The 278,289-nt window shown below is 38.4% G+C and overlaps 29 protein-coding genes, 1 long non-coding RNA gene and 4 other non-coding genes across 45 annotated transcripts; 15 read left to right on the top strand and 19 right to left on the bottom strand.

The window, feature by feature from the left end:
* Positions 1–21,376: 21,376 nt before the first annotated feature.
* On the bottom strand, positions 21,377–22,291 carry LOC131299841 (uncharacterized). The gene has a single exon (XM_058325413.1). The coding sequence runs from the start codon at positions 22,289–22,291 to the stop codon at positions 21,377–21,379; it is 915 nt and encodes a 304-aa protein (XP_058181396.1).
* A 10,998-nt stretch (positions 22,292–33,289) lies between these two features.
* LOC131300538 (uncharacterized) lies at positions 33,290–34,499 on the bottom strand. The gene is made up of 2 exons (XM_058326438.1): positions 34,034–34,499; positions 33,290–33,772 (listed from the first exon to the last, which is right to left on the bottom strand). The coding sequence occupies exons 1-2, from the start codon at positions 34,238–34,240 to the stop codon at positions 33,353–33,355; spliced, it is 627 nt and encodes a 208-aa protein (XP_058182421.1). The 5' UTR covers positions 34,241–34,499; the 3' UTR covers positions 33,290–33,352.
* LOC131299840 (uncharacterized) lies at positions 34,377–35,620 on the bottom strand. Its single transcript, XM_058325412.1, has 2 exons — positions 35,256–35,620; positions 34,377–34,428 (listed from the first exon to the last, which is right to left on the bottom strand). The coding sequence occupies exons 1-2, from the start codon at positions 35,618–35,620 to the stop codon at positions 34,377–34,379; spliced, it is 417 nt and encodes a 138-aa protein (XP_058181395.1).
* A 5,727-nt stretch (positions 35,621–41,347) lies between these two features.
* Positions 41,348–42,552, bottom strand: LOC131299839 (uncharacterized). Its single transcript, XM_058325411.1, has 2 exons — positions 41,878–42,552; positions 41,348–41,425 (listed from the first exon to the last, which is right to left on the bottom strand). Exons 1-2 carry the CDS (start codon positions 42,550–42,552, stop codon positions 41,348–41,350), a joined length of 753 nt encoding a protein of 250 aa, XP_058181394.1.
* Positions 42,553–53,053: 10,501 nt separating this feature from the next.
* On the bottom strand, positions 53,054–56,166 carry LOC131300536 (uncharacterized). 2 transcript variants are annotated; one of them, XM_058326434.1, is made up of 3 exons: positions 55,741–56,166; positions 53,688–53,952; positions 53,054–53,332 (listed from the first exon to the last, which is right to left on the bottom strand). In XM_058326434.1, the coding sequence occupies exons 1-3, from the start codon at positions 56,088–56,090 to the stop codon at positions 53,246–53,248; spliced, it is 702 nt and encodes a 233-aa protein (XP_058182417.1). In that variant the 5' UTR covers positions 56,091–56,166; the 3' UTR covers positions 53,054–53,245. The 2 variants fall into 2 exon arrangements, with proteins under 2 accessions (XP_058182417.1, XP_058182418.1); XM_058326435.1 differs by having other exon boundaries at positions 53,118–53,263; positions 55,741–56,154.
* Positions 56,167–59,303: 3,137 nt separating this feature from the next.
* On the bottom strand, positions 59,304–61,914 carry LOC131299838 (uncharacterized). Its single transcript, XM_058325410.1, has 3 exons — positions 61,483–61,914; positions 61,106–61,370; positions 59,304–59,594 (listed from the first exon to the last, which is right to left on the bottom strand). The coding sequence occupies exons 1-3, from the start codon at positions 61,827–61,829 to the stop codon at positions 59,304–59,306; spliced, it is 903 nt and encodes a 300-aa protein (XP_058181393.1). The 5' UTR covers positions 61,830–61,914.
* Positions 61,915–65,684: 3,770 nt separating this feature from the next.
* LOC131300534 (sulfate transporter 4.1, chloroplastic-like) lies at positions 65,685–78,094 on the top strand. 2 transcript variants are annotated; one of them, XM_058326431.1, is made up of 17 exons: positions 65,685–66,082; positions 67,546–67,594; positions 67,842–68,043; positions 68,810–68,978; positions 70,219–70,284; positions 70,381–70,488; positions 71,381–71,488; positions 71,567–71,632; positions 73,253–73,313; positions 73,480–73,607; positions 73,923–73,964; positions 74,386–74,502; positions 75,459–75,510; positions 76,215–76,353; positions 76,477–76,565; positions 76,759–76,835; positions 77,453–78,094. In XM_058326431.1, exons 1-17 carry the CDS (start codon positions 65,762–65,764, stop codon positions 77,768–77,770), a joined length of 2,112 nt encoding a protein of 703 aa, XP_058182414.1. In that variant the 5' UTR covers positions 65,685–65,761; the 3' UTR covers positions 77,771–78,094. The 2 variants fall into 2 exon arrangements, with proteins under 2 accessions (XP_058182414.1, XP_058182415.1); XM_058326432.1 differs by having other exon boundaries at positions 66,011–66,082; positions 67,838–68,043.
* Positions 78,095–78,819: 725 nt separating this feature from the next.
* On the top strand, positions 78,820–78,954 carry LOC131302196 (U12 minor spliceosomal RNA). Its single transcript, XR_009191661.1, has one exon. It is a non-coding gene; the product is annotated as a U12 minor spliceosomal RNA (small nuclear RNA).
* Positions 78,955–80,729: 1,775 nt separating this feature from the next.
* Positions 80,730–80,878, top strand: LOC131302195 (U12 minor spliceosomal RNA). The gene has a single exon (XR_009191660.1). It is a non-coding gene; the product is annotated as a U12 minor spliceosomal RNA (small nuclear RNA).
* Positions 80,879–82,559: 1,681 nt separating this feature from the next.
* LOC131300537 (glutathione S-transferase DHAR2-like) lies at positions 82,560–85,923 on the bottom strand. Its single transcript, XM_058326437.1, has 6 exons — positions 85,697–85,923; positions 85,475–85,565; positions 85,211–85,354; positions 84,078–84,195; positions 83,829–83,969; positions 82,560–82,969 (listed from the first exon to the last, which is right to left on the bottom strand). The coding sequence occupies exons 1-6, from the start codon at positions 85,752–85,754 to the stop codon at positions 82,883–82,885; spliced, it is 639 nt and encodes a 212-aa protein (XP_058182420.1). The 5' UTR covers positions 85,755–85,923; the 3' UTR covers positions 82,560–82,882.
* A 4,398-nt stretch (positions 85,924–90,321) lies between these two features.
* LOC131300533 (dirigent protein 25-like) lies at positions 90,322–91,809 on the top strand. Its single transcript, XM_058326430.1, has one exon. The coding sequence runs from the start codon at positions 90,816–90,818 to the stop codon at positions 91,605–91,607; it is 792 nt and encodes a 263-aa protein (XP_058182413.1). The 5' UTR covers positions 90,322–90,815; the 3' UTR covers positions 91,608–91,809.
* Positions 91,810–92,695: 886 nt separating this feature from the next.
* Positions 92,696–92,803, top strand: LOC131302150 (small nucleolar RNA snoR100). Its single transcript, XR_009191624.1, has one exon. It is a non-coding gene; the product is annotated as a small nucleolar RNA snoR100 (small nucleolar RNA).
* A 961-nt stretch (positions 92,804–93,764) lies between these two features.
* LOC131300532 (dirigent protein 24-like) lies at positions 93,765–95,173 on the bottom strand. The gene has a single exon (XM_058326429.1). It carries the CDS (start codon positions 95,097–95,099, stop codon positions 93,912–93,914), a length of 1,188 nt encoding a protein of 395 aa, XP_058182412.1. The 5' UTR covers positions 95,100–95,173; the 3' UTR covers positions 93,765–93,911.
* A 6,620-nt stretch (positions 95,174–101,793) lies between these two features.
* LOC131300520 (spliceosome-associated protein 130 A) lies at positions 101,794–201,135 on the top strand. 2 transcript variants are annotated; one of them, XR_009190981.1, is made up of 5 exons: positions 101,794–104,996; positions 105,399–105,890; positions 106,778–106,932; positions 107,565–107,760; positions 201,124–201,135. XR_009190981.1 is itself a non-coding variant. In XM_058326414.1 (4 exons), exons 1-3 carry the CDS (start codon positions 101,988–101,990, stop codon positions 106,913–106,915), a joined length of 3,639 nt encoding a protein of 1,212 aa, XP_058182397.1. In that variant the 5' UTR covers positions 101,794–101,987; the 3' UTR covers positions 106,916–106,932; positions 107,565–107,848. The 2 variants fall into 2 exon arrangements, 1 of the variants encoding a protein (XP_058182397.1); XM_058326414.1 differs by lacking the exon at positions 201,124–201,135 and having other exon boundaries at positions 107,565–107,848.
* Positions 109,441–113,847, bottom strand: LOC131300526 (caffeoylshikimate esterase-like). The gene is made up of 7 exons (XM_058326423.1): positions 113,578–113,847; positions 113,296–113,455; positions 112,930–113,076; positions 112,535–112,665; positions 110,867–111,004; positions 110,550–110,648; positions 109,441–109,869 (listed from the first exon to the last, which is right to left on the bottom strand). Exons 1-7 carry the CDS (start codon positions 113,578–113,580, stop codon positions 109,567–109,569), a joined length of 981 nt encoding a protein of 326 aa, XP_058182406.1. The 5' UTR covers positions 113,581–113,847; the 3' UTR covers positions 109,441–109,566.
* On the top strand, positions 120,437–123,479 carry LOC131300531 (large ribosomal subunit protein uL29-like). The gene is made up of 4 exons (XM_058326428.1): positions 120,437–120,610; positions 120,710–120,845; positions 122,539–122,695; positions 123,208–123,479. The coding sequence occupies exons 1-4, from the start codon at positions 120,607–120,609 to the stop codon at positions 123,280–123,282; spliced, it is 372 nt and encodes a 123-aa protein (XP_058182411.1). The 5' UTR covers positions 120,437–120,606; the 3' UTR covers positions 123,283–123,479.
* Positions 123,982–126,952, bottom strand: LOC131300528 (putative pectate lyase 21). Its single transcript, XM_058326424.1, has 4 exons — positions 125,265–126,952; positions 124,966–125,176; positions 124,633–124,701; positions 123,982–124,535 (listed from the first exon to the last, which is right to left on the bottom strand). Exons 1-4 carry the CDS (start codon positions 125,657–125,659, stop codon positions 124,299–124,301), a joined length of 912 nt encoding a protein of 303 aa, XP_058182407.1. The 5' UTR covers positions 125,660–126,952; the 3' UTR covers positions 123,982–124,298.
* Positions 131,410–133,599, bottom strand: LOC131299837 (rust resistance kinase Lr10-like; the record flags this gene model as incomplete). The annotated part of the gene is made up of 2 exons (XM_058325409.1): positions 131,410–132,788; positions 133,455–133,599. Coding segments are annotated over 2 exons (1,278 nt in total), but the record flags the coding sequence as incomplete, so codon positions are not given.
* LOC131300529 (uncharacterized) lies at positions 134,367–135,296 on the bottom strand. Its single transcript, XM_058326425.1, has one exon. It carries the CDS (start codon positions 135,218–135,220, stop codon positions 134,432–134,434), a length of 789 nt encoding a protein of 262 aa, XP_058182408.1. The 5' UTR covers positions 135,221–135,296; the 3' UTR covers positions 134,367–134,431.
* LOC131300522 (rust resistance kinase Lr10-like) lies at positions 139,867–146,384 on the top strand. Its single transcript, XM_058326418.1, has 2 exons — positions 139,867–140,696; positions 144,943–146,384. The coding sequence occupies exons 1-2, from the start codon at positions 139,973–139,975 to the stop codon at positions 146,073–146,075; spliced, it is 1,857 nt and encodes a 618-aa protein (XP_058182401.1). The 5' UTR covers positions 139,867–139,972; the 3' UTR covers positions 146,076–146,384.
* LOC131300525 (3-ketoacyl-CoA synthase 19) lies at positions 154,174–156,489 on the top strand. Its single transcript, XM_058326422.1, has 2 exons — positions 154,174–155,006; positions 155,437–156,489. Exons 1-2 carry the CDS (start codon positions 154,384–154,386, stop codon positions 156,203–156,205), a joined length of 1,392 nt encoding a protein of 463 aa, XP_058182405.1. The 5' UTR covers positions 154,174–154,383; the 3' UTR covers positions 156,206–156,489.
* Positions 162,700–162,817, top strand: LOC131302201 (U5 spliceosomal RNA). Its single transcript, XR_009191665.1, has one exon. It is a non-coding gene; the product is annotated as a U5 spliceosomal RNA (small nuclear RNA).
* LOC131300524 (ankyrin repeat-containing protein ITN1-like) lies at positions 174,579–180,501 on the top strand. The gene is made up of 4 exons (XM_058326421.1): positions 174,579–174,854; positions 175,508–176,005; positions 178,021–178,430; positions 178,949–180,501. The coding sequence occupies exons 1-4, from the start codon at positions 174,833–174,835 to the stop codon at positions 179,777–179,779; spliced, it is 1,761 nt and encodes a 586-aa protein (XP_058182404.1). The 5' UTR covers positions 174,579–174,832; the 3' UTR covers positions 179,780–180,501.
* Positions 181,172–186,232, top strand: LOC131300523 (protein RDM16-like). Of its 2 annotated transcripts, none has more exons than XM_058326420.1 (7): positions 181,172–182,344; positions 183,351–183,434; positions 183,512–183,626; positions 183,768–184,100; positions 184,187–184,372; positions 184,450–184,604; positions 185,133–186,232. In XM_058326420.1, the coding sequence occupies exons 1-7, from the start codon at positions 182,319–182,321 to the stop codon at positions 185,998–186,000; spliced, it is 1,767 nt and encodes a 588-aa protein (XP_058182403.1). In that variant the 5' UTR covers positions 181,172–182,318; the 3' UTR covers positions 186,001–186,232. The 2 variants fall into 2 exon arrangements, with proteins under 2 accessions (XP_058182403.1, XP_058182402.1); XM_058326419.1 differs by lacking the exon at positions 181,172–182,344 and adding an exon at positions 182,440–183,228.
* On the top strand, positions 186,865–187,835 carry LOC131300530 (uncharacterized). Its single transcript, XM_058326426.1, has one exon. The coding sequence runs from the start codon at positions 187,103–187,105 to the stop codon at positions 187,631–187,633; it is 531 nt and encodes a 176-aa protein (XP_058182409.1). The 5' UTR covers positions 186,865–187,102; the 3' UTR covers positions 187,634–187,835.
* On the bottom strand, positions 188,626–205,962 carry LOC131300521 (SAC3 family protein A). 2 transcript variants are annotated; one of them, XM_058326415.1, is made up of 14 exons: positions 205,669–205,962; positions 205,417–205,488; positions 202,883–203,704; positions 201,755–202,201; positions 200,488–200,589; positions 197,893–197,995; positions 196,085–196,257; positions 194,563–195,057; positions 194,314–194,454; positions 193,673–193,732; positions 191,293–191,423; positions 190,504–190,637; positions 190,170–190,405; positions 188,626–189,263 (listed from the first exon to the last, which is right to left on the bottom strand). In XM_058326415.1, exons 2-14 carry the CDS (start codon positions 205,474–205,476, stop codon positions 189,162–189,164), a joined length of 3,006 nt encoding a protein of 1,001 aa, XP_058182398.1. In that variant the 5' UTR covers positions 205,477–205,488; positions 205,669–205,962; the 3' UTR covers positions 188,626–189,161. The 2 variants fall into 2 exon arrangements, with proteins under 2 accessions (XP_058182398.1, XP_058182400.1); XM_058326417.1 differs by lacking the exons at positions 205,417–205,488; positions 205,669–205,962 and having other exon boundaries at positions 202,883–203,272; positions 203,371–203,647.
* Positions 205,963–211,783: 5,821 nt separating this feature from the next.
* LOC131300519 (uncharacterized) lies at positions 211,784–240,133 on the bottom strand. Its single transcript, XR_009190980.1, has 2 exons — positions 240,056–240,133; positions 211,784–212,187 (listed from the first exon to the last, which is right to left on the bottom strand). It is a non-coding gene; the product is annotated as an uncharacterized LOC131300519 (long non-coding RNA).
* Positions 213,419–220,765, bottom strand: LOC131300516 (uncharacterized). 3 transcript variants are annotated; one of them, XM_058326410.1, is made up of 4 exons: positions 220,668–220,765; positions 218,882–219,098; positions 216,145–218,786; positions 213,419–216,035 (listed from the first exon to the last, which is right to left on the bottom strand). In XM_058326410.1, exons 2-4 carry the CDS (start codon positions 218,906–218,908, stop codon positions 214,718–214,720), a joined length of 3,987 nt encoding a protein of 1,328 aa, XP_058182393.1. In that variant the 5' UTR covers positions 218,909–219,098; positions 220,668–220,765; the 3' UTR covers positions 213,419–214,717. The 3 variants fall into 3 exon arrangements, with proteins under 3 accessions (XP_058182393.1, XP_058182392.1, XP_058182394.1); XM_058326409.1 differs by having other exon boundaries at positions 220,559–220,704; XM_058326411.1 differs by lacking the exon at positions 220,668–220,765 and adding an exon at positions 220,042–220,108 and having other exon boundaries at positions 213,694–216,035.
* LOC131300518 (protein MAEA homolog) lies at positions 223,084–231,399 on the bottom strand. Its single transcript, XM_058326413.1, has 7 exons — positions 231,012–231,399; positions 229,686–229,880; positions 228,662–228,784; positions 225,125–225,310; positions 224,400–224,533; positions 223,931–224,117; positions 223,084–223,400 (listed from the first exon to the last, which is right to left on the bottom strand). Exons 1-7 carry the CDS (start codon positions 231,339–231,341, stop codon positions 223,299–223,301), a joined length of 1,257 nt encoding a protein of 418 aa, XP_058182396.1. The 5' UTR covers positions 231,342–231,399; the 3' UTR covers positions 223,084–223,298.
* LOC131300517 (protein CHUP1, chloroplastic-like) lies at positions 232,607–238,437 on the bottom strand. The gene is made up of 8 exons (XM_058326412.1): positions 237,953–238,437; positions 236,789–237,589; positions 235,364–236,305; positions 234,937–235,068; positions 234,421–234,602; positions 234,227–234,338; positions 233,483–233,626; positions 232,607–233,080 (listed from the first exon to the last, which is right to left on the bottom strand). The coding sequence occupies exons 2-8, from the start codon at positions 237,545–237,547 to the stop codon at positions 233,000–233,002; spliced, it is 2,352 nt and encodes a 783-aa protein (XP_058182395.1). The 5' UTR covers positions 237,548–237,589; positions 237,953–238,437; the 3' UTR covers positions 232,607–232,999.
* A 1,231-nt stretch (positions 240,134–241,364) lies between the features above and the next one.
* On the top strand, positions 241,365–247,278 carry LOC131300515 (uncharacterized). Of its 3 annotated transcripts, none has more exons than XM_058326405.1 (9): positions 241,365–241,522; positions 242,495–242,672; positions 242,753–242,802; positions 243,018–243,087; positions 243,185–243,290; positions 244,189–244,255; positions 244,531–244,606; positions 246,047–246,342; positions 246,856–247,278. In XM_058326405.1, the coding sequence occupies exons 2-9, from the start codon at positions 242,513–242,515 to the stop codon at positions 246,937–246,939; spliced, it is 909 nt and encodes a 302-aa protein (XP_058182388.1). In that variant the 5' UTR covers positions 241,365–241,522; positions 242,495–242,512; the 3' UTR covers positions 246,940–247,278. The 3 variants fall into 3 exon arrangements, with proteins under 3 accessions (XP_058182388.1, XP_058182389.1, XP_058182390.1); XM_058326406.1 differs by having other exon boundaries at positions 241,369–241,522; positions 242,476–242,672; XM_058326407.1 differs by lacking the exon at positions 241,365–241,522 and having other exon boundaries at positions 242,456–242,672.
* Positions 247,279–248,844: 1,566 nt separating this feature from the next.
* LOC131300512 (probable protein phosphatase 2C 38) lies at positions 248,845–254,917 on the top strand. 3 transcript variants are annotated; one of them, XM_058326403.1, is made up of 5 exons: positions 248,845–249,182; positions 249,368–249,834; positions 251,780–252,147; positions 253,142–253,378; positions 254,413–254,917. In XM_058326403.1, exons 2-5 carry the CDS (start codon positions 249,504–249,506, stop codon positions 254,641–254,643), a joined length of 1,167 nt encoding a protein of 388 aa, XP_058182386.1. In that variant the 5' UTR covers positions 248,845–249,182; positions 249,368–249,503; the 3' UTR covers positions 254,644–254,917. The 3 variants fall into 3 exon arrangements, with proteins under 3 accessions (XP_058182386.1, XP_058182384.1, XP_058182385.1); XM_058326401.1 differs by having other exon boundaries at positions 251,765–252,147; XM_058326402.1 differs by lacking the exon at positions 248,845–249,182 and adding an exon at positions 249,209–249,229 and having other exon boundaries at positions 251,765–252,147.
* Positions 254,918–257,347: 2,430 nt separating this feature from the next.
* LOC131300513 (CDP-diacylglycerol--glycerol-3-phosphate 3-phosphatidyltransferase 2) lies at positions 257,348–263,491 on the bottom strand. The gene is made up of 7 exons (XM_058326404.1): positions 262,815–263,491; positions 261,154–261,251; positions 260,994–261,044; positions 260,761–260,874; positions 258,356–258,412; positions 258,166–258,251; positions 257,348–257,980 (listed from the first exon to the last, which is right to left on the bottom strand). Exons 1-7 carry the CDS (start codon positions 263,281–263,283, stop codon positions 257,860–257,862), a joined length of 996 nt encoding a protein of 331 aa, XP_058182387.1. The 5' UTR covers positions 263,284–263,491; the 3' UTR covers positions 257,348–257,859.
* Positions 263,492–269,642: 6,151 nt separating this feature from the next.
* On the bottom strand, positions 269,643–276,432 carry LOC131300511 (two-component response regulator-like PRR73). The gene is made up of 9 exons (XM_058326400.1): positions 276,166–276,432; positions 274,324–274,829; positions 273,781–273,942; positions 273,540–273,673; positions 273,092–273,265; positions 272,409–272,592; positions 271,867–272,305; positions 271,065–271,773; positions 269,643–270,002 (listed from the first exon to the last, which is right to left on the bottom strand). Exons 2-9 carry the CDS (start codon positions 274,685–274,687, stop codon positions 269,895–269,897), a joined length of 2,274 nt encoding a protein of 757 aa, XP_058182383.1. The 5' UTR covers positions 274,688–274,829; positions 276,166–276,432; the 3' UTR covers positions 269,643–269,894.
* Between the last annotated feature and the right edge of the window lie 1,857 nt (positions 276,433–278,289).

Genomic DNA, 278,289 nt, shown 5'->3' with positions numbered 1-278,289 from the left:
TTGTTAAAACCGTCTTCGACTGCAAACTTGCTTTCAACAGCTTCAAGCCCTAAAAAACCAAATAAGAAAGGGTCAGAAATTAACATCACTAAAAAACATGGTTAAAAGAACAGTGTGAGATTAATTGAATACCTCAGGCACCAACTTCCTTAACATTAAATTTGTTAAGCAAAGTAGTAATACTAGAAACAGCAGACATAGGAGCTAGTCACCACCAAATCTTCCATCACCATATAAGTCACCACTCCTTTCACAAATCCTCCCTCCCCTGCTGCTAATTCCGCTTGCTCCCCCTCCTCCGGAGCAACATAAACCGCCTTCCTCCACATACCCAAGTTGCAGTCGGGGCACAAAGCTTCAGGGTCATCCGAGACGTAAGGGTGATATTGATCGTACTCATCATCTTCACTGTCAATGTCATCGCTGTTGTTGCACACATAAAACCTTTTGGCTACACTGTCCGAAACCTCGTCTAGCAAAAGCAATGGACTAATAATATCTGAAGAACCAATTGGTGCCCTGGGATTCAAGAGGGATTGCTTGCTTGTGTTGGGTTGGAAGAAGGTTTCGTTAAGATTTTCAATGCTTTCGAAAAGGTTGCCCAATGTCCCTACCATAGTTTGTTTCTTGAGGACCTCGACCGTGGCTCCAACGGGCAAACGGAGAAGGTTGAATGAGAAATCGACAAAGTCTTTGCAGGGCCGGTTCAAGACTTTCGGGGGCCGAAAGCGCATTTCGAAAATGAGACCTTTATGTATTTTTCTACTCCTTCCGCCCCAATTTGTTTGTCCAATTTATGACTTTTACTTGTCCCAAAATATTTGTCCACTTTAAAAGACCAATGGATCAAAAGCTACAAAATTCCCTTTTTGTCCCTTACCATATGAACTAAAGTTATTTATTGCAAAAATTTTGGAGGGCAACTTTTGGAAAGTTGATCATTTATTGGTGCAATGATTGTGTTCCCTTAAAAAGTTGTATTTTTCAAATTGGACAAACAAATTGTGACGGAGAGAGTAGTATTAAAAGAAATCAAAATAACAAATTCGAAACAAATAAAGAATATGTATTTGTTATGGAATACGCCTTATTTTCTTTCTTTTTTTAATGCCTCAGTGTTTCTAATAAGTAATTTCACAATTTAGACCTATTTTAATTGTGGCTCTTAAATTTCAATTGGGTCTGTTTTGTGTAAAGGAGACTAATGCAATTTTTTTAGGACCATATATATATAGGGATCCTAAAAATTTGGGGCTCCTCGTTTTTAATTTTTTTTGGGGGGGGGGGGGGGGGGAGAAGCGTCAGCTTCTCCGGCCTTGGCTATAAGCCGGCTCTGAGTCTTTGCCGGCTTTTGCATAAAGGACTCTCTTGCCATTGGTGTCAATGAGGAGTTTTAGGCTCACCTTGGTTTTGGAAGAGGTTGCCATTGCGATGGTTATTGCTCTCCTCTTTTTTTGGTGCACGACGGTTTTGCCTTTTCTATTTTCTCGGCGTACCAACGATTAACATCAAAGCGATGAACTATGTTAAACAGACGAGATTTGAACAAAATCAACCACTTGAGAGTGCCCTCTCTGGTTGTGTCGATCTCGAGCTATATAGAGAGGGGTGGAGTGTGTGTAGTAAATGCATCTGTCTCGACGAGTCTGGTGATCGATAGAGCTACATACCATTGGATATTTGTGAGAATCCATGCAAAGTTTTGAACTGATCTCTTTTCCAACGGTCATATTTTTGTGGATTCCCAATGTCAGTTTAGGATTTCGACAGTTTACCAGAGTACTGGTATTTCTTCTAGTTATGGGGAGAAATTTTTGGGTGCAAATAGGGTATTCCTGACGTGGCACTCGTGCAGCGCGTCCGGGACGGCCGGATGGGTCGTCTAAAAATGCAACCGATAGTTTGGATACAAAGGTATCGAAGGGATTTTAAAAAAATGAAAATGAAAATGAAAAGTTTGTTTCAATCTGGACTGTTGGTTGCTTGGCTTGGACAGCTCAAAAGCGCTACACGAGTACTACGTGGTACCCGATTTGCAACCAAAAATTTCTCTATTATGGGTGTTACTCTGTTGAACAGGTACGATTGAAAAGAGATGGATTGGATCCCCTTTTTTTTTTTGTGATCAACGTGAAAGGCCTCAAGGGCTACAAAGATCCAAAATCTAGAGCCCTCTCTATTGGGAAGAAAGATAAGAGAATTTTGCATAAGTCCACTATAGCAATTTTCAAACCCATTTAGTCCACTTCTAAATTTCATAGCCCCTTAAGTCCACTAACTTACAAAAATACCAATATACCCCAATATATGTAGCCCTATATATACCCCACTATATGTAGTTTCTTTTCCATTTTCTTCAAACTGGGGGAGGGGGGAGGAGATAGATAGATAGATAGATAGAGAGGGAGAAAGCAGCGACAAATATCTCGTTGCAGCCTCTTGTCGTCGTCGCCATCGCCACCCACCTCCCGTCGCCGTCACATCCCGTCCCTGCCGATTACTCACCGCCGCCGGTTCACTCCTCCTCCTTCTCGCCTGCTCGCTGCGGTGCACTCCTCCTCCTCCTCGCCGCCCTTCGTTGCCATCCATGGCTGTTACCACCATGGCCGAGTTCCCGCCCTCCATTATTGCTATCACCGTCGCCGACACCTTCATCATCATATATCTGTTCAAAACATTAGGTGCCCTTCCAAATTGTAACAAATAACTCGATCTTCGTCGCCTTGTGTCCCTTGGTATGGTTCTTTGCATTTGAAGGATTTATACACCAATAAAAACATAAGAATCCTTCTTTTCCTTTCTTTATCCTTCTCTGTGAAGGGTTATATATTCAGATCTGTTAAGGTTTTATTTTTTGTACGTTTGGTTAGCTGCTGTTGGATACCATATATGGTTATATGTTCAAATATGTTATGGTTTTATTTTTTGTACTTTTGATTAGTCGCTGTTGGGTAACATATATGGTTATATGTTTAGATCTGTTAGGCCGCTGTGCGGACCAATTCATATAAGGTTGTTTATGGTTATATATGGTTATATATATAGTTATACATGATTATGGTTGTATATTTATGCATATATAAATATATGGTTATATATTCAGGTCTATAAACGGTAGTCCAATTGCATTGAAACTGTTTTTTTGCTGGCTTTGGAATGTTTTTTGTACTTTTTTTAGTTGCTGTTGAGAAACATATATGGTTATATATTCAAGGCTATAAACCGCTGCGTAGACCTATTTAATGATGTAAATTTAGTAGTGTATTGGTTTTTGAGTATAAATATATGTTAATTTATTTTTTACATATAACCATATATCATGAGATATATAACGTTTAGGTTTTCGTTTAACAGCTGATATCATGAAACATATATGGTAATATACGAATTCTTGAATTCTTTTTTTAAAATATAAAGCTATATGTTTCCATCTGTTTAACTTTTTTCTTATATGTGCAGAAATGACAAATCTACAAGAAATAGGAGTATGGTTTCATGAAGTATCTAATCCAATTTATTGCAAATTGGAGTATCACCACAATGACACTGTGATAATGGAGTTTAGGATGAACTCCAACCTCAGAAGAGCCCTCCACATCAAATCCTTCTACCAAAGGTACCTCGTGACGTTGAAGAACCACATTAGGATCGTTGATCCTGACAAGATAGCCAAGAACATTAGATTTAGAATTTTAATTTGGTTAAAGTCTTCTGGTGTAATTTATTTGTCTTGTTTTCATATTGCTATTCAGAAGACTCTGAATTCGTTTTGTAGATCTATTGATCAAATTTATAACTACGTAATTGAATAATAGCAGATTCTGAATCCATTTTTTATTTATTTTGAACACAGATGTTTTGATTGGCGGATGTAATGGTTTCAATGATTGATACTTGTTAAAACTTGAACATATATATGCACAAACGTATAACCATATATATAACCATAAACAGCCTTATATGAATTGGTCCACGTAACGGCTTAACAGACCTAAACATATAATGTTATATGTGCAGCAACAGAGCATCTGAGTGGTTTCAATAATTATTACTTGTTAAAACTTGATCATATATATGCATAACCATATAACCATAATCATATACAACCTTATATGAATTGATCCGCGCAGCGGCTTAACTCTTAAAAATGAAAATATATAACGTTGTATATGTACAATAACGTTATATATAGTGTATCAGAAAAGGAGAATCTTCAACTGTTATATAACGTTATATAAGTAAAACAACGCGATTGGCGTGATTTCAAATAGAGAGAGAGAGAGAGAGAGAGAGAGAGAGAGAGAGAGAGAGAGAGAGACTCGTGATTGGCGTGATTTCAAAACTAGAAGGGATAATGGGCTAAATGGATGTGATTTGAATGGAAGGGTAATTCTATCAAGCACTAATTCTCTTTTTAAATATAGTGGACTTTATGCCTTACCAAATACATATTAGTGGACTTAGTGGGTTAGAAACTTGATCAGTAGACCTAGTGGGTTAGAAACATGCTATAGTGGACCCTAGGCCAATTTTTTAAAGAAAGAAGGATCCTTAACTTTAGAGTTATTCATGTGGATTGGGTAAGATGTCACCAAGTACAATGAAACAATACCGTTAGAGGGTAAAGAAAATTTCAAGTAGGGAACAAAGATCTTCATTAAATGATAAATAAATAAATAAAAAGGGAAAAATATACCTCAGGTCGCCGGAGCCGCTGCCTCGGATCTGGCTGCTTATTTGCCGAAGGATGCGCCAAACCACCCCAAAACGTTGAGATCTCAACAGATCTAGCCCTCCTGAGGGTTGGATTGGAGCCGAGGGTAGTGGATTTCGTCCTCCATCACTGTGACCGATGGAGGTTGGACGATGGAGGCAACGGAAGGCTTTGACCGGTTGAGATCGCGAGGAGGAGAGGTGGCTGGCAAGAAGAGGGCCGGGGGGTGGTGGAAAAAATAGGGTTATATCTCTAGAGGGTGTTGGGCTGCCTGTTTTTTGGACACTTGCTTGTCAAACGCTCTGCAGTATTGAAAGTTGGAATTATTGAGGTTCAGTTGGAGATTAAATCAACCCAAATGGAGTATAATCAAGTCGGTTTGTAAACTTTCCAATTCATTTGATAACATTTTTCGAACTTTTCATATGACTAGTCGTGAATCCTTGCCTGTGACAAGCACTTGTGTTTCCATGCCTTCCATAGCCCAGTGACAAGTACATATCGTCTGTCGCGCCTTGCCTAGCCCGCTTACAAGCACAAGTTACGCCAAGCCCACATGTTCTGTGACTAACACGAGTGTTGCTCGATCTGCAACCATTATAGGTCATGAAGACTTTCGCCTCCCTTGGCCCATACATTACGCACCAACTTTCATCCAACGCCTTGCAAACTGTTGCTTCCAAATTCATCATCTTCTTCTTCTTTTTTAAAACGGTTCCAAATTTATCTTAATGGAGGCAAAAAACTAATAACCTTGAAGCAAGATTTCCACTTGTAACCACCTGACCAAATTGTCATACAATTCATTATGCAAAATGGAGTGCATGTTATGGGCCCCTGAATAATTTCGATCACTTTTTTTTTTTTTTTGTTGTGTAAAACGAAATTCTTAAATTTCGACATGGCAAGGTTCGATTATCCTTGGAAGCAAACCATGATTTAAGTGGGGTGGCATAACGGTGGGTTGTTTTGCTAGTCTCCCCCGAGGATTTAGTTGAAGTGCGCGTAAGCTGGCCTGGTAACCTCGGGGTACCAGATATATCACTCAAAAAAAAAAATTGGTAAGACCAAAAACAACGAAATTCTAAACCACCACAAGAACCTTCAACAAAACAAAAAATCTAACATGCATTGTTTATCAGTGAATTCAGTGGCAGTAGACGTATTCATCAGTCCTTAATTAGGCTCCTGTGTTTCTGAGGAACACGCTTGTTAGAACTGTCTTCGAGTGCAAACTGGCCTTCAAGAGCTTCAAACCCTGAACCCAAAAGAAATGGGTCAGGTTACCTACCATGAAGTATGGATAATCAAAATAAATAAAAAAACCCAGAAATTAACATCACTGAGTTTAACACATGGTTTAAAGAACAGTGTTTTTATGCATACTATAAGTGTGCCAGGGTAAGAGAAAGGCAATATGTCCTTTTTGATCAATTGGGATTATAGGAGTAATGAACTTTGTGCAACTGGTCCGTTCCGCTTAAGTTCTTATTTTTTAAGTACTTATTATCTGTTTTACTGAGACAAATTATTCTCTCATGATACTTCACTTTTAATTCAAAAAATAAGCATTTATTTCTCTTGGTGGAACGCGGCAATTTTAAAAAAATTAGAACTTTTTAAGTGCAATACTACTGTTGCCTTAAAAGGCTCGACTTTTCAAAATAAAACGAAACAAAATTGGAATAGATTGGAGTTGGAAATTAATTGAATACCTCAGGCATCCCCAAATGAACAACCATTTCCTCAAGTGCCCCAACTTCCTTAACATCAAATTTTCTCAGCACCGAGATGCTCGAAATAGTAGACATAGGAGTCACTACCAGGTCATCCGTCACCATATACGTCACCACTCCTTTGACAAAACCACCCTGATCCCCTGCCGCACCCACCTCATTTGCCGCCGCGACAAAATGGATTTCCGCTGACATGTTGCTGTTGCATTGTGGACACACGGCACGGGTATTATCCGCAACGTACGGGTGGTATCGAATCTGACCAGGCTGTAGAAAACCGGGGTTGGTATCATGAATTCGGGTGCCGTTGCTCGGGCAAGTGTATAACTTTTTATCAAAGGATGTGCAGCCGTCGAGCGATAAGAGGGGAACATGAGGGCAGAGAACGGGGCTTTTGGTTTCAGGACAGAGTCTTTGGTTTGGTTTGATTGGAAGTAGGTTTCGCTCAGGTTTTCGATGCTTTCATAGAGGTTGCCCAGAGTGCCCACCATCGTTTGTTCTGTAAGGACTAAGGAGCCTGACCACGGTTCCAACGGGCAAATGGAGAAGGTGGAAGAGGAAATCAACGAAGTGTTTCCCTGCTTCAGCAAAAAGGACTCTTTTGCCCTTCGTGTCAATGAGGAGTCTTAGGCTCACCTTGGTTTCGGAAGAAGTTGCCATTGCGAATCTGTTCTGGGATTGAACTCTAGTTGTTGATCTTCTCAGTTACCCTTCCTATTTTTTTGGCGTACCAGCGATAGCATCGAAGCGATGAACTATATTAAAGGCGAAGCGAGTTGAACTGTGAACACAATGAGTTTTGAACAGAATCAATCACTTGAGAGTGCCCTCTTCTCTATGGTTGTGTCTACTGTCTAGAGCTAGTAGTATATAGGGAGGGGGGAGAGTGTGTTTGTGTGTGTAGTAAATGCATCTATAAACCCATACACCATAACGGTCCACATCCTCAACCATTCAGGTGATCATGCATAGAGCTACACACCATCAGATAATTGTGAGAATCCATGCAAAAGCTTTGAATGAATGGATCTCTTTTCCAACTCTGTTAGGATATGGAGAATTGGTGCATGCATGCATATATTGTATTCCCAATGTGAGTTTGATATAGTAAGTAGTTGGATTTCGTCAGGGTATGGATGAGAGTACTGTGTTGCACTGATATTTCTTCTCGTTATGGGTGTTTACGGTTTGGAAAGAGAGGAATTTGATTCCCCCCTTGCTCGTCAAAAAGCTCTGCAGTATTGGAAGCAAAGTTATCTATCCCGTACGGGCAATCGTACTGTTTTCTCTACTAGGACGGTACCAATATATACCGGTATATATCTCGATACTGTTCTGAATTGATTGACCGAAACTTATATTTTATGTGGTTTTAATATATGTAAAAAAAAAAAAACTCAAAAGTGGAGGTATGAAATAAATTTTAACACTTTGATATACCTTAAAATTAGTCCTAACACCAAATTAAGATAATTAACATATTATAGCCTCTAAATTTTGTTGAATTATTTTAAAATTCCAGCATTTTTTAAGCAAAAGAAAAAATACACAATTTTTTTTTTCCAACCAAGATTCCGGTACAAGCTTGGTATTGTCTGGTATGCCCGGTATCGACTGGTAAAGGGGGTATTTGCGAGAGTACGGAACACCTACTTATGTGCATTGTTTTATGTCCGGTGCGGTACGAAACGGATTGACAACAATGATTGAAAGTTGGAACTATGGACGTTGACAGTTGGAGAACAAAACAACCCAGTCATAATCAAGTCGATTTGTGAACTTTCCGGCTCGCTTGAAAACATTTTCCCAACTTCCTGCATGACTAGTCGTGAGAAAAACGTGTTGCTGGTGACAAGCACTTCATGTTCTAGGCCTTCTATAATATAATGACAAGCACATATCCTGCTATGCCTTGTCTAGCCAGCCGGTGACAAGCACTAGGTATGACAAGCCCATATGTCCTGTGACTAACACAAGCACAAGTTGCAACCACTATTGGTCACGAAGACTTTCGCCTCCCTTGGCCTTATGTTACGAAGTCACTTTGATCAAATACCTTCCAAACTTTTTCTTCCATATCCATCTTAATGGAAGCAAAAAGCAAATAATAACCTTAATGCTAGTACGATTTCCACTTGTACCACATTTCATTAGAGGTTAATGTGTAGGACCTGGGGTTTTGTAATTGTAGTGTGCCTCGGCGAGTTCTTTCTAGATATCATCCCGAAGCATCCATTTTACAGAACTTGTGAGCACTTTATTTGTTTAAAAACTCGAATTAATTGGACCTATGTAACCGCATGACCAATGTATCATACAATTCATTATAGTATGCATCTAGTTTAAAAAGACATATGATGTCTACTAATGTGACCATCTTGTCGAATTCTATATCATGAACAGTTCAAATTGTGATGATAATATCTTGAAGAGACCTACCGAGGTGCAGTAACACACAATAGGGACCTCAGCTAGTTGCAGAATCGTGGTGGAATCATGCAATTGTTCGCAAGCCTGGCATAATTTTATGATAGGGAGCATGCCCAGAAACAGTGGAAAGTTTTTCATAAGAATAGAGCATTTTAAAGAGTGACTTCTGCAACCTCGTCAAAACCATTACAAACCCACAGAGAACAAAACAACGCATTGGACTTTTTAACTAGGCTGGAAGTCAAATATCACCAAAGAAAATCTCCAAGCTATGCCGCCACTGCCACCTTCTTGTCAAGAAAGATACTGGTTAAAACTGTCTTCGACTGTAAAGATGCTTTAAGTAATTTCAAACCCTAACAAAAACCAAGCACATCAGCAATTGTACCTTGGCGAACCAAAATCTACAATAACTAACAAGTAGCAGTATTTACAATAACCCTCTAGAATTTAACACAACAGCTTAATTTTTCATTTCAAATGAAACATAAAGCAAATAATCATGATAATTATGTACGTGAGTTCTATCTATACAACTTATCAATATGTATAGCACACGATAACAAATTCTCTTTCATTGAGGATAATATCTATATGGATGTGAAAACAATACGAATCTATAGGTGAATCAAGGTTTATCACAACTGTTGCGTTCGGCTAATATGAAACCATATTTGCAATTTGCCTTTGTTAGATGGTAATTATACAAGTAATTGTGAATACTATTGTGGATAATATCTATATGGATGTGTTGTCTCACAAATCGATCTATTCAATTCATGTATCCTCTAAATCATAGATCGGGAGAGGGCTCAAAGTCCCGAACCAACCTACATATGTTGTCATAAAGCTATAGTTTTCATTTTTGTAATGAATCATTAACACCTATATGCACATATCCATTTTACTATAGTTTTTATTTTCAAATTATGTACGAGTGTTTTTCCTATTAGACCATGTGATTATCAATTAATAATAGAAAACAAACTTTAATATAGATTTAAGCTTAAATTTTTTTTACGGTACAATGGATCTTTATTATGTAGGTGTGTAGATATGTTTTTCAATGTATTTTCAAAATTTGGACCGAATCGTTACGATTCACAATTCGATTCGATTCACAATTCGGAAAATGGTCAATTCGATTCTCGATTCGATTCACGATATGACAACCTTATTATTATGACATACATGGAAGCTAAGTTAAACTGATAAGCATTGTTTCCTACTTTTTAGATTCTTTTCGTCATGACGATATAATAATCCCCAAAAGATTGACTAAAAACTAACAAATACGAAAAAATTTGAATAAAGACAAAAAAATAAACCAGTTGACTTATTTAGCCGACCATATACTTGAGAGTCTGGAGACAAAAATTAATTAGAATAAAACATTATTAGAATATTCAAATTAAAAATGAAAAGCATTTAAAGTTAATTTTTTGTATAAAGCGCGCAATCAGAAATGGTGTTGATGCGTTCACTGAAGTAGTATAGAATATACAAATTAAAATTTCATTCTTGAGCACATGTGCGTTGCTAGCTAAATGGTCGAGTGGCTTGGACATGTGAACACAAGGTTGGGGTTTCAACTCCTGGGACTGGCACTTTGATGATAAAAAGGGGCAATTCTAAATTACACGTGGCTGGTCAAGGGGCTACATTGTGCCAACGTGGCACATCCTTTTTCTAGTGATGATGTCACATGGAAATTATAATTGGCGACTAAAGGATTTGGTCGCTAATAATGTATATTCAGCGACTAATAGAATTGGCGACAAAGTTTTTTAGTCGGGAAAAAAGACATTTGGCGACCAAATCGTTAGGCAATTACATTTGCCGACTCTCATTCCCCGACTAAATTGCCGACCAAATTATTTAGTCGGAAAAACCCTTTGCTGACTAAAAAGTGGACATATGGCGACTAAAATGTTAGTCGGGAATGGTGTAATTTGTTGTAGTGAAAACTGAAATTAGTAACCCATAAATTTTTCATCAAGACTGGTACTTTTATTATAGTAGAAGTCATAATGGCGTTAATGTTAAAGTTGGAGTTTCCACCAAGTTTTTTCCAAAAAAAAATTAGGCCATTTTACCATCTCGTTCACAGTAACAATAAGTTTTGGCATTTTATCATATTGTTCACAGTAACTAACAACTTCTTTACCAACAATTATTCACTCATATACCTATCTACAATTTATTGGTGAGTGGAAACAACTTAATATTTCTTAACAACTTATTAGTTAGTGGAAACAGCTAACAACTTGTAAGCAACAAATTCTTTCTCAAAACTTATTCCCTACTGGAAATGCCCCCTAAGTTATGATGAAAGGATCGGGAAAAGAGAAACTTTATCTGATCTGGATCGTTAGTATTTTGGACGGCTGAGATTGAGTGCTGTGAATAAGTTTTTCTGTATGTTCATATACATAGCATTATCCAAATGCCTGTTAAGCACTAGTAGAGTATTACACACACACACACATCACGCCAACAAACACGTGCAATTGGAGTTCCCAACGAGCTCAAATCCTCCATACCGAATGACTTTGTTAACATGCTAAAGATCAACGAAGGACTTCATTAGGTTATAATATTGATATCATGAGGCACATAATTAGCGTCCTCTTCTTCTCCCTCCGAAAAGTAAGTTGCACCAAATTGCTCCTCCAAGTTCGCGACAAAGTAATCAACCCTCCTCCGAATCCTCTTCTGCTCTTTTATGATATTATCTTGGCCGCAGAAGGTAATGTTGAAACATTCCTCAACCCTTTCATGAAACTCTTTGGACTTGGGCTCGGAAGAAGCAACGGCTTCATTTGGAGGAGGTTCAGACATGGCTTTGCTTGTGCTCACCGAGGCATCCGCGGTAGGCCCTGTTTCGCCGACCGTGACAGGATCACGGGAAATGGAACTTGAATCATCCATTATTTTCATGCCTCCAAGGAAGACACTTGTAAACACCATTTTGAATGCAAAGTCGCCTTTAACAGCTTCAAACCCTAGAAAAGAAGGGCATATATGTTCAATGTCTTTACTACTACGTCACTCATAAGAATTATGTGCAAATTCTCTGTATACAATTACCCAAATGCATATCTGGCAATAACAACTTTTTCCTTTTTTTGAACTACAATGACAAGCGATTCATGTTCTAACAAGAATCGCAATATTTGAATCCGGAAGTCCTGGAACGAGATTAACCAGAAAAAGGAATAACAAAAAGGAAAACTAAGCAACAAGAGAGGGGGACACATCAATACCTCATCCATCCCAAAAGTCACCACCTTCTCCTCCAAAGATTGAACATTTGTAACATTGAGCTTGCTAAGCAATGCAATACCAGAGATGGTAGACATGGGCATCACCACCAAATCATCCATCACCATATATGTTATGAGACCATTAACGTAGCCTTCCTCACCGGATAAACCAGTATTGGCAGGCACGAATGTTACCTCAATTGACATAGGATACTTGCATAGTGGACAAGTAGCTTTTGGGTCATTGGCGACGGACCTGTAAATCAGGTTTGAAAAAATTGAAAGAAGAAAACGATTTTGTTAGTAAGTAATATAAAATTCTAATGTCAAGATGAATTGAATCTCAAGCAAAGTCCTCAACATATAGGAAATGTAGGGTTCGAATTCCGTGCCATCTGCCACAAAATAGAAAATATCTATGAGATCAAAATTAACTCAAAGATCAAAAGCGATTCAATACATATCATTATATGATTTAATCAACAAAAAAAAATGGTATTTATAATGATGTTCAAGATTGTCACAAAGTCAAAACGAGCACCACCAAAATAAGCTCATGGAATTTCATTGCTACACAAACATGGGTTGAATGGAGGTAGTGTAATTTCCGATTGACCGAAAAGGAAAGAAAGAAGGGAGAATTTTTCATAAGTCCACTATAGCACATTTCAAACCCATTAAATCCACTTCTAAATTCCAAAGCCCACTAAGTCCACTAACCTATTATTAATGATATAATAACTCTGTCTAGTCTAAAATACCCCTGTTTTTTTAAAATGATTTTGCCCCATTTTTCCATCAATTTCGAAAACATTTATTTGAAATTTTCAAACCCCGAAAATCTCTCACAATTCAGTACAAATGGAATCCCCACTCCCCCCCCCCCCCCCCCACATTTTTCAGAACGAACCCCTGTTCGTGAAAAAGATGAAAAGCCCTAGACGGTTCGTGAGAAGAACTTGGTCGCCTGCCATTTCGTCGTCGGCCTTCTTCGTCGTCGGACTTCTTCATTCACCAACGGTATCGCCTTCTCCATAGTTTCAGACGGACGTTCTTCTCCGTTCGTCGCCGTCCTACGACCAGTTTCAGTCGCCCATTCTGGTCGGGTGCTAGACGCCGTACTTCGCCCATTGTAGTCGGGTGGTAGTAGCTATTCTACGCCGTTGTTCTCCTTCGTTCCAGTCGGACGCCGTTCGGCTATTCGCAGTTGTTCGCTTTCGTTTTTCAAACGCCGTCAAATCCTACATCGGAATCGATTACCAAGTATGTTTGTCTTTGTATATATGGTTATATGAATGGGTTGGATAAGTTTGGTTTAATCTTTTAAGTTAAGGTTCTGATCGGTTAAGTATTGGTTAAGTTAAGATAGGGTTTTGATTGCAAGTATATATGGTTATATCAATATTTGATCCGTTAGGTTATGGTTGAATTAATTTAGGGATTTCATCGATGGTATATATGGTTATATAAATGTTGGTTGTTTGAATGTTGGTTTACAGGTATGGTTCTTCCTGTATTTATGGTCATATGAATCAATTGGCTCAGTTAGGGTTCTGAACGGTTAAGTATTGGTTAAGTTAAATTAGGGTTTTGATTGAAAGTAAATGTGGTTATATCAATATTTGATCCGTTAGGGTATGGTTGAATTAAGTTAGGGATTTCATATATGGTATATATGGTTATATAAATGTTGGTTGTTTGAATATTGGTTTACAGGTATGTTTCTTCTTGTATATATGGTTATATGAATCATTTGGATCAATTATGGTTCTGAACGGTTAAGTGTTGGTTAAGTTAAATTAGGGTTTTGATTGAAAGTAAATGTGGTTATATCAATATTTGATCCGTTAGGGTATGGTTGATTTAAGTTAGGGATATCATTGATGGAATATATGGTTATGTAAATGTTGGTTGTTTGAATATTGGTTTACATGTATGTTTCTTCCTGTATAGATGGTTATATGAATCATTTGGATTAGTTATGGTTCTGATCGGTAAAGTGTTGGTTAAGTTAAATTAGGATTTTGATTGAAAGTAAATGTGGTTATATGAATATTGATCAGTAATGGTGTTGTTGATTTATCTTTGGGATATCATTGATGGAATATATGGTTATGTAAACTGTGTGTGAATAGATGTTCTGTGTGGCATGATTTTCAAATATGGTTATATAGTGATATGCTAATGCTTATGGTTATATCTGGTTAAGTTATCAGTTTTTTTCCTTGACTGACGGATATATAGATATGAACTTGACTGACTAAATTAAGGTATCAGTTTTTGACTTTTACGTCTATGATTTACATGTGATTTTGACCCGTCCATGATAGAACATAATTTGTAATATCAGTATCTTGAATCCCTTTTGCTAATATACAAAGCTGTATGTTTCCATGGGTTTAATTTATTCATTGTATGTGCAGCAATGACTAAACCAAAAACAACAGGGAAAGAGTTGGTACCTGCGGCGTACGCTACAGAAGCTCGTCCATTAGCAATGATTGACCCCCCAAAAGAGATAAGGCAGAAGAAAACACCAAGGAAACGGACAGCAGACCCTGCTGGCATAAGTATAGAAAACAGTAAACAAAAGTCTGAGGTAGTCAAGTCTTCCTCCCCCTCCCCCTCCCCCCGAAAAAAGGTGTCCGCAAGGAAACGGACAGCAGACCCTGCTGCCATAAATATTGAAGACAGTGCACATAAGTCTGAGGTAGTCAAGTCTTCCTCCCCCTCCCCCTCCCCTCGGAAAAAGGTTTCCGCAAGGAAACTGACCATAAGTATTGAAGACATTACACAAAAGTTTGAGGCAGTCAAGTCTTCCTCCCCCTCCCCCAGGAAGAATGTGTCCGCAAGGAAACGGAAAGGATCACAAGAAGATGCCGTAGAAGCAACTGTCCAAAGTTCCTCCCCAACCCCAATTCAAATCAATAGAAAACACCATGGAAAGAAGCCAGACACTGCAATGGTTTATGAGAGAAAGAGGAAAAGGCCAAATAGTGGAGATGTAGAAGTTATAGATCTGAACACCCCAACAAAGAGAGTCACACGGTCTGCTGAGGCATTGAAGAAAATGCAAAGTAGTAAGGACAAAGAAGAAAGGGAGGACAAAGGGTTTAGACGAAAACCAAAGTATCAAGTCTTCGAGAGTGGAAGTTTAAATAGAAAACCAAATGTTCACCAAAAGGTAAAGGGGGGTAAAGAAGAAGAGGAATGGAATGTAAACAAGGGAGATGAAGAAGAAATAGAAAAGGAAAAAAATGGGCAGAAGAGAAAAGGAATGAAAGGCACGAAAAGCCATCCAAAGCAGGAAAAAGTGGAACACAAGAGGTCCATTCAATACAGGTAAGGACACATGATAATATGTATATGAACGTAATGATATAATGTCATATATTATATACGAAAAATGTGTAAGGATATATATGTTTATAACCTGTAATATATATGGTTATATATGATTTTATGTTTCATTTTAATCATTTTGCACCATCATATAATTTTTGGATGTTCCATATTATCATTGATATAAAGTTATATATGATGTACATAATATTGAAAGGTTATATGTATTGTTATAACCTGTCATATATATGGTTATATATGTTAATCTGTATCAATTTCATTGTATTTGCAACAACATACAAATGTTATATGTTGCATATTAACTTTGATATAATGTTATATTTAATCTAACTTGAAATATATGATGTTATAATTTGAATTATATATGGTTGCATGTGATCTTCTGTAACAATTTCTGTATTTTATACAGGTCAACTTTAAATACTGTGGTAAAACTGATAAGGAGTATTCCTACTGGGCAATTCACACCACTCCAAGTTCAGGAGATCAAAAAGACACCATTTGCTGAACTTATGTTGGGTATTGTCGAAGCAAATCTGGATGAGGCCTACGTACGGAAGAGTGATACCGACGTTTTAAAATTGGTAAAGCAATATGAGGGGACGAGTGGGAGGTTTAAATTGGGTGGCAAGTCTGTGAGAATAACGGCGAAAGAGGTAACACTCATATTTGGAATACAATCCGGTCCTACAAGGATTATACTAAATCCAACTCCAAGGGTACCGAAATCAGACTTCGCTGATCGACTTTGCCCAGGTCCCAAAGGCCAAAGGATATTAACAATCCCGGTATTAAGGGAATTCTTTACCAAGGCTGTTAAAGGCAACACTTTGCAGGATGCGAAGGACTTGGCACGTGTCCTATGCCTTTTGTTAATAGGGACATTATTTTTTGCAAACACACAAGCGAGAGTTAGTTGGGGTTACTTGGAGTTTGTGGAATATTTGGATAATAGCACCTCATACGATTGGGCAACATTCATCACCGAAGATGTCATCCAAGAACTAAACAAAAGTGCTTCTTCAAAACCAACAAAAGTAGGAGGATGCGTAATGGGGCTTATGGTAACAATAACTTCCCACTTTTTTAACTTTTATAGTTTTTCCAATTTTTTGTTATGTTTTAAACTAATTTGTGCCTTCTTTTGAAAACAGTATTGGCTCTGTGAGCATGTGTCTATAATTAAACAAAGAGATCCACAAATCATACCAAGGTTCATCAAGTGGAGGCTTGGTGACCTAACCAAGGCATTACGTACAAACAACTTGGACTCTCTTGATCCGCAATCGGTAAAAATTAGATAGAGTTATGTGTTTTTTTAAGGAACAAAGATGATCAATTATAAAACAGTTTTGGTGCTGCATGTGATTTATAAACGTCATTGTTTATGGTATTTTTCTGAAGGTATTATCCTCAGAGTTGCAGCCATACGACAAGGAGAAAGAGTTGTATCGATTTTCCCAAGTACCCGAACACAATGCTGATGTCAAGGCCAGTAAGTTGAAGACAGCAGTTGACAAGTCGGGCGACGAGTTTGTGGAGGATACAAGTGATGAGGATACGGATGATGAGCAGGATGAAGTGGTAACCCTACGAGGTATAATCAGAAAGTTGACCGAAGAAAATGTGGAAAAGGATTGGATAATTTCTGATCTTCAGAAGGAAAATGAGGAGAAAAATTCCACAATTTCTGAACTCAGGAGAAGGATTACGAATCATCCACAAAACACAACAGCTGGATTAGGATTTGAAGGCATTTCCGCACAGTTTGACAAAGACCACCTTGAACACGTAAACATTACTTTGCAGACAGAGATTGGTTGCATGATCATAGATAAAGACATTGTTGAAGAAAAACTGGAAGTCGTCGGAGATATCATGGATGATTTTGTGACACACACTGTTACACAAATGTACCAGGTACCTCATATATATTAGGTTATATATGTATGGTTTTTTATAATCCTGTATATTAGGTTATATATGTATGGTTATATATGTAGGCAGTAAGTTAACTTTTACAAATGATGATTGTTTTTTGAAAACAGACAGTTGAAAATGTGGGTCAGAAAGAGTCCAATGCTAAAACAGTGGATGACGGGAGAGATAAACATGAAATAGAAAATTTGGAAGAAAAAGAAGAAGAAGACGAAGAAGAAGAAGAAGAAGAAGAAGAAGAAGAAAAATGAGAGGGGGGGTTAGAAACTGTCCAGGATGAGGGTGGGCCAGAGAAAATAATGGTGCTAGATGCAAAAGTGGACAGTACGACTGTAAAGGCATACACGAGTATACTAGGATGCAACACACTTAAAGGAAAGAGGGGAAGAACCAAAATAAAAGTGAAATCATCGTCTCTGACCAGAGGAGTCAAAAAAACTTTAACCAGAGTGGAGAAGAGGTCAGATGATTATGTCTACGTTGATTTAAAAAAGGGGGCAAAGAATATATCGAAACAAAAGTGGAATCCACGTGAAGCACCGTTGATGCACTTGCTCCCGAATACCAATGCGAACTTATTGCAACAAATTGTTGATTGTTCTGAAGCAGATATCACGTAAGTAAAAATACTAAACTAATATAATCTCATATGGAAAGATTGCATAACATGATATTTGCTGTTGTTTTCAACATGATCTATGAGACGAATTTTTTTTCGTACACATTTTTTTGCGCATCACATGATCTCAAGTACGTTTTTTCTGATAGTTTTTTGGTACACATGTGTGATAACAGTTGTACTGTCTGGACCAATGATGCGACGAGAGAAGTTGTACCTCTGGAAGACATAATGAAACTCTTGCAAGGAGGGGACGTCTCAAACTGGGTATGAAAATCATATCTTATATCATACAGCAAATACTTATCAAACTGGGTATTTGTCGATTCTGTTATTAAATATGAAAACTAATGCAGATGATCGACGACCTCGCTCGTATGTTAACAATCCAACTGGATAAAGATAACCTTAACCATGGTAACGTTGCATATTTTCCATGTACAATCTGGGTAAGCAACATCTACTTTACTTCGTAAATGCCTGCTTATTTAAGGTTATATGTGATTAACTGTCTAATATATTTGGCTGTAATTCTGCTGCTGCTGTAGTTCTGTTAGTCCAACTATGTTATTCCAGTTGTTGCTGAAGTTTTGGTACTAAAATCTAATTGAGAAGGGTTGCAGCTGCTACTGCTCTTGTTTATTACTAGTTTTCTGTCTTGGCTAATGTTTTTAAGTAAAAATGGTGTCTTATAAGACTGGAATCTGATATTTCGTACAGCTCTTTGGCACGAATGTCACCTGTTTCTCTTCGTATATATGGTTATATAAACGTTGCTGGAATTAAGATGCTGCTGCTGTTCTGTTGTGTGCATCAGATGTAATGTTCTGTTTTCCTTTGCACACAGCTGTTCTGTTGTTTCTGTAATTCTGCTGCTGCTGTAGTTCTGTTAGTAAAACTATGTTATTCCAGTTGTTGCTGAAGTTTTAGTACTAAAATCTAATTGAGAAGGGTTGCAGCTGCTACTGCTCCTATTTATTACTAGTTTTCTGTCTTGGCTACTGTTTTTAAGTAAAAATGGTGTCTTATAAGACTGGAATCTGATATTTCGTACAGCTCTTTGGCACGAATGTCACCTGTTTCTCTTCGTATATATGGTTATATAAACGTTGCTGGAATTAAGATGTTGCTGCTGTTCTTTTGTGTGCATCAGATGTAATGTTCTGTTTTCCTTAGCATCAGATGTAATGTTTTATACATCTTAACTCAGTTGAACTTCATAATCTTACTTAATCATATGGAAAGATTGCATTACATGATATTTGCATTGCACTCATATTAACTCAAGTAAGTTATTGCTATATTTTTAGTTTGAATTACATGCATGATTATCTATCTACTGTCCTTATAAGATTTTTCAATGCATCAGACTATACTGCACAACGAGAAAAGCGACATGAGAACAGTTCTGCTAGACGTAAAGCTTCATCGTGTGTTTGAAAACGTCCGGCAACATGGGTCTAAATACTATCGGTACTTGGAATTCCCTATGAATGGCAGCGGGGACAAACCAATAAGATTTACACCGTACCATTGGACCATTCTGTTATTTGATGTTAGGAAAAAGAACTGGATGCACTACAATTCGTTGAAGAAGAGAGACGGCAGTGATCCAATTCTGAAAGACGCTACCGTTGTGGTACACTTACTAATACCATATACACAAATACTCATACTCATTCACAAACAATATCAACACCACTAATGTTGTGCTTTCTAACTATAGAAAAAATACGTGGAGAATTACATGAATGCCAGGCATGCTGAGCTGAATAACCAAAGTATCGATACAGAAGTTCTATTTGAAGACCAGAAGTTCGATGCTCCAATCTGCTCACCTAAAAATACTCCACAACAACAAAATACATCGTAAGCTTCAAACCGCCATAAAACCCCTACATACATCAGTTTGTCAAGAACTCAAAATAAACTTATCATATTTATTTGTCTCGAAACTATGTAGGGTTGATTGTGGGGTTATCGTATGCATGCTCATGGAACTAGTGGCGCACCTTGAGCCAATCCCAAAAACATTGCCAAAGACTGAAATTGATCAGTTCAGAGCTAGTTTAGTCTCTCGATTTTGAACGATGAAGGTAGAAGCTGGACAATAAAGAAATGGGAAGCCAGACGGATGGGGAAGGGATCGCAATGACCAATCAATAGATGGATAGTGAGATGATGATGAGATTGTTTGTGATATGGGGAGTGAGATGGTGTCCTCGGGACAAATGTGGTTTTAATTTTTGTGTAAAGATAGCAGAAAGATGTTTTAATGTTGCTGCTGTAGTTCTGTTAGTCCAGTTATGTTTGTACAGATGTTGTTGTTGTTTTGGTACTGAAAATCTAATTGAGAAGGGTTGCAGCTGCTAATGCTCCTGTTTATTACTAGTCTGCTCATGCTCCTATTTATTACTAGTCTTATGTATTGGCTACTTTTTTAAAATAAAGATGGTGTCTTATATGGCTACAATCTCATCTATTGCAGTTTCTCTGTATTCTGAAGCTAGGTTGCTGCTATTTTTCTGCATGTTATGCAGTTGTTTTGATTCTGTTATGCTGTCCAGTTTAACCACATCTAAAATTCTAAAGGATTATGTAACAGGATGTGTAAAGCGGAATGTGTAAAGCTCTGCTGTTATGCTGTCCAAGTCATGCTGTTATGCTATTAACCGAATGTGCAATTGATTTTGCAATCGGGGTTATCCAAAAAAAAGATATATCTCCATACAACTGATAAAGACCAACCACAAGTTTTGCAATGAATTGTCAGTAACGTAACTTTTCTTATACGAAACATCCCTTTAAACCTTGGTTATGAATTAGTTATCAAAAAACTAGACAACATTACTAACATATATGGTCATATAACTGAGTATGACATACTGTAACTCTAAAAAGCAGCCATACATAATGTTATATAACGTTATATACAGTGTACCTGAACAAGAGAACAAACTGTAACTCTAAAAAGCAGACATACGTAATGTTATACTATAACGTTATATAACTATAATAACGTTATATACAATGTACCTGAACAGGAGAACAAACTGTAACTCTAAAAAGCAGCCATACGTAATGTTATATAATGTTATATAACTAAAATAACGTTATATACAGTGTACCTGAACAGGAGAACAAACTGTGCAAAACTCATGTATACAAAATATTAAACTCTTTATTTATCCATAATCCAAATGAAACAACTTCAATATTTAAGCATAAATAAGGGGGGGGAAAAAAAACCACAACTTTATTATATTCTTCATCATAATCTATCCTTTATTCTCATATTTGACTCATTGCCTCATATATCGCTTGGCTCTTTGCATGTTCTTCGGTTGTGCTTTGAAGCCTTGTGGCACCTCCCACATTTATTTGGCCTAGTATATGACTCTTCACCCCTTGAATGAATGCGTTTAACTTTGGGCCTACCTGCTGGCCACCTGTTCCATGGAGGGTTTATAACCTGGTCACCTTCATTTGTAAAATCAAGAATGTCACTCTTTACAACTGGATATATGGGTTCTTCATATGCACGCCGATACGCATCGACAAGGTATAATGGATCCATGTGGTCCACCAAAGTTCCTTCCCCTCCGCAAGCTTTTATAATAACCGTTGCAGCATGCCTACACATGAAACCGGTAGACTGCCATTGACCACAAGAGCACGTCCTTTCCTCAACAGACACTACCTTCGGGGGAAGACAACGCACCTCGTACAAACCACCCTTCGACATAATGATCCTCCACAACCTTCCTTTATTGATAAAGCGAGCTAACTTCTTATCCATATTCGGACAAATAACTGAATTCCATTTCATCGACTTTACTCTCCTACCTGCCATTTGCTTCATAATTTTGCGACGAAGTTCATCAACTAAATAAAAAACAGGCATTTCACGAGCTTTAAGAATCCAGTTGTTAAACGACTCCACAGCACTGGAGCTCATCTCACCGTACCGTTGACCTTTAAAATATGCGTTACTCCAATGCTCTTTAGGGACACTCGCAATACAGGTCCTAGCTTTATCCCCACCAAATTGGTAAAAATCTTCCTCCGCAGCTTTGTAAACCGACACCGATAAAGCATATGCACATTTGTTGAACAATTCTACGAGCCTGTTCCGAAAACCTTTCCTAAACCGACCACGAAAGTGATCCTTCAAGTTAAACTGTAGATGATAAAGACAGTATGCATGATGACAACCGGGGAACATAACAGGAATGTTATTGACAAGACCTGCGTTACGATCAGTAATAAAGATAATAGGACGAGTGGACAATGTACTCCTCAAAAGGCCAAGAAACCAAGTCCAATTAGCATCATTTTCAGCGTCACAAATTGCATAAGCTATAGGGAATAAACCTGCACATGAATGATAAACGTATAACGTTATATGCGAACTCCTTTCATGTGTAGCTTCACATAATAGAACATACAATGTTAAATATTCAAAACTGTACAAATGAAATTTAATATATACGGATATAACATAAACAACGAACACAAACATACATTGATTTGCATCTTTCCCTGTTGCGGCAAGGAGTGTTCCTTTGAATCTACCTTTCAAATGGGTGGCATCAAGACACAGAAAAGGCCGACAGTAATTGAATCCCTATACAAGCATCAAACGACACAAAAAGCCGTGAAAACTCTTTGGTTACAGGATCAGATTCTAGCCTCAATACGCTCCCCGGATTCGTAGCCCTTGCAGCTTCAACGTACCTCCGAAGCCTATCGAATGAACCTTCATAATCTCCATACAATTCCCCCCTTGCCTTCTCCACACCTAACCAAGCATTATGATAGCACAAATCAAGACCATACTTGTCCGTAAACCAATCCTGCATGTCGATTGGAGAAGTCTTAGGTTTTTTCTCAACAATCCCAGCTATCTCATTCGCAACCAGACGGGATGACACGCGCTTATGCTTATTGGTTCGGTATGTTGACCCACAATTATGCTCATTATGACACTTTTTAATATGAAATACTCCATTGGTTCTATTTAAAATAGCATGCACCTTCCATTCACACCCTGTAATAACACAAACCGCAGTAACCCTAAGTAAATCATTTTTCACGAAACGGTACATGAAGCCATTCTCAATCGCATATTTAGCCAGCACAGCCCTGAACTCCTTCACACATTTGGGAAACTCTTATCCAACACCCTCTATCAAATTATCCCAAGCTTCAGTCAAATACCTAGTCTCCGTATGTTTACAATACTTTTTCGCGGGGTCCATTACATCCACATATTCTACCTCATCATCAACAACTTCATCAACATCATCCATTTCATCAATAGCACTACCAACAATTAACCGGCTACTATGTTCATTCTCATCAACCTTTGCATTTATGCGATCACAATTACTAAGCAAGAAAAGCATGTTCTCAAAATCAGATTCATTCTGAAGAGCATAAAAACCATCCTCATAAGCATATGAAACAGAAAACCTCCCTACCGACAGATTCTTCCACCTATTACAAATGATGCTTAAGACATCATTCAACCTACCACCGCCCGATAACCTCACCGGATAAATCTGCAACCCATACTTACAAATAAACATGACTGTAGAATCCATAACAACTGCACACGTAACAATACAGGATCAAAAACAAAACAAATAACCGATAAATAAGGTTATATATAAAAAAGAGGACAAAGTTTCAAACATATATGGTCATATATTTGCATATGTCATATGTAACTCGTAACTCTATATACAATGTCATATAACGTTATATAATAGCAATAACGTTATATCAGTTTCAAAAAATTTATATAAGAACACTAACGTTATATGCATAGTATCTGAAAAGGATAATATAGAATGTCTTATAACGTTATATAAGTATAACAACGTCATGCTTATATATACTTATATAACGTTGGATATAGAGAGAAAGAGTGATAGAGAGACGATAGAGAGAGACGAGATAGATAGAGAGAGACAGAGACGATAGAGATAATGAGAGAGATACACAATAGAGAGATACGATAGAGAGAGAGAGAGAGAGAGAGAGAGAGAGAGAGAGAGAGAGAGAGATACCCGAGAGGGAGGGAGGCGAGACTGCTTGGATCAATATAGGGAGTCGGCAGACGATCACCGGAGGAAATTTATGCTAGATCAATCGATTATAACGAGACTGCTCCTTTTCTCTGTCGCTCTATTCATGGTAACTGTTATTGCCCGAGATATTTGCGTGAGTAATTTCAAACGTAGGATAATGGGGCAAACGGAAGAGATTTTAATGGGAGGGTAAATCTATAAGGCATTATTTCCCTTTTAAAATGTAATGGACTTCATGCCTTATCAAATATATATTAGTGGATTTAGTGGGTTAGAAACTTGATCAGTGGACCTAATGGGTTAGAAGTAGGCTATAGTGGACCCTAGGCCAATTTTTTAAAGAAAGAATGGAGGTAGTGGGCACGTGATCACCTTCACATTCTTTGTTTTGTGTGTGTGATATGGCGATCAAGAGTAGTGTCTAGGGTCACTTACACGCATCATGATGTCCTCGACTAATCCCCTCTCTAATCCGGTCAAAGACTAATTATTCACGATTGGATTAGAGAATTCACAAGAAATTAATTTCTTTAGGTATATCCTCAAGAGCCAATTCGTTTAATAGACAGACCAAATCAGAATGGATCTTTACTTTACTAAGTCTGGTTTCGAAGAGTTCATGAGCGACTCAGTTCATTTCCAGCCCTAAAAATAGGTACTCTAAGCAAGCTTTTTGTTCCAAAACAGTTAATGAATCCTTAATATTGAAATTGCAGACACGTCAAAACTCGAGTAGCAGAGGACAAACCCGCAATACATAAATGCGTAATGAAATCAGAAAAAACAAAATCACATTAGTTATAAGGGAATTTTTTTCAATTTTTCCTTTTTTATGTTCACACTCTCTTTTTTGTCTTTTAGAAAGAAAAAAAAAACCATACACTTCAACACTAAAAAATAAAAAAAGTGAGTGTGAATATCAAAAAATGGAGTTTGAAAATCAATTCCCAAGTTATACCTAGAACACTTTCCACACTTGTACATCTTGATAACCGCCAGCGCGGGGGCATCGTCATCGGTGAGAAGAAGGGAAGCCTCCGTCGAACGGACCGCCACCTTGGTTTTCAACAGGACCTCCTTGCTCTGGTTGGGCAGCATGTAGGTATCGCTCAGGTTTTCGACGGTGTCGTAGAGGTTTCCTAGGCAGCCGACCATGCTTTTGGCGGTGAGGAGGCGGACGACGGTGCTGACGGGGAGAGAGAGGAGGGTGAAGAGGAAGTTGACGAAGTCTTTTCCGGCCTCGGCGAAGAGGACCCTGTACAGATCTTTATTGAGTCAGATTTCGAAGAGTTTACGAATGACTCAGTTCATTTCCAGCCCTAAAAATAAGTACTCTAAGCAAGCTTTTTGTTCCAAAACAGTTGATGAATCCTTAATATTAAAATTGCACACGCATCACAACTCGAGTAGTAGAGGAGAAACACGCAATACATAAATGCGTAATGAAATCAAAAAAAACAAAATCAAATTAGTTATAAGGGAATTTTTTCAATTTTTCCTTTTTTATATTCACACTCTCTTTTTTGTCTTTTAGAAAGGAAAAAAAAAACCCATACACTTCAACACTAAAAAACAAAAAAAGTGAAGGTAGATATCAAAAAATGGAGTTTGAAAATCAATTCCCAAGTTATACCTATAACAGCACTTGTACATCTTGTTAACTGCCGGCACGGGGGCATCGTAGTCGGTGAGAAGAAGGGAAGCCTCCGTGGAACGGACTGCCACCTTGGGTTTCAACAGAACCTCCTTGCTCTGGTTGGGATGCATGTAGGTATCGCTCAGGTTTTCGACAGCTGTCATAGAGGTTTCCTAGGCAGCCGACCAAGGATGGGATCAGGAGGGGTCTAGTAGCGGCGACCGCCACGACAAGAATTTTAAAAAATGCAATTATTATATGTAAAAAAAAAATTTATGCCCAACTTATATAATTTCGCCACCACTAAATTTTTTTAGTATACATTTTGCCACTGCTAGGGTAAAATCCTGGTTCCGTCCTTGCAGTCGACCATGCTTTTGGCAGTGAGGAAGCGGACAACGGTGCCGATGGGGAGATAGAGGAGGGTGAAGAGGAAGTCGACGAAGTCTTTTCCGGCCTCAGCGAAGAGGACCCTGTTGTTCTTTGTGTCGACTAGTACGTAGTTTCAGGGTTATCACTTTTTTGGAGGAGGAGGAGGATGCCATGGGTGTGTTGAGTCACTAGTGCTTTTTCATAGGGTTTTGGAGATGAATGTGGGATTATACAAACACAAGCTAGCTAGGGAAACAAAGTAGGAAAGAATAAGGATGTTAGAAAGAAAACGGAACACACGAGTTCATTATTTGGAATAAGTCTGAATAGAAATATCAGGGGTTTCTCGTTTTATAGGTATAAGGAGAAGCATTTGGCATGACTTCAAGTCTAGACTAACTGTTTACACCATATTTCACCGCCTGTCGATGATCGACCGAAAGGTGACAATTATGAGAATACTTCATATTTTATTATTATTAAGTATTCATATTAATATTAAAACTAATATTAGTATTCCTTTTATTATTTTTATTTGCATGCAGGACACTTGGCTTGTTCCTACACATGTGGAAGTTAAAAGGACACTTGTCATGCTCCTACACATTTGAAGGGAAGTGGGAAGTTATTTTGACAAGTGGAAGCAAAAGATTGAATGAAGACTAGTGGAGAAGTTAAGAAGTTATTTCCTACGTTTGTTGTTTTCTATAAATAGTCTTTTAAGACTTCATTGTAATTCCTCTCCAACAAATCAAAGTCTATCTTTATTTGTCTTAATTTTTGGCACTATTAACCCATTCGGGTTATAATTAGGAGTATGTGTAGAATTTCATATTCTAAGCTTAACTTAGGATCTTCGATGTGTCGCTCATGGCGATGGATCAATCGTTGAAGATTAATGGAAGTCTCTTCCATTTGTCTTCAATTTCGTTCTTAATCTCACATTTGACTCGACTACCATTTCTCTTCCGGTGAAGTCCTGAAATACGGCGTGGAACCACGGATCCGTCTTGTGGAGACATAGCCGCATTCGCCCTTATTTTTGTTGTTGGCATTGTTTCCCGAAATCTCTGTCGATTTCGATCAAGGGAAAAATTGGTAAACAATTTTGGTGCTAGAAGGAGGGCAATCATTACTAAATCGGAAGTAATGGCAACGATCAACTGTGAAAATGCAAGCCTTGCATGTAAGGCTCAAACATTTTGCAAAAATGGAATACCGGCCATGTATTGGCCAACTTTGGGATCATTTTGGAAAAAGGAAAAACCAATCGACAGAATGAGAAGCCAGTGTAACGTGAAACAAAAGCCTCACAAGGCTTCGACAATTTACTCATGCAAAAGCAGCCATTCATTGGCTTTGTTAAAACGAAAGCCTTGCATTAGAAATCGACGGAGATTCCAGCCAAATGGCCATGAATTTGAGCCATACAGTGGCCATGAATTAGAGCCATACAATGGCACATGGAGGCTTGAATATTCACTTTTGTTCAAAATAAGTGCTTATAAATTATTCCATTAATGGAACAGCCTGTGAATGTTAATTTCGCCTTTAATGTAGAAATTTTTCTGACAGAAAGTGTGTTGCCACAAATAGATGGAAAAGGCTATCTTAAAGGCCTTGCATGCACACGGAAGGCTTGAACAATTTATTTGTTCAAAACAAGCCATTTGATTGTTCGAAAATTGGATGAATTTATGTGTTTGGCCTTCAACAGAGAACATATCCATGGTTAAGTTCTGTTGGCCTTCAAATTATGGCCTTAGTCAAATGTGGAATAAAAACATTAGCACTCTTAAAGGAAGGCCAAAACGGTGTTGGTTCAGATTATCCCTCATTTGAATGAGCAAAGGCCAAAAATGCTTAGTGGCCATTTCTGATCATTCTTTGAAAGGGATAAGTTATTGTTGTAGCCAAATTTCTTTGTGGCTAAATTATAGGATGAGAAATAACCCCCTTTTCGATGATGAATTTGGGGGGCAAAAATTCATCTTTGGAAGAGCCAATTATATAACTTAAGTGGCTTAAAAGTTTGAAATCTGACATATACCATTCGGTATGAAAGCCTTGGATGGAAGGCTTGAAGAGTATTAATTTGTTCGACATATGCTATTCGGTGAAAAATTTGACTGTAAATTTGACGAATAGATTATGGGTGGCCAATGGTCATCAGTCGATCGATTGAAGAGGCTGTTGTTCATGGTTGCTAATGTTCACAACGATGCCCATTATGCTTAGTAAAAGAAAAATGATGCCTTTACATAATAGGAATCACATGGGGGGCACATCTGGCCTTTGATTTGTTAAGTGGACACACTAATAAAGGACACATGGTAGCCTATGGGAGAGCATGAGTCCATGATCTTGAAGAAACTGCTACAAACTGCCGTGCATGGGCAACGGGTGACACTTGGCCCATCTCAGAATTGACAGTTGATTTCCTTGGTTCGGCTTGTGTGGAACATCGTTAACTGCCCAGTATTATTTGGTTTTGCCAAATGAACTTGGGGGCAAAATTCATTAAGGAACTTGAAAATTTGAAATTCAAGCAAGTCGAATCATGAAAAGAGTAATTCGACTAGAGTTTTTAATTTAGACCATGAATGGTCGAAATAGAAAATGATCCCTACACTCCATCTATAAGGGTTAAGGATGGTGAAAACTTGCCCATGGAGTATGAGTTCAAGCCAATTGTGGCTGTGAATTGTTGATCGACGGTAACCATGTGTTAAGAGGGATATGGATTCTTCGAAGCCATTTATATTGGCTTTAGTCGAAAAACACCAAGTATTTTATGCCACTTATCCCACCACTGATCTTTGGCTAGCAGAAGACTTTTTGTCGAGGACTAATAGAAATGGTTAATTATGGCAAACAGGTGGTTTTGCATGGGGTAATAGATCGACCATCCATTAATTGCAATCGATTGGTGAAATTTACAATCGATCATGGCTTATACTGGCTTATAGTTGAAGGAAACAAATCGACAAGGATTTTTCAACAGAGGCAATACTATCCCATAATTCAACAGAGGGAATATTGCATCCAATAAGCCAGCAGTCGTTTTTAAGCCTTGAAGGCTTTATTGTACCGGTCGAAAAATGAAAAGATTGGTGTAAAATTTATCAAAAACTCTTCGAAAGTTGAGGGGCATAAATGTTTTCACTGTAAAAGGTTATTACTTGCTTTTGGCCCTTACTCTTGTTTCAACTTTGTTTTCCGAAATCTCGGATGAATTCGATAGAGGGAATGTTTGTTGTTTGCTACGCGTGTGTTTTGGCCTTTTCTTTATTGAAAGAATCTCAACTCCCATAATTTGATCAAGGGGAATGTTTGTCGTTTGCTACACGCGTGTTTTGGCCTTTTCTTTATCAAATGTTGGGGGAGAAATTAAGTAAACAAATGCTTGTGCTTGATTACAAATGCTTGTGCTTGATTAAGGCTCATGGCATAAATCCTTTTATCGATATGCCATTCTTAGAGTTTTGATCTATAGGCCTTTATTCGATAGGCCACGTATGTCCAACATGATCCGTTTCTGGTATCAATTGATTGCCCAATTGAGTTGGGGGCATAAATCTTTACACCGTAAAAGGTTATTACCTGTCGATATCGACAGAGGGGTGATTTAAAACTAGTTAAATTATTCACTTGGGTTACGTTAGCCCTTCACCCAAATGAATAAGGGGGGCATTGTTTACACCATATTTCACCGCTTGTCGATGATCGACCGAAATGTGGCAATTATGAGAATACTTCATATTTTATTATTATTAAGTATTCATATTAATATTAGAACTAATATTAGTATTCCTTTTATTATTTTTATTTGCATGCAGGACACTTGGCTTGTTCCTACACATGTGGAAGTTAAAAGGACACTTGTCATGCTTCTACACATTTGAAGGGAAGTGGGAAGTTATTTTGACAAGTGGAAGTAAAAGATTGAATGAAGACTAGTGGAGAAGTTAGGAAGTTATTTTCTACGTTTGTTGTTTTCTATAAATAGTCTTTTAAGACTTCATTGTAATTCCTCTCCAACAAATCAAAGTCTATCTTTATTTGTCTTAATTTTTGGCACTACTAACCCATTCGGGTTATAATTAGGAGTAGGAGTAGAATTTCATATTCTAAGCTTAACTTAGGATCTTTGATGTGTCGCTCATGGCGATGGATCAATCGTTGAAGATTGATGGAAGTCTCTTCCATTTGTCTTCAATTTCGTTCTCAATCTCACATTTGACTCGACTACCATTTCTCTTCCGGTGAAGTCCTGAAATACGGCATGGAACCACGGATCCGTCTTGTGGAGACATAGCCGCATTCGCCCTTATTTTTGTTGTTGGCATTGTTTCCCGAAATCTCTGTCGATTTCGATCGAGGGAAAAATTGGTAAACACTAACATAATCATAACTTTTAACTTAAACATGAATATCTTCTACTATAGACAAGGACAAGCATATCTTACAGCATTGGTCAAGCATATATATATATATATTAAAACTTGCGAACTCGTTCATGACTAGAAATTAACCACACTACATCAAACTTCCGACACATAGTTAATTTGGGCAAACCACCAGATACCCTCATCAATAGACAAAAAAAGATGGAAAAACGAAAAAACAACCAAATTCTAAACCACCACAAGACCCTTGAACGAAACAAAATCTAACGCGCACGCATTGTTTCCTCACCGGCAGTAGGAGTATGCATCAATCCTCAGCCCCTGTGTTACCGAGGAAGTGTTGGGGTACACCCTTAGTGGGTGGGTGTGAGCACAGGGGATCACTCCCCCCTGTGGTATAAAAGTGCAAGTGTGCACTGTGTGTGCCAGACGTGAGAGTTGAGAGTGAGCCGGTTTGTGGCTCCCCCGTTGGGGGAGCGGTGCTCCTTGGAGATGCTCGGATACTCTGTCGGAGAGAGCCGGAGTGAGGAGTGAGAAAGCCGGTTTGTAGCTATCCTGGTGAGGTTTTTTCAGTTGTATATGTGTAAAATATATATAATGAGTTTTTCCTCGAATATATCTCGTTTTGTGCTTGGTTTATTTTCGTGCTTGTGATTAGAGGTGTGAATCGGGATCGGGGTTGCAACCCATCAGGAAGACACTTGTTAAAACCATCTTCGACTGCAAACTTGCTTTCTACAGCTTCAAGTCTAAAACATGGTTACAAGAACGTACGGTGTGAGATTAATTGAATACCTCAGGCATTCCCATGTCAACAACCCTTTTCTCAAGTGCACCAAAGTAATCCCAGAAATAGTAGACATAGGAGTCACCACCAGATTATCCATCACCATATAAGTCACCACTCCTTTCACGAATCCTCCCTCCCCTGCTGCTAATTCCACTTCCTTCACCTCCTCCCGAGTAACATAACCCCCCCTCCCGCGATATACCCGAGTTGCAATCAGGGCACAAAGCTTCAGAGTCGTTCGAGACATAAGAGCATATACATCAATAAACGGTATAATACCTATTCAAAAAGGTCCAATTTCTATTTTACCTACCCATTCATTTTTTACTTCCACACCACAGTAGCTTCTTTATAATTTCTTCTCTATCCATTAAATATTAGAAAATAATACAAATTGCAGTATATATATATATATATATATATATATATATATATATATATATTTTACGGTTGCAGCAGATATATAGATCGAGTTCGCTGGGACTAGGAGATCGTGGTCGTCGGACCCAAGCTTTCTTTGTTTGACGACTTCCGTCGAGATCGATTCTGGCGAACAGTAAAGAGATATCGAACCACTATTTCGTGAATCATTTTTTTGTCGCAAATCGTTTGAAAACCATATTTTGAATCGAAATCGATCATTGCAGGTGTATTGCTCTGAAACAACTGGGTGTTGTAGTTGTGTGTTTGTGCACCGCTCGGGGTCGCTGAGGAAGTCGTAGGCCTCTGGGATTTGCTTGAACCAGGCATGAAGAAGAAGCGAATTAGCAGAGAAGTAAAAGAGAGAGAAAATCTGTCAGTGGATAATAATATACAAAGGATTCCTCGTGAACAGTTGCTCGAGATATATACCGAGCAATGGTAGAGAAATGTATTTTTGCTCACCTTTTTAGCTACCTGCTGCATGCCAGTTTTTGGTCATTTTGCTAGGTAAAATACCTAAAAGAGGCTTTCGGAGAATTTGGTGTACATGCTCCAAGGGTGATACTGATAGTGTTGGAAATTTATTATTTTAATACTGTATTAAATTTCTTTACATTTTTGTGCTAGATTTTACAAGTCATGTGTATATCCGTATAGGAAGCTCTTATCTTAGTATTTAATTGGATATCCACTTGCAAGATCATATTTAATCTTGAGATCAAAAACTTTTAAGTGGGATACCATTGTTGACTTTTGGGAGGATGTGTTTTTGGTTTTTGAATTTAGAGAGGAGAAGTAAGAAGTAGGAGGAGAGGAGCTTTTCGACTTCTCATTTTTTAGTGTTATTCAAAACACATTTTGACCAAAAGCCAAAAAGCCAATAACCAAAATGCAAAAAGCCAAAAAGTATGGTAACCAAACATAACCCAAGCAGAAAGAAAGGAAAAACTGAAATTAGTAACCCATAAATTTTTCATCAAGACTGGTACTTTTATTATAGTAGAAGCCAGAATGGCGTTAATGTTAAAGTTGGAGTTTCCACCAAGTTTTTTCCAAAAAAAAATTAGGCCATTTTACCATCTCGTTCACAGTAACAATAAGTTTTGGCATTTTATCATGTTATTCACAATAACTAACAACTTCTTTACCAACAATTATTCACTTATATACCTATCTACAATTTATTGGTGAGTGGAAACAACTTAATATTTCTTAACAACTTATTAGTTAGTGGAAACAGCTAACAACTTGTAAGCAACAAATTCTTTCTCAAAACTTATTCCCTACTGGAAATGCCCCCTAAGTTATGAGGAAAGGATCGGGAAAAGAGAAACTTTATCTGATCTGGATCGTTAGTGTTTTGGACGGCTGAGATTGAGCGCTGTGAATAAGTTTTTCTGTATGTTCATATACATAGCATTATCCAATGCCTGTTAAGCACTAGTAGAGTATTACACACACACATCCACACATCGCGCCAACAAACACGTGCAATTGGAGTTCCCAACGAGCTCATACCGAATGACTTTGTTAACATGCTAAAGATCAACGAAGGACTTCATTAGGTTATAATATTGATATCGTGAGGCACATAATTAGCGTCCTCTTCTTCTCCCTCCGAAAAGTAAGTTGCACCAAATTGCTCCTTCAACTTCGCGACAAAGTAATCAACCCTCCTCTGAATCCTCTTCTGCTCTTTTATGATATTATCTTGGCCGCAGAAGGTAATGTTGAAACATTCCTCAACCCTTTCATGAAACTCTTTGGACTTGGGATCGGAAGAAGCAACGGCTTCATTTGGAGGAGGTTCAGACATGGCTTTGCTTGTGCTCACCGAGGCATCCGCGGTAGGCCCTGTTTCGCCGACCGTGACAGGATCACGGGGAATGGAACTTGAAGCATCCATTGTTTTCATGCCTCCAAGGAAGACACTTGTTAACACCATTTTTGAATGCAAAGTCGCCTTTAACAGCTTCAAACCCTAGAAAAGAAGGGCATATATGTTCAATGTCTTTACTACTACGTCACTCATAAGAATTATGTGCAAGTTCCCTGTATACAATTACCCAAATGCATATATGGCAATAACAACTTTTTCCTTATTTTGAACTACAATGACGAGCGATTCATGTTCTAACAAGAATCGCAATATTTGAATCCGGAAGTCCTGGAACGAGATTAACCAGAAAAAGGAATAACAAAAAGGAAAACTAAGCAACAAGAGAGGGGGACACATCAATACCTCATCCATCCCAAAACTCACCACCTTCTCCTCCAAAGATTGAACATTTGTAACATTGAGCTTGCTAAGCAATGCAATACCAGAGATGGTAGACATGGGCATCACCACCAAATCATCCATCACCATATATGTTATGAGACCGTTAACGTAGCCTTCCTCACCGGATAAACCAGTATTGGCAGGCACGAATGTTACCTCAATCGACATAGGATACTTGCATAGTGGACAAGTAGCTTTTGGGTGATTGGCGACGGACCTGTAAATCAGGTTTTTAAAAATTGAAAGAAGAAAACGATTTTGTTAGTAAGTAATGTAAAATTCTAATGTCAAGATGAATTGAATCTCAAGCAAAGTCCTCAACATATAGGAAATGTAGGGTTCGAATTTCGTGCCATCTGCCACAAAATAGAAAATATCTATGAGATCAAAATTAACTCAAAGATCAAAAGCGATTCAATACATATCATTATATGATTTAATCAACAAAAAAAAATGGTATTTATAATGATGTTCAAGATTGTCACAAAGTCAAAACGAGCACCACCAAAATAAGCTCATGGAATTTCATTGCTACACAAACATGGGTTGAATGGAGGTAGTGTAATTTCCGATTGACCGAAAAAGAAAGAAAGAATGGAGGTAGTGGGCACGTGATCACCTTCACATTCTTGGTTTTGTGTGTGTGTGATATGGCGATCAAGAGTAGTGTCTGAGGTCACTCTCACGCATCATGATGTCCTCGACTAATCCCTTCTCTAATCCGGTCAAAGACTAATTATTCACGATTAATTTCTTGAGGTATATCCTCAAGAGCCAATTCGTTTAATAGACAAACCAAATCAGAATGGATCTTTACTTTACTGAGTCTGGTTTCGAAGAGTTCACGAACGACTCAGTTTATTTCCAGCCCTAAAAATAGGTACTCTAAGCAAGCTTTTTGTTCCAAAACAGTTAATGAATCCTTAATATTAAAATTGCACACACGTCACAACTCGAGTAGCAGAGGAGAAACCCGCAATACATAAATGCGTAATGAAATCAGAAAAAACAAAATCACATTAGTTATAAGGGAATTTTTTTCAATTTTTCCTTTTTTATGTTCACACTCTCTTTTTTGTCTTTTAGAAAGAAAAAAAAAACCATACACTTCAACACTAAAAAATAAAAAAAGTGAGTGTGAATATCAAAAAATGGAGTTTGAATATCAATTCCCAAGTTATACCTATAACAGTCTTCACACTTGTACATCTTGATAACCACTGGCGTGGGGATATCATCGTCGGTGAGAAGAAGGGAAGCCTCCGTCGAACGGACCGCCACCTTGGTTTTCAACAGAACCTCCTTGCTCTGGTTGGGCAGCATGTAGGTATCGCTCAGGTTTTCGACGGTGTCATAGAGGTTTCCTAGGCAGCCGACCATGCTTTTGGCGGTGAGGAGGCGGACGACGGTGCTGACGGGGAGAGAGAGGAGGGTGAAGAGGAAGTTGACAAAGTCTTTTCCGGCCTCGGCAAAGAGGACCCTGTTGTTCTTTGTGTCGACTAGTAGTTTCAGGGTTATCACTTCTTTGGAGGAGGAGGAGGATGCCATGGGTAGAGTTGAGACACTAGTGCTTTTTCATAGGGTTTTGATGATGAGTGTGGGATTATACAAACACAAACTACTAGGGAAACGAAGTAGGAAGTTAGAATAAGGATGTTAGAAAGAAATGCGAACGCATGAGTTTACCATTTGGAACAAGAGTACTGAATAGAGAAATATCGAGGGTTTCTGCTTTAATTTATAGATATAAAGGAGAAGCATTTGACAGGACTTCAAGTCCAGACAAACATATAGTATAATCATGACTTTCAACTTTAGACATGAATATCTTCCAACTATAGACAAGGTTAAGCATATCTTACAGTACTGATCAAGCATATCTTACAGTTGTTTATGGTTATATATGGTTATATATATAGTTATACATGGTTATGGTTGTATATTTATGCATATATAAATATATGGTTATATATTCAGGTCTATAAACGGTAGTCCAATTGCACTGAAACTGTTTTTTTGGTGGCTTTGGAATGTTTTTTGTACTTTTTTTTGTTGCTATTGAGAAACATATATGGTTATATATTCAGGGCTATAAATCGCTGCGCAGACCTATTCAATGATGTAAATTTAGTAGTGTATTGGTTTTTGAGTATAAATATATGTTAATTTATTTTTTACATATAACCATATATCATGAGATATATAACGTTTAGGTTTTCGTTTAACAGCTGATATCACGAAACATATATGGTAATATACGAATTCTTGAATTCTTTTTTTAAAATATAAAGCTATATGTTTCCATCTGTTTAACTTTTTTCTTATATGTGCAGAAATGACAAATCTACAAGAAATAGGAGTATGATTTCATGAAGTGTCTAATCCAATTTATTGCAAATTGGAGTATCACCACAATGACACTGTGATAATGGAGTTTAGGATGAACTCCAACCTCAGAAGAGCCTTCCACATCAAATCCTTCTGCCAAAGGTACCTCGTGACGTTGAAGAGCCACATTAGGATCGTTGATCCTGACAAGATAGCCAAGAACATTAGATTTAGAATTTTAATTTGGTTAAAGTCTTCTGGTGTAATTTATTTGTCTTGTTTTCATATTGCTATTCAGAAGACTCTGAATTCGTTTTGTAGATCTATCGATCAAATTTATAACTACGTAATTGAATAATAGCAGATTCTGAATCCATTTTTTATTTATTTTGAACACAGATGTTTTGATTGGCGGATGTAATGGTTTCAATGATTGATACTTGTTAAAACTTGAACATATATATGCACAAACATATAACCATATATATAACCATAAACAGCCTTATATGAATTGGTCCACGTAACGGCTTAACAGACCTAAACATATAATGTTATATGTGCAGCAATAGAGCAGCTGAGTGGTTTCAATAATTACTACTTGTTAAAACTTGATCATATATATGCATAACCATATAACCATAATCATATATAATCATATACAACCTTATATGAATTGATCCGCGCAGCGGCTTAACTCTTAAAAATGAGAATATATAACGTTATATATGTACAATAACGTTATATATAGTGTATCAGAAAAGGAGAATCTTCAACTGTTATATAACGTTATATAAGTAAAACAACGCGATTGGCGTGATTTCAAAGAGAGAGAGAGAGAGAGAGAGAGAGAGAGAGAGAGAGATAGATAGATAGGTAGATAGATAGATACTCGTGATTGGCGTGATTTCAAATTAGAAGGGATAATGGGCTAAATGGATGTGATTTGAATGGAAGGGTAATTCTATCAAGCACTAATTCTCTTTTTAAATATAGTGGACTTTATGCCTCACCAAATACATATTAGTGAACTTAGTGGGTTAGGAACTTGATCAGTGGATCTAGTGGGTTAGAAACATGCTATAGTGGACCCTAGGCCAATTTTTTAAAGAAAGAAGGATCCTTAACTTTAGAGTTATTCATGTGGATTGGGTAAGATGTCACCAAGTACAATGAAACAATACCGATAGAGGGTAAAGAAAATTTCAAGCAGGGAACAAAGATCTTCATTAAATGATAAATAAATAAATAAAAAGGGAAAAATATACCTCAGGTCGCCGGAGCCGCTGCCTCGGATCTGGCTGCTTATTTGCCGAAGGATGCGCCAAACCACCCCAAAACGTTGAGATCTCAACAGATCTAGCCCTCCTGAGGGTTGGATCGGAGCCGAGGGTAGTGGATTTCGTCCTCCATCACTGTGACCGATGGAGGTTGGACGATGGAGGCAACGGAAGGCTTTGACCGGTTGAGATCGCGAGGAGGAGAGGTGGCTGGCAAGAAGAGGGCCGGGGGGTGGTGGAAAAAATAGGGTTATATCTCTAGAGGGTGTTGGGCTGCCTGTTTTTTGGACACTTGCTTGTCAAACGCTCTGCAGTATTGAAAGTTGGAATTATTGAGGTTCAGTTGGAGATTAAATCAACCCAAATGGAGTATAATCAAGTCGGTTTGTAAACTTTCCAATTCATTTGATAACATTTTTCGAACTTTTCATATGACTAGTCGTGAATCCTTGCCTGTGACAAGCACTTGTGTTTCCATGCCTTCCATAGCCCAGTGACAAGTACATATCGTGTGTCGCGCCTTGCCTAGCCCGGTTACAAGCACAAGTTGCCAAGCCCACATGTCCTGTGACTAACACGAGTGTTGCTCGATCTGCAACCATTATAGGTCATGAAGACTTTCGCCTCCCTTGGCCCATACATTACGCACCAACTTTCATCCAACGCCTTGCAAACTGTTGCTTCCAAATTCATCATCTTCTTCTTCTTTTTTAAAACGGTTCCAAATTTATCTTAATGGAGGCAAAAAACTAATAACCTTGAAGCAAGATTTCCACTTGTAACCACCTGACCAAATTGTCATACAATTCATTATGCAAAATGAAGTGCATGTTATGGGCCCCTGAATAATTTCGATCATGTTTTTTTTTTTTTGTGTAAAACGAAGTTCTTAAATTTCGACATGGCAGGGTTCGATTATCCTTGGAAGCAAACCATGATTTAAGTGGGGTGCCATAACGGTGGGTTGTTTTGCTAGTCTCCCCCGAGGATTTAGTCGAGGTGCGCGTAAGCTAGCCTGGTAACCTCGGTGTAACGTCCCGATTTCTCAAGGGATTTCGGAAACATTAACCCTAAAATACACTGAATTTTACAAACTATTAGGCCCTTATTTATCCTTATACAAAAATTACAATTTCAAAATAATACAAAAATCTATGTACATTTACTTAATAAAAGCAACTCCAGAGCGACTCTAATTTTAACACGAATTTCAAGCAACGTTGGCCCAGACTCCATTCCAGGGGTCCCACCTGTATCAACTGCTCCACTGTGGAATTCTGCACACTCTGGCAAATTGAACGCCGAAGCAAACGATTTACCAGGATACAAATGTATCCTGAGTGATAATTCACTAAGTAGAAATCCTAAAACCCAATACCACAATATGCAGATCAACAATATAATAATTCATAATACACCGAAGCTACAAAATAATAACACATCGTCTTTTTCTTTACTATCCATCATCTTACATGTAATCTAAGGATTCTCTCTGCGAGATCCTTTCCTCCCACATCCACTAACTACAATCGTCTCATGGGTCCACCCTTCCTCTTGCTTGTCCTGCACCAGGGTCCTAGGTGAGCGCATCTAAGTTATGTACCGAGTATGTTCTCACTTAAGACCTTAACAGGAGGATCGAGTCATCCCATGACGTATCGTACATTAGGGTCGGACATCCACTACCCCACGCTAACTATAACCGTCTCATGGGACCCATTTTCTTTCTCCAAGAGAAACTTCCCATGACGTATCATACATTAACGTCTCACTAACTATAACCGTCTCATGGGACCCATTCTCTTCCTCGAAGAGAAACTTCCCATGACGTATCATACGTTAGCGTCACAACACCGGGCCCCTCAGGTAACCCATTTCAACACAGGGCCCCATAAGTTACCCTTGCCATCACCATGGCTCAAATCACAATCCACACAATCACACTTCCAACACTTTATCAATTTCCATTTACTTAACATCGTCTACATGAGTCACTACTCGTAACCACCCAGGGAACCTATTTGTCCAATCTACAGCCACAACAAAATATCACACGGTTCAATATTTCAACTAAAAGTACTAACAACACATAACCATGCGATAAAATTAATCATGTCATAGAATTTATCATGCGAGTAACAAAATAATATTCAGTCAAACAATTAATTACTACACTTAAAATTAAGTCTATTTCTCTCATTTAGAAATTTTATAAAACATTTCTACTATTTAAACATTTTCTTTAACTCTCATACTATTTATAGATTTTACAAACTAATTTTTTTTTATTGAAAAAAATACTTATTGCAAAATTTAGTATTTACTAACTATATTAAATATTAATATGAGATTTTTATAATAACAAAATTATGGGAGGCTATTCTAGTCAATATTTATTAGAGTTAAAGATTAACTAATATATAATCTAAAATATTTCTTGTTTACAATCTAAATAAATTTTTACTAGTAAAATATTCTTGTGAATATTTCAAAAATATTTTCTACCCCAATAATTTATTAAACGCGTAAACGTCCACCCAAATACAAATCAATAATGCATCATCAATAATAATTTCACAATCAAACACTTGTTAAACGATCATAAATTTTCACAGGGTATAACACTAATCATTCTAGAACAACCGAACTGAATTTTAATATAAACAGGACTAAAAATAAATTAACAATTTAACAGCAGATCATCATCTTCAATAAACTTTAAATCTAAGTCTAAACTCCATTAAAATGCAGATTAAGGTTTCGAGTTTCTGGAAAACTACCTCAAACGCGATTCTAAGTTCGGATAAGTGTTGTACGGTGTTCGTAGATCGTCATGGTGGTTTTGAAATCTCGGGGCAGCGTCTGGCGGCACTCTGATAGGGCCCGCAGCAGCGGTGTGCCCACGAAACGTACGGTGTGCACACACCTATGGCCACAACTCTCTCTCTCTCTCTCTCTCTCTCTCTCTCTCTCTCTCTCTCTATTCTAGACTCAACAATAGAATTGAGAGTAAAATAATATACTGGTGTTTAATTTTTGGATTTATGTGAGTATGTATAATGAGAGAGAATAAGGTAGTAAGAAGGTGAGAGGATAAGTGTAGAAGTGGTGGAACGAGGAAGGAGAGTGATACTGATAATGATAAAAAGATAGGGGACAAGTGCCACATTTGGGGGGTTTTCAATTCTAATGTATGTGGACGCATGTATGTACATGGTGAGAATGTATCTGGACGCTTTTATGTATAGGATGAGAGATAGAGAAGTGGAGAGTTAGTTTGAATAGAATTTTATTTAGGGTTTAGATAGGAAAGATAAGAGATGAATATGAATCACTGATTCCCTGTATATCTAAAGTTTAAATACATATTTTATTCAATAGTGCAAATAATATCAATTATACACAAAATAATATATTTTAATTATTCAATCTAATTAATTATTGAATTAAAAATTTAACAATATAAATTTGTATTTAAAAAAATTGGGTCAACAATCCGGGTCGTTACACTCGGGGTACCAGATATATCACTCAAAAAAAAAAAAAATTTGGTAAGACCAAAAACAACGAAATTCTAAGCCACCACAAGAACCTTCAACAAAACAAAAAATCTAACATGCATTGTTTATCAGTGAATTCAGTGGCAGTAGACGTATTCATCAGTCCTTAATTAGGCTCCTGTGTTTCTGAGGAACACGCTTGTTAGAACTGTCTTCGAGTGCAAACTGGCCTTCAAGAGCTTCAAACCCTGAACCCAAAAGAAATGGGTCAGGTTACCTACCATGAAGTATGGATAATCAAAAAAAAAACCCAGAAATTAACATCACTGAGTTTAACACATGGTTTAAAGAACAGTGTTTTTATGCATACCATAAGTGTGCCAGGGTAAGAGAAAGGCAATATGTCCTTTTTGATCAATTGGGATTATAGGAGTAATGAACTTTGTGCAACCGGTCCCGTTCCGCTTAAGTTTTTATTTTTTAAGTATCTATTATCTGCTTTACTGAGACAAGTTATTCTCTCACGAGACTTCACTTTTAATTCAAAAAATAAGCATTTATTTCTCTTGGTGGAACGCAGCAATTTTAAAAAAATTAGAACTTTTTAAGTGCAATACTACTGTTGCCTTAAAAGGCTCGACTTTTCAAAATAAAACGAAACAAAATTGAAATAGATTGGAGTTGGAAATTAATTGAATACCTCAGGCATCCCCAAATGAACAACCATTTCCTCAAGTGCCCCAACTTCCTTAACATCAAATTTTCTCAGCACCGAGATGCTCGAAATAGTAGACAAAGGAGTCACTACCAGGTCATCCGTCACCATATACGTCACCACTCCTTTGACAAAACCACCCTGATCCCCTGACGCACCCACCTCATTTGCCGCCGCGACAAAATGGATTTCCGCTGACATGTTGCTGTTGCATTGTGGACACACGGCACGGGTATTATCCGCAACGTACGGGTGGTATCGAATCTGACCAGGCTGTAGAAAACCGGGGTTGGTATCATGATTTCGGGTGCCGTTGCTCGGGCAAGTGTATAACTTTTTATCAAAGGATGTGCAGCCGTCGAGCGATAAGAGGGGAACATGAGTGGCAGAGAACGGGGCTTTTGGTTTCAGGACAGAGTCTTTGGTTTGGTTTGATTGGAAGTAGGTTTCGCTCAGGTTTTCGATGCTTTCATAGAGGTTGCCCAGAGTGCCCACCATCGTTTGTTCTGTAAGGAGCCTGACCATGGTTCCAACGGGCAAATGGAGAAGGTGGAAGAGGAAATCAACGAAGTGTTTCCCTGCTTCAGCGAAAAGGACTCTTTTGCCCTTCGTGTCAATGAGGAGTCTTAGGCTCACCTTGGTTTCGGAAGAAGTTGCCATTGCGAATCTGTTCTGGGATTGAACTCTAGTTGTTGATCTTCTCAGTTACCCTTCCTATTTTTTTGGCGTACCAGCAATAGCATCGAAGCGATGAACTATATTAAAGGCGAAGCGAGTTGAACTGTGAACACAATGAGTTTTGAACAGAATCAATCACTTGAGAGTGCCCTCTTCTCTCTGGCTGTGTCTACTGTCTAGAGCTAGTAGTATATAGGGAGGGGGGAGAGTGTGTTTGTGTGTGTAGTAAATGCATCTATAAACCCATACACCATAACGGTCCACATCCTCAACCATTCAGGTGATCATGCATAGAGCTACACACCATCAGATAATTGTGAGAATCCATGCAAAAGCTTTGAATGAATGGATCTCTTTTCCAACTCTGTTAGGATATGGAGAATTGGTGCATGCATGCATATATTGTATTCCCAATGTGAGTTTGATATTGTAAGTAGTTGGATTTCGTCAGGGTATGGATGAGAATACTGTGTTGCACTGGTATTTCTTCTCGTTATGGGTGTTTACGGTTTGGAAGGAATTTGATTCCCCCCTTGCTTGTCAAAAAGCTCGGCAGTATTGGAAGCAAAGTTATCAATCCCGTACGGGCAATCGTACCGTTTTCTCCACTAGGACGGTACCAGTATATACCGGTATATATCTCGGTACTGTTCTGAATTGACCGAAACTTATATTTTATGTGGTTTTAATATATGTAAAAAAAAAAAAACTCAAAAGTGGAGGTATGAAATAAATTTTAACACTTTGATATACCTTAAAATTAGTCCTAACACCAAATTAAGATAATTAACATATTATACCCTCCAAATTTTGTTGAATTATTTTAAAATTCCAGCATTTTTTAAGCAAAAGAAAAAATACACAATTTTTTTTTTCCAACCAAGATTCTGGTACAAGCTTGGTGTTGTCCGGTATGCCCGGTATCGACTGGTAAATGGGGTATTTGCGACAGTACGGAACACCTACTTATGTGTACTGTTTTATGTCCGGTACGGTACGGAACAGATTGACAACAATGATTGAAAGTTGGAACTATGGACGTTGACAGTTGGAGATCAAAACAACCCAGTCATAATCAAGTCGATTTGTGAACTTTCCGGCTCGCTTGAAAACATTTTCCCAACTTCCTGCATGACTAGTCGTGAGAAAAACAACGTGTTGCTGGTGACAAGCACTTCATGTTCTAGGCCTTCTATAATATAGTGACAAGCACATATCCTGCTATGCCTTGTCTAGCCAGCCGGTGACAAGCACTAGGTATGACAAGCCCATATGTCCTGTGACTAACACAAGCACAAGTTGCAACCACTATTGGTCACGAAGACTTTCGCTGTCACGTCCTCGAATTTTAACATAATTATAAATGATTTTCATAATAAAAATACTCACAAATATCCGTACTGTACCCAAAAGATCACTGTGTTCCCATTCCCTCAATTAAGCTTCCAAGTCCATAATGTTCCAACATATTACAACATTGGCTCGACGGCCCCAGATTATCATAAGTAGCGAAGTTCGAAAAAGAATTAGTGGTTACAATATTTCGAGTCAAAAGAATTACAATTTTAGTTACAAATACATCTTTCAAAATAAATTTACAAAGATGAATAGGCAACTCCTTCGGTTAACTTTCAAAAATAATGTCCACACTCCAAGCACGCCAAGCAATGCAAGCTATGGTTCCGGGTTAGCACCTGAAAATAATATAAGGCTTGAGCTACACTAGCCCAGTAGAAAAGTCTACGCAAACTCTATGTGCAAATGAGATGAAAGATGTCGATGAAACATAGACTTTCGAATAACAAAGGGAGCATGGATGAGACACAAGTACTATATTAGAAATTTAGAACGTAAACGAACACTTCACTCTTGACAGTTAACCTATCTTTGTCCTTCGAATTCATTTTTACTCATCTTTCGATCTTCACGCATCCACCTCATATGGTTACGTTACAACCGCTTAGTATCTCATAAGTTCCCTATGGATCCTTGATGGGCACACAAGAAATCCTTCACATCGTCACATCACGATATCAATCAAAAGACATTCCGGGCATTAGGACCCCGTATACCCAATTTACATTCCGGGTGATCATGACCCCGTACATCCAATTCTCATTCCGGGTTCTCGGGACCCCGTATATCCGATTCTCATTCCGGGTTCTTAGGACCCCGTATATCCGATTCTCATTCCGGGTTCTTAGGACCCCGTACATCCAATCCATGTTCCGGGTGCTCGGGACCCCGTACATCCAAATCACACATTTGGTTCCCAGCTTCAGGTTCAACAGAAATCAACCCTTACATTACATGTTTCTCGTTTCATTGAATAGCTACCCTTTATGTCCTCTTATCATTCACCTGTTCTGAAACCGTCATTAATTCCCCTTTAAGCAATCTACTAACCTTTTACTTCAAGTTAAACCCATGACCCACGCATCAACTACTCACTGCGGTTTCCAGTTCAATTAAGGCGGTAACATAACACATTTTATCCGTAATCCATTAACGTCAATCCGTCGATCCTAGTTTCCGTGATAATTAACCCATTAAGTTCATTCAAGTCCATCGGGCATGTTTTTAGGTATGAAATATGTATTATTCTCCAAACACTAGAAATGATGCGTAAACGAACCCAATAGAGTCAATGAAAAGCTTCGACACGCGAGTTGAAGGATATAGGAAAGCAGCTGAAAGATACTGCAGCAGCTCAAGGAAGCAGCTGAAAGCAGCTCAAACTCCTAGTCTCCTACCGGTAGGCAGGCAAGTCCTACCGGTAGAACTTGAAGACAGAAAGGCCAACATTTCGGTAGAACCTAGACCTACCGGTAGGTGAACAAGTCCTACCGGTAGAAACTCCAATTCACGCAACCTACCGGTAGGCAAGCAAGTCCTACCGGTAGAACTTGGAAACAGAAAGGTCAACATTCGAATTTGTGCTTGACCTACCGGTAGGTATGGAATTCCTACCGGTAGAAGTTCGATACGTTGAGCAGCTTTTGAGCTGCTGCTGTACGTTTGAGCTGGTTACGAAGAAATTTCTCAATTGTTCTACCGGTAGGGAAAAGGCTCCTACCGGTAGGGAATCGATTTTCTGGTAAAGTAACAACGTTCTACCGGTAGAAAGGACAGGCCTACCGGTAGGAATCTAGGAAAAACAGACAATTCTAACAGCAACTACGAATTTTCAATCCAAACTTAAACACGACATTACAAGCACGATTCATGCACCAAATCACCCATAAAACATATAAAGAGAGGTAGAATTCCCTACCTCGAGTATCCAAGCCGAAACCAAAGAGATTGAACAAGCCCTAGAACTTCAAACTCCAAACCAAGCCAACTACGGGTCACCGAGCTCCTACCAACGCGATTCAAGCTCCAATACGCATAGAGGTGAAGGATTTAAGGTTGATTGATGAAGGGTTGAAGTTGATTTGTTGGGTTTTGAGTGAGAGTGAGAGAGAGATGGAGAAGGTGCCGAGAGAGAGAGATCGGGAGAGAGACTGAGAGACTGAGAGGTGGAGAGGGGAAATAAATCCCCTGCCACACACACACACACACATATACACCAAATTGCACTAACACCCACATCTCCCAAATCCTTGCACATGAACCCACAACCATTATTTTCACATTAAACCATCACTTATCCCTTTATAAAACATAAAAATTTAACAAAGAAATTTACAGGTCTCTACATCCTACCCTCCTTAAAGAAATTTCGTCCCGAAATTTGTCAAACCGGGTCCAACGCTACCAAGTATCATATAGATACGCAAAATCACAACAACTTACGTATGCAACGGTTCAATAATCATGAAAGTGCTACGTCATACTCACATCAATCAACTAAAATGAAGGTGGATATCTCCTTTGAACTTCGTCCCCCCTTTCCCCATGTAAACCCATATTAATCGTATCGTATTGCCTCTCAAAACTTGGCTACACAAATCTAGGATACGTGTCGGATTCTCACCTTAGGACACGTCGGCTTTTAACTCAATTTTGGACCTCTCTAACACATGCAATAGACTCGTTTCATACAGATTCGTTTCATACTTCCTCAATACCTATGTATTAAAATGCATCAAGAATACCTGATAGTCCAATTGACTTCCCGAGACTTCCATCTGGAATGGGCGGTGATCAATCGCCTCTTCCAACTGGATTTCGTCAGTTGTCGCCTGGGTATCCGAAAGACACGCATCGTATCCGATACATAACGTATTCTTCAAACTATAAAAGCTCCTCCTTTTTCTGCCTCAACGAAACTAACCTCAACGCGGCAATAATTTACGAAATACGTCCTCCCACTTCGAATGACAAAGGGGTATCAACAACGGTCAACATCATCCTTCGGTTATCTCAAACGAAACAATGAGCTTCAAGACTCAGACAACACTGATCAAGGACTCAAAGAATGGAGACGAGGCATCCGGAATCCAAGGAACACATGAAATCTTTAAATTCGCTAAACACCCAACTCAACGTACCGAGGAACATAGAAATAACCGATCATGACCTTCTTATTGCTCTACAAGCCAAATGAGTTTGTGAACAATCTCTTGTAAATGATAGATTTCAATACTGAGGACAAACACATAGCAACAGGACAGCTCACTAAGTAAACGAACTGATGCAAGATCGACAATGTGTCCAATACCAAGGATAAGCAAAACTTCTAACAGAGTGAAATTGAGCAATATAGAATGAGTTTTATACTTTCAGAGTCAAGGGACTACCACGAAGGCTACAAGTTTGAACATCACAGAGACCAACTACAACAAGTGAATTTGAATCGAACAACAACTATAAATCAATATTAACCAATAGGTCACCAAAAAAAAAAAAAAAAAATTGTCTCCAATAAGTGAGTGTTAAGACACAAGAACTTGAATAGAGTAGCAGTTTTCAATAAATAGACCAGAGGCTGCAATGACGGAATTTAGACCAATCGATAAAGTCTAAATGAGCAAGCCGATATGAAGCAAAAGTAAGTTCAAATCTCGTAACTTCAACGTTGAGGAGTCACAACAAACTGTGATGCTAAAGTAGGCAAAAAATGGCAAGTCCGCATCTAACGGCACCAATGAATTTGTATTATATGGAATATGGGAAATCTTTAAAGCGGCCACAAACTCAATGCACCAACTCATAACAAACCCAAGAATCTAGGAAAAGTAACTTCATCTGCCCCACTAGTCCACGAGTCTAGGAAACGAGTACATATGCCTTGGCAAATGAGTATCCTGATACCAATGATGAGCACAATATGAAAGATAGGGCCAAAACTAACAAAAGATGCGCAACCATAATTAGACTAATACCGAAAGGTGCATAACTCTTGATAAGCCAGAACGAAACAGTATAGAACAAACCATGTACCTCCAAGGCTGAGGACTATATCAGATTTTTTTTTTTAAACGCCCGAGAGAGGCCACAATCACAACAAGATTTGAATTTGACAACACAAAAGGATGCGATGTCGTTGAAGACATCACTACTAACTTAGCTTTAATAGATAGGGGCTGTAACAACAGAGATCAAGTGAATAGCTACTGCAAACTAAGAAACTTGTAACCATAGCAATAGAATTTCAATTCGACTAACGAGATTTTATACCATGAATCGTAACATAATGGGTAGAATGAGAATAATAGACGAGAAGTACTCATAGATTTCAACAATAGTTACTTCAAAATCAATAGTAGGTACACCACATGGTACTTCATGACAAGGATTCGTGTAGCACAGAGTAGCACTTGAAAGGATCGTGTGGTAATAGATGCAGATGTCAAAATCTATTCAAGCTAATGAACAAACGACTTCATGGATAGCAAGCCCAGATACAATTTTCAATCAAGGTTCAACTAAACCATAGAGAGAAGAGCGGGAAAAGAAAAACTCGGATGAAGACACGCTCGACATATAGCAAGCAATCACTGGCATAGCCAATCTTTTCTTAAGACAAGACCAAACCTCACCTCACGTAAGACACTGAGATCACAGACAAAACGATAACCTGAAACAACCAACTCATTGTCTCGGCTAATACTATCTGGAGGTGTTACTCAACAAATAAGAATGGTCTAGGAATCCTTGGTATTCAAATTCAAGTCAAAGAAAAGATGCAAACCACGGAAAGATGATATGTTCCCAAATTGAAAGAATCCTAGCAAAGGATTAAACGAGAGAGGAGAAATTACCCCACACATCTGGTGTCTCTGGAGTTTGAGAAATGGTAAGACTCGCTCCTCGCTCAACTCGTGACCCTTGACCTGAAGCAGACTGGAATTGGGAATGATGTCGAACAAGACTCTGCCCTGGTCTCACTGAACTAGGCCCACTACGCTCTCCTACTTTTTGAGGGCATCTTTTGCGAGATGATCAGGTGCACCGCAAATGAAACATGTCTTCTGTTGTTGCGAACACTGAGCACGAAAGTGACCTGACTGACCACACCGATGGCACACTATTTGCGGTTTGATAGAAACTCCATGACTTCCCGATGAAGTAAGTGGTCCAAAACTCTGCTGAACGTGAAATGATTGAGGTGGTTCCCGTTGTCTCTTCCTCCCTTGGCTCCCAGAACTTCCCGAAGGCAAACTTGCACTAGCGGTCGATTGCTTAGGTTCCCACACGTTCAATTCTCCTTGCACACCCACTGGATTCTCAACACTCCTTGCACATTCGACAATCTCAGAAAACCTTCCAATGCGCTGGCTCACCACCAACAACTTAATGTATGGGTGTAATCCCTTCTCAAAACGCCTACACTTCCTTTCCTCTGACGCCACTAATTTCGGCGCAAAACGGGACAAAGACTGAAATTTCGTAGCATATTCGGAGACGGTCATATTACCTTGTTCTAGTTTCTCGAATTGTTCTCTAAGTTGGTCGCGATACGTTTCTGGAAAATATTGATTCTCAAAGAGTTCTTCAAACTCAGCCCAAGTCAGGTTCTCTACATCAGGTTCATTTATTCGATTAACCACCCTTGTCATTCTCCTAGCGTCTCTTCTTGCTCCTAAAACCGATTCCCACCACTCATTCGCCTCGCCAGTAAGTTGAATGGCCACAATACTCACTCGTAGGTCATCTTCAGTAATCCTAAGAGCGTTAAAGATTTTACGAACTTGTGCAAGCCAATGGTCGGCCACAAGAGGATCGCTACTCTCCCCATCGAATTGAGGTGGTTTCATACGATGGAATGCCCTCATTGCTTCCATGGCACGGTCATTTGTGTTAGCCCTAAGTGCTGGGTTCAGAAGGTTTGACTCTGCAAGTGCCGCTACAATTTCCCTAGCAAGGTTATTCTCACGTCTCGGAGGCATCGCGCTACAAGGATTGAAAACATAACACAATCAACGACAACAACCATCAACAATAACAACCACGACTCCATCGTGAGACTAAACGTTCGACTTTCCCAACACAAGCCAACCATGCTTTGACAATCTACATTATCGTAAATGCGATGTAATGCCAATGTACAGACTCCTTAATGCAAGCACACATATCATGTAAAAATTTTGCTATGATTTTGAACCCATGAGACTAAAGTCTCCCCACGGTCTCAAAGTATTCAAACCTAAACGCTCTGATACCAAGTTGTCACGTCCTCGAATTTTAACATAATTATAAATGATTTTCATAATAAAAATACTCACAAATATCCGTACTGTACCCAAAAGATCACTGTGTTCCCATTCCCTCAATTAAGCTTCCAAGTCCATAATGTTCCAACATATTACAACATTGGCTCGACGGCCCCAGATTATCATAAGTAGCGAAGTTCGAAAAAGAATTAGTGGTTACAATATTTCGAGTCAAAAGAATTACAATTTTAGTTACAAATACATCTTTCAAAATAAATTTACAAAGATGAATAGGCAACTCCTTCGGTTAACTTTCAAAAATAATGTCCACACTCCAAGCACGCCAAGCAATGCAAGCTATGGTTCCGGGTTAGCACCTGAAAATAATATAAGGCTTGAGCTACACTAGCCCAGTAGAAAAGTCTACGCAAACTCTATGTGCAAATGAGATGAAAGATGTCGATGAAACATAGACTTTCGAATAACAAAGGGAGCATGGATGAGACACAAGTACTATATTAGAAATTTAGAACGTAAACGAACACTTCACTCTTGACAGTTAACCTATCTTTGTCCTTCGAATTCATTTTTACTCATCTTTCGATCTTCACGCATCCACCTCATATGGTTACGTTACAACCGCTTAGTATCTCATAAGTTCCCTATGGATCCTTGATGGGCACACAAGAAATCCTTCACATCGTCACATCACGATATCAATCAAAAGACATTCCGGGCATTAGGACCCCGTATACCCAATTTACATTCCGGGTGATCATGACCCCGTACATCCAATTCTCATTCCGGGTTCTCGGGACCCCGTATATCCGATTCTCATTCCGGGTTCTTAGGACCCCGTATATCCGATTCTCATTCCGGGTTCTTAGGACCCCGTACATCCAATCCATGTTCCGGGTGCTCGGGACCCCGTACATCCAAATCACACATTTGGTTCCCAGCTTCAGGTTCAACAGAAATCAACCCTTACATTACATGTTTCTCGTTTCATTGAATAGCTACCCTTTATGTCCTCTTATCATTCACCTGTTCTGAAACCGTCATTAATTCCCCTTTAAGCAATCTACTAACCTTTTACTTCAAGTTAAACCCATGACCCACGCATCAACTACTCACTGCGGTTTCCAGTTCAATTAAGGCGGTAACATAACACATTTTATCCGTAATCCATTAACGTCAATCCGTCGATCCTAGTTTCCGTGATAATTAACCCATTAAGTTCATTCAAGTCCATCGGGCATGTTTTTAGGTATGAAATATGTATTATTCTCCAAACACTAGAAATGATGCGTAAACGAACCCAATAGAGTCAATGAAAAGCTTCGACACGCGAGTTGAAGGATATAGGAAAGCAGCTGAAAGATACTGCAGCAGCTCAAGGAAGCAGCTGAAAGCAGCTCAAACTCCTAGTCTCCTACCGGTAGGCAGGCAAGTCCTACCGGTAGAACTTGAAGACAGAAAGGCCAACATTTCGGTAGAACCTAGACCTACCGGTAGGTGAACAAGTCCTACCGGTAGAAACTCCAATTCACGCAACCTACCGGTAGGCAAGCAAGTCCTACCGGTAGAACTTGGAAACAGAAAGGTCAACATTCGAATTTGTGCTTGACCTACCGGTAGGTATGGAATTCCTACCGGTAGAAGTTCGATACGTTGAGCAGCTTTTGAGCTGCTGCTGTACGTTTGAGCTGGTTACGAAGAAATTTCTCAATTGTTCTACCGGTAGGGAAAAGGCTCCTACCGGTAGGGAATCGATTTTCTGGTAAAGTAACAACGTTCTACCGGTAGAAAGGACAGGCCTACCGGTAGGAATCTAGGAAAAACAGACAATTCTAACAGCAACTACGAATTTTCAATCCAAACTTAAACACGACATTACAAGCACGATTCATGCACCAAATCACCCATAAAACATATAAAGAGAGGTAGAATTCCCTACCTCGAGTATCCAAGCCGAAACCAAAGAGATTGAACAAGCCCTAGAACTTCAAACTCCAAACCAAGCCAACTACGGGTCACCGAGCTCCTACCAACGCGATTCAAGCTCCAATACGCATAGAGGTGAAGGATTTAAGGTTGATTGATGAAGGGTTGAAGTTGATTTGTTGGGTTTTGAGTGAGAGTGAGAGAGAGATGGAGAAGGTGCCGAGAGAGAGAGATCGGGAGAGAGACTGAGAGACTGAGAGGTGGAGAGGGGAAATAAATCCCCTGCCACACACACACACACACATATACACCAAATTGCACTAACACCCACATCTCCCAAATCCTTGCACATGAACCCACAACCATTATTTTCACATTAAACCATCACTTATCCCTTTATAAAACATAAAAATTTAACAAAGAAATTTACAGGTCTCTACATTCGCCTCCCTTGGCCTTATGTTACGAAGTCACTTTGATCAAATACCTTCCAAACTTTTGCTTCCATATCCATCTTAATGGAAGCAAAAAGCAAATAATAACCTTAATGCTAGTACGATTTCCACTTGTACCACATTTCATTAGAGGTTAATGTGTAGGACCTGGGGTTTTGTAATTGTAGTGTGCCTCGGCGAGTTCTTTCTAGATATCATCCCGAAGCATCCATTTTACAGAACTTGTGAGCACTTTATTTGTTTAAAAACTCGAATTAATTGGACCTATGTAACCGCATGACCAATGTATCATACAATTCATTATAGTATGCATCCAGTTTAAAAAGACATATGATGTCTACTAATGTGACCATCTTGTCGAATTCTAGATCATGAACAGTTCAAATTGTGACGATAATATCGCGAAGAGACCTACCGAGGTGCAGTAACACACAATAGGGACCTCAGCTAGTTGCAGAATCGTGGTGGAATCATGCAATTGTTCGCAAGTCTGGCATAATTTTATGATAGGGAGCATGCCCAGAAACAGTGGAAAGTTTTTCATAAGAACAGAGCATTTTAAAGAGTGACTTCTGCAACCTAGTCAAAACCATTACAAACCCACAGAGAACAAAACAACGCATCGGACTTTTTAACTAGGCTGGAAGTCAAATATCACCAAAGAAAATCTCCAAGCTATGCCGCCACTGCCACCTTCTTGTCAAGAAAGATACTGGTTAAAACTGTCTTCGACTGTAAAGATGCTTTAAGTAATTTCAAACCCTAACAAAAACCAAGCACATCAGTAATTGTGCCTTGTCAACCTAAATCTACAATAACTAACAAGTAGCAGTATTTACAATAACCCTCTAGAATTTAACACAACGGCTTAATTTTTCATTTCAAAGTTTATAAAGCAAATAATCATGATAATTATGTATGTGAGTTCTATCTATACAACTTATCGATATGTATAGCACACGATAACAAATTCTCTTTCATTGAACAACAATGCCAACAGTGTGTACTAACAGAAAAGGCAGCATTCGAATCTCGTATCTGTGGAGCAAAATTAACCAAAAAAAGAAGGAAGAAAAGAAACATGAAGCGGAAAAAAGAAAAAGGGAAACATCAATACCTCATCCATTCCAAAACTCACCACCTTCTCCTCCAAAGCTCCAACATTTGTAACATTGCACTTGCTAAGCATTGCAATACCAGAGATGGTGGACATGGGCGTCACCACCAAATCATCCATTACCATATATGTTACCACACCTTTAACATAGCCTCCCTGACTGGATAAACCATCATTGGCTACTTGTGGGGCAACAAATGGCACCTCGATTGATATAGTAAGCTTGCAGGAGGGACAAATGGCTCGCGGGTCATCAGCAATGTACCTATAACACAAAAATTTATTTTGTAGAAGAACGAATTTTCTGGTAACTAGTATAAAATTCCAATGTCAAAAGGTTTTGAACATTTTGTGAATGGTTGTCAAAATCATACAATTCACGATACGATTCGCGATTCACACAAAAATGATACGAATCTATAGGTGAATCAAGGTTGATATAGAATCGGTGGTGAATCATACGATTCGCGATTCGATTCACGATTCATGTAAAATGATACGAATCTATAGGTGAACCAAGGTTTATCACAACTGTTGCGTTCGGCTAATATGAAACCATATTTGCAATTCGCCTTTGCTAGATGGTAATTATACAAGTAATTGTGAATACTGTTGAGCATAATATCTATATGGATGTGTTGTCTCACAAATCGATCTTTTCAATTCATGTATCTCCTCTAAATCATAGACCGGGAGAGGGCTCAAAGTCCCGAACCAACCTACATGTCTTTCCTATTAGACCATGTGATTTTCAATTAATAAGAAAGCAAACCTTAATATAGATTTAAGCTTAAAAAATTTTTAAGATACAATGGATCTTTATTATGTAGGTGTGAAGATATATTTTCCAATGTATTTTCAAAATTTGGACCGAATCATTACGATTAACGATTCGATTTGATTCACGATTCGGAAAATGGTCAATTCAATTCTCGATTCGATTCACAATCTGACAACCTTATTATTGTGATATACAAGGAAGCTAAGTTAATCTGATAACTGATAAGCATTGTTTCCTACTGTAAATTAGGAATTATATTCATATCCAAATGTATGAATTCCAATAGGTACATATCCTTGAGTACTTTGTAACATCCATAGAGTAGGAGCCGAGGCCAATCATTTGTCATCTGTCGCAACAGCTTATGTACGAAGGATTGCTGGATAAGCAACTATTGCAATACAAACATCTGAAACAGACATGGGCTTATCTCATAGATAACAATAATACAAACGCGATTCTATCTCGTAGTTAACTATCAAAATCCTGTTTGTTGTCTATGTCTTAGAAACAAATATATCTAATTCTTGCGAGTAAGCCTTTTAGATCAATCGGATTCAAGAAAGAATCCTATGTTTTGATTCAGGTTTTCGCTGCATAACAATGGTCCCAAATATAAGCAGGTCCCATTTTCAAATTATACCATCCTGTCCATCAAATAGTAGAAAGACAAGCCATATCCTTATGCCCTGTTAGCATCAAATAGAAGTCATACCCATAGGCATTGTTTGGTTGTCCGTACTTATGTGGAAAGATTAATAAGTGATGGCCTGATGGGACATATGGTTGTGGGTAATCCAATTAGATAATTACTAGTATAAGATTAATAATTGGTGGGTTAGTAAAACCAGGATTATTATAAGATTAATAGTTAGTGGATGAGTAAAATCAGGATTACCATAATACTAGTAGCTAGTGGATGAATAAAACCTCATTCCCCGAGGTTGTATGTTCCGTGTTTCGTGACACATTGGCTTGGAATGGGATTGTTATTGTATTATTTAACGTCTATTTTCCCGTCTATTTTAGAAATGGGCTTTTCAGGTTTTATCTTAGATATTTTTAAAGTTATTTGAGTAAAAATCATAATCTTTTTTACTTTTTCAATTTATCTTGACGAGATGAATTTATAATCCACAAAACTTAAGCGCAAAACTGACAAAAGAAAAAATAAATTGAATAAAGACAAAATAAGAAAAAGTCCAAAAATATTGACCGAAATTAGCTAAATGTGTACGGAAATCGGAATTCAGAAATATCCCAATTACTCACCGGTGGTAGTTTCCACACATGTAAACCTTCTTAGCAGCGGAGTCGTCGTCGGTCAGAAAAAGAGAAGCCTCCGTGGAACACGCCGCCGCCTTGGGTTTCAACAGAACCTCCTTGCTCTGGTTGGGTTGCATGTAGGTGTCGCTCAGGCTTTCGATGCTGTCGTAGAGGTTTCCGAGGCAGCCGACCATGCTTTTGGCGGTGAGGAGGCGGACGACGGTGCCGACGGGGAGGGAGAGGAGGGTGAAGAGGAAGTCGACGAAGTCCTTTCCGGCCTCGGCGAAGAGGACCTTGTTGTTCTTCGTGTCGACTAGCAGTTTCAGGGTCACTTCTTTGGAGGAGGAGGATGCCATGAGAGAGCGAGCGAGCGAGTCACTGGCGCTTTAAGAGGGTGATGGGTGGAGTGGCTGGGTAACACGAGGGTTTTTTTGTAGGGTTTTGGAGATGAATGTTGGGAATGAGAACCCTAATGGCGCGCTTTTTTTAAGGGGGGAAAAATGCTACGGTTACAAACTTATCCGTTTTGCTTAATTTTAGCACTTTTTGAAAGTTTTATCTTTAATTTTAAAAAAAATCGCGCTTTTAAAGATTATTAACTTGTCTTGACGAAAGAAATCTAAAAAATAAACAAATTTATAACTCAAATATTTTTAGGAATATGCACTTTTAACACTTTTTTACTTATGAAAAGTGGATATTTTTCAAAATATTTGAGTAACATTAAAAAAATTTACTTTTCTGATTCCTATTGTCGAGAAAAATCAATAATCTATAAAAGTTTAACGAAAAACTAATGAACGCGAAAAAAAAAACTGAACAAGTATAAAATCTTCAAAAAGTCCTTCTATAGTTTAGTAAAATTCCACCTTCAAGTGTCTGTTCGAAATCGTTTGATGTGTCATCCCACGGGCTTTGGCCCCTCCATGTTGCATAATTCCAGTAGATGCCCATTTAATAAACATGGATCTTCCAAGAAAATTTTCACAGAAGTTACAGCCCCTTTGGCTGCCCAGGTGAGAAAGGAAAATAAAAGGGAGTGGTCTCCCTTAGGGAAAATAATGGTCAATAACGTTTTTTTATAATTAATGTCCGCTAATGATATTTTTAATATTAACAAATAGTCTTAGCATATTTTTTACGGATGTTAATTATTAAAATACATCATGGGCCATCATTTTCCCTCTCTTATTAGTGAGAGAAAAAAAAGAAAGGGGTGTAGTTTCTTACCAACCCATCCAAATACACGTGAGAAATCAAACTCTCACTCCCATCACCGGCAACTCTCCGGTGACCTGGAACTCTCCTCTCTCTTCTCCGGCGATTGCACAGCCACTGGTTCGACGACGAAAAGATGCCGTAGTAGCCCGCACGCACTGCCGGAAGTTGAGCGAGTGAGATCTACTATCACCCACGCTTCCCACTCGCCTCTCTCTTCTCCTAGCTCACGGAATGGCGCCAAAAGTGGCGAGAAATAAAAACGAAAATGATACTCACACAACCGTTGTGTATGTTGTGTAACAAATTCTAACCGTTCAGATGTGTTTAGACGTTCTAGATTTTACAAAAACCAAAGATGCTACATGCACAACGGTTGTGCAAAATATCAAACACAACCAATCTCGATCCGTCCATTATTGTAATGAAAAGTTTAACTCTTCCAAGGAAAAGTTTGAACGAATCTTGACCATTTATTACAATAATGGACGGATGGAGATTGATTGTGTTTGATGTTTTGCACAACCGTTGTGCATGTAGCATCTTTGAAATAAAAATGGGTTTTTAGGGGGCTCTCGCCTCCCGTCCTTCCTCACCCTCTCTCGCCTTGTGGATCATCCAAACGGAGGAGAGATTGAGTTCTCTCTCCTTCCTCTTTCTTTTCTCCCGAAACCTCTCAATCCAAATGAGCTGCTGTTATGGACCTAGCCCCAGTTTTGCCTTGTCGTTTCTTCGTGTCGTTAAGTAGCTTCAGGCTCATTTTTTCGTTTTTAGATTTATTTATTTTTTTACTCTGTTTGCTCGTAAAGATACGCAAGAGGCCTCAACCTTTGAAATTACATCGGACCCTCAAAATATCAAAGACGGCCCCCTGAATCATTACTAGTTGATGAGTTTACTTTTAGGATGGTTTCGGTACTGGGTATCTATAGTAAGAGGAGGATGCCATGAGTCCGTTGCCCCGTCTCCAAGGAAGACACTTGTTAAAACCATGTTGGACTGCAAAGTTGCCTTCACCAGCTTCAAACCCTAGCCAAAATAAAAAAATAAAACAGGGTAGAGATTCATTGTCAGTAACATTTCTTTTGGTATTTATTATTGTGTCGCGTAACTAGAGCTCGTGGCACACGTAATGTTTGTACAAATAAAATAGATAGTGGCCAAAAAAGGAATACAGTGGAATCGCATCGCGTACCTCGGCCAATCTCACATCGACAACTCTTTCCTCTATTGGACCGACCTCCTTACCATCGAACTCGTTGAGCAGGGCAAAAGTAGACAGGGTAGTGGACATGGGCTTCACCGTCAGATCATCCATCACCATGTAGAAGCAAGCCGAACTTGTTTCTTGGCAGCACCACGGAAGTATGGCGGGTAAAAATCCGACAGACTCCAGTCTTCGATGCCGCCGAAGAGGTGCTCCCCAGCAGTGATCGATTGTTGAGGATTCTGATCACGGTTCCGACGGGCAAAGCGAGAAGATTGCGCAGGAAATCGATAAAGTCTTCCCCTGCTTCGGCGAAGAGGACTCGCTTGGCGTCGGAGTTTTAGGCTCGCAGTCACAGCTTTCATCCTTCTAGTTGCCATTGCTTTTAACATTTGTGTACATGTAACATGTGTGTATAATATACTCTCATCTTAAAAGGAAGTATTTATTTATTAATCTTCTTTCTTGGGAATGATCGATTCAACAGAATTCTGGTGTTCGTGCATTTTCTTTTCGAAATCACACCCTCAGAAAACAGGAAAAATATATGGTACACTATTTTGGTCTTTCTCTTCTATCGAAGTCTTTTGCACTTCTTGGAAGTGGTGTTGTGCCTTCTATTAAACAGCTTGTTAAACACATGGTCCCAGGGACGGATCCAAATGGGGCATGTGGGGCACGTGTTTTCACTCGAACGCGTGTTTTTATTCAAAATTAAAATATCTTTGTACAAATTAGCATAATTATGAAAACGTGCTACTAATATATAAACATACACATTTGCATATTTCTCGATAATACACATATAGAATTAGTTTTATGCCCGAATTTTATCATATGGTACATTTATACTTGTTGTTTTACGAGTTGTTTGTCTATTTGGAGTTATTCTTTCTTGATTCTCTTTATTTTTAACCATTTGAGAGAAATATTTTAAAATAAAATCATTAACAAAAATAACTCGATTATTCTAAAACTTGTCCATGTTCATTTCAAACATATTTGAAAAAATTTGTCTAAGATTTTGAGCTCATTTTTAACTAATCTAACTTAAAGTATGGGTTATAAACTTTTGTAGTTAGTAATGAATGCCTTAATTTTGTACGATCTTATTGTGATTGACTATAGAAATGAATTTTCGCCATTATTGAATAGTAGCTGCTTGAGATTGCGTTTCTGTAAGCATAGCGTCTATTTGTGTATCCATCGTGTCCTTCATTTGTGTCTCGAATTGCACCTGATAGAGCTGAAATTGATCTTGGAGTTGTGCTTGAAAAATACGATTCTGTTCTTGAGATTGTCGATATCCACCTCCTAAGACGTCAGTGAAAAAACCACCCAACCCATATGTTCGGGCATGACCAAATTGCTCCATAACTTGTGCCCAGATCTCCTCATCTCTGCGTGTGAATTTGGTTGAAGATCCCCCCGACATCTGTTTTTGTAAGTTAAGTACTTGATTAATCCAATTATAACCAAAGTGCAGCCTTTTTCCAAATGACACAATGAGTATCCGTTTTCCGAGCTTTGCTTTGTTTGAAAATTTAATGAGATGAACCGTGGATCTTCATCCATCAAAGAGGGAAGATACATAAACATCTTCTATTCAGTGTTTGATGTGACTGTTAGCATTCATATTTATATGCAATAATGAAATTTTGTGAGTACATGGCAGTTGAGACTGACGTATGTCATCATATACTTTTAACATCGAATTCTTCTACAATCAATCACACACACTTTCAGAAACACTTTAAATACGTGTGTAGAGGGTTTTTAAAAGCGTGTAGCTGTAGACATTTTGGTGTTAACAAATTCCTATGTTACTAGTTCGTATTGCCCCTTATGTGGCATCAGTATTAAAAGTACATTTTTTTTTTTCCCGTAAGTTGGAGATTTTGCGTTTTGTGTTTTGTTTATTTTTGTGATTGACCCCATATACAATACCCGAAGGGCCCTTGACCAGGATGCAGCAATGAGTCTTTTTATAGGATTGATATACAACTGTGTGCAAATTTGAACCCTTTATTCATGGATTGTTTTCATGTATCCGACCATAGTTGGTCTTGTTATTTTGACCGTTTTTTATCAACCACAGGCCTTGTGGATCGATCCATCAACGTCAAGCCACAAATTCATTGTACTAGTTTGCCATTTATCTTCCATTCCGATCTAAGTACCGGCATGTGATTATGACTAGCTACATCAAGTAGCTAGCATTTTCTTTGTTTGACATGATTACAGGGAAATTTTGATTAGTTGGTACAGACTAGGGGACAACTTCTTCTCACTTCATATTATTGAACAGCTTCATATTCCAAAAGCAAATAAATTCTCATACTTCCAAATTACCAAATAAATACCATCAAAGATTTATATTTTAAAGCATCAACTTAAATGCTCTTTCCAACTAGGCTCCGAGTACCACCTTCTTGTCAAGGAAGATACTAGTCAAAACCGCCTTTGACTGTAAAGATCCCTTCAGCAATTTCAAACCCTATCTCCCAAAAAAAAAAAGCCAGTGATGTTAGTAACCTAGCTATAAAATTTCCATCAAACAATATGACACACGTTTGTATTTTTTTTTGTTGTTAAATATATATGCTTTTGTTCCCTAAAAGAAATATGACATGCGTTTGAGAATGGGATTGTTACATTTAGACGAAAGAATCTAGAAAAGTAGTCAAATCACGTTACATGATGCATGCAATGACACAAAATGTGCACCCAACACCGGTACAGGCAAATTAAGTAAAGAGGATTTGAGCGCATCCCAATCTCCTAATTCACATTAATGTCACCCAGTTTTAAATATGAGAGTTCAAGCCCTCCAAAATGCCGATAAATTCTACACCTAATTAGCATCCTCTTGGCAATAATGGGAGGAAAAGAGTAGGAGAAGATCAGGATAATGAAAAAGAGAAAAAAGTAAGGAAAATTCCATACTTCATCCATTCCAAAGCTCACCACCTTCTCCTCCAAAGCTCCAACGTTTGTAACGTTGCACTTGCTAAGCATTGCAATGCCGGAGATGGTGGACATGGGCGTCACCACCAGATCATCCATCACCATATACGTTACCACCCCTTTAACGTAACCCCCCTCGCCGGAGAAACCATCCTTGGCCACCTCTGGGGCGACAAATGGCACCTCCGTTGATATAGTGTATTTACAGGTGGGACAGATGGCTCTAGGGTCATAGGTAATGAACCTGTACAGTCAGAAAAAAAAAAACATTTTGGTGAAAGTGTGAACTAGTAAAATTTCAATGTCAAAAAGGGCTGAAATATCGATCCGATTTGGTTATGGCCTACAGTACGTACCTATGATAACTTCCACACATGTAAACCTTTTTCACTGCCGAGACATCGTCGGTCAGTAGAAGGGGAACCTCCTTCGAACTCACCACAGCCTTGGGTTTCAAAAGATCCTCCTTGTTGTGGTTTGGTTGCATGTAAGTCTCGTTCATGTTTTCGATACTACCATAAAGGTTTCCGAGGCAGCCGACCATGCTCTTGGCGGTGAGGAGGCGGATGACGGAGCCGACAGGGAGAGAGAGGAGAGTGAATAGGAAGTCGACGAAGTCCTTTCCGGCCTCGGCGAAGAGGACCTTGTTGTTCTTGGCGTCTATCAGTAGCTTCAGGCTCACTTGTTTAGAGGAGGATGCCATGATCAATGCTAGCTTTTGCGTACTGGGTAGGTATAGTTAGAGGGTTTTTTATAGGGTTTGGAGATGCATATATGCATGTTGGGAACCCTAATAGTCACCACCGTACGTTTCTCATCTCTGCATCTCACCTCGAAACAATTAAGGATTAGTCTTTTCATTTGATCGAAATCAATTCTTGAACTGATCATGCATGTTTAGGGCAGTTTATGAGTCGTGAATATTTGAACTTGAACAAAGAAGAAGAAGAAGCGACACTGATCTCAGTTTCTCAATAGAGTAAAGTGGTTCATTGGATTAGACCACCACCAATTAATGATTTGAATAACTCATATGCATGCACTTCATCTTCTATGTACTCTCTCCGGTTCTAGAAATTTGATTCTGGCTTTGAACAAATTTGGAGGAAATTTTTGGTTTTGAAACTGGTCGGGTCATCCTAGCTATTACTCTCTCTGTCTCATACTTCCATTTTCATTATTCATTATTCTGTTTATCTCTTTTATTTCTTTTTAGTGTGGATTTTGAAAAATATGCAATATAAATCTTATTTGAGAGATTTCGATCAGTTCTATAATATAAAATTTTCAAAATTATGAAAAATATTATAGATCGAAAAGATATAAGCAAATTAAAAAATGGCACGTAATTTAAAAACGAACAATTAAAATAAGACGGAGAGAATATTTATTTCCAACGTGATGCAAACTCTTGCATGCAGGTCATATATATAAACATGTTACGGTCCATATATATAAGTGAAGTATTTCAAAGTCCGTAACAAAATTTGCATCTAGCTAGTCTGAGTATGGGGAAACCAGAGAAAAAAAAGATTGGACCACGAAAAATACCAAGTTTAATTTACAGTGATAGTTCATGCAAGTGAGCTATTTGAAAACGACATTGTCTCAACCCTATCTCCCTCTCCCTCTCCCTCTCCCTCTCCCTTTCTCTCAACCTTAGCCACCACAACTCCTCGATCTTCTCCCCTCACCCCGTGGGTTCCATACCTATGTGTGGCGGCAGGAGAGGGAGGTCATGGTACTTCCGACTCTCTTTCTTTGTTTTTTTTCTTCTGTCTCTCCAGATCTACGATTTATCATCTGATCTATGAGATTTTGTCTTTTGTTCAACGAGAGTTATTAGTTTCGTCTTTGAACGAATTTTGTCTACAGATCGGGTTCTCTTAATCGAGGTTGCTTCATAATGATATATGTTCTTCAACGTTTTATCCTACATGCACGCTGTATTTAGCAAGGCAACCCATAATGGCTTGACAGATCTGTAGTTCTTGGGAGTTCATTGGTGCGTTCATACTTGGGTGGAGAGCATCTGATCGTTTGGGTATTTGGTATTTTTTGTCCTTAACTTTGCACTTTTTCTTTTTTGAAACTCCTAATTAGATGTTAGGTAGTTTAAAAGTGTCGTTATTGTGTTAGGCCATGTCTGGGTTAGGATAAAAGATATTGATTGCCTTGTGATTTACTTGTTTTGTATTTGTTAGATGATTAGTTTGACTTTGTCCAAGTTCTTTGTAATGATCTGCGTTTTGTAAGTGTTTTTGAACGTTTATCAATGCAATCCTCTCACGTTGGAAAAAAAAAAAAAAAAAAGCTATGTGAGAATGCATAATTGCTCTTTTCTCTTTCATGTGAGCTATGTGAGATACTCCTATTATTTACTATTTCGTTATTCATGGTTTATTCTTTGAATAGATGTTGTGCGCTATATTCATTTATAAAAAAAGAAACGGAAATAAATAAAAGACGAAAAAAAATATGCAACCCCTATATAGTTTCTTTTAGAGTATAAGAGCATCTGCAATATAATAATCAAAAGTGAATAATCAAAACTTGTCATGTCAACTTTTGATTATTCATTTAGAGGATTGCTAAAGTTAGCAATGTGAAATCTCACATTGTTACTTTTGATTATTTAAATGTCCAAATTTGATTATTGGTTAGGCGGTTGCTAATTTTGATAATTACAATTTGAGCACTTTTTAAGCACACATTACTACCTTTAGCAATCTTTTAATTTTGACTATTACATTGTGGATGTTCTAAGTTCTGCCCGAATGAGGCCATAGGGTTTCCGACACCGCCCATGTATTGTAGGCTCTGTTGAGTATTCACTAGAGTAATATATCTAAACCGTTTATCTTGTGGGACCCTCAAAATAATATATTCCCGCAAAAAATGAGCATGATCGGACATCAATAGTTATATCAAAAATTGAATTTTAGTTTATAAGACGAACGGCCTCATTCTGTCACTAATTTTTTATAAGTTAAACTGCCTATAACTGTGTATTTTATAAACCAATATACTTATTGATATCCGATCAAGTTGATTTTATCCGTAAGTATATTACTTTGCGAGTCTTATAAAATAAACGATTCAGATTCCTACAATTACAATGACCACACAATGAAATAGGTGGAAACCCAATGATTTCCTCTTCATCCGGAAATTCTAACCACCAACGAGGTCCTGATATTTCTTATACCAAGGCAAAGGTTTAGGTCGTACAAATAAAGCGAATAAAAATTCCCATTTTGGAAGCCACAAACGTGCACGTTTCCTTTTTAAAAAAAATGCACGTTTCTTCCTCACATTGACTTCACAGCCAATGAAGCCTCGCCTCTCTCTCTCTCTCTCTCTCTCTCTCTCTCTCTGAGGACAAAATGAATTTCGCTGAAATCACGTCTAGGTACAGCTTAGCTAGAGTATTTTAACTTGAGAACCAGATGAGATTCTTCTATACCCCCAGTACCCCAACTCTTGGTTTATTAAAAATTAGTAATAATGAGTCTTGAAAAAATGCCCACAAAATAACCGATAACAGGGTTCAATTCCTGCCGATAAACAGGGTCTTAACTCTTAGTTTATCAGTGCGACGCGCCTCTTTCATCACACATTACTACATTAGTGTCGGGTCTAAAATAAAATGTATAAGTCTCAACCCCAAGTCTGGGGGAAAATTAATTTCTTTTTGTTTTTATGTGTTTGATCCTTTTAGTTTACATAAGACGGATTTGGCGATGCTGCCTAGCAGCTCCATGTCGAGCGGGTGCAAAATGGTCGATCCGTCTGTTCATCTCGGCATGGATGATTCGGATCGAATCTGGGTGTATACAAATCTGACTCGTCCATAGCTCGGTTAAGATTTAAGCCATTGATTATCGAGATCCATGACCGAATTGGCAACTCTGCACCGCTCTAAAAGAAGATGCTGCCAAGCATATTTCATTCTACAGAAGGCAACGCCCTGCCAAACTGAATACTAAGGCTCGTTCCAGAATGTGAATAAGAACTTATTTTTTGTCTAATAATAAGGCATATTCCACAAAACGGAAATAAGTATTTATTTTTTAAGAAGGCAATTTCAAGCTCAAAAATCATGTGTTTATGCAAATAATTTTGCCTATCAATATGAATCTTATTTAATATATATCGTTAAGATATTTAATACGGTGCAAATAATCATTTACATTATTTTTGAGTTTGAAAATGTGAAATAAGATGCTTATTTGAGTTTTGTGGAACAAACCTTCTTATTTTTGTTTGATAAGTTTTGAAATAAGTACTTATAAAATAAGAAAGTTTCTTAAACGGAACCTAGGTACCATTTTAATTGTAGGATTGAAACTACTGTATTTGGAAGGCAAATGATTTTGGCACTCCAATTTTTTTTATGACACTCTAAATTTGTCTTTTAGTATAAAAATTATACACACTAAAAGACAAATTTTAAAATGCCATCATAAAAAATTGGAATGTCAAAATCATTTTCCATTTGGAATTACCCCGAATTGAAAATGATAAATACCCTTTTGCAAATTCCATTTTCTATCTGAACTTTCTCCTCTGGCGGGCCGCGTGGGGCCACGAACACGGGAGAAACACGAGGCCATATGATCCAATGCGCCGGGTATGCGCATGGAGATAACCTACGCCTCCTCGAGCTCCCGCGACCTCGACCAGTCCACCGTTGATCAAACCCCCTCCGGCTCCATGCCGAAGACGGGACGTCCGGTGAAGGTCATCACCTTGGAGCACCCGACGGCGTCGTCTTCCACGTGGCCGCCGCCGACTGTGTCGAGATGGCGCGCGAAGCTGAATCTGATGACGTGGACGGAGTGGATCGAGCTCTTCCTCCCTTGTTACCGGTGGATTCGTGCCTACAAGTGGAAAGACTACTTCCAGCTTGATCTCATGGCTGGCGTCACCGTCGGCGTCATGCTCGTCCCTCAGGTTCTCTCTCTCTCTCTCTCTCTCTCTCTCTCGCGAATTCCAGTACTTTCGCTTTCATGCTCCCGTTCCTGCTCTTAGAGATGTGACTTAACTCCTGCTTTTGCTCCCGCTCACACACGTGAATTAGGCCATTAAGTGTGGAACAGAAATATACGAATCCTAAGTTATGTGTTACCATCGTTGCGTGTTAGTATTTGCTTTTCCAGGAAATTGGGAACTAACTGAACTAAACTGAACTGAATATGCTTTGGCAGTTTGGCTTGTTGTGATGTTCATTTTTGTTTCTTGTGTGAATTGAGTATTGTGCGAAGATGAGCAAACCGAGTTTTCAAGTTCCCTCTTGGTTTCCGATCAAAAAGTTATCTCTTGGTTTTCTCGGTAAGCAAGCGAAAAACAGTTGGTGGTTGTGCTCTGTTTTCATGCTTCTCATCGGGACGTATGCTGTGTACTCCGTAATTATCGTTTGCATCAGAATTTTTTTTTATTTCCTGGTGTGCTTGATCCGTAGTTGCTTAAATTTATTTGCTTTCAATTTTGTTTGTAACCTAATTGATATATGTTTCCAGTTTTAGTTTGACAATTAACTAATTTGTCTCAACCTTCATTAGTAACGTGTAACTGGATTTGGTTTTCCTAATATAGTTAGCGTTTTTGCACTTTGATGTGCTTTTGATTGAAACAAGAGCCACACTGGGAGTGATGGGATGAATGTGTTTTTCGGAGTTCTTTCAAGTGACTTTGCACTATGTCCAGGTCCTCTGTTAGGAAGATCAATGACGTTCAAGTGGAAATCTGGAGTGTATAGTCGGTTGATCAGCTTATTCTAATTGGTTTCGTGCGGTAGCATATATGTTCATGACATGGGCAGCACTTTTTTGTTGTTTGTTTGACACATACCGTTTAGTTTGTCAATGACTATTGACGGATGTGAAACAATTTATAGTGGAGTGCTAGACTGTTTAAAATTGATGAATGGATACGTTGTCTATTCCTCCAAGGGTTGGTCAGTGCAGTAGTTCCTTTATACTCCAAAGTTTTGGTTCATGCTTTTGTGCTGCACTTGATCCCCTGTGAATTGTTGCACTAAGCAAGAGCGTACATTGCACTAACCAAGAGTTGGTGAGGACTCTAGTTTAGGAAACACTGATTTATTTGGGTTTTTGAAGCATTTTAAGTGGTGGATGATTTTTTATTTTTTATTGAGAATCTCAGTGGTAGATGATTGAATGATTAGCTTTCCAACTTGGCTGGCTGCTTTGTCACCACATCCCTACCTATTTCATGCATCTAAAGATTCTAAACCATTCAGACAACGCTCTGAAATTAAGGGAGTGGGTAAAGCATTTTATACATTGTTCCGTTTACAAGGATTTGCCTGTGTGTTTAATGGTGATTTACAAGATGGCTTTTTGATATCGTTGGTTCCGTACTTCTAATTATTCATCTTATCTTTTTGTCCCCAGTCAATGTCTTATGCGAAGTTAGCCGGGCTGCCTGCGATCTATGGACTTTGTAAGTTTTTTTCATTAGATTATCACGCATAAAATTTGTATCAGTTGCATCAAAGATAATGTTGTTGAGCTTATTTTGAGTCGTGCATGAAATTTAGAGCATTCTGCCTCCTTTGCTTCTAAAATTTGTGCATGACAAAGCAAATTTGATGGACGTTTTTATGTACATCATAATGCTTTATGTGTCTGTTTTTGCAACCATACTTGGATCTTAAGTTTTTTCTCATTGGTTTTGCTTTTCAAGCCAGATTCTGGTTTCGTGCCTATATTTGTCTATGCCATTTTTGGGTCATCTCGCCAGCTTGCAATTGGTCCTGTAGCACTAGTTTCCCTCCTGGTGTCGAATGCCTTAGGAAAGATAGTTGATTCATCTGATGACCTGTACATTGAACTTGCAATATTGTTGGCGCTGATGGTTGGGATTATGGAATGCATAATGGGACTCTTGAGGTAGTACTTCTGCTATTTTTGCTTTGCAATCATTGTTGCTCTGTTTCTGTCTTATTTTGATTCCATGATTTTGTGGAAACTCTAATATCATAAAGTGGGTTTCAAACCGACAAATATACTCTCTTTTGCACTATGAGAAATAAATCTTTATGTCTTTGTATATACATATTCACTGGTACAAGCCTATCTCCATCTTCTCCGGAGTTCCGTCTCATAGGAAGGTTTCCTCTGACTGCAGGCTCATGGGCATTGGTATTAGAAAAAAAATTCCTCCAACATGTAAGTTGTAACTTCCCAAGACATCCACATTTATAAGACTGAAATACCGGTCCTGGAATTTTTAGTCTTAGTAGTCACAGAATTGCCAAGTAGTAAACTGATCCGTATCATTCGATATTTTCTTCAGTGAAGCGACTTCTGTTTTTGAGTGGTTGGGGTTGGATAGTAGGAATATAACACATGGTTGGGGTTTGATAGTAGGAATATAACACATGATTAGTGGTTGGAAACCTACGTTATTGCATCTAGCCTACCTTTTCTTCTAACAGGAGCTTTTGTGTGGATCTGATCTTGCTCAACCCGTTCACTACCCAAAGTCTGTATCATTATTGTTGCTCAACCTCGTCACAGTCTAAGTCTGAAATTTTGTTTCTTCTATTTTTGTGCTTGTTATTAGTATTACTGCTAGTTATTTGTTTTTTACCCTAGCAAGTTACCTCCGATTACTTTTGGTGGAAAAACTTACACTTGTTTTTTTCCCCTCTAGACTTGGATGGATTATTCGTTTCATTAGCCACTCTGTAATATCTGGCTTTACAACCGCTTCAGCCATTGTGATAGCCTTGTCTCAAGCGAAATATTTCTTGGGATATGATATAGAACGAAGTAGCGAAATTATTCCACTGATCAAGAGTATAATATCTGGAGCAGACGAGGTATGCTTTCCGTGCCAAGTGATGGATCCTGATGAGTATCTATGCTGATGTCTATATTTTCTCGTGGAACTACGTTTTGGCACACCCTTGTTTGTTAATGAGGAGCTATTGTGGGTTTTGTTGTTTAAGCTTGATATTCAATCACATGTTTCCTCGTATCTTGAGTAAACGCAATTGAAATGTATCTTGTATTAGAATCCTATCTACTTTAGCAGGTGGCTAGATGGTTAGATCACTGTATGTGACCTTCATTACTATGTTATGGTGTCATTGAGTTGTTCATACAGTCAAATAGCTCAAGTTGTTTGTCTCCCAATAAATGCGAGAAAAGTATGTGTATCTGTTCAAAGGGCATTGGATGAACTACTGCAGAAATATTTTGCAATAACAAAAAAGAGTTGGAAACTTACAGAATACATGGTTAATTGGAATATTTTTTTGAACTGAACTGGAATATTCCATGTACAACAATTTCAAGCATGTATCATTGATGCATGTGGTGAGGTTAACATTGGTATTATTCTATTGTTGGGTATTAGAGTTCTTGCTTCCACTTTTTTTTTACTATGTTTGGTATTACAGTTATGATACTGATTTTGTTAATCAGTGAGAAGACGAAACATAAATCGGACAATACCTTTAACTTGTCATGAATTATTGGTATGTTAGTGGTAATCTTTTAACTTCTGAGGTTCCAGAGTTAAATAAAGTAATGAACCAAATTGAGCTCAACTTTCTTATAATCTTTTCAAACTTTCAAAGTAATTTACGTGGGCTTTTTCAAAATAGTTCATGAACATCAACCCATTAGAACATTAGAAGATGGCTGAAAGATAAAAGAAAAGAGTTTTGGATCACTAGGAACTAAAATCTTATGTGGCTATTTCTACCTTATGTTGGCACTCCCTTTTTTCAATTACTATTGGTGTTCTTTACTACACACTTCAAAGAAACAAGTGGTACTTACTTCACAATCCTGAAGTTTATTATATGTTTCCTATCTCGGCCAATGGTTATTTGTACAGCCTTGGATAGTTAGTGATTATAGTTTCATACTTTCGCATGGCGCTTTAATGAATATTAAGAGCTTTTTGCTGTTTAACAATCTAAAACTAATGATTCCTTTGACATTTACTTGGTCACCTAAAATTTAAGGTCTCAACCTTTACTTTTCTAGATTTGCCTTGTGTTTTCCCTGATTCACATTTATCTAAACGCAAGTGATGATTTCCTTTTGTAGTTCTCATGGCCCCCTTTTGTAATGGGATCGATTGTGCTAGCTATACTTCTTGTCATGAAGCACTTGGTATGAGCTCTTATTTGCTCTCTGTGAACAATTGTAGTTATGTTTTAGATAGTAGCAATCTATAGCTGGTAATCACCTGGATGGTTTCATGTATAGGGAAAATCAAGGAAGTACTTGCGGTTTCTGCGAGCAGCTGGTCCCCTTACAGCAGTTGTTCTTGGTACAACCTTTGTAAAAATATTCAATCCATCTTCAATTACTTTGGTAAGAACATAACGTGAATTGAGCTTACGTACTACTGGAGATGAATATTGACCATATTCATTTGCTAAATTTTTATCTATTGTTCTACTTGGTACTATTCTTTCCTGTAGAAATAACCTCGTATATTCCACTGAAGCAACCATAAATGAAATGATTCCGCTTCGACTTGTTTATATCTTCTCTTCCCCAGCAACCCTGGATCATATCATGATTTTCCAGTGTATAATTTTTAGAATTTATTCTTGGTGCAACTAGATGGAGGGAAGGCTGAACTGATGGCTCACAAACAATTGTGGAACTAATCATTAACAGACAATTTTGTTATACTGTTGTGTATTATGAGAGCAGAAAATTTATGCACGTTGCATCTAATTTGTATTGACTCTCTGGGCAGAACAAGAACCTTGTAGCACGCACTGTGCTCAATGACTATTTGAGGTGTATAGGACTCCAATTTAAGCTTGTTTCTGAGACTCAAAATCTCCTGGATGAACCAAATCTTTCACAAATTTCGAAAGAGCAACCATGATGATAGATATGATCATTGTTTATGACATTAAGCATGAGGAGGACCTTCTTTGATGCACCATGTGTATGCGAACATTTGGAATGAGGTTAGTAGAGAAGGAAAAGGTGTGAAGGATGGGAATCTATCTAAACTACAAAAGAGAGTTGCTTGCGTCATAGAATCTTGGTCTAGCATAGTGTCCGACGAGATTGGGAATAGTGAACCAAACTTAAATATGAAGATCTTTCTACTTGTTGATTTCCGTACTTGTCTATTTATCTCTGTGTTGGTTGTTCACTTCATAAGTATTTTCTTTATAGTCAAAACCGGATTTCCTGTGAATTAGTTGTGAATGGAGCTGGTAAATTTGGACTTGTGCTTTAGGTAGGAGACATACCTCAAGGCCTCCCCAAATTTTCAATTCCTAAAGAGTTTGCATATGTGAAGTCTTTGATCCCGACTGCCATTCTCATTACTAGTGTGGCGATATTGGTAAGGAAACATAGGTATGCGAATCCAATTCGAATTGTGCGTTTGTGTTCAGAATTATAATTATTGTTTCATCTCTAGGAATCAGTGGGGATTGCGAAAGCATTGGCAGCAAAGAATGGATATGAATTGGATTCCAATCAAGAGGTATGTTTTGTAAGAACTAGAAATTATGATGTTCGGACAACACAACCCTTCTCCATCGATTTATGTGTTGAAAATTTTCAAAATCTACTTGTCATCATAGAGAATCATAATATATCTTTAACCTTTATGTAAGTCATATTTGATCAACCAATATATGAGCAACTTCGATACTTCCTACTGGCAAATTGGTGCTGGATAGCATCATGAACTCATCTGCAGCATAGGGGGCCTGCTATTTTAGTGGTAAAACTTTCCAAGAGCAGCTATATTTTACATATATTGCCAAAGGTTAGGTCTGTCCCAAGTCCTCCCCCCCCTACCCCCATGATTCATGGGTAATTGTTGTTCTGTTGTTGCTTGATCCTTCATACCTATATGAAGTAATCAAGTGGGGTTTTAGCTTTGTGTTCACCTCACAACTATATCAGGTAGTTATCTCTTGTGGTTGCTTGGTGGCAATTGGAGTCTAAAGACTAAAGTTCATATCTTCAAATGGTTTTCCGTTTCTTTTGAATTGTGATTTTCGGACTTCTTCTATTTTACCAATGATTTTGGGTGACATAATGAGCATCAACGCCATAAGTTCCATCACTAACGAAGAAGTTAATGTTTAAACGAAAAAGGTTCACAATGGAACCTTTCAGCAGTATATTGTCCTGTGGGTCTCTATTTCATTTTCCCATGTGATGAAGAACCACATTCCTTTCACAGCTATAGCTTCCCATGGTTTGGTAACTTCAATAGCTTAGGGATAAGAAGTTCAATTTAAGATCCATCAAAGGCACCACACATTATAAGGCATCATCACTTGATTAGAGGCAATCTTGTTATCCCCTTTCAAGAGGTACATTTGGTGCATCAATAGGTGAATTTTTGTTTCGTAAAAAGTGCAACCCCTTCTTATGATGATTTTATGGACTTAATCATTGTATATAAATCTATTCCCGCAGAAGCTTCTGAGTACTTATTATCCTAATACCATAAGTTGTTCCTTTCGGCATCATTAAGTGGCAGAGCTCTTTTCCCCTTCATAATAAACTGGAGAACAAATTATAAAATCTGGTGTAAGCAGTAATACTGGTTGTGATAATCAGGATACTCCTATATGATTACTGCACCGTGTTACATTTCTTTTATAATGCTACACAATGAAACAAAGAACCGAGAACTTGTGATTGCAAAAGGAATTGGGTTAACCCTGTTGACCACCTTTTTACATTCCCAAGGGGGAGATCAAGGGTGAATTCTCTCCATCGACAAAGATTGATTATTTAGTCCCCATTATGGGGGGGCTCTTCTTTTGGGTGGTTAGTTCTCCCTATGTGGGTCTCTTTGTCGATATGCTTGTCTTGTTGTATACTTGCTTCTGACTGTGTATTGGACTTTCTCCATGGTTTGATTGTCAAGTTTGATGAACTTCATAATACTCACCATATCCTTGTACCAAATGGGCAAAAAGGGAAACAAAAGAAAAAAGAAAAAAACTAGCAATAGCAAACAGGTTGGTGCCTTTGTCTACTTTTTGGGAGTTAAAAACAGGAATTCTGTTGATCTTATTTCAGTGGCTATTAACAAAGTAGTTTTGACAATGACAGGAAGTTGTTTTCTTTTTGGTTGCAGTTGTTTGGCCTTGGTGTGGCCAATATCTGTGGTTCATTCTTTTCTTCCTATCCCACAACAGGTGAGAATTAATTGGTTGCAATATGAAATAGGGGGTAGATGTTATTTTTTCCGGAAAGGAAACAATATTGACACAATATCTTTTTCTTGCTTTATGTATCTTTGAATCCATTTATTTAGTTGACATGCTTGTAAGAGACAAAATTTCCTTTTTGGATGTCATGTAGGCTCCTTTTCTAGGTCAGCTGTCAATAATGAAAGTGGAGCCAAAACTGGATTATCCGGAGTTGTGATGGGAATTATAATGGCTTGTGCTCTATTATTCTTGACTCCATTATTTGAATACATACCTCAGGTTTGCTGCTCATCATTTGTTTTGAAAATTTATTTATTCAGGAGAAAATGCTTCAAAAACCCAGACAACCATGTCACTTTATCTAGTGGATTAAAATTTCCAAAACAAAGTTTTCTTCACTATATCATTTTTCAACTTTTGTTCGTGGTGTCCATGTTTCTGATATCATGATCTAGGCTATCAGAATCTTCACCTGTTTGACATGTTACCTATGTGCCTATGTTTTTCACCCAATTGATTATTCCTCTTATGACGAAACACCTGAGTCCCTGACTTCTAGTTGCTCATAATGGATTTCGTATATGACCTATGCAGTGCGCTCTGGCTGCAATTGTGGTCTCTGCTGTAATTGGGCTGGTGAGTTCAAAATTTTAGGCTTTGAAGTCTGTTCTTGCTTAATTCGTCATGGTGGTTGTACTGTCCATTTTGCTTGTATGATGTCCTTAGATTACTTTTTAAGTTGAACAGATTGGCTTACCAGTTACCACTCTTCTAAAAAAGAAATAGTTAGCTTCCTTGTTCTCTGGCCATCCTGCAATGACTAAGGTGCTAGTCTATGGATTCTCAGCCTCAGAAATGATACACCTACTGAACAAAAATACCCTTCTCTTTTCTCGCCTGTTAATTTATGTGAACGGATACATGAGTATGCAACAATGCACCCTTCTCTTTCCTTTTATGTGCACGGATACATGAGTTCACAACTATGCATTGTAGTGATTGCCTTGGTTAGATTGCTACTGGCTCTCTCTTTGAGATTTTTTCTTGGTTTTTTCAGGTTGATTACAATGAGGCTATCTTCTTATGGCGTGTAGACAAGAAAGATTTTCTTCTTTGGACCATAACATTTGCAACAACTCTGTTCCTTGGTATTGAAATTGGCGTCCTTGTAGGGGTGAGCATTTGGCATTGTATATATCAACATATCTTCATTTCGTGTTACAATTTTCATGGAATATTTAAAGAGATCATTGTTCCAGCTTTTGCATTTTTCACACTGTATCGTCAATGCATGCAGATTACATGTGCACCTTACTTCACCCCGGCTTGCACTTTATGTTATATGGTTCACCTCATTTGGTCCTTGGGAGACCTTGGTATTTTTGGCGTGTTGAGCTTTTAATGTCATTTCATGGCAAGAAGTCATATATCCAATTTTTTTGCACGATTGTAGCTCAAGCTAGCTTTATCATAGTACTTCATCTCCGCCAGTTTAGCTCTCATCAACTTTTCAGTCCTCCATCAAGCTGATGAGGTTCTTGACATTGCAGCTTGTGAAACCTTTTAACCTTACTAGGAAGTTCAATTCATGATATTCTTCTATGAGCTCATTTTTTGCGTGCTATTTAAGCCAATGCCAATCACCAACTTTCGTCACTTACCCTTTTGCAGTTGCTCTTACAGATTTCTATCATGTCAAATACGAAAATGCTCCATACTGTCCTTCAACTCAAGAACTTCCAGTCCTCCAATAGCCTTTTCCAGCCATAAGTAGCTTCCACCAGACAGCAGATGTATTTTAAATCATTAATCGTTTTTTTGAGGATCCCAATGGCTTCTTAAGATCTTTTGATGCATGGGGTAGTAGTCAATGCCCAAAGATAATGAAGTGTTTATGTGGTTCTTCCTCTTTTTCTTGTGCCAGCTTGCATTATATCCTTTAAAATGTCCTTCCAAATTTTGTTGCATCTTCCTTGTTGACAACGAAAAAAAAGAAAGGACTTTTACCCTCTGGTGCTGCCTGTGCATACAAGATTCCGTATTTTTTTTTTCATGTTTGGGTATCACTTGAATAGCTTTAGAATGCTCGCTAAATCTGTGCTTAAAACCATTTCAAATTTGAACATGTAGGTTGGTGTTTCACTTGGTTTCGTCATCCATGAATCAGCAAATCCACATGTTGGTAAGCTTATTGCACTATTATAAATGATCATGTGCATGTACTTGAATGCCCATGTAATTGTCAATCTATTGTTTAACAACAGCCATTCCCACATCTCAGCATTTTATGCACCCCCACGGACCCACCCTCCCACTTCTCCCCCCTCCCCAGCCCCCAAAGAAGAAAAGATTAACAACAGTAATATAATAGACTAATTAAATAGTGAGATAAAGTAAAATTTAATTAAAGTAAGCGTATTTGACAAGTGTTAGGAAATTTCATGTTTTCCTTCAGCGTTATCCTAATCTCTGGATCTGTTTTTTCATAGGCGTTTATCTATGTCATCATCAATGTGACCATTCATGTCTGAGTCTCCATTAACTTTATTGTCATTCTAGCCTTATCCAAATGGATTGTATAGGCTGCCGTTTACCTTTCCCTTACTGTCCAGAATCATATTTTTTTGAATTAAAATTCTAGTCCTTTGCCATGTGTCCCTTCAAGCTGAACCCATGGACTCTTGTTATTTGTGCCTTCTACTGCAGTTGTTTATGGTTCATATTAGTTCATTTGTCCTTTCATTGTTTGCAAAATCCTACAGTCTGCTTTGGTGTTACTTAGAGCACATCCCTGGTGATCCAATATGTCATCCATATTCATCTTACTGTTTAACTACTTCAGGATACGTTTTATCTGTTTATTAATGGAATAATTTTACATTCCAGCTGTATTGGGGCGTCTTCCTGGCACCACTATTTATAGAAATGTTCAACAGTATCCGGAAGCATATTCCTACAACGGAATTGTGATTGTTCGGATTGATTCACCAATTTATTTTGCTAATACAAGTTACATAAAAGACAGGTGAGTCAATGCTTTTTAAGTTTAGTGTAAAATTGTGCCAACTCTTCAAACTTCAACTGATTGGTGCTACCTAAATTTCAAAATTAAGCATTTATTTCAAATTATCTGCTGTCAATCTGTCAGGCTACGGGAATTTGAACTTGAGGTTGATAACTCTACAAAACGTGGGCCAGATGTTGAAAGGGTTTATTTTGTGATTATAGAGATGGCACGTGAGTTTTCTTAATCTTCACTTTCTATGCAGTTTACACAAGTGTGTTTCCTATTTTGAAGTCATAGTAGGAGTTTTCCTATTTGCACACATCCAATAGCGTAAAGGAGATGTTTCACACCAACGGCCACAATATCAAGGATCATGTCCTTTATTACTTTTATTTTATGTGTGTTTTTTCTCTCCCTTTTCAGCTGTTACGTATATAGACTCGAGTGCTGCTCAAGCGCTAAAAGACTTGCACCAGGAGTACAAGTCCAGGGACATCCAGGTTGAAAGTCCCTTTGATTAAATTAACAGGATTTATTTTTGCTATGATATGTTAAATTTCTGAAGGCCTGTTATTGTCTCTTCTCCTTTATCACGATTCTTTGGCCACAAAATTGTTAAATCTTTACAAGTTACGACTTTAATCTATACAAGGATGATACTTTTTGTTCTGGTGTGTTCGTTTCAGTAAACGTAGAAGCATAAACATTTTGCAATCATTTCGGTAACATTTCAAAAAGAGTCAAAAGGATATTGAAGTAATAATCAATGTTTAGAAACATGTACTAAATTTTATAAAAGTTCGTAAAAGCCCAACGCTTGGTAATCAATCGAATTTAGATTTGTAGAAGGAACAAATCATTTACTCAATAGTAAGATGAGACAAGTATAACCTCAGAAACTAAATGCTATTATGAAGCAAAAATGTCAAGTATTTTCCAATCAATTTGAAATCCATGTTGGGGTTTTGCTATGTTCGTTGGTTTTCAGGATGTTTCTCTATATTCGAATGTCACTGGAATTCTTTATTCCACGGGTCTTTAGTTTTGGTGGCAAAATGAATTTTGTTCCTTGAATCAGTATTAATCTTCTTTCCTATACCCTTTGGTTATATTGCAGACGGCCATTGCCAATCCAAACCGTGAAGTTCTGCTTACCCTGGCAAGATCTGGTATGGTTGAGCTCATCGGTAAAGAGTGGTTCTTCGTTAGAGTGCACGATGCTGTTCAAGTTTGCCTTCAGCACGTGCAGAGTTTGAACGAGACACCCAAGGCATCAGAAGCATTATCTGATGATTATCCCAGTTTTTTCCAGAGGTTGTTAGGACAGAGAGCCGAGGGATTCTCAACTGAAGAGTTGGAGTCAGGTGATAGACAATCTCCGGTCTCCAAAGACAAAGATCCTCAATTAGAGCCATTGTTGTCGCGGAGGTTCTAAAAAGGATATACCTAGGCATGTGCGGATATGTACTTATTGTTGTTGTATCCATGGACATATGTATATGAGTCGATGTATAAATATTTTCAGACATTCTCTTGACCTTTACCCATTTTTTCCCAGCATTTCTGGGCGGTTTACGCAAGTAAGCTTCTTGTGAACATGCACTTCGTTGTTGTATTCTGTCGAAGTTTTTGTAGTCCCGTGCATACCCATTTGTAATAATGACTCAATTCTTTCCGCGGCTAAATTTGTTGCGCGGTGAAGTACAATTTGTGTCATGTTTGAAAGTATATGTGACAGTAAATATTAGTCGTTATCTTCTGCTCCTTGGCTGTAATATATGCTGATGTTTTCATAGGGAAGTTGGTTGTTCCTGTTGTGACGAGAAATTTGGCTGCAAGAAAATGACATTTCTCTAAGATTACCTGGTTGGACTATGGTCATTCACCTTTAGGAGATGATTGTGAAAGCAATTCCAAGGAGTTGGCCCAGTGGTCTTGGCCCAAGCCGTGGAGGTTTTGTTCCCTTCTAAGATTTCATGTTTGATTTTCCTTGCGAGCAACTCTTGAAGCTATCTCATCCTTGCGCGCAATCGTGTGAAATAGCTACAAGTGGGTCTATAGAGATTAATTCGAGGTACGGGTAAGCTAATCCAAGACACCCTACATTACCCAAGAAAATGTGAAAACACCTTGAACTAATTCACACGATGCACGAAAGTGACCTTGCAAAAAATTCTAAGCTACAAAAATTAATTCGTGAGAGCGTCCTAGAACTTTTAAGATGGTTTGATTTTCTTTTCCCATCTTGAGTCCTTGACCCTTCCCTACAAAAAAGAGAGGACTATCCAATCATCTCTCTGTGAATTCCGAGAAGATTAGCAAAGCGGCAACCGCCAAATGTCGAAAACAGAACGGATGGATGTAGATATGGCGAATTAAAAGCTAGCTAAAAGACCTCTTTTACTTGTCCCACATCGACCGGAAAAGAAGGCTCCTTGATCTAGAAGCTCGTTTAAGTATTCATGAGAAGAGTGGTGGTTAGAAATGCTTAAAAAAATGAGTTAGGAAAACAAAGCAAGCGGTGAGAGCTGCTCGTGGCCCCTTTGTGTGTATGAAATTTTGGAGGGGCTGACCGAGCGTTGACGCTGCCTACCTTGCAGAACTCGCCCGTGCGGGCCTCCCAAGCCCACCAAAGCTATCCCAAAAATTGAGTGTTACATTTTGTTAAATTTTTTCGTCACATATTGCTTTACAAAAAATCGTGCAATTTCCTAATTAAAAAGATAAAATACTTTCAAGTATTATTTTTTAAGTTTTTTTACACAAAATAAAAGTACTCGTACTTCAAGAGCAATTTTGGACAGAAATTTAATTATGCGCAGAAGTATTTTATTTTTCGGTATCAAAATTATACGTCTTTTCGTAAGGGACCGCCAATATGGGACAGAGGGTGTACAATTTTAGGTTGATGATGGAAACATTTGGATCCAATCCAAATTAGATTCAATATTTTTATTGAATCTGATTCGAAAATTGTTTGCCGTTTGGATACAATTGTTTGATGGGGCTTGCAGATTGGGAGATCGGTGATTTATCGTGTCAATGGGTTAGAACAGAGCGAGAGAGACTATTAAATAAGGACGGGACAAAAGTGTTAGTAGTTGTTAACGGCCCTTTTATCCCAACAAGCTTGTTAGAGACGCATGTACAAGAGTCGATAAATACATATTTCGAGACATTTTCTCTTGGCCTTTAGTAAAACTTCTTGTGAACATGCATTGTATTGTGTGGAAGTTTTTGCGGTCCTTAGCTGTAATATATGCTGATGTTTTCATAGGGAAGTTGGTTGTTCCTGTTGTGACACAGAAAGTTGGCTGCAACAAAATGACATTAATTTCTCTAAGAGCATCTCTAGTGGGAGAGTTAAAATTTGTTTGTTAAAGTGCACACTTAAGCACATGTGGAACCCTATTTTATGTGTTAAAAACTTAATTAGCAAGCAAAGAAGAGTGCATTTTTAATGGGCTATATCTATATTGGTTAACTTGAAAAGAGAGAATATTTTTTAATGGAATGGGACCCACTAATATTGTACCCAACTGGTACTAAATCATCCGACAACACTTTGAAAGCGACATTTGGACCCTCTTTGTATTTTTCTTCACTCCTTTGTACAAAAGTTCACTATTGACACATGCACAGTTAACCGAACAGTTAGTTTTGGTTAGAGTTCGCCAAGTGTTTAGCAAACCCATTAGGAATACCAAAATAGCTTTAGTTAGTTAAATTAGTACTTTCCTGACTTAATACACCTCTTAACTCATGCATTAGAGATGCCCTAAGATTACCTGGTTGGACTATGGTCATTCACCATTACGAGAAGATTGTGAAAGCAACTCCAAGGAGTTGGGCCAGTGGTCTTGACCCAACCCTTGGAGGTTTTTTGTTCTTAGGTTTCATGTTTGATTTTTCTTGCCAGGAACTCTTGCATGTATCTCATCCCCGTGCGCAAAAGTGTGAAATGGCTATGAGCGAGTCTATAGAGATTAGTTTGAGGTGTGGACAAGCTGGCTCAAGACACCCTATATTACCCAAAAGAATGTGAAAGCATCTTGACCTAATTCACACGATGCACGAAACTGACCTTGAAAACATTCTAAGCTACAAAAAATTAAATTTGTGAGAGCATCCTAGAACTTGAAGACGGTTTGATTTTCTTCTCCCATCTTGAACCTTTCCTATAAAAAAGAGAGGAAAATCTAATCGTCTCTCTACGAATTCTGAGAAGATCAGCAAAACATCAATCGCCAAATGTTGAAAACAGAATGGATGGAGGTTGATGGGCGAAAAGCTAGCTAAAGACCTCTTATTACTTCATCCCACATCGACAGAGAACGAAAGCTCCTTGATCTATCAGCTCATATAAATATTCAAGAGAAGGCTGGAGAAAAAAATTGCCTTAAACTAATGAGTAGGGAAAACAAAGCGAGCGGTGGGAACGGCTCGTAGCGCCCTCATGGGTGTCAAATTTTGGAGGGGGTTAAAAGGCTGGCCGAGCGTTGACGCTGCCTACCTAGCAGAACTCGCTCGTGCTGGCCTCCCAAACTAACCTACACTATCTCAAAATCTCCCACCCAACTAGTCTGATCTAGTTTTAGATCGTCGGTGGTTCTTCCGGGTCATAACTAGTCTGGTCTAGTTTAAGATCATCGGTGGTCCGGTGTTGTAACAATGGTCGGAGCTATTCATTTTGTAGAACTTAAAACTTGAAAATATAGATCACGCTAAAAATTACGTTCATTTTGTAGAACTTAAAACTTGAAAATATAGATCACGCTAAAAATTATGTCCAATTTTGGACAATTTGTGGGTTCTTTCTTGGCTCGCAGCAGTGGTCGGAACCGTTCACTTCTTAGAACTCATTGAGAGATTTCGCCAAAAATCACGTTGATCAGGTATCAATTGATATGATATTGTAGAACTTAGAACTTGAAAACATAGATCACGCCAAAAATCACATTCAATTTTGGACAATTTGTGGGTTCTTTCTTGCCTCGCAACAGTGGTCGGAACCGTTCACTTCTTAGAACTCATTGAGAGATCTCGCCAAAAATCACGTTGATCAGGTATCAATTGACATGATATCGTGATTGGGTATCACTTCTTAGAACTCATTGAGAGATCTCGCCAAAAATCACATTGATCGGGTATCAATTGATATGATATCGTGATCGGGTATCAATTGGTATGATATCGAAATATATTGATTTTTAGATAATTGTATCAAATAGGTTGCAATCTAGTACTGTTGCAAACTTTTTTCTTACAAACTTAAAGCATTTTGATATCTGATGAATGTGATTTTTGGCATGATCAATGTTCTCAACGATCTAGAAAGTGAACGGTTCCAACCATTATTGCGAGCTCGAAAAGGGCCCACAAATGGTCCAGATCCTCCCTCAAAATTGAGTGCTATGTGTTTGCTAGTAGTGCTCTTAATGGACTGGATTAAATTTGGATCCAATCTAAATCAGATTCATATTTTAACCTGAATCTAAAACTGTTGTCGTCCCAATTTATAGCCTTTTTTAGGTTCATGCCACTTCAATTGTTTATATTTCGTAGTTTGTAATGTTTTATGTAATTTTTAAAATATTGTCTACTAGAACTAATCGATATTTCTCAAATAATACTCATATTTCGTATAAAACTTATTACTAATATAAAAATATACTAACTAAATTTTCAACCAGTTAAAATAGATCGAGGTACAAACGAAAAAAAAGTGTCAGTAGTTAGCGGCCCTACTATGTCCAATCAAGCTCGTTTTTACATAGAGCTACAACTTGGGTGAGTCCTCAAAGTTGGAGGGTAGCTAGATCCCATACACATTGAGGCAAAGCATGTTTTAATCTTTTCATTACTCAGATCAAGCCCAACGAGTCCCGAATTATCCTTATGGGTTGATTAATTCGAGAGACGGATTTCACCGTCCACTTAAGAAAATTCTCATTATAGCCGGAACTTTACACCGCCTAAACTGACCCAACGTAGAGTTAATAGCACACAAGTGGGAGTTGAACTGGAGACAGGTTATCATCCACTCATAACATTAAGGCACTCAAATGCATCTCAGATCACGTTGAATTCTTGCTTTTTCTCAGCTAACCAATATCTCAACACTCAAGAATTTATCAGGTAAATAAACTCCAAAACATTTTGCCATAAGGAAACCTTCATAAATCCATCTTAATATTGCAGATGCAAGCGAGCTAAGGCAGGAATTAGATGACAACATTAACATTATATTGCAGATTCGAGCGAGCTAAGGCAAGACTTAGATGACAACATTAACATTAAGGCATTCAATCCACAAAATGGATCATATTCGCCCTTCTAATACAACAATACCTGCACTTACCAAGTCAAGATGAACACCATACCTTAAATACAGCATATAGTTATAATTTTATTAGGCATAGGACCAGGCAGTGACTACTCTGGTTCAAAGCCTTCCCCACATTTCTATCTATGTCTAAACGTACCTCCATACAAGATACACTTAAGCGCGAAAAATACATATCAACTACTACAATTTAGAATAACTTCACGCATTGACCTTTGGCTCCCATCCTGCAATCACATATTCTTTTGCAGCCACGGTCTTCTTAAATGACTCCCGAGAGAAGAGCAACTGCAACATAAGGACACAATAGCGTAACTGGTATTAGACCTTTTTTATTTCCAGAATTTTTTAACCAAACATATATAATAGGCTTCCAAAATTTGTAGAGGTAAATATACAAGTGTGTGTGTGTGTCTGTATATACACACACACACACACAGTATACTCATGCATCCATGAGTGTGTGCCGAGAGAGGGAGAAAAAAAAAGAAAAAGTAAATCAACGGTGGTCTTTTTTCTTTCTTGTTTAATAAGCAACTCACACAAGCAGAGAAGATTTTTCTAATTTATCAATTGGTTTCATCCCAACAATGCAATTAAATGTAGGTAGTTTGAAAAGATTTAACTCACAAACGATTCTCATTTCTCAATAGGTCTTGTCTGTTGGTCGTGTAATGGTGTTTGTTGCTAACGGAGTACATAATCTTGTGCTCTATCCAAAAGCATTGTACTAAAATAAAATTCCTGAGACCACCCGCTCCAACTCTTAGGCTTCGATATTGGAATTCGAAGAGATACACTGCCTATTAAAGATATCCAACTCAATGAGCAGGAAGCACGTCCTACAATCTAGATTTAGAGACAAAAGATTGCCCCACTGCAGTTCACTCATAGTACCATATGAGATAGCAACACTTATGCACAACTACTAGTTTGCATAGGAAACTGCTAAATAATATGGGCTCACTCTAGGCCGTGAACTACACTCACCGAACGTAACTTCAGAAAACAGAAAGCTCCCCATTTTTCCTTACCAAAATATGAGATGCAATTTATATACCAAAAACTCAAATCCCGAAAAAAAGATAGCCAAAGGAAACCTTAAATAACACCAGAGTTCGGGAAGGAAAATAAATTAACTGCATACCTTGATGTAATTATTGACATGAATGAAGCTTTCAGGGATTTTCCAGCTCTTGAAGTGGTCAAGAGTCACCTCAAGGTGGTACAGCTTTGGCGCCAAACTCAAATCAACAGCACAAACATTTTCCCCATTAATGTATGGTCCCTGATCAAATGACATAACTAATTACGATAAACCTCCGCTACAAACAACAGCAAAAGGTGCTAATTTTGATAGAGGACGAGATGATTCTTTTAAAATAGCGAAACGTACATGTTCCTTGAGATGTTCATCCAGGGCCTTCAACTCATCCAGCAAAGCCTGCTCTGTACCATCACTGGGATCCTTGCTCTTTAAGAACTTGATAAAAGCAGGGAAGATTTTGGACGCCCTTTAATCTCGTGCAAATAGGAGAACACAAAATCAGTAAAGACAACTCTAATATTTGTTCAACTGAACAACTAAAACAACTGCTAATCTCCACCTGGAACAATAAGTTCATGGAGGGAGAAAAACTAAATCCCACAAAAACTAGAGCCGCTGACTCATTCATCGAAAGGATCAGACTTTCAGGCTACCATGACAACAAAGCACATACAATGTCCATGAATGGAAAACCAAAACTTTATGAAAGGGTTAACGACGAAAAACAAAACTGATAGGGAAACCCAAATGAATATAGCTCCTTCAATTCATTGTCCTCTTATCTTTTCCTTTGCGTCCATAAATCCTTGGACTAATCCTTGATCCAATCAGAACCCAATGAAATACTTCCAACAGCTAAAAACTAACACAAAAAGTGTTATATGTTAGCGAAGAACCATAACACTGAACTGTTATAGCTGAACAAAATACGAGCGCGGACAGATTGTGTAGTAGTATTCCATAATTGTTGAACAAAATTTAAAAGACCTGAAACAGTCACATAATCCTTCAAAATGAATTGTGCCCCACACTCAATCCTCACGCAGCATTTGTGCTCTCAATCCTCCCTAATCGCAAATTATAGTACTTTGAGATGAAATTTACTGACGCTTTCATGCTTGCGCAAACGCATGCGGATTATGTGACGTTCCAGAACACCTTCTTAAAAAATAAGTACTTATTTCATATTTTTAAACTCAAAAATAATGTAAATAAAAAATATTTTTCTAATTTTTTTTGCACCGTATAAAAGATCTCGATACGATCTATCAAACAAAATCCATATTGCTAGGAAAATTATTTGCATAGACACATTATTTTTGAGCTTGAAATTGCCTTATTAAAAAATAAGTACTTAAAATGAGTTCCGGAACGGGGCCGCACCTAAAACACAACCCAAACTCTTACAAATCCAAAAGAAAAATATCACAAATACACATAAATATGTAGAGACATATATGGAGAGGGAGAGAGAAGCATACACAGAGGCAGCCTCGGGGGCAGGAGTGAGAGAAGGGTCAGGGTATTTTTCTTCAATTATGCCAACAATAACATCAGAGTCAGGAATCCACTTGTCCTCAAATTTGATCACTGGCACTTTCCCTTCTGGGTTCAGTTCCAAAAACCTAAATAATCATCACCACAACAAAAGGCCCATTTGTTTTCTATGTTTATACCAAATTACACCCAAATATGATCTTATAAAACCGGAAAAAAAAACTCAGAATTGTGAGGGGTGGTCTAACCATTGGGGCTTGTCGCTGAGATTGACCAGCCGTACCTTGTACGGGATTTTCTTCTCCTCCAAAGTCAGCAGCACCCTTTGGCAGAAAGGACCTAAAAAACCCAACAAATCAGCACATCAACCACAACCCATTTGCCAAAAAAGAAGTTTTTGATCGTATAAACATCTGCATAAGGATATGTGTGTGCATCTTGAGACAGAGAGAGGGATGAGGAGGGAATACAGTCTCCAGGAACATCAGGAGCACCAGTAGCGGCCTTGACAATGAGCTCCACCGCCATATTTTGGGGTGGTACTTGCAGTTTCTAGAAAAGATTCTTGTTTAGGGAGAGAGAGAGAGAGAGAGAGAGAGAGAGAGAGAGAGAGAGAGAGAGATGAGGAGATTATGGTGAATGTGTGTGCTGCGTGTATGCAAATATATATGCACAGCACAGATATGGGGACATATGTAACGCAACGTATTGATTGGGGGTTTGGTTGCATTTAATTATGGTAGGAATGGATTCCCAGAAAATATGGTTAATTATCCCTTATTTTGTTATTTTTCTTAAATAATATATTGCCGGTAAGGCTGCGAAAGAACCGAGCTGCTCATGGCTTGGCTCGTTAAAGCTCAATTTGGCTCAATTCGCTTAGTACTAAGTTGATCTCAAGCTTGAGTTTTAGGCTGTTTACTAAAGCCAAATTTGCCACTCATAAGGTCGGTGACTCACAAAGCTTGGCTAATTAAATTGTCCCACATTTTTCTTCTTAGATTTTGCTCAAGGACTTCAAAAAAAAAGGTGTATCCTAACCAAGAGGTGCAATCAATTTAATTAAACTTGAATTTGGTGAAGAGTTCAAATCTTGGGGGAAAATCTTCTAGTAAAAGAAATGAGCCATTAATGATCGTTGAAAATGAATACCGGCAACAAATTTGGCTACATTCATGCTAGAATCATACACTCAAACCTCATTTTGGTTATGTTCTTCATAATTTATCGTTTAATTATAACAAAAGGCTCAATTTGGCTCAATTCACTTAGTACTAAGTTGATCTCGAGTTTGAGTTTCAGGTTGTTTACTAAAGCCAAATTTGACACTCATAAGGTCGGCTACTCACAAAAGTTGGCTAATTAAATTGTCCCACATTTTTCTTCTTAGATTTTGTTCAAGGACTTCAAAAAAAAAAAGGTGTATCCTAACCAAGAGGTGCAATCAATTTAATTAAACCTGAATTTGGTCAAAGTTCAAATCTTGGGGGAAAATCTTCTAGTAAAAGAAATGAGCCATTAATGATCGTTGAAAATGAATACTGGCAACAAATTTGGCTACATTCATGCTAGAATCATACACTCAAATCTTATTTTGGTTATGTTCTTCATAATTTATCGTTTAATTATAACAAAAGGCTCAATTTGGCTCAATTCGCTTATTAGTACTAAGTTGATCTCGAGCTTGAGTTTTAGGCTGTTTACTAAAGTCAAATTTGACACTTATAAGGTCGGCGACTCACGAAGGTTGGCTAATTAAATTGTCCCACATTTTTCTTCTTAGATTTTGTTCAAGGACTTCAAAAAAAAAGGAGTATCCTAACCAAGAGGTGCAATCAATTTAATTAAATCTGAATTTGGTCAAGCGTTCAAATTTTGGGGGAAAATCTTCTAGTAAAAGAAATGAGCCATTAATGATCGTTGAAAATGAATACTGGCAACAAATTTGGCTACATTCATGCTAGAATCATACACTCAAACCTCATTTTTGTTATGTTCTTCATAATTTATCGTTTAATTATAACAAAAGCCTACGTCCACTATTCAACATTTACCGCTCTCTTTAAACTAAAAGTATTTTGGACTGTTCATGTTTTGTTTGGATCCTTTTTTTCCCACATTTAAAAAAAAAATCTCAAAATTTTTTTCAAAAAATGTTCCAGCCTTGGCCCCACTTCTCTTGAAAAAACAATGATGCTGACAAGAGCTATAGGTAAAAAAAAACACTAAAGGAAAAGAGGAGAGGATGAACAGAGGGTAGATGTTACAGCTGGCCCCACTTCTCTTAAAAAATGTTACAGCTGTGTTTCTGTGTTCCGTAGACGAGGAAGAAAACCAAGTGTCAAGTCAACGTTGAAAAAGAGGAGAGGATGAACAAAGAAAATTTAGAAATTGGCCCACCACTATGGCCCACCACTTTTAAAAAGTTACTTTTATCCGATCACACTTTTTTAGTTTCAATAATTCTAACACCATATATATTCACACACTTATACTCACAAGAGTGTGTGACCCATACACACTAAGGCTCCGTTCCGAAAACTTTTTTAAAAAATAAGTACTTATTTTACCACTTTTTATTCAAAAAATAAGAAGGGTCATTCCACAAAATTCAAATAAAAAGTTCCTTTCACATTTTCAAACTCAAAAATAATGTAAATGAAAAAAAAAATTCAATTTTTTTTGCACCGTATTAAAGATCTCAATGAGATCTATCAAACAAGATCTACAGTGATAGGAAAATTATTTGCGTAAACACATGATTTTTGAGCTTAAAGTTGCCTTATACAAAAAATAAGGCTGTTGCTATGATAATGGGCGCTGGGGGAGGGAAATCGTACCGGCGGCCGTGCCTCGCCGTCTCTGGCCACCGGACGGCCGATCCTCGCCGTCCAAAAATTCTATAAAAAAAAACCGAGGGGGCCGGCGCGGGAATCAACGGCATCCGAGGTGATATACACGGAAAAGGGGTGCTCGGATCAAGCACCCTACACACCTCGGATGCCGTTGATTCCCGTGCTGGCCCCCTCGGTTTTTTTTTTAATAGAATTTTTAGACAGCTCGGATCGGCCGTCCGGTGGCCAGAGACGACCCGGCACGGCTGCCGGTACGATTTCCCTCCCGGCACCTATTGGTACCTATATAAATTCTTCCAAAATAATTACCACCCTTCTTATTTTTCGGAACAACCCTTCTTATTCAACAAAAAATAAGTTCTTAACTTGTTTCTGGAACACAGCCTAAGTGTATAGTAGTGCGAGCTCCACCCCTATTGTGAGTCTGAGTGTATGATTGGGTGTGTGAATAAGTGTGGTGGAATAAGGACTCTTTTAGTTTTGATTTCAAAAAACTCTTTAGAAAAGCGGATCCGAACACGGCATCGAATTTATAAAAAAAATCTTTCAAGCAAGAGTTTAACTGGAAGAATTTTTTTAAAATTTGAATTATTAATTGTCGAGACGGACAGTACGAGAGTAGCACTGTTCTTAATTAAAATTTGAGAGGATCTGAATGGTCGTCTTTGTCTTCCTTTTTAGTTTATTGATTTGTCTAGGGTGTCAATGTCAACTGGTGAGAGAGACTCGGTTTGTTTGTCTACATTTCATGTGCTTTATATAAGTTCTCTTCTACATTTGAACGGCCCACAAAGGGGTGCTAAGGCATCGTTCCGAGTCTATAATTGTGATCTACAACATTCATTTTGTTCAGTTCATTGAGAAATTTGTCGGTCATCTAACAAAATGAGATGAATTGGGCATCCGATAACAACAACAAATCAATTTTTTTGAAGCTTAATCTTAAAATCATAACCATCAACATTTCTCAAGAAATACGTTTTCATTCATGTTGGTACTGAGAATCTATCAATTTCAAAATTTTTTTTTTTTTGCATGGACAATTAACTAAAGAGGCATATAAGATGAACAGTTAGAATTATTAAGTCGAGTCAGAAACACATACCAAAAAATGGTCCCACCAGGGTTTGTTTTGCCTTCGGTCATAGCAATCCCCTTCTTCCCATGAGCAATGAGGCTCAGACCGCTTCCTCTTTTTCTTGCCTTTTACCATAGTGGGAATATTGAGCTATCTTAGTCATTGCACTAGCTCCACATACTCATGTGTACTGATTGTGTGCAATTATCTAACACTCTTTTACTTGGCATCTTTCATCTAAAATAGATCCTTCACATTGAATACTTACTGCAACAAATATTCAACCACTCTAATGCCCCATTTTTGGGTATAAGTGATCTTGGTTTGGGACTTAGGTGTTTGCTCCATCCTAATGTCTTATGTTCGATTCTCCTTGTCAATAACTATTGGGGTCACCTCTCCTCCACTCGTAAGCGTGTGAACCGGCTGTGTGAGGGATTATAGGAATTTGTCTAAGATGTGCTCAAGCTAGCCCGAGACACCTTGCATTACCGGGAAAAAAACTTATTGCGTTGGGTTACTTGGATATACAAATCTGAACACAGACTAGTCATGAAGGGTGTCTCACCCATCAAATTGGAGTGCAATTAATTTGATCAATCGAACACAATAGTTTTGTTTCTTTCTTTCTCTCAAATGTAAGCAAATAATCTTTTGATGAGACATGACTCATGAGCTAGTGATATGGAGCAATGCTTTCCAAGAAAAAAATGCTAGAGTGGGCTGGTCAGGGACTCAGGGGAGAGAGAGAGCGCGCGTGCGCCTGGCCTGCCCACTCTCTATCTGGCTTCGGGCTTGTCCGACCCGTGCCCTTTGGGCTCTTTCCATAATCGAGCTCAAGTTGGGTCGATCCATTTTCAGACAACTTAGGTCCAGCCCAGCTCAAAGCCCATAGAATTCAGGTTTTCAGGTCCTCAGTAAAAGTACTAGTTTTAGGGTTCTCTTTTACAAAACAAATCTCTTTCCCGACATGTTTTGGAGAAAAAGTTCCCAACCTCGGGTCCGGCTAGTAGGGGGAAGCCTTTGCTGCATTTTCAATGACTTGTGGAGTTGTGGTCATGTGGGGCGGCGTAAGATAAAGGGTTGAAATGGATATACTTCGGCCTGAAAAAAAAAATTACGGCATAAAGAAAAATAATACTCGAAGTGTAATAATGTTGTGTTGGTCGAACTAGTGTGTCCTACCACAACATTGATTAGGCCCTATTTGAGTACTTTCGTTATACGTACCTTGACTGATTATGTTGCTTATATGCATCATCCATCATCGAATAAGTAGATAAACAACACCAGATGGATAACCAAACGAGCCACGACTCTACCTGGGCGAGTGCAATATTGTCACACCGCGATTCAAACATTTTCTGTTGAAAAGGTTTTTGAGCCTGTTATTTGGCATTCTTATCTACTGTCCCTACCAGAATCCTAACCATTCCTCTTTCATCCACTTTTCCTCATTTTAAGTCCAAGTCCAAAAGTGCCTTAACCAAAACACTGACATGCTCTTGCTTGCTACTTTGAAATACTACAAGCACCAACTCCACGCATTCACTTCCTGTTTCAAAGCCTCAAAAAAACTCATTTTCTCCTAAATCCACCACTGAGTACTGACTACACTACACATTTCTCACCCCTTCTCTAACCAGGCTCTTAAACATGGGCAGCCACAAGTTCTTCCATTTCACAACCAAGGCCACAGCCTACCTATTTCTTCTCATTTTCTTTGCTCTATCTTCCATCATCTCATCTCAAATCATCAACGATCAACCACCGGCCCCTGTCGTCCCCCCAGAACCATCCGATCAGATCGGCCCCCACCCTACCTTATCATTCTTCATGCACGACATCCTCGGGGGATCAACCCCGTCGGCTAGAATAGTCACCAATCATCATCTCAACGGTCGAATCCCTTTTGCCAAGCCCATTGGGACACTCTTCCCAGTGAACCATGGGGTGCTGCCCCTGAATAGCATCAATGACAATATTCCATTCCTCAATGGCCTTGGTGGTACCACGTCAACTGTGATCCACAGCGATCGCGATGGTGGATTTGGACTACCGGTCACGAATGGGGCCCAATTCACAGACCAGAAGCTCGTGTTTGGCTCGATGACAGTGATCGACGATGAACTAACCGCAGGGCGTGATCTGGGGTCCGGTTTGGTCGGTAAAGCACAGGGGTTTTACGTGGCTAGCTCAGAGGACGGGAGAAGCCATACGATGGCGTTTACAGTGATGTTGGAGAGTGGTGGGTATGTTGATAGCATCAGCTTGTTCGGGGTTCATCGGACGGCTGTGTCCGAGTCTCAGCTTGGTATCATGGGTGGTACGGGGAAGTATGTTAATGCAATGGGATTTGCTACCGTGAGGAACGTCGCGGCGGCCAACCAGGGGTTGACAGACGGCATCGAGACGTTGCTGGAGTTTATAGTTTATGTTAGTTACTGAATTTTGTAGTTCTCGATATGGATTTATCTCTTCAGTGAAACTCTTTGCGCAAGCAGGGAATTTTCCCTTCCCTTGATATCAAAAGCACGTTTCGAAATTATTATCGAACTGTGTTTGGATTATGAATTTGTTTAAGAATTTCTCAAGGGCAAGGACAACAATATGAAACCTACAAAATGAATCTAGCTGTTTCTTTTTGTACTCCCTCCGTCACAAATTGCTGTACCTATTTTTGATTTTCGTGCATTTTGCTTGCAAGAATAATGTAATAGTGCAATTTTTTCCAACCTCCAAATTTGAAGCTAAGGTTGGAGAGGGATAGTTTCGTGGATTCGAAATTTGGAGATGCCGCATTACCACATAAGCCTTCAAAAACCAATGAAACTTTTTTCATTCTAATGCAATATTCTACGATTCCAAAAATTCGCAAAGGGTTTCTCACTGGTTTCCTTTATATTCGACTTTCCCGAATTTGAACCCAAGGTTGGAGATGCTCTACCCTATCATTTCCGTTCATAAATCTCTCCAACTATCCAAGGGTAGTGCTATTCAAGACTAGCCTTTTGTTACCAAACACTGTACTGGAGAAAACTTTGGAAGCTCCACTAGTCTTCTGTAGATGGGACAAGTGGTCTAGTAGCGGCGGCCGCCACGATAAGAATTTTAGAAAACGCAATTATTATATGTTAAAAAAAAAATTTATTCCCAACTTATATAGTCTTGTCACTTCTAGATTTTTTTTTTCCTTATTTTTATTATATACTAGTCATAAATCATAAATCTTATATTTTTTTTTAAGAAAGTAGACCCAAAAAAGTATTCTAAAACTAATTCAAAGGGTCAAAGTGAAATAATATAAATAATGATATGTAATTAAGGAAAAAAACTCCATATTAATTCTAACCCTAAAATAACTTAATCTACAAAATTAACGGAATTTAATTATAATGCCACTCCCCAAATTTATAATGTCACCCCCAAAAGAGAGTGCGGTTATCAATTTGGGAAATTCATATAGGGATCTGGGGAGTGACATTATAAATTTGGGGAGTGGCATTATCTTTGTGCATACCAATGCTCTGGACTATCAATAAAGGAAGCATGGTAATGTGCACATAAATTGAATTGGGTCTCTAGGCCTGCCTTCTCTAATACCATTTGGCTTTCATTTGGGGGCATGGTTCGGTAGCAAAACACGTATTATGCATCTTTTTATTTTTTAGTATACATTTCGCAACTGCTAGGATAAAATCCTGATTCCGTCCCTATTTCTGTTGGCCAAAGACTATGCATTATTGATAGATTTCTTATTTTCTGAACTAAGCAGTTAAACGTTTGGGAAGAATTTCGTGGTAAATGGACACATGCATGAATGGGGAAGACAGCTTTCTGATTTTGCTTAATTATATCTCTGATGATAACAAACAAACAGAGCCTTAGGAAACAATTCCTGGAAAATCTCCAGGCAACCTTTGCCAAGGACCATGTAATCCTAGTTTTTTTTTCTCGACAATTTTGTACTGACGGATTAGATTGTAAACTTCCTTTAGAAGGAATGATAATAATACTAGTATAATTAGGATATAGCTTGTCAGTAGTCCCTAACAGGGGTGTACTGCACCGTGTAGTTGGCCGATCCTCAGCTCATGCCGGGTTCACTCTCATGATTGGAACCGTTTATGTCATAGAGCCGTCTCAATCAAGCCAAATGTGTTTCCGGCGCCACTTTCGGGAAGCCGTTAGGTTTCATTCGTCGAGAACTTCAGCCACATCAAAAGTCATTTTAATCAGATACTAATTAATATCCTATTAGAGTGATTTATTTTTTTATTAAAATGGATTTGATCGAGTGTAGCCAAATCCATTTTCAAAAACATAAAATGCACTCCCATTAGGTACTAATCTTTACCCGTTTAACTATGACATTGGCATGGCTGAGAACGGTTTCGATTATAAAAGTGAACCTGGCATGGGCCGGAAACCGGCCAACTGCACAGTGCAATCCCTTTGATCATTGCAATAACACTAAAAGAAAGGAAAAAGGAAAAACTTTGCTGTCACTTTTTTTTGTGGATTGGTTTTGATCTGCTTGAGTTGTTCCAGTTGGACCAAAAATTGGGCACAAAATCCAAATTGTAAGGCACCAGGCTAAAGAGGTTTGAAGATCAACCAATGCTCTATTTTCAAACTCATGATTCACTCACACAAACACATAACAAGGTACATGGAAAATAAACATTCACTCAAACAACATTAATCCACAACAGATAATTGACTCCAAATCCCATTAAAAAGAGTGAGACTCTAGGGAGTGAGATAAACACTGAACTGGGTGAGAGTTTCCACACCATCAGTTGTGTGCTGATCCACCTGATTTAGAAGTGTCTCAATGGTGGCATACCCTTTCGCATTCTCGTACTTCCCGGTCCCGCCGATCACCGCTATCTCGGACAAGGGCGACCCGGTCCGGTGGATCCCGAAGAAACTAACGGTATCGTCCACAGCAAGGTCGCCATCGCCCCCGTGGAACAACGCGGTCAGAACGAGCGTGTGGCTAGTCCCATCCAACGAGCTGGCCAAGTAAAAACCCTGCGCTTTTCCCACCACACCGGATCCCAGCTCGTGCCCCTCGGTCAGCTCGTTGTCGACCACGGTTATGGACCCGAACATGAGTTGTTGGAGGGTTAGGCCCGTCGGGAGCTGGCCCGCGGAGACAAATGGCAGGTTGTTGCCGCCAGTGGCCACGTTGTTGTTGCCGTTGTTTTGGATGGTGGTGGAGCCCGGCGAGCCGTTAAGGCCCACGAGGAACGGGGCGTTGTTGTTGTTGATGACGCCGCTGACACTGTTGAGGGGGACCCCTCCGTTGATAGGGAAGACTTGGGAGTTGGGTTTGGAGAAAGGGAGGTTGTTGACATCAGAGTTGGCCACGATACCGGTGACTACCCTGCCGGAGGGGTGAGTCCCACCCAAGATGTCATGCATGAAGAAGGACAAGGGAGCGTTTTGGGGGGCTGTGGTGCCGCTAACCGGGACAGTGGCCCCAGTTGTTGGTGTGGTGGTTGGAGTCGTTGCTGCTACTGGCGCTGCGTCAGGTGGTGTCACAGTATTGGCCACTCCTGCATCGGGTGTTGTCGTGGTAACAGGGGCAACCGGTGGTGTCACAGTACTGGCCGCTCCCGCATCGGGTGTTGTCGTGGCAACAGGGGCGACCACTGGGACAGGTCCACTCGGGAGAGTAGTGGCAGGCCCGGTCACTGGTGTCACGCCACTAACAGGTGTGCTACCGGTTGTAGTAGCCGGGACCTGGCCACTTGGTAACGTGGTGGTCGGGTCCGTCACGGGCGCCACGTCAGGGACATCGTCTGACGCGTCACCCGGGTCTACTTCATCGAGTATCCGAGCCGAGCTAGCACATCCGAGGCTGAGGGCAAGCAACAAGAGATAGAAGGTGAACTTCATTGTTTTGGAGGAGACACCAACTGACTGGGACATTTTGGAACTTGGAGAGGAGAATAGGTCTGGCTTGAGAAGGTGTGCTTATGTTGTAGGACAGAGGGAGCCTAAATGGGTATTTATAGTTTTGAATAGAGACCCTAATAAGGAGTGGAGCTGGTTCCAATTTATGCCCTTGTAAAGAAAGTGGATGGAACTGATGAGATGGAGTAGGTTTTACCCTTATTTTGATGGGCATGTTTATGTATTAAAGGTTCATGTGGTTCTGTTAAGTTGGATTTGTTGGAAAAAAAATCTCCCAATTGCATCAGCTCCAAGATACTTTTGGCTTGACAGTAGTCCTGTCAATGAACAAGCTAGTGCATGGTGATGATGACAGAAAGCCGTGAATAAGCTCCGCGACTATCGGGTTGAAAACAATCTATTAACGTTTTTGTTTTCAACTCGGATCGTCCAAAACACTTTTGGACGGCCGAGATTGAGCGCCGTAAAACTTATTCCTGGCTCCTCCGTGAATAAGTTTTCCTCGGTGATGACACATTGTTAGCTTTCTTGTGTTAGCTTGCTAGACTAGTGTGAAAAATTCCGAATGGAAAATCACTCGGAATGATTGGTTTTAATATTATGTGAGAATTTTGACGCTGCTCGATACATACAGTGAGTTTGTAGGAATTGGTTATTCCTTCAGATAAATAAATAGACACGACCGAATATTTAGAATCGGCCGAACTCGTATAACTCAAATGAGCACAAGTAGCAGACGAATTGGATAGAACTCCGGGAGAGATTCTGAAGAAACTTGAAGAGGTTCGAAATAAGATCATTTGAGAAGGATTAAATCAAAGGTAAGTCAAGTATTACACGCATATATATGTCAATGTTAGGTGTCTGTGTTTTATATACGTGTTTAATCAAATTACATATATCAAGATTATTACGCCTTTCTGCTGTAAAATAAAAAATTTCCGTTGCAGCACAATAGGCCAAAGAGCATGTTTGTAAATCTGTATACATAAAGGCCAAACAAAAAGATCAGCTCTAAGCCCTGCAAGCTTTGAGCAGCCATAGCTCATAGCCTCATATAATCAATGTTTTCGTTTTTTACTAAAACAGATTGTACTCACTCCATCAGATTGCTTTGTCAACAGGATAGATTGCTTTGTCGACTATATGTACATTTTGGAAAATCAGCAAGAGAGTCCTTCAACATTCCTCTTTGCCCTCTCTTTTCTAGTAAGTTATTTTAGGATTTCAACAAATCCCAAAAGCGTGAAGGGAGAATTCGGAAAAAGTAAAGATAAAGTGGATGATGTCTCCTTAAAAAGTTAGAATGCCAAGGGACTGGACAGAGTGAGTATCAATTACTTTCATTGTTTAGTTGATGATCTGCCGCGCGGTGTAGAAACCAATGAACATTTCTTTCCTGTACCAATGCAAGTATTTTTCTCTTAATAATGGTATTGTCGTGGCAACAGGGTGTCACAGTATCGGCCACTCCTGTGTTGGGTATTGTCGTGGCAATCAGGGGCGATCACTGAAACAGGTCCATTCGAGAGAGTAGTAGCTGGCCCAGTTACTGGTGTCACGCCTGTAACAGGTGTGCCCCGGTTGTAGTGCCCGGGACTTGGCCACTTGGTAATGTGGCGGTCGGGTCCGTCACGGGTGCCACATCGTTGGACGCATCGCCTAGGACTACTTCATCGAGTATCCAAGCTGAGCTAGCACATTGATGCGCACAAAATATTGACACTGAAGAGGCCCCAATATCATCTGTTGTTGGCTCTTAAATGTGCATAATCTACTATTATTATCTTTCTAATCACGCGCTTTGAATTATTGATTTTGCAGGAAAATGCGATCATAACTTTACTTCAGCCGTTCAATTCAATCAATGTGGAGTTGTTGCGGAAGCTAAGCTTGTGGCTCGTTACATATTGTTCGTGACTAATCAAGTTGATCCAAGTGATGAGTCATTTGAAAGGAAAATCAAGCCCAGTAGCAGAGTTTGAGTAGGATTAGAAAACAAATCAATTAGGCAATCTCTTAGGAGATTCTACTGACCAAGTGAATAATACAAATAGACATTGTAGGGCTCAAAAGTGGGAAAAAAACTTCAATGGGGTTATTAGTCGTCACATGGGTATGTTAATGCCCATGAGGCTAAATATTTTAGACTTGAGGATGAAACCTCATGTGTAGTATTGTAGTAATTATTTGCAGACGTCTTATTATTTTCTGAATGCTTGGTTTAATCGAATAATTGGTATTGCCTCGTTTAAATTAAGTTAGTAATTTTGGATAGATTCAATCATGTTTTTTCCAGGATTTGGGATTGCTAGCTAATTATATAGTTATGTTATGCAGGTTTTGATTTCAAGCATTGGATATCTTTTGTGAGCATTGGATATCTTTTGTGAATTGTTTTCGAATGGATATATGATTTTTTTGTCTTGAACACTAAGGCGAGAAAGAGCGTATATAAGTTGGTTTCTTTGAACAGTCTTAACGAGAATATTTTCCACAGTAATAGAGTTTAGCCATCAATTTACTATGAAGAAGAGTAGAAAAATAAATAGTAAGAGTTCGTTAGTAATTATTATGAATGCATGGGTGTGGATTCCGAAGTTCTAGTTATCTTCCTCAATCGGTAATCTTCACTATTTTTTCGTGATAGTTTAATTCTTTGTTATTTATTTTTACCATTCAATTTATATGTAAAGAACAAAAATCACAATTTTTGTTAACTAGGTTAGGGTTTAATCAGTTTAAGTTTATTTAGTGTTTCTATAAAATAAAATAAAATTACTAGTCCTTGTAGGTTTGACCTCGCTCTCACTAAACTATATTGTAATGTGATTTGTGTGTTTGCTAGTCCATTAAATTTTCACAACACACATCTGAGGTTGAGGGCAAGCAACAAGAGATAGAGGGTGAACTTTTTGTTTTGGACTAGATACCAACTGACTTGGGCATTTTGGACCTTGGAGAGGAGAATAGGTCAGGTTTGAGAAGGTGCTTATGTTGTAGGACAGAGGGAGCCTAAATGGGTATTTGTAGTTTTGAGTAGAAGAGTGGAGCTGGTTCCAATTTATGCCCATAGAAATTAAGTAAATGGAGCTGATGAGATGGGGTTGGTATTACCCTTGTTTTAATTGGCATGATTATTATTTAAAAAATTGTTGGGAAGTCCACTATAGCATATTTGTAACCCACTAAATTCACTTCTAAATTTCATAACTCTTCTAGTCCACTAATTAGGTTTTGGTGAGGCCTTAAGTCCAATTCAATTAAAAAAGGAATTAGTTCAGGACCAAAATACCCTTATCTTTTAAAACTGTTAATCTGATATATCTCACTCCTCTAAAATCTCCCATATCCCACTCCTATAAAAGAAACAGAGTCCAAACGAGAGAGAGAGAGATAGAGAGGATTACCCTTTCCATTCAAATCCCATATTTTTAGCCCATTATCCGTTCTACGTTTGAAATCCCAGCAGTTACGTTGGAATAAAGCGACAGAAGATTCTCCTTTTCTGATTCACTGTATATAACGTAATTGTACATATATAACGTTATATACTCGTTTATCAATTCTCATTTAACGTGCGATACTTACATTTTACGTTATATACTCATTCATCGGCTCGCATTTAACGTTATATGAGTTTTTGAAATCTTTTTTTATTATAATACAAGAACATATAACATTCCACGTTTACATCTGAACGTACATATATTAACATAAAATGGTATATGTTCTATAATTTTTTTGGAGTTTCGCTGCACAAAAACTCCCATATAACATTATATTTTTACTTTATTGAATTGGTCCGCGCAGCGACCTCAATGACTTGCTTCGAGTAACAATATATGTTCTTTTTTTGTTGGGAGGTACACAAGTCAGCAGCTTTCATATAATGTTATATGTTCTATTTTTTTGGAGTTTCACAGCATAGAAACTCACATATAACGTTATATATTTTACTTTATTGAATTGGTCCGCGCAACGGCTTCATTGACTAACTTCTGATAACTGTATATAAATAATCTTATATATGTTTACAATGCAAAAACAAACAAAGAACTTTATATGTGTATTATTTTGCCACATAAATAAATACACACAAAAAAAATGTAATAAGTGTGACAAAAAATAAACATATAGCCTTATAACATTATACATGAGATTCTGTCTTTTCTAACTCTAAAAAAAATGGGAAAAAAAAGAAGAGGAGATCTTGTAACTTCTTTCCCTTTGTCGCCGTCGCCTTCTTCACGGTCGATTTCACATGTAACTTAATACTCTTCACCCCTTGAACAACTGCACAAATAATAAGTCAGTAAGGCCGCTGCGCGGACCAATTCAATAAAATAGAACATATAATGATCAGAGTTTGATATAATCTTATCTACTCACAATCAAAACCCTAACTTATATATTATTAACTGTTCAATTGTGCTTTGCTAATGAGTTCCTATATATACCTTGAACTGGACTCAGTTACCAACATTGATATAACCATATATAACCCTATATATTTGTTGAACAAAACATCATATATAATGTCTCACGAGATAGTAGATCGTATATAACGTTATATAAATTAGAAACTATATATACATATATGCAAAAGCGACAGAACATCATATATAATGTCTCACGAGACAGTATATTGTATATAACGTTATATAAATCAGAAACTATATATACATATATGCAAAAGCAACAGAACATCATATAAAATGTCTTACGAGACAGTAGATCATATATAATGTTATATAAATCAGAAACTATATATACATATATGCAAAAGCGACGAAGGGCGACGATCGACGACGAAGGAAGACGGCGAGGAGGAGTGCGATGTCAGCGACGAAGGGCGATCGACGACGAAGGAAGTCTGGGACGTGGGTTGATCTCTGTTTTTCGTCCGTTGATCTCGTTGTTGGAGTGACGACGGCAATCGAGTGCTTGACGCCGGCGACGGAGACGACGCCGGTATTTGAGTGCTTGAGGACGGCGACGACGATCGAGTGCTTCTCGCCGATCGAGGACGACGAAGAAGGGCTGACGCCGAAGAAGCCCGACGAGGACCAAGATTGCCAACTACCAAGAATGCGACGACAAAGAAGTTCGTCTGTGGTTTCTAATGGGAAATCGTCTGGGTTTTGTTCTTCTGGAAAAGGGGGGAGGGGGGATGGGTTTTATATTGGAGGAATCCGAGAAAAAAAGGGGAATGGAGGAAAAAACGGGATAAAAGATTTTTTGAAAGCAGAGGTATATTAGACTAACCAGGGTTATTATATATTTACTAATAGGTTAGTGGACTTAAGGGGTTATAGAATTTAGAAATGGACTTAGTGGGTTTGGAAAGTGGTATAGTGGACCTGGAAAAAATTCTCCCATTATTATTTATGCCAAGGGTTTCATGTGGTTCTGTAAGTTTGATTGGTTGGAAAAAATTTCTCCCAATTGCATCAGCTCATGGTGATGATACATCATACATTGTTAGTTTTCTTGTGTTAGCTTGCTAGACCAGTGTGAAAAATCACTCGGAATGATTGTTCTCAATATTATGTGAGAATTTTGACACTGCTCGATTCATACAATGAGTTTAAGTAAGAATTGATCATTCCTTCTGATAAATGAAGTAGAAGTGACCCAATATTTAACATTAAAATCAGCCGAACTATTATAACTCCAATGAGCATAAGTAACTCGTGTTTTAATTCATTTTGATCTTTTCACACGATCCGAACACATTTATTAGTGATAAAAAAAAATATGCCACATACAACAACCCTGAAATAATATATATCCAAATAAGGCACAACTCAAACTTCCAAGCTAACTCAGTGATTGGCTCTTGTTCCAAATATACTATAGAGCTTGTTTGGGATTCTGTTTTTCCCATTTTGTTCTGATTTTTAGCTTTTAGGTGTTTGGCCATCTCATCGCAGAATGAATTCTCTTAGAATGTATGTTCGATTGTTGAGTTTAGAGAACAAAAGCCAGAAGTAGGGGGAGAGGAACTTTTTACTTCTCATTTTTCATTTTTTTCCATTTTGGTCAGTAAAAAGACTTACACAATGCATTATGTATATATTTTTCAAATACTATTTTTGTTGCAAAATGTATTTTTGCACATATCTTCAAACACTCTACTAGATTTATAATACATTCTGGCTATAATTCAAAAAGGCAAAAGTTTTAAAAGCAAAATGCAAAAAGTAGAAAAAATGAGACTCCAAACACCCCTTTAAATTAGTGTTCAATTTCATTTTTCTTTCACCTCATATTCTTTAGTATATATATTGGTATTTTGTAATAAAAGAAAAAAAAAGACACTTCTAGTCCTGGACGTCAATTTCAAGATTATGTAAATTGTTGGCAAAAGAGATTTTTTTTCTTTTGAGTTGGCAAAAAAATACTATTAGATATCTAATTTCAAAATTTGTATGATATTTCCCGTAACAAAATGTTTGTCAGGTCCGTAAAATCAGGACTTAAAAATAATAAATCTCTTTAAAAAAAATTCAAACCTTTTGCCTAAATTAAAAGAACTTATTGATGTCAAGTATATTATTAGAAGAAATTTGAATATTTTTTAAGAAGTTTACAGTATTTTTTTTACATTTAACGGATCGGACAATTATTTTGGGACGGAGGCGGGGAAGAAAAAATTGGCGGTTGCTGTGACCTACTCATAAAATGTCCATATCCAGACTCTGTCTCGTCTTCTTTTCACCTCTCTCGCTCGTAGCGAGGCTTTTTCCAGATCTACAGTCTGTCACTCACATCTCGTTCTAGGGTTTTAAGGGTTTTAACTTCACACTCTCACTCTCTTCCAGCTTTCTAGGGTTTCCCCTTCAATTCTCTCTCTCGAACCCTAGACCTTACTTTCCATTTGTAGGGATTTTTTTCACCATGTACCTCTACAACCTCACCCTCCACCAAGCCACCGGCATAATCTGCGCCATCAACGGCAACTTCTCCGGCGGCAAGACCCAGGAGATCGTCGTCGCCCGAGGCAAAGTCCTCGACCTCCTCCGTCCAGACGACAACGGTAAGATCCAAACCCTACTCTCCGTCGATATCTTCGGCGCCATACGTTCCATCTCTCAGTTTCGCCTAACCGGCGCCCAAAAAGACTACATCGTGGTCGGGTCCGACTCGGGTCGGATCGTGATCCTCGAATACAACAAGGAGAAAAACGTGTTCGATAAAATCCACCAGGAAACCTTCGGGAAATCCGGCTGTCGCCGGATTGTCCCAGGACAGTACATAGCGGTCGACCCCAAGGGCCGGGCCGTTATGATTGGGGCCTGTGAGAAGCAGAAACTAGTTTACGTCTTGAATAGGGATACGGCGGCTAGGTTAACGATTTCGTCCCCGTTAGAGGCGCATAAGTCGCACACGATTACGTATAATATATGTGGGGTGGATTGCGGGTTCGATAACCCTGTGTTTGCGGCGATTGAGTTGGATTACTCAGAGGCGGATCAGGATTCGACTGGGCTGGCGGCTGCCGAGGCCCAGAAGGTGCTTACTTTTTACGAGCTTGATTTGGGGTTGAATCATGTTTCTAGGAAATGGTCTGAGCAGGTTGATAATGGTGCTAATATGCTTGTTAATGTTCCGGGTGGTGGTGATGGACCTAGTGGTGTGCTTGTGTGTGCTGAGAATTTTGTTATATATAAGAACCAGGGTCACCCGGATGTGCGTGCTGTCATTCCTAGGAGAGGGGATTTACCGGCTGAACGTGGGGTCCTTGTTGTTTCTGCTGCTATGCACAAGCAAAAGTCTATGTTCTTCTTTCTTTTGCAAACGGAGTATGGGGATATTTTCAAGGTTACTTTGGATCATGACAACGACCGTGTGAAGGAGTTGAAGATTAAGTATTTCGACACGATACCCGTGACATCTTCCTTATGCGTATTGAAATCCGGGTTTCTTTTTGCTGCTTCGGAGTTTGGGAATCATGCTTTGTATCAGTTTCAGGCTATAGGGGATGAGCCTGATGTAGAGTCTTCATCAGCTACTTTAATGGAAACAGAAGACGGTTACCAGCCTGTGTTTTTCCAGCCTAGAAAACTGAAGAACCTTGTTAGGATCGATCAAGTTGAAAGCTTGATGCCAATAATGGACATGAAAGTTGCAAACCTTTTTGACGAAGAAACCCCTCAACTATTCTCCCTCTGCGGGAGGGGTCCCCGTTCATCTCTAAGGATTTTAAGGCCTGGTTTGGCCATAAGTGAAATGGCAGTGTCCCAGCTTCCTGGTGTTCCAAGTGCTGTCTGGACAGTGAAGAAAAACGTAAACGACGAGTTTGATGCTTACATTGTCGTTTCCTTTGCAAATGCAACTCTTGTCCTTTCAATTGGTGAGACAGTCGAGGAAGTTAGCGATAGTGGGTTCCTTGATACGACCCCGTCGCTCTCTGTTTCTTTGATAGGTGATGATTCTTTAATGCAAGTTCATCCTAGTGGTATTAGGCATATAAGGGAAGATGGGCGTGTGAACGAGTGGAGAACTCCTGGAAAGAGGACAATTGTTAAGGTTGGCTCTAACAGACTTCAAGTGGTTATTGCGCTGAGTGGAGGGGAGCTGATATATTTTGAGGTGGATATGACTGGTCAGTTGATGGAGGTTGAAAAACATGAAATGTCTGGGGATGTTGCTTGTTTGGACATTGCTCCTGTTCCAGAAGGGCGACAAAGGTCCCGTTTCCTAGCTGTTGGATCGTATGACAACTGCATCCGTATCTTATCTCTGGATCCTGATGATTGTATGCAAGTCTTAAGTCTACAAAGTGTCTCCTCGCCTCCTGAATCTCTTCTCTTTCTTGAAGTTCAGGCTTCTGTTGGTGGGGAAGATGGTGCAGATCACCCTGCTAGCCTTTTCCTCAATGCTGGTTTGCAGAACGGGGTTTTGTTCAGAACAGTGGTGGATATGGTGACAGGTCAGCTTTCGGATGCCCGTTCGCGATTCTTAGGACTCAGAGCCCCAAAGTTATTTTCTGTGGTTGTGAGAGGGCGGCGTGCTATGCTTTGCTTGTCAAGCAGACCATGGCTTGGTTACATACACCAGGGTCACTTCCTTCTAACACCCCTTTCTTATGAGGCTCTTGAATATGCAGCTTCTTTCTCATCTGATCAGTGTGCGGAAGGCGTTGTCTCTGTTGCTGGGGATGCATTGAGGGTTTTTACTATTGAGCGATTGGGGGAAACGTTCAATGAAACCGCGATACCTTTAAGGTACACCCCAAGGAAGTTTGTGCTTCAACCAAAGAGAAAACTTTTGGTAATTATTGAGAGTGATCAAGGGGCATTTACGGCAGAAGAGCGGGAAGCTAGTAAAAAGGAGTGCTTTGAGGATGCTGGAATGGGGGAAAATGGCAAGGTGGAAAACATGGAGAATGGTGGCGATGATGAGGATAAGGAGGATCCCTTCTCTGATGAGCAGTATGGTTACCCTAAGGCAGAGTCAGAGAAGTGGGTTTCTTGTATAAGGGTTCTTGACCCAAGGTCGGCAAACACTACCTGTTTGCTGGAGCTCCAGGATAATGAGGCTGCTTTCAGCATTTGCATGGTGAATTTCCATGATAAGGAGTATGGAACCCTTTTAGCCGTGGGTACGGCAAAGGGGTTGCAATTTTGGCCCAAAAGATCTATCACGGCCGGTTATATTCACATCTATAGGTTTGTGGAAGAGGGGAGATCCCTTGAGCTTTTGCACAAGACACAAGTCGATGGTGTTCCTCTTGCCTTGTGCCAGTTCCAGGGAAGATTACTTGCTGGAATAGGATCTGTGCTCAGATTGTATGATTTGGGGAAAAGGAGGTTGCTTAGAAAGTGTGAGAATAAGATGTTCCCCAACACAATCAACTCTATTCATACCTATCGTGATCGTATTTATGTAGGTGACATTCAGGAGGTATGTTCTGTGTTGCTTATTTAGCTTTTTGGCTGTAAAATATGCGTTTTAACCATAATGCTGTGGATCAACTATCAATTAAGTTTTTCTGCCATATATTTTCTTCATTAGTTCTTATCGACTATCAAATTGCTCTATTCTTCACTGTCTTTTTGTTTGTTCAGCTATTCATGACTATCTTGTTTGCATATATTTATTCAGTTGTAAGTTTGGTGGTTTTAACTTCTAACTTTGATTTGGGCCAAAATTCATTTTGATATTTTGGTAAGTTAACTCTTATCCATAAAAGTATCCAACCTGTAGTTTTACTTGCAAGCCTACACAAAGTAGTTTTTTTTGGGCCTCATTGATTTCTGCAGTCTGCACTGACTATTCATGCTTCGGTTTCTTTTCTCTGTGCAGTCATTCCACTATTGCAAATATAGACGTGATGAAAATCAGTTATATATATTTGCCGATGATTCTGTTCCAAGATGGCTTACTGCATCATACCATATAGATTTTGACACCATGGCTGGTGCGGACAAGTTTGGGAATATCTATTTTGTGCGTTTGCCTCAGGATGTCTCAGATGAGATTGAAGAAGATCCAACTGGCGGGAAGATAAAGTGGGAGCAGGGGAAGCTGAATGGAGCTCCTAACAAGGTAGAGGAAATAGTGCAGTTTCATGTTGGTGACGTGGTCACATGCTTGCAAAAGGCTTCTCTAATTCCAAGTGGTGGAGAGTGCCTCCTTTATGGGACTGTGATGGGAAGTTTGGGTGCATTACTTGCTTTCACTTCTCGAGACGAAGTTGACTTCTTTTCTCACTTGGAGATGCATATGAGGCAGGAACACCCGCCTTTGTGTGGAAGAGATCATATGGCCTATCGATCTGCCTATTTTCCCGTTAAGGTATATCTGTTGCATCCTACATGCCTTTTTCTGCCTAATATTTCACTACTTTTAAGGTGTAAGCGTTACATCAGTCCCATTCACTGGAATGTAAGATGTTACATGTGATCCATCAGTCCCTTGTTATGATGCTCTTGAACATTCAACTATTCCTTTGGGATAGCTTCATATATGCGACCATTAAATATTTTCCTTCTTTTTGGGGTTTGAATCCCTTGATTATTGTAGCCATAGAGGCTATGATTATACACAGATGGTAGATAGAGGGTTTCTCGGGGTTGGTGTCTAGAGTGTTTCTCACCTTTTTGAAGGGAAATTTATTTCTTCAAATGTGACTGGTGTCGAAAGTCGAAATAGAATTTACCTACTCGCTTCCTCTCGAAACAGACTTTATTTCTCAACTTGTTTAGAGAAATATATTTTAGAAAGTTATTGTCTTTGTTTCTATGATAATAAAGAGTGAATTGTTGTGGAAATTAAGGTGAAATGATTGCAATTGACTGATTGTCCACCCGTGAGGTGTGTTAGCCCAACTTGGGACAAAAAAAAACTGAGCTATTGACTGTTGTCTTGACCATTGGCTGTACTCCGATGTCATATTTTCATTTAGCACCCATTTTAGTTCCTATCCAGTAACTTTTCCTGATTCATTTTTGACTTGTTCCATCATGCGTACAATGAAGGTTTGTTTGGAAAAATGTTTTGACACTTGAAGTCATGCATGGACTCTAGTTGTCATGGTAACATGTGCATCCTAAATATTTTTGGGAAAAGCAGAATATGAAGAAAGGTTGAATACTTCTGTGTCCTTATAGTTCTTTTTGTTGAGGGGTAATGGTTCTTGTGAATGCTGGAAGTAACGGTGAAATGATGGGATAATCTTGTAGGATGTGATTGATGGAGATTTGTGTGAGCAGTTTCCAACATTGCCTATGGATTTGCAACGGAAAATAGCAGACGAATTGGATAGAACTCCGGGAGAGATTCTGAAGAAACTTGAAGAGGTTCGAAATAAGATCATTTGAGAAGGATTAAGTCAAAGGTAAGTCAAGTCTTACACGCATACATATGTCGTTAGGTGTCTGTATTATAAACGTGTTTAATCAAACTAGATATATCATGATTATTATGCCTTTCTGCTGTAAAATAAAGATTTTTCCGTTACTAAACAGCACAATAGTGAATAGGCCAAAGAGCATATTTGTAAATTTATAAACATAAAGGCCAAACAAAAAGATCAACTCTAAGCCCCGCAATTGAGCAGCACTCTTGCCATAGCAAATATAAACTATGCTTTTGTTTTTTACTAAAACAGAATATAGTTACTCCATCAGATTGCTTTGTCGACTGTATGTATATTTTGGAAAATCAACAAGAGAATCCTGCAACATTCCTCTCTTGCCCTTTCTTTTCTAGTAAGTTATGTTGGATTTCAATTATTAATCACAAAAGCATAAGGGAAGAATTCGGAAAGTAAAGATAAAGTGCAAGTAATGTCTCCTTAAAAAGTTGGAATGCCAATGAAGGAGTGGACGGAGGGAGTAGCAATTACTTTCATTGCTTGGTTGATGATCTGCCGCGCGGCAATGAACATTTCTTTCCTGTACCAATGCAAGTCTTTTTTTACAGTATGTTGAGGAATCTTTAGTAATTCGAGTATGGGTATGTGTATAGGTACATTTCCCGGTATATGTGAATTGCGGGATCCGCTTGCAGTTAAGAGTTGTGAGGTGATGCATCACTGAGGTTGCTCATGGCAAGAATGTCCCATCTGCTTTAACAAGACTTGGATGGGGCTGCATTTGAAGAGACCGAAACCTGTACTTGCATCGCCTAGAATTATTTTCTCATTTCTTTCGGATCTTTTGTTGTTGTACCCTTGGTAGTTACGGATTTTTCAGTGTACGAATGTGATTTTGATGCTCTTTAGTCTTTATAGAGTAGTTGCTTCATATTCTCTTGCTTGATGTATATCAGAGTTCATATGAACCATAAACCAAACCAAGCCTTATGTCCCAATCACTTGGGGTCGGCTACATAAATCATTTTCCTCTATTGGCTAATCATATGAACCATGACAGGCCATTTTCATGTATGCCTGATTCCAAGAGTAATATGCATGCATCTTTTATTTCTGGAGAAATATTGCATCATCCTGGGAAATCCTTCTATGTGACGATGAGCCTGCGATATGGGCTTATCAAAATGCTTCTCAATTCAGATAGCGATGAGAGCTTTGATCGATCAGCTGCCATTCACGATGTAATTCAAGTTCTGGTCTATAGGTTCTGCATCATCCTGTCATTATATATTGTAATCTAACCTAACTTATGTTGTCTCTGTTCGGAAGGATTTGCGATATCTTGAACTGTTTGCTGATGGGCTATTATTGAAGCCAGCGTTGCATCTAGAATTTCCCCATACTTTTCTTGCATGTTCTGTGACTTTCTCCAGTTGAGATTTTGATACTCCGGAGGGCTCATGGGAAAATATGTACCAAGAGGGAGAATTTAGAAGTCCTCTTATAGTACTTCTTCAATCTTGAATCGGGCATCACTAGTAGGAATGACATAATGCTAATCCATACGGCCAAGAAAGCATCGTTTTTTAATCTTATTATAACTTGGTCGTTAGTAGGGCTGTAAACGAACCGAATCGAGCCGAACCCTGTTAAGTTCGGCTCGGGTTCGTTAAGGTATGAGTTCGGCTCGGGTTCGGCTCGAGTTCGATTCGAGCCTGAACAACTTGGCTTGAGTTCGGCTCGTTAAAATTTTTCAAGGCTCGGGTTCGGCTCGGTTGGGTTCGTTAAGATACTAGTCTAGCTCGAGTTCGGCTCGGATTCGGCTCGGGTTCGATTCGAACTTGAACATCTTGGCTCGAGTTTGGCTCGTTAAACTCAAATGAATCAAGCCGAGCCGAATCTAAGCTCGAATTGAGCTCGTCAAGACTCAGGTTTGATTCGACTCAGCTCATTAAACTCAAGCGAACTCAAACTCTTTCATTGATCGTATAGAATTTGGGAGAAAAATAAGTATTGAATTATATATACAACCTTAAAAATTTTTACATTTACAAATAGACCTCTATTGAATTATTAATTAAATTTAAGTATAGGTTCGCAAACCTAATCGAGCCGAATACCGTTAGGCTCAGGTTCGGCTCATTTACGGAACGAGCCTAGAATTGAGGTTCAGGTTCAGTTCGTTTAGCAGACGAATCAAACTCGAACGAGCTCTTACCGAACCGAGCCTCGAACAGTTCGCGAATGGCTCAGTTCATTTACAGCCTTAGTTAGGAAGAGATTCTTTCCCGATCAAGCCACTACAAAGAAAGAGACGTAACATTTAACCAAATGACAAAATAGCATTTAACTGCATGCATATTCTACCGTTTAGGTTTTTTTCCCGGATGTTTTACCGTTTAGGTTTCTGTGTATTATTATTCTCTTGCAATGGAAAAAAGATAAATGAAATTGAGGACGTAATTTTGGTGGGGATCACAAGCTGACGTGGTCGTGCCAACAGGGACGCCGCATCAGATGGCTGGCTGATTAAGTAGAATAAATTGGTAAATCATGGAATTGCTGGTTGGGTGCACAGTACATACAACATCGGAGAGTGAAACCCAATAATAGACTCGAAACCAAGACCTCAATAATCGCAACCAAACTTCTATTTCAAGTTTCTATCGAACTTTCTTCGCTGGACTCGGCTTTGAGCAAGTTATCATTTTCGAGCTTTTGTTCATTCTCCGACCTTGAATTCCTCATGGCGACTCTGTCATCCAACCAAGCAATAATGTCGGAATACACAATATCGATGTTCTCCGGTAACTCGCCGTAAGTGAGGCCATGCCACATCCCTTCATACAACTTGAACGTCTTATCGGTGCTGCAAGCAGACTCATACAGAAGCTTGCTCACAGACGGATCGGTCACTTTATCGTCTCCACCGTGGACTACTAGAAATGGCAATGAAACCTGATCAACCGAGATAATTAACAACAATAGTATTAAAACCGTTATGGTGGACACACATTCGTACAATACACCCGAGTATCATATGAAATGAGCATTATTGTACACATATGAAATGACTCTTAAGCCCTTTTGTGAGGATTTCCAAAGTCGTCGTCCATGCAACTGAATGCATATAATTAAAGGCACCATATACTCGCATGCATTTGATTAGAGTTCAAATCTCACTAACTACAACTAACATTGCTAACTTTTGCCGAGCCAAAAAAAAAAAAGGCCCACTAAATGAATTCGAATTGCTTAATTTCATCACTTTGCGTGTAACCCACAAATTAACCACATGAGCTATAGTAGTTTTCCTTAAATTTAAGTGATTATGTGTTTTACAAGTACTTAACATATTAAACTTTTGGTTTGTATAAGGTTCCAAAGCTTTAAATTAATATGATTAATTACTAGCTAACGTGTTAAGAAACCCCAAAATGTTAACTTCAAATTGATATCCTACCACAGAAAGGATTTGATACAACAACTATAGGAAGCATCATAATTAAAATATGAAGAAAAAAAATTGATAAACAAATGGGTTAAAGCTTTTTAATTAGCATTAAACAAACCAAAGGGGAATAAAATAGTAATACAGTTTTTTAAAGTTGAAAAATAAAAGTGCAAGTTAAACGAACCTCTTGAAGTCTTTGCTCCAGATCTAAGCTGACGTCCAGAAGTTGCTTGGCGGTCTTCAAGCGGGGTCGGCCTTTGTAGCAATTTGGGTTTGACCGAATCTGTCATCATTGGTTTTTTTATAAATAAAAATCAAAGATTTTCCAGCATCCCTATTCTTTACCATGTTTTATTTAAGGATCCGGATCTTCTCCGGTTCAAAGGTTTGGGACCGGAAGAAACAGTTAAGATCGCGACCGTCCATTTTCAGATTTAGTCAAAGACTCTTTCAACTATTTATCGTAGCAAATGGACAAACCATACATGGAACAGTACGTACCTCTTTTCTTACTTGAGGGTCTCTGAAAGCGGCATCAATAACATCTTCTGTCGGAATAATTTTCCAGGTTGGAATGATATGGCATAGCATTTTCAGTACACTAATCGTAAGTGCGTTTGGCTTCATATGATCAGCTATCTGTAAGCAATCGAAACAGATTGTTGATATCACAAATTTTGGGTTTTCCGATTTCTCTCGTTGAGACTTATCAATAATCCACAAAAATTTGGCGCAAAACTAATAAACGCGAAAAAAATTCGAATATCAACAAAACAAGAAAAAGTTTCAAAAAAACTCAGGATATAACCTATAAAGGCTTAGGTTTAGTAATGAAACAAACAGAATTCTTCTTATAAGGACCTTAAGCGAGGACCTTAAGTGCGGACCTACCTTTCTCGATCGAATTTCGATGATTCGAATTGTTCAATGTGTGCAAAACGTGATTTTAAGGGTACTCGCGAGAAATCGGCAAAAAATATGACCTGGAAGTGCTTGATTTCTGCAGTTTTTTACTGAACCGTTCAATAAAAATTGCTCGGATGAAGCACCTTCCGGTCACATTTTTTGTTGATTTCTCACGAGGGTCCTTAAAATCACGTTCTGATCATTTTGAACGGTTGATCATCAAAATTCGATCGGGATCTATGAGATCCGCATTTAAGTTAAGTAAGGGTTCCCTCGTAAGAAGGGCACTGATGAAACAATTTAATATGTATTGCGTCTAATTTAATCAAGATTGTGCTCGATTGCTCATCGATAAAATCATAAAAAAGTAATCATGAAAATAACATTTGGTCTCCTATAACATGAATGGGCCTTTTAAAGCGCGTTAATTTATTTTTCTGAATTTGAATAGCCTATAGTAGTACTTAGCTTGATAACTTGTACTGTTTAGAAGAAAAAAAAAACAAGCTACTCAGTACGGTTTGTGATTTGTTCCATCAAATCTCCTTGAAGACTAGTTGGACAAATACACAAACTAAGTTTGAACATACGTAATGCTGGATCCTCATAAAATCTTGAAAATCGAATTAAACAAGGTAATACTTGACTTTGCAGAATGGGAGATGCTGCCGAGCATCTCCCTATAGAACGGTGCAAAGCGGTCAGTCCGGTCGTTCATCTCGGCAATCGGCGACTCGGATTTTAACCGAGCAACAGACGGTTCAGATTTGTATGCGCTCTGATTCGATCCGAGCTGTCTGTACCAAAATGAATGACGGAGTCAACCGCTCTGCACCCGCTCTATAGGGAGCTGCTCGGCAACATTCCTCAATCCGAGAGCATCTCTCCTTTTTACATGAAATATCTCTCTTAAAATGTACTGTAGTACTTTAAAAACAATGGCAATTATGATGGGGGCTGTGTTGGCCCTGTAAATTAACATATCTGGGAGTCAATGATCCAACTTGTGGGAGTTAAAAAAACTATATTTTGTAACCAGAGTAAGTATTATAAATCCAACTTAAATCTTAATAATACAAGTGCCTTTGGAATCTATACTTTGTTAACTGGGCCAGCATGCACTAGGGAAGTCCAACCTAGCCTAATCTCACCCTACCTAAAATTAGCCACCAAATGTGCTTTCCATTATTAACCTACACAATCATTTAAAAAATTGGTCAAATGTGATGCGCGTCTGCGAGCGCGAGAGAGCGAGAGCGCAACCTTACACATGGGTGCAACCAAAACAGCACCATCCCAGAAAGTTGGCTTCTTCCTGTGCAATAGGAGAGCTACTGCACCTCCCATGGATTCTCCCAGCAAAATTTTCAACTTTTTCTTGTTTTCCTTCTTTTCTGCTCAAAAGATTATTGGAAATTAAAAACATTAACAGGCCAGCATGTATGCGTTCCTGTATATGGAATTATGCTTAACAACAACAAAAAAAATAAAGTAAAATTTAATTAAATTCACTTGAAATGAGAATATGGGCAAAAAGTAGTAGGAGTACTTTTTACATCAAATATCTGAGTTTGTTTTATTTTAGTTATTTTCTAGAAAATAGCATATAGAGAGAGAGAGAGAGAGAGAGAGAGAGAGAGAGAGAGAGAGAGAGAGACCAGAAATGGTTGTATAATGAACAGAGCAGTCTGTAACAAGATCATCAAAGGAAGGGATATAGCCAGGAAGCCCTGATGATCTTCCATGCCCTTCATATTCCATTCCATATACACCAAATCCTTGTTTCGCCAGCCGAACTCCCGTCCCTGCAGTTTCCAATCACCCAACCGTAATTAATTTGCCAGTACTGATTCATATCGTCAATATGTAATTAGTCGTTAATGAAAGACATGAAGCAAGTGAGGCCGGACACCTGAGCTATAAAAAAAAAAAAGAAGAATTAATTTGGCACAGAAAATAGCGCGAGATGACGTAATTATATGTTCATGATTGTATATATATTGTATTCATATGTATATATTTACCTTTGATAGTGGTGTTGCACTCGGCGGCATAGCCATGGCACAGAAAGATCAAAGCTTTTGGTTCGTGATTTGCAGGCAGGAATCTGCACGTGAAAAGTTTCATTCCTCTTGAGTTCAATATATATTCCTCTTCATATCTGACTCCTCCGATTTCACGCGCCTGAAAAAAAAAAAAAAAAAGGTTAAAAGAGCTGAAACAGAGAGAAGACTATTTGTGAACCTTTAGTGCATGAGAGAGAGAGAGAGAGAGAGAGAGAGAGAGAGAGAGAGAGAGAGAGAGACCATGAGAGGGCCCTTGAGAAAGAATTTAGGATTGTTTCCTGTGATAATGAAAGGGAAGAGAGAAAAAGTGGAGAAGCTGAATTTGTAACTGATGATGAAGAGAGATATGGGAGTTTAAGAATCTTTAGAAGGAGGGGCAGGGGGGAACGGGAGATGAGTTGATATCTCTCTCCCTCGGTGCTTATATCTCTAATCAAATTAAGTCTTTAATTTGGAGCTAGTTTTGAAGGGACTCCTCTAGCTTTCCTTCAAAGGGACCCTTTGCTAGTGGGGGAAGATATATATATGCAATGCCCTGGACAACATTCAACACGAATTAATCTGGTTCACACATTGGTGTAGGGTTTACAAATTCAAAAGTGTAGACTCCACACCAATGTGTGGTTCAGATTTGAGTGTGTAGTCTTACCCCAGGGCATTGAATAATTTCTCTTGCTTGTAGAATGTGTGGTCTAGTTCAATCTATATTATAAAACAGAGCAGTTTTTGTCTACTCATATAAACCCAACACCATCTACAACCGTCAAATCAATTTTTCAATAGTTTATATCCGTCCATTCGAGAGTACACTTCGTAATATAAACCTTCTAACCTTATGACTGATAAATTCTTTCAATTGATTGCTTTTAAGTTTTTTCCTTAAAAGGTTTGATTATCTTTTTGAGTTTAAATCAACTGAATTATTGATTTTTTTCCCTCTAAAGTTGATTTCCGTACATTCAATTCAATATTTTTTAGCTACATTTGGAAATCAACCTAAAAGGAAACAATTTAAAAGCAAATATTGAAGTATTGAATTGAATATAAGGAAATCAACTTTAGAGGGAAGTCAATTATTGAGTTAATTTAAATTCAAAAAGATAATCAAATCTTTTAAGGAAAAAACTTAAAAGCAATCAATTGAAAGAATTTACCAGTTATAAGGTTAGGAGATTTATGTTAGGAAGCATATTCTCAAACTGATAGACATATTCTATTGAAAATTTGATCCGACGGTTGTAGAGGGTGTTGGGTTTCTTGATTAGAAAATTGAAAATAGCAATGAGAGATCAAAAATTAAAAAAAAAATAGTGATAAAAAACTTTTTGCGTTCAAAAAGCATTGCTTAATTTGTGCCTCTAGGCACGGATAATCCCTAGTACATAACAATACAAGCAACGGGTCTCCATATGGGAAAGAAATAAACTAACAACGAAATACTCATACACAAGAAAAGTAATTCGGCAAGAATTGATTCCTTGATCTCTGATTAGTAGGAATTGGGAGATGGTGCTGTGCAGTAGTGTGCGCAGCACCGTGCTGCGTATCTCCAAGCCGTCTGATCGTCCGACAGCTTGGATCTCATTTCTGCAATGAACAGTTCTCAATCGTTGGTTGCCGAGATAAAATCTGAGCCGTCAGATACATGATCCGATGGTTCGGAGGTGCACAATACGGTGCTATATATGCACCTCACTGCACTCATTGCACAGCACTAATCCGAAATCCGATTAGTAGAGAGGTACAAGAGTGACCAACTAAGCTAAATATTCATCAAAAAAGTCTACATATGGACCATGTCATCTACTTGTTAATCCTTTTTTGTAAGCACCGTTTTTTAAATATGTTAACAGAAGAGTGGAGGTTTGTACTTTGCTTTCCTTTGTTGTTGCTAATTACCTTACTTTTGGGGAAGACTTCAAACTGCTATCATCATTTTCTAATTACTGGCTTCAAAGTCAACTTTCTTTGGGGTATTTGTGACCTTTTGCTGTACTCAAGAAGCAAACATGGGCCCTTGATTCTGAGGATCATTTGTTAACTGATCAAAATCAAATTCGACCCTTCAATTAATTTTGACAAGTAGGAAACAATCCTATCATGAAAAGACATTTTTAGTAATTTTAATTAGGTGATATGTCTTCACACCCACTATTTCTTTGTTCATCAGAATAGAAATAACAATCGCATTCGCTATCTAAATGCTAAGTATATGATAATTGATACTCCATAATAATTAAGAGAGAGAGAGAGAGTGAGTGAGAGAGGGTTTGACAATTATGTATACCGAAGATCTTAATTAAAGACTAGTGTTGTTCTTTCAATATAGTACTGAAGTTTGAAAAGAAAAAACAGGGTGTACGTAGGTAAGGAGAAGTTTTTGGGTGCCGGGTGGGTACCACACACTTGGTACTCCTACCCCGTCATCGATTCCAGCCATTCAGATGTGTTTTTGACGGTCCGAATTTTAAAGAGAGAAAAAGAGGAGAGAGAGTGATCGGGTGAGGCTTGAGGAGAGAGAGAGAGAGAGAGGGAGAGAGAAAATAAATCTGGACCGTCCAAAATACGTTTGGACGCCTGAAATTGCCGACAGATACCGCCACGTAGTATCCGTTCGGCATCCAAAATTTTCTTATGCGTAAGGCATGAGCTCGAAATCACGGGAATCAATTTCTCTTATATAAAAGGAAAGTGGTTTGAAAATTATGCACTTTTGTAAGTGCATGCATCAACTGTGGATCCAAAGAAATATATGCAGTCGTCCAAAAGCACTCGCTTACCTGCTGCAGCACTACGGAAATCTTCCACCCAAAAAAGTAGTTGTTGGTGTGTACAAGTGAAGATAAAATAATTAATTCACATGCAAGCGTAAGCGTATGAAAAGGCTGTAGGAAAAACTGCAACGATTAGTTTGAGGTACACGCAAATTGACCCGGAACGCTTTTGCATTTCCAAAAATAATAATAATAATTCACAGGGGCTATACCTCAGGTGCCATATATGTTCACGCCTACAAAACTCACGCCTCACTTGCCATATATGTTTGGCAAAGATCTTTTTCCTTCAATCACAGGGGCTATACCTTAGGGGTGTTAATCGAGCCAAACACAGTAGTATTGTTCAGATTTGGCTCAGTTCTTTATTGCACATGTTCAAGCTCGGTTCGAGCTTGCAAATTTTTAAAGATTAATTATTCAAGTCCGGTTCACATTTTGAGGTTTTGTGATCGTGATAAGCTTGGCTTGTCTAGAAAAATATGAAAGCCGCTCTAGAACTTTCAAGCCTGAAGCTCGTCACGTTCCGTTGGAGATTTTTATAGGGTTTGATGAAGTCCTAGATTTCTATATCTCACTTTTACAAAGTTTCCAATGTGGATGCAAAAGTATTAGAAAAGTAGATTGCTAAAAAGATTTAATTGGAAGGGAGACAAACCATGATTTAAGTGGAGGGCCATGGCGGTGGGTTGTTGTACTAGTCTCTCCCGAGGTTTGGATTACGCAGTCGGATCCAATAGTGGCTCGGCTACAGGATTGTTCATCGGTTACTAAAACAAAAAACAAAAGTTCCGACATAATTGAAATTTTTCTTACCATTTTACCCTTGGTTAATTACGAAATAGACGACTTCATAGAAGAAAGTTCATTTTGCAGCTTTTACAATAAACACCAAACACTGTTCAAAATCCAAAACTATACCAAACACTATTCAGAGCTTCCTTTGAAGCAAAATCAAGACTCTAAAATTTTAAAAAATCTTCCTTTTGCCAATCAAAAAAAAAAAATTTAAAATCTTGGAATAAGCTATCGCAATATTCACACACAACCCGACAATCTCGAATTTCTGCCTCATACTCCGGACTGTGATTTTTCTACGGTTTCTGAGAATCTCTGTGTCCGTATCCTAGGAATAGAGAAATTTCTGCTGCAGAATTCCAATCACATTCGTCATCCCATTTAGGCCCATGCGATTCTCGGTTTGAATGATTTGTTCTCATCTGTACATGTAGACAATGAAGATGATTATAGCCTTCACCATAGTCAACTAGTACTATATGGTATGCAAACAAACTACCCCACTCACATGTAAGATTGAATACAATTGAACTTAATTATCATGATGTTAGGTAGTTGGTAATTGGCACCACACCTGTGTTAAGTTTTCCTTTACAGATCGTCAAGGCTGACCCCACGCCGGAAATATCGACTCATCAGCTTAGACAGGTTACGATTACGTACGGTTCTTCAGCGATAAATTCTTTCTCCACGAGTACTATACGAAAATTCGTACAAATATTTTCTCATTATACTCAAAAATCAAAACGAACCAAGCCATCTCAGATTCTACCAATTGAATGAATGAAGTAGCTTGGGTTGGATTCAGTGGGTAGTACTAATTGAAAGGTACAGTACATAATAGATTTTTGAAGCACATAATTGATTTGAAGTCGTATCTAATCAACTACTGGAGTAATTAGCGTAGGGACGACTGGTGAAAGGTCATTCCACCAATCCCAACTTAACTTAAATTTAATTTAAGTAGTCAAACATCATGAATGTCCTATACCTTAATTAACTTAATCTCAAGATTGAAGATAAATGTAAGTAGTAGGTTGGTTTCTTTATTCAAACCAGGGCCGGCTATAGCTAGCATCATTTGTGGGTTTAAAAAATACACTAAAATTTTATGTGTTTTCACAATATTTGATTTTATTTTTCTCTAATATTGTCTGGACTGAATTATTTATCGTGAAGCCAAAGTAAATGGAAATTCCCTCAAAATTGTGGGCAAATAGAGCAATATAGTTTCAAGAAAATAGAATAATCTAGGCCCGATAAATTTTTAACCTAAATAAATATCTTTCCCTTATCTAGGGTTTTGTATAGAAAAAAAATTCCTGAACGTTTATCTAGGGTTTTGTATATCTAGGATTTTGTATAGAATAAATTTCCAAACGTTTGTCACCGCTTAACAAAAATTCTGGAGTCACCTTGATTCAACCACATTGTCATGATGGGCGTTGTTCATTTAAGGTACTATCAAGTTTGAATACAAAATGAAGTGAGTGGTTAGTTTTTCAAACTCCATTGTCATGATGCACGTAGTTCATTTATGGTACTATCAAATTTGAAGACAAAATGAAGTGGGTGGTTAGTTTTATCTTTTGACCCCATAAAAACAGTGAGTAATTAGGGTTAACAATATAGTAATGCAATCGTTCAATTATTTTTAGATAGGACAAAAACAAACCTAAGGATTTTTATTTTATTTTTTGAACTTTTTTGGTGATTTGGGATGCATAAAACCTATTGTAAATGCTCTTATAGGAGGCAAGTTCAATCAATTCGTAAAGCAGAACAATTGGGTCCTAGGCTCTTAGCTGCTTAATAATTAGTTGTTAATTTCTATATAATCCTGGCCCCGTTCCGCTAAGATTCATATTTTTCGCTTTACGAGACATTTCATTCTTTCATAATATATCACATTCAATTCAAAAAATAAGTATTTATTTGCCTTAACCGAACGGGACAACGTTTAACATATCAAGATTTGTAGTTTAGGGGGGCCGTACGTAATCCACACGCACGAGCCTCATCCTTTCAAAAAGCTCAGGGAGAGGTAAATGACTGGACAATTCGACTTTTAACATGTTTGTTGTGAAAAGTCCGATTTTGAAGGGAAAGAAAACGAGAGCTAGGGAGAGAGAGAGAGGAGGAGGAGAAAAAACCTCCAAGTTTAATCTGCGTTAACACCTGACAGAGTAGAAATCATAATGATTTATGATGGGTTTGTCTAATGGGTCCGACCTACAATGTATCTCTATGTTGGACACGCATTTTGATATATTTTGCCGCGATCTCAAGCTAGCAACTCCGATAAACATGTAAGCTACGTCGTAGCACAAGCCTTTCTTTCCAACTGTTTCTCACCGGTTGTGAACCGGTTTGAAGAATTACATGATACTAGAAACAAGTCCATCCAGATTTGACATGGGCTAGGCCGCAGTGGAATACTAGGCCCACGGGTTTTTTTTTCTCTCTGTCAAACGGTAGGAGAATACAAATGTAAGAAATGGAAAATGACGGCCAATAACGTGTTTTGATAATTAATACCCTCCAAGGACATTTTGCTCATTAACAAATGTTCTCGGCATGTATTAATTATCAAAATACGTTATCGGCCGCCATTTTCCCATATAAGAACTTCATGAAACTGGAAACAACTTCACAATTACTATAAGCTCAATCCAACCACTAGCCCCATTATGGGTAGAAACACCTAAGCAAATCCACAATCACTACAAGCCTGACCTAACTACAAGTGCTATTAAGGGTAAAAATAATCCTAACAAATACAATAAAAAAAAAAACACTCACACGCAAATGAAAAGATTCAATTCTTGACCTCCTAGTGAAATGCAAAAGCTCTTGCCAACTACTATCACTGGCCCATGGTTTGCTAAAGTGATATATGTTCCATTTTCATTGTGAAATTAATTTAGGTTCATTTTTCTTTGTCAACCCTCGCTATTTTATTATTCAATCGAGAATCGTTTTCAGTTATACTGTAATACGATCCCATTTGACTACTGTTCTTTTTATGCTTACGCAGCTTGCTGCTGCAGGCTCGGGTTTCTTCTTTCCAATGGGATTTTCCTACCAATACAGTACGTACAAATACCGGTGAGATACCGATTATCATTTCGAATTTATCTATGTTGGTGTTATATTCCCGCATAAAAGAATTTAGTATAACGTATACATTTATTAAAAAGAAATATAAATTTTAAAATAGTTCAGAATTGACCGTTACTGGCCAGCAATACCATCCGATATTTACCAATACCGTGCAGTACTGTTTGGGACCGGAAGAGGAAAATAAATTTAAAAGTAATCCGGTGCTGGTACAGGCTCGTCACCAATCATCACCAATCAGTATTTGAGCCGCGAGAGGTGTTGAGTACCGGATTTGATGAAATAATGGTATGTACCGGCCGATACGATATGAGTTTCAATTCAAAACCTTGGTTAAAACTTAAAACCCACAATTCATTGGGTTTATCATTCCCAAAAACCCCCTAAATGGACTCAGCCGAAGTTTTAGCCCAGCCCAGTTTCTCCCAACCCAACAAACGATACGGCCCGACATATATATTCCAACTGATGGAAACGAAGCCCTAGTCCCTGTCGATTTCTAGGGTTTGTTTGCCAGTCTCAAACTCTCTCAAGCTGCCAACAGAGAGTAGTCGTTCTTCCTCTTCAAGTCGATTCAATGGGTAAAATCCTGAACTTTCATGTCTTCAATCATCGATTTCATTTTCCATGCAGTTGAGTTGCTTCTTTTTTTTTTTTTTATACACGTATGTATGTTGCAGCGAGGGTGAAGGTTCATGAGCTGAGACAGAAGTCGAAGGCGGATTTGTTGAGCCAGTTGAAGGATCTCAAGGCTGAGCTCGCTCTCCTCCGCGTCGCTAAGGTCACCGGCGGTGCCCCTAACAAGCTCTCCAAGATGTACTCTCTCTCCCTCTCTCTTGCGATGTTACCTTCTGTATAGTTCTTAGATATGCTTGATGTTTGGATTAATCAACTAGATACGTGTGTAAACTTATGTGGGCTTTTTGTTGTGCACAATTTGTTTACTATTTTTGTTTTGTTAGCTCTTATTTGGTGGTCGGAGTATTGGCGATTGTGCGTTCTTAATTTGGCGATGGTGTGTTCTTAACTTGCCTCCAGCTCTATATGATGTTCAATATTTGTGCTCTGCATTTGTGGTATAGATTTAGTTAACAGAAAGGGAAGAAGAATTTTTTATGAATTCTTGGTAGTTGTATTTCACTTGTTGGAAGTCTATCTCTCTCGATGGATTTGAAAATAGAGCATTTGGTAGTTTTGTTGTATGTTGAAGAAAATGTGACAAATTAACCAACAACCCTACGTGTTACAAATAACATCTGAAGAGATAAATTTTGGCTAATCTGGCTAGCTTTGTATATGCTTGGAATCTGATGACCAGATGCTTGGAAGTGAACTATGGAGCAGAGGAGTAGCCGTGGTTTAGTGAAATGGAATGCTATTTTATCGCAACTGCCTTTTTCAAAAGTATGCTGTCATCTGTCTTGATGGCTGTCATTTTTTCGGAAATGACCTCTATTTGTGATGATTTTGTGTACTGTACTGGTGCATAAACCACAATGATGGCAAGTCGTCTCAATGGGACAAACTGGAACAAGTAAAGAGTCTAAAGACACCATTTGTTTGTTGTGTGCTCATTTATTTTATCTGGGCCTCTCTGTTTTGGTTATGGCAAATGTTATTGTCACGACACATACTTTTAGTGCCATGATCTTTCCAGCCATCTGACGTTTTTACCCTTGAACGCAAAGGGGGGCCTGACACTGCCTAGTGCCTGATTTACTCTCTGCAGAGATTCACATCTCAACTTTTCTATCTTCTGGTAAACATTCAACTCCAAAAACATTGGTCCTTTGAAACACTGAAAACTCTATTCAAAATTGAATGGAGGAGCTTAGGAAACGGTATGACCCGAGTTATTTCTCCTGGGGAGATTTTGATACTGTCAGTGGCAGTGGTTTGGCCTTGTTGAGTAAGGAGATTGGGTGTTGAGTATTCAGGAGTGTTGGGACTGCCATATGGAAGAGATATCTTTGACGACAACATTACTGCTCCGAATTTGATGTTGGTGCTCTGTTCTTTGTATGTATATACATCTAGACTTATTTGTATGTACATGGTGCAGAGAATCATGGGGTGGTGGTGGGTTAATAATTCTGGGGTTTATGTCAGTTCTTGAATTCAATTTCAGTTGCTAAGAAAGAAGGTTTTTCTTATTTAGGGGGGGTGTGGTTTGGATTAGAGGCGGAGCCTCCTAGGCAGCCATGATGGAAAATGGGGAGAGAGGGAGGGAGAGAGGGAGAGAGAGAGAGAGAGAGAGAGAGAGGGAGAGAGAGAGGGAGGGAGAGAGGGAGGGAGAGAGAGAGAGAGAGAGAGAGAGAGAGAGAGAGAGAGAGAGAGAGAGAAATTTGAGGGTAAAAGGGGCAAATGGCATAGCTGCTCGTGGCACTAAACAAATGTGTCGTGGCTTTAGGGCCATCCTTGATTATTTCCATAGTTTGATTAGATCTTTAGGCAGATGTGTTTGAGGAGTATGTGACCTAACAATGTGTTTGGTTCTTTGTGAATGCAGAAAGGTGGTTAGGTTGTCAATTGCCCAGGTTTTGACTGTAATTTCACAGAAACAGAAGGCTGCTCTGAGGGAAGTCTACAAGAACAAGAAGTACTTGCCACTTGATCTGCGTCCCAAGAAAACCAGGGCCATCCGTAGGCGGCTCACCAAGCATCAGGTAAAAATTTAAGCTCTTTTGCTCTTTAGTTTTTGCATGTCAGTATTAGTTAGAAATGCCTTTTATGGTTTGTTTTTTCAATAGCCTCTGTCCTGTATTGCTTGTCTGTTTTTTTTTAACTCCTGATACGCCAAATTGTTTAGTCCATTATAAATTGTAATACGTCAGGACAATATTCTATGGTAATTCCCTTTTGCCATACGTATTAAATGGAAGTGAGAAGTCCAACTTGCATTGAAGGTCATTTTTCGACAGTTCAAGGCTATAATGCAATGAATTGTGGTTTCTTATTAATTTTGGATTCCCAAAATATGGACTACCAATTGGGATGGAGGGGGTACTATGTAAGGTCACAATTTTGAAACACAAGGGAAAAGATATCTTTGAGCAGGACTGTAAAATTTGGATATCTATTTGTTTGTGCCATTTATAGCAGTCAATCGTCAATCTTCATGTATGTCCGGATGCAATTGTGTTTTTGCTAAATTTGTCGTTTCACTTTGTTTTCTCAGATATCCTTGAAGACTGAAAGAGAGAAGAAGAAGGAGATGTATTATCCCATGAGGAAGTATGCTATTAAAGTGTAGGGTTGAGCTATTGCGAAGTAGATTTCTGTTGTCAGGCATTCCTTAAGTCTTGTTTCAAGCGTGAACTATCAAGTTTATGTTGTGTTTTTCATCGTAATTTTGGTGGATTAGAGAAGAGGTACTATTGTTTTTAAAGAAGCCGACTTTGAAGTTCCGAATCTTTTGATGTTGCAGTGATAAGGTTTTTGGTTGGTTAATGACTGATGCTTTGATTACTTTCCAAGGTTTCCATTCAAGTTTCATGGATAATGCTTAACATACTGTGTCTTAAGTCTTTCAAGCTTTGAACTCGAGGCCTATGGTATAGTTTTTGTTCTGTTCTCACTTTCTGCAAAACAAACAAAACTCGTCTTGTGAACAATTACCAGAGACTGGAGGCTTTTTTCAGGAAAAAACTATTAGTACCAAATGGGTGTTACCAACTTACCATTCTCAAAAACTCTCGGCGGTTTACAAGGATTGTGATTCCTGATACGAAATGATTGGTGTTTTTGTTTTCAACAACGGGTTACCATTTACAATCCATGCTGGACCGTGCATCTCTCCTCTGGCTTTTCGCTTGCAAGAACAGACTTTATTAATTCGCGAGCGAGAATTCCACAAGCTTTAAGTTGCAGACCACATCACTAGATAAGAAGGCGCTAAAGGGGAAACAATCATATTCAGTAACAAAAAGATCATGAAACCAAAAAAAAAGAATTTTGGCGTAAAGTTTTGTAATCTTCTGTCTGCAGCTATTTTTCTGAAGGATAATTTGGGTTTGGGCGATCATCGACAGCGATGAGTACTCCAACGACAATAGTAACAGTGATTATTCCGCGTGGTTTTCTGTTCATCAAAAACAAATAATAATAATAATCATAATAATAATACTTGCGTTGTCTAGCAGGTGCCTAAAGCAGCCTAGGAAGATCATTTTCTTTTCCCAACCTTTTCAAACTCCACAAGACCATTATAAGCACAGAGATGCGCTTATTCAGGATATACAACAACACGAGGAGCTTATTTCTGGTGTTCTAAGCAACCGCTCCTTGCTCTTTTGGCCTTGCTAAGGATTGCCAACCAGAACAGACTTGGAGAACAGCTTTCAGAGAATCAGAGGCGGTTTCCATGGTCCATGTTGGATAAAATTCAGTAGGATGGAACATGCATTCATTGCCAGCACCAGCTAATAAGCATGCTTGAGCTCCCTTCAGGAATAAGTCCCCTTCAGACCTTATCAGGCCAGACTTTGCCTCTTCCTTGTCCGCTGCCTAGAAACCATCTCAGTAATCAACTCTTAACTGTCAGTAAAATCCGGTCATGCAAACCATATTTTGGGCAAAAGAAACCAATAGATAGTTAATTTACCTTTTCTGTGTAATACTCGAAAGTTTTCTTCTTCTGTCCTGCTTCGTAGATGTTGCACTGCGAATATATCTAGTGGGGAAAAAAGCAGGAAGCAAATTATGCATCAATATGACGTCCAAAAATTCGCATTACAGATTTATTCAATGTTACATGGACTCAGGTATAACGATTTCCTAATCTTTGAATACTCGGATATGTATCTACGTGGATTTGGTTATGGGTGTCGGACACATCCATAACTTGACCCTTGCTGTATCTATTGGACACGGGAGGAGTGGAAGAGCTGTCCATGTAATAATGTTCCATATGATTAAGAGCCCAAGCACCATTTACCTGTGATTCCACACTTGCACAAACAGCATATATGCCCCAGTTTCTGGTGTAATTGTTGTACAGATGAACTTTACCAAATCGAAGACGAGGGTGCCTTTGTCGTGTCCCATCAAAGAAACAGTGGTGAATGGTCACTCTAATGCATCTGTCCCCAACATGAGAGGGGTCTGCTCCAATAAGCATTGTTTTGTCATGTTGTGCAAAGTGACATCTAGCCCCAGAAGCAAAATAACTCGTCAGATCACAGAAACTTATTCTTGAAGTCAATTGAATCATGCAATGTGATAAAATTAGCCCACCTAGAAACAGTAATATCCGTGCTTTGTCGTGTGATATCAATAAGTCCATCATCATAATCGCGAAGGCTGCAACGGTCGATCCATATATGTCTAGAATTTGGTTTGATTTGGATGCCATCAACATCATGTCCTCTACCACCTTCAAACTGAAGGTTGCATATGATTATATGTTCGCATTCCTTCAGCCTCAAGCCTTTACCTGTGAGTTTTACACTGTGACCACGACCGTCGATTGTCTTGTAAGATGACACATTCAAGTAAGATGAGAGATGAATGGTGCCTGAAACTTCAAAAACAATCCAAAGTGGTTCTTTTTTGCGACAACCCTCACGGAGTGATCCTGGTCCATCATCTGCACACACAAACATGGATACTCGTAACATGTTAAACAACATAATGGTCAGTGCTAAGCACTTCCCTAGACCCTTTAAAGAAATTTCATAACACAACCCATAACTGAATCTTGTAGTATTGCTAGAATCAAACCATTACTACCCAGTTTCTTTTTGTTCTCCGGTTACCACACGACAAATAAGTTGCCGATAAGGAAAGAATCATCAAGACATTGCTATGCTTCTTTCTAGGACAAAGATAGAGCACCCACAAAAAGGGGGAAAATAGGAAGAACAATGAAGAAGATTGGCCAATCAAATACTTAGAACATTGCAACGAAAAAAGTTTAACAAGATGTTGTTTCGTGAAGATTCCCAAATCCCAGGTACAAAAGCCAAACGTTACACCTTGTCATACACAAAATCCATGAAGTTGGCAGGGTGAAACCCCCTCAAATTTTCTACACCTGAAAATGCATACACTGGTGTTACGGTGCATTTGGCCATTCGATCAATAGTGAGAGATGTGAAAATTCTCATGTGCTCCAATGGCCGAAAATACACCGAATCACCGGTATTCGCATTTTTGGGTATAAGGGGTTTGTACTCCAGTTAAACTTAAGAGTCACTGCATTTTTGTTGAGATATAGAAGGAACATACAACTGCGACAAATCTCTACCTTTTCTGTTTCAAGGTAAGTTAATGGCAATCAACTTTGTTTTGGTAGTTTGGTACAAGAATTTCCAAGTTCTTCTATTTCTGGACCTGGTGAGCTTAACTTTTTGTGATAGGCCGATAAGCAATAAATTTATTGGAAAGGCGTCAAAGGGATGCCGCCCATGTACAAAAGAAATGATCTTAATGCAATTCTTCATTCACAAGGAATATCCACTTGTATTTTCAGGTAATACTATGATTTCATTAGCAGAAAAAGCAAGAAATTCTCACATAAATCAAAGGGCATATCCTAGCAAATCAAAGAACCCATCAGATGCTATTCTTTAAACGTAAAAATCATAACAAGATAGTACTTTTTTCGGTTTATGTTTTAGCTAGCCAAGCCGTTCATGAACTATTCAAGGCTCGACTCGATAAAGGCTCGTTTGAGTTCGATTCGGGTACTAAATGAACCAAACCTAAACCTTAATTTTAGGCTCATTAACAAGTTCTAGTTCGACTCAAACCTAGGGAAGCTCGGCTCGTCAATTTTTCATTCAGCTCAAGCTTGGCTCGAGTTCGCTTAAAAACTTAATAAAGGAAGCTGGACATTTTAAAGCTTGGCTTGATTCGGCTCGTTTTCGGCCCTAGTTTAAGCTCAATTCAACATCCACTTACATTTCCAAGTCAATCTATCTATTCAAAAATTTTCTTTTGAAGGATGTTATTTGAAATTTATAAGATTTAAATAATTACTCTACTTATGATTATGTGATCACCTTTCGTTGCTAAGGTTCATTCTTATCCATAACATATCCAAATGGCCTTGTCCGTTTGGGGTTTCAAAATTTCTAAACAAGATTTTTAATAAATTTTTTCTATCTATTTTTTTCCACTCATTACTCTCAAAACCCAAACCGAGCAGGAAAGATCCAACATGTTAATCTTTTAGTTTCAAATTCCAAAAAAATTAGCATCTATCACCATAGATAATTGTCTACTTAGACTTGCAATATACTGATTATTCACTCAGACTTGGGGTTTATTTTTGTTTCTGTTCTTTTGGTAAAATGTTACGCTTCTCAATGGTTTGGTTACGCCTCTCCAGTGGTTTAGTTATACGGGTGCATATTGTACGTACTTATGTACCGTAGCCGTTCCCCGCTCCATCTTTTACAATCTCTATTTTTTCTCTTACTAAGTTTCTAATTTTCTATTTTCATTTGAGTTTTTTTGTTTAGACGGGTTTTATTTTATCTTTCTCAGATTGGAAGATAATACTTAAAGTTAGGCTAAATCTCGGCAGATTCAAACGCAGGAAAAGAATGTTTTACTCTATTTCTCTCTGTTTATTTCCATGTATGCATTTTTTTTTTTTTTAAACTGGAGATTTTTGAAATGGCCCCAACGGGTTTGTGGGAAATGTGAAGAAGTTAAGGGAAAGTTTTGTAGGTTTAGAGTAACAGCACGGGCGACGGAATTGAATGTTCTGGCAACCTCAATCCACTTAATAATTTGGCCTTCATTTGCATGCTCAAATCAGAGAAAGTTAAAAAGGAAATTTGCATACCCACAAAAGATCTTGAAAACTTAATGAGAAAACGTAATTCAAGGTTGTGAAGAAGTTATAGTTACCCCAAGCCTTGTGGGAAGTCATGGGTTTGGTTTGAGTAAATTTTGATTACAACGGTGATACCACGTCATCGTGCTGACGTGGTATTACGACCCAATAACAAGGGATACGTGAAAAAGCAGAACTTGAGGTCCTCCTACTTATTCTCAGCTAAAAACGGATGCAGTCATGGACAAGTCACAAAACTTAGGGAATGTCCTCCTACTTATTCTCAGCTTGAGGAGTTTCCGTTGGAAATTGACACAGCGGAAGTTCAATTTCGGGTAACCTTACGATAGCGATATCGAATCGGCAAAGGCATTCTATCTCGTTAAGGACTTACTTCACTGTCTCCCACGAATCCAGCCCGGTGGCGTGTATACTACTAGAGTTATACACCAGTATCCACAGTCTGAGAACAAGAAGTTTGCAGAGGATTTTTCCGTATCTCCCATGGCTACAACAGAAGTGATTTTACAGCACACTGTGATTGAAATCTCATTAACAGGGGAAAAACCAAAGAGCTTGAAACCTCCCACGAGAAACCAAAAAGCTTATAACCACTGCCATGAATTTGCAGGTTATCACCCTTTTGGGCTTCCACCGTATAACACTTGTGCTTTCCAAGAAAACCATTGAATTGCCCACTCATAGGCGCATTGATTACAATTTCCTTCGAAAAAGCAGAACTTGCTTGTGCCATGCGATTGATAGAGCAACAACGATACGTGATAACACAATTATATATACGCATTTTGGTCATGAATGTGCAATGCGCGTTGTAGTAACACTAGTTACTGGTTATAGCTTTCCTAGTTATTGCAGCTATTCTAAGAGCTTCTCCAGCAGCCTCGCTGCATCTCTGATTTGGTCAAATTGCCGAGCTGAAGTGCCCAAATCCAGTTTCCTCCAGCCTCGCCATTCGCCTTGGCAATTCCCCCTTTGCTACAATGACTTGCCACACCCAGCGAGTCAATACTGTAGGCCCAACAGCTCCTTCCTCTCTCTCTCTCTCTCTCTCTCTCTCTCTCTCTCTCCACCCTTTGTCGGCGTTGATGACTACCAATGGCTTGAGGTGTGGTTCAATGTTGAGTTTGCCATGGCAGCAGAGGCGGTTGACGGAGGAGGTTTCGTTGCACCGTTGGCCTCCAGAATGGGTGTCTGTCGAGCTGCCATTCTCTCTCCCCCGCTCGCCAATTCCCCCTTTGCTACATGCTGTTTTGCTCTTTCCTCTTGGATTACTGATCTCTAGAGCTCACTTGCTGTCATTACTTGTTTTTGGTTCAGTTTCTCATCTAGGTTTGTCAATCTCTTTTGGCCGGTTTTTCAACTATTTTTGATTTGTGTTTTTTTTATTTATCAATTCTTGTTATGATTTGGGAGCGGGATTTGAACAACCATTTTGGTTAGGCTATGAAATTATTAGATGTATTTTATGGCTAACTAAAATAGAATTTGACATTTTAGATAGAGATTGTTGGGAATGCTCTAAGGCCATCCACAGTGGCATAATCAAAAGCAAATTATTTTTAAAGTTAACAATATTGGGGTAAAATATGGCTCACAATGATATAATCAAACTTAACAACATTCTTAGAAATAATCAAATTTTGGGCTTTGGATAACCAAAACTAGCAACATTTTTCAATAATCAAAATTTGTGAATCTCACACCACATAAGTTAACTGGTTCTAAAATTTATATACACACGTGTTTCAAATGGTATTTTCTTCACCTGCTCTATATCTCATTTTCTTCAGCCACAAACTCTTTCTTTTTCTTTCCGTCCAAAAGTGAAGCTCATATCTTTTAATCATTTATAATTCAACTCATTGTCGCCGGATTAAGGTATTTCATTTTTTTTTTCCGTTTTTATTTTATTCTTTTTCGTTCCTCTCCTTGTGGTTGAGTACATGAAGAACCTTGCATTCATTTACAAATTTAAGAACACATCTGTTTTTTTTTTTTTTTGAGTACATGATTTTTTTTCCAAATTCATAATATGAGGGAAGGAAATCACCAATTTTTTCTCCAAAATTAAGGGAGAAAATCGATATATTTTTGCCAAAAAAAAAAAACATAATGGAGGGAAGTGATCAATGGTGGAAAACATTTGTCGCCGCATTAAGATATTTCACTTTTTTTTTCATTTTTATTTTATTCTTTTTTCGTTCCTCTCCCTATATTAGGGAAGGAAGTCACCAATTTTTTCCCCAAAATTAAAGGAGAAAATCGATATATTTTTGCCAAAAAAAAGTGTAATGGAGGGAAGTGATCTGCAATGGTGGAAAACACAAGGGGAGAGAGAGTGAAATTGTAGTGTATCTCTTATTTTAGTTATGGACTAGAAGTAACCATTGTGGACCTCAACATTGTTAAGCTTAGCAACCTCTTAAATGGATAATCAAAAGCTGATGTGTCAACTTTTGGTTATCTATTTTTGATTATGCCACTGTGGATGGCCTAATAAAAAATGAAGGAGAAGCCCTTTTAATGTGAACAAAATCTTGAAGCTGTGATGTAAATAATTCCCCAAAACAAAATTACTGTGTATTTTTTACAGTTATTTTTATGGAGACATTAATTAACTGTGGGAAAAAATGTAAAATCGCTCCCACGAGCCCAAAGCCCCGGATCCGGGGGCTCTGCTGTGCCATGAGGCACAGTAGCACCTACCCACACCCACCCACACCCAAAATTGTGCCGTTTTGAATAAAAAAAAATTTTAAGTTATGCCTTTTTAGAATAATATGTTCAGAATAATAAGATCTTCGTACTTATTCAAACGGATTAAAAATTTGAACACTTAATTTTTTTAGAACGTTTATATATTAAAAAATATGGTTAAAAAATTAACTGATCCAATTTTCAATCAGGTTGAACCAGTGTAAAGATGTTTTTATTCTGATCATATTATTCTAAAGAGACATAATTAAATTTTATCTCTAAAGCTCTTATAATCACGTTTCTGCTCCATAGAATTGCAAATAGATAACTTAAATTTTTTTTTTTAATTCAAAACGGCACAGTTTTGGGTGTGGGTGGGTATGGGTAGGCGCTACTGTGCCTCATGGCACAGCAGAGCCCCGGATCCGACGACTATCCCTTCTAATCTTTTTCTTTACAAGGGAATAGTCTAGAATTTGACAGGGTAAAACCAAAAGAAATAGAAAGAAAAAAAAAAAAAAAAAACTCCAGGGTTTCATGACTTCAGAAAATTTGATCTTAATAATGTCTCAGGATTAATTTCATAGATTTCTAGTCAAAGTAAATGGTGTAAACACCAGATTAGTTAGTCTATGAGACAAATCTCGACCCCATTAACATAAACAGTGAAACAATTATTGAACGAGAGTTTTTTTTTCCCGGAGCCTCCGCGAACATTCTGTTCATGGAGTTGTTCAATCTCTCGTGTCCATTTCGGTTTTAGACGGTCTAGATTTTAATGAAACTCTTCCAAGGAAAAGTTAATCACAATCAATTATTACCGGTCGTAATTGGTTTTCAATCCGTATCGTCCAAAAACACTTTGAACAATTGCGATTGAGCTCCGTAACTTCTTCTTTATAGAACAGCGGTAAAGAAGATTTCCTCTTCTTGAACAACTTAACATAGACAACGTCAGTGTTCCCCTTGTCAGATCTAAAACCAAGTCACATGGTCTTCTGAGCAATTGCCTACGAAGAAAAGCAACTTATACATGAAGTGTTGTCTTTTAAAAACATCAAATCTAAATCATATGGAACCAACATTATTATTTGTAAATACAGGATGTTTGGTCTTGAAAATTTAGCGTCCACCACTTATATCACGGGTGAGAGAATCCATACAAGCACCTGACAGATTGGACAATCTTTCATTCATTTCATTATTCTCGGCCTGCATACCTTGTGAATACAGAAAAGGCTTTGGAGGCGTGTGAAGCAATTCTATATTTCCTTCAAGCATCTCAACAACTTTGTTCACCGAAGGACGGTCACTAGGCCTCATTTGTATACACCATAACGCCACTAACATCATCTTGTTTACCATCTTACTCTCCTCCTCGGTGGTCTCTTCGATTTGTACGTTCTTTCCTTCAGAGAATTGATTATAAACCCAAGAAGGGAAAAAAATTTGGCTTGAATTAGCTGATGAATTCCAATTTCTTCTCTTGCCTGCCATTTCCATCAACAACATTCCGAAACTATAGATGTCAGCTTTATGGGAAACACCTCCGATGTTTTGGTAGAAAAACTCTGGAGCCATATAGCCCAAGGTTCCTCTTGCTGCAGTCACGGTCACAGTGTTCTCGTCTGTTGGATACAATTTTGCAAGCCCAAAATCTGAAACTTTTGGAGTGAAATTCTCGTCAAGAAGAATGTTATGAGGCTTTATATCAAAATGCAAGATCTGCATGTCACAACCCTGATGCAGATATCCAATACCACGAGCCACTCCCAGAGAAATTTCATACATTTGCTTATAACTTAAGGACAATTTTCCTTCTGGAGAAGAGATGTACTTCTCTAGAGACCCATTAGGCATGAAGTCATACACAAGAGCACGCTTAGATCTCTCGGCGCAATATCCAATTAGCTCAACAACATTGACATGATGAATCCTTCCAATGGTCGCAACTTCGTTGATAAAGTCTTGTCCATTAGCTTTCGGCTTGCTTAGCATTTTAACTGCTACGAAAGAGCCACTTCTGAGCTTCCCTTTGTATACAGAACCATAGCCTCCTTCCCCTAACTTGTCCCTAAAACCATTTGTCATCTTCTTGATGTCCGAGTAGGAGTACCTAATAGGCACAAGGTGATTCTGACCTTGCAAGAAACCTTCTATGCTATCAAACGTGGATACATGTCTTATGCTGAACTTATAGATTAAAAACCCAAACACACATGGTACACACAGAAGCCTTGCTGCTACGATCAGTCCTGTGTAACGCGCGCAGTGAAAGAAAATTAAGCAACAAAATCAAAACTATACTTTCCAGAATTATCTTATTTGCATGTAATCTTGCTTCAACATACATTCTTCATCTCAATTTGTTTGTCCAATCTTAAAATTCTAACTTATTAAGGAAGCATAATGATTACACTCAAAATATTTTGGGTTTCCAAAAATACTCTTACTTTTGGGCAATTTATGAGAGTCCACATTTCCCAATACATGAATTTTGAAAAAAGTGAAAGGGCATTGAGGACATTTTTCTAGTCAACTTCTAGTTGGATAAACAATTTGGGACAAGTTAAAGTCAAAAAGTAGACAAACAAATCAGGACGGAAGGAGTATTATGCTAAAACATATATTCTTTCTTCCTTTCTTTTTTGGGTACAACGGAAGATAGAAACATTTATTCACACTAACTCGCACACTATATATGTGTGCACGCGTGTGTGTATATATATAAGTACATATTTGTCTGTCAAGTTACATTTGGTCCTTCATGTACTCTATGCTTTTGGTTTATTTATTCAAGGTCTTTTCTTTTCTTTTTGGGTAATTAATATTCAAGGTCATTTCTCAGTATATTAAAAGATGTCTTTAAGATGGTTCACCAAAAATAGGCTCATAGGAAGTATAAGGTCTTAGTGTCTTACCTACGATGAAGAACACCGTATAGAACACAACTAATTTAACAGCTGTGAAAAAACAGATATCAAGATTTAGCCAAGTGACGAAGGAAGTTAAGGAAAAAAAAAGAAAGAGGAGATGACAATTGCATCTAAAACTAGAAGAAACGTATCATTTTTTTTATTGCAAAACATCCTATCAAAATTAAGCAAGCGAATGCCTGATAAAAAAAAAAAAAGAAGGGGGTAAGTTCACGCACCTTAGGGAAGCGATGACAAAAGCAACTGGACATAAAATCACTTCGAATATCTTATACAGTAAGAGACAAAGCTAAGAAGTTACTCCATCATTTGTTTGCAAAAGATTCATGCATCAGAAGAAAACTGTCAGGACTTGTGGCTTATATCATGAGAGGTACCAAGAAGTTAAAGGGTCAGTTGTGAGCGTAGTGGAGTGGAGTGAAGCACAACAAAGCGGAACGGAACGGTGTTATAAGGATAGAAATAGAGAAGGTATAAATATTCTCTATTGTAAAACCTATGTACGGTAATCATCAATTAAAAGACTGCTCTCTCGCTCTTGTGGACGGACCCCGGCTTTCGGAACTACGTATATTGCTGTGTCGATTACTTTATTATTTTATACTCATGAATCGTGTGTATGCGCGCTTCGATCCTAACAAAAACACATTCGAGAAGGGATGTAAGCGAAAAGAGAGAGTGGAACATTGTATCATATGAACTCTCAATACCCCTCAAAAAATGTTTCCTCTCCAATACTATATATTCAGTCTACAACTCCTACGTTCCACAAATTTCAAAATCAACAGAGGACGAATATTTACAGTGAATTTATATATGCCCACAAGTTGTGTGCATTTTTTGGATGAAAAGGGATTATGTTAGCGGAAGAAAAATCACTAGCTAACTACACCGTAATTTACAAAAACTAAATCCTTGTCTCCTTAACCAAGAGATTTGGTAATACATAGAGTAATAGTAGATCAGAAGATCTCACATTTTCCATAGTCGGAGCAATTGCTGCACATGGCAGTAACAGAAGAATCCCGGAAGCAGGAAGCCCTTTTCCAGCAGTCGTCGCAGTCACTAATCGACAACTCCCAATAAACTTGAAATCCGTACTTTAACTCCTTAATTAAATCCGACCACGACAAATTCGATCCCCTTTGACTGATCAACTGCGACGAAGAAAGGTAAAACGCCTCCAAAAGGCATGAATCTGCGACATCCAAAACACTAACATCTCCCGCCACTGCATACGAATAATACCCATTTCCCGGATCACCTCTGGTACTGTTACAATAACCAGTCGTGTTAATGTACATAGGAGAGTGGACCGGGTTTTCACAACGGAGGAACACGAACCTGCTCTCAACCGCGTTGGTATAAAGTTGTCGTCCTTCACCCCCATAGGTGAAATAGAGAAAGGTTGAAGAGAAGAGATTGAAAGGGGAGCAAATATCGTTGGTTTGGAATCCTACGTCGACGAGACGGATTGAGTAGTCTGCGTAATTGATTGATTGCACGTAGTATTTTCCGGACGGGAGGTTGAGGACTGTGCGATTGTTTTCGTTACAGACAAGAGTGTAGTCGTTGTTGTTACAGGTGTAGGATGGGTCGCCTTGTAAATGGAAAGGGAAGGAGATGTTGATGTCTCCACAGGAATTGAAGAATTGCTGGTTTTGATTACCGTAGCTGCAGGTTACTGAAAACGGGAGGAGGAGGAGGAGGAGGAGGAGAAGGGTTTTGTTACCCGCTGGCGCGAGTGCCATTCCCACAACGCGCAGAGAGAGAGAGGGAAAATACTTGTACTAGTTCTGGAGCTGATGACAAGGAAAATAAATCAAGAAAAGTAAAGAAAACAAGTACTCAACATGAACATGTGGAGCTCACTAAAGGTCAATATCGGTACTGACCGGCCGGTGCGAGGGCCATTCCCCCTGTTAGTTCCTCCAAAAAAACAGTGCTAATTTTTTATTGGTAATTTCATTGATAATTTTTTTTTATTCCATTTTTTATCGAGTTATAATTTCTTTTAATATTTTCTAAGCGTAGTAAGCGTGTATAAGATCAGAGTGAAAATAATCATTGTTTTGTAATTGAGAGTGAGTGTTTTTGAGCTTCATTGAAACGGATTGATCGGGTCATCAAGCTGTTATTTATCGGAACCTACTGAGTATTTGGGCAGCCGTTTGCAATTGGAGCAGATGGTTTGACGGATCGATCGGTCTATTGGTGGGATGCAATTAATATAAATAGGAACTTTCCTTTTTCTGCTAGGGCACGAGAGGCACATGGCAATCAAAACATATTCCTTCGGGTTTTGGAAAATACGACGAAAGAAATACACAGCAGCAAAAACTTAAAGCGGCTTTGGGTTTTCAATAACATGAAGGATGTCTAGCTTGGATCTGAGAGTTGCAATCCTATTGGTGGAAGATTGAAGCATCATTCAAACTCCTAGAGGTGCTCACGGTTTTCATCTCAACGAACCTAGAGTTATACTTTGGTGGATTTTCGAAGGATCGTGGAAGGCTTGAGAAGTCAAGGCAGCGGCAATCAAATACGGGATGTGGTGAACGAGGAGTCGACAATCATCTTAGGTCAATTGTGAGAAGTCTCAATTGAGAAGTAAGGTCGATTGTAACCACACAAGTTAAATATAGTATTTGATTCATTCCCTTGATTTTTACCCATTTTTGAGATTTTTCACGTATATTCGCATGTTCATAGTATTGCGTTTATTCCGTATTTTTGCTTGGTTTGGAATGGAGTATCTCGTAGGAATTTCACCCTCAACATACAGAGAGAGAGAGAGAGAGAGAGAGATATTCAGATAAGGAAAATACGGTGCTAGTTCTGCATCTGTTGGATGGACCTAAATTTTTTAGTAGTAGTTTCCAAGCTGATGAGAAGGGAAAAGAGAGGAAGAAATTCCATTTCAGAGGCAAATAGAGCAAATAGATACGGTATAATCGTCAAAATCTCTTTGCCCTTCGAGAAGACCAATCATAATGATCATTTATGATACTAAACTACAAGTGCAATTTTGTTCATCCTCTTTAAAAGACAGTAAACGTTACATTTTTTTTTATTAGTTGAAATGATGTAGGTCTCACCACCAAGTGATGTCATTCTTATCAAAAAATGTATGCAAAAGGCCGAGTTTTTGTAAACTTAATTATTTTTTTCGTTTTGTGTCTTTTTTGAGTTTTTGTTAGATTTGCGTCATATGTTTTGGATTAATCATCCGTCTCGACGAGAGGTATCTAAAAAGTACAAAATTATGACCAAAAGTAAAAAAAGTTCACTAAATACGAAAAAAGTATCAAACAACTGTCTTATTTGTCTAAAGTGTCATCTTATTTAAATTTTCAACATCGATCCATATTTTATACTTTTTCAATTCGTCTCATCGAGACGAACGATTGACCCTAAAAATTACAATGAAAAGATAAACAAAAAGTTACGGAAAAAAAATATAACGAAATAAGTTTCAGACATATAAGTTTACAAGAACACAGCCTAAACAGGGAGAGACGTATCTCAACACAAGGTGAAACAAAGCATAATAAAAAGAGGAAATTAAATAATCATCCTAAGTGGGCATACCATGTAAAAATTTCATCTTGTTCACTTTTTGAGATTATGTTTACACCCTCTTGACACCTGATTTATCTTTTTTACCTTTTTTATTATCATATATATATATATATATATATATATATATATATATATATTCCTATCTTATTGGGATTCCTTAATACTATTATTGTTCCTAACTTATTGGGATTGCATTAACATTTTTGCATTGCTTCCTAACTTTGTGAGATTGAATTTTAATGTTCTTTACCTATGATTAGGAAATTCAAAAAGTGAGACTAATCTTGTTTCCATATTTCAAGAAAGAAATTCAAAAAGTGGGTATAAATATATTCTTGTTTGGTACATTGTATACGGGAATATCGACCAACACGAAGAAAAGTAAAGTGCTTTTTCAAAGGCAGTATTGGTGAGCAGATAAAAAGAAAGGAAATTGACTTCTATACTTCTCTTTTTATCACATACATAGGAGTATTTCTTTTGTCTTTACTTGGTCTGAATTTACTTTATTGCCCCTTAATGTGTGAAAAAGTAAACTTATGAAAGGATAAAAAGATAAATTCACATAAATAAAGATAAAAAAAAATGTATCCGATAAAAAAGAAAGTGTAGAAGTCAATTTTCAAAACAAAAATCAATAATCAATATCGGTGAAGAAAAGTACTCCACGTAAACATGTAGAGCTGACTAAGTCAAAGTCTTTGAATGTTGATTGCTGAATTTTTCAAAAAAAAATAATAATAATATTGTGGATCTGACTAAGTTAAAGTCTTTGGACATTGATTGCCGAATTTTCCAAGGAAAAAAAAAGGGTAAATTTGACTGACCTCCTTCGAGACACCAACCCTAAGCTTTTTAAATTACATTGTCCTCCATTGTTTTTGAAACTATTATCAAAATTCCTCATTGGAAAAAAAAAGGGTAAATTTGACCTCCCTCGAGACACCAACCCTAAGCTTTTTAAATTACATTGTCCTCCATTGTTTTTGAAACTATTATCAAGATTCCTCATTTTGTTGCTTAAATCACTAACGGTGTTAATTTTAACAATTAAAAGACAAAAATACCCTTCAAAATACATTATATTTCTAGTCTTTTTGTTTTATCTTCTTCTTTAATCAATTTCATTTACTAGTGAATATTAATAGTACTTCATTATTTAAGTAAGGGGAGATTCAGCCTAACTTATTAATCTCATCTTATTTTATAATTTTTTTGTTAATTTGACATCAAATATATTTTGTTGTATAAATTGCCAAATTTAAGGCCATTAGTGATTTATTTAATAGAAGGGAGAATCTTGGTAATAGTTTCAAAAGCAATGAAGGGCAGTGCAATTTCGAAAACTCTAGGCCAGATTTTTGTATTTGTCTGAAACCTGATGGAGGTTAGTAAAATTTACCCAAAAGAAAAGAACACTGATCGCTGATGACTGAGAAGAAAGGGACCAAAGTGCCGAACAAATGTTCATCTAAAATCTTTCTTGAACGAATTTTTTTATATAGAAAAATTAGAACTGGACGTCTTTACTCTTCGGTACTAACGATTTTAAGATCGGACCACGTTGCTACTCCGATTTTGATGAGATTTCAGTACGTTCTACTATTTGACGAGCTCTAAGTGTTAATCGGAGAGAATCGTCAAGTTTCTTTCGGGTTCTAAGAGTTTGGGATATCCACTTGGTGAGATCTAAACTTGTAATTCTTTGTTATTTTTGTTGAAATTCACCTATGCTTGTGTACCTCTAGTTGTGCTAGGGAAGAACTCTTGTAACCCCATTATTATTATAGTGGAAGATTTGGTAGCGATTATGCTCCCGTGGATGTACCTATAAATTAGGAAAAACCACGTAAAAATCCGGCGTCTCATGATTTGCTTGTTGTTACTTATTTTATTTTTGGCTCCTAAATTAATTTGTTTGTTGGTTATTGTGATTGCAATATTTAGCCTATTCTCCATTTGCACCAAGAAGAAAAAAAATATCGAAGAGTTCTTGTTAATAGTTTTCCCAACAAGAAGTGAAGATAAAAGATAGATAAACATGTGGAGCTCACTAAGGGTGAGTTTCCCAAAAATAAGCTTTTTGGTTTTTTTTCCTCATTCAATTTTTTTTTTTTTGTATTTGCTAATTTTTTATTACACTTTTAAGTATTTTAGATTCGTCTCGACGAGAGGAATCAAAAATGTAAAACATTATGGACTTGTTAGTTTTGTAGGTTTAATTTTGTTTTATTTTTATTTTCTAATTATTACTATATTTCTCTTCAATCATTATCATTTTTTTCAATTATTACTTTCATTTTTCTTTCTACCTCTCTATAGTCATTATCTATCACTCCAATCATTATCTTATTTCTCTCTCAATCCACTATCAAAACTAAAATACCAAAAACTACCAAACGAACAAAAAAACCATACTTTTACCCTGTTTTTTTTAGGAAATATCCAATTTTTTGCACTTTCAGCGCAGTTCTTTTTGGTTGCTAAAAGTGCTAAATCTGGATATTTAACAAAATAATTGGATAAAAGTCACAATTTTTTATTTTTCTGATTCCTCTCATCAAGACGAATCTACAATATTCAAAAGTTTGACGCAAGACTAACAAATTTAAAAACAAATTTGAGTAAGGAAAAAAAAAATCCAAGAGCTTATTTTTGGAAAACTCACCCTAAGTCAAGGTCAATATCGGTGACTTTTAACACTGATTGCTGAATTTTCCACAAGAAAATAACGGATAAGAACACTGATTTCTTAGAAGAAAGGGAAGCCACACAAACTTTCATCTAAAACCTTTCTCAAAAAAAAAAAAAAAAAAACCCTTTCTTGAACGAATCTATTTCTATAGCAAAATAGAACTACAAGTCTCCAAACTAAGGATTTTGAGAGAGAGATTTTATATAGGAGTAGACTGAGTAGTACCATGTCCATATATGTTTTCCTCTTCTTTCTCCTAAGCCTTTCCACAGCCCAGGACGATTGCACTTCAACATCAAAATGCTCCGACGACGGTCCACCAATCCGCTTCCCATTCCGTCTAAAGAACCAACACCTCTCTCACTGCGGCTATCCTGGCTTCGACCTCTCTTGCTCTCCAAACAACACCACCACCGTTCTCGACCTCCCTAATTCAGTCAAAGTTCTAGTCACCCACATCGATTACAAATCCCGACTGATTCACATCAAAGACCCAAACGGCTGCTTCCCACAACAGCTTCAAAACCTCAAATTGTCTTCCACTCCCTTCAATTTTCCAGATTCCATCATCGATGTCATGGACGATGTCGTGGACGATTTCGGTTTATTCAGTTGCCCCCCTTCAACAAAAATGGAAGGTTGGGAGTCTGGTCCTAATTACCAAGAAAAAAGTTATCGGGTCACTTGCCTCCGCGGTGGCGATGGTCGTGATGTATATTTCCAGGGCAATGATAGTATCGACGATAGGCCCGAGCTGATATCGTGCAGAAAGATGTATAATGTTTGGTCGGTTCCCTATGAGGTGTTTGATGAAACAGCTGATCTGCAGTTGCAATGGCTCCGGCCGGATTGTGGGAAATGTGAGACTGATGGAAAGTTTTGTAGGCATATGAGTAACAGCACGAGCGAGGAAATTTTATGTTTTGGCAACCTCAATCCGCCTAAAAAAGGTACCCTCTTTCTCTTCTTTCCCTATTCTTATGTTCTTTTTTTAATTTGTTTTTGTATTCAATTTGGCCTTCCATTTGCATGCTCAAATCAGAGAAAGTTAAAAGAAAATTTGCATACCCTCTATAGATCTTCAAAACTCAATGACAAAGAGTAATTGCAGGTTATGAATTATGATTATGAAGTTATCATTGTCCCAATTGGCAAGAGCCTTGTCGGTAGGAATGGCAACCGGGTGGGGTGGCTTTTTCCGTACCCGACTCTGGCCGAAAAATTTTGCCTCGTCCTGACCCGGTAATGTATGGCTACCCCACCCCGCCCTGCTCCCATTTATTTTTTAAAAAAAAAAAATTTATTCTAAACTTTAAAATAAGTGAGTACCAATAAAAAAAAGTTCACAAAATAACTATTACAACTTAACCTAAATTTACTATCCAAAAGCAAAATGGAATTTTTTAAAAATATATACTGTTATTTTTTAGTTGTATAAGGGTAAAAATACAAGAATATGAATACATTTATGCACACAAAAAATTGGGGTGGGTTTGGGCAGGTAATGCCTACCCGAGCCCCATCGTGTTTCTTCGATTCTCCCCCACATCTGATCCGATACCCGAAAAATCTAACAAAAACTGCTCTGTCACGATTGGGGCGGGTTGATTGCCATCTCTTCTTGTGGAAGGTCATGGGTTTGGACGAGGTGGACAATGGTTAAAATTTCATTCTTCAAGCGCAATAATTTAGGGTCGGTAACTACTAGGTACATGTCAAAAAAAAGATGAATCTAACATCTTTTTATCTTGGGAAAAAAAGTGTAATAGTCCTTGTAGTTAAGTGTTCGTGTCAATTTGGTCCATGTAGTTATAATTAGTTCGATTTACACTCTGTACTTTCCATTTTGTTTCAATTCGGTCCAATTACTAACTTCCGTTAGTCCTTTAAATAGCAAAATCATATGGCCCCCTTTTTTGGGGTTAAAACAGACCCGTTTGGCTAAATAAGCCAACTTCTTTATTTTTTGTCCTTATTCAAATTTTTTTTCGTATGTGTTAGTTTTTCGTCAATTTTTTGGGGGTTATTGCATCGTCATGACGAGAAAAATCTAAAAAGTAAAAAATTATTATCGAAATTCAATTTTTTTTGAATAAAAACGAAAAAATTGGCTTAGGTTTATTTTTCAACATTCCTGGTCAGGAATCAGTGCATGGGCCAAGTGTAGGAAAATGAATGGAATGACAGGACACTATTTTTTGTAACCACTTGGGCTGTTAAGTTCGGTTTATTGTAACTTAGTTGAATGGTTTGTTATGTCTATGTATTAGGTTATGACATGGTAAATTTGGAACTGAGTTTATACAATATTCTGACTTTTGGACATGGTTATTTATCATGTTGTGACTTTTGGATATGGTTCTATATGCATTTTCAGTACTATGTAGAAAAATAAGGCATCTCAGTATTTGTCCACAAGTCGAACATTTAGACAATATCAGTGGTTATGATGTCTCGTGGCTGATCATGAAAATGCTGAATTCGATGGCAACTTTTTGTTGAAAATTATAACCAAATTTCTTCCCAAGTGCCTCCTTATCAATGGAGAATGGAAGAATGAGATGTGTTTTGGTTCAGATACATATTAGGGCAAGAGGGGAATGAGTAACCCTATTCAGCTAAATAAGCCAACTGGCTTATTTTTTTGTCCTTATTCGATTTTTTTTCGTATTTGTTAGTTTTTCGTCATTTTTTTGGAAATTATTGTATCGTCATAACAAGAGGAATCTAAAAAGTAAAAAATTACGATCGAAACCTATTTTTTTTGAATAAAAACAAAAATAAGCCAATAAGCCAATTTTTTCGTCTTTATTAAAAAAAATTGAATTTCGATCATAATTTTTTACTTTTTAGATTCCTGTAATCATGACGATGCAATAACCCCAAAAAAAATTGACGAAAAACTAACAAATACGAAAAAAAATTCAATAAGTATAAAAAAATAAGCCAATTGGCTTATTTAGCCGAACGAGTCTATTTTAACTCCAAAAAAGGGAGCCATATGATTTTGTTGTTTAAAGGACTAACGGCGGACTAACGGAAGTTAGTAATTGGACCAAATTAAAACAAAATGAAAAGTACAGAGTGTAAATCGAGCCAATTACAACTACAGGGACCAAATTGACACAAATACTTAACTACATGGACTATTTCAGTTTTTTCCCCATATATCTAAATAACGAAGTCTCTCCCTCTAAATGAGAGTCCCTCTCTCTCTAAAACCACCTTCTAAACCCTAGTCACCGCTTCACTACTTTCCTCCTACCCTCCTTCCCCCAAGAATTTCTACTTGGGGGGGCCCTCACCCTTTCCCTATGCTTCCAGCTGCCTCAACCCTCTCGTCTTCTCTACCGCCGCACCTCCTCCGCCATCTCCATCACGTAGTCGTTGACTCGTCGGTGCTCCGTCACTAAGGTGTGTCTCGGGTTTGTGGATTAGCTTGCGAATGTGATTGCCAGAGTCTATTTTGTGCGCGCTTGGTTCGCCGGACAATGAGTGCTAATTTGGTTGAGTTTTGATTGTGAGGTTTTCTTTCTTTTGCTTTTCGTTTTTTTCCGGTGTTTTTCTCTCTGGTTTCATGGTGCGAGTCTTTCTCTGGTTGGGTTTTTCCTAGTTCGGTGTCATCCTTCCCAGGTTCTGGTCTCCCTAAATCTGCGGGTTGGAATTTCGTTCGTTGGTTTTGGGATCTGATTGTCGGAATGCTTGTTGTGCTTGCGGTGGTCGCGATCCGGCTTGTTAGGTTGTTGTTGGTTGATGATCAAGGTATCGCCGTATTGGCGTGTTGGTTTGTGAGGTTATCAAGTTAAAAGCTTGTAAATCTAGACCTCTTGGTTATTGTCTCTGTTTAGGTTAGTAAACCCTCTTTGGTTGTATGCTTATTTTGTATCAATGAAATCTCCTACCATTTTGGCAAAAAAAAAAAACTATTAGGTACATGTCAACCGGATGGTGCTAGTTCAATTGGCCAGGACTCATGCATTTCACTAGTAGGTTAAGAGTTCGAATCTTTACACCTGCCTGTTGGTGTTCTTCCCTTAAAGAAGCTTTTTCTTCATTTCTTGCTTCTTCTTTTTCTTTTTCTTTTCCTATGTGGGTTTAATTCTCGTATTGGTTGAGTTGTTAAAATTGGTTATCTCGTAGACTCTCACAATCGATATTATGTCCAGGTTTGTTTTTGATAATTCATTAATGATCTCTCGTATCGATTGACAAACAAAACTAGATTGGTTGAAAGATTCACGACACGGATTAAACATGCCTCAAATATATAAATTCACAACGTGGGTATATATAATACTACCAGGGACTACCATGGGGGATGTGGTATTTAATCCAACTATTATTCATTCGGTGGGCTTCTTAATCCTTCACTAATGATGGCGGCTCCATAAAATTTCTTAACGGTAATTATTGAAGAGCCTTAATTTTAGAATTTATATATGAGGAAAATTAACTTAAAATTTCTTGATGGTAGTTATTGAAGAACCTTAAATTTTGCAGAATTTATGAGGAAAATTAACTTAAACTTCTCCGATTAAAATTTGTAAACAAATTTTGTACTATGTTTGTGGTGCAACCATTTAATTAATAGATCGTTTTCACTCTGCGGTGAAATCAATTGAATCAACATGTAAAATAATGACACTTAACTCCGCGGTTGAGATTGAGTTGAGTGTCCAATTTTTACATCGGTCTTGCTAACCTCCGCCCACTAGGCGGAGGATAATATCCAAATAATTTCAAAGAAGTTCGGATATCAATGTACATATCACGGGTATTAATACATTTTCATAACTATCAATATACTTTTTACCTATTATCCTCTGCCCTTAGAGCGGATGTTAGCTTTTGTCCTTTTTTCCATTTCAATGTTGGGTGTTCAATGTTATAGTGGCCTGAGATAATACGAAACACATACGTTATATGTATGAGGGTTGGTTTTGTGGACACAATTTTTGACTCTCCATCTCATTCATTGAAATCAATGGCTGAAATCAATGGTTTTGTGGACACAATTTTTGACACTTCATCAATATACATACTTTTGGAGGGTATTCCACTGAATACTCCCCACAAGCTATGACACCACCACTGCCGTCAAACAAACAGGACCAGATAGTAATCGGGGGGAAGCTTTGAACACCATTTTTCAGCGCACAAAGAAATAATATAACGAGTCTTCTCTATCTTTCACAGGTCATGACTTGGAAATTGCAGGTGTGACTTTAGGCTCATTTTTGCTTCTTGTAATCCTCATTGCAATGTATTGGTTCCACAGACAAGAGAAAATAAAGAGAAAGGATTGTCTAAAGATTGAGATGTTTTTGGAGGATTATAGAGCTTTAAAGCCAGCAAGATACTCTTATGACGATATCAAGAAAATTACAAATCAATTCAAGGACAAAATAGGCCAAGGAGGATATGGAACAGTGTATAGGGGACAACTTTCCAATGATGTTCATGTGGCGGTTAAGATCCTCAATAACATTAAGGGAAATGGGGAAGAGTTCATAAACGAAGTGGGAATTATTGGTACAATCCACCATGTCAATGTGGTCCGCTTTGTTGGTTACTGTGCTGATGGATTCAGAAGAGCTCTTATTTATGAGTTCTTACCAAATGATTCCCTGGAAAAGTTTGCATCATCTGATCACAAGAAGCGTTCACTTGGTTGGAAGAAGTTGCTAGAAATTGCTATGGGCATAGCAAAAGGAATTGAGTATCTTCACCAAGGGTGTGATCAACAAATCCTTCATTTTGATATTAAACCACATAATATCTTGTTGGATGAGAACTTGAATCCGAAGATAACGGATTTTGGTCTAGCAAAGTTGTGTTCAAAGGAACAAAGTGTTGTATCCATGACTACTGCTCGCGGTACCATTGGCTATATTGCACCGGAAGTGTTCTCAAGGAACTTCGGGAATATATCATACAAAGCAGATATTTATAGTTTCGGAATGTTGTTACTTGAAATGGTAGGAGGAAAGAAGAATTTTGATGTAATGGTCAATAGCACCAACAAAATTTACTTTCCCGAATGGATTTACAATCATTTGGACAGTGGAGAAGAGCTAAGAATCCATATTCAAGATGAAGGAGATGCCAAGATTGCGAAGAAGTTAGCAATTGTGGGACTTTGGTGCATTCAGTGGTACCCAGTTGACAGGCCTTCAATGCATATTGTGATTCAAATGCTGGAAGGAGATGGAGACACTTTGATCAAGCCTCCCAATCCATTTGCCTCTACGAATTCAACATTGGCCACAGGACAGTCGAGTGGAAGGCCTATTAACAATGAGTTGGAAGTTATCGTTGAATCCGAGTAAAGAAGATATAACCACTATCGATCTGTTGTATCGTAGAGAGTTGTCTCTTTCATCCATATATGGATACATGAAACCGTGAGACAACAATAAAACGAATTTTAATCTACTGATGTACAGCGTTACCATAAAGAATCTGTTGTGCTTTGAAATACGTGATTTGCATCCAATGTATTGGGTATTCAAGATCAATTCTCATAATGTTTCTTTTATCGTCTTTTCTAGAAGGATTATTGATGGGATTCTATCCCTATGTTGTACTCCATCTCCATGGTAGCAAATAAGAAACATTTTGTACCATAACAAAACAAAGATTGTTGCAGATTAACGCTTGTGGTAGTAGCTGTTTGGAAATTTAGTGGAAATATTGCTGATAATGGTCAAATAGAATGAATAAAAATCAAAAATCTACACTGCATGAGCCCGCGGAGAACGATCAAGAGAGTTCCTACAAACTGAACAAGAAGCATTCGAGCGAAAATGGCTTCGATGCGATCGGCACGGAAGCAATGCCTACATTCGGGTTTCCTCCTCAGCATTTCCTTGGGCCTGTATTCAGACAAGAATATCGGGCATGTCAATTGACTTAGGAAGACGCTGTCTTTCTCGCAAAAAACATCCCAAACAAGACTCGACGATTGCACCCTAACAAGTTGCTCCCACCGAAGACAACCACCCACCTCACTGCGGCTACCCCGGGTTCGATCTATCTTGCTCTCCAAAAACAACTGCCACTCTCCTCAACCTCCCCTATTCCGTCAAAGTTCTAGTCACCAACATTGATTACGAAACCCAATCGATTCACATCAAAGACCCAAACAGCTGCACCCCACAACAGCTTCAAAACCTCAATTGTTACCACTCCCTTTCAAATTGCAGATTCCGTGCACAATTTTCGTATATTCAGTTGCCTTACAGCGAAACCTGATTTTCCGAATTGTGGCTCTTGCCTCAATGGCGATGTTCATGTCATGTCAGGGGAGATGACTATCCCGTAAGCAAACCCTGAAACTAAACTAGTTAAAGTAAAGTATTTTGGCATACCAACTCGTTGATTTCTGGTATTTTATTTCCCAGAGGACATCCAGAATTCTCCTACAATAGAGGAAAATGATAAATCAGAGAATGAAACTGGAAATATTTAAAAAAATCTCGTAATATGGCACGGGTTTAATAATATTTTGCCATTTAAAAAAAATATAGCACGGATTTATTGCTAGTAATTGTAGAGAAAAAAAAAATGGTGAAAACAAGGCCTTAAACCATATGATGCGGTTGCCATAGAAGAGGAGTACCACTTTAGACATTTTAAACCTAGAGTGGCAAAACCGTAATCATGCAACGATGGAATTACAAGTCAGGCCCAACTATGTTCAATCCGAAACAGTCCAACGGTCAAGACACATTGCCTTCTGGGCATGTGCCGTGTGTTTTTTAGCTGTTTACGGCTGTTTAGGCCTCCGAAAGGGTTATTTTGCCGTTTTAAAAAATATTAGTTTTACTTTTAGTAGGAAACTCCGTTACAATCCGTTCTTTTTGGAGAGGTCTTATTTTTTTCTCTATTTTCTGAATTTGTAATAATTTCAATTTTTTCCAAAATTGGTAATTTTTCATTTTCCTTCTAAGGTTAGGGTTTTCTGCCTATATAATAAGTTGTAAACCTTAGGCCTAAGCAATTTTTAATTATTATTGAATGAAAAGAGTTTAAAGAGCGTTTCTCTAAACCTATACAGTTTGTGTTTATCTTTGTTGCATGATTATTCCGTAGTTCATAAGATGCCCTGCGTCACCATATGTCCATATCATTCGATACTAGATAAATTTGGCCCCGAGTGAAGCCAGGAGATGCGCGCGTCTACTTTACTACTCTTTTTTTAAGTGTTGGTGGAGCACTCAGGAGCAGCTGGAGCTCACCACGACCGATGGCACTTAGAGAGGTTTGTTGGGGTCTCAAGACAGTTTTCTCTCGGCATAGTTTTTAGGAGTTTTTAAATATTCATTCTCGAACCTTATCCTTTATAAGTATTCATCCTTATCATTTTGAACAATTATGTTTTCATCCCCGCTTTTAAATAATTCCAAGTTTGCCCTTTATTGTATAGATATATTGACTATTATATACTCCGTATATAGTAAATGTATATATATGCAGAGATTTTTGGGACTAAAAACTAATCTTTAAAGTCCTGTAGCATAATTTTAGGTAAGCACGCCTATCAAATCCCAAAACTTTCGGCAAAACAATTTAAAACCTAAAACCCATTGAAACTTTCCATTAATACCCATTTTCTCAAACCCAAATCCAACCCCCCAAACCCCCCACCCATTTTCATTTGCAGATTTCTCCACCCCTGAAATTTCCGAAATGGTTGAGCAGCGAAACATGTCTCCGTCACTCAGCCCAAAATATCTCAATGGCGGTCACCTGAGCAGTCTTTTTCATGGCCATTTCGTCGCCGGTTATACGCTCTCAATTGTCTCCGTCAATCAGCCTAAAACATTTTGCGTCGGCAAGAGTTATGAGTCGGCAATCCGTTTCGTCAACTGAACCACCACCACAACCGCCATCATCAATGACCACCTCCGGTATCGGAAGATTGAAACTTAAAGATAACTTGGAATCTCCGATCTCTTCATTTCCTCTATTTTTAAACTCTTTAAGGTGGTTGGGGAGTCTGGACTTTTTATTTTTTATTTTGATCCTCCCAGTCTGGGCTTTTTACTCCTGCTGATATTGTTTATGTACAAGAATCTGGTGTTAAAAGTAGTAAGCTCCATTAGTTCTTTGACACAGTTTTTTGTTTTAAACATGGTGTATTTTTCATATTGTTGTATTTTCATGAATAAAAATGGTATATTCATGTTTTTTCATGGTGTATTCATGAAAAACATGGCCGATTAATTTATTCATGTTTTTCGATTAATTTAATTCATTTTTTCATTTTTTTTGATTAATTTGTTCATGTGTTTTCATGAATAAATTAAAACATGGTGTATTCATGTTTTTTAACTAAATCATGAATTTTCAAGAAATTGGTCGAACCATATTCACGTAAGTTTATAATATGATCCGATCAATTTACCAAAATTTACGAAAATTAAGAATTTAAAAATTCACGAAATTAAGGAGAGAGAGTGATTTAAAATATATCCATTAAAAATTTTGAAAATTGAAAATTCCCCCCATTTTTATCCATTAATCAACCCATGATTTTAGGTAACTATAATTACTAGAACCCCACGAATTTAGGAAGGAAATATACATCTACATATGAAATTAAACATAACTGTTCAAAAAGTGCCGGATGAAAACTTACAAAGTGTAGAACCGAGGATTATTCTTTAAGTCTAATAAGTTTTTCTCCGCTTATTATTTCTATACTTTTATTTATCTGTCTATTCCCACTCATTATTACGAAACCGTCCCTGAAACCCCAAATCAAACAAACTGTTCTTTCATGATCTAATAAAATAAAATAAAAACCGATTTTTTTTTCCCCTATGATGAAAGGGCAAACGAGGTGACAACCCATCTTCCTTTTTTTTCGGGCAATTGACCTATCTTTCCATCTTCTCTTGGCGTGAGTATAGAAACTTCAAAGCAACAGATCTCAAAAGGCCAGGGATCAGCTCATTTCTTCAAGCCGCACTGAATGGAAAAAGGTCCCTTAACTTATGATGTGTCAGAATCATTAGTACAAAGTTTGTCAAACATTTACATCTCAGTAAATGAATTTCAACTTCCACCCATCAATTCTTCATCTGTTTAAAGACGGTTTCAAACAACCCAACTTTTCTTCTTCGTTTTTCCTTCAGAAAAGTGTTTTGAAAATCATGTTGATCGAATAGAATAAGTATATGATCGAAGCATATGTTTATTAATTATCAAGAAAAATGAGTTTTTAAGGTAAAAGTGTTTCAAATCTTATCTGATCAACATATTTTTTTACGGTATCAATGTTCTCGACAAGATCTAAAACAAAAACGATATCGCTAATAAAAGTGAACGCTGGAAGGGTCCACATTTGCCCCTAACCAGACCATCTAGTATCCTCATGCTTTTTAATTTGGTAAAGTCACTTCTGTTAACAAATGAAACCTCGAATATATTCATATATTGTTAGATCTCCCTGATGAGTATTCGATTCTTCAGATATTTTAAAATTATTTTCGTTGTCTAATATCGGAGATGGTCTTGGACCTTCGTTTTACTTCCTTCAGATTTTTACTACTATCTGTTATTGGTTATTTATTGAGCTAGGTAGACTGGTAGTTCCCGACTGCAGTCGTCCAATGCCAGCTTCGTGTAGTGGGCCGCACGGCAGTTTATGTACCTTCTTCGTCAGCCAAGCGGCCCAAGCCCCTAACAGCTGGTAGAGCCGCTCGGTCTCTGGTATTGCAGGCGGAGCAAGTTGTTGGGTCAGGGCGGTGATATTGATATGCGACGACGGCTGGAGCCACGTCAGTGCCAAGTGATACGGTTCAGTCACGTGGTGTCCGCAATGCATGACTTCAAACAGAAAAGAGGTTATTTGTGAAGTCACTGAAGACATGAACTTGGCACAAGCTTATTTGGAGTCTGAGTACGTCAAGTCTCTCTCTAAAAAGAAATAGTAGTACAATTTTAAACCCAGAAAGAAGTACGCAGTTCCAATTGAAACTAACTCAAGCATTGTACTGCCTTCCGGCTGACGGTCGGCTAGGACTGGTGCCCTGTCTTGCAAATCTAGGGAGACGAAGGCTCAGCTCATTCCAGATCCTACCCAGAGATCCAAACGAGAACCGGATATACACCCCGAAATTGCAACCGTCTATTGCTCCAGATTTAAAAAAAATTCTTCCGGGATGAGAAAATCTCTTTTTGGAAGAATTTACTTTAAATTCAGATCATTGAAAATTCTTTTGAACGGCCGCGATTACTTACTATTCTTGTAGTGAGTTTGTTCACTACAGGGCCAGATCCAAAAATGAATAAAATCATGTGATTGCGCTCACTTTGAAGTGCTAGTACACTTCCAGAGTATGCTCATTAAAATGAAGAACACAGCAACTGTTCAGAGCAGCGGCCAACCCTACAACTGGTCAGAGAGTCATTGCAATGTGATAATTGCGATTCCTCAAATAGGCAGAACAGGATAGGTCTTCGATCCACGGGGTAGGTCTTGTGCGGCTATTAATGCATACACAACTTGGTTGGTCAGTGCAGTGTCAGCTCAAAAATCTTTGAGGTCCGAAGCAGAAATTCTAATAGGGAGCCATCTATCTCCGTATCTTTGAACTAAATTTCACAAAATATTGCAGAAAACTTAAGGGTGGAGATTCAAACCTAACTCCGAAAACATTCAAAGAACCTAAGCTGCCTCATGACCAAGAAAATGTTACTCGAAGGTAATTGAAACTCATTATTTAAAACTAGAAACTGTGTTTTTGGGGACCCTCTTTGGGCCAAAAAAATTTGGGGAAGGAAGCAACGGTTTCCTCAACTTTCCCTCTAAGCCGGCTCTTGGTTGGTGAACTTTGCTACGCAGAAAAAAAAACAAAGTCTACTAGACTGAAAACATTGATCTTGAAAATAATGATGCCAATGTGACCCACATGCCATAGCAACAACTCAAGGCTCAAAAGCGAAGTAACTATTTGGCGGTCTCAAGCATCATCGCGTCATGCCTCAACTCCCTTGTAATCATACGTTTATGCAAGGTTCATATATTGAATCACGGATCGACTTAAATGTGTGATTGCGGAGAAGACGGGGCCACGACGACCATCAAAAATTGCCCCCGAAAAGGCATGTGAAGTGGCACAGATGTGTTAGCTGACACAGTATGCGATGGGGGTTTTAAAAGCTGGTGCAAACTACCTTGCTGAGAACCTTATGGACGGTAGACAGAAGAAACAGGTTGCAAGTGGGATGGAAAGTAAACGTCTATTTGATACATATGGCAGAGGTAGTTGAATCCAGAGTTGGCATTGGCAGGTGGGTACCACGTGGCCGTGCCCACATGGTGTTCAAGCAGCCTATCCGGGCCGTCCAAAAATATGTTGAATGGCTCAGATTGAAATCCTCTCTCTCCTCCCACCCCACCACTCTCTCTCCTCTTTCTCTCTCCAAATTCAAGCCGTCCAAAGTCAAAATATATGGCCCTGATGTGTCGAGCGGGCACCGCGTGGTACCCACCCGACACTGATAAATTTCTCCAAAAATAAATGCTACAACCCCCATTAAGTTACTACCGTCTGCCATACTCTGTAGTACTATTTACTAGGTCCAGCTTGCTCTGTTTTCCACTGTCAGTAACTGTCCATCTTGATAACGAAATGATCCAGATTTACTTTAAACAGATCTGCACCGTTCAAAACACTTTTAAATGACTTGGGTCATTCATTATAAAGCACCCATGCACAATAAGGTCCCGGTTCCGAGCCACAGTATCGCTTGTCTCAATCTACATCCAGTTTGCAAGATTTTGCCCTGGACAGAGTCGAAAATTTTGTCTGGTTCAGTCAGAAATAAGGAATGTCAAAACCAAAATTGTAGCTTCTACTACTATACTTGAATGTATTTCATGCATAAGCAACATCACAAAAAAAAAAAAAAAAAAAAAGAGAGAAGAAGAGAACTAGGAAAATCATCAGGCATCTATCACTTTTTTTCTAACTATTCAAGATATGTACTTAAGGTGCCATGGCACTCTTGGCCATTGTATAGCTCCTTCCCTTGACTCACATTTCAGGATCATAGTCACAAAGAGGATAATGAATTTGGGGATAGAAGATTTGTGATCTTTGCCCCCTATGTCAAATAAGAGACACTACCATTAGGGGTGTTAGCCGAGACTGGAAAATTGATCGAAACCGAAAAAACCGAACTGGACCTAATTTTTTAAACCGGTTGAATAATTTCGATCCGGTTCCGATTTATAAAATTTTATAAACCAAAAATATAATTTCGATCCGCTTTATGTGTTTTAAAAACCGGTCGAAACCGGACCGGTTATATATATGTATATAAAAAACATAAGGGAGGGGTTGAATTATTGATTTTTGGTTGATATTTTGTAGTGTATATTAGTCTAATAAATATATTTATTATATAAAAAACTGTTTTTATGAGCTTAATTATGTTTTTATGGGTTTTTTATGTATTGGGCTCAAAATTGATTCTTTTTTGTTGGGCTAAAAAAAAATGATTGAATTACGAATTTTTGGTTGATATTTTGTGGGTTGAATTGTGATTTTGTTAATGTGTTGGGCCCAAAATATGGCCTATGAATAAAAACCAGATAAACCGGACCGAAACCGGTTGAGCCGGTCGAAACCGGACTGATTTATCTCAACCGGTTCCGGTTTCTAAAAATCTCAAACCAAATAACCGATTTCGACCGAAAAATACACCCAAACGATCGAAACCGGACCGGTATCACCCCTAACTACCATGAACAATTAGGGATCTTCCCTTAAGATGATACCCCAATCAAACTTAGCAAAAGCTTAGAACTTCCAGTTTGAAGCTTTTAGGCCTCGTTCCAAAAATCCAAGCGTACTTATTTTTTAAGAAAGCAATTTCAAACTCAAAAATCATATGTTTACGCAAATAATTTCTCTAGCACTATAGATCTTATTTAATATATCTTATTGAGATCTTTTAAACGGTGCAAAAAAATTGAAAATTTAATTTTCATTTACATTATTTTTTAATTTGAAAATGTGAAATAAGTTGCTTATTTTTTAAAAAAATTTATAAAACAGGGTCTAGAAAAATGACAAGTGGGGGGGGCCTAGCCCCTCCCAGCCACTGAGTAGTTCTGCCACTGCCTAAGAGCATTTGACGGTACTTTTACTCGCATAAACGCACAAGCATCTGCCATGACTCAAAAAAAATTGAATGCGACCGCGGTGGATCAACGACACGAATACGCAATATCAAGATTGTCGAGGGGCACCTCATAGGTTTTGTTCAAAAAACAGTACTTCTACAACCATACACACGTACCTATACAAAAAAACACTTTTGCGCACATATTCATATTCGTGCGATGCCCCACTATGTGAGTCTCTGTGAGAGCCTGTATAAAAGCCTGCGTATGTAGAGTAGTAATGTGGTTGAATTTGGTGTCCGAATAATTACTCTCCTGCAGGGGAGAGTGGACGCCCATGCTTCATAATCTAGACTATAGATGCCACGACCCTACCAAGAAATTTTAAATGATCTTCTCCTTAAAAATCACACTTCTTCTTCCATCTCAAACAGCCCATATAGAAGTTCAAACAAGGAAGGAAAGGAACACATACTCTCTTTCTCTCTCTAACCATGGAGCTCTTCATAGCCATCTCTCTCCTCCCTCTCCTCTACTCCATTTTCCAACTCCTCAAATTAATCTTCCAAAGAAAACACCGACACTGCTACATGCTGGCTTACGAGTGCTACAAAGCCACCGAAGACCGGAAGCTCGACACCGAGCTCTGCGCCAGCATCATCCTCCGCAACAAGAACCTCCGCCTGGACGAGTACAAGTTCCTCCTTCAAACCATGGTCAACTCCGGGATCGGCGAAGACACATACTCCCCCACCATGGTCTTATCGGGCAAGGAAGACTGTCCTTCCCTGCCGGACGCGTTGGCCGAGATGGACGAGATCATCTTCGACACGCTCGACGGCCTCTTCTCCCGGACGGGCATCCACCCGTCCGAGGTGGATATCCTGGTCGTGAATGTGTCGTTGCTCTCGACCGTTCCGTCACTGACGGCTCGGATTGTGAACCGGTACAAGATGAGGGAGGATGTGAAGGTGTTTAATCTGGCCGGAATGGGGTGCAGCGCCAGCCTTGTGGCCGTTGATTTGGTGCGGCAGTTGTTTAAGGTTCACAGGAAGGCGTTGGCTGTGGTCGTGAGCACGGAATCAATGGGACCAAATTGGTATTGCGGCAGAGAAAGGTAGATCCACGATTTGTAGAGTAATTCCAGAGCATTAGCCACGTAATGCTCCGGATCATTCAAGTACCGTTCACTTATGTGAGGTCTATATACTTAATCGTGCAACTAGTCCCGGAGCACCACATGACCATGCTCCCCGGGAGAACGGAATAATTAAACTGATTTGTTGTGTCTCTCATTTGTCTTACCAACTACTTTTATTTGATTTCCAATGTTCTTGAGGCCGCCCTGAGGTAATGACAAAGGTGCGGTCGCTTAGGTCTCCGTAAATTTCCAAAATTTGAGAGTCCCTTCTACTATTTTAGTACCCTATATAATAAGGCAAAAAGAATCCCTCTTAAATTTTGCTTTAGGCCCACGAAAAGTGAGGGTCGTTCCTATTATACTGTTTCACGACTTTGATCAATTTAGTGTCTAAATTCTCGAACAGGTCAATGATGCTCTCCAACTGTCTCTTCCGATCAGGCGGCTGCTCAATGCTCCTGACAAACGACGCAGCCTTGAAAAACCAGGCTATTTTGAAGCTCACGTGTATGGAACGCACACATATGGGAGCAGACGACGAGGCCTACGAATGCTGCATGCAAGTCGAAGACTATCTCGGACACAAAGGCTTCCGCCTCACCAAGCGACTCACCAGAGCGGCAGCTAGAGCTTTCACCGTGAACCTAACAACCGTAGTGCCTAAAATACTACCGCTACACGAACTAATTCGATACAAAATCGCATCCCTTCGGCGGAATACTAAAGGAACCAACAACAACCGCGAATTGGAAAAAGTCGGAGTTGGTTTGAATCTCAAGACGGGGATCGAGCACTTCTGCATTCACCCGGGCGGGAAGGCGGTCATCGATGGAGTCGGGAAGGGCCTGGGGTTGAGTGACTATGACATTGAACCGTCTCGAATGGCGCTCCACCGGTTCGGGAACACGTCGGCGGGCGGGTTGTGGTATGTTCTGGGGTACATGGAGGCTAAGAAGAGGCTGAAGAAGGGGGATAGGATTTTGATGATTAGCTTTGGTGCAGGGTTTAAGTGCAACAACTGTGTGTGGGAGGTGATGAGGGATTTGAAAGAGGGAAATGTTTGGAAAGATTGTGTTGAGAGTTACCCACCAAAGGATAAAGTCAATCCTTTTATGGAGAAGTATGGGTGGATCAATGATGAGGGTCTGGGTCTTAGCTTTATTAGACTTGATTGAAACAGGCGATCATCTTCTTCTTGGATTTCACTCTAGAGTTTTAAGTCTCCCCTGTTTTCATCTTTTTCCATTTTCAGTGTTGTATTCAGTTTCAAATAGTCTACTAAATGCAACTTTAGAACATAACTGCATCTAGAACTGTTGGATGCATCGAGCGGCTCCGGATGCCATTGTGTCAGGAGTTGTTTTTTAAAGTTGAGTTCGTTGTATTGCTCATTGTTTTTTGTGATGTCCACCTTTGCAACTCGGATTCGCAAATTGATTAGGTAAACTACTTGATCAATAGTGTTAGAATAATGAAAATATTCTGATTGATTATAGTTGATAGAATCAATTGTGATTGATTAGGATCAAAGATTTGATTATCTTTCCATAGTATAAGATTTGATTTTGTTTCCATATTTTAGGATTCCACTCTTGTATAAATACAAGAGCCTATTTACATGTTATATCGAAATTCAATAAAACATTTATTCTCTTTTATTTAACATGGTATCAGAGCTTTAAAGTCTAAGTCCTATGGATATTTGCTTCTAGCGGACGGCCTAAGTCTCGTTGCCGTCTGCTGGACACTTAGTTACTTTGTCAATCTCGTTCACGCTTTCCGGTTGCCTACACCTACCAACGCTCAAGGCTTTTCGATTATTGGCTTCTTTGTTTTTTGGCTTTTCTTGGTTTCTTCTAGTTTTCTTCCTGGCTATTCTCCCGGCTCCTAGCTCTCCTGATCGTTTCTATCTCCTGGTTTCTCTTGGCTTGGCTTGGCTGTTCTTGATTTTCTTGGTTTTTTCAAACTCAAGTTGGTAGGCCTACTTGAATTTAAGGGGATGTTAGAATAATGAAAATATTCTGATTGATTATAGTTGATAGAATCAATTATAATTGATTAGGATCAAGGATTTGATTATCTTTCCATAGTATAGGATTTGATTTTGTTTCCATATTTTAGGATTCCACCACTCTTGTATAAATACAAGAGCCTACGTACACGTTGTATCGAAATTCAATAAAACATTTATTCTCTTTTATTTAACAAATAGAAAGGGGGGAAAAAAAAAACAAGAATCTTTTCATAGATTTTACATTTTAGTTTGATTCTGTAGGTTAAGTGCTTGGTTATGTAGGGAGTTTAATTTCTTGCGAATATTCCTAATGTTTTGATTTGTAATTCCTTGTGCAACAAGGATTTAAGTCTCCATAATTCCATGCGGTATTACATAATTTCTTGGTCTTGATCTTATTGGGTTTGTATTTGCTTTTGTTCAATGAAATTTAAGATTTCAGGGACTGGGATCATGGAGTGCTTGGATCTCACACTACACACCCCTGTAGGGCACCCCTGCACTACGTGGTCCCCAGATCCCAAATTTAAGGGTCACAATTGATGCGAAGACGTACAAGATTTTTACCGGATTTGCGCTTATGTAGGCAATTGTGTTCCTATACGTACTATTATAGGCTATATAATTTTTGATGTTTGTATCTTTTATTGTGCTTTTGGAAAGTCCAGTGAACTTGTATTGCCCAGAAGTGAAAACGAGGTTCATTGCCCTCATTAACTTCACATCAGAGGTTTGGTCACATTCAAGTCCTTGTCTCCTCTTGAAGTGTTCTTTGAACATTTATGCACTTACCTTCCACCTTTGTAGCTTCATGACACTATATATCAAAGCATGGTTATCAGAATCAGCCAATCTGTGTTCTTCATTACAATGTTCTGAATACCGTACCGATCAGGGTACCGGTTTTTCTACTGGTACGGTACGTACCGGTACCGGTCAAATACTGAGTACCGTTTCGGATTTACCGCAACTACAATATATATAATAATTATATATAATTATAATTTAAAAAAATCTCCCATACCATGCAATTCATCATAAAATAACTATGTCTTTGCACTTCACCATAAGTATATATTAAAAATTCAATACATATATGTGTATATATATATATATATATATATATATATATATATCATTTACCTAACAATTATATAGAGTTATCATAATAGGACTACTAACCTTCATTAAATAAAAGGATAACAGTGATAAATAAAGAGTGGTTTTGAATGAATGTAAGCTACTGCATGATGTATCAAATACACTGAATAATCTCCAAAAAAGGCTGAACCCCAATAAAGCTTGTTCTGCTTTCAGTCGTCCTTTTACTATCTCAGATCTGGAGAAGACTTGAAGAAAAATGCCAGGAATCAACTAAATAGTGAAGAGGCGTGAGGAAGACGACGGAGAAGTTCATCGGAAGGTCTTTGGAAGACTAGATCTAAAGTTCTGAAGAACAATTAGTTCCAGAAATACTTCTCTGTTCTCCATAACTTTATGTCTTCTTTCCCTTCTTTCTATTTTTTTTTTTCTGTTTCTCCTGTTTTCACAATGATACGTAAAGCCGGTAAGTCTGGAACTCGCCGGAACAGGCTAAAATTACAAACGGCCAAGCTTTGCAAAATATCGGCCGAAATTTCCGGTAATACCATCTCGCCCGATATTATCCGAAATTTCCGGTACCGACCGGTAAGGTCCAGTATTGAGACCGGAATGGTATTGTATGGTTAGAATACCGGTTTCTCACCAAACCGGTACGTACCGGTCCATACTGGCCGGTACGGAACGGTGTTAACAACCTTGCTTCATTATTGTTGGAATGTGTCTCACATCGTCTGGACATGTCCCGTCTATACTTGTTATAACTTATAAGGTCCCAGTTTCCCTCTTCTTAACACCTGAGCAGTGGCAGCTCCAGGAATTTGTGGTAGGGTGTTCAAAAATTATCTTAACTCTACTGGCTAATTTTTTAACCAATAATATATGTACAAAATTTGATACTACTTAGTATAGATAGTGCAGTAAAAAAAAATACTTCTATTCTAAAGAAATTAACTACGAGGCGAAATTAGAACTAAAAAAAAAATACTAAATTCTTTTACAAATAATTTATTTTTTTGAAAGTTGTGGCATTGCGTACGAGACCGTTTTTCAAGAATAGAGGGAGGGGGTAAAATTTTACAGCTGTCCCAGGCGAGTTATCATATTTTGTGTCACTGTTTAGCCAGCATACTAATCTACTAAAACCCATTTGAAATAAAATGTAGCAAGTATATTGGGGCTGACCTTCTCAAAAATATATTGTTCTTTAGAGTGACATAATGAGTTTTTTTTTTTTATAGTCTTAATTTGGAAATAATATTATTCAATTTAATGGGGTTTTGCAAAGTGGTTGAATTTTTTAATGCTTTTGTCCGTAATTATATAAGCTACTACAAAAAATTAAAGTAGTTATTGTCATAAATACAAAATTAATACATTTAGACAAACGATAGTAAAGATGGACGAAGACCTCTATAGATTTTTCTTTTTCTCTTCATTTTCTCATTATGATTGGGAGCTTTATTTGAGATAATATATTAGGTGTTCAAATATGAATTACCTAGATTGATGGACGGTAATTGGATTGTGATTGGTTGTTGAGTTCGTTTTGGAATGAGTATTTAATTCTTTTTGGATTAGGTATTCAAGAGTTTTAGAATTGGATGTTCATTGACATTTGAGTTAGGTGTTCAAAGTAAGATTAACTCATAATTTTTACTTGTATTCTAAACAAAAAAAATTATTTTTTGGTGTTCAGTTGACCATGGTACTCTACATGTACAGCCGCCTCTACACCTGGGTTTTAAGGAGTAGTATGGGCTAGGCTTTTCAACTTTGGTATCAGAGCTTGGTTGGGCCTTTGTTTGGTGGACCGTTGTCCGGTTGCCATGTGTCCTCCTCCAGGAGTGTGTGTTAGAATGTCCTGGACATGCCATGTCTATGCTAACTATAAGGTCGTTTTCCTCTTCTTAACACCTGAGTTTTAAAGAGTAATATGGGCCGGGCTTTTCAACTACTATAAACCTATTCGTACTTAGCGTAAGTTAAGTTTTCTTGTATTTACGTACTCATATCGCACCATTACCTATATTTGTACTCGTGCTCGTATATTATCCCCATCATATTTGTTTGTACATTGTACATTACTAGTTGAGTTTTGTTGAATTTCCTTGTACCTCGTAAGTCGTAACGAACAGGTACCCATATTTTGTTATGTGCTGGTTCATAGAAGTGGTAATTCGGTGGTGGGGACATTTCTCAACGCAATTCGCAGTGTGTTGTGTAGTATCATTTTGCCACTTAGGTCCCGTTCTAAAATACCTTCTTAAAAAATAAATACTTATTTCATATTTTTAAATTTAAAAATAATGTAAATGAAAAATAAATTTTTAATTTTTTTTTGCACCGTATAAAAGATCACAATAAGGTCTATCAAACATATTGATCGAAAATTTATTTGTGTAAACATATAATTTTTGAGCTTGAAATCGGCTTCTTAAAAAATAAGTACTTATTTCCCTTTCGGGAACGGGGCCTTAAATGAGAAGTTTTTCAGTGCCAGGTGGGCACCGGCCACGTGGTGCCGAGCACCATCTCAGCCGTCCAAACATGTTTTGGACGGTCCAGATCTATTTGGATAAATTTTGAGTGTAAAATTATCAAAACACCCTCTCAAGCCCATACAAATTTGGATCGTCCAAAACATGTTTGGACGGCCAAGATGAGTGTTCGGCACCACGTGGCCGGTGCCTGCTCAGCACTGAAAAATATCTCCACTTAAATGCACTGTGATTAAGGGCAAAGGACCAATGGAACCCCTCACTTTTGAAATCCTGCCAGTTTTTACTCCATCATACTATTGTACCTCTCAACTGTTCCCCACCTTGTGAATGTGACTCTTTATACTCCACCTATATCTATTTTTTTTAACTTAGGTGTTCAGGTTAGTTTACATGCATCTCGATTAATTTTGTGGTCTAATTTCATCGCCTATTTGCGGAGCGCACAATTAAAGCCGGTTTGCTCCATGTGTACTAGCCTGAGAAGAGTTGATAGAAACTACATCTACTGCACCCCATTTGATACAGTACACTTGATGGTTGAGAAATGTAATGGTTCAACTGTTAAACTATCCATCTTTTTTAATTCTGACTCTTTATATTGCGACTATATCCCTGCACCCCATTTGATTCAGCTAAACGTAAAGACAAGCAATGTGCAGTGCTTCAACTTCATGAAGACAAGAAAAGAAATGAACTACGTAAAAGTCCAAACACAAACATATTAAGAAAAGAAACAAGAATTACCATGAATGCTCCGATGCTCCGTTTTTTGGTTTAAGACACCATCAAGGATGACGGCGAGGCAACAATTTTGATGTATTGCATGTAGAGCAGGCAGAAGAGAGGGAGGGCGCGTGTAATATGAAATCCCAGCCTAACAAAGATCCTGAGGTTTGGATTTCGAATTCCGAGCCAGTTAGGCTTTATGTCAATGGGACTCAATCCAATAGAAAAATCAAAATTTCAACCATATGCGGATGTACTGTAAGTCTGTAACTCCAAGGTTACTGTCTAGCTCCGAATCATCTAGCAAAGAAAATAACCGCGACCCCAAGACATGAGGTGAAGGATGGAAAACTAGCAAGCTGATACATTACGACATATAGCATCCAAACGTAAATCTCATTGCAAAATAAGAGAGCGAGTATCTATTTACAAGGTGATACATGGTGACCGTCTCAGAAATTGTAGTTGCGGATTTGAATCCAATGAAGTGTTTGAACTCCTTGAAGCCACCACCTCTAGGGGCCACGATGATTACCCAATACATGTGAGATGGGGGACTGCACAAGCGTGGGGAAAACCACCCAATACATTTGAGACCGGAGAATGCAATAGCTTAGGATAAAACCTCTGATATCCTCATCACCAAACAAAGGAAAAACTATCAGCAGTGGGAACCTCCATTCTACCCAGTACTTCCAAGAAGGCCATTAGTTAATTAGAATCCCAAGTCCTAATAATTGAACTTCAAGAAACCACATTAATGTGACACAACTATTAATCAAGAATCAAGAACCAAGATCTCCAAAATAAGTGGCACACCCGTCCACATTTCCAAGACAGAACGAGTAAAAACGAGTTTGTTTCTTTATCCCACCACACCAGAAAACCCACCTTACATTCACAAATCCATTGTCAACTGTGCCCAGCAACACTAAACTTGCAAGAAATGGTAGAAACCAAGTCTGAAGTAGTCTCGGTCGGGCATTTAATCGAACACCTGTGTTCAATAAAATCCTCCCAGTACGGAGTCATTGTTCACTGTCCCATTTTATTCCCCATGTCCACGTAAGAATCTGTGAGCTTTTAGCTGGAGACTGACGTATCGGCTACAATCCTCAACTTCTATGAGGAAACCCTCTACTGGGGTTGAGAGGGTTGAGAGAGAGTTAGAGTTATAGTGAGAGGGAGAGGGAGAGGGAGAGAGATGTTAAGGTATTTGCCACCATCCGAAATAAGTAAAGAGTCCCACATCGGGAAAGAGAAGTACACGTGAAGCACTTGGGTTAGTATATTAGGCAAGGGTCTTCGCCAAAGAAAGCCACGGAGCTGTGTGGTGAGCACAGAGCGAACTATTCTTTCGCCTTTTACTAAAGAATACCGTGTGTTCGCCACTTAAAGCAGCATACGCCTATTTTTGGAGGGATTCTCCTTTTAGGAGCAATCCCACAATTCTCAGTCCCAAAATTTTGTGTTCTCTCAAAAATTTTGTTATCCAATAGAAGAGGATTCTAACAGACTGGATGACAAAGGAAAACATTCAAAACTTTAGAATATCAGTTGGAAATATTAAGGAATTAAATTTTGTAAGTTTTATTTTTGTGTTTTCTGTTTCCTTCATGGAGCTGTAAATTATGCCCAGATATTGTGCAAATGTATTGGGAACAAAGTATACAGTATGAGGCCAGTTTGTAGATATTGTGTATTTTGTAAACAAACTAGGCATTGCCCGTGCCTGAAGGCACGGCACAACATGTTCTTAACGCAACTGAACTCAACCACCCTTCCTTACTATATTGATCAACAAAACTAACTTCGGGCGAGTTTGCTTTTCAACGATTTCAAAACTACCGCATAATAACAATAAACTTCCATGATGAAAACAACATTTAGTAATCAAAAACCATGGGCAAGATGGATCTATAATAACATTGAGCTAGTATAATGGTCTGAACATCAATTCCAGTACTTATACACCAACTTGAGCATCCCAGCTACTACTTTCAGTCCTTTTTTCAAGGCCTACTTTTAAACAAAAGCATCAACAACTAATTCATTTCAGCATGATCTCAGCTTTTGTAAATATATAAAAAAAGGAACCCATATAAATAAAGAGTAGTTAAAACAATTCCTAGTTCCGCACCCTAATTACTTGAAGATCCACCATCATCATCTTCATGGTCTCTCAGAACCTTTTCTAGAAGCCTCTACTGAACGCCATCCAGAATTGCTTTTCTTGATTGATTGCTTCCACTTTGCCCATCAATGAGAACAGGATTGGATTGGCAGAAGACCAAGGCGACACCTACCAATTCGAAAGTCATAAAGATGGGAAACATAACTGAGTACTTAAATCACAATGAACACCAAGCAACAGAGGGCATTTTATCGGTAAAAGTAGGCCCAAGACCAATTTAAGTTGCAGGGGAAATAAAGAGTTAAAGAGAAGGGGAAAATGTTGCAAGACTTGGTTTCATGCTCCATGTTATGAAGATCAACTGAAAAGTTTGCGATCACATAACCAGTTAAAAAGCAATGAAGCAATGCTAAGGAAACTTTTTTTTTTTTGCCCACACAATGCTAATGAATAACTATACTAATCTCACACCCCTTACCCCAGGAACTATCAACAATCAACAGGAAGCCATATCTAGCAAAAATTTCACCTGCTTTTGCATCTCTTTTTTTCACCTTCATCAATTAATATATTGCTAACCAGATCTCAGTTACTTTTGGCACAAATTAAACCCAATTTACAGAGAAGAAAAAGAAATACCGTCAATACCGTATCCATGACGGTTCTCATGAGACGCAGAGAATGGCAACGATGTTGGTTTGAGACAATAAAACCTTGGACAAAAATATAAACCTTGTTAACAAATAACCAAGTTGCATTTAAAACTTAAGAAGCAAAGCACTTCCCATAATTTTGTTGCTCTCTTGCACCACCGACACATCCTTATTGTGGAGGATGCTGTTGAAAGCATACCCAAACAAAGGTTGCAACCAACCAACATTAGTTATAAAGTTGATATTAAAAAAATGAAAAAAGAAAAAGAAAAGGTTAAACAAAACTTAAATATTTAAACCTGAACCATCTCTATAGCATCCAAAGAAACTAAAGGATCTTTGAACAGTCATGGGAAAAGACAGTAAAATGCAGTTTCAATTTATAAGCGAAATAACACAATAAATATACACAACTATTGTCAAAATGCTTTACAAAAAGTGGCTTCCCATTGACCACACCCAAAGGCAGGTTAGAAGACTTTACAAAAGAGGGTCATAAATAGGGTCTTCTTATCAAAAAATACGTGTTTGCTTCCCAAAATTCCATATGCCTCTAGACTTTCTCTTCTCAAGAAAAGCTTAGACTATTGAGAGGCTTAAACTTCCTTTCCATGACTCTCCAAAATCTTTAAGTATCAACTTCTATATACCACCAATTTGTAGCATATAGATACTGCTCTAAATGTTGTATATCAATCTGAAGTGTAAAACTCATCTTACACTATTCAACAGCCACCAACGCAATCTAGTGGAATTGGTCCTCTTTAGCAAACTTAGTATTAGGAATGAAATTGGAAAAGTATTGTACCATTTCGTGTATAGGCATTGCCCGTGCCTGTACCACGGTTTATAAGCACAACCTAAATGAAATACCCCTCCCTACTATATGACCACCCCAGCCACCAACCTTATTTCTTTCGAAATCTTTTTTCTAAATCCAGCAAATCTAAGTTAAATTCAGGATGGGCCATTGCTAAGAGAAGAAAAGTGTATTACACAAAATGAACAGCAGACGAAAAACAAAATTTTAAAGCCTATGTTAGTACCTTGATTCTTAAAGCCACTCCTAAAGCCTAAGAGCTGCATCCACCAGCTTTGGGATGATCAAACTGAGAAATTTCAAAAAGAGTAGAGTCCTTCAAAGATAACGCATTCTCCATTAGGCAAATTCAAGAGCTTATAAAAGCCAAATCTGAAACAAAATCCAAATCCAAGATAAAAACAGAGCGGTTCAGTAATTTACCTTTGCACAATTGAACTCGACAATAATACGTCGGTTGATTTGCTCTTTCCGGTTTGGGGAGATTTTGGTTTACATGAATACAGAGAGAGATGGAAGGTACAGAGAGAGAGAGAGAGAGAGAGAACCCTGAGAGCCTCGAACGGTGGTAGGTCCAGTGGTGACTCGTCGCGCCGGTTGGTGGTGCTGGAAGAGCAATCGAAGAGAGAGAGAGTCGAGAGAGGGAGAGGGAGACGGGGAGTGTGAGCTACGGGGCTAGGGTTTCCACAATCTACGTTTCACATTTTGAAAATCTAATCAAAATTTCATTTAGGATAGCCATTGGATGGATTAGATATTTACAGGCATGCCATTTTGTAGAATGGAGGGCAGAGATTTATGCAGAATGAAGGGATAAATCTGGAGCGTTAGTTGTCTTTTGAATTCAAACACAGCTCTGTTTTATTATATAGATTATGATGTGAAATCCACTGGGGGTGTTTCACAAATAAATTGAGCCGTGTTTTTTGGACTCTTGCGAAAAATCAGTTCAATCCGAATAAGATAAATTTTCTTCGAACTAATCATAAAGGTACTACTATAACTGAAATTTTGTGTTGTTTTTACTTGTATGTCTTTATTTTTTACGACTTGTGTTGTTTTCACTTGTATTATCTTTATCTTTATTTTTTACAACTTAACAGTAAATAGACAATCAAATTCGAAGTTGGGCTCGGACAACTCAAGTGTTGAGGCTGACCCAATTCCATTTATTGTATTTTCTAGTACTCCTACTATAATACTAGAGGGCCTGTTTATCATGGTTTTAAGAAGTGGCTAAAGGAAGGAGGGGATAAGGAAGTGGTGTTTTAGAGCATCTCCAATCCTTGACTTCAAATTGGAGATGCCGAACTTTTTTTGAAGGCTTATGTAACATTTTGATATCAAAACCTTCTCTCCAATCCTTATGTCAAATTATATTTACTTGACATCATAATATCTCTCCAACCTTTAATGTCAACCCTTATGTCAAACTTAAAAAGGAAAGAAAAAAAAACAGCACTTTTTTGAAATTCAAACCGTTAGATTTTTGAAAATGGCATGCCACTATGTTGATATCAAAATTGACATGCTTGGAGCTACCTTCAATTCTACGTGAAATTGGCATATGGAAAGACAATATAATTGGAAGGCTTGAAGTTGTCAAAAATAGCCGTTGCATTGTTCACATCATATTTGACATCTCTCATTAGAGATGCTCTGATATATAGTGGGTGAAGGAACTCTTGGAATGGCCTTAGCTAATCAAACCCCCACTTCAGGATAAGTTAATTCGGGTGAAAAGAAAGACTTAAGTTGCCCCTCAAATATTAACTAATCCCCTTTTAACATCATCCACTTTTATAACCTACTTTTGACTACTCATATGAACTACGACTCATACTCATACTATGTATATAAAAGTTAATTCTCCTCGTTAACTAATCCCCTTTAACATTCACTTCTTAACTATTCTTTTTTATCCACCATAACATTATCCGCCCGGACAAAACTGGCCCCTAATGTTGAGAAATTTTTCGGTGCGAGAAGGGTATATCTCAAGTGGTATTTATTCGGTACATCCGGACTATCCAATATATTTCTAGACGGTTCAGATTGAAACATTCTCTCTTCTCTCACTCCAACACTTTCTCTCATTTTTCTCTTTCGAACTCCGAGCCGTCCAAAAATATAATAGATGGCTTGAATGCGTTGAGCGGACGTGTGGTACCTGTTGGAACATTTTTAATAAAATAAATGTTAAATATTAATTCCTCTATTATCATCCTCATTATTCTTCCGTTACACAATTATGTTTTTATTATACCAAAATCGGTTACAAGATTTAAGGGAATTTATGATTGTTATTATGTCTAGTAATACCTAAGGTCCTCCATACAAGTGTGATGGTTATGGAAAATAGAGGAAGCATATGGAGAGTATACACAAAAAAATGAAAGAGAGTTTCAAAGTATTCATAAACTATTTTTTATAGAGTTGGGCAACTCGATTCGTGACTCGTTCAAACCTCTCGGTGGTCGTGAACATCGGATGAGGAATGTGATGAGCACCCAATATTGTAGATATTTGGTGCAACTAGTCCCATTTTATGTTGTTTTAACTTGCATTTATTTAGCTTTTATTTGATACTGCACGCAATGTGTGTTTTTAGTGCTTTCAGGTAAAACGTGCAAATAAGGCGCGTTTGAACGCCAAGGAATGCTCCGGATGCTTCCAAGTACCCGAAGGCCCTGTCGGCCCCTTAAAATCTGTCTAAGTATGAAAAAATGACTTTCTGAAAAAGTATCGATTTTCGAGATAAAAAATGGCAGTAATTGATCCTTGAATTTTTCTAAGAGTAACTACGAAGTTGCAAGGTTTTATTTGAAGAGCAAGGTCATGTTTTGAGCCATTTTCTCTTGAGAAAAATGTGCAGTTTTCTGTTTTGTACTAAAAGTGGGGGGTTGACATTTTGATTTAAATGGAATCTTGAAATTCTGGTAATGCCATTGTTTCCAAATGAGGGGTACTTTCTTATTTTCATTAAATAAATTAAAGTAAAGAAAAGGTAAAAGAAATGTTTAAAATGTAGCCTTTACTTAAGTTTAGAGAATGAAAATAAGATGCTGAGGAGCTGTGAAATTGCTGGGAGCTGTTTGCTGAAGCTGAAGCCAACCTGAAATCTGCAATTTTGAAGAATGTTATCGATAACATCCTCAATGGTATCGATACCATTTGCTCCATTTTGGTCCACAAGTTGTCCAGACCTGAGGAAATCGATAACATTTTGTTGGAGTTATCGATACCAATTTTCTCCGGGAGATCATTTCAAGGATGTTATCGATACCTTAGCCTATGTATCGATAACTTTTGTCTCCTGCAGATATTTTTACTGCTTTTTGGACTTTCCATTTATGGAATACTTGCCACTTTTGGCAAGTTCAGGGATATTTTGTGGAGAGAAAATGCTGAGTTGTATAAATACTCTTCTCTCTCTCTCTTGAAAGAGAGGAGGTAGTTAGTTTAGGTTAGTCTTTTTCCATTAATGTCTTCCAAGCTTTCTTAGTTAAATCTTTCAAGAACACTTGTAAGTCTTTCTCGTTTGTTAATTTCCCGTTTATTAAAGTTGTTTGTACGGATTAGATTGTTATTAATATCAAGTTTATTTTCGTTTTTATCGGTTAATCATGTTTTCATTTCCTAGTATAATTTCTAGCTTTTTCAATATGTGTGAGTAGTCAATCAGGCTTGGCCATGGGGGAATAACCCCTTGTGACTTTGGTTAATCTTGTCTTTCTCAACTTAAGACTTGAGGTTTGATTTGAAAATGTGAGTGGTTCGCCTTTTATGTAACAAAACTTGTCGATGTTAACCTTCGGTGATCATATGCTTGCACATATGGTTCCGTGAGCTATGTCTCGCCTCGTGTTTGCCAAAAGAACCGAAGAACTTGCTCGCTTTCCAAACCACGCTTCTAGTTCTTGACCTTGATATTTAGTTTGAATGCAAGTCTTGGCGTTGTTAATCTCCGGTGATCATGTGCTCGCTCACATGGTTCCGAGAGCGATGTCACGCCTTGTGTTTAGCTTGTTATTCAAACTCTATATCAAGTCTAACTATTTTCATAGCTAGATCTTCCGGTTGATAGCCTATGCCGTGCGATTCAACCGTGTTTTCGTTGAGAATTATTAGATGGTTTAAGTTACGGGCGTTAGTAACTCCATTGCCTTGCCGCCTTTAATTCTTAGTTAAAACTCATTTATAGTCTTTTCCATAAGAGTGTTTCTCCACCTTTCAAAAGAAAATCAAAAGTTGGCCGCCTAAACGCCACAAACCCTTACATCTACAATCCGAACAAGCTATATTCGAGCTCCCTGTGGATCGACTCAGACTTCCTCGCAAATTTTTAGTTGTAGTCCGGTTAATAAATAATTGAATTTGACGGTCGTTTGATAAATTTCAACGACTACCGAATGGGCTTCGACCAGAATGCTTGTGAGCTCTTGAGTTTAATCTTGGGGCTAGTACACTCTGGTGGAACCTTCACGAGGGGAGGAATATTAGCCTTAAGATAGTGACTACACGACTCTCATTCTCACAGGCAACATCTTTCATACTTTCATTACTTGTATATTCTCTCATATCTACTTGTTGAGTTTTTATGTTTATGTATACCTATATAATTCTTGTGATAAATAAATCTTTTGTGTATATAAATCCTAACAGTTAAGGCTAATATTTATCTCTCAATAAATCGGAACAGTGAAGTCATGTTTTTATTCTTACTTGAAAAAAAAAGTCAGTTTCTATTCTTACACACGCGCATGGCTAGTGACCAGTACATGGATCTCTCAATAAAAAGTCATGTTTTTATTTTTGCTTTGTTCATAGATCGATGAATTTGGCATTATGATTTCCACATATTATGATGAGTTTGCAACTTTACATGTCATAATCAGAAGTAATTCTATTTGAGTATTCGATAAAAGAAAATTTGGGAGTCGATGCTAAATTGTTGAGTTACTTGACTTGCTACTGCATAATTTTACTGCATCTCTATATATACTATTCGAGCTTCATGGATTGTCAGTTTGGTTAGAATTTATTAGATACTGTAGAAAGCATGTATTTTGATGCTAGAATCCTTTGGGTGCACAAATGTTGAACTCTGTTTCTGCTTTAGGTACAAAAAGGAAAGTTATGAGGCTTTTACTTATTTTCCTCAAGCATATATTTGTTTAAAAAAGGTTTTGATTAAATTAAACAGGTTCTCCCATATTAAATCTGGTTTGCAATGACTGACAGTGACAAGTGTGCATTTACGTTTTTGTAAATCAATTTGGAATTTTCAGAAAATAGTGAATTCCATTACTAAACTTTTCTGCACAGTATTTCCCACAATCTTAAGAAAAATTCTTTATGGGAAATTGGAATACGGTGTTTTCTAATTTTGATAAAACAATTTCTGGGAGAATTTACATATGGGAAATTGGGAATACGGTGTTTTCTAATTTTGATAAAACAGTTTCTGGGAGAATTTATGTACCTGTTTGTGAGACGGAAAGTGGTTTACGAGAAAACAAGAGTTTAGTCTTTCATTTGGTTACAAAGTACCGTAGACCTCCTTTACACTATTTTAAATAGAAGTCTCTACTAGATTTACGTTTTGTTCAAATTTTCCGAATGCTATTCTACCCAATTACTAATAATTAGAATATCATTTGAGGTTTTGTTTTATAAACTTTACTAATTGTATTAACAGAAATTGGATACTGAAAGGAAAAAAAAAGTTGTTGTCTTTCCTTTTGTAACTGATAGCAGTACTTAATAAATGTGGGCTGTGAATACATTTGACTTTTCAAAGTTTGTAACTCACTGATCAGTGAAAGAATGTTTATAAGTTGTATTTATTTGGTTTGGCAAATAACAATTTATTGACTTTATCATGTGGTTTGTTGATTAGCAAGGTTAAAGTTTGACAATTAGTGCAAGATTTTGGGGAAAACAATAGGTTTTTCCTGAATGTTAAAGGTAATCTAATTCTAGGGAAATAGTTGACATATTTGGTTTCGTGTTTATCGGATTCAGTGTGAAGAATGTTGTTGCTTACATATATATTTTAGCCCCGACTATTGTTGTTGAATAGTCTAGTGGTTGTGCATTTTTTCCAGTTGATTTCAGTCTTTACGATTGAGTTTTGGAAAACAAACAAGATGGTGTCCAGATTTAAAAAAATTCTTGTCCACTAAAATTTGTTATAATTAGGATATGTATCAATGACGTATATAATAATAGAAGAGTAACCGACACAACCTCCTTTATATGTTATAAATGCTTGAGCGTGATATTTGCCACATATTGTGGCCGTTACAGACATGAGATTGATGATCATAAAATGCTTGATTAATACTAAGTGATTGTATTTACGTGATATGTTAATCAATAATGGTTTATATCCTATTTCTTTTGACTACCAACCTCAGCTCTTCAAGAAGGCAAAACGTTATTATTTTAGACTTATATGTAATGATAGCATGGTTAATTTGCTCATTGCACTTTGCTAACATTTTCCTGAATTGGAGTTCAGTGCTTTGGAATTTTGTTCTATTAGTGCTCCCTTCTTTACGAGATTTGGAAAACATTACTAGTTTGGGTTTTCTTGGGATGGAAAAAAAAAATGTAGTTTGTGTATTATGTGTTAAAAGGGGGGGGGGGGGGGGTGTGGTTTCTTAGATCAAGATTTGGACTTACCTTTTGTTGGTGGAAGTGTTTTGTGATTGATTTCACAGGTTGGAGCCGTGGAATTACCGTTTGATATCACCTAGAGCGTGGTTATTTTGTGACTCATAGGTTATCATGGTTGTAAGTAAAAAGGTTTTGTGTACTTTATGTTCCAAGTATCTATGTATACGTACCATGAGATTGATAGGTTTTGTACGGGTAAAAAAATGATCGTCTATTCATTTTTCTTTGTAGTGACTGCCATATCTAACTGTTTGAGCAATCTCAGTGGTCACCACTATTCTTAGAAGTTCTACAATATCAGTAGAGTCATTGTAGGAGTAACTATTTTGGAAAAAAAAAACACTTTACTCTGCTTCCTTGTAAAAAGACAAAAAGGTTTTATTCTAAACGATCACGTAAATTGCAAGGTTTAAAGTTAGCGTAACCATTTTGCATATGGGTGGTGGATATTTTTGTGGCATTTTTGGGACTTTATCATTTTAGTGCCCGGTCTTCCTCTAAATAATAGTTTTTACGGTTTTGATCTGATAGAACATAATGATGGGAAATTAAATACTTCATGACCTTTTGTTGCCATGAGTAAAGTATTTGTTTGGGTAGAGATTTGAGTAGTTCATAACATCTATGATCAATTTTTAAACAATGTTCTCTGTAAAGGAAAAGTGAGTTAAAAATACTTCCACAAGAATTAGAAACACTGCACAAGGATTAAATCTTGTTTGTAGCTCTTCTGTTGATTATTATTCGGTTGCAATGTCTTGAAATTGGATTATTGAGATGTAACCCATGATAGTAAATGTTCCCGCTACGTACTTTGCGTTCATATGACTCTGTAATGAGAAGGTGTATTTTCTATTGTGCATTGGTTGATTGAAATTTTGAAACTTGTGGGGGAATGTTGAAGCGTATTTACTTTGTGTAAGTTTCAAAACTCGTCATATAAATTTATTGAATATTAAACTTTTCTAAAAAAGGTAAAACTTTGTTTTTTCTAAATAAGTTGAAAATAATGCTTGGTTAATACTAGTAATCAAGTTTTACTTTACTAAAAGTTAAGTTGAATGCCTATGGTTAAGGGGGAAAAAAAAAAGAGGATCGAAATGTGGGGTTATTTATGAATAAAAATGGTTTCTTCGAAATGTGGGGGTTATTTATGAATAAAAATGGTTTCTTTATTCTGGGTAAATTTGTATAAATCTCTCAACTATCTTAGTATTTAGGAAAAATACAGGAAAGTATTTTCATCTTTGATCGTCTGAAAAGGTTTCCAATATTTTAGATGTAAGAGAATTCAAGGATTTTCGTCACTTAAAAGGATTCAAATGTTTTATTTTTTCTAGACTTAAGGAAAAAAAAAATTCTCTTGAATAGTACGTTTTTTATGATTTGGGAACATGCTTTCAAGTTATATAATATCAAGAAGAGTCATATCTCTTTAAATTGTGTTATATACTTGTGTATTGGCCAAATTCTTTAAAGGTGAACAATACTCTCTTTAATGCATGCAAGAGTTCTAATTTCTGTGAAAATATTGATTGGATATTTCTTATTGAGAAATTCATAATACTAATTTTATGTTGGCAAGTTGTGTTTGAAATTTATACAGGTGCATTTTGTAAGCCAGCAAGACGAAGTTTGAGGTTTGAACAGATAAAAGGCTTGAGAAGCCGAAGCATGCATGCGAAGTACAATAAAGAAAAAATTGAGGCATATTAAGTATTGTTGACTCCCAAAAGGAGTAATTGCCTCTGGACTAGCACAAGGCTAGATCCTAAAAATTGTCGAGGGGAATGAGCAAAGCTTATAGGAAGTCACCTAGGGAGGTAACCCAATCTCTGTAACTGAAGATTCCATGAAGGAGATTCAATAGGTAAAAACAATCCATATTGCGTGACTTGATACCAGCACTAAAGAAAAATTAGGAGACACCATAGAGTGTTGTTCTCCTGCTCATTCCTAAGGCACAGTGCTGAAGAAGTGACAGGTTGAGGATGGGTTTTAACCCTTAATGAATCCAAGGCGAGGATTTTCTTGCAAGGTACATTCCGTCACTGTACCCTCAGAGGATTCACCTAAGTGGGAATTGTCGTGAGGCCGTGACTATGAGGCTTGGGCTAGCCTATAGAAATTCCCATGAGAATCAAGATCGAGTGCATGGCCATTAATAGCACTAACCCGCGAACGAAAGTCCAATACCGGTATTGTGTGTGTGATATGTTGAACTCTGACTCAAAGGGTGTAGTTCAAGACATAGTTCACTATGATCCTTCAGAGGTAAACTATTAACACTAAGTGAGGTTCAAGTCCAGAAGATACCTTCACTTATTGCACAGTATATAGTTACCCAATTTATTTTCTAGTATGTATTCTAAAACTCATTTGTTTTTTAAAAAGTCAAACTATTGAATATTTTATTAAAAAGTGGGGGATTGTTGGAACATTTTTAATAAAATAAATGTTAAATATTAATTTCTCAACTATCATCCTCATTATTCTTCCGTTACACAATTATGTTTGTATTAAACCAAAATCGGTTATAAGATTTAAAGGAATTTACGATTGTTATTATGTCTATTAATACCCATTACATCTATATATATAGGTACTCCATACAAGTGTGATGGTTATGGAAAATAGATGAAGCATATGGAGAGTATACACAAAAAATGAAAGAGAGTTTCAGAATATTCATAAACTATTTTTTATAGAGTTGGGCAACTCGGTTCGTGACTCGTTCAAACCTCTCGGTGGTCGTGAACATCGGATGAGAAATGCTTGTGAGCACGACTCTTATTCTCACAGGCAACATCTTTCATATTTTCATTACTTTTATATTCTCTCGTATCTACTTGTTGAGTTTTTATGTTTATGTGTACCTATATAATTCTTGTGATAAATAAATCTTTTGTGTACATAAATCCTAACAGTACCCAGTACCCACCCACCCGGCACTGAAAAATTTTCCCCTAATGTTTACTCCACTGGTAGCGACACCGTTGAAAACACTAGCCATCCTCTACACGCTTTCTGAGTCGTCGTCTTGACTCTTGTCCCGCTCCCGCTAGTGCTGTGTTGAGGCTTTCAATCCTCCTCCTCCTCCTCTCTCTCTCTCTCTCTCTCTCTCTCTCTCTCTCTCTCTCTCTCTCACTTCACATCCACTCCATTCATGGCTTCTGCTATCAACCAAGGTACTCTCTCTCTCTCTCTCTCTAGTGCATCGATCATCGCTCGAGATCATTTTCTCCGTACTTTGCTTGCCTTTTCTTTCCTGTCAATTTTGGAGAGATTTTTCTCCGGAAATATAAATCAACCTAAGTGGAGAACTGTGAAGGGATATTCTTCTCCCAATTTCAATTTTAATTTCTGCTGTAACTAACCAAGCAAATGAACAGTGTGCATAATCCTTCAATAGAGCCTCTGCCCTGCTCCCAATTTTGCGTAGCGCTTGCGCTCTGTACTCACGAAGTTTAGTAATTTGAGATTTTTTTTTTATCAATTTCGCTCTGTGATTGTGCTCTTAATCTACGTACGTGCTCACGAAGTTTAGTAATTTGAGATGTTTTTATCAATTCCGCTCTGCGCTTGTACTCTTAATCCTCGTGCTCACGAAGGTTTGTAATTTGAGATGTTTTTATCAATTTCGCTCTGCGATTGTGCTCTCAATCGACGTACGTGCTCACGAAGTTTAGTAATTTGAGATGTTTTTATCAATTTCGCTCTGCGGTTGTTCTCATGAAGTTTTAGTAATTTCAGATCTTGTTAAAAGAAGCTGCACGCGCATTATGTGAGTTAGTGCTGGGCTTGGGTTCTAGATGTTAACTTTTGATTGCTTGGTTAACAGGGGATATGGACTTAGAAAAAGGACGGATGACTCCACCACCGACCCCAAACCCCAACCTTAACCCGCCATCCCCGTCCCCGTCCCCGTCATCGGCCACTGCTCCTGCTCTAGTTCTATCAAACTCCGGCAAGCGGATCGACCAGGCCGGAAAAAAGAAGTACGTGAAGCAGGTGACCGGCCGCCACAACGACACCGAGCTCCACCTGGCGGCGCAGCGGGGGGACATGGCGGCAGTGAGGCTGATTCTCGACGGAATCGGTTCGCAGATGGTGGGGACTCTGAGTGGAGCCGAGTTCGACTCAGAGGTTGCAGAGATTCGGGCATCGATCGTGAACGAGGTGAATGAGCTGGGAGAGACGGCTTTGTTCACGGCAGCAAATGGAGGGTTTGTTGATGTTGTGAAGGAGTTGCTGAAGTATGCGAGTGAGGAGAGTTTGAAGAAGAAGAATCGGTCTGGGTTCGATCCTCTGCATATAGCTGCCAGTCAAGGACACCATGGTGAAATATTTGGGTTTCCTATTTTGATGTTGCTGTTTATTTTAATTGTTTTTGGGGTTTGTTAATTGGTCAATATCTGTTAGGCAGAGTTTGGTTCAGAAACGAGGCTGATGGAAACTTTGATTTCCAACGTTCGGTTTGAAATCTGGTTTGCTCAGGAATGACATAATGGTGATTACATAAGGAATTGTCATTAACCAATTTCTGTGAATACCCCATTAAATGACCATTTCAATCCTTCAAGGAATCATTTGAGCGAACCAAACACTGCCTTTCTCTATTTGTTGCTGAGTTCCTTTCCTCAATTTCATTGTCTGATTGTATAGATTTGAATATGGCTATATAGGTGGACGTGAACAAAATCTGAGAAAAAGGAATAGAGAGGAAATGATTATTCCATTACTTGAATCGGTTACACGGTGATGCTCCCGTATACAGAGATTGGTCTTCATGTTGATGGGGCAATTTAAGAGATTTCAAATAAGCTAATTTGATACCAGTATTGTTTTCTAAACAAAATTGGTTTATGTTAGATACTTGATGAGGCCAACAAAAACTAATAAATTGCTAGATGAGGGTATTTTGGTAGTTGCAGTGACTCTAATCAAGAGCTGCATGATTCGTACAAGGATTGGTAGATCAAGGGTGATCCATAGTAGTTTGGTAATTAAAGGGTCATCATTAATTTAGTGTGCTTGCATTAATATTCATCTAGATGCATTAAACACAGTTAGTAGGTACAAATGCATTTATATCTAGGTTCATTCTCATATCTTTTTGGATGTATTTATTAATTAGGTTCATTTCATTTGGAGTTCTAGGAATTAGAAGAGTCTTTTCCATGGATTATAAATTGAGATGTTATCTTTCTTTTGGAACAGAGTTGATTAATGAATTGAGTTTTACAAGGCTGAGGCCATTGTAATTGGGATTTGGGCTGTGGTCCTTACTTGCAGAGCCTAACCTTTGCGAGGGTGAAGCACATCTATCTATCTTTCTTTCTCTCTCTTTCTTCTTTTTCTTTGCGCACACTCTTCTCCTTCTCATTCCTCTCTTTCTTCTTCTAAGCACACTTATCCAAATAACATTTTTATTTCCCCACCCAAAACCACCACGATTCTTATTGTAGGCTGCCATATTCTGAGTGTCCTAAAACCGTCCTACATCAATACTATTGCTGATGGCTACAGTTCATAATTAATGGATGCCGAGGTGTAAGAGATTTATCATGACGCCAATAGCTTGGTATCAAGAGCTATAGTCTGAACGTGAATTTCTACTCACTGCTATTGTGAACTTTGAAGAAAATAAGTCAGAACATAAGAGTGGCTTTCTCAAGCTTTGAAAACAAGTGGTGGCATTTCAAGTACAAATAGTACCTCTGTGTTTGTTTTCTCTGCTTGTCCCTCAATACCTTTTCATACATATCACAGACATCGAAGGCATTATTGTTGGATAATAAGGAAGGTTTCTCCCTAGTTATTGCAGAATCAGTTTCTGTGGAAGCCATCAAGGTGGTTATGGAAGCTGATGCAATGTATGCACAATACAATTTAGTGCTTTGTATTTGTTTTTTTTTAGACAACCTTGGGATTGCAATATTCTGATAGCTGTGCTGATGTCCTAGCAAAGAAGGCTTTCAGGTCTCTGTATGCAGAGTTTAATTATTAGCCATCCTATTTTAGATGGCCTGACTTATAGATATTTAGAGGCTACTGCATTCACTGGGGAACAGTGTTCTAAAAGGCGGCCTAGGTTGCCGCCACAATTTTCCCTAGCCAGTTTGTCTAGGCGCTCGGCAGAGCTAGACAGCTAGGGGCTAGGCGGGCACCTAGGGTCTGGACTCCAAAAAAAAAAAATTTAATTGCAAGGCGGTGGCTCACCGCCCAACTAGTGCCTAGCGCCTTTTAGAACACTGCTGGGGAACATGTTTTTTGCTGCTTAATTTCTGGTTCGTGAATTATATGTTTTTGTTCAAAACTAGACCACTACACTTGGATTGACTTCTATTACAGCCATTGTCCAGGTGCTACTTGATCACAACCCAGAACTAAGTAATACAATAGGCCCATCAAATGCAACGCCTCTTATCTCCGCAGCAACAAGAGGGCATACAGCTGTCGTTAACGAACTTCTATCAAAGAATCATGGCTTGGTAAAGATTCCCAGGTCCAACGGCAAAAATGCATTGCATTTAGCTGCTAGACAAGGTCATGAGGACATTGTGAAGGCATTACTTGACAGAGATCCAGAATTGGCAAGGAAGACAGACAAGAAAGGGCAAACTGCATTGCATATGGCTGTAAAAGGGGTTAGCTGTGAGGTGGTGAAATTACTTCTTGAGGCTGGTGCAGCCATTGTGATGCTGCCAGATAAGTTTGGCAATACGGCATTACACGTAGCCACCAGAAAAAAGCGAGTGGAGGTATATTATGGTGGTGCTTCATGTGTGAATTATCCAACTCTCCTTGTGTCATCTACCGATCCAAAATCATTTGATGATTTCCCTTATTTTATTTTTCATCCTAGATTCCTACTATGGAGGTGGCCATAATTTTTCGAATCGAATTAGCAAATCTTTCACCCGTTAACCAAAATTAGAAGTTTCAAAACGAGCTTAAGTAGAGTTTCGAGTAATTTTCCCAAATAATGTGAGTACTTGTGACATCATCTTATTTGTCACTAAATCCAACTACAATTTCTGATTATAAGTTACTAATATATTGAAATGAAGGGAGATAAGGTTGCGTAAGGTGAACTTCCAACAGCATCATTTTATAGCTTATCATGCATGCTCGATTCTCAAGTTACTCCACCTGATATTTCGTTCTCTTGTTTTGAGTTTTCACCTTGAATTTGACAGGAATGAGTCATATATGAACTTTCCTACTCCAACTATTACATGGGCTCAGCATCCATTCTTTTTTAACCTTTCTCTTGCAGATAGTAAATGAGTTGTTACGCCTCCCACATACCATTGTCAATGCACTCACCAGAGATCACAAAACAGCTTTAGACATAGCTGAAGAGCTTCCCCTCTCAGAAGAATCCAACAACATAAAAGAATCCCTTTACCGCTATGGCGCCATTAGAGCTAATGAACTAAACCAACCAAGGGATGAGTTGAGGACAACTGTGAGTCAGATAAAGAAAGACGTCCACATACAACTTGAGCAAACCATGAGGACAAACAAAAACGTCACGGGGATCGCTAAAGAGCTCAGAAAACTCCACAGGGAGGGAATCAACAATGCCACCAACTCAATCACTGTGGTGGCTGTGCTTTTCGCCACAGTTGCCTTTGCAGCTATTTTCAGTGTGCCAGGAGGCGATGATAACAACAACGGAAGGGCTGTGGTTGCAAGTAGTTACTCTTTCAGGATTTTCTTCATCTTTAATGCTATAGCACTATTTACGTCGTTGGCTGTTGTGGTGGTTCAAATTACTTTGGTTAGAGGTGAAACGAAAGCTGAGAGACGGGTAGTGGTGGTGATTAACAAGTTGATGTGGTTGGCTTCCGTTTGCACTTCTGTGGCATTTATGGCTGCTTCTTATATAGTGGTTGGCAAAAAACACATGTGGGCTGCGATCTTGGTTACGGTTGTTGGGGGAATGATAATGGCTGGGGTTCTTGGCACCATGACTTATTATGTGGTGAAATCTAAAAGGAGTCGGTCAATGAGGAAGAGGGAGAAACAGGCTAGGAGCGGATCCACCTCCTGGCATCAGTCCGAGTTCTCCAACTCTGAAGTTGATCGGATTTATGCCCTCTGATGTGAGAATTCATTACCTTTTGGAAAAGTGTCTAAAGTTGCTGAGATTATTTAATAGATGTATTGCTGTATACACTCATTAAAGAGCAGATATTAGACCTGTTTACGTGTATTTTGCTAAAAGGGTAGACGAAAGAATGGTTTCCTTTAGTCTTCTGCTGCATATATGGAGTTTGAAGACCTAAAAGGAACCGATATGGCGAGACCTTGTACTGGAAAGATGCAAGAGAGGGTGTTCTATTTTTTGAAGAAAGGTTCCAAAGCTTATTGTCGGTGAAGTAGTTGATCTCTTTATCAAATACTGTGGAGAGCAAAATAACTTTGTTCATGAAAGTCGAAGCCTTTACTGCCCTTTTCGTCTGCAAGAATACGGGTCGATGATCATTTGAGCTGTGCTTGATGAGACTAGCTGATCTTGGATTCTTCATTCTTGGGAACTGCAGGGCCGATATTTTTACAGTTTTTAAGTCGTCTACTTGTTTATACAGTATGTTATAAGCGTCGTATATATAAATGAAAAGCGGACTGAAGGCTTATAAATGTCTGTAAAACTTGTATGTGACTAGCATTATATGCGATACCGGTGCCAATAGGTGGTGGAGATTATAGTTGGATGATGTATAACAGCTTACCATTGCCATTCCATGATATGGTTATGGAGAACATTTGTATGCAGTATCCTTTACAAACTCGTGAAATCGTTAGTAAAAGGTACTTGTGGTATTGTATGGTTTCATTATTATACTATCATTCTTTTGCTAAGGGAAAACAGTGGAGCGGATCAGGTGCAGCCCCTGGGCATGAGCATAGATGGAAACTCTAGCTCCGTGATGGATCTCGAAAGAGACCAAAGGACCATATCAACTACCGTTCCACCCAGGACAAGCGGCTAGTAGACAGGAACTAAAGGGCAGGGTCGAGCGCATTCAAAGCAACTCAAACCTGTGACCTCTGAAGGCCCAAATTTTGTGGAGGTAACACTGACCACCAAGCTACCTCGTTGGGTGGTATTATCTTGGTTTTTTTTTAACAGCAAAAAAAATTCATTAATCTTGAAATTGTTACAAGATTAAAAGAAGTAAGGAAACATCGTGTTCAAAGAACATTTATCTGCACAATCCAAGACGTATTCCTACGATTCGCAAGAAACCAATCAAAAACACCCAATTGGGCTGAAGCCCACCTGAAAGGACCAAAGCCCAAACACCCTAAATGAGTCTAATACTACTCAGATTAGCACATATTACGCACATAAAAAAAGCCTAAACTACCCAAATCAAAAAATCAGCTCAACAAATGGACCAAGCCCGGCCCAAAAAAGGACCAAACCTAGCCCAGACACCACAACCAACCCTAAACAACAAACAGCACCACTGCCGCCGTCGCCCAAGCACCAAGCAACTGACCATCAGCACCTCAGGCTTCACACCACCACCGTCCAACCCGAACAAGACCACCAGACTCCGTAACGATGACCTACGCTGGAGTCCCCAAACACCGCCAAGCACCGCCACATCAACCCTCTTAAACGGCCGGAGTCCCCAAACCTTTCTACTATGTAGCATCCAAAGTTTACAGGGGAGATGGAATTAGAAGGTTCTTTAGATATCTTTCGTGAATTTCTTACTCAATTTCTTTTCCATATCTAAATTCATTCTTTTTACAAGTAGAAGGTCATCAAGTTTTTTCTTCTTCTTTTTTTGAAATAAATGAAAAATAAATCATTCCAAAAACATAATACGTAAAAATAAATGAGCACGCTCTTACTATTATGCTGGAGCTTGTGGATTATGTGAAATTAATTTTTCCGTCGAATAAAAATAAAAATAAAAATAATTCATTTCTTGACTCGATTCTAATTATGCAAATTTATGTTGACACCGATTCTTACTTCTTTGTCTCACAAGACTTAAAAACGAAATAAGAATGTGTTTTTTTTTTTTTAAGTAAAAAACATTAGGGCATGTTTTCCCCACTCATGGCACCAAATACTTCAATTTTGATATCATGATTTCATTTACCCCTTTCTCTTCCATACAAATTTACCCGTTTGTTGGTACAAAAGTGTTACTTGGAAAAAATAATAAAGGGTAGTTTTTTGTAATTTTTTACAATAAATAAATAAATAAAGGTGTTCCCTCTACATATATTTCTTCCGTACTTATTTTTTAGTCGTTGTCCCTAAAATATTATCCTTTTATTTTATGTCAATAGTAATAAAAATTAGTAAAAAAGAAGCAATTGGACAAAAAGTCCATGCTTTTTATTGAAGGGTAAAATAAAAAAATACGGTGATCACACATGCAATTGTTATGTTTACATATATAGTTGGAATCCGTTTTGGACTAGGGAGGGAGTCGGGACGAAGGGAGCAGTGCTTCAAAAACCTATGTATATTGAGAGACTCCTGTAAATTGAAACTTTGAGAGTTGAAATCATAGCCGGTTCAGGGTCCCTGTTTTTGGTTGCCATGGAGGGTCGGAGATGGAGGAAGGGAAACATGGTTGAGCTCCGAAAGAGGAAAAGAGAAGACCCCAACAATGCCCTGCGATTCCCTGAGAAAAAGGTCTGCACAATTTACCTTCTTGTTCCTCACTGTATACGTATGTACAGATGGGTTTTTTCATGGCAACTCCTATAGCTGTATAATGTAGATGACGTATGGCTATGGTCAAGCAATCAATAAGAATTTGCCTATGGGTTTGGAGGATTGATCCCCTCGAAGTGATCTACTTCTTCTTTTCTTCGTCTGTTCTTCTTTTCCAGCCACAAAATATCAGTGATAGAGCCCTGGTTCTTTTGCCATCAGAGAACCAAACCCAGACCTAACCAATTTGGTCTTTTACATGGTCGGGTTGGTTCTGTTCTGGGACCGGCTCAGCTTGGTTTTTGGTGTTAAACCCTAGAATTGACAGGATTGGTTCAGTTATCATTTTGGACTCCGCGTAGTCATATAATCCTTTAGTAGGACCCTGCACTCACGCTCTCAGTTCTTGTTCTGCGCACTCTATCCACACTCTCGTGAATTTTAGTAGTTTGGAATGTTTTTGAAAGACGTTTTTATACTTGCACTCCCGCATGAGCATTATGTGATTTACCTCCGAGTAGCCCAAACAATCGCCCTCATCAGTTTATTCCACATTTGTAGGAGTACAGAGTGTTGATGGTCAATTCTAATTTGTCCTTATCAATCTAACATAGGAAAAGTATGTTTTAATCTACTGGAACTCTTTGATCATGATTTAGTGGGTAACACTTGCATATTGTTTAGGCTTTGCAAATAGAATAGTGCAGGCAAATCCCTCCTAGTTTCCGCTGGTTCTGCACCTTCTGGGTCTTTTCTTGTTATAATCTGTTGCAGAAAATTAGGTCTCGTCAAACTGGTAAGGTTCTCATGAATGAGTTGATTGGAGTGCATTTTTATGGCGCAAGAAGAGGAAGTACTTCTTGGTACTCGTTTGCTGATAATCTTTCCTTTTAGTACTTAAACAGTACCTAGTGCTTGAAAAATGGAATGGTGGGTCTTTTTTTGAAAGTATTGACTAGTGCGCTTTCACTTTTCTTACTTACAGGTTGCTGCATTGCAACCACCAAATATGGCATCAAGGACTCGACCTGAGACATTTTTGGCCCCTAGCCATTCCCCTCCTGCCAAGGTATATTCAATTTCCAGGACAAACGAAAATAAGGAAGTTAGTGTTTTCGAATCTCATGAGGTTCCTGGAAAATCTAGTACAGATGGGACAGCTTCTGCTGGCACGGTTGGAAATCTCTCCCTTGATGCTTTATCAGAAGTCAAGAGAGCTTTACAAAAGGTGTTGGCAGAAAAGCAGAAGCAAATACCAGTGGTAATCTACCAACACCTTCAATCTTTTGCTTTTTATTTTTTTTTCCGTATTAGTTGTGCATAGTGTTTTTCTTTTATTTTCTTGCTCATTATGCAATTGCTATAATGCTCTTATCTGAACTTTGTCATTTGGTTAAATAAGGGTGCAAGCTCAGAAGGTAGCCCTCAAGTGGGGTCAAAGGAGTGTCTAAAAGTGTCTTCCTCTACTCCCGGATTACTTCCCAAAGCTGTGAGTGCATCCAATTATGAAGCTGTAAAATATTCACAAGAACTTGCTGCCAAGTTGGGATTTCCACAAGACGGAGAGTTTCCTCCTCTAGGAAACATATTTTTGGGACAAATGCCAACAGGGATAACCTATCAAACAAAGCTTGACAAGGCCCATATTCTCCGTGTGGATGCACTGGGTAGGGAAATAGATGAGCATGGAAAAGTGGTGGACACAACCAAAGCAACCAACCTGTGCACCCTTAAGGTCTTTTCCTTCTTTCTGTGCTCACTCTCCTTTGAGTTTCTTTTTGTTTTTCAGTCTTGCTTATGATTTTGAAACAAACTTTCCAGGTCAACCTTAACAAGGAGAAGAAAGAGGCATTCCCACATCTTGGACCAGAAATTGATGTGGATCCAGGAAGAAATGATCATTTTGATGCAAGGATTGTTACTAATTCAAGAAGGCCGAGGAGGACAAATTTTGAGTTTGTAGAGGAGGGCACATGGTCGAAAGCGGCAGAGATCATTAAACTGAAGGTATTTTTTTGCCATAGCTTTTTACTAATATTGCCTCCAAATTTAAAGGTTTTGATTGGTGTTGGCATTAATGTCAGAGTCAATTTGGAGAGGCACAAGCCAAGGAGCTAAAGGCAAAGCAGACACAGTTAGCAAAGGCTGATCCTGGGGGAAATCCAAACCTGATAGAGGTAGCACAGAGAGTTTCCATCAATGAAAAATCAAAGGAACCAATACCTGAAATTGAGTGGTGGTAAGTGTTCTGTTTTTTGATGTCATCATCGGTTTATTTGATTATTTTCTTCTTGCAATGGGGATGGCTGGTTTCTTGGCGCAACCTTTGTATAGCCTATTATGTTGAAATTATCTCCTGTTCCAGCAACCTGTGTTACATGTACTCAGGTTGTGGTACAATATTGGCTATCAGGTGTGTGGATCGAAGTCGGCTAACCTTCTAACATTATATCTTAAAATGAGGTCACTTCTAACCAACATCCCAGACAATTAGGCAAATAAAAGAAATACTTATATATCGGCGGAGTTGTGCCGTCGTCTTTCGTTACCTCATTTTAAGTGCTCCTAGAGATTGGAATGGGAATCACCACTTTCATGCGTATTTTCCCCTTTCTCCCTATTTTCAAACTTTTGCTTCTTTTATTTGCCTGGGATGTTGGTTAGAAGTGTCTCTTCTTCTTTTTTTCTTTCTGTTTCACCAAACTAGTTTGCTGTTGATGTTGGCTGCTGCAGCATGACACTTCACTAATTATGCTTTATTTCTCAGGGATCGCTTTCTCTTGTTTTCTGGCACATACGCTGACATCACTGATGGCAATACAGCTGAAGATAAACTGAATATGGAGAAGATCACCATCTACATGGAACACCCTACTAATCTGCCCCCTACTGAACCAGGTCCTCCACTGCCTCAACTCCTGAAACTAACCAAAGAAGAGCAGAGGAAACTCCGTAAGCGGCAGCGTCAAGCTCAGGAAGCTTATAAGCAGGCGATGATTGCACAAGCCCTACTAGAACCTCCAAAACCAATAGTCAAAATGAGCAATCTCATGAGAGTTCTTGGCTGTGAAGCAACTCAAGACCCAACCAGGCTTGAAATGGAAATCAGGAGGGCAGCCATTGAGCGTGAAAAAGCTCACGACGATCGCAATGCCGCACACAAGCTCACTCCCGATGAACGCCGCGAGAAGAGGGAGAGGAAGCTTTTTGGAGATCCGGATGTTCCGGAGTCAGTAGTTTCGGTGTACAAGGTCAATAATGACCTTTCACACCCACAGACCCAATTCAAGGTTAACGTTAATGCCCATGAGAACAGGTTGACCGGATGTGCTGTGACTTCAGAGGGTATCAGCATTGTGGTGGTTGAAGGTGGGAAGAAGTCTACTAAAAGGTATCAGAATCTTATGCTAAGGCGTATCGACTGGGCTTCTGCGGGGGGAATTGGAGACGAGGATGAGGGCAAAACTGTCGACAAGTGTTTGTTAGTCTGGGAGGGCAGTGTTGCTAAACCCAGTTTCGACAAGTTTTGTATCCACAAGTGCAGGACCGAAGCGGCGGCTCGTAAGGTGTTTTCTGATGTTGGGGTTCCTCATTATTGGGATCTTGCTTTTAGCTTCACATTTGACCATATGTAAGTGAAGTAGCTTACTTTGGAGGAAGTAAACCCATAGGCATTGGTGGATCATTGTGTCCATTATTAGTTGCTTAGTTTCAAGAGAAGACTATTAGTTTCAAAGATTTGTTAAGCTGTTGAGCTCGTTGTTACTAGTATTTTCATGCAAAGCGCATAATTGAATGGGATGACTGGTGCTTGCTACTGATTTTAGCAAAATGAATATTGGAGTTGTATTCTTGCCGTGTCCCAAATTTGCAAGTTCCAACCAGTGGATGAAGTTTTTCCTTGTGATGTTTTAGATCAATGTTCCAGTTTTTGTCGGTGTTTCGTGTCTTTGGTTATGTCTTAGCACATACTAGTATGAAAGCCAAAGTGGAAAGTTGGAGAGAACTTAGATTTACTCCGTAGTCCACCCTAAAAAAGGGTCAAGCCACGACTTGCAAAGCACCCGACGAGTGTTATGCAACAATCATTCTATAATCACTCATTTACACTCATACTCAGAATGGTTTGGGCTCCACACATACTTGATATGTGTAGGGCCCACACACTTGTGGGTGTGGGTGTGGTTCTAGTAATTTTTTTTGTCATTTTCTTCTCTTTTTCCATTTTAACAAAAATAAAGGAAGTTTCATTTCCTTCCTTTGACTCGCTTTCAAGTTTAGTTTCCCAAAATAAGTTATAGGCTTTTTTCGTTTTATCCTTATTTTAAAAAAAAATTTCACATGTTAGTTTTGTTTGAATATTTTGTGGATTGCAAGTTCATCTCAATGAGAGGTATCGAAAAAATAAAAAAAATTGACTTTTACCCATTCAAAACAAAAAGAAAAAAAGAACCAGGCTTAATTTTGGAAAGCTAGGCCTTATTAAGTTTACATCCTCATCTTTTCATTTCCTCCAAGCATATTTCGCAAATTTTTTATACAAACTAAAAAGAACAACAATCCAAATAGAAAATCAAAAACCACACAAAACAACAATTTCAAGAAAAAGAGAAAAATGAACCAGACCGCGTGGATGTGTGTATAGAAACCTTTCCTTATCCGAATCCGCAAACGGAGAGAGAGAAGAGAGAGAGAGAGAGAGAGAGAGAGAGAGAGAGCTAAAAAAGGGAAACTCAAATGGCAACCACCATATCACCACCCACTCTCCACCTCACCAGCCCACTATTCTCACCCCTCCTCCCTCCCAAACCCCACTCTCCCAGACCCACCCGAGCCACACCCCAAGACTCCGACTCCGACTCCGCCCCCACCGAGCCCGACCCGGACTCCTTCGAGTCCCGCCTCTCCCAGGTCCGGATCCGCTACCGATCCGGACTTGGCAAAAAAGCGGAGGCCCGAAAAATGCGAAAGGGCAAGAAGCCGGCCTCCTCCCCCGCCGGGATATTCCTTCCTCCGGTGCCCCTGAAGGAGCCGGTCTCCAGCGGGGTCAAGGTGGACTTCGGGTTCACTCCCTATTCGGAGCGGGTCAACGGGCGGGTTGCCATTCTTGGACTGTGTGCTTTGCTGCTGGTGGAGCTGGCCACGGGCAGAAGCGTCATTAGTTACCATTCGCCGCCTATTGTGTTCTTGCAGTTGTATTTTGTGGCGGCGGTTACGGCGGTTTATGTCAAGTTTGAGAAAGAGAGGATTAGTGTTTGGCCACAGTAAGCATTACCATACCACCAATTCAAGAAACATATTTGATGTATTACGGAAATGCTTAGGACGCATATATCTAGACACGGATGTGTTTGCAACAGCCGATGCATGTAGGTTCCGCGCGTGTTGAGCCGAGCATATGTGTTTGTAACACTCAATGTTATAATAAGCATGTAGAGATATGGGTGATCAAAATTTTGGTTTTGGGAAAGTGTGTAATGTTAATTTTTTTGTTACTTTCGATTTTTAGAAAATTGAAATCCCCAAAAGACCTAAAAAAAAGTGTTTACCTTTGCCCCTTTCTTTTCTTTTCATACCACATTTCCTCTAATTCATCATTCGTGCATTACACCTGATGCAGTTACAATGACTTATGGTGGTGAAATTGGCAGCAATAACTGTCGGTGGTAGAGCTCGTAGTGGGTGGTGGTCGGGATCTTACTGAATGTTGGTGGTTCTATGGTAGCGTACTAGTGGCAACAATTACAACTGTGTTTTCTGTAAGCTCCGGAACAATCCCAAACCCAATGAAATTGGCAGCAACAATTGTCGTGGTGGAGCTCGTAGTGGGTGGCGGTTGGGAGCTTGTAGTGGGTGGTGGTCGGGATCTTACTGGTGGTGATCGGGAACCTGGTGGTGATGGTTCAATAGTAGGGTACTAGTGGCAACAATTACAACTGTGTTTTCTGTAAGCTAGTTTTGCAAACAGGGTTGAGGCATGGCTGATTTTTTTCCTATTAAAGGACATCAACTACAGCAAGGAAATCTTCAAAAAAAAAATAACTACAGCAAGGAAGCTTTAATTTTCTGGGGAGCTTATCATACACACAAACAAAATCCAACAAGATAGGTTAGGGAAAGAAGTTCAGAATAGAAGAACAAGATAGGTTAGGGGATAGAATGTCTCCAGGTCATATTTGAAAAAAAATTATGGGGTGCAAATAATGCAGCAACACGTAATGCTCCAATATCCATGACTACGAGTATGAATTCCACATAAATGTACGAACAGGAAAATTTGCCTATATTTAAAACACCCTTCTATGGGTAGTTAAGAATTACGAACAGGAAAATTGTTGCTAAATATTAGCACAACGTAATAAGTTACAAGTTATCGTCGACAAGCATACAATTTGTTACGTTTCCTTGTTCTAGATTCCCCTGTTATATATCTACTGTGGCGAGCCTTCAAAAACAATTGCATTTTCCTCTAACGACTAAAACAAAGGAAACAAAAGCAAAACACCGTCGCACTACTCGGAAGCAGCCCCTCCGGCCTCCACTACGACCTAAAACCATTTCGACGAGGGGAACAAAACTGCAGCTATATAATTGCACACATTTTTCGTCTCGTACGCCTTTGATCGAGCATCAATACCCTTAGTAATACCAAGGAAATCCCAACAGAATCAATATTTTTCTGTATTGAGCACAACGGGAATTGAGATTCCTTTTTCCTTGAACATTGCACTGCGAGAGCAGCATCATAACGCCTGTTCTTACCAATTGTCTGAGTTCAGATGGACCATGAACTTTGCTATGAGGGATTCCTTGTCAAAAAATCGTTAACAGCGAGACTGGCGTCACCATGGGCCACGGCATCTTCAGGTTCGGGCATGTATAGTGTGGAGGAGGAAGCCTGCACGTTAAGAACCATTCAGTTGCGCAATACGAACCAAAGAAAACAAAAACAGCTCATCAATAATCTGTTTGGTCGCAGAAAAGAGTTGGCAAAAAAAAGGCAACTTGATTGCCGGTTAAATATATGGAAGCTAAAGATTTATGATGGTTCTTGTTAAAGCATCCAACTCAAAACCAATTGACAATGAATGGAGAAGCCACCCATGCTCATATACCAGTTTTGAAGGTGTTTATTATCCAATGTGGGACAAGCTCTAACATTTCCAATCAATGAACTGAAAATGTACAGAGTTTATTGGCGGCTCAAACCCACAAAAGGTTGATCCCATCAGACATCAGTAAGTTTTGAGATTTGAAAATTAGAAGATAAAACTAACTATGAAGCATCAAACCGCAGGACAATAATTGAAAGAATCCCATTCTCTCCAAATTTGATGAATCCAATATCCTATGAACTAACAAGAAGATGAAAGGCTAACTACCTTCTTAATATTTTATCCTGGAAATTTGGAAGAATGAGCTTTCTTCTTCTTTCATTCATTTTAAAATGGGATTCATCCGTTGATTAGTAAACATGATGACCTGATTTGGAAAACATGGTTGAATAAGAAGTTCATTTAAGCTGACGAATCCCATTTTCATTTGAAACCAAACACGAAGAAGCTGATTCACAACCCCATGATGCGTGCCTTGTTGTCTTCTCCCTATACCGTTGACATTCACTGATGAAGCTCAAATGGGAAGTAGAAACTCAGCCCATTAACCTTAAAGTAGTGATTAGATCTCGCATCCGGTTTTTGTGAAAATAATCCCAAATGTTTCTTTAGTACCCAATCTACGACTCAAAAAGCCCTTAAAACAGAAACTAAACAGAGCATACTTATGATGCAGGGACAGAACACACCTTTGTGTCAAGCTGCATCTCTCCAGTGTTTTCGACCGTAAGGCAGGCACCATGAGCCTTCAACCACTCCACACACTCCTCCAGCACATCTGGATCCTTTTCCTCGCTTGTTTCTGCTGTAGGCAAGGCACTGGTGAAGCCCAGAACCTGAGCAATGTATGAGACAGGGACTGTAGGGCGATATGATCTAGACATAGATCTCACAGCTGCGAACCGCATCTTCTCCACGTAGAGATCTGAAGCAAAATAAGGAAATCAGGTATGTTTACTCACCTGTTGAAAGTGTTGCTGACCCATGGAAGTTAGACGTAGAGAGAACAAGATGATTACTCACCCATAAGGCAGGTGTTCAAGTTAGGAGCTGTCTTGTATAGCCTGAAGAAGAGGACATAATTTCCCGAAGTGACAGCTGCACGAACTGCAAGAGCGTGTTTCACAGCTTCATCGTGTTTGGTTTCAACTGATAATCTGGAGATTGATAGAAATGACTCAGTTTAGAACTCTAGATGAACTCATAGGAAACAAAAAATTCCCCAAGTCATTAGACTCAGCTCTTGTATGAGTCGTATGACTAAATCAAAATTTAAGGGGAGAACAAAACATGGATAACATGCCAGTGATGGAAAACTTGTTAAAGCATGCGAGAAATCATAAAACCAGGTCCATAAATATGCTTAGTCTTTTCTTGCAGAGAAACATAATATACTGAACCCAGTCCAAGCCTCAAAAGTTCAAGTGTCAGGAAAACCAGAAATCTAAATCCAGAATCAAAGCTAGGACAACTACATTCCCAAGCTTTAGATGAGCACAGGAACCCCACCACTTATCAACTTGTTCCAATAAAAAACCATAACCATCCAAAGCATTTCCATTTCATGAAAGATTCCCCAAGTACGGCAAATCAACATAATGAACCAGTCCATGAAACTTGAATTGATCTCCCTCCATAGCAAAACAAAATAAACCAATCAACACAGCATGCTTAAATACCACATAAGACAACAAAAGCATCAATCACATGATTCACATTACAGGAGGTTCACAAAACAAGAACATTAAAAAATAAATAAATAAATAAAAACACGAATGCTGGCAAAACTGTCCTTGTATACATTTTACAAACCTTGACATTGCTGATAAGAGATCTCTGTGGTTATTAGAGTGCAAGATAACACAAAGTAAGTTATAAGCAGAAAATTCCATATGGCAACCTTTGATTCCCTCTGCATAAAGTGTTTGCAACTGTGATTGGCACTGCGAATCAGATAGAAGAAAGTCAGTCATCGCTTTTTGACTAGAATGGACCGCTGCGCTAAATGGTATTCACATCCACAAGAATTACTCACGCATATTGAGTATGAGAGAAAATAGGTTCATCGTGTAGGTTTTCAAACACCAAGAGCTACTACACTACGATAAGGAGAAGATGATGAAATAAATCAGCTTCAGTGCCAACCCTAACATTTAGGGCAGGGGAGAGACCCTTTTCCACACTCTCACTTTCCCCAATACCGCAATACCTGCCTGTGGACAACAAATGAGCTACTAGGCAACAGATCCTACTCCCTAAGGTTTGTCCCTTATTACTTGGGCTTGCCTTGTATGGAACCATTGTGAATTGGTTATATGCGAGCCCTATCCCCAGTTACTGTTCAGGTCAAATGTACTTTCATGTCGCCTCTACCAATGTTGTCCTAAAACCTCCTCTACTTCCAAGGGAAGCAAATCACTCCTCCTTATTGGCACATTAACACATAACTAAACTGTCTACAACAGCTTTCTGTTCTGCCTTTCTGTCATGTTATCTTCAATCAATGTCGCTTCTAATGTCTTCCAACAGGTTCACTTCTAATTGTATCTTTATAATTAACACTTTCTTTAATTTGTACCTTGCTCCACAACTAAATCAGGATGTTGTACGTAAAAAGAGTTATAAAGGATAAACATTTGCAATGGAAAAACTGAAGTTCATCAGGATCCACTTATGAATGATGGGTGCAGTGAACTAGTCTTAGAACCGCACAAGGGCCATAAGATTACTCCTTGTTGACCCGTTCAGAAGAACATTAAAACGTGCTTTATGTGCATTATCATGCCTTACTCAGACTAGATCTTTGAATGTTCCCAGAATCCCAAGTGTAGATAGCTACATAATTACCAAGTTCAAAACGAAGAGCAGTGCATAGCAGTAGCACTACAGGAGATACAAGCACAATAAAAATATAGATTTGTAGCAAAAAAAGGGAGGAAGAATCTAGGAAGAATGAAGTTATGAGAACAGTTTTAACTGCCATTCATCAAGCACAGAGATGTTTTCATTGTTTTGTATAACCAACACAGTTACCAACACATGCTATTTAACCCTGGAATCAAGGTAAGAGAGTTTGGTTTTACCACTAACTTATCGCCATAAGTTGCGCAATATAACCTTTACTGCAATGAAGTTATGAGTTACACGGTAATGACCAAGACTCAAGGTTTTAAAAATCAGCAGCTGTAATGTAACAGTTTTTTGGCCTTCCGATACCAGTACACCATGAAATACTGGTGAGAGCCAAAACCGCATGCGTATCGGCCGGTTCCCCTTACGTAACCGTCCGTTACCGAATCACAAACCGAGATTCACGACCATTACAGGCTTACAGCCAATACTCAACCGTTACGGGTGATTTCGGCACTTAAATTTTTTTTTTTTTTGAAATTCATGACCTCGACAAGCGATTCTCATTACGCATCGTTCTATACTCTCAATACCATTACACCTCAACCGGTTATGTGTCCCAATACCATTATTTAAAACCTTGCTAGACACCCTAATCCAGCGGGAGGTTATGTCAGTGAACTTCATAATGATGAGGTCTACAACAGAAGATGCAAGCACTAAGCACACACTACACGTGGTCAGTCCTTGGAGGCTATTCGGTGAATGAACACAGAACACACTGACTGTACTTGTGTCCCTCAATGTCTGACCCTTGAGACTATAAGCCAGCATGCAAGGCACTTTGCCATTGCTTACTTATGAGACGTATGTAAGGTCCAGAGATACCTACATCAAGCTCCAGGTAATAAATCTCTTTCTTGCAACATAATCAATGCTTTGCATAGTTTCCTAAAAGCACGACGACAAAAAAAGATGACTCAGACTTGGAGGAGTAATTTTGCAAACCAGCTGCGTAAGTTTGCATCAGGGGCACATTTACCACATCTAATGTTGAAAGTTTAGGTTGGGGATCTGAATCCATCCATCCCCACTTTGGGGACAGAATAAAGGTAAACCCGGAGAACCAGGTTGACTTATCTTTGCTTACATAAGGTTGGACATGACTCCAACAAGCACAATGCAAATAAAAAACGACTCCTCATAGGTATCCCCCACATTCTAAAAAAGAAAACCACCATGTGGATGAGGAAGTAATAAAACTAACAAGAGGCAAAGTAACAAGTCACACCACATGGCACAGTTCAGAAGTTACTATGATAATATCAAACTAGGTACCAACCTGATTATATTCGGCCAAGTCTCCAACTTCTATCGCAAAACGAGCATGAGTTTCATATACCTGATATAGAATTATGAACGCATTATGTTTTTTCAAGGTACCATTCACCCAAAAGAAAAGGAATGTACTCAATTATTAGAACAAACAATATGGTCCTTTCTATAACATCAAGTATAGATCTTCACGGCTCAAAAGAGTCCAAATTGAACAAGTAAGATGTGCACGAAGGTTAAGGCACAGTAAGCATTGTAGTTATCCAAAATGTCAGGAACATCAAGTCATCTCAAGGCTGGCACGTGGTTCAGCCAGTCAAATTCTTGGTTCTTGGTTGCCAAAAACAAGTTAGCTTATTTCCCCAAGTTGCATACTAGTTCATTGACTGTCTCACTTGGCTAACTGCTGATATGGTGCACAGCACAATATTACAATGCAAATGAATGCAAAGTTAACAACATACAAAGTTTCCACTAATGCAAAGTTCACAACATACCAAGTTTCCACTAATTATTCTTACTGCTAGACGAATTCCGTCTTTTACAGGGTGTATCAGCCAGCCAAGGACCCAGTCACCAGTACACTGGTCCTGCCAGCCTGGTCAATGTATAACACCGCTAGATACCAATATCAGGAACAGAACATACCTTCACTGTCAGCTCATTGCGTATATGTTGCACCGTAAGATCTTGGCGTATAGATTTCAACTGATCACATTTGTAAAGGTAGTTCTTTTGAGAATTTTGAACCATAAGCAGTGCTTTTTCCAGTACTTCTTCAGGTCTCACCTGCAAGAAAAGTACATTTCGTGAGGAAAGTCTGTGTTATGCAAGAAAACCATAAGTTCATTGTCGAAATTGGTTTCAATTAACAAAATCCAAAAGAGTGAATAATACAGTGGCAGGGTCAGGCGCAGAAGTGAGGCGCAAATAACGTTTCTCAATTTCCTGGCAGGTCCCCTTGACAGTAAGGGCATCCCAGTCGATGTCTTCGACGGCCCTGCTAGCACCATCATCAAAGTTTTTGCTAAGTACCAGCGCACTAGCCCTTCTAGTGTACAAATTCCCTGCTCCAACATTCTTTGGCCTAAAACGATTGTTTTCTGCTCGATTTCCTTGTCTCTTTTCAAAACGCTTGGACCGATTTTCCCGTCTCTTCCTTTCCTCCGGTGAATCAGCAAGTGCTATTGCACCGGAGTAATATGCAGTTAAACTTTGTTCCTTGTCACTGTCACTGGATACATTACCATTATCAACTGCATCCATACTATCACCAAAACGCTGCCTCTTAACTGCCTTCATCGCACTTCTGTTTGTAGTTCTCTGGTCTGCCAAGGAAAATTTAATACCATTCAATCCACCTTCCTTGCTCTCCAATTTTACACCTGAAAGCTGCACAAGATTTTCAAGAAGAAATAAAGTTGGGACACATTGAAATATTAGGCCAGAGGTATGTTTTTCAGATATGACATTCTAAAAGCATCAAAGAATCCACATAAGGACAAAACATGCAGGCACGCAAACCGACAAAGATCAACAAATGAGACACCACATACAATGGATATTCGTCCACATATCAATATATCAAGTTGTTCATTTGTCACATCACATAACAAATTTATGTATTTTATACTCAAGCGTATTACACCACAGGTCCACAACTCATTCAAATAAACTCATAGGTTAGAGAACAAGTGGGCATTCAAAAACCTAATGGCGCATTTTAAAATATTACAGTTTACGATGCAAACAGTAAATAACCTAACAGCGGGATTAAGTTTCTAATTTCAATCTTCCTCCCATCATATTTTATTTCCTTTAAAGTTTTCCCTCACTCACCAAGCATTTTGTTATCAGCAGCAGCAAAAAGAGATATCATTGATGAAGTAGCAAAAACTACAAGAGATTCTGAATACAAAAAGTCCACCAACAAGAAGGACAAATGGAAAAATATTCCTAAAACAACAAAACCACTGCATACATATTACACTGCTTTGCAATCTCCAATCATACCGGAATAAACTTACCAAATTCTAAACTGCATACGGTTTCTAAAAAGTTTAAAAAAGAGCACGGTAAGACTTGTGCTTGCCATTATTGCAATAGTCTAATGAGTGCAAGTGTTCAACATGTGTCTAGCTTGACTATGTCTGTATGGCACTTAGTGATGTGCATCCATCCTAGAAAAAAGCATCTTATCATTCAGTACGAAGCAAATGCTAGAATGCACAAAGGCTCCGTAATAGAGAGTTATCAAACAGTAAAGTAAGGTTTGTCTTAGTAGCACAACTCCAAAAAACAAAGGCTACATAGTAATGAGGGACAAGGTAGGGCAGGCGCCACAGAGAGAAGAGAGTAATGGCAAAAAGGTAGATAGTGAAAGTTGTCAACTGTCTTGTACTGCAAGAAAAAAAGGTACCTTTTTGTCACTTCCACTAGAATGTAACCAACTACCATAATTTCCTGCATGCAGAGTCACAGATGCCGGTTTGTCAACTGGTTTCACCTCTGACATAGGCTCCCACCTACTTTTGGTTCGCCTACTTGGACTTCTTTTGGTCTTTGACAACAAAGAAGTTGGAGTTGAACTTTGTGAGCTGCCAAAGATCAACATGAACACAAGGAATAATCAAAATCACAGGAGCCATTTCTTCTCTGTCAATTATATTGATTCAAACCCTTAGCTAAACTAAAACTCTTTTCACAACTGAAACCAAATAAAAGACGTTGAGAACTTCTGTCTATACCCATATCAACCCATCAAGAACTGATTAGGTAAGGTTAGTGATCCAATCCCCGTACCCACATACAGATTTGGACTGTAGTAGCACTTCACTCTGAACAACAAAATACTTCCACATGATCTTTTGGTAGTTCAAAATACATATTTAAACATGGTAGAATGCCATATGATAGTGTGATACGGTTAATAAGATGATACGTGAAGCAACACGCACGCGCACACAGGGGAGAGAGTTTTGATTATTGGATGTTCGAGATATAAGAATTTTGGTTGAAAAAGATAGCAAGTGGAAATATAGAAGCCCTGGTTTAATACATCCTATGTGGAGAAAAAAAAAGCTCTTGAGCATGGACTAACACATTGGTAACACTAATGCCTTGTTTGGATGGTGTTTTGAAAATTTTTGAGTTTGGTTTTTGGGTAATGAGTGGAGAGAGAAATTAGGGTAATAATTGGAGATAGGGGTTATGAGTGGAGAGAGAGATAGAAAGAGAAATGAGAATAATAATTGGATGTAGGGGTAATGAGTGTTTTTTGAGTTGGAATTTTTTTTTCAAAATGCCATCCAAACAAGGCATAAAACTCTAAACGATGTGTTGGATTCTAGAGCGCAGGTATCACAAACAGTAGTTAAGAATTACAAGCAGCATAGAGCAATGTACTTCATTATAAAACCAAAAGGAAATATTTTAACATCTGATTAGAGGATGGTACGATCCGGATTATAGGGTGGCACGATCCAGATCATCCTATATATTATAATCCTATCCTATGTGCCCATATGATCAAAATTGGTCTAAGATACCATAATATAACCAATCAAATGGAGTCAGAAAGCAAACATTACAAATCAGCATCCATATTGTGGTATTGCACCGGGACTCTGAATTTCAAAAACATAGCTCTTTGCTCATGTGTTGGTGATTCGGATCATTATACTCAAATAAGTTTTTGACGAATTTGGTTGAGAAATATGCAAAGCATCTGTATTAAGTAGAGATGCAGTATATACTTTGCCGTTAAACTTCTTCCTTCAATGGTTTTATGGTTCTTTAACATACACCATTCCCATTTTTTGACTTTTGGGCTGCTAACGATCAGTTTATGCCCATTGTTTGGTATTTTCACCTTATCTGTTCCAGAAAGGAAAATTATAGGATCAGTGATTGTATGAGACCCTTCAACCAATACAACAAACGACCTGATTTTGAAAACATGGTTGAATAAGGAAGTTCATTCATCTTACATAGAATGACCAGCACCATCAAATTGACATTGGATGCTCTAAAGCAATCAAATAGAGGTGATGCATTATACACTATGACCTTTTCATGTGTCATATGGGCAACCCCATTCTTCCTTTACTGCAACTTACGATCCATAGTTCAGGAAATGTTATATATTAGGTACATTAATGCTTAGCAAAAATAGAAGGCACAAAAACTGAAATTACTAATGAGCAGAAATACGTGTAAGTGAGAGAGGAATATACTTATTGGTCACATCCACACTGGGTAGCTGGAAAAGTGGCTCAATATCCCAGTCACGTGTATAAAGTGTACCATCAGCAGTTGCCTTGGTAATGACCTGAAGTAAGATTACAACTGAAAATAAGTACCAGAAATCACACTTCAACACCGCAGACAGATAACAATGGCCATCAACCTATTATACTGTGAAGCTCAACAGCAAAGTACAAGCACCATATAATGAAAGGACGCTGCATTCTGATAAGAGCTACTTACGTTACGAAAACCATCTAAGATCTACAAAAGAAAATATGACAGCGAAATTCAACTCCTAATCGCCATTGAGGCATAATATGATTTATCCCAGCGGTAAAGAAACTTAAAAAGAGCCATTTGATGCTTTTTCTATCACCTAAGCTGGTAGACACACTTGTTCCTCAAGTGTTCATTGTGTCTGGTTACAAACAATTAGTAGGAAAACACAGCATTGTGTCCAGCACACGTCAATGTCTGGTTCAGTCACTCAGCCACTGCACCCTCTTAAAAGTGTCTGTGCATCGCTCCTAAGTAATAATAGTATGAAAGTGCATTTAGTTTATGCATAAATGAAAGCAACGAGGATGTCCAAAGACCAGTATTTTTGCAAGAACTCTAAAAAGATGAGAAGGGTTTTTCCTTTTTTGAGGAAGTAAATCAGTAAAGGACAAAGGTTTGATAGGGTTTATGGGAAGAAGTTAGAGCGCATGTCTTAGCAGCTGCTACAGCACCATAACACAGAACCGGCTTTGAGGGGAAGCCCAAGAAGCCACTGCTTCAGGCCCCCAATATTTTGGCCCAAAAAGAGGCCCCCTAAAATTATGGTTATACTAATAAATACTAAAGACTGCCAAATTCCAGCAAAGAAAACCTAGAAGTATGGCCGCTTCAGTTTGTTAAGTGTCTCCTGAAGTGAGTTCGATTCTAAGCCCCTCGTTTTTCAATGCCAAGGTGATAATCTTCTGTGTTGGGTTTGAACCTCAAGCTTTTGTTTCGGCATTTATATCACCTACACACTCTTATTTGTTATTTTTCTTGCTGGGCTTTCGTCGTAAAAAAAAAAAGTACGAACTCTAAAGTTGTTTTCATCCTTCTTATTTTCCAAACGCGACAATAAAAAAAATTAAAAATCTACAGTTAAAACACAAAAAGTATATGTATAAGTGATATGCTACTACAAGCTATTCAATTCTTTTTTCAAAAGGAACTGAATTTGAAAAAATCGAACAGCCTATCTCAACTATATTATATTGTGTTGATGCATTTTATTATATATATCGAGAAGATGTTTTTTCAAAAATTTCTTCCATCAGATCTTTTTTTTGTTTCTCTATAAAAGTACAGGTCCTATAATATCTTTTGCTTTGAATTTTGTGATTTTATCTATTTGAAATTTCGCTCAAATATATTTATGGCCCCATATTAGCGCTTCGCTTTGGGCCCACAATATGTTAGGGCCAGCACTGCCATGACAACATGGTTACATGGGAAATCAAACGCATCACACAGAATGATAGATGATGGCTTAAAATTGAATTTCATTTATGCCCAACAAATGTAAATTTACTTATGCAAAACTATGGAAAATGAGCACAGCCGTTTTGATTTCAAGGATGTAAGCAGTATAGAACAATCCAACACTAACCTCAAGATCAAGCATGGTTCTGTATAAAATAAGCATGACTTAGCAGACATGCATATAAAGTAGGAAATCAAAGCCAACTTAACACGGTAACGAGTGAAGAGAGTTGTCACAACTCTAATTGTTGCAAACAAGGTTTAATAACTAATAGTACAAATGACAAGAAGTGAATTTAGATGCAATTTTTGTGCAAAACTCAACATCGAAATCCACTTTATAGCACAATGAAGTTATGAACGGTGAAGATGGACCACCAATTTGACTATATAATATGTGAAATGCACATTGGAGAGCAAAAGAGAAGAAGCAAGGGGAAAATAAAAATACATTTGCTTGCATTTAATATTTTGCACATGTCTTTGCCTATATACATCTGAAACTCAGTACTTTCGTCAGACGAAGTTTAGAAGGCTGAAAAGTCAGTTGATTCAAAGCCCTACTACAAGGTGAATGAACATTTGTCGAATCCCTTGTCTCTGAAAAATGAGGTACAGTTTTTTGGGTGTCAGACCATTGATATTCATTAGATTTATTAGCAGTTTATTGCAACTAGAAGCTGCAATTTGCAGCAAAATCACAAACTATGGTTGCAAATGATTGGATGGTGCATTTGGCACTTTCTAAGACCATCATCCCTACCTCCAACACCCATCTTCACATATGAATAAGTATCCAACATGTTTACTTAAAGATGCACAATGGACCAGCTGGGGTTCTTTACTTTGTTCATGATACTACCCTGTACTTAAAAGTCGCACCCATGCTGAAAGCGCACGCTACTGCAGTAACTTATCTTGCATGCAACAATATTCACACCAGGAGAATAATGTCGGTAAAATACCCATTAAAATAAGGCATTTGTGTTGAAAACAACTTCGGTTGGAAACAACAGTAACCAGCAAAACCTTTTAAAAGATATTGCTCCACCCTACCTCTTTCATGACGGCTTGGCAAGATGCTATTTGGTTATCATCCTTGCACCGAGCAAGAGCCCTTTCCACATAACCACGCAGTGACTTGGGAAACACTCCAGGCTGAAAGCCACAGAGTACAACATTTCATGAATCTAGTATGCTATCAACAAAATACAAGTTACGACATGCATCTAGCTAGGGTCACAAAATATCGGGTGCTACCAAAATTTCAAAGCCGCCAACTAGATGCTGAGATTCAGCCAAATTGCCAAATGATTGCGCCTAAGGAACGCTTCAATAACTTAAACCACATTTTGAGCTATAATAACACCGGGAAAATTAGCCACAAGGACGGACAAATAGTTTTCATTTAGGGGAAGGATGCCGGCAAAATAGTTTTCAGTGGAGGCCCTTCAACTTTTTGAGTTTTTTAGCCATAAAGCCAAAACATGTTTTGGCACTTTTATAGGGTTTTAGGGTGCACTTTCCTATTATAGAGTTTTAGTGGTTTAGGCACTTTCATAGGGTACCCTAGAGTTTCAGGCACTTTCATATATAGGATACCCTAGGGTTTTAGGCACTTTCATAAGGTACCCTAGAGTTTCAGGCACTTTCATATATAGGATACCCTAGGGTTTTAGGCACTTTCATAAGGTACCCTAGGTTTTAGGCACATTTGTCCTTATGTTTGACTGCAAAAGGTGCTTGTCCTTAAGCTCAAAAAATGAAAATAGGAGGGATCTTTGGCCAAGTCTCCCAATAACACCAGACAGTTAATATTCTATTCTTTTTGTCATTGAAATAGGAAAATAACTAAATATTCAAAATGGAAAACATAACATGTTCTGGGTCTACCAATTCAGTTTTAACCTTCTTTATTGTAGTGAATAACATACACGTGTACTAGCCATTACATAAGAGAAAGGGCTTCCATGACCGTTGAGTAGACCGTCAACCTTTTTGTAAGAGCACTTGGTACTCGCATGGGTCACTTATATGAATCATGCTCGTGTCTTAAACAAAGACCAAAAAGATTTAGAAGATATATGTGAAACTTTGTACTTGCTTGATAACAATTTATGCAAAGTTTTGACCGTAAAATGGATTTTTCTTTTGAAACAAACGCAAGTCATGCAATACAGAGAGCAAAAAGTTCTTCAGGTCTATCATGCAGACCTTCATTTGTGGTGCATTAACCTATCTATTAATCTGCACCACCATTCTCAACAAATGATGTTACCAAAATACTGCCATGGGTATTTACAAATTCAAAGCCAGTTCTCACCTTAAGTATAGAATCAGCATCATCATTGGACAAAGCCTTGTCATTTAGCTTTGGTAAAGGAACACTGATGTAGGCCGGTTTTGCTGCTGTACTGGCTGTAGAGCTATCCCTATTTGTTGGTGGAAAACCCAATGCTAAATTGGAAGCAATTCTAGGATTTGTTGGAATCTGCAGTTGGCTGACCCTGCGCGAATCTAAAGGTGGAACGTTTTGAGGAACAGTTTGCAAGGATGACGGATAACTCTGGGGTACCTGATGAGAAGCAGGATACTGCACATTGGGTCCCTGAGAAGATGAACTCTTATGTTGATCTTGAAAGCTTTGATAAGTAAGATTTGAATCCAAAGACGTCTGAAATTGTGGTGGTTGTGCACAAACGTTGTGAGTTTGCACCGGAGCCCCATTATTCCAGTGACCATCATGGCCATTGCTCATTGCTGCACCAGTCTGACAAAAAAAATGCTAACAGTTAATTCAAAGTACCAAGTTACTAACTGAGTCGCCGAAGAAACAGATATATAACTGCGATATCTGATGACAAACATGCAGCAAAAATCCAGACCAAAAAGACAACCATAATGGTTCAAAATGCTCAAAGCCAATAATTAGTTCTCACATTAACCCATGCGGAATGGTCAGTTTTTAGTCAGGCCTGTTGGGATATTGTAGTCTTCTCTTTCCCTTTTCCTTTTCTAGTTTTATATGGGTTGTGCGGCTTGTGCCACCTTGGCATGTTCTCTAATAGGACTTTTTCTTTGTTGCCGATAAAACAAATGGCTGTGGGGGCGACATGAATTTATAGACTTCTAAGGCATGTTCGGTTTGGGTCTCTAGACCCAAACCTTCTCTCTGCGCACGGTCCCCAAAAACTTTTCTCTCTAATTATTACTCTCATTTCTCTTTCTATCTCTCTCCTCCCAAATCCAAAATCCCCAACCGAACAAGCCCCTAGCTCCTTTTCTCAAACACCTCCGAATTCATCCAACCTATGTTTTGCTTAACAGGTCAATCAACTATGCAGGGTAAAATTAATGTATGTGATCGCATATACAGAACCACGTATGCATGTGCAAGAAAGGGCATAAATTCTAATAAGCTGTAATCTGTATACAGAAGGAAACCCCGCACCTGCACTGAAGGAAATTCAGAAGAACCGGAATCTGGCCTCCACGATGGAATATAAGGCGCAGGAGGCTGGCTGACTGAAGCTGGATATCCACTGGTAACAGGAACAGGACATACTGGGTTAGATGTACTAGTAACTGAAATGTGTTCTGTCCCGGGAGCACAACTAACTTCTGTCTGACTATAATAATCTGCCCACTGCTTATTATAATGCTGCTGATATTGAAGAGAAGTTGAAGTAGCAGCACTAGCATTATACGCACCATTTGGGTCAGTATGGTAGTTTGGATTTGGATATTGGTGAGAAGCATAACTTGTATAATTTCCGTCATTCCACGAGTTGGACTGATGACTCTGATTATTGTAACCTCCACTTGCGTAACCTCCGGATGTCTGATAATCACCAGGATTGTAGTAAGTGCTTGAATAACTTGGGGGCCCAGCATAAGACCCAGTATTCTGAAAGGAGGAAAGAGGCTGATAAGGAGCACCTGTGTTTTGATATGCCCCCACCGGCTGAGGGTATTGCTGATTAGATTGCTGCTGGTAGCCACTATAATAACCTGCATATCCGGTGTTGCCATATCCATATGGATCACTATTTGGGTACGTCGCATAGCTATTACCATATTCCTGTGGTAAATTTACTGATCCTGAACTTGAAGTAGAGGCTAGGGATGCAACATTAGAGCTATCTTGAACATTTCTTGTAGGAGGCTCTGCACGCTGCTCCTGGTGGTAGGAGGAATTAAAAAGAATCCCATTGTCCGTTGAGGAGCTATAATAAGATGTGTACCCTTGGCTTGAATCAACCACCTGACGCTTCTGAATCAAGCACAAATATGAAGATTGTGGTCATTCATTTGGCTATTTGACAACATGTCATTCAAAAGACACCTCAATGATATATTTAGTAGTTGGAAAGAGTTACAATCCACAAACACATGTAAAGTGTGGCATATGTACTTAAGGGGGGAAAAGGACAAGTGAGAAGAAACAGAAGCAATAGAAAAAAAACAGCCAGAGCAAAACATAAGAATTGCATAGCCACATCATCTATGATCTAAGACACCTTTGTCTGATGGCCCCTCTAGTAGATTCACAAAAACTATTGTCATGCTACCCATGCACATGGTAAAGTAGAAAGGTGTAATTTGCAATGTTTAAGCCAAAACAAATGGCAGTCAACAGCTCAGATATGATTGAAATCCAAAAAGTACATTTAGAATCAAGTACAAACTTCAGTTCAAATAGCAACATTTACTACAAATACCAAGACCTAATGTAACCCATAAACATTGAATTCTGCAATTTAGAAACTTCTATGGCCTTTTCATCCCCAAACTAAAGTTCCTTTTAAGCAGATAACTACCCTCTTGTACCAAACATTTGATTGAAGTGACCAGATTCAAAACCCTAGTTTGTTACTGCAAAATTGGACAATCAGATGCTAAACAGACAAAGATGCACTTAGTCACATACATACACACAGACTCAAAAGGTACAACTTATACATGCAGATACACAATGATATGGGGGCTTCAACCTTCATGATCTTGTTTCACTTCTCTTCAGTATGTTGAATTTTTGGAGCCAGATTAGTACTAGACACCTCCCCACACGCTCACAAATCTTTTGAGCACTAACATCATTGTGGTAACTCGTAGAGGTAAACCTAACTTAAATAATTTGAACTATCGCTGCTACCCTGGCACCTGATGTTCTTCTCCTCTTCTCACTTCGATAATAAATGAGAATCGGTGTTAGTGGTGACATAGGTAAACTTGCCGAACCACGTTTATGTGGTGTTGTGCTTTCTAGTTGTAATTGATTTTATTAATCGTGATATTGTGTGTTTGGTTCCTCCCCTAACAGGGGTAAACATAAAAGGATAGACAGGTAGATAAAATAGACAGATAGCTAGAAACAAAAACATACAAACAAATAAATAAATATATCTATTTACCACTATAAAGGGAACACCCTTTTGGTGTGAGCATCAGTTTTGAGGCTGGCTCACACTTTTTTCCCCAAACTACCCCTTTAACAACCTAAATAACTAACTAAAGAAAACTGCCAATAAAGAAAAAAAAAATCCATCCCAAATTTCTTCTCCCCACTTCTATCCCAAATTTCATAGAGAGTCATCTCAATTCAAGACTTCCATCTTTCTTCTCTACCAAATTTCTGTGGGGCTGGGGGGGGGGGGGGGGGGGTGTGGGGGGGGGTGGTGTGTGTTGTTGTTTTCACACCTCTCAATTATCCCATTTTTCTACTACATTTTAGGTTTATATATGAATACATGTGATTTGGTCCCCCGTAATAAGAATCCTGCGTCCACTACTGGCGTCTAGTATATACATATGTACACATAAATATGCATGTGATTTGGTCCCCCGTAATAAGAATCCTGCATCCGCAACTGGCATCTAGTATATACATATGTACACACACACACATATATATATATATATATATATATATGAGAGAGAGAGAGAGAGAGAGAGAGAGAGAGAGAGAGAGGATTTAGAAATTACCTCAAGGGAGTTTGGCTCCAGGGTAGTTATGGTATCAATACTCCCTCCTTGATTCATCATTTCAATAGCATCCTAATTCATCAGAACAACATAACAACATAACAAAATTTCAATACAAGAGAGGAACAGTTGAATTCATCGCTGCTGAAGAAAACAGAAGGACGTACAAATACCACAAGCTTCTAATTTTCTCAGCTAAAATTACAATAAAGCCGCGAAAACCTAATTGACTCCGTTGTGACTTGTACTAACCCTGAGAAATCCCAATCGCGACAGCCGAAATCTAGGTCGAGGAGCAGCGAATTTTCTTTGCGCCGAATCGAGGAATCGAAAAACAAAAACTTGAGATCACAAAGAACCAAAACAAAATAGTATGCGTAAGAGAAGAAAGACAAACAAAAAACGACTGCGTGTGAATTTCCTGATACAACAAAGAGGAATAATGAAAGCGAGTCCGAGAGAGAGAGAGGGAGGGAGAGGGAGAAACAGCGATGGAGGGGGCTTGAATGATATTTCTAGAGAGAGAGAGAGAGAGAGAGTCTGCAAATCCTTGTTGGGTGGTGACTCGGGACCGTTAAAAGCTGGGCTTTTGGGCTTCGAAGGGAAATTTGGGCTTTGACGACTTTTTTTTTGGGAATGACGGTCCAGAACGTATTTTAATGATTAATATCTGTCAAGAATATGTTGAGTCGTAACTACTCTCTAGGAAGGCGAACGCGTCACTGCAGCCCCGCCAAAGTGCTAGAAGCCTAGAAAAGACCAAAGGCCCTCCAGGTAACATTTGATTCAGAGGACTACTATTTGCAAGCGGGATTCTACATGGTGCTGAGGCCCAACGGGCTAAAATCGGAATCGAGTACAGAAGTAAAAGATCCTTTTCTTCTTCTTACAGGAAAAGAAGACAACGCAAGGGAGGTTTGATTTTAGCGCACTCTTTTCCTATTATTATTGATGTTAATTTGAAAATTATCCTTCTTGTATTTTTTTCATATGTGAAGAACATAATATTGTAATCCTATAGGAGAAAAATAAAGTGCGTTTTGGTTAAAAGGAGAGTGCAAAAATCAATTCCTAAAAAACTACTCGCGGAAACTCTATTTGTTTTTAGCCTATAAAAAAAAACTCTATTTGTTTTTATTTTTCAGGTACATAGGAGTATCTTATTCATCAAAGTTTTTTTTTGGGAAAATGACGGCCCAGGACATGTTTTGATAATTAATATTTGCCGAGGACAAAGCTTGTCATTGGCGGGTATTAATTATCAAAACACGTCCTTAGCCATCACTTTCCCTTTTTTTTTTTAGTTTTAATTTGTCTAGACCAAGTCAATGTTTATAACTTGCATTTGAGGTTCAGACTCATTTTACACATTTAAGTCACCCACACCTGCATAAGTGGGAACCAAAAAACAATTAAATGTATGGTGCCGACACATATGTGAGATAAGAGTGGTAAGGTAGTAGTCAATAAAAGTGTACGTAGTATTGTTGTTAATACTTGCATCCATTTTTTAGACCAACACTCCTACCGACCACTTCTCTCACATATATCATCACTCCTACATAAAATGGCCGAGAGGGTAATATTCTACGGAGTAATAATTATGTGAACTGCGAAGTATCAAGTTGGGGAAAGAGACTTATCAAAAAAACAAGTTGGGGAAAGAATGGTAGGTTGCATGAACTAGTATTTTTGGTCAAGAGGACTCCACCGCAGCCTGCATCAAGAGGAACTTTATTTTATGAAAGTTATCATTAGTTTCCCGCAAGCCTAAACTCTATCTAAACAGCACGAACAAAGGGCAGTGAAAATGGTACTCAATTTTGTTCACCCTCGCCTTGGTAAGGGTAACTTTATCTACATTCAGTGAGATATGTTGTGCCTTCTAATTCAAAAACCAGAACCGCTTATCTTTTATCAATTGAGTTGTTAGGAGATCAAACAAAAATCCAGCTCATTTGAATATTGGTAAATACTGTACTAACTACAGATTACCTAAACAAAACCATTAAGACTCTCTCTAACCCTAACCGTCGCACATCTTTGTTTCTCCCTCCCTCTCCCTCCCCCTAGGGTTTCCACCTTCAAATGGGGGTTGGATCTCCCCTATGGAGTTTTTCTCTCTGTCGGCATCTCTTTTCCCCTCCTTTAATCACTCTCCACCCTCATCCTCCCCTTACGCCTTGACCTACCCAGTTCTTCTATCGTCGGACCTCCTCCATATTCGCCGTTCTCCGGTGACTCGTTTGGTGGTGGGTTCAGATGTGCGGCTTTGGGTGCGGAGCTTTTTGTGCATGTGCCGGAGTTGGAGATCTAGGTTGGTGGATGATGGATGGCAAGGTTTTTTCATTTTCTTGTTGATTTGCGCTCTTTTACTTATTCTTCTTCTTTTTGTGGAGGTTTTCTCTCTAGTTTTTTGTCATGAGCCTTTTTCTCAATTGGGTTTCTCCCAGTTTGGTTGTTTTCGATTGTTTCTTGTTTCCGCATAAAAATGTTTAGTTAGTTTGGGGTATAGTCCATGAGATGAATTCCCGTCGTCTTGGTTACTTAACAACTCACCGAATTTGGATTGAGCTGAATTTTTGTGTGGTCTCTTAACAACTCAATTCCTGCAAAATAAGCATTTTTTATTACCGAATCGGAACCAACAACTTCACCGGATGTGGATCATGCACGTTACTCTCACCGGTGAACAAAATTGCTCCGCAGCTATATATGGGTGAAAACGTGTGCATCTTAAAAAAAGAACAAACTTTCTGTGTTTGTTTGTCTGATTGAAACTTAATTACACTTCATTTGTTTATGTAACACTGAAAAAAGGATGGAAGAAACTCATACTATTTAGTTGCTCAACCGGAATTGATTATGCCTGATCTGTAATAAAATTTACAAGTTGATGGTGCGGCTTATGAATGTGGATTAGTATCACGTTTAAGTTGTTCAGTCCAAGAGCCGTCTCCCAATTTGAAAGGAATAATTCTGTTTCTTTTCCTGCGAACCAAAGTTGACGTATGGAAAAACTTAGTGGTTTTCGATTCCCGAACATGATCCAATTTTGGCGAGCCTTTTGAAACCAGAGTAATTCTTCCTTGAACACCTGTCAGACACTTCATAATCACCCGGAGACTGTCTATCTTTAATAACAATGAAAAAAATTGTGTAAAGTTGTATAGATCTCGATCAAATCTATATATTCCCTACACTCTCTCTCCAGGCACGCTTCATATTCGTCCGGAAATTGTCTATCTTTTTAATAGGAGTAACAATGAAGAAAATTGTGTAAAGTTGTATAAATCTCGATCAAATCTATATATCCCCACACTCTCTCTCTCTATCATGCATGGGCGTAATATTTTCAACCCACAACCCAAAACGAAATCGTGAGACCTTTATGAAGGTGCAAGAAAGAGGAGAATTATGAGGGACTGGCGTGTTCATTGTTCCAAGTTGCATTATTCGTGAACTTTGTCAACTTTTGTACTGCCTTTTAATAATTATCTATAAACCCGCTCCTTAATTGTCCACACAAATGGACAAAGGTTTGGTTCGGCAGCATATTCCATCCGTTCCTGTCCAGGAAAATGACGATAAATAATGGACGCTGCTATTCGCAGCCCTTTATTTTCTCTCATAGCCCGTTAAAAATTTCTAATTATACTCGACAGTTAGTTACCGAAATTGAGATATATTTTGAAGAAATTAAATAGGCATCCTCTTTACTAGACTTATTTAGGTGTCCATCCTATATGTTTTAAATACTTATGTTCGCATCCTCACATTGTTATATTGCCCCATTGTACCCCTATCTACATATTTATATATATAATAATATTTTTGAATATACATATGTTTTTTATCCCACAATTATAGGGATTTATACAAAACAGTTTTGATAAGAAATGACTCCAAAACTCTACTCGACAACGACGCCGATCTACACCCACCACCACCACAAAATCTCTCCAGATCTGCTTAAGCCACGAGCCTCCGCTAGCATCCGCCTCCGGTCCAATCCCAAACCGCCCCACCACTCTCCATCCCAACCGACGACCAGCCCTTTAACATCATCCTCATTCACAACCTCCTCGTCGACTAGCCCTCCCTCCGCTACCCACGAGATTTCCAGTGCCGCCTCCACACTAAAATCCCCATTGGCCACAACGCTAAAATCCTCAGAAGAGCTAGATTTACCGTTCACCGACCAACAGAAGCAGGACCCATCACCATTCAAGCTATGACTGCATCTTTCGGCTCTCGGTTGGAGGAGACTATCAAAAAGACAATCATTAAAAAGCCAATTGTTGTCTACTCCAAAAACGTGTTCGTGAGTCCCCAGTTGTTCAATTTCGTTCTAGTGCAACTTGGGTGTACTTTTCAGTTGATAAGTAGAGTATTAGTAGATTTCTTTGACTTACCAAAAAAAAAAAGATTTCTTTGTGACAGATTTGGTATGTGGTTGTTGAATTTGTGGTGAAGGTAGAAAAACTTGTTAAGTTTCTGAAATTTGTGGTTGGTTTTTTTTTTTGGGTTCAAGAGTATTGAATTCTATGTGTATTGGTGGCGGATTTTTTCGGATCGACTATTTGTACAAATTCTGTCATGATTTAGATGTGCTTCAGTCTCTCTGAATTTTGTCATTATTTCGATTTAGTGTAGATTCGTTAGCACAATTTTACGATATGTGTTCATGATATTTTATGTTTTATGGTGATTTCACAAATTTTGTTATGATTTCGATATGTGTTTTGATTTCTCTGAATTTTGTCATTATTTCGGTTTAGTGTAGTTTCGTTGGCATAATTTTACGATACGTGTTCATGATGTTTTCTGTTTCATGGTGATTTCACAAATTTTGTCATCATTTCGGTATGTGTTTTGATTTCTCCAAATTTTGTCATAATTTTTGTTTAATGTAATTTTGTAGAGAAAATTTTATGATACATATTCATGACAAATTCATGGAGGATTTCAAGCTTTGGTAGATATTAATTTTATTTTTAATGTTGTTTTTAGATATTAGGTGAGAGAAAATTGGAGAAAGAAGATTAGTAGAGAAAGAAGATAGAGGAGAGAATGAGATAAATTAGGAAAGATAATGAGAGAGAAAGATTAGGGGAGAGAAAGATTAGGAGAGAGAAAGGGTAGTTTAGGATTTATTTGAATTTGAGGATGGAAAGATAAGTTTTTAAACCCATTAGGATGAAGACTTAAGTATTTATAGAGGAAGGGACTCCTATTTAAGTTCCCCATATATTTTCAGCATCCAATTACCGAAATACAATATTTTTTTCAACAGTTATTTACCGAAAATGTATGTTCGGCAGTTGTTTACCGAAAGTTAAACATATTTTCGATATGTAGTTACCGAAATATAATCTTGTTTTCAACAGTTATTTACCGACCGAAATGTTATGTATGATTTTCAACAACCATTTACCGAAATGTGGTAGGCTATTTAAGAAAATAAAGGGCTGCGAATAACAGCGCCCTAAATAATATTACCCCAACTGGAAAGGCATCCAGATTGGGAGGATCTATTGCACCTGCACCCCCTCCCAAACCTCCTTTTATTATTGTTTAAGGCGGATAAACAGGGATAAAACCAGAATTTTATCCTAGTAATGACGAAATATATATTAAAAAATAAAAAATGCATTACAATATTAATAATCATCGACTCTAGAAAAAATTAAAATAACATAACAAAAATTATAATAAATGATGTTTGTCATTTGCACATGGAATACGAAAAAGACAAATTTTTTAGATTAAGTTATTTTACAATGAAAGTGTAGAGTTCTTTTTTCTTTAATTACACCTCATCCTTAATATTATTTTATTTTTTTGGTCTTCTTTCTTCTTAAAAAAAAAAAGAAGATTTAGGACTAGTATATGACAAAAAATAAGAAAAAAAATCTGACGGTGGCGAGACTATATAAGTTAGAGATAATTTTTTTTTATATATAATAATTGTATTTTCTAAAATTCTTGTCCTGACGGCCGCCGCCACTAGACCCTCCGATTCCATCCTTGCGGATAAAGTGAGCCAAACAATTGATTGTTTAAGCTTAGTTTGAAAAGCTTAACAAACTTTAAAAATACGTTCATTTTTTTTTTCCGGTCAAACAAAAATTCTTAAAAATACGTTCATGCCTAGCTTGTTAACGAGGCGAGCCGATCTTAAACGAGTCTTAACCAAGCCGATCTAGAGTAACTTAAAGTATCTCTACGACTACCCATCAACCTTACAAGCATAATAGTAGTTCTTCGGGCTTGATTTAGTCACAAACCCGATCTTGAATGAACTTGGACTAATCGAACACGAGCTCAAACTCGAACGATTTGGATCATTCGTCAACATTATGCGAGACACCTCATTTTTTACCTTCTTATATAAAGGAAAAAGGCAAAAAACTTGACGTAATTGACCACAATCTACTTTAATAATTTCCGCTGTGGAATAGCATCCCAGACTGCCTAAACCATTCAAGGAAAAGGACCTGTCTTGATTGTTTCTATCTCGTCTTATCTTACTGTCGTCATGCTATTCTGCAAGATTCTTAAATTATTTCTGGCCCGATCTCTCACGCTTACAAGCCCCAATAACTAAAGCGTCAAAATCACACGACTCGAAAATGCTTAGACAAACTTGTAGTTGAAGCAGTAAACTACGCATCGTTATCCGAAACGAGCCCTACTTCAATGTCGAATGACGTGGGTCCGGAAAGTTGATCAGATCGATAAAATCATAAAATTGTGTGCATTACACTCCTTGTGAGCCGTGACTTATGTTCCCCTAGCTGCGAAACACCGACTCTAACATACTTCTGCTGCCTCCTTAATCAATAAAGTAGTACTCCAGTATGCATCTGAAACTAATAACGGAGTTGTCTCCATGTGGAAGTCAACCTGACCCGTCTTGGTCGGTTTCATCCGCTCCTTTTAAGTATCCAGAATCGAAAACCGTGTAAATGCCACGGCGGTGCATGCACGAATGCGTTCCGAGACTAACAAAAAAAACTTTTCCCATGAGATCCACCATTTTCCAATTTCTAGTCCGAAGTCTAAGAAGCTCAAAAGCCCTGATTGTCCATCTCCCTCCCCACTGATATACTTGAAGTTAATTGCCCCAGCAACCCACCTCTATGCCTAAGGATCTGGTTGTTCCATCCAAACTTCTACCACCACAAACAGTATATTGGAAACAGCAACATTCCTGCTTGTTCTTCACTGCAACAAACGGATCACAACACGTTCAAATTACAAATAATCCCATAACACCAAACCATTGGGACTAGGTCATAATGGCCCCGTGCCAGCTTATCACCGTCTATGAAGTTAAATACCTAGCATTAATGAACCAATGATCCCGTGTTACCTAAAAAAATAACAAAACCACCTTCCAAAGCTTTCATCTAATTCCTCCTAATTCCAGTTTCCAGACAAATAAAGAAATTACTGGAATCTACCTCCACATTCAAGTCATTGCCGTAGAAGCTGTTTCCCATATAGCCAGTTTCAATGAAGCAATGTGGTTCCTCCAGCAACTGCTAACGGTCCAGGTTACAGGCCATAATTTCTGGTTAGCTCAACTGCATCCATAATACAGGTAGCAAGAATAGATTCCACAATGCTTACATGCTTATCATGAAACTGTTCAATCACCGCTTATTATTACCAGTTCAATTATTGTTGCAGTGTTTACTGTTATTATAGACGTTCTACATGTCGAACAAAACAGGAAAACTCTTGTGGGAAACTCTGCAGTGGGCTAGCCTCTCAAGACCTCTGACGAACTAACTACAAGATCCAGCTATGTGCAAATCCGACAACCTGAAGCTGTAAGAAGGGGAAGCACAAGAGTGCATGTCATAACGCAATGGATCAGAGCAATATTGGAAGACCAATTCCCTAGTCACAAACAGAATGGAACCCACACCTGAGGCTTCTTTCCTAAAAACTGTCCCAACAATTACCGAAAATTATAATCAACAGTCATTCATAATCAAGAAGCAGCTTTTGATTCCACAATCTAGTAACATACAGAGTCTAACAATACTATTTTTTGGTTAGAGAAATTACGAGATTTTGTAACTAACCTTTCATTGATCTGGTAGAAGACATCAGCATGCACGGCTGCAACGCAATTTTTTTTACTGCCAATGCCTTCTGTACAAAAAGAAACCACAACGGCACTGATAGCTAACCGTTGAAAGCATCAAAGGTGGAATTCCGCAAAATAACTTCGGACCAATAATGCACGTGGTTCATGAGAGGTTCCCACCAGGAATCTTCCTTTAAATTACAATGCTTAAATACCTGTCGACCATTTCCTGTAACCTAAATATACCATATTGCACTAAGCACCTTGAACAGGAAATTTCAATTGATAACGAAGCAAAGAGAATGAAGAGGATTCTGGTGTCCCCATTAGAAAGGTCATCTAATTTCTGCTCTTCGAAGCATGGGTAGAATCAGAGGTGCCACAGTCCACATGACCATGAAAGGAATGCAGGGAAGCAGAAAGTAATTAGTACGAGTGCCCAGTTCATGATCTCTTCCATGGCTCAAAATGTTGCAACTGGTTTTCCGTTGATGTGTTCCATGCTTGTTCAGTGGTCTGACCCAGCTGACAAGTATCATCATATAGAGAGCTCCAATTACTATAGAAAAACATAATGGGAGATCTCCATCCAAAAAACTTACAAAAACTGACATCTTGAAAATTACCATAGGAAATATGTAGTACCAACATAATTTATTGCAGTACAGAACTTGCTAACTTTGGACAGAAATCCTGCAGCTAACCCCAGGAGTAGGCAAAAAGGAAAGAGCCAGTAGTCTTGTACCAGAAGCAGTGCCTCAAACCACGTCAAATTACAGATGTTGAAGCATGACTAAGGAAAGATTACCACATGAAAAAGTCATCACCACCTGGCAGCTTCGATTTACTGACTTATACCCAGTGTAAAGCAGCAATGCCCTAGGTTCAAGGCAACCCAATATGACCATAAAGGAAATAAAGAGTTAAAACTAATCCGATCTGTTGATCCTTCTTTTATTTAAGATGAGACATCCCTAGTAAAACTATATAAGCTTGCTGATCCATCCATCTCTTTGCAAAGACATCCCCAGATCCTGGCTCATTACTGCCACAACTAAATGCAAACACTTTGCCCTATGTTAAAAGGCAAATGCAAAAAGGTCCCTGCCCAGAACTATGTACACCAGCCGCTCCTCTAACAAACTCATAAGACACAAACCTGTTTCTGGTTCATGGAGTAGCATCAAATAGATAAGGTCAAAATCTCCTCCTTTTCCCACGGGAAACATCATCAAACCCGTCATCACGCCATTCCTGCCCTCCATGCCGGTAGTTTCCTTCTTGCTCTTCCATGGCTCTAGTTCGCCTAGATGCATTAAGAGATCTACCCTTAATCCGCCCATCAAAGTCCCTTTCCCTCAAATCGTTTCTTTCAAGGAACTCCAGACCAGGTTCTGGACAAAACCTATAAGGCCTAGGGGGGCCATCCTCTACATGGAAATGGAAATTATCAGCGTCAGCGCCATTATTAAAAGAAGGCCTAAAATTACGAACTGGCCCCCTACCCTCGCCGCTCTTTCTCCTTTCATCACCATTTCCGTCACCGCCAAGCTCATTAAATCGACCAAAATATTCATCACCATCCGTCCTCTCTCGAGGATCTAGAATATCAAATCTCCTTCTAGGTAAAACCTGGTCAGGTGGGCTCCTCCTGTTGGGCATAGCAGACCTCAGGTGACCATGGTCTCTTCCAGATTCCATATCCCTCAAATCATTACCGGGTCGGGAGATATAAGGAGGAGATCTCCTCCTGTAATTATTAGCCGGAGATCTCCTGTGAATTAATTCCGGAATCCCATTAAATCCATCAGGGGATCGTCTTCTAGGAGGAGACCATGGGACAGGGGAACGAGTCCTGGAGCGAATTGGAGATTTCGAACGAATTCGAGAAAGCCCCCCTCTTCGTTGGACAGATGAAAAGTTTCTATTCCCCCTCACAAACTGATTCTCCACTCCATCATAAGAATGTTGGGGCCGCGGAAATACAGGATTATCCATGCTATTATCATCTGGCAAACCTCTCATAAACTTGTCACCACGCCTGAGCCCAACCATATCTGATCTATCTTCACCCATGTGCCTACTTGGGCTAATATTTCTCGGGATTCTTCTGACCATTTGATTGCCACGTGTTGCGGGCACATCCCTACCTCCAGGGGAGTGCCTCCTTGGCAATGGTTGTCGAAACGAAGGCAATTCATCATTCAATGGCTTCCTTCCTCCCCCCCTACCAGAACCTATAAAAGCACCATTTGGTACAGGAGCGATAAAACCACGACAATCAAGCTCCCCATCAGGAGGAGCACGCTTATGCCTGGAAAATCGATAATCAGATGGACTGTTGTAATTCTCTGAAGGAAAGTCGCGGCTGGAATCCCAATTACCACGTTGACCGTCTGAACGGCCAGAAGCCCTCCCTCTTCCACGCATGAAGTTTTGTCTGGAATTTCTGAAAGACTGATCTTGAAACCTATCTCTACTGTATTTGCGTGGACCATCATTGTAGATCTCATCTCTGAAATGCAAGAAACAGAAAAACAAACAAAACAAATATAGTAATCCAGAAAAACAAACAAAAAGAAGCGTACAAGAAAAGAACAAGCAGTTGGGAAGGATTTTCTCACCTATTCCCACGGGGATTCTCTTCGTCAAAATCAAAAAACCTCTCTCTTCCACTTCGTGATGGAAACGACCTCCCTTGAATAGACCTTGTTCTGCAAGGAGAGACATTTGTAGCTCTAGGCAAAGTAATAATCCGGCTCCGGTTACCTCCAGTGTTGGCATCTTTAGAAGCAGCGTCAACATTTAGAGATGCATCGGTCTTTGGCAGAGTTGAATCAACTTTTTCCAGAGTTTCAGTTCCTTTAGAATTGTCACCTGCATCCTGAACACCTGCTGTTACACTATCTTGGCTACCAGTAGTAGTAGCTCCAGCAGATGATAACTCCATTTCTTGACCCTTCCGAGTATCTTTCCCTCCTACTTGATCAAGTAGCTTCCTTGGAGTATTGTTTACGTGACTCTTCTCATCAGATCCAGTTCCTGCTACGTCAACTGTCAATGAAATATCACACTCTTTGACGTGAACCAGCTTTATTGAACCATCTTTATCGATGCCTTGATTGGCTTTCTCATTGATGACCGCACCAACACACTCTTTGATGTGCTCATCACTTGTCTCACAACGATCTTCCAGTTTTCTTTCCTCTTCATTGACCCCAGGTTCCATAATAATGCCTTCACAAGGAGAACCTATGTCCATGTCAGAACCACCAAGGTTATCATCTTCTGCTTCTCTTTTCTCAACAATGGGTCCTTCACTAGAACCATGCAATAGTTGTTCTCGAAACTCACCATCTTCATATTCCTCGTCATCTTCACGAAATTGTCTGCCCCTTCCATCCCCTGGAGCGACTTGAGCATGGTTACCATCTGACTCAAAATCAGAACTAAAAGAATCTTCCTCAGAGATGTTGAATTTTTCCTCATCACTTACTGATCCCTCAACGTTTCCATGCGAATCTGTAGTATGGTCATTCGTAACATTTAGTCCAGGCATCTCAGTATGTCTACAATTCCCAGACTCCTTATTAATTAAATCTTTTGCACCCAAAGTTTCTGTGATCCCATCAGATACATTCGATCCTATAATTTGATGATCTACATACGGAACAACAGTTTCTGAAGCAACCTGATCAAAATTATTGCAGCTTTCATCTGGTGTTGCACTATTAATGCTGACTTCTTTAGTAGTACAGTCAGCATATTCTGGTAGTTTCGACGGATCCCCACTCATAGACAACTCTGTTGAACAAGTAGGCAACGCTGAAGGACATGGGTTCTGGGAATTTAAAGGCTTCACATGCATGGAGGAACAGTTCTTCTCACCTTGTGCAACCCTCCCATCTGATTGGTAAGATGTCTCTTTAGCTTTTCTTTGTGTTTCCTGATTCACCTGAACCGGCTCAGATTTTACTGGCATGTGTTGAACCAATTTGTGGGGGCTAGTAACTGACTTTTTAAGAGTTTCTAGACTGTGCTTCTCTACCACTTCATGCTTAACAGCTCTAAAATCCAAAGATCTCGTAGGATCTCCCCTTGCTTCTGCAAGATATGGTTTAGCACTCTCGTCATGTGATTCTAATTTAACTGTCGTACAACTAACAGAATTAGGGTTTCCGGTTGGCAACAACACTCCAAGAAAATTTGAACTAGGTTGAATACTGCTTGATGCTACTTTGGATAATAAACCAGAAGTTTCTACACTGAAATTTGAGGGAAGAAAAGAGGTACACAAGCGTAGATGGAGGGAATCGTCAGGTTTATATTGCTTGCTAGCGCATAATGACGACATAGGCGAATAGGATCTTTGCTCACCCACACCAGTTGAGGGTTGCCCCAAGTCAGCACCAACTCCAACTATTCCAGCTGAATATATAGTAGACTGCTGCGCATCTTGCAAACCACCAATCCCATTGGATGAACCATCAAAACCAAAAGCTCCTTGATCTGCAGCAGTAGTGGCATCACCCATAGAACCCTCCCAAGCATCCATAGTAGTATTGAGATCCCAATTACATCTGTTCGCAGGTACCCGGGCTCTATCATCATCCACATTATTATTAGCAATGGGTATTCCCTTGCCTAAAGACAAAGAGAATGAAGGAGGATCTACTTTATCTGGTTTCTGGAAACTCTGTTCAATATTTTGACCTGCCAAAGATGGAATAAGAGGTTCCTTCAGCCCTAACGACAAGTCAGCATTCTCAGTAACTGTAGAAAGTTCAAGTTTGCAAGCCCTTTGAACTTTCTCTTTGATAGCTATTTCCTTCCCATTATTGAGTGCAAGTCCTTCATTAGGTGCTAACTGCAGCTTGGTATCTGAAATCAGCATCTTTTTGCTGTCCATATTATCCATAGAACCTGAGAAAATGGAGAGGCTTGGCTCTTCAAGTTTCACTCTAGACAAGTTAACATTGTTTTGGACTAGGTTGAAGTTCGTATCAGCAGGGCTTCCCTTCATCTCCATCCGAAAAGAACTCTTGCTCGCATCGGATATCCCAGGAGAATTTGTGACAATGCTAGCATCAGAAAGGGAAGAGTCCTGGGTTGGCTTACAAAGCTCTTTCTGTGGAGTATCATTTTCTGCATGATGCGTAGATGGTTCTGGAGGTGGAGATGAAGTAGTCCTGACCAATGGGAACCTCCGTTTCTTGATAGGTACCCCTGTAGAACAATTACTAGATTGTCGGGCAATGACCAGAGTCTGCCAAAAGAAGAGTAATAAATCAATCAAGCAATAAGATTACTAGTAGAGTCATCTAACCATTGTTAGCAATAGTATGTAAATGAAATAACCACCTTATCTTCGTTCCCTGAAACAGGCATGACTTCCAAGATTTGCCAATCAATTAGCTCCAATCTCCCTCTTCAATAAATATATAATGCCTTAACACATGCCCTGAAAAACGTTTTGCGAAGATATCTTTCAAAAACCCTGTTGAAGTCCGTTCAGACTAACTGTGTCCCGTCTGTCCTGGTTGAATACTTAGCAATCTTCAAGTTACGAACTTAATCCCTGCAGGCAGAAGAAGAAAACAACGAACAGCTATTACCAAGTCACAAAATTGATTCCATTGGACTCCGTAACAACATGCAGCAGATTGCAAGCGGCAAAAGGAGTTTATAAAGAATTTCACCACAAAAGCAACCAAACTATTTTGAATATCCCTATTATGCAAATGTTAGTAGAACACTTGAAACATCCTTCCCCTCCTTGACCGAAACCACTATCAAAACGAGTTTTACCTGGACACTAAATTCTTTGTTTAGCTAAACTGTTCAAGGACATTTAGCAGTTTCCAAATTTACCACTATGCCATCATTAAAGCACTTATGCTTCACTGCATGTTCTTCATTGAAGTGCTGAATATCGTTTGTCTTTCCAAAAATAGAAGATACATGGTAGCTCTTTAGGTGGATCCTAGCTGAACAGTGGCAGTACTTAACGAAGCCTACCTGAGAACCACCCAATCCCAAAAGAGACCCCCAATTACCAAAGAAATCTTCCTATATAATAACATGTTCGTCCAGCAAAGCAAGCTTAACTTTCCATTTGAAGCAGTTCATCTGTTAATGTCAAGTCATTTTACACAATCACACATGAAGAAACACCATAATCCAAATCATAAAACTCCGATTGATATTCACAAGGAGAAGTTACTTCCCCAATGATCAATTGCTTCAATACAAGATTTTGTCGCCCATTATAGGCTCCAACAACCCACAACAATTCAGGCTACAGAAAACCATTAAGTCCTCTTCAAAGTTAAACCCCAAAAAAATTGACTTTCTGTACTACAAAAAATTAATATTCCTTTTCACCCATCTTCGGTTCCAACAACCCAAAACAGTTGACGCTAAAAAACAAACTATTAATTCCTCTTTAAAGATAAACCCAAAAAAATTGACTTCCTGCACTACGGAAAACTTAATCATTTATCTGGGTAAATTCCCCTTACCCTTAAAAACAAGTAGATCCAAAAGAGAACCACAAGCCATGATACCGATCATTCAGTCAACGGCTCGACGCACTGCTACGGAGAGAGAGAGAGAGAGAGAGAGAGAGAGAGAGAGAGGAAAGGTACGAAACAAGAAAACAATCAAATCAAAATCTTGCATACATACAGAAATAAACACATCTAGACACAACCAGGTGATCTAAATACACACTTGAAAGTTTCCGATTGACCCCCAAAAAAAAAAAATTTAAATACACACTTGTAGCCATACACAAAAACACAACCAAGTGATCTAATATACATACACTTTGGAGACATACAGAAACACACGCATCTACACACGACCAACTGATCTACGATCCAAGAAAGCAAGGACGCAGATACTATAATCAGATCCAAGTCAATATATCAACTAAACGATGAGACGAAGATCACAGACAAGTACTAGTACACGAAACTTCAAAGGTCAAAGATCGAAGAAAAACTTAACCACAATCCGATCCGACGAACAAATTACCTGAATACAAAGTTAGAGGTATGCATAGAGAGAGAGAGGGGGGAAGAGAGAGGGGAATTAGTGGTGGTTTGGTGAGAGAGTAAAGAAAGAATGGAGGGAGGAATTTTACCTAATTGATTTCTGATAGGGTTTGTGAATGAGTGGAGGAATCCCATTATTGGGGTCTTCGCTTTGAATAGGGAGTAGTAGTAATTGCTTTTCTTGACTTTTTGTGGTTGGGTGGGCCAGGGAGGGCAATGGTGGCGGGCTTCGCACGCTAGCGACCGACTGATAACGACGTGACGACACGCGTAGGGTGGGTCCCTGGGAAACAGTGAGGTGCGGTCCAACTGGCCACCGGCTGTGTGGGGCCCATTCACACCGGGTTCGATGAGACCGAGGCTTTTTCGGGACTTTTTCTCTTAGTACTTTGTTTTTAAGGTGTTGATATTGTCAGCCCACTAGTCTTGCTATTGTCAGCCAACTGAGCTGACGATAATCACACTAGAAGATAAGAAAAAGGGAAAATGACGGCCAAGGATGTGTTTGATAATTAATACCCTCCAAGGACATTTTCAGCATTAACAAATGTTCTCAGCATGTTCTTGGCGGGTATTAATTATCAAAACACGTCCTGGGCCGTCATTTTCCCTAAGAAAAATACGTATTTCTGTATATTTTTTATACCCATTAATACACATTCACACATTTATTATTGTCAGCCCATTAGGCTGATTTTAGAATTTTTCTTGTTTTTATTCAATTTTTTTTGGGGTTTTTTTAATTTTGCGCATAATTTTTATGAATTATTAATTCGTTTCAAAAATTGATTCTTTTTTTTTAGAGAATTTGAAAAAATATAAAATATAAATATTTTTGAAAATATTCACACACAAAAAAGGCTCAAAAACTGGTTTTTTGAGCTTTATGCCTTGTTCTTTTTGCTATTTGAAAAGAATTTTAAAAAAAATTCCTCCTAGATTCATCCTACTTCCAATATTTCTCTCTCTATCTCTCTCCACTTATTACCCCTACTATTTTTCAAAAAACTTTTTAAAATACAAACCAATGCTGTGTTTAACTTGAAAAGATAAATTTTTATTTTTCTAATTTATCTTGAAAAGATAAATCAATAATCTAAAAGAAAACAGACACAAATTTATTAAATAAAAAAAATTAAATAAAGACCAAATAAGAAAAAAGACTCAAAAAAAACTGGAATTCCACAGAAGATTTTTTCATTTGTTTAACTTAATGTTTGCATTAGACGGTCTAATTTAGACTGTCGTTTTCAAGTAGGAGTATGCCCCGTTCCAGAACACCTTCTTAAAAAATAAGTACTTATTTCATATTTTCAAACTAAAAAATAAAGTTAATGAAAAATAATTTTTCAATTTTTTTTTCACCGTATTAAAGATCTCAATGAGATCTATCAAATAAAATTCATATTGATAGGAAAATTATTTGCGTAAGCACATAATTTTTGATCTTGAAATTGCCTTTTTAAAAAATAAAGATTGACTATTTACCATTTTGGTTCTTCTTATGCAGATGAATCCAAAAAAACAAAAACCAAAAAGGGTAGGAAATACTTTTGGCCAAAGTGAGGAAAAATCAAGCAGTAAAGAGAAGAAGATTCCCACACAAAAAATAAAACCCTTCTTTCTTAGATTTTCCAAACGGGACCCTACCAGAGCTCCCAAAGTTGGGTGAGAATATGCTTGACTTCACATTTTCTTTGCCATGTTCCTAAGTGTGGAATTTCCTCGACTCTTGCACCATAGGTTAAGAATTCGGCTGCCTTTGTAGAAGTGATAAACGAGCTAAACGAGTAAAGCAGGTGATCAAATTTGATTTGATAACTTCATGAGCTTTAAAAATACGTTTAAACTTAACTTGTTTACGAAACAAGCTGATTTCGAATAGTTTGAATTTTTTATACTACATAGTAATAAATTGAACGAGCAAAATAGTAACTTGTACAAGTTTGGCTTGAAATCTTAACGAGCTTCAAAAAAAAAAATCAAGCTTAGTTTGATTATGTAGCAAACCAATCTTAAAATAAATTTTTAACGAACAATCATGAATTCAAACTCAAGTAATTTAGTTCATTTGGCAGTCCTACTGCCTCGTGGATGGAAATCTGGAATACTTTTGGATTTATAACCAATTAACCATAGGCAGGAAGAAAATATACCTTGGACTTCATCTTTAAAGTGCTCAAGATTTAACTTATAAAAGCTAAATCATCATAGACTCGTGATTTCATTTGCTAAACAATTTCAACTACTATTTCCTTTTGAGATATTGAGGACCTGATGGAGTATTTTATTGCCAATCTCCAGGCTTATGTCTTGTTTAAAGTGCTGACTGTGTTGTCTTATTTGAATTTTTTTATCATTGATCCATATGTTTATATTTTTCCGATTCGTTCGTTAGATTAATCTCAAAATTACGACGAAAAGATAAACCAAAAGCTAAACCTAAATAAGTTCCAGACTTGTATAAATTTACAAGAATGCAGCCGGAGACTTGCCTACTATATCCATTGAAAGTTGCCACTAGATCAATAGAAAGTACCAGAGACTTTATTCCGGTAAAAATAACAGGAATTTAGTACAAGGTACAGGAACAAGTCATTTGCTTATGTACATATGGTAGGTCTCGAACCATCAAAAGAGAAGCTAATCCAGTGAAGGAACTCAGGAAGGAGACCCTAATTTCAGATTTGAAATGTACAACAAACCATAGCCATGTGGATTCACGAAATATAGGCCTTAACAACTTCTGAGTAGTTGAAGACTAGACCCGTCCTCGGGCAAGTGATTTTGCCATTGTTCTTCTTCGCCATCTCTTCCAGAGCCTGCCAACGCAAAAGAGACATTAGACAAGCAAAGAAGGAAAATAACTTATTTATGAAGATGACAATATGGGCTGTGGAAATCTCAGAAACCAAAACGTAAAAAATTGTTTGGTAGCAGCCTCCAAAATCAGTTTCCGAGTAACACTTTTCCAAAACAATCATGCTTTTCGCATCTGATTCATTTATTACTCCAAAAATCATAACCAGGAGTTCGATAACATCTTTTTGATGTTCTACCAAATGTAGGCTCCTTTACAAAAAAAAAAAAACACAAGAAATAAGTTTGGAAAACCATCAACCAAACAAGTTTTTTGTCCAGAGAAACATAAACCACGAACTAAACCAAATAGGGCCTCGTAATCAAAATTGAAGCAGCTGAGAGGAGATGAAGAACTAAAGATGCAGTAGCTACTAAAAAATTGCAGTAGTCCAAGGGTTTCAGAAACGGAAATGAATCAGTATTCATATTACGGACCATTTTGGCAGTAAGAATAGCATTGCATAGCTTAAGAAAGGGCATAACAACTAACCTTAGTGCTGTAGACATAGCCGTTAGGTAAGACTAGTGGGGGGTTCTCTGTGTCCATAAGCTCTTTAGTTATGTAGCATACGAGCTTTGAATGATGCTGCTTTGAAAATGGTAAGGGCTGTGCTAACTTGCGGAAGCTCTCTTGTGACAAAGGATCTTCTTTGGTGCAATCATCTTCGTAGCAGAATCTAAATCAGGTCAAGGTAAAACCACATATTCAAATAACAAATACAAAGAGTTATCCGCATATAAATCCAATGACAAGTTGAATACATATTGCAAATCTGAAGCTCCCGAGGGAAAAAAAAACATTTTCAGAAATCTTGCGAAAGAACTGACAAGGGTCAAGCATCTCATTTTTATGTCTGGTCCCAGTAGTGATGGTATTTGAGGCCACACAAAAACAGTTAAAATTCAGATATGGACAATAATTAAGTTAAGTGTCAGATATGAAGACTGAATGTGGATACGGAGTTTTCAAAGCAGACAAGCCCGCTTGCAGATAAATATTCAGCAAAGGCTCAAAGGTCATGCCATATATTTTGCAGAATTCCTGTCTGAATTGGTCCACTAGGTAATCCCATTGCTTGGGTTCAAATAAAACCTGAAAATCATTGCACAAGAGTACAATTAATCGCACAGCACCAATCTATAAGACATTAGCTTCAAAGCAAAGGTAAACCACTGATCAAAGGAGGCAATATCTAGGCTTATTGTCAAAATGGAAACATATTTACAAGGAGTAGATGTAATAGACGGGCATATTGGTTTACCACTAAGCACCTAATGAAAGCCATATCTGACCAATTGAAGGCTGCAAGAGCAAGCGAATTTGACCACAAAACCGTGTCACAAAGCATCTATGGGAATGTTGACAAGTTAAATGTCACATCAACATATGCAGAAATGAATCAAGGTTGATATGGATGCAGATGAATTATGACATGGGTTCATCATACATAGTACATCCACGACAGTTAACAACAGTTTTCTTAACTATTGGAGAATACTTTAATTAGCTACTGAAGTCATCACATTGATGAGACACCATCCAATCTACAATCAATAGGTCTCATGCAATAGTCAAAGCTTTAATATCAAAGAAAGAAAGAGGGAACATCAATAAAACTGCTAATGTGGAGGAAGGCCATCCGTGGTTACAAGCAGCTTGATATGGAATGAGGACATGGTTCACCTTGTATGTAGCACAGTCAGTGCTACTTTTAAAAGCTAGGGTAGCCATGACCCGCTGCAGTTCTTTCATATGGGTAGTTCCCCATGGTGCAAGGTACTTCCGCGCATATGTAATAGCTCGCAAGTTGTTTTCAGCTCGAACCAACTCTATGAACTCTTGAAGTCTCAGCTGGAATTCGAATTTGCTCTGTAAAGAAAATAATTGTAGCGTCAAACAAGTTTGCATGCCATCAAAACAAGTCAAGATGGCATAACTTTTATGACATACTACATAACACCACCTCCCCACGTCGCAAACAAAAAGAAAACATATCATGATGTCGCTTTATGAACTTGCGATTGTCCAGCACGCCAGCGTATAAAACTTACGATTGTCCAGCACACCAGAGAAATATTTAAAGCTCCAGACTCCAGTTCACGTAAACAATATGAGACTATTTAAATGGAAAAGCCACAGAAAGCTATCAGATGCTTCCTTACAGATGAACTTCAGTCTTTTGACTGCTTAAAGAGCACTGCCATGTCCTGAAATAACCATCTGCCCCAGAACTTCTTCATCCAAGCAAATTTTTTCCTTCACACTTGTACATGTAATTTGTAACACTAACTATGATGAATGTCCTAGTATCCATTGATTTTTCAATTTCTACATAAATCCATTTTATCACCAAGTATTGCCTATACTGCAGTCAACCGATGGACCAATTTGGTTCCAGGATAGCATATTGTGTTCTTGGTGAACCACCCCGAGAATGTTATGGAAGAACAACTTGATTCTTAAAACAAGAAAAGAGTAATATAAAAGTCTAACTATCCCCCTCCCACAAAGGAGGCAAAAAAGAACCAAAAAGGGACAGAAAATAGTGGTGCCTGATTTGCCAATGAGACTTGCTTGTCACCAGAAAAAAAGTGAGTTCCCAATGAATTTCAAAATCTATAAGTAAAACTCTGTATTATATAGCATGCACGCTTGTTTTGAGAGAGGCTCCAAAACTTCCCTTGCAAGTACTGATATACAAATGCAGCATATGCCTGATATCACCTCCTCCAAAAAAGCCTCAACTGAATAGATATTACCGGCCAGTATTTTTTCCTATTTTGATAAATAGCAGGTATGTACTCACGATCAACAGTAAGAAGATATCAAGCATGCATTTGTTACCCATACCTCAATTCAAATGATGTGGCTTACCCAACTATTCATGGTTCACATTTTCACACCCCTAGGGGCTAGAAGTCAGCTACAACGGTTAACATAACCAAAAGTATTAGATATTTATCAACTCAAGTATTCCAGAGTTCATGATTTCTTATAAGTCTATTGGTTCCTTTGACATGATCAGTGGAGGAGCTCCTTAGTTTTGAAACAATTTCCTACTTGAGAATGGCTATTCACCTTTCCTCATCGTCAGCTTGACCAACAAGTTGGCAGAACTTTTAACCTTATCTGCCCAACAAACCAGCTAAAAGTTCTGGAAATACTCTTTTCGGCAATTGACCAGGCTAGGTTCTTTAATAGTAGTCCCTTTGCTAGAAGCCTAGATATTCTACATATCCTTCGTATCTACCTAAAAACCCCTTAATCGCAATCTTTTTCGGTTCAGTAGTCCTTGAACATGCATTCTCTTACTTCCAGTGATGTCAATAGGCAAACATTAGCACCATTTTCCTTTGAGCTCTTCACATCTGCACCTCCTTGTTTCGGTTGCAAATTTTCAGCCTTGATATCCATGCCTATGTGTATTGACGTACAATTAGGAGTCAAACTGGTGAACCTGCAGTTTTCCAGAAACACCTCACACCGATTCCTAGTCTACATCAAGAGATTGCTAAAAAAGAATGTCCTTCCTAAAAGTTATATCCGACGCAAAAATTTATTTTTCTTCCATAAGCCAGAAGGAAGCTGTCAAGCACCATGCTTGTGATCGCCTCATTCAATACTTACATACCTTGACCTAAGAACCCCCCATAAGCTGATGCATTATGGTTTAATGCTGAAAAAAGTCACATAAAATCCAAATCCCTGACCTCCAATGCTTTTAACTGAGTATGTAAACCACGCCCATTCCAGGTGATCAAAGGTTTTCCTTCTCACACAAACCAGTCATTAGGTTCACGGAACTCCCAGTTGCAAGTTGTAGTAGTAACCCCAATGGTTTCCTTGCTACAACTTTATCTTCACTCAGCTTTGATGTTTCAAGTCCCAAGCAAAACACCAACGTTTTCTTGCTACAAACCCTTTTGTTTGATCTCAATTAGGTTGAATACTTGCTCCGGAGTCTGGATCAAAGTTTTAACAGCACATCACTAATGTTCTTTTGGCATCTGAAACAAAGCTAAAGCATCGGAACTACTGACCAGTTTGTCACTTCGTTGTGCATCAACTTTAGATATAAGCGTAAATTCAATCTGTTTCTGAAAGTTAAGTGATTCAAGTTGCAAAGAATTGCGCTTTAGCAGTTGGTCAAATAGTTTATGGACTGGAATTCGGTAGAACATGCGGAAATCCCAGATTCAGATTGACAGACCAGATAAACTTGCAGACAGCTGGGCTCTGAGGAAAATAAACAACCCAGATACAATAAAATGATTCTCGAGAATATATCCAAATTCCCTGCCTCAATTCATTAGTAGAACAAAAGCTACTTTAATCAGGTACAAATAAATGATAATCACATTCCACAAGAAGACCCTTACATGCTCAAAGACAATTTCGAAATAAACAGCAACTTCAGATAATCATTCCAAATAGTCACAGAATGCCAAGAAGCCCCTTGTCATTTAAGATAGAGATGCATTGTTTTTCTCTCCCCCACCATTTGTCTATTAGGTAACCAGTTTTCCCCAGAGTTACTCCTCACGAATCCATTGAAATTTCTTCAGACACCAACATAATTCCATTTCCCCAATTCATTCGCACTGATCTCAAAGAAAGAAAAAAGAAGTTCATGCTTGCTTGATTGCCGTGGTCTTATCAGCACAACCATCTTTGAGGAAATAATGGTACTTGGAAAACCATAACGATACATCATCCTTAATTTACACAATCATACAGTGCTGTGATGCAGGGGCAGTCAGAACTCGAAAGAGCTAAGCATTGTATGATTATGAATCATCTGCCTACTATGACATTTGATTCCATCTTTCTAAACGAATATTGATCAATCTGCCCGAGTTAACAATTGCAAAAGACCCACATACAGTTCCGTATATCTTCTCTTCCCAAAGAATGATACAAAAGTCTAGCTGTTGACACGGAAGTCTAGCTGTTTTATACAAGTAAAAAACTTGATGTTTTCTTCCTTTTCTTGTTTAACTTCAAAAGTATAAAGCAAGTAGCTTAAACAAAATTCATTGGTGTGAAATTGTCCATAATAGGTAATGTCATACGTACAACTCATGGAGAAGTGCATGCAAATCTGTGTAAGACTTTGCTCTTAAATAAAGCCAAAAAAAGAGAGGAAAGAAATAGAATCATCTCTCTCGGAGTTAAACTTGGAAGAGAAGAAGAAGAATGGTGTTAAAATATAACATGTACCTTAGACTTCTTCAACCTAGACTTGTTATCGGTGCACCAGGCTAGTGCTGGAGCTACCTCTTTATTTTGAAGAGCGTCAATAACCTTTTTTGCTTCATTAAACACGTCAATATCAACAAGATCCTGATACAAAAAGATAAAGATTAACCAGAATAGCATAAAGGAGAGAAAAGACAGTAATTTGCAAATCAGAATGGCAATTAAAGAAATATAACCAAAGAGCAATGAATAAGTGATACACTGCTGGTGCAAGCTAATCAATCTTCTTTTCCCTTTTGCCTCATTGATGAAGAGAGGATTATAGAGTTTTTGTCATCATGACATAATACTTTTCCTTAGAGGAGCATTTGAAATGTCCACGGAAGGATGCAGTGGATGACTGCACATGCACAAAGGAATGTTTTGCTGATGTGCTATTATAGGAGGCTGTTGGGAGATTTAGAAGTGCTTGTTCCTCAGAAAAGCATTTGAAAAGGCAACAACTCTCTTTTCGTTGCAGGGAGCTTTCAGGTAATCCCGAATACCAATAAATTGAGCCAGAATGGGAGAACCTTCACAATTGGTGTCACAAGCGTAGAATGGTATAAGTAATGATGAACTAATTCAAACACAGTTGCTAGTTAGGTAGCTTTGTGCCATGCTTTAAGGAAATTTGGAGGGAAAGTAATAGGCTTGTGAAAGTTGAGCAGTCAATCCTAAATAAGGATGGCAATGTGTGGCTATGAGCAACTTTTTCCCTTAGGATCCCTCGTGGCACAGGTTCGAGTCACCGAAATATCCTCTCTGTAAATGGAGAGGTAATGATGGATATATCTTGCCCTCTCTAGTCTCTAGATGCACTGGACCACCCTCTTTAATTCCTTTTTAAACATTTTAAAGGGAATATGTATGGGAGCACAGCTTTTGGAGTTAAAGGTAGACTTCCTTTTTACATGAACTGCGCCCCATAATATTTGAAGAATAAATCTCCCTAAGATCACCCGACGTGCACAAATGGGGCAATGGCCAATGAGAAGAACGTTACCAGTATATTGCTGCTTTCTGCCAGCTTTAATGCAGTATCATAATAAGACATTCGCAACATGTAGTCCACTAGTATGCGTTTCAAGCGCATGTCACTCCATTCTGATAAGTTGTCTGCGTCTGCTGATTCTAAATGATCAAGGCGAGTGCGGCACCTCTGTGCTTGCAAGTGCTCTGTACGGCTCCCTTCTTCCAACTGATTGACGACAGTAGTATCAATATAGTAGTTGTAAAGGTAATAGAAACCACATATGCAAGATAACAATTCCAAACATTCAATCTATTCAAGGACGTTTTTCTTTAGCAGTGTCCTTGAAGATGATGAAAAAGACAATCAGAGCAAGTTCTGCGCCAAACCAGAAAAATGGACTCATCAAATCGGACTTCAATTCACAGTTTTCTAAAAGAATTCTTGAAAACGAAAGAAATGCAATCTTGAATTTCAACCTCCAATCCGGTTCCATACTAACACAAATCAAGCGAAACCTCAATCTATTCCAACAAATCAAGTCAATGCTTGTGTGGGGAAATCAAAATTAAAGTCACAGTTCTCATAATTTAGAAACTAAATAGCATGGTATGCATACCACATTTTCTCAACGACTGGTAGTGGAAACTAGATACGGAGTACAGTCAAGTTCAAATATCCATATACAGACCAATATGCAACTACAATAACTGCTCCTAATTTCTATTACAAATTCAAGAAGATCTTGCTTTATTTTTGGCCATGGCAATGTCCTTGATTCTGATTCTGATTGTTATTACAATAAACAATCGGAACCGAAATTACCAATTAGTCAATTACCACAGCTACTCTCCGACCATGGAATACTGAAACTGAACCCAATTAACACTGCTTTATGATCATCTCTTTAAATTTTGGAAAATGAATGGTATTCCTATATCAAGAAAACTAACAAGCCCTTGGTCCAATTGAATTCCCAACAAGGAAGCCAATACTCGTATGGGACACATCAAATTACAGCCAGTTCTCTCATAAATCATAGTTTAAATTACGTTTACATCCCGTGTTTTCTCACAAACCAACCTTGGGATCTTAGTTACATATCTTCCAGTAGAAGCCCCACTCTCGCTCTCAATCCTCGCGAGAGCTGTCAATCCTTGCTCTCGTGATTTTAGTAGTTTGGGATGTTTTAAAAGACGCACGGCACGTGAATCATGTGACTTAAAGTCACGTAATCTTCCAACAGTGCCCTATGCTTTTGCTCTCAATCATCCCTCTCGTGAATTTTAGTAGTTCGGGATGTTTTTCAAGACGCACGCGATCGTGAATAATGTGACTTAGGTTAGGGTCTATGTATACCTTCCTTTTGAGGCCTTGCAATCTTGAAACAAGTGAATTGAGGTGCTCGACGGCGGACAATTCGCCGTTGTCGGCGGCATCGGACACTCCGGATACGACGGCGGAAACCTCCTTCTCGACGACGCGGTGGTTGGCGCGGATCGTCTTCTTGTAGTTCTCGAAGGGGACCCTCAAGAACTGGTGTTCCAGCTTGAGTGACTCCGCCAGCTGAGTCAACTTCGAAGACGGTGCTGCTGCGGCCGCGGCCGCAGCGATGGCGGCCGCCGCCGTGGGTGGGACTGCGGCGTTGGCGGCGGTGTTGTTGCCGTTGGCTAGCGTTTCCACTTCCATGTTGCTTGTAGAGAGAAAATCTGATGGGGAGAGAGAGAGAGAATGATTAGGGAAAACGTATCCATGCGAGGAGTAATTTCCAATTAGAATAGATACTTAAGAAAACGACACCGTAAGATGCTTTCGATTATTTTTACTAACAAATGTCCAATTCAACACAAAGGAAATTACAAAGATTCCCCTGAACTATAAAACCGTGCACTTTTTCCAAGGAAATTACGAAAATTCCCCTCAAATAGTGTCCATCATATTCCCTGGATGTATTTGGTTTCTGAGCATCGATCAGAGCAAATGAGTCGAAGTGAAGATCAAACCAACATAGGGCTAGCTAACAATCGTATCAAAGTCGGGACCTCATTTCCTAAATTTACCAATCAACAAAAGAGATAAATCAATGGAAAACATTAGAAGCCATTATAGCCAATGAATTAGAACATCAATTATTTTCGTGTCTTTATTGTCAGAACTCACATTGGGCGGCACAGCAAGAGTTGATAGTATACATAAGACACAATTAAGTATACTTTGCAAAACATCCGTCCGCTTTCTAGAATAATTGTGTTCCTTGCTTATTTGTCGCCGCTGTGGTCCTTGTGGACATCTCACATCAAGAACAAGTATAAATCTCTACTTTTGGCTACTCTCCTAATGGTTTTCATTATGATGTCCCAACACATTTTTTGGACATCAATACCCCAAAATGCTTTTGTCCTACTGATCATTTCATTTGGTTTTGACCCGTTAATTCAAGAAAACGATCGAAATTTTCGATACCAAGCAGTTTTGATTTGTTTCGGTCCCGATTATCCTAAACGACACACAAATCCGAAATTGAGATTTTAAATGAGGGGCAATGAATCGAAAACCAAATGTTAAACGAGAGGTTTTCTTCACCTACCGTTTATCTTCTTTGGATCAATCTGGTTCGGTAATCTCGATCGGTTTCGATTTATTTTATTTATTTTTAAATCAATCAATTCATCGATCGGTTCGATTTTGAACCAATTAAACCGAGGTTTTTCTGACAAATGCAGTGACCCCCTGAGGTTTCTGAAATTACGTTGACCAAATACATATTCCCCCTTTTGTTATGTTGCTTCCAAACGGTGTTAACTCTGCTAGTAGAGTGACAGAACTACCCTTTGTTATACTGCCCCCTACAAAACCACTCACCCTCGCCACCAAAACTGGATTTTGATTAATATTGGACATTGGTGAAGCTGTGATTTTGCTTCTATTCAGAAAAAACAAAAGCCAACAAAGAGTGAAAAACTATTCATTTTATTTGCCTGTCTCAAAATCAATATACAAAATTCGTCCGTATTCCTGACATGGTATCGTCAACATTCAAGCATTTCTGATTCGGAGAAACCCATACAGATGGGGTGAAATCACACCAAAACCACAATTCCTCACAAAGATTGTACACAGATTCTCACTCTTGTATCCTACAATAGCTATATGATTTTACCCATCTTGGAAAAATTAGTCAATGCTCCCGGGAATGGCTATGTGGCGTTCCGGTGTCCCTAACCACTATACAAATCATGCAGATTCACGACTAAGTCTAGTAACCCCACATGATGGTGTGGTAGCTAGTGGTCCTGGGGCTTCAAGTAGTCAATGCCCCAGGAGTAATTACTACAGTAGTTTACTCTTTACTTCCTATTCAAAACAAGAGCGAGATTACGGAGCTCCTCAAATGCATGCATTGTTTCTGCATCAAATCCTCCAGCAAACTGTAACAACCAGGAAACAAAGTGGGTTTAATCCAACAGTATAGATAAGTCGATTCACAAGTTTAGAAACCATATATGCTTAATGAGGTTCCCAAAAAGAAAGTAGTCCAAAGAGAATTGTTTCAGGATTTGGTGCTTAAAAGACAGTTCTAAGAGGTTTGAATTTCTCTAAAACTTCTTTCACAGTTTTTTTTTTTTTTGTGCGTGCGGAAAATTACTCATTTGTGAGAATACATTTTCATATTCTTGAAAACCACCCTGCTCAACAATGGAAAAAGATACAAAAAGAATGAGTGCTCTTGTTTCTAGAAACTGGCTGAATTATCCTTTTATAATCAGATGTCCTAGGTCAGGTGCACGTAACATAAAAAAAAAAATGGATGACAATCTTATATAACAAACCTGATGTATTCGGAAGGCAAATCTCACGCCCTGAAGTAGCATATAATCCATAGCAGAATCCTTTTCCGATGCTCCCTTGGCCTGAAGCTCCATAGCTACCCGCTTCATGTACTTCTTTGCCAATTTAACAGAGCCCATCTTTATCTGCAAAGAACTAGTAACTTCAGTGATCTCCAAAACAAATTAGTCCTGTGCGATAAAATGGAAACACTACAGAAAACAAGCAACGTGGAGAGGATCAAGCCCAGCAAGCATCGGTAAATGGAACCAACAGTGACATTGTCTAAGATCAAACTTACAAAGAAATCAAAGATGAGACAAACAGCCTGTATGCTAAGAATTAGGCACTCAAAAAGAATCATTACAGCTGATGGAAGGTTTGCCATAAATAAGATGCCTTGTCTTTCTCTTTTCAATTCTGTTCCCTACTTATCACAATGATCCCCCATGTAATGATCCAAAATATCATATAACAAGTCTGCAAAACTTGATCATCCTCCTTTTCTGAGCCAAGAAAAGACCCCAAAAAAAAACCCTTCTAAACTAAACTGACTGGCCAGGCAAATTAGTGCAAACAAGTGGTATTGGTTAGATAGATCTTTCTTCTCCAGTCTGCTATATGGACTGAATAATCCTCCAGTACGTAAAGCTTAGCCAGCCAACTGTTGTTCAATACTAGGCATCCTCATTTTTATAGATAGCTCATGAAATTTGCAAATCAATAGTGGCATATGATAAGCGTACCTTGCTAACAATTCCATTGTCAAGCATCCAATCTGTGGGAATTTGGAACCCCTTGCAATGACACATTAATGATTCTCTAACCCGGAGATGGTTATAAACAGTTCGCTCCATCCTGAAAATGGAAAGGAGATGTTCATGGAAAATTTGAAAAACTAGCATGTACTTCAGAAAGTGTTAAAGAATCAGGTTCTTACTTCTCGGATAAATTGACCATTCTCTTTAGTGCAATATCACATGGCAACTTGGGATCATCTTGATAATTAGAAACTTCATTCTCCAATTTTTTGAAATCCCTAAACGCAAACGCTGCCTCTCTCAGCGTGTCAGCTTTCTTTTCTGGCCAATCGAAGTGCCTAAGGACTGCCCTTTCATCCACCTTCAAGGCAAAAAAGGCTGGTAAGCATAATAGCACTCTGCATACATCTGTGTTACATATTAAGTATATAATGACACCAATAGCTCCATGGTTCCATTTATCTCTAAACCATATAAGGAACATAACCCAACATTCACACTCATAACTGCCCTAAAAAGATGACTCAAAAGACTGATTAACAGGAAATTAATGTCTTGTTTACCAGTTACAGATGGCACTCTTGTTGCAAATCCCTCTCAAATAAGCATTACATACTCAATTCTAAAATATGGGGGCAAGATATGTCATAGACTCATAATAAAATAATGAAGAATGGTGGTAACAATAAACTTACAAGGAAACAAAGTTCATCATCAAGCCACTTCACAAATGCCACTACATCCTCAATGTCCTGATAAACTGCATTGTTGACTTCCCTGATCAGGTAGTTTACAAATTCTCCTTGAGTCTCAACATCCGCCTTTATCTATACGAAGGAAAAAAGTTATGCAATTGGAACGTACTTTCATAGCAAATGAAAATATAAATTGCAACATTGGGAGTTCATTTGCTCCCGTCTCCAACTGATATCCTATAGATTGTGAGAAAAGGGAAAGCAACTTTAGAACTTGAAAAACGGAATTGAATTCATCTCTTTTCGTTTGTCACTTCAACAACCAACAAAGCACTAATCTGAAAAATACATCTTTGTATCACTATCCTTTGAACAATAGCATGACAGTGAGCATTATTGAAGGAACAAAGAAGTCACAAGCACTTACAGCAATCAGATGTGAAGATCTATTCTCAATTTCCCCAATCATGTTACTCCGAACATTTGCAACATCTGGTCCTTCGATAATCCCTCCACTTAAAGAATCTTTTCTGGAGTCTCTCTTCATGAGTGAATGGTAGAACTCAACTACTTCTGGGGCTCGCTGCACCACTCCCGTGGTCCCTCTGGTTGCAAAATTAGGAGGCGGCAGTGGGGGAGGGGGTGGAGGAGGCGGTGGTGGAATTTGAGTTGCACCATCGTCTTTACAACCACTCAATACAGTACACGAAGGCCTTGGAGGAGGATTAGGAACACGCAATGCCCGTTTCGCAACATCCAAAGAAGATGTTAACTTAGTAATTTCTTGGAAGTTGCTTAAAATTTGAGGCTTTTGAACTACATCCGATTCCAAACCATACTTTTGAGTAGCTAGTGTCTCTACCTCCTTTTCAATTTCCTTAACGCAAATAAAACCATTAGATTGCCTCCATTTACTCAGCATGTCTTCTGCAAAGAATTTTGATCCACTTATGGAGTGTCTTCTTCTTGGACTATGTGAGTCAACCCAACTTTTATCTATGGCATCGTTATCTAGGCATTCCATACTAGACAGATCTTCTTCAGTAATAGGCCATTTCTTCAACTTCTTAATCAGGCTGAATCTCTCAGCACTGCTAGATTCCGAGATTTCTTCAGTATGAAAAGAAGGCATGTTAAGGGATTTGCTACTCTCATTCGAGTTGGGGCTTGATGCCTTATCAGAACCCATGGTTGAGCTATGGTGCAACTCATTTCGCAAGCACGAATTTACCCATCTCAGGTAGACAAGCTCCTCCACCTCATTTAATCTGCTCAGTTGGAGACCTTCAACTTGTTTACTCAAGTCTTCATTTGTAAGTCTTAGTAAAGTAGCCTCGGCTTTTATCTTTGCGACATTCTCATTCTCATTCTAAGAAGTACGTAAAAACAGGTCAAAACAAGTCAATGATAAATAACTAAACTATATTGCCTACCCTAATATATCTCTAAACCCTGTGCAGTTGCTGAGATAATGAGAATCAGAGTTTTACCACTCAAAAAAATGGTTTCTTTTCCATAAAATCACAGCAGAAAACAAGTTACAAAAACCATCAACCAAAGAAGTTTTTGACTACTGTTTCACATACCGATTATGTACCAAACAACCTTGACACTTTAGGAATACAAAACCAGATATGCAATGCAATCAACTTCACTTAATGGCACTAAGCCCCTAGTATTGACTATAATTGATTTGAGCTATCCATATTTCAAACCAAACAACAACAAAAACACGTGGCTAGATTTTGAATTCATTTAGGTCCTGCTTTTTCTGAGCAAGCAATATAAAGAGTAAAAGAACAGAATTAAGCTGGGAAAATGGGAAATTTAACATATGAGATTGTGATACTACCTCGGAAACTTTTGAAGGAGTGGCCACCCGGGATTCCATAGATGAAAGTCTACAAGAAAGATTCCTCTTCTGAAGTTGGAGCTCCTTGTTCAGCCGCCTCAACTCGACAACCTCCATCTCAAGATTATGTGAAGAAGCTGGTGCATTTGGAACTTCAGTTTCAATACCAGAAGTTAGAGATACCAATTGTTGAGTTAGGCTTACTTTATCTGATTCTAGCAACCCAACTTTACTAACAAGGCTGTCAACTTCTCCCTTCTTCAACTCTAGCTCTCTTTCAAGGTCCAAAACCTTAGGGTTCCTCTTACATTCGGACAGTTCGGCTTGCAACTTGAATTCCCTCTCCTTTGATTCTTGGAGCAAGTTTCTCAGATGGTCTAGTTCAAGAAACATATCACGGGACCCGGAATGATTTGTCCTGTTGGTATTAATTGTGCTGAGATGAGCTTGTGTAGCACGGGCAGAACAAGACAAATCACCAACAAGAGACCTTTTGACCCTTGAATGTGAAAGCAAAAATGGGTTTTTCTGGTTTGGTATGTCTGAGCTTGTGAGGGGCATTTTCTTGGTTGCAACAGTAGAGGTCTGTGACTTGGTTTTCTTATCCGCTGAAAACCCTTTAACGATTTGCGAACCCCAAGAAGACCGTGGCTTTGAGAAATTGCTGTTGGATTTTGCATTGTTTCCCTTTGGTATCTGATTTTGATCAGAAAACTTTGGTGCTTTTGCTCGATTCTCAGATGGGTTTTCTTCTTTCATTGTGAATAAAGCTATTAACTTTGAACAAACTTCAAACCACAGCTAGGAAACCAGTACTGTTTTCAATACCTAAATTTGTTCAAGATGAACTATATGGGGGGCTATGCTTTGAAAAACTCTCAGATGGGTTTTCTTCTTTCATTGTGAATAAAGCTCTTAACTTTGAACAACCTTCAAACCACAGCTAGGAAACCAGTACTGTTTTCAATACCTAAATTTGTTCAAGATGAACTATATGGGGGGCTATGCTTTGAAAAACTCTCAGATGGGTTTTCTTCTTTCATTGTGAATAAAGCTCTTAACTTTGAACAACCTTCAAACCACAGCTAGGAAACCAGTACTGTTTTCAATACCTAAATTTGTTCAAGATGAACTCTATGGGGGGCTATGCTTTGAAAAACTTACCAGAATAATTGATCGTGCATCACAGCATTCAATCTCTAAAACCCACAAGATTGCAAACAACTTCAAGCTCTAAAACCCATAAAACTGAGATTTCTCAGAAACTCAATACTTCAAGAATCTGAAAGGTTTAAAACCCACAGCAATGGATTTTCACAGGAACCCTAATTTCAAAATTTGCAAGCCCTGCAAAACACTGGGAAATTAACACAACCAACTAGAAGAAAGTTGTGAATCTTGTGATTGAATTATTTGGAGCTGTGAAGATGCTTCACTTCACTCCCACGAAGCAAAATGGGCAAGAAACGCAACACAAGTCGTTCCCAACCAGTCTAAAAGGAAGAAAATGGTGAGATAATGATGTTGATGTCTTTACAGATTCCCTGAGTGTCATTACTCACAGTCACAGAGGGAGACGAGGGTGGAGCTGGGAAAGTATAAAGTACAGTACGATATTCTGAGATGTGTGAGAAAAGTGGCAGCTTTGCATGCTTTTTTTTTCTTTTCTGGGTGCCATTTTGAATTTTTGAAATTTGAATGTGTGAGAGAAAACGGTACTCTAATCCTATAGAGCTGCATGCTTGTATCCATTGCAAGATCAACGCTCCTAACCACGAGGACAATCTGTGCATAGATTGTGTATAGATTTTGTTGTGAAATCATTACGAGTTTCACAAAAATAATTTAAGCCGTTCATTAAATGTAAAATATTTTTTTAAGGTTCTTCATGAAAAATCAGCTCAATCCAATACTTATAGGTGCTCAAGCCAACCATTTGATTATGAAAAGTTAGATGATTTGATCGAGCATCTATAAATATCGGATTGATCTGATTTTTTGCGGAATCCATAGAAAAATATTTTATATTTAATGAATGGCTCAAATTATTTGAGTGGGACCGTGGTGTAGTCCACAACAAAATCTGTGCACAATTTGTCTATGTGGAAAGAATGTTTCAAGATAAAAGAAAAAAAAAATACTCTTATCATATATTGGGCCTATTCCTTTGCTTTTTACCACGGAGTATATCCAAGTAGATAAAAAACATTCTATTCGATTCCTATATATGTAAGAATTTTAACAAATTATTATTTTTAATGAGAAATCTGAAACAGTATCTGGTATCACATTAGTACCGGTATATATCATACCAGTAAAAAAATGTTACCATATTCGGTACGATATTCAAAACTTTGCTTTTGTGCAAGTGTGCAACAAGCCATAGATATAAGAGTACAGACATTTTTGTGTACTTTTGAAATTTAGGGTCACTTTTGCCTAAATTATTTTTTCAATATTTTGTTTTGTTTCACTTTTCTAGTTTTATTGTATCTATGTAAAATTTCGTCTTAAAAAATTATGACCAAAAAAAAAAAAAGGTACACTAAATGCGAAATTCTCAAAACGTTGTTTTTATTGTCGTCATCTCGAAACTTTTACCAATTTCGCTATAGTTTTATACTTTTCAATTTCTCTCGTCTTTACGAATGATTACTCTACAAATTTTTGAAGAGAAATCTTAAAACAGATTATTAAAAGATATAACACTGACCGTCTTTAAGAAAAATTAATTTAAGCCAAACTTATTCTTAAATTACTACAATCAGTTTGGTTACACAACCAAAGAAATTGCACTTAAGTGTGAATTCTTATTTTTTGAATTAAATTTGATGTATTGTGAGCAAATAATCTGTCTCGTAAAACATAAAATAAGTATTTAAAAAATAAGAACCTTGGCGGAACGGGGCCTAAGTTGAGAAAAATGATTTTTAGCTAACACATTTACATTAACTCCTTTAGAAAATATAACTTCTACAAGCAGATGCATAACTAATCAAATCAATTTATCATACTCCCGAATTCATCATAATTTCTACAAGATATATGAACAGTATCACAATTGTATTACAGTATAAAATTTTATGTAAATTATTGTACTGCTACGATTTGTATTGATTTTCTGTGACATAGAATTACCATAGGATGAATTTATCAAATCAAACACAACAAAAATTGATCATACATGACAATGTCACTGTCACGTTGCAAGAATATGGTAAATACATTGATCCATCAGATTGATAAAATCATAAAAACTGTGTGCACTACATTTCTTGTGACCATGTTCTCCTAGTTGCGAAACCCCGACTCAACATACTTACGATTCCTCCTTAAGCAATAAAGCAGTAGTATACATCTAAAACAAAAAAAACGCAGTTGTCTTTGTATGAAAGTCAACCTAATCCTTCTTGGTCGGTTTCATGCGATTGATACATTGTGAATCTGAATCGTCTATTTTACTTTTCATGGTCAGTTTCATGGAAAGTTTTCATGTATTGTACTACATTTTTGCTCCTTTTAAGCGTCCATCGAAAACCGTGGGTAAATGACACGGCAGTGCATGCACGAATGTGTTCTGAGACTAACATAAAACTTTACCCATGCACGAATGTGTTTAGAAACCTGAGGGGAGGTTTCTATAATTGTCAGAAACTTCAGGAGAGGTAAGTGAAATTTACCCTTGACATTTTTGTCTTTAGACCTAGTTTGGCTTAAATAAGCCATTTGGCTTAATTTTTGTCCTTATTCGTTTTTTCGCATTTGTCGGTCTCGAGTAAAGTTGTTGTAAATTATTGATTCATCTCGTTAAAACTAATACTGATCCCAAAAAATATGACAAAAAGCTAAACAACAACATAAGAAAAGCATATAATATTGAAAATATATGTTTTGGGTTTGCCTTGGCGTGACCTCTATTATTCAAAAGCTAAAGTTTGGGGAGAATGAGTTGTTTATAACATAAACACAAAATGAGTCTGAAAAATACCCTTTCGGCAAAAAATACCAAAATAAATCTAGGGAGAAGACACCCTCGTGTGAGAAGAAATTGGATTCGGTGTCTCTATTTTTACTTTATAGAGTTCTCTTGGTCTAGGAACACTCTAATCCCATGCATTCGAAAAAATGAAAAGATACAAAAAAAAAATAAAATAAAATAAAATCAAGGTAAAATAAATCCGTGTAAATAAAATTTTAAAAAATAAATGTTTAATGAATGCCGCTCAAAAGTTCACTTAGATTACTACTATTTTCCAACCAAAAAGAGAGAAAAATATTACAAAGTGAATTTGATATGAGTTACATTTTATGTGGTCAATATGGTTAATATTGTTGGGGCAAAAAATGAGTAACTGGTGGAAGTTATTTTTTGTGCATGTGATTGAAGGTTACAGAAGGATTGAGGGCAATATTGGTACATCCGAAGTGGTAACTGAGGGGGAAATTTGTATATTGTTAGCAAAAGCAAGGGAGGGAAGAGTTATTTCAGAAACCTCAGGGGAGGTTAGTGAAATTTATCCCAAATTTTGTTTGTTTTGGTCTCGTGCACCTGAAATTACACCCAAGCTGGAGCTGGCCCGGCCCGGCCCGACCAGAAACCACAAAACAGCTTTCTCCCTCCGAGACTCCTCTCTCAGTCACTCCCTCTCTCTCTCTCTCTCTCTCTCTCTCTGCGTGTGTGTGTGTGACTCGCCTCTCCCACCCTCAGCCCTCACAAACACGCCATCTCGACCGGTAAGACAAAATATACGATTGCATGTATGTATATTTCGTATTTCGAGAAAACAATTTTTGATCATCAGAGCATGCCAGTGGTTTTATTCAATCTCTTTATTCATTTAATTGGTATTTTTTTTTTTCCTCTTCGTTTCGAGTACCATAGGCAATGGTGGCGTTGGATCATTGGTCCCTTTGCTGTCTTTCCATTTACTAGAAATCCAGAGGCCATTGTTACAAATAATATAAGAAAGACAGGTGAAGTGCCTTGTAGAAACCTGACTACGCAGCAATGAAATATTTTTTTTTGTGTGATCTGTGTGGATGTATTTTGAGATAAATGATTGTTCCAAAACCCGGATGCTTGGTTGTTAGTAAAACCCTAGAAATGTGGAACTTAGGCACGTAAAATATTTCCTCAAGGGGGGGCGTATCTGAAGAAGCAAGAGCTATTGGAATTAGATTTTGGAAAGATGGGAAGGCTTTTAGTGTTTATAACGTGTTTTTTTTTTTTTTTTTTTTGTGCTTGTTTGTTAAAGATGAATGTATGCAATGGGCACCGTTTACAGAGTTTATTTTGTTTCCCGGTGTCGAAGAGGTTCTATCAGCTGAAAGACTTGTTATAACTCATGACCCATAATCTTCTAACTCATTCCTATATGGTTGAATTAAGATAGAAGTTGAACGACATAGGTTTTCCATGGGAATTCAAAGCCACACGACACACGCAGTGGCGAAAAAATTATCTTGATTGCAGTATCAGATAGAGCTGTACTTAATTGCATTGGCAAAATCCACATGAGGATTTTATAGTCGGTTGTTTAGAGTAACTTTTTCTTGCCACAATATTTCCAAGGGGTTTAAGTGGCTGTAGTTCCCTTATCAAACAGGTTATTTTGGTGCAAAATTGATAGTACATTAACAAGGTGGTCCATTAGTTCAGATTTGTCACTCTGCTTGTATAACTGAAGGTTGGAGTTTTGTTGGTAGACAATACAACTGAAGAGCATGAGTTCGGCGACTATGACCAGTGATTTATCATCAGAGATGGAGGTGGATGCTTTTAGGCGCCTCTTTCCTCTACGGTTTCATGAGCGCCATCTTCAAGAATCCATACGCCCTGATGCTCGGCCACTTGGAAAAGCTAGAGATACATCAGTTGCTCTTGGTTAGTTCTGTTGTGTATACTCACTTAAATGTTGTACGTTTCGCCACTCATGTGGGGCTTGCTAACCATCTATGATATAGGAGCTGTTGCATCTGCTGATGGGTCGGCCCTTGCCAAGATAGGTTGCACTGTAAGTTCTTTTTGCCCATTGCGTGATCTATCCTGTCATACATACATGAAGAAACACAAGGAAACTCCTGCCCACCCAAAACGATGAATAAGGTTTCCTTAAGTTGAGATAAGTTGTTTCATGGAGTTCTGATGTAATATCTACTGAATAAAGTATGGATAGTACGCTCTTTGTAATTATTGGTCATGCTTTTTATGTCCTTTGTTTGTGTGCAGACCATGTTGGCTGCCATTAAGATGGAAGTCATGACCCCTACTACAGAGTCAGCAGACGAGGGCTGTATAGGTTTACCACCACCGACTGCATATAATCTTTGATAATTTCCTACCCTTATCCATATTTGTACATTGAGTGCCAATGCGTGATATTGTTTTGTTCACAGCTATTGATTTCCACATGCCTCCAATTTGTTCCCCAATTGTTAGGCCTGGCAGGCCGGCCGAGGCAGCACCGGTTATTTCGAAGCAGTTATCTGACACTATCTTAAGGCATGTCAGTATGTTTCGTTATATTTTTTTCTTTGGTTTACCTCCCTCGCCCCCTTTGGAAGACTATCGAAAAGGGGGAACAAAAAGTAGTAGAATTTCTCGGTTAGAGTTTGGGCGTTGTCCTGTTCTGAATTTCATACTATTTTTTAATGCGGAAGCTTTGCCATTTTTAATGCATATGCATTTTTGTGAGTCTTGTGTATTATGCACACTTTATGGGAAAGGAAGTTTGATCCCTTTTTTTCCAAAAACTTGAAGCTTGATAGTGTTCTAGCTAGTTTACCAAATTTCGTGTGTCGTGATGCAGAGGTGTTTTTTGCAAAACTTTTCTCCTTTGCATGTGTGGAAGCTCTATTGTCATCAAACTTAGCGGAACGATCAGTCATAGTAGTCTTGCAATGCCCCAGATATTATAATGGATTGAAACTGCATGAACTTTCTCAGCAGCTATTGGTTCTTTCCGCATCAAGTGTGAATAACAGCCTTCTAGGTCTAGGAGGACACCACGATTATCATTTCATATGAAGAGTACTTCTTGATGGTCATTGGCTGTGTCATTAGATCTTTTCTGGTGAAATTTAGTATAAACACCTGAATTTTTGTTAAACGAAACTATGGTAATTTTAGTTTATGTAATCAACTCGAGTATACACTGTAAGTGGGACAATGTGTTAAGTACCTGTTTCCCTATTGCAGCTTCTCAGAATCTGTTTGACTTTTGGGATTTTATGCACATATTTTTCTTTATATTCTGTCCTACAGTAGAGCGTGTGAGTTTCAGTGCAGTAGTCAAACACCAATGATTTCCGACTTTTAGTGATTTGACACTGCTTTTTTAAAGCTTTGTTAATTATTAATACGCATGTCTTTTACTGACTAATTGTATGTGTGGTTATAGTTCTGGCATGATTAACTTGAAGGAGCTATCATTGGTCAGTGGTAAAGCTGCTTGGATGGCCTACCTGGTAATGTTTTCCTGAGGCTTGAAATCTCTATCTCAGGCTGCTCAGCTATATAAATTGAGCAAGCTACAAAGCATCTAGCTTTTCAATATTTGGCTTTTTATCTTGAGTTTAAAATGTGAATTGGGTTATCCATTGATAGATGGCATTCAACAAGACTGTCAATGACCTTTTTCTTTTCCCTGTATCTCGTGATGTCAAATTGTTAATAAAACATGGATTTCACTTCTCATTTATTTTTGTCATGGTCAATGACATCATTTATTTTGTTCGTGCAGGATATATACTGTTTGGATGCTGATGGAGCTCTTTTTGATGCTGCATTGCTTTCAGCAGTTGCTGCCTTTTCTCACTGTAAGATTCACATATTGTTCTTCTTGTGCGCATCTTTTGTGCTGGTGGTGGGCCAGCCAGCTAACACCCAGATAAAAGCGTCTGACTTGCATATAATCCTACTACTAACTCCAAACTTAGACCACCAAAAGCAAGGCAAAGAGAGTAGCCACGTAAGGCTTGCCTCATATCGAGAAGATTTCTTGATGCTATTCTAGGAGCACAAGGAGCTCCACAGGCCCAATTGACTTCAGACAATTGGACTCGAAAACTAGGTAGCTGAAGCTCAATGGGCTTCCAACTTCAATAGTTCTTTTCTTAGTTGTACAAAGTGGGATTGGGGTGGGAGCAGGGGAGTGAGGGCTCATGGCGGAGTGCAGGATTGGGAGACCCTATAGGAGTGTTTGGGTAATTTATCTATAAATATATGGAAGAATTTACTTGTGCATGCTCGTAGTTGCAGTTTATCAACATATGTTATATTAGGATCAAAATTTTGTTGATACAGGATTTTAGAACAAATTTGAGTTGATTTCTATGGTTGTAGATATGTGACTTGACTAAGGTTCTTTATTTCCCCTCTCACCTCCTCTCTCTCAAGTGTATGCAAATAGCAGTGCAAATTAAGAAAGAACACCGGGGCCATCAGCCAAGATCTTCAACCCCGATGAAGTGCAAGAACTTATGAGGAATAATTGTAGCAATAACTTGGTCTCTGGAGCCAAGGATATGAACATTAAGAACTGAATCATTCCCCCAAATGATAATGCTACCAATCCCACTAGCCCCGCAGTCCCCAAAGGGTTGTATCGAAGGAGAGATGCCTTGAAGTTGACGTACTTGTGAAAGTTGAACTGCCCAACTTTGGTGTCCAAATACCCACCAAATCTACATTGTTTTCAGCCAACAATCTGGAAACTCGTTGTTTGAAGGGTATTAAGGCCCCTTGTATTCTATGGAGTTATATTCAAGGCTTTCGACCACCCTTAGATGCAGCAGCTAAATTCTTGTAATTAGTGATAAGCCGAGGAGATGCAGCTTTACATTTCTTCCTGCCTTTCCTCACTTTCTTATCTATCCATGCCAATGTAATTTTTCAGTGGGGTAAAATTGGATGCCTGATAATGTTTAGCTTGACAATGCGCTTTTCTTTCTGTTTCCCGAATTTGTTGTATATTGTGTAGACTGTTGTTAAAAATTGGTAGCTCGTGTGTGAATTGTAATAATTCGAGATTCTGCATATGCATTTCTATTGAAAGCATGTATGACATTGCTCTTCTGATTCTCTTCGCATGTGATGATAATAAGTTTGGGTTGTTTCATGATTCCAAAGTTCACTAGTTATGACTACACTTATTTATTGTAATAACTCTTATACGGAGTACTTAATTCAGATGGTTCACGGGTAGTCTGGTACCAGTTTTTGTGCCAGTTTGTTTACCTTTGGCTTTTTGTATATAGTGCAAATCCCAGTGGTTTCTCTGAATGATGATGGAAGAGTAGTAGTAGTTTCTAATGAAGAAGGGGAGAAGTTGGAAAAGGAGCCAGTGAATAAAGAGAAGAGGAAGCTCAAGCTGAGCAGCATTCCTTTCTCTTTGACATGTGTACTCCACAAGAATTACATTCTGGCTGACCCCACAGCAGAAGAAGAGTCCGTCATGGAAACTCTTCTAACCGTGGTATTGGATTCATCTTTTCAACTTGTGTCTCTTTACAAGCCTGGAGGACCAGTTCTCGCACACACATCAGTGATCCAGGTGAGTTGCACATTTTTATATGAACACTGTGTTCTGTCATGTCATGGTTTTTACGAGGCTCCTGTAAATATACCAAATATGGTTGTGTCGAAAATGTGAGCTTTGAAGTTTGAAAAGAAACTCAGGAGCTTCATAGTTTTGGAGAGATTTTGTACTTAATCTGTGTTTTGTATACATGTTGAAGTTGTTTGGAGTATAAATGGTTTTGTACTTGAAAGTTGCATTTCTATCATACTAAGGCCAGCAACTGATTATTGTTCAGTGATCCAATCTGTTAATGATGATAGTAGTAGTTTTGGTTGAAGTCAGAGGCCATCCTACCAGGTTCATAGAAACTTCTTTATTAAATAATTTTGTTTCTATTTTTTCCGGTAAAATTTCATGCTGACTTGAATTCTAAAAATTTACTACAGATTCGTAAATATGCGATGCTTTGTGACACATCATAGCAACACCACATATAAATACAAGTGACATTGTTCTGTCTGCTAATGACAAAGGTATATGTTGCAGGACTGTGTTGCTTTAACAAGACAAAGATTGAAAGAACTTCAGAAAATTTTGAATGAAGCCGTTTCCGATATGGAGGTGGACTAGAGGTTTACAAATATTTTGCCCCGCAGATGGCAGCAACAAATCGGAAGCTACTTTATATTCATATGATTCTTATCCGATGTTGTATGCTTCTGAGGTGATGTTAGTGAATTTAGGAAACGATTCTGAGGCAGCATAACAGCATAAGTCATTCAATTTCTGTTGCGTATGTGGGAAGACTAATTCTCATAGCAGTTTTACCACTGAGAGCTCGGAAATTGTAACGACACAAATTTTGGCCTCGTTTAAATTGTTAATTTACCAATTTGGGTTGAAATTTGGAACTAACGTGTAGATTTAACTTTTCGGTTTAAAGTAGCTACCGACAGATTCGGAACTGAAGTGTAGGTGGAATCTCTTTTCGTAGCCAATCGTTTTGAGGGCATTTTGTCATTTGCGTGTGGTGGACAAATCTAAACTCCTGTTATTGTTTGTGAACTCTGACGTTATGACGAGTTTTAAGACTGTCCAGTCACTTTTATGGACCTATTCCTAACATTTGAATAACAGTATAGTAATGTCACTTGATTTTTTGGTGAAATGGAATGCATTGTTAGTTGAATATATATAGGAAGAGAGACGTCAGGGACTAGAGGTGCATGGTACCATTTGGGGTCCCATGAGAAATATCCGAACGTGTTCGGTTTTGGATTTCAAAACCTCTCTTTAGGCACGGTTTTTAATAAGTTTTTCTTCCTCTAAAATCTTACCCAAAGAAACCCGATTCAAATCCTTCTCACTGGAAGACCAGTTCGGCTGCCATGCCCCAATCTGATTTGGGGGCATGGATGCTCCAAAATTATGGAATGGGACGACACGGACGGCTCAGATTTGATCCAAATTCCTATTGATTTGGACCGTCCATTGATTGGATTAAAATTTCTAACCGTCCATTGTCGAGATGGACGATTCGGATATGCTCTATAGGAGATGTATGGCGCCAATCCCTCTCCGTCCTCTGTCATTTACATTTTGCAGCCATTCCTTTCCAAATGTGCACCTGCATTTTTTATTTTTGTCTTCCTCTTATTTTCTCCTAGTTTTTAAAAGTTTGCATCAAGTTTTTTTCCCCCCTCTTACACTATCCTATGTTTTAGATGTTGCGTGAAAATTTTATTTTTTGCATTCTACCTGTTTTATATAACTTCACATGTAAAAAAATTAATATAATGGTAAAATGTTTTTACACAAAAGTACAATTTTTTTAATTTTATTATTCGGAAACATGAAAATGTTGGATACCTCATTAAAAAAGAATCCAATGCCCCTCTGAGCCCACTCTGATGATCATAACATCTTGTTATATAGCTCGTTAAGAACATCAAGTACGTAAAAAACTATGTTTATGGGATATCAATTGATATGTTTTCGAATATAATTATGCTAGAAAATAAGATTAAGAAACACTGAATCAGAACCTATTTCGTTTAACAGAGCATGTTTACAAAATGTAAACCAATGGATACCCAATGAAAATGACTTATTTGTGTGGTTGATGTTATGATATCTAATAAGTAAACGATCTCTATTGTTAAAGCAGCTTGAGAAAGTCCCACAAATTGTTGATCAAAACCCTCCAGTAATTAGAGAGGATCCTGTTCCATTAAAACATCGGTCACTGTCATGCTTGTCATTTTCAGTTTTTTAAAATACTAACAGAAGATGGCGGAGGGACTGCATTGAATTGAAAATCAAACCTAATTAATAAACATAAATATTATTCTGACCAAAATTAAAATCTTTCGAAAACTGTAGGTGCCAATGGTGTCATTTACCCAAAAGTAAAAGGAAAGAGAGTCGAGGGGGGAGTTTGAAGGAAAAAGGGAAAAGGGAGGGCTTAACGTGTAAATATAGGGGGAAAAAGGTGGCCTTTACTAATCAAGGGAATGGAAAGATGAGCAAAAATTGCCTTAAAGTGTGGTTTGTTGTTGCTGGTCATGGTCAAAATTCCCCAAAACCTCCCAAAGGAATGCTTTATAAATTTAGAAAACAGAAACAGAAAACCCCAAAACCAAAGGGGGAAGGAAGGGTCAAGTACAGTGTATAATCTCTTCCTCTTTCTTTAGAACCAAGAAACATCCATACACAACCCCTCCCTCCCCCCTCTCTACACAGATCTGTCAATTATTTTTCCAGAAAAAAAAAACCCAGATTTTCTAAGTAATCAAGTAATGGGTATTTGACCATGAAAGCAATTCAAAGGTCTCATATAAAGGGCTGGACAAGCATCGAGGTTCATACCAGAGGTATGTCAGAAATCCCTTCCCCCTCCATTTATACAAATAATATCTGGGTATGTACATGTATTCTCTTTAAATTTACCAGCTTTATTTGATTTCCTTCTATGATTCCATGTAGTGCATTTTCCTCCATGTTTCATGCATTAGTTTTGGAAAAATATTTATTGTGTTTGTAATTTTTATATGTACAGATTTCTGTTTTGGAAGTTTGTGACGTGGGTTTGGAAATTGAGGGGAAACTAGGAGGGAAAGTAGGGTGTGGGTGTTTTCTTTAAAATAGCAATGAACAATTCAGTTGCTGGATTTGGGTGATAATATGTGAGAGGGATGGTGACAACTTCATTGAGGAAAATTATAACCCCCTGTTGGAAGCCTTCTGTCCAGTCTGAAGGTGAAAATAGCAGCAGAGGCAGGGACGCGGGTGGTCGGGTTGATGGATTGTGGTGGTATAAGGATTCTGGGGAACATATTAATGGGGAATTTTCAATGGCGGTAATACAAGCCAACAATACATTGGAAGATCAAAGCCAACTTGAGTCGGGGCCAATGAGTTCGATTGAATCGGGTCCTCAAGGGACATTCGTTGGAATATACGATGGCCATGGTGGTGCAGAAGCAGCTCGGTTCATTAATAAGCACCTTTTCGACAATATCAAGAGTATGTTTCCTATCTGCTACCTACATTATGTGGAGTAATTGTGAGTAAATTCATGTTAAACCAACTCCAAATGTGTAAAGAACACTTGGGCGAGGGTGTGAGATATTGGACATTTATGGAACAAACATGTATATAATAACTGGTGTCCCCATAATACTATGCATAAAGCATCATGATGCAAACAATGCTTTATGTCTCTTCTTAAGGACTATTTTGTATTGTAGACATGGGAAGCAGATGAATTGGACAAATATCCGTACCCAAGTTCATGTAAAATAGCCTAAATAGGGATAGATCCTTTCTGCAATGCATTTTGTTTTCATATAGTATTTATGCTACACATCGCTAGAAGTTCTGTTTACACTTTACCTGTGATACTTTACCCATCTCCGCTGAGCCAGTTTGTTATTAGTTTTTGTCTGTTGGCAACACAATTTTTTGAATTTATTTTCCATACGTTGGCACAATGATGACTTCTGCTTTGCCAATCTGTTTAATTGCCTTCTGTGGCTCACATTTGAGCTCCAGAGGATATTTACTCTTAGTTTTGATGTTAGAGATCATTTTCATGAGTGGGAACCCATAGGCTTTAAAATTGGAAAGCAGATGTTTTTAGGAGCTTTCAAGTTTAAAGTTGCTCTAGTAAGTTTGAGCATATTCTTATTGCAATGATCTTATCTATAGCAACAAGTTTAGCTTTAGTATTGTTCTGTGGCAATGATTTTTGTTTAGGGATACAAGTTTCAGAATATTCCTTTAAGTCTTTGAATTTGAGAATCTCAAATGCTTTAAAGAGGAAAAGTACTAATAATTAGAGGGTCATGCAGTATAGTTGAGAAAATTTGCTGATTGTTCAGACTAGATATAGAGCGTTCTACCTTTCTGGAAAATTTCAATAAAGTTTAAGGCTTTTTTGTCAATAGGAATGAATATCAAAAAAGGAAAAGAAATGTGGTCTGCCTCCTAGATTCTTGAAATTTAAGCTTAAATTGTTGACCATCATTGTGTGTCAAAACAAGTCATTTTTAGTGTCTGGATAAGTTTGGAAACTAGTTTGAAAATTTGGGCGAATAAATAGTAGGATAGGATAGGATTTTCTCCAAAGTTCGATGAATCATGTAATTTATATAATTTTGACAAAAAAAGCTCATTTAAAAGGAAAATAATTAATGTAGCATTTCCTAATTATATTTCCTTTGTCTCTCATTTCCCTTTTTCAAGGTGGTTCTTGTACTAATCTAGTGTCTCTTCATTGGCAGATGATGACTTTTGTTGAGCCAATTTGTTAGCAATCTTCTATCACTCACATTTGACCTCCAAGAGTGTTTACTCTTAGTTTAGCTTAGAGGTCATTTTCAGGAATGAGAATCCATAGGCTTTCAAGAAAAAGTAAAAGTGGACATTTGGACCTTGTAAAGCTGCTCTATTAAGTTGGAGCATATTCTTATTCCAATGATAATATCTATAGCAACAAGTTGGGCTTTGGTATTGTGCCTGTGGGGAATAATGTGTGTTTAGGGCCATTTTTTTGTTTGTGTGTACGAGTGTGGGAATCTTCACTTGAAATTTTGAATGTAATCTTAACCGTTAGAAAAATGGAAGGCATGCCTCATAAGTAGAGGGTCATGCAGTATGGCTAGGGAGGTTATTGAATCAAGCGCGTGATGGAATTTTGTTTGCCAATATGATTGTTTTTAACGGCGAAATAAGTGAAGATACGATGACCTGCCTCCTACATCATGGAAATTTAGGTTTAAACTCTTGACCATCCTAGGGTATCAAAAAAGTTCTTTCTGAGTATCTTTCTTCATTGACCTGGAAAAGTAATAGAACTGTTTAGGAAGCATGTTCTAATTCTATCTCCGTCCTCTCTCATTTCCCTTTTCCCTAGTCTTGAAGATAGCTAATGCATATGTTACTGACTTGACAGCTATTCATGGTGCAGAGTTCACAACAGAGAACCAGGAGATATCAGAGGATGTTATAAACAAAGCTTTTTTGGCTACGGAAGAGCAGTTCCTTTCTGTAGTAAAGAAGCAATGGCTGAGTACACCACAACTTGCTTCTGTGGGGTCGTGTTGTTTGGTGGGGATAATTTGTGGTGGACTGCTGTACATTGCAAATGCAGGAGATTCTCGTGCGGTATTGGGGAGACTCGAGAAGGAAGTGAATTACGTTGAAGCTATTCAATTATCATCTGAGCACAACGCAAACTTGGAATCTGTGAGAGAGGAATTGCACATATTGCATCCCAATGACCCACAGATTGTTGTCTTAAAGCACAAGGTTTGGCGTGTAAAGGGTATTATCCAGGTGATTCCTTATTCTTTATTTATTTTTGTGCATCTTATTCTTTTGTATGGATTTGTTATGTCAAGTGCTCTGTGGACCCGTTGGTTTGACCGAATATGAGCATCTCTTAGGATAAATAAACCACTAAAGTGCGACTATAATACCATGGATTGTGGTGTTATTAATCCCATCACTAGTAGTCATATGGAAGTACATATTCTATGGATTTTATTCCTTCACTAATAGTCCCCTCAAACAAATGGATCTGTTGTATTTTCCCGGATTTTGAACTCGTACATGATAGTCAGTGCGGATATGCAGCATGGGTTTATAGTGTATGAACTATGAAGTGCAATTTACAAACTATTCATGAATTGCAATAGTTTGTTTATGTCCCACACAATTTGGGTTTAAAACTTATATTTTTCAAACTAATTGTTTATGTTCTTTCGTTTGGTTAGACAAATATTTATTTGGTTTCATTATTTCTTGTCACTGGATTAAAAACAACCTCAATATTGTCATACACTTTACTCGAATAATTTCCTTTTTTTTCTTAAGTTTTGTTTTCAACAATTTTCATCTTACGTGAGACGGTATTATAGGACACATAACTGAGATTACATCACAACCCTTGGACCTTGAATTTAGTTGTGAGAAGTACATTCTATAGGGACTCTGTGAGCAGATGGAACTACTGTGGGGAACTCTACAGTGGATCGTATTACGTCAAACTCTTTAATTGAGCATTTAATTGTAGACATAATGAGTAAGCTTTGATGAATTCAGGAATGTATTTGAGGGAAGTCAGTGGTTATGTTTTAATTGTATGTGATATAGCACATCCTTCTTAATCAGTGAAGTCGGGAATTTAGTTTATGTGCATAACCAGATTTGTGAGCTTGATGAGGGAGGTGATTTTGATTTATGCTTCTTTCAGGAAATCCAGAGAACTTTGTTAGCAAATTTCCTTATGTGTTTTAGTCTGCTAAGAGAGTTGGAACATTTTTTGCAGGTTTCAAGATCCATTGGTGATGCCTATTTGAAGAATTCAGAGTTTAACAGAGAACCTCTACTGCCAAAGTTTAGACTGCCCGAACCCTTTGACAAGCCAATCCTAAAAGCTGAACCATGCATACTAGTGCACAAGCTATACCCGGAAGATCGATTTCTTATATTTGCATCTGATGGCCTGTGGGAGCATCTTGGCAATCAAGAGGCAGTTGACATTGTCCACAACTGCCCTCGTAACGTAGGTTTATCAATTTGTATTGTTTAGTTCCTTTTACTATTGTGATGATTGTGCTCTAAGAAGAACAGATACGGAAACGGAACACGAATACAGATACTTGCAAGGGGCATGATAATTCTACGAAAATGACACGATGGTGGCCAGAACAAAAAAAAATAAAAATCTTTTAGTTGTTATTCATGCTAAGATTGTATCCATAACCATACTAATTATACATCAGTATCTATTACTCAACAAATATTTTAATTTCGGATCTTAGAAACTTAGAATTGACCCCTGCCGTTTTTTTCACAATTGAGATGTGTCTCACTTGAGACACACCGTTGTTGTCCTTGTTGGAGCTTGTCCCACATTGATTAATTATAACCTCCAAAGCTAGTATATGAGCCTTGGCGGCCTCTCCACTCATAGCCAATTGGTTTTGCGTTGGACACTTTAAGAGCTAGACTTTCGGAGAATTTTGGACAAGACTCTCTTTGATTGATTGGCCCGTTGTTTGTGCCTTAAGTGCACCTTGCTTCGTTGTGATACCTATTTTATGGATTGGTTGTTTACCTCTCCACGTGCGGGTTGGGGGTCGCACGTGCGGGGGAGTGTTGGAGGTTGTCCCACATTGATTAATTATAACCTCCAAAGCTAGTATATGAGACTGGGCAGCCTCTCCACTAATAGCCAATTGGTTTTGAATTGGATGTTTTAACAGTCCTCGTCCATTGCCTAGAACTAATAGGAAAAGGTGGACATGCCACTTGACATGCGTCCCATCCGTATCCCCGCATGTCCTTGGCGTCCCCTTAGGTTCACCGGTTCTTCATAGACTCTGCTTCTAATCAACAAGAAACACTGATCTTCAGTGCTATCTACCACTGCATCTTATGTCCTATTTCTATTCTGGCCTTCTGTGTAAAAAGCTACACACAATTCTGTGGTTACACGTTTATATTCGACTGCAAACAATTTTGCATATTATGATGATTTCTGAATTTATTAATTGAAGTTTCTTGAATTCACACTAATATTCCCTATGGGTGCAGGGTATTGCCAGGAGACTTGTCAAAGCTGCACTAAGGGAAGCAGCAAAGAAAAGGGAAATGAGATACTCTGACCTGAAAGATCTCGATCGTGGGCTGAGAAGACATTTTCACGACGATATCACCGTTATAGTGTTGTTTCTAGACTGCCATCTGATTAGTCGCAGTTACTACCGGGGGCCTACTATTTCAATCAGAGGAAGTGAAGGTGTTCCTGCAGATGCCAAAGCTTAGTTCAAGAGGTTCTTAACATACATTACTAAAACCCAGTCTCTCTTATGTGTTTTAAGATTTCCTTTTTTATTTTTGGTCATTTTCGCTTATACAACAGAGGACTAAACGAAAGTATCTATGTATAGCTGGTGCTTCTTGAATAGGACTTGCCCCATGGGGATCTCATATGATGGTAGAGTTTATGATTGAGCCAGGGAAAAACTGTCCCTTGATTGGCACATGAAACTGGAAAAATAATAAGCTACCATTTATAACAGATACGGGTTTTACCGCACCGCACTGTTGGGAGTCTTTCGGTTACACATGACGAGTCTTTGAGATGATGTTGTTTCAGATATTAGAGATCACGGTGAAATAATTGAGATTGATTTTTGTGAACTGCTACTGCTAGAATCTCTCTGAACATGTCTACTTTTTGATGTATAAGAACTCACCTGAATAGCACCAACTTTCACTGTTTTTATGCTACCTCTGGTATTAGGCATAAGTTCTTCACTTAGTTCTGTAGTTTAACCACATCCTTCTTTGTTTTTTCTTTACTTAGTGGTAGTGTTTTCCTGGCCAACCACTAAACACAGTAAGAAAATCTCCTCTAATTTAGTTCTACTTGGGTCCTATGTTGATGATCCAAACTATTGATATGTGTTCGGAACATGTTTACGTTATTTTCATATTCCACATCATAAACGTGTTTCAAAAACATATTAATGGGTATCTGATGAACATGATTTTTTCTCGAGAAGTTCGAAAAGATGAACGGTTCCGATCATGCAAGTAGGGTCGGTGAGGGCGCACAAATGCCTCCCGTGTCCCATGCTTCCAAACCTCTCTCCTCCGTGTCCCGTGGTTCCAAACCTCTCTTCTATCCTCTCCTCTCCTTTTTGTGGACCTGGGTTGGGACCCTTTCTCATAGATTGGCGAGACCTCCCGTATCTCTCCTGCATTTTTGGCTTGACCACCACCAACTTGTGGTGGATCGGGTGACTGGCAGCACTCTACGGCGATTATGAAAACTAATGGTGACAACAGGCTCTGTTTTTTCGGGCAACGGTGGAGGTAGCCACAACGATGATAACTGACGACGAGTAAATGCTTAAAAAGATTTGGAAGTTCATTATGATCGCATGTCCAAGAGATTTTTATCTTCTAAACGGAATGGATGATGTCTATCTGAAGCAAGCCTTTATAAATTCTCTTCCTAAGCCATTAGGAAATGAGACATGGCAATTGCTTCAGACGAAAGGAATGATGCTGAATACAACCTCTAAAGCTTGACGTTTATCCTTACTGCTTCCGATACCATTCCTAGGAGCAGAATGGTGGTTTTCAACACCGTAACTTTTTCTTTTTTCCTTATGCTTTCTTAGCTTGTGTAGGTTTTCTTTTTAGCGGACTTAGAGAAGTATAGTTGTCTTTACTAATGCTTGCGGAAGAACGAGATCCAGATGGAATCAGAACTGTTGATTTGTTTCAGATGGCTACTCTAGTCAATGGGATGTTTCATTTTTCAGCCTCCGTAAACCTGCTCACAACTAGTAGGTGAAAGCAGCATGGGCTTCTGGGTTTTGTATTCCTATCCTGAAAACCTTTCTGAGATTCTTCCGAGTAGGTCGGAAGAACCACCACCAATCTTTCAGGCCAGCACTTTGACCTTTGTATCATCACCCTATCACTAGAGTTCCATGCGGCTCGAATCAATTGGCAGGATTCGAACCCTGATCCACAATCCACAATGACAGATACATGATGATAACGCGGTTTTGTTCTCCAAAAAAGCAAGAAAAACGTAAATAGATTTGAGTTCCTCCTTGGGCTGGCCTAAAGACGGCACACGAAGCTTTGATCACAAGTCATTACATTGTCTATTCAGCCAAGAATTGCTTCGAACTGGGTTTCCAAAAGCATGGGTTGCCAGAAGTGTACTTTTCCAGCTCATTCCATTTCTTGCTATATTCCACGTCCATTGCAATTGATGTACCCTTTGCTATGTATTTGGTTAACTGCTTCTTACCTGATCCCCACGCAATGCGTATTGGTCTTTTCATTGCCGGAGGAAAAACGAACAAGGTAGCTTCTCGGTAGTCCTAATTTTGGATAGCAGCGTTCAATTTCCAATCATGAGCACGCCACGGATTTTATCTTGATGAATGCACATCGAGAATGTCATCCATGCAGAACAATCGGGTTGATTGGACATTACTAACTACCTGATCGAATTCGCCTTTAAAAGATTCATGACTAGCATGTAGACTGTTTCTGTCTTTTTTCAATGACATGAATCGATCAAGCAGCTTCCAACATCCAATAAACGTAATCATTTAGGTGAATGATTTGCTGCCCTCAGGACTGCATAGAAGCTGCATCCATACAGATCCGCAAATGGCCCCCTATATAGGTGCCAGGTGGTGTTCCAAGAACACCACCATGTGCCCAAAAAGGGACAACATGACCACGTGCCACCCTGATAATTATTGCTCTACTAAGGGTACCCAATCTACTTCCCTGACTGCTTAGCAATGTCTGAAGTAATAGGTCAAGCTAGTTATAAACCCGTCATAGTGGCATGCCTTGAATTCCATCACCTAATGCAATAAGTTGTTTCAGCAAGAAATGAACCAAATTTTAAAGACAAAATACTAAAATGAAAAGCAACAATAAACTGACAATAAACGAAAATCAATTCAGCAGGATATTAATGAGACAATTTTGTTCAAGATCCTGAAACAATTACGCACCTCAAAATCAATTTATATTTTCTTGTCATATCAACATTGAGGACGACAAAACAATGCATCAACAAAATCACTTCTGTTAAAAATCAGACAAATGCGTTGAAGATGCTCCAGATCGGTCTTCAAGCTCACAAGTGTTCCTAATGATCCTAATGGAGGAGTACAAGCGACTGATAATTAACAATCGTCCAAAATCAATATTGGATTGGTTCATTAAAAAAATAATCAACCAGAAGGTTAAGAATTTAAACGACCCTGGAAAAGTCCCAAAACAAGACAGTGGACATGATTCTTCCAACCTAATTCAATAGAATGCGACCAATGCAACAACCTCTTCAAGCAGCCTCCCATTCAATCAACTCGTAAGAAATTCTCTGGTGATGAAGGGGGATCAATTATAATTACGGTGTTGTATACATATATACTATACGGACCCCTCTGGGATGAATGTTGAAACCTACACGAGGTTAGAAGGCCAGAATGGCTACTTCAGCAACACTTTCCATATCTTCCTCATATACACCACTAACGACCACACAGCTAGCCATGCAGATATATATAGCAAAGCAAGGCCAGAAGCAACTAGAGTACCTGCCCCTGAGAGACTGAAAAATTGAGGAAAATAATAGAATGAGGGTCAATATTTGTAGAGAATAAAAAGATAAAATCAATGTTTGTAGAAGAAAAGAAGTATAAAATATAAATCACCAAACTCCACAACTATTAGTTAGTCAATTCTCTTAAACAGGGGAAAAAAAGTATAATGTATCGAAAGAGAGGAGAATCAAACCTGCTATCTCTAGCTGCTAGGAGGATGGTTAGTGCAATCATCTGCGTGGCTGTTTTCCACTTCCCTAAATTATTCACAGCAACAGCCTGAAAATGATTTCCCAACACTGTCTCATTAACCAAAGCTACAGGCTTATTGTCTGCAAAGAGAAGGAAAACAAGGTAGACAGGTATTGGAGCAAAACACAAACCTCCGAAAGTTTACTACTTTGAGAAGCAGCCCATTCTCTAACTGCAGACATAGTTATCTGCAATTAGGTCAGAAATTGAGTTGTAAGGCTTCCAGATCCACAAGCGTGTAAACTCATACGTTAGATGAATTAATAAGTAACAAAAAACATTCAAATCAGTAAAATGATTGCGTGAAGTGCCTATGGTAAGGACATCCACTTCCGACATGTGTCTCAGGACACCCCAGAGTCAATGATAGGTGTTGGACACAGATATGGCATCCAAAGTGAAATTGTGTGTGCTTCATAGCACTTGGCAACTTGTATGAGGTACATCCCAAAAACATTTCCTATTTTTTTGCTCCTTTTATTTATTACAACTACAACTGACTGAATTCCAAAGCATGTGCACAGCCTAGAACTTTATGAGCTTACAACTTTATATATATGCATATTGCTAATAGTGTCTATTTGCCTCTGGAGTCTGCACACAAATGCAAGTGCATTCTCATATAATGGACATATATGAATCAACTGAACCAAAATTTAACTGTGTCGCACAGAATCTCTTTTGCTATTACTAATGTGCAATTGTGCATAACATTCACATACATACAAATTCCTAATGGATGAAACTTCAAGGGAAAAAACCTTAAAACTCAAGAACATCAACCAGGTCTAGGAGTGGTTAAGAATTTTGGATGAGTTGTGAGAAATTGGTTTATATAAATAGGCGCAAAGTTCAATTCCCATTGACCATGAGTACCTCAAGAAGTTCAAGGAAGATCTATCTTCACCCAAATAAATCAGCTGCAGCCTGGTAACACAGACCTCTTTTCTTTTCTTTCTGATCGGATGGTAACACAGAGGATCTCTGGCACTATATTCATAAACTCTAGAAGGGTGAACCTCACAAACTTACAGACGTATGAGAGAGGAAAAGTAGGAAAGTGTAGGCCTTCTTTGGTAGTCTCTTTGTAGACTCTGGAAGCGTGTCACTCCTAAGACTAAGACCATAAGAGTACATGGATAAGAGAGGAAAATTAGGGAAGTGGAGAGTTTCATCAATGGTATAGAGACTAACTCCAAAGTTATTTTAAGGTTAGGTGGAGACAAAATGGACACTGAAGACCGCTCCTGCTTACAGTAATAGATGAAGACTCTATAAAGGTCACACTGGTACTACAGAGCTAAGCAGGCATTGATTCTTAGCTTACTCAACACAAATTCCAGCAAGCAAATCAAAAAACCTCACTCTTTCTCAAATCATAACATTTTCTCAAGAAACTAGTATTGGGACTCAAGACATCAACGGCTCTCATATTTGTCGGCGTTCAAGTTCCATATGGGAAGTCAACTCAAGCACTCCGTACTACCAACACCATGCCTAGCTAAGTAGCCTTGTAACCGTATATTTCAGCAACATCACACCAAAATAGGATATACCCAGATATAGCCTCCATTTTTAAGTGATTCTACTACCTTCTGTTAACTTCCTATATCTTTTGAATGCATGTTAGAAATAAGAATCGACAGAGTGTTTTCAAGGTCTGGATGGGAAGTGAACTCGAGCATGTTGTATGACCAAAAACATGCCTAGCTAAGCTCGCACTTCACCAAATCTTTGAGTACTTACTACTGCAAAATAGAATATACCTACATACAACAGTTGTTTGACAGCGAATTCTACTACCTTCTGATGGTTGTAGCGTGCCTATGTTACCTCAGAGCTTTAAAACCATTGAAACTTGCATCAATGTCTAGGATTAGGAAGAAGGATAGCGGATCTAGAGACATGTATAATGATATACTAGCTAATATGGTACAGTTTGATTTTTCCATCAGCAGAGTAAATCCCCATGGGGCAGGTTCTGATGCAGTCTTCTTTTCTCTAAAAATACAGTACGATAAGATTTTGAAACCTAGAAGATGAAACAATGGTGGGATTGAGAACTAAAACCACTAACTGCTACCTTCAAGAATGAGAGAACCTATACTCCATAAATCTCTTTTTGAAGATCCATTGAATGACGAGGTTGAGCAAGTTGTCAAATCACCGTAGGCTTCAACAATTATTGGTATGCATGCCATGAAACATAACACCAAGAAAATAGTCCTGCACCTCCTTTTACTTAATATCTGAATCACATAATAATTCTATAGCCTAAGTAAGAAATCCATAGTCACATCATTTTACAATACAGATGGATGGCTACAAGAAATTTGCATGTTAAATGATGCGAAGGAACTTACACTACTATACTTGGTAATAGTGATAGTGATTATTTCTAATTATCTGTAAATAGAAACAGAAAATAATAAAAATAACCTTGAACGCCTTCCTGGCTTTAAGAATAAACAGAATCACAGCAACGTGCAATGGCTACTCTAGATCCTTAGCACACAAGCATCAAATAAGAACTCACCTCTCTACCAATTATTGCAATTGCAGGTACAGGCAATAGCCATGGCACTAGTCCAAACATAGGAACTTCCAAGGTTTGTGTACACAACAAGACTAAGGTGGCAGCAACCATGAGCTGCATTCAGTAAGCATGATAATCTATCAAGAGCTACAAAGCCACAAAACCTTGATAAACTTAACCAGTGCAAACCAACAAGCAAATACACAAACTATATCAAAGAAGAAAGTACTTACCTTATCAGCCACTGGATCTAGAAAAGCACCAAATGCACTTCCTAACCTCATCTGAAACACATGAAAGAATAGAGAAGTATTGTGTTCATAACATACACATAAAGGGTCCCATCAGATTCTTATTCAGACTTCAGAGTTTGAAGAAAAAGACATTGCATACCTTACGAGCAATGTACCCATCGAGCCAATCTGTAATTGCTGCAGCAATAAAAATACTTGTAGTAGCAGTTGTACCCCACCGACTATTCACATAAAAAGCTATTGAAAAGGAGAAAGGCATGTCAGTCTCATCAAACATGGACCACAGCCATCGTAATAGAGAGCAACCAAGGAAGCATAGAATATTTGTGAGTAACATAGTTTAAATTTCAGATACGAGAGAGAGAGAGAGAGAGAGAGAGAGAGAGAGAGAGAGAGAGATGCATTCGAACATTCACAAATAGAACTAGTGAAGGGGAGGAGGGGTGCACAATTAAGATAGCAACCATTTGACCACAATTTTGTAGAATCTTGGCAACATATAAAAGAGCACAACGAACTTATTCCTAACCCGACACGTTAGCATTAAAAACATAATTGAGTTAACACTAAACATTATCAATCTTTTTCCTTTATTCTAACATAGCAACATATAGTCTCATAACAGTGCAACAATAAGTAAACATTTTCAAGTCTTTGAACTGAACCAACAAGAACTTAGAAAGAGATTGACACTCCACCGATATCAACCTCATCAGTTAGTCATAACTATGAAAAACCATCCTCAGATATTCAACCAAGAGCCAATCAAACATTTACCTAACTTCAGCTACATAATTTCCGGTCACAAATATAAAAAATCAAGCATGAAATAGGACACCATTCAACCCACGACCTCCCAAAAACAAAAACTCAAATGCATCTAGAAGTTGAAAACCCCGATTACTTGCTTAACCTATACGGCTGTGCTGCTTGTGCACCTCCAAACTCAGGTGCTTCAACTACACAAAAAAAAAAAACGGTCAGTTGGCCTAGCGGTTGTGTAGCGGGCTGTGAGGTTGTGGGTTCAAATTCTATAGAGGAGTTTGACACCGTTATTGTGCTGCTTGTGCACCTCCAAACTCAGGTGCTTCGACTCCACAAAAACCTGGGCAGTTGGCCTAGCGGTTGTGTAGCTGGCTGTGAAGTTGAGGGTTCAAATTCTATAGAGGAGCTCGAAACCCTCTATAGGGTTCAAATTGTAGTTGGTTGAGCTACTTGTGTACCTCCAAACTCAGGTGCTTCAACTCCACAAAAAAAAATCAGGGGCATTTGGCCTAGCGGTTGTGTAGCGTGCTGTGAGCTTGCAGGTTCAAATTCTATAGAGGAGTTTGACACCCATTGTAGTTGGTTAGGATTGGGTCAGTGTAAAAAAGTAGTTCTTCTATATAATGACAAAAATATAAAGACTCCACCAAAAAAGAACTTTAAAAAATCTTCGTATTACAACAGAATTGAGCAGATCCATGTTAACGAAGGTCCATGAATCGAGGTGCGCCTAAACTGGCCTCCACCTGAGTAATCAAAAAAACCAAAGGTCCATGAATCCATCCTAATGCTAAAAATCAAATATTTTATGACATAAATCTTCAAATTTCGAACCGGATTTGGGAGATCAATGGTCAAAAACGGAACTTCTCGAAATCTGAAGTATTATTTCGACCGAATTATATAAGCTTTCGTAAATCACTTTCAGATAAACAAACACACCAGTCCACACCAACCAAATCTTTATACCAGCAAATAAAACGGATCAAATCGAAAGGGAAAATAAAAAAAGACAATGATGAGTAATCGACGTACTGCCAACGAGAAGAGGAACGGAAGCGACGCGGCCGATGGTCAATATAGTGGGCAATGTGAGCAATTTCGCCGAGTTCTGCTGGTGCTTCTCCGGCGACGGCGGTTGCCGGTGGTCATAATGGTTGTTATTCCCCGCCGTTAACGTCTCCTCCGGCGGCGGCGGCGGCCATTGATCGCCTTTATTCTCGGAACACATATCACTCCCTCTCTCTTCGGACGAAATGCTGAAAAGTTTCTGGCCACGAAACCCTAGGTTGCCAAACGAGGGGGACTTGTTATCGCGCGCCAGGTGGATGAGGGGTGCGCAAGGCGTTAACCACCACCCCGGCGGCCGAAATCTGTCTAGGCGGCGGTTGAGGAGCTTGGGTCTCGGTGCTACGGCGGTGGTTGGGGAGGAGGATAACGTGGTGCGCGCCAATTTATAGGGGGCGTAAACGGAGGCGACGATTGAGAGTTTGAGGGAGGGCATGGTGAAAGTTGCACGGGGCTTAGGTTAGCCGAGGATGGTCGGTAGGCTTATGTTAGCAGATCGTGCGGGTTGGGGTTGTTAATTATTCACTATTGTAGTACGGAGAGTTTTGGGGGAAGTGGTCTCCTACTTTTGTTACAGAAGGACGTGGAGCGGCCAGTGAATCTCTCTCCTCTCTCTCTCTCTCTCTCTCTATCTCTAGAGATGACAGGTGTTCCTGTTTCTGATATCAGTGCTTACATAGACAAAAATAAGAACCCAGGCTGCCCTGCCGTGCGAAGGTGCACAGCATTCTTGTCATGCGCCATTTCAAAGTTTTACTATTTAAAATTCAGACCGTTCGAAACATAGCCGGATGGATGAGATAGTGCAAGGTGTTATGCACAGCAGCCCCGCTGCTCTCTGAAAATAACTAGCTGTTTACATACACAATAATCTAAACATAACAAACAACACAACCCCACATGCATGTGAATATGTGATGTCCACACGCAGTTGTTGTGTGAGCCCCGTTGTATGTGAATTGAGTTTTGTTCACCCTCCACTTAAGAATGTGAACATTATTCCCCTTTCTACTGATTGAAATAGTGTGGATCTCACCACAAAGTGATGTCATGCTTACTAAAAAATTCATTGCATGGTAAGCATGACATTATTTTGTAATGAGATCCACATCATTTTAACCAATAGGAAGAATGATAATATTCACCCTCTTTTTATGAAGGGTGACCAAAATTGCACTCATTATATGTGAGAAATGCCGGACCTGGGGTGCTGTAGTGCATCCTTCAGCCGTCTATTTCGGTAATGGATGGCTCAGATTTTCATCCGAATAATGAACGGTTGAAATTTGTAAGAGCTCAGATTAAATCCGAACCGTCCGTGTCGAGATGGACGATCAGATCAGTCGCACTACATGGTGTAGCGGTGGGTACGCTACAACTCTTCTCATTCTATGTTTCGTGTTGTGGTTGGATTATTCATTATTGTGTATATAGACTTTTTGTTTTATACAGTATTTAAGAGGAGTATTTCTTTTTTGAGATATTTCAGAGATATTTCTTGGTTGCGAAACATTTGCTCAAGCTTTAAAAACATATTTCCAGGAGGATTGATCGAGTGGATTTGAGGGTTTCTAATCGGCTTACCTGCTAAACAAGAACTAGGACAGGACATAAGGTATGATGCTAAGGGTAAGAATTTCCGGCACAATACAAGAACACAACGCAAAGTTAGCGGATTGTAGTCAGTTATTTTTGACACGGAATACGAATATGACATGACATGATAACACGAAAAACTAAACAGGTCGGGTTAAAGTTGAGAGAATTCTGGCACGAACACGAGATAACACGACACGACACGGGGTGAGAATTTATGAAATGACACGATAACATGACACAAATCAGACACGAAGTTAGTGGGTTAGAGTCTGCTAGAGACGGAACACGAATATGACACAACACGATAAACATGAAAAGCGAAACAAGTTGGATAATGATTAAAATAATTCTGACACGAATACGAGATGACAGACACGAACACGATACTCACCCCTAAAAAAATATGACGCAAGACTCAACTGCTTGCCCCCGGCCCACCCCCGGCCCACCCTCTCCTTTCCCGTTTTAACCCACCCCCCCCCCGGTCTTCTTTCCAGTTTTGGATTGTGTTTGGTTAAGAGTTTAGTTTAATTTAGTTTTGGTAGTGGGTGGAGAGAGAAATAGAGTAATGATTGAACATAAGGGTAATGATTGAAGAGAGATAGAGATATGAGAAAGTAATAATTAAAAAAATAAAAGTAAGGTAATAATTGAAAATTAAACAGTGAGCCGAACAAAGCCCAAGATTCTCCTTTTTCTTCTTCTCTCCTTATTCTCTTCCCCCCCCCCCCCCCCCCCCGGTTCTTTCCGGTTTTAATCTTTCTTTTTCTTTTTTTTTCTAATTTTCAATTCTTTTCTTTATTTGTTTCATTTCCTCTCCCCCCTCCTTTTTTTTTTGTTAACTTAAATTCTATTTTCAATTAACCACCATATTACCGTGTTTAAGACCAATGCTTCGCGCCTAAGCTAATATATCTTCTATGCTCTCAAAATCTATATAAAAAAAAAAAACCAAATATGTACAAGTATAACATTAATCAGTCTTAACATATTTTCTTTACTTTTAAAATAGGAAATTGATAATGCCAAAACAATTTGAGTCCGTGCTTAGATTGGATCTTGATTGTGCTAAGTAAATTTTTTGTTCTAAGGCCTTTCAACGAGTACCATAAGACTCTTTATTTGGTTTCAGGACTCTTTTAGAGTGTTCATTGAAAGGCCTTAGAGTCAAAAATTTATTACGACCATTTGGGATGAAATATTCAGAAAAATAACATCTTAGGGTGCTCGTTGAAAGACCTTAGAGCCAAAAATTTACTACGACCATCTAGGATAAAATAATCATAAAAATAACATCTTTGCACCTATTCAAACGAATTGAAAATTGAAACTCTTATTTCTTTTACACCGTTTATATATTCAAAAATATAGTTAAAAATTAATCCGACTGTTTTTTTTCATTTTTTTCTTATATATATATATATTAAAAAATATAGTTAAAAAAATATGTGTTTCAATTTTCAATCCGTTTGAACCGGTGCAAAGATGTTATTTTTCTAAACATTTCATCCTAAATAGTCATAGAAATTTTTTTAATACACTTATTTTTTTAACTATTTTTTTAATACATAAACGGTGTAAAAAAATAAGTGTTTCAATTTTCAATCCGTTTGAATCGGTTCAAAGATGTTATTTTTTTAATTATTTCATCCTAAATGGTCATAATAAATTTTTGGCTCTAAGACCTTTCAATGGGCACCCTAAGAGCTCTAAACTAAATAAGGAGTCTTAAGGTGCTCGCTGAAAGGTCTTAAAGCCAAAAATTTACTATGATCATTTAGCATGAAATGATTAGAAAAATAACATCTTTGTACTGGTTCAAACGGATTGAAAATTGAAACACTTATTTTTTTACATCGTTTATATATTAAAAAATAGTTTAAAAAGTATTTCAATTTTCAATCCGTTTGAACCGGTGCAAAGATGTTATTTTTCTGATCATTTCACCATAAATGGTCGCAATAAATTTTTGGCTTCAAGATCTTTCAATGGACACTCTAAGAGAACCCTGAAACTAAATAATGAGTCATAGGGTGCTCGTTGAAAGGCCTTAGAGCAAAAAATTCATTATGACCAGTTAGAATAAAATGATCAAAAAAATACGATCTTTACCCCGATTAAATTGAATTAAAAATTGGAGCACTTAATTCTTGAATTATATTTTTTAATATAGAAAGGATGTATTTATAGAAATAAAATAAAATAAAAAATTAAAAAATAATTAAATAAAGAAAGAAATTAAAAACTGTACGGGGGAGGGGGCGCGGGGTAGTCCGGAAAAAGGGATGTGGGGCCGAGGGTGTGGTGTGGTGTGTGTGTGTGTGTGTGTGTGTGGGGGGGGGGGGGGGGGGGGGGTGTGTGTGTGTGGGGGTGTGGGGGGGGGGGGGAAGCAATTTGCACATAGAAGGGTGGATTTCAGAACCTCTTTTTAAAAAAATAAGTATTTATTTCATATTTTTAAATTCAAAAATAAAATAAATATAAAATAATTTTTAAATTTTTTGTACCATTCAAAAAATCTCAATAAGATCTATCAAATAAAATTCATATTACTAGAAAAATTATTTAAGTAACACATTATTTTTTTAGCTTGAAATTGTCTTTCTTAAAAAATAAGTACTTATTTTGAGTTCTGGAACTGGGCCAAAGAAGCTCGACTAGTACTCGGATAAAATCCCTTTCATATTACTCAGGGACGGATTCAGAAATGTTGTTTAGTGGGGGCACCTTGTTAATCAAAGTGGTGAAAATTTATTTTTCTAATTAACCACAATAAGATCGTTACATAATTAATGCATGCAATACAAATTACAAAAATATATAACACATACTTTCACTTAAATTATGTAAAAATAAGCACAAAATCTCAGACAAAATTTGAGAGTATATTTTACATGAATATTGACAAGATTTAGAATGATCGATATAGTTTTATTAATGATATTATTTTAAAATATTGCTCTTAAACGGTTAAAAATAAGTACAATTAAAAAGGAATTGATCCAAGTAGACAAATAGTTTGAAAATCAACAAGTATAAATGCACCATATGACGAAATTGAAACATAAAACTAATTTTATATGTATATTTTCAAGATATATACACTTGTTTATGTGTAATAGCACACTTAATTTCATAATTATGCAAAATATACGAAAATATAACAACATTATTTTAGTTTCGAGCGGGGGCATGTGCCCCCACGTGGCCCCCTCTCCCTCCGTCCCTGATATTACTCCATTTCTTCCATTTTAAATGTTCCCTACGAAAACTTGTACGTTTTCAAACTCCAAAAATATATATTTCTACATATATTTTTTATTTTCTTATACCAAATTAAAGCACTTAATGAGAATTTTAATTTGGAATAAGAAAATAAAAAAATAAAATGTAAAAATATATATTTTGGGAATTTGGAAATACATGAATTTATCTATCTATCTATCAATATCTAATAAGAATGTGTTTAGGCCTATCAATTCTCCAAACTTTCATTGAATTAAGGAAAAATAATCCAATGCACCAGTGACATTTTTATGTGATGGCCCAACTTATCCTCAACCACACTTTTATGTGGTTCTCACTTCAAAGTGGAGCACGCGCAAATTATTTTTTGTCCCGTGCATCGAAAGGGCACACCGCTAAATGATTAAAAAATAGTTTAATATTTTTTCCGATCCCATGTTCGATGCAAGCTAGCATTGGTCTCACATTATGCACCAATAGATGTGTGGTGAAAAATAAATTTGGGGTACCACATGGGGGGACGAGAGAGAGAGAGAGAGAGAGAGAGAGAGAGAGAGAGAGAGAGAGAGAGAGAGAGAGAGAGAGAGAGAGAGATTTTAGGAGAATTGAGGAAAAATAATCCGATGCTCCAATGAATGACATTTTTTATGTGGTGGCCCAACTTATCATCAACCACACGTTTGTGTGGTTCTCACTTCAAAGTGGAGCATGAACAAATTGTTTTTTGTTCCGTACATCGAACGGGCACGCTGCTAGATGATAAAAAAGATAGTTTTATATTTTTTCCGGTTCCGTATTTGATGCAAGCTAGCATTGGTCTTCACTTTATGCACCGATGGACGCGTGGTGGAAAATAAATCTGGGATACCACGTAATGATGATTCCGTGCATTGAATGGGCACAAACGCTATTTTCCACCATATCTGAAAATTTAACTGGTACTTGGATTAAATGTTGAGTTGTACGTATACGCGGATATACCGGTTTTCTTTTTACACCATATCCCATCTCCTCCAGTTCTTCTTTGCTTCTGAATTTCGCCACGGGCACTCATCCGGTCATCCCTGCAGCTTCTGACCAATCAGATTCATGGTTGCTCCTCACCCTCTGGTCACTCACTCACTCTCTCTCTCTCTCTCTCTCTCTCTCTCTCTCTCACTTCCAGGAGGTATAGTTATACACATGCATACGTAGGTGTTATATATGTTCTAGACCAACGAAGATGTAAAGCCAGGTCTCCTCATGTTGGAGCCATTGCCCATTCGTGCAGCCACCCAGTAGTGTTCTCCAATTGCTTCAAAGGATCTTCTGATCACTCCAGCGAGATAATTTAGATTCTGATAGTAATGAGGATTAAGAAACATCACACATCGATCGGTTAAGGAGAGATTCAACTACAAGAAAGATCGGTTCTTTGGGATGCTTACGTTATTCAAACGGAATAAACATAGTTTGCATCCAACCGAATCCCCAAATGCCTTATATTGCTCAATGTCCCGGCTATCCACAGAATGTGACGGAGGGGAAAAAGAGAAGGGGAGATCCAGTCAATAGTTTGAATCATTTCACTGATGAAACCATGATTATTTGTCACAACCCCTGCTTCTGTAGCCAATACAATGTTAGAACGATGACTTTACCTTTTCGATGATGAAACCGGAACAGAATCATGATCGCTTGAGATGCTCCACATGCACCATAAAGATGTGCCACTGGATGGAAGTATCGGTTAATGGGTTGAGCTCATTCTCAACTTCTGCTTCTCGAGAACTTGAAACTGTCAGGGAATACAACGGATTCCTGGTATCAATAGTCTTTCCCCTTTTCGGATAACCTATACGAGGCCAAAACCAACGAGAGTTCAAGAAAATTAGAACAGATAGGATCCAGATACTGTATCAGAATGTTAAAGGGGAGAATTTGTAGAAATCAGGTTGCTCGAGCAACAACTGCCACACCAAACTGAAAAGAGTTTTATTCAGAAAGGTACCCTTAAGGGGTAACCACTTACCACCACCAGAGAGGTCATTCGAAATCAGAAAACATAAACTACAATCCCATTGTTCTACCAAATAAAACTCTCTCACTTCACCCCAACTATCTTCCATTGTCAAATACAAATTCTAACCCCCTCCCTACTGCACAATTAGTGCTGATTCTCATGTACACGTCCTGTGAGCACCATCAGGTTAAAGGAGTGGGTTAGGAATCCTCGTCCTTGCTTTCATTTTCGCTCACGACCTGTCGGACAAATTGACCTCGAACACGTGGTCTCTGCTCTGCCAGTTTCTTCCTGCTATGGTACCGTACCTGCAAAGTATGGTGACGGTTAGTAATCTCTCTATGTTTTTGCTTCCATAACAAATTTTTGGCACAAGTTTGGGATACCTAGGAAACATAACCAAATTACAGTTCCTCTGTTTACACAAATTTATTTATCTGCGGACAGGGACAAGTGACCATGCACTAAGGTGGACGCCATAGTATTCATGGCTTGATAACTTGATGCCTTTTCCCATTTGGTGATCATTCCGGAATGGACAAGCATAACAAAAGGCTATAAAACAAGTGCATAGGAAGTTGGAAACATGCACAACAACTGGTATGTTATGGTTTGTTCATATGGTAAAACCTAAATAGGGTATTTGCACAGCTGGCATACATCTATAATTTTTTTTCTTTTTCTTTTTAATAATTTGGAGGAATGCGTTATATGTGTATAAATAATTGAATTAAAAATTGCGCATGACTTGGTTAGGAATCCAACATAAAAACCAGTTTAATGCCAACTGTACCATGCAGAACGAGTTGGATGACTCTTCATTAAAGAACCTACATATCAAAGCTTAGTTCGAAAAGCAATGATAAGCATAGAAAAAAGTCTATCAAATAAATTTCACCATGATCAATGCCATTCCTAATAATGTACCACTTGGTACATGCTAGGTACTCTTTGTGATGTGAATAGACTAAGAGAAAACGTAGGGCATGCATTTTGTGTCCCCGACACGAACACAAAAAGACTATGCAAAGTACCGGGACCTTTATAGGTACGTGGTAATACAAACTGGGTAATCTCTATGTACGGCAAAAACTAAGGAAAACAGAACAGGAAAGTGTTAGGTCTTATACGTTTTTTCCCATGCAGAAATACCATGCAAAGTAGGCGGCAAAGGTACGACATGTTGCTTGAAGGACCAATGCTTCACAAATATGGGGAGACTTACAGATATGCCATGTGAATCGAACTTAAGCCCCAATGCTGAAGTGTTTGCAGTTACTAATTCCTTTAAATTAGGCTGCAATCATTCTTTTAAACAAGGGTACCATGAGAAATGTTGTGTATCATGGCAAATTCAAAACACCAGTTACCTTTTTCTCAAAGCACCTATCTTTCCTCTTTTGCCGGAATTTGTTCAAAGCAGCTTCTCTCGGTGTGAATTGGCTTTGATCTACCCCACTCCTGCTTCCACTTCCACCGCCACCTCTGCATTTTCCAGCTACCCCATTATCACTTTCCATATTTGTTCCTTCATTAATGACACCAAGGCTGTTACCATTTTGCTCATTGCTCCCATTTTTACTTCCAGAAGCACTCCCATTCAAACTGTAATTAGCAGCATTGCCTTCAATTGGCGTGTTTAACACATTGGATGGCCCACACTGTGGATCTGCTTTAACCATTGTCCTCAAAGACAAATCATCGTGGTTTGGCTGCTGCTTTTGTTCCTGCTTCATATTGTGAACATGATGGTGATGGTGGTGGTAATGATGATGGTGGTGCTGAACTTGGACATGGCCATTTGGAATTGGTTGGAATGCAGAGCTTGGATGAGTATTGACTCCAGATTTGGACATTGGCTGATCATTAAAAGCTGCTGGCTTGGTAAAAGCATTGTTAGTAGTAGAGCCCATGTCGTTGTTGTTGCTACTGCCATGGGAACGGCGATTAGGGGTGCCATCTGAAGTAGAATGTAGGTTTTGCATTGATTCTGTTTTTGCTGCTTCTGAGCTATTATCAACTGGAGAACAGCTGCCCACATTCCCCTCTGGAGACTGACTAGCAGTCACAGTGGTATACCTGCATAGCAATGAGACTCAAATGATTTCTTCTTGTTCTGGATTTTGCCTAGAGGTGCATCGTCAACTTAGTTGGATTTTTCAGTTCACATACCTTGAGAAGGCTGAATGTCTTAAAGCATTTCGCTCTTTGGCATTGTTCCTAATGTCTCCAACGTCTCTGAGTCTCTTCAAACTGAGCTCAAGGGAAGATATTTCCTCAGTGTCATAGATGGCCTTGTCGTTAATGTTTTTCTTGGATATGTCATTTGGGACTTCAGTGGCTACACTTTCCATATGAGGATTAGTACAGTGAGTAATGGCTTCATTGAGATCAGCAATTTCTTTCGTCAATTCGCCATTTGGTGTCCCACTGTTGAGCTCCTTTTTGTCGTTTTCTAATTTATCACCATCCCTGGTTGATTCTAATTTGTTAATTTTATCCTTCTTAGCCCCTGCTAGAGTTGCCCATACTTTTTTGCTTCGGTCTTCAAGTTGTAAATCTGGATTTCTGGGGACTCCTATCTCCAAGTCTTTACCCATTGCAACATTGTCTGCATAACACAGCAACGTTTAGTAAGAAAATGAAATTGAGGGAGTTGAAAGAAAGATAGTACTAGGACCAGTGAGAAGTACAGCTGTGGTTGCCATGCATACCAAGTTCATCATCCTTTCCATGGTACTCCTTCGTGACAGTTGTGGGCACCCAATTGTGGCCAAATGCTTCAGGTCTAGAATAGATAACCTGAGCACAGGTGCTATTGGGAGGATCTTCAAGTTGATCCCATGGTGAGATGGGTTGGGGGCTGTCAACGTCTACTGCTCGTTTTGTCCAAGAACTCTGCAATAACAGAAGATAATACAGTTCATCAAGTAGTTTAAATTGACTTCAGTCTCCATCTTGTCACGTCCTCATACTACACTCAGTGTCTCAGCCTATGTGCTCCAGTCATCATGTTGTTTCTCACATCCTCAACCGTCTATTCATTTTTACCTAGTCCTTCCAATGACTTCTAACAGGGTGACTATTGTGTCTTAATAATTAGTTAACAAACTATATTATGGAGTTAAAAGTTTTCGAATTAGAAAAGGTGACAAATTGTTTTGGTACAGCAGGGTAAGTGGAAAATGAGAAGGTCAGAGTAGACGGTTCCGTGAATATTGTGGGCACTTGATGGTTGGGTACCACCAGAGGTGGTGGAGGTGAGGGCTGAGCACTCTGAGGAGACAGTGGTGCATTTTTTTTTCTGAACAGGCCAAGTAGTGCTGTAGGCTAGTCCTTTTGGGGTCTATGTTCATATATACACATACATCTATGGTTGAGTGAATTGAGTGTATACCTGAGTGCCACTGCCATTGTCACTTCCATTTCCATCCCCACCATTCAAACCAATGCTTGTATTATCATCCCCGTCATTGCTGCCACTGTTATGGTCAGACCCTTCAACACTTTTTGACTTGGAAGATTTTTTAGCTTGTATCCCACTTTCACTTCCACTTCCACTGCCACTTGACTGATGAAATGAGAAATTAATGCACAGCAGAACAATAAAATTCTGTTCAAGTCAATACATAAATTCAAGCAATAAGGACAGAAAAGCTAAAGCCAAAACTAGCAGAGGGATTTGAAAGAATATTTTTGGTTCAGTTTTTTATCCGAGTATCTAACTTTACATGATTGATAAAGAGAGATTCCCTACTGACATTTATATGATTGGAACTTGCTTGAAGTCCAAAACTGGGTGATAAAACCTTCGTATATAAATTGCAGTAAGTATATTAACTCACACTGTGGCATTTCCTCCATACATGCTGCCAGAGGTTTTTAAGCTCATTCTTTCGAATAGGCTTCACTAAAAAGTCAACTGCACCCTTCGACAAACATTTAAAGACTATACCCATAGAATCGTTAGACGACATCACTGCATAAAAACTCGTTAGGTATAGCAGTTACAAATTTCAATAAATGAAATGACTAGAAAACTAGTGCAATCTAACTTCCAATGGAAGATATATAAACAACACTCACTAATAACTGGAATATTCATGTAAGTTTTGTGGCTCATAATCTTTCCCAGGAGACCAATGCCTGACAAACAAGGCACGACTACCTCCGTTAGAACAAGATCAATGTGATTGGTTGAGTCTTCTACTATTCTCCATGCTTCAAGACCATTTGCTACAGCAATAACTGCCAAGATCAAATCCATATTAGGCCAATGACGTAAAAAGAGAGAAGGAAATGTAAGTACAAAATGATGCGAAGCATTGAAAAGGGAAGTATTATATGCTGCAAATGATACAGCAAACATCAAGATAAAAAAGATATAATGCTACAAGGGACTTGGTCCAAAACAGTATAAGATTATCGATTTCACGAAGAAATAAATATATATATCCACCGAAGATGGTAGATGAATCTACAGGTAAACATGTTTATTGCTATGATAAACAAAATATTCTAAATACAATATCATAGGAGGCTCCCATTCTCACCCAACAAAAACCCAATAAGTAAATACATCCAACTCAAAATAGATATTGAATAAATGTAACATACTGAGTTACTGACCTTCATAACTGCAGTTTCGAAGCAATGCACTGACAACATGGCGAGTAGAATCATCGTTTTCCACCAGTAGAACCTTGAGAGTCCTAAGAGGAAGAAACCTTTCCCAGCAAACCACTGATCCTTGAGGCCCTTGATGCTGTTGCTGTGGTCTCTGATGAACAGCCTGGGGCCGGACCAGCTCCTTGGGTCCAAACTTTGGATCTTCAATATCCTGATTAATCCTGGACTCAAGTTCCTCAGAAAGCCCAAGCCCATTAGTGACAACTCCATTCCTTACTTCCTTTTGATCATCCCTTATACGATGGTTGGGTTCCGCCAACCCAATGGTCGTGGGACCGTTACCATTCGCTCGAACACCCTTCATCAACCAGATTCAAAAAGACCAGTGATGCAAAAGGCACTAGGATCGGTTGGCAACAACTCTTCTACTTTCGAAAAGAAGTTGCTCATACCGTTGTCCACAAGAAACCCGGCTCTATAGAGATAAACTCTATCTTCAACAAGTTCTACACAGAGATACACACCAACAGCCGCATAAGATAAATCATCATAAGTAGGTTATACAACAAACTGAAACTTAATATGTCAAGAAAAATCCAAAGGAAAGGGCCAAGCAATATTGAATGGTGATGCGGGCGGAGGCTTCCGCTCCCACGAAAGATATGGAGCAGATGGTGTACTAATAGATCTCCTATTAGTGCTATCACCATATAGATTACTTATCTCTTAGTGATAGGAATTAGACCAAAAATTAGGATAATATGAGGGCTCTCGGTCACATGGATAGTTCAATGCAAGCATATCTGGGCAGGATTAAATGTATGACGGGATTACCGATATTGTCCAAATCCTCAATTAGTAGAGAAAGAAAATGGAAAATAGTAAAGAAAGCACTCTTATCCTATGTGACTACAACAATAGAACAGACAAAGCAGAGCACAGAAAACCGCAAATAATTTCTCACATGGATCAATTTGGCAAAATGAAGAAAAATGAATTCTATCATCGCAGTACTCTAGCCTTAAACAGTCAGAAAAAATAAATAACCCAAATAACACTGATTCACTCATACTTCACAAAACCAGTGCAAGATACCAAAGAAACTCTAACCGGAAGTTATCATATCTGGATAGGAAAGTGTTCTTGCCTCTATCATTTGGTCGGAGAATCTTGTACAGGTTGTTCTATTCAATTCATCGTCTATCGTATTTACCGGGTATTTAAGATCTTTAGCATTTTGACATATGTAAATAACTTTTTTTTATAACTCAGGTATCCGGGCCACCTTTAGCGCACCTCAACTAATCTTGGGGGACCAATCCCACCACCCACTTGCGGAGGTCCCAAATAAAGCCAGAGCAAAGCTTTGTATGGAGTATGGACTAGCAAATAACTACATATATCACTATAAATTACAAATATCCATAGTGAAAACAACATTCAACATATTTTAAATGTTTCAACAAAAGAAAAACATAATCAACAGCAGTAAGATATGCACATATCCAAGTAATGAATTTACAGGTTTACATGAGAAAAAAAAATATCATAAAATCTTTTGTACAATAAGATGAAAAACTCATTTCAACTTCACACGACTTAAAATCAGGTACTAGTAAATGATCAGTGCAATTTTCATTTAATTAAACCTAAAAAACACCCAATATATCACATACTTCCTAAATTTCTCAGTCCTGAGTGGTCCAGTAAAAGATAATCAGAATTTTCAGAAAGAAAAATTGAATCTTGGGGGAATTATAAAAGAAAAAAAGGTGAAAATTTAATACAAACACAGAGATCTACATATAGAAGTGGATTAAAGGTCTCTAAACGACTAATTACCTCATGATTGCAAACAGAAGCTTGAAAAAACTTAAAAACAGAAGCTTTGACTCTGCAGGTCAGCCACCCCAAAATCTACCGATTCTTGGAAATCGGAATGATTCCGACGGAAAGAGGTGAAGTGAAGGAACTAAATCGAAGCAATTCTAGGGTTTTTGTCTGCTACTTGAGAGAAACCGGTCGTTTTTATTGGTTGAGGAACGGCGAGGCCAAAGGCGAGGAGAGAGAAAGAGATATGTGTCAGCGAAGATATTAGTACTAAAATATATTCCGGTGGTGGCTGGCGTGGATGTTCTTGAGGTTGAAGGGTGCTGAGCTGTGCCACGTGTTCGCCGTGTTGGAATAAATGTGGTGATGTGGATTTAAATTAAATTAAATCAGTTTTTATGTTCTTTTTTATTTTTTTTTATCAGAGTTTTTATGTTCTTGGTTCTTTGGAAAAGAAAAACCAAATTGATGATTGGGATATATATAGTTTTATTTTGATGACAATTCAAAAAGTGGTTGTGCGAGTTAGCTGGCAAAATCGAGAAAGGAGTAATGAGAAAAATGGTTCTGATTGGCGGGCCGATGAGTATTTAGAATATAACGAAAAATAATTTTAGAATCAAGTGGCGTTTTTTTTTTATTGTTCTAGAACTAAAAGAATTAAGTTTTTTTTTTTGGACTTCAAAAATAATAAATATACTTTGTCTTTGTTGGAGTCTTGGAGTTCAAATTTTGGAGTTATACGAGGTGGTGAGGAAGTGAAGGTAATAATAACTTGCTTAAAAATAATAATTCATAGATCACATTTTTTTCATAACATAAAATAAAACTGTAAAATATAATATTCGTCTTCAGGATTAAAAATGTACTCCCTCTGTCCAAAATATTTCTTTGGTCTCCAAAATAAGAAGTTAAAAACAATAGTACAATTTTCTTCGAAAAAAATTCAATAACATATCAAATATCAATGAGTTCTTTTAATTTGTAAAAAAAGTTTGAGTTTTTCTGACAGAAATCGTATCAAATTTAATTCCTCGTTTTCCGAATCGAACAAACATTTTGGCACGGAGGTGGTACAAATCGTGCGTCCTTTGCGCATCGGTTTCCAATATTTTTTTTATAATGACGAGTATAAACGAAACAACAAAAATACAAGACAATTACCACGTAGGCGAGACACACGTTGGCGCTGTGACGGGGAAGCTAATAAATCTAAAGCGAGGAGCTGAGAAGCTCGGCCCGGATCTGGGGGGGGGAGGGGAAATCCTCTTGGATCCGGATGGGAACACGTGGCGCGCTCCGGGCTCAGTTAAAGGTCTTTCCCTTTCTTTATGCGATTCCATTCGTTTCTTTTTGATTTGCAGCGGTGGGCCCCACGCATTGGTTGGTTCAAAACCAACGACGGAGATAATAAAGGTGGTTTCCGTGCGGTGACGGAATTGCCCCCGCGAGGTTCAGCTATTGTCGAGAGTGCCTCCGAGGTTCGTCCACGTCATCTGGAAAATATCTAGTACCGTTTTGGCCTCGTGAAGGTCGTGACTTGGGTAGGTCGATTGGGTAGCAAATTGTGCGTCGCCACGTGTTTTCCACTCGAAATTAGTATATATTAAAGTACAATAATAAATGGCCTACGGGAGAAATGATTGGGTGTTCCCCGGACATGACCCCATCTTGTTTGAGTTTTAAGAGAGGTTTTTAGAGTAGTGAGTCAAGAGAGATAGTAGAGAGAGGAAATCTATTGAAGACGGTGCGCAGGAGTTTTGGAATCTCAAAACAAACAAGGAAGAAAAAGTTAAGGTGAGTTTTGGGAACTGGAGGGCGGTGCTATGTGGTGTGTTGTGCATGGCCAATCACCGCCGCTCCAATCTTGCTTCGCTGATCGGAATCGTTCACTTCATAAAGCTCGTTGAGTAGAACAAGCATAGTAAAAATTAGCTTGATCGGATATCATTAAGTGACTCATGTAAATATTATTATCTTGAAATTACTCCCTCCGTCCCATAATATTTATCCGGTTCGCAAAAAGGAGACGTAAAAATAATACTATTTTGTAAGAAAAGTTGAAAAAAAATCAACAATTTACTAGATCTCAACGAGTTCTTTTAATTTATGAAAAAAAATTTAATTTTTTCTCGA

The sequence above is a fragment of the Rhododendron vialii genome, chromosome 9a (genome assembly GCF_030253575.1).
Source record: "Rhododendron vialii isolate Sample 1 chromosome 9a, ASM3025357v1".
Lineage (NCBI taxonomy): Eukaryota > Viridiplantae > Streptophyta > Magnoliopsida > Ericales > Ericaceae > Rhododendron > Rhododendron vialii.
Note: the sequence above shows the minus strand (reverse complement) of the source record. Positions and strands in the feature narration are given on the sequence as shown.

Excerpts from the sequence above, each read along its gene's own strand:
- LOC131299841 (XM_058325413.1), bottom strand. The coding sequence starts at position 22,291 with ATGTTCCCCGGTTGTCATCATGCATACTGTCTTTATCATCTACAGTTT.
- LOC131300538 (XM_058326438.1), bottom strand. The coding sequence starts at position 34,240 with ATGTCGATTGAGGTAACATTCGTGCCTGCCAATACTGGTTTATCCGGT. Across the intron at positions 33,773-34,033 it reads TGAGTTTTGGGATGGATGAG|GGTTTGAAGCTGTTAAAGGC; the intron begins GTATTGATGTGT and ends CTTCTTTTCTAG.
- LOC131299840 (XM_058325412.1), bottom strand. The coding sequence starts at position 35,620 with ATGGCATCCTCCTCCTCCTCCAAAGAAGTGATAACCCTGAAACTACTA. Across the intron at positions 34,429-35,255 it reads AAGTGTGAAGACTGTTATAG|ATGGCACGAAATTCGAACCC; the intron begins GTATAACTTGGG and ends ATTTTGTGGCAG.
- LOC131299839 (XM_058325411.1), bottom strand. The coding sequence starts at position 42,552 with ATGGCAACTTCTTCCGAAACCAAGGTGAGCCTAAGACTCCTCATTGAC. Across the intron at positions 41,426-41,877 it reads TTCATTTGGGGATGCCTGAG|GGTTTGAAGCTCTTGAAGGC; the intron begins GTATTCAATTAA and ends TTTTGGGTTCAG.
- LOC131300536 (XM_058326434.1), bottom strand. The coding sequence starts at position 56,090 with ATGGCATCCTCCTCCTCCAAAGAAGTGACCCTGAAACTGCTAGTCGAC. Across the intron at positions 53,953-55,740 it reads ATGTGTGGAAACTACCACCG|GTACATTGCTGATGACCCGC; the intron begins GTGAGTAATTGG and ends TTTGTGTTATAG. Across the intron at positions 53,333-53,687 it reads TGAGTTTTGGAATGGATGAG|GGTTTGAAATTACTTAAAGC; the intron begins GTATTGATGTTT and ends GGTTTTTGTTAG.
- LOC131299838 (XM_058325410.1), bottom strand. The coding sequence starts at position 61,829 with ATGGCATCCTCCTCTAAACAAGTGAGCCTGAAGCTACTGATAGACGCC. Across the intron at positions 61,371-61,482 it reads ATGTGTGGAAGTTATCATAG|GTTCATTACCTATGACCCTA; the intron begins GTACGTACTGTA and ends CTGACTGTACAG. Across the intron at positions 59,595-61,105 it reads TGAGCTTTGGAATGGATGAA|ATGTCGGGGGGATCTTCAAC; the intron begins GTATGGAATTTT and ends TTACAAAAACAG.
- LOC131300534 (XM_058326431.1), top strand. The coding sequence starts at position 65,762 with ATGCGCATGGAGATAACCTACGCCTCCTCGAGCTCCCGCGACCTCGAC. Across the intron at positions 68,044-68,809 it reads TGCATAATGGGACTCTTGAG|ACTTGGATGGATTATTCGTT; the intron begins GTAGTACTTCTG and ends TTTCCCCTCTAG. Across the intron at positions 71,489-71,566 it reads TTACTAGTGTGGCGATATTG|GAATCAGTGGGGATTGCGAA; the intron begins GTAAGGAAACAT and ends TTTCATCTCTAG.
- LOC131300537 (XM_058326437.1), bottom strand. The coding sequence starts at position 85,754 with ATGGCGGTGGAGCTCATTGTCAAGGCCGCTACTGGTGCTCCTGATGTT. Across the intron at positions 85,566-85,696 it reads TCCTGATGTTCCTGGAGACT|GTCCTTTCTGCCAAAGGGTG; the intron begins GTATTCCCTCCT and ends TGGGTTTTTTAG. Across the intron at positions 83,970-84,077 it reads ATGAACATCTCAAGGAACAT|GGACCATACATTAATGGGGA; the intron begins GTACGTTTCGCT and ends TCATTTGATCAG.
- LOC131300533 (XM_058326430.1), top strand. The coding sequence starts at position 90,816 with ATGGGCAGCCACAAGTTCTTCCATTTCACAACCAAGGCCACAGCCTAC.
- LOC131300532 (XM_058326429.1), bottom strand. The coding sequence starts at position 95,099 with ATGTCCCAGTCAGTTGGTGTCTCCTCCAAAACAATGAAGTTCACCTTC.
- LOC131300520 (XM_058326414.1), top strand. The coding sequence starts at position 101,988 with ATGTACCTCTACAACCTCACCCTCCACCAAGCCACCGGCATAATCTGC. Across the intron at positions 104,997-105,398 it reads ATGTAGGTGACATTCAGGAG|TCATTCCACTATTGCAAATA; the intron begins GTATGTTCTGTG and ends TTCTCTGTGCAG. Across the intron at positions 105,891-106,777 it reads CTGCCTATTTTCCCGTTAAG|GATGTGATTGATGGAGATTT; the intron begins GTATATCTGTTG and ends ATAATCTTGTAG.
- LOC131300526 (XM_058326423.1), bottom strand. Across the intron at positions 113,077-113,295 it reads GTGCAACACCACTATCAAAG|GGACGGGAGTTCGGCTGGCG; the intron begins GTAAATATATAC and ends TGGAAACTGCAG. Across the intron at positions 110,649-110,866 it reads ACCCTCAAGTAAGAAAAGAG|ATTCGGTCAAACCCAAATTG; the intron begins GTACGTACTGTT and ends CAATGATGACAG.
- LOC131300531 (XM_058326428.1), top strand. Across the intron at positions 120,846-122,538 it reads CCTAACAAGCTCTCCAAGAT|AAAGGTGGTTAGGTTGTCAA; the intron begins GTACTCTCTCTC and ends TTGTGAATGCAG. Across the intron at positions 122,696-123,207 it reads GGCGGCTCACCAAGCATCAG|ATATCCTTGAAGACTGAAAG; the intron begins GTAAAAATTTAA and ends TTGTTTTCTCAG.
- LOC131300528 (XM_058326424.1), bottom strand. The coding sequence starts at position 125,659 with ATGTTGTTTAACATGTTACGAGTATCCATGTTTGTGTGTGCAGATGAT. Across the intron at positions 125,177-125,264 it reads ACGGATATTACTGTTTCTAG|ATGTCACTTTGCACAACATG; the intron begins GTGGGCTAATTT and ends TTCTGGGGCTAG. Across the intron at positions 124,702-124,965 it reads GTGCAAGTGTGGAATCACAG|ATATATTCGCAGTGCAACAT; the intron begins GTAAATGGTGCT and ends TTTCCCCACTAG.
- LOC131300529 (XM_058326425.1), bottom strand. The coding sequence starts at position 135,220 with ATGGCACTCGCGCCAGCGGGTAACAAAACCCTTCTCCTCCTCCTCCTC.
- LOC131300522 (XM_058326418.1), top strand. The coding sequence starts at position 139,973 with ATGTCCATATATGTTTTCCTCTTCTTTCTCCTAAGCCTTTCCACAGCC. Across the intron at positions 140,697-144,942 it reads CCTCAATCCGCCTAAAAAAG|GTCATGACTTGGAAATTGCA; the intron begins GTACCCTCTTTC and ends TATCTTTCACAG.
- LOC131300525 (XM_058326422.1), top strand. The coding sequence starts at position 154,384 with ATGGAGCTCTTCATAGCCATCTCTCTCCTCCCTCTCCTCTACTCCATT. Across the intron at positions 155,007-155,436 it reads TGGTATTGCGGCAGAGAAAG|GTCAATGATGCTCTCCAACT; the intron begins GTAGATCCACGA and ends ATTCTCGAACAG.
- LOC131300524 (XM_058326421.1), top strand. The coding sequence starts at position 174,833 with ATGGCTTCTGCTATCAACCAAG. Across the intron at positions 174,855-175,507 it reads GGCTTCTGCTATCAACCAAG|GGGATATGGACTTAGAAAAA; the intron begins GTACTCTCTCTC and ends CTTGGTTAACAG. Across the intron at positions 178,431-178,948 it reads CCAGAAAAAAGCGAGTGGAG|ATAGTAAATGAGTTGTTACG; the intron begins GTATATTATGGT and ends TTTCTCTTGCAG.
- LOC131300523 (XM_058326419.1), top strand. The coding sequence starts at position 183,173 with ATGAATGAGTTGATTGGAGTGCATTTTTATGGCGCAAGAAGAGGAAGT. Across the intron at positions 183,435-183,511 it reads GCCATTCCCCTCCTGCCAAG|TACAGATGGGACAGCTTCTG; the intron begins GTATATTCAATT and ends TGGAAAATCTAG. Across the intron at positions 184,373-184,449 it reads CAGAGATCATTAAACTGAAG|AGTCAATTTGGAGAGGCACA; the intron begins GTATTTTTTTGC and ends CATTAATGTCAG.
- LOC131300530 (XM_058326426.1), top strand. The coding sequence starts at position 187,103 with ATGGCAACCACCATATCACCACCCACTCTCCACCTCACCAGCCCACTA.
- LOC131300521 (XM_058326415.1), bottom strand. The coding sequence starts at position 205,476 with ATGATGAATCAAGGAGGGAGTATTGATACCATAACTACCCTGGAGCCA. Across the intron at positions 202,202-202,882 it reads CTGAATTTCCTTCAGTGCAG|ACTGGTGCAGCAATGAGCAA; the intron begins GTGCGGGGTTTC and ends TTTTTTTGTCAG. Across the intron at positions 196,258-197,892 it reads TGTGACCAATAAGTATATTC|AAAGTTCAACTCCAACTTCT; the intron begins CTCTCTCACTTA and ends TTGGCAGCTCAC.
- LOC131300516 (XM_058326410.1), bottom strand. The coding sequence starts at position 218,908 with ATGCCTGTTTCAGGGAACGAAGATAAG. Across the intron at positions 218,787-218,881 it reads TTTCAGGGAACGAAGATAAG|ACTCTGGTCATTGCCCGACA; the intron begins GTGGTTATTTCA and ends TTCTTTTGGCAG. Across the intron at positions 216,036-216,144 it reads GAGAATCCCCGTGGGAATAG|AGATGAGATCTACAATGATG; the intron begins GTGAGAAAATCC and ends CTTGCATTTCAG.
- LOC131300518 (XM_058326413.1), bottom strand. The coding sequence starts at position 231,341 with ATGGAAGTGGAAACGCTAGCCAACGGCAACAACACCGCCGCCAACGCC. Across the intron at positions 228,785-229,685 it reads CAGAAAGCAGCAATATACTG|GATCTTGTTGATATTGACGT; the intron begins GTAACGTTCTTC and ends TTTTTGTATCAG. Across the intron at positions 224,118-224,399 it reads TTGTCTGCTTTGAAAACTCC|ATTCTGCTACGAAGATGATT; the intron begins GTATCCACATTC and ends GACCTGATTTAG.
- LOC131300517 (XM_058326412.1), bottom strand. The coding sequence starts at position 237,547 with ATGAAAGAAGAAAACCCATCTGAGAATCGAGCAAAAGCACCAAAGTTT. Across the intron at positions 234,603-234,936 it reads ATGATGAACTTTGTTTCCTT|GTGGATGAAAGGGCAGTCCT; the intron begins GTAAGTTTATTG and ends TTTGCCTTGAAG. Across the intron at positions 233,081-233,482 it reads TTGCCTTCCGAATACATCAG|TTTGCTGGAGGATTTGATGC; the intron begins GTTTGTTATATA and ends TGGTTGTTACAG.
- LOC131300515 (XM_058326405.1), top strand. The coding sequence starts at position 242,513 with ATGAGTTCGGCGACTATGACCAGTGATTTATCATCAGAGATGGAGGTG. Across the intron at positions 242,673-242,752 it reads AGATACATCAGTTGCTCTTG|GAGCTGTTGCATCTGCTGAT; the intron begins GTTAGTTCTGTT and ends TCTATGATATAG. Across the intron at positions 243,088-243,184 it reads AGCAGACGAGGGCTGTATAG|CTATTGATTTCCACATGCCT; the intron begins GTTTACCACCAC and ends TTTTGTTCACAG.
- LOC131300512 (XM_058326401.1), top strand. The coding sequence starts at position 249,504 with ATGGTGACAACTTCATTGAGGAAAATTATAACCCCCTGTTGGAAGCCT. Across the intron at positions 249,835-251,764 it reads CCTTTTCGACAATATCAAGA|CTATTCATGGTGCAGAGTTC; the intron begins GTATGTTTCCTA and ends CTGACTTGACAG. Across the intron at positions 253,379-254,412 it reads TCCACAACTGCCCTCGTAAC|GGTATTGCCAGGAGACTTGT; the intron begins GTAGGTTTATCA and ends CTATGGGTGCAG.
- LOC131300513 (XM_058326404.1), bottom strand. The coding sequence starts at position 263,283 with ATGCCCTCCCTCAAACTCTCAATCGTCGCCTCCGTTTACGCCCCCTAT. Across the intron at positions 261,252-262,814 it reads CGTTCCTCTTCTCGTTGGCA|CTTTTTATGTGAATAGTCGG; the intron begins GTACGTCGATTA and ends CCTTTTCAATAG. Across the intron at positions 257,981-258,165 it reads CTAGCAGCTAGAGATAGCAG|TCTCTCAGGGGCAGGTACTC; the intron begins GTTTGATTCTCC and ends TCAATTTTTCAG.
- LOC131300511 (XM_058326400.1), bottom strand. The coding sequence starts at position 274,687 with ATGAAGGGTGTTCGAGCGAATGGTAACGGTCCCACGACCATTGGGTTG. Across the intron at positions 273,674-273,780 it reads CATGAATATTCCAGTTATTA|TGATGTCGTCTAACGATTCT; the intron begins GTGAGTGTTGTT and ends GTTTTTATGCAG. Across the intron at positions 271,774-271,866 it reads AGACATTCAGCCTTCTCAAG|GTATACCACTGTGACTGCTA; the intron begins GTATGTGAACTG and ends ATTGCTATGCAG.